General features: G+C 39.9%; 1 protein-coding gene across 1 annotated transcript; it reads right to left on the bottom strand.

The window, feature by feature from the left end:
- Window positions 1-33,553: 33,553 nt before the first annotated feature.
- On the bottom strand, window positions 33,554-149,422 carry KCNJ6 (potassium inwardly rectifying channel subfamily J member 6; the record flags this gene model as incomplete). The annotated part of the gene is made up of 3 exons (XM_080612939.1): window positions 33,554-33,992; window positions 74,205-75,125; window positions 149,398-149,422. The coding sequence occupies 3 exons, from the start codon at window positions 149,420-149,422 to the stop codon at window positions 33,667-33,669; spliced, it is 1,272 nt and encodes a 423-aa protein (XP_080469065.1). The 3' UTR covers window positions 33,554-33,666.
- Between the last annotated feature and the right edge of the window lie 138,936 nt (window positions 149,423-288,358).

Genomic DNA, 288,358 nt, shown 5'->3' on the forward strand with positions numbered 1-288,358 from the left:
GTTGTGTTGATTTATAGAACAAAATACGTATCAATAAGATCATTATGTGGAACTTCTGAATAGTATTTAAGTATCTCTCTAGTCAAGATTACACAAGAACTGACAACAAAGTAGAGTTGTTGCTGAGCGTTGATCTCATGAGGGTAGTTTTCATATAGCATGACTTTGGCAAGTGATTAAAGGATTGGATATTAGAATTGCACAGTATTTTACATCTGTCAAGGAGAGAAAGATACCATGCCAAATTGTAGTTTTCTGTTAAATATCCCTGATTTTGTGGGGTTCTACAGAAATAACCTGATGGTGAAAAATTTGCCGTTGGTATTTATTTCTCCATCTCATAACAATAGTTGAACTATTTTTTACTTAATGATCAAGATGTGTTGTTTTTATTGCAACAGTTTTTCATACTAGCCCTATCAAATATATGTGGTCTGCCTAGACCCAAGAGGATTTGTAGTTTCTGTTGTTCATTATATTTTACGCTAGATGTTCCAGAGCATCACAAAGTTCAATCACAAGATGGTCACAGTGACTGTCTCTGAGGACTTGAATGGTACAAAAATGCGATACACTTCATAAACCAGACTAAGATGGTAGTTAAAATTTTAAACTTCAGGCTCCTCTGCTGAACAGGAGAGAGAATACATAATTCACTTTAACCAATGTTCAGAGATTCTAGTGGGAAAGTGAGGATAAAAGATTCAGAAGAGAATAAAGGTTGGAATTGGAAGAGATGTTCTGTGTGGGAGGGACTCTAACCAATGTGAATAATAGCATAGGGAGGTGAGAAAAGTACCCTTGGCTTGAGTGGAATTGTGCAGTCCTTAATTGAAAGAGAGGCCAAGAAATTTCTTTCATGTAGTCCTAGGAAATCATGTTAGGGAAGCTAAATGAAAAACTTTAATGGCCATGTTGAATGAATCTTAACAGTTCTGCTTTGATTGGAAAATAAGTTTTTCATAGAAGGTTGGTTTCCAGTAATTAATGTGAGAGATGTCTAGAATGTAGCTGCGTGTTCTGTTTCAAGATAGATTTGAATCCGAACTGTTTATCAAGTGGCAAGGCCTGGGTCACATCTGAAGGTTTGCAAGACACCAGAAATGAAAGATGGGGTTATTTTATTGCTATTTAGAAAGGCTAAATTTGAAGAAGGAGGAATTGATTTCTGATGGCAGACCAAATGAGCATATGGAGGGATCAGTCTGGCAGAAGCAGCAGTAATGGGATAGTGGATTGTTGCATTTAGCAACTTGAAAGGGATTTTAATTTATTTAATTTATTTAATTTATTTACTAACTAGGGCTGAGATGTATAGGTTAAAATGGGTTGAAAGCAGAGTCTAGTGAGACCTTGAAAGATGCAAACCACAGTAGGTGTTATAAATCAAGTTTTAGAACTGTAGGAATACCACCCTAAACCCAAGCAGAGTATTTTATTGAGTGATTACCTATTAAAACTTCTACCTGTGTTTAGTAGGATGAGAATGGAAGCGACACTGACCAAAGGCATCCTTAAAAATAGTTGCCATGGAGTAGAGGGGGCACAGGATCTATTATACCTGAAAGATATTTTATTGTGGATCCACCTTAGGTCCTCATTCGTAAGGCAGGACCTCCTCTGTTTAACAAGCAATTTTTCCTCAGTGTGCAACAGTGAAAAGTATCCCAGCTAAAGAATGATACACAGTGTTACAGTGAAAAGCTGCTGAAACTAAAGCAGAAAACTAGCATCTAAGGGAAACAGCCAGAGTATTTTCAGTCTTAAAAGCACATCAGCTATTTTTTGAAAATCAAGGCAAGTAATATTCTCACTGGCAAGGCAGTACTATCATTATTGTAAAAATGTCATAAATCTTTTCAGGAAGAGCATGTGGAACAGATTTCTAAGCCAAACAATAATAATCCTTAAGAGCAGATACATCCCTGGGCCAGGGTGAGTCTGAATTTCAGTGGAGCCTGTACTGAGAAACTTGCACATAGATCTTGCTTTTTGGACAAGAGAACGTAATGTGGCTTTAGGTAGATGAGGCAATTCCATTAGAATTCCTTGTGTAGCACACTGGAATTTTCTTGTATTTCTCTTTCCTGTACGTCTTCAAGAGGCATTTCTCATCTCTGGTAAGTTGTGCAGTCCAGGTCATAGTCTCCAAGTACTCCATAGGAACAGCTTCAACAGCAATTTCCATTTCCCACTGCTGCAAATTCCGGTGTCCTGGAAGACAATGGTATTCCAGGTAATGATGTCTTGACATATGTTTTGATTATAAAGGTATTATATTTCTAGAACACTGCATCTTACATGTCAAATTTAGTTTAAAGATGCTCAGTTAACAAAACAAATACAAAAACGTTGGTGGTGGTCTGCTTCCCACATCAGTTTGCATGCAGGCGGACAAATCTCATGCAGTTGCTGTGTACTCTAAGGCAGTGTTGCAGCATCTCATTGAAAGATGTTGTTCTCCGGTATGAAGGCTTCTCTACATACAATGTCTTCTTGAATGCATTAGCCATTTGGATTCTTCACTGTTGCAGCCTCCTGGTAGAGTCTGTTACGAAAACTGTCTGGAAAGACGGTGTTTTGTTAATGGAGCAACAGATGGGAAGTTTTACTCCTAGAAAAAACAATTTCAGTCTAAAGGATTGCTTAATTCTATGTATTTTTTAAATCATATATCATCACTGTTTACAAATTGTACACATACCAACATTTTAATTCAAAACATTTATTTGTCAAAAGGTATTGAAAGTTGGTATGTTTGACAATGGGACAGGCTTGTCTTAACATGCATACACTGCATTTTCCCATTAATTTTTCTGCATAACGTCAGCTAGTTCTCTCTGCTTAATGTAATGGTAGGACAGTAGTTTATAATTTTGTAGATCTGGTTTGGTAGCTTTCCTTTGGGTTTTTTGAAAAGAACTCTGGCTTTTCTATTGCTGTGCTGACTTTCTGCAGTGTGTATATATATAAACAAATTTGACTTAGTTTTCAAGGCAATGCACAGCTTGGTCCCTAAAAGAATAACTACAAGATGAGGAAAGGGTTAAAAACATTGCTTCTCAAAGCCAGTTTTATGTGATCGTCGTAGAGATGAGTCCTGCTGAGCACTAGCTTATAAATCTCTTGCAAAATCCCATGGATTTTCAGAGTTTCTTGAAACTTCAGGTCTTAGAGGTATTCCATATGGTCTTGCGTAATGAAGAGTAGCATAAATAAGACAATAGAAATTAATAACCCATCTCCTGTATGTCTCCCCATGAGAAGTGGGAGGAGAGGAGATTAATTTGACAGATGTTGACTGTCAAGACAATTGATAGTGACTGGAAAATGATATATGAAAAAATAAAAACTGAGTTTGTTCTGAAGAAACTAGTTGAAGATCTCAAACAGAAAACTCTGCAGCTCAAGACTGCCTTCTTCAGGACCTCCCTTACCCCTCACCAGCAGAATAGGTCTTTTCTATACAGCTTGTTGTGGTGTTCCAATGCATCTGTTTTCCTTCAGGTTTTCCTGCCGACCTGTAGGTCATTCAGAACTCTCGTCATACTCTTTCCCAGTATCAGATGTTAACAGTTGGTAGGTTGAGTTTATCATTTAACTACAATGAGGAGGGAGGTTGTGACGAAGAAGAGTTCTCTACTTAAAGCAGGAAGAACAGTGGGTTCTGAAGGGAGCACATTCTTAGCTATACTGCATTTTCAGTGAACAAACCCTTTCTGTAATTTGCACTCAAAGGAAACTCCATTTGGAGACCTTTCAGTCAAGAATAAGCTAAGGGAATGTAGTTTTCAAAGCTTTAGTCTCACTTGTCTTCTTTCCTAATTTTTTTCCTTCTTTTCCTAGCACAGTTTGGTACCAGTGGGATTCCTCCTCTTTGCTGCAGTAAGCCACAGCACTTGTGCATTTTTATTTTCATCTGAATTGTTTTCCTGCCCCTACAAAATGTTTGCCTTGTGTCTGAGGAATTTCATCTATTTTTTTTTTTTTTTTTTTTTTTTTTGTACACTAGCTAAGTTAGTGTTTCTTCCAAGAAAGACACCGTAAGTTTATACTGGAATAACCCACTTTATTGTTGTACTCTATGTATGCTATCTCACATCAGTCTGGTAACTTCAGTACACAGAGCTAACACTATTCTATGTAAAGGTATTTGTTCTGTAAACAAAACATGCTACATGTAGAAACATCACAGTGGCAGTGCCTTGAAATCAAGTGTGTCCATACAGGTCACTTTGGTACAGTGACAGTGTAAAGGTTCACGTCCAGCCATAACTTCAGTGACCTGGGAAGACAAATGTAGGAATCTCGGGAGCCAGAGAAAATCAGAAGTGTCATATTCAGTTCTTTCATGGAGGCATTGAGAAATTTTTGTTTGAAGAAAAAGTCAAACATAGTAACTTAGGCTAAAATCATGTTAAAATACTCTTCTCCTTTTCAGTGGAAACTGTAGTTCATTTCCCTCTTCAGAAACAATAACATTGCATGGCCTCTCCTCCCCACTGCAAGTTCCCATTATTTTTCACTGCTCTCACTCTCCTTCCCTACTTCCCACTCTGACCCTTATCTCCACTTCCCTACACTTTTCACCTCTTGCTTTTTTCTCCTTTTCCCATCTTTCAGCCTTTTATCCCCCCCCTTTTGTTTCACTGTTTCTGTCTTTTCTCTGCTGTTCCCACTGCTCTTGCCTGCCTTCCTCTGTTGCTTTTCCAGTCTTTCTGCTTTTTCTTTTCACTGTATTTCTTTCCATTTCCTGCTTGTTCACTTCCTGTCTTTTCACAGCTTTTCCTGTCTTGTTCTGTGCTTGTCTTCCTTGCTTTGTTTTCCTGCCTGTGCTTCCTGCCATGCTTTATTATGTTTGCTTTGCCGCACCCCCTTTCACCCTCTTTTCAATACTTTTCAGGTCTTTCAGCCCCCTCTCCTGTTTTTCCCTTCCTCTCCCTGCTTGTCATTCTAGCTTCCTCCCAAGTCTTTCAGGTTCCCCCTTCTTTTTTTTTGTGTTTTCTGTTCTTTTCCCTGCTTTGACTTTTCCCCCTTGCTTTGACTTCTGTTCCATTCTTTTTTTCATTATTTTTTTTTTATCTTCAGGTTGTGCCTCCCTCCCGTCATTGCTCTTCACTATGTTGACTTCTTTTCACTTCCTATCTTTCCTGTTTTTCCTGCCTGTCTTTCTTACTTCTTTTTCCCCCATTGCTTTGCATTGCATTCCACTTGCTTTTCCTTAACTGACTTTCACTGCTTTGCTTTCTAATGCTTTTCAGGTATTGCCCCCCTTCTTTCCAATGCTTTCTGTGTCTTTCCCGTTTGTAGCCATTCTTTGAAATGCTTATCAGGTGTTTTGTTTGCCTTCCTTTCGTCGCTCCAGTGTTTTTCAGGTTTCTTCTCACTTCCTTCTCCACTTTGTTTCAAAGGCTTTTCAGGTGTATTTATTCTTCATTGCTTTGGCTTTTCCCAGCTTTTCCCGTCTTTGCCTTTCACTGGCTTGACTTATTTTCCCTGCTTTTTCCTGTTTGGACTTCTTTTCCCTGTTTTACTTTTTCCCCTGCTCCCAGCTTTATGCTGCTTTGACTTACCTGCTTTTCAGATTGTTTTCATTCATCCTTCTTCTCCTGCTGTTCGGTGCTTTGACTTGGTTTTGCTGCTTGTCAGTGCTTTGACACTTTTTCACTGCTTTTCAGTGCTTTGACTTCTTGCGGCTGCTTTTCAGGTCTTTTCCTGCTTCCCACTGTGTTGCCCCCTGCTTTTGCCTTCCTATTCCCTGCTGTTTACTGCTTTGACTTCTTTCCCTGGTAGTTGCTGCTTTATTTTCATTGCTTTTCAAGTGTCCCCCTCCTCCCCCCCCCCCCCCCCCCCCCCGCGTTACCCTGTATCGCTACTTTTACTTCTTTTCACTGCTTTTCTGATCTCTTCCCTCCCCCCCCCCCCCCCCGCTTCTTCTTTGCCCTGTTTCCCACTGCTTTTTATTTTGTTTGGTTTTCCTCCTTTCCTTGGTGTTGCCTCCTGTTCTTTGCCCTATTTTTCAGCCTTTTCTCTGCTTTGACTTTTCACTGCTTGTCCGGTCCTACATGTTACTGCTTTGACAACTTTCCACTGCTTTTCATGTTGTGTGTTTGTGTCCCCCTTCTCCATTTACTTCATTTCTTTGACCTTTTCTGCTGCTTTTTCAATCTTTTCATTTTCCCCCTCTTTCCTTGCTTCCCTCCCCTGCTTGCCCCTTCCCTGTTTTTCACTGCTTCCCTCTGCTTTTGGCTGCCTTTGTCTTTTTCCTGCTTTCACTTTATGCATTCTTTTTTTGGTACTTTTCAGGTGTGTTTTGTTTTCCTCCTCCGTTCTCTACTTTTTCTTTTTCTGGTTTTCACTTCTTTAACTTCTTTAGGCTGCTTTCTCTTCTCTGGTTTCCCCTTGCTTTTCATGTCTGGTGTTTTTTACCACAGCCTCCCTCCCCTTTATTTTTCCTGCTTTGACTGCTTTTTCTCCTTAAATGCCTCACAGTGTTTTGAATGCTTTTTGCTGCTTTGCTGCTTTACAGGTCTCCCCTCCTTCCTTCTTTTTCTTACCTTTCTTTTCCCTTCCCTTGCTCTCTTTCTTCCTGCTTTGGCTTCTTATCACTCCTTTTCAGATCTTTTATCTCCTCCCCACCTCCCTTCTTTTCTTTTCCCTGTTTTTCTGCTTTACTTCTCTCTCTGTTCTCCTTCCCCTTCATCTTAGTCTCTCTTATCCATTTCCCTCTTCTTTCTTCTTCTCTTCAGTTAATTCCATTCTAATCAACTGACTGTAGTAAGGAGCTGACCCTTTCAGGAGTCAATTCATACAGTAGTTTAGAGATACAATATAATAATGATGTTTATACTTACAGGCTTGCAGACAGGCACATGGGGAGAGAAGGTCCAATGCAATGACTGAACATTTCACCCTTGAGTAAAGCATTTGGTTGAAATCTGAGGGGTATGGGATTCTAATCTTGCCTGTCCTTAGGGGTTCAAAGATATATTCCCATACCACCACAGGGGTATCATCTCTTTAATGTGTTTTCAGGATAGACGAGAAGGTGAGAGGAAAGAAGAGGCACTGTGCACCTCATCTCTTAAAATTACCTTATTTGAGAACTAAACATTCAAGATTGATTCAGACAGGCAGAGAATCCAAAAGGAGAAATGTATAGCCTTGTGGTTTTGAAGCATTTCCTAGAGAAGAAGAGGGATTAGGTTTAAAACCATTTGTATAAGAGTGATGAGAAATGGGTGTCAAGTATGTTCTATGACACTGAAAACAGACGGGTAACACAGGGATGGGGAAGGGTAACGAGATAAAATCTCAAATGGGGAATTAGTCTAGGGGTCTAGGTCATTGTGAAGGTGGGGAAAATGACCAGGTATTCTCCATACTAGGACTTCATGCTTCCAGGCAAAATGCTGCAAATGGCTGGAGGCAGCTCTGCAGAACTGATGTGCATCCCACAGATTCATCTCTGTGCATGCTATGGACGCAAACCAGTTTTACACTGGTAGGGGTTCACTTCATTAAGACTTACCAGAAGCCTTTTTCATAAATGCAGTAGGCATGCAAGTTACTAGTTAAAGAATAAAATAATACAATGGTGATTAAAAACCACCCAACTTTCAGACATGCTGAAAAATTAACCTTATGCTATTTGGCTATCATCACAATATCACCATGAATTATCTGGTTGCTAGCTTTTTGTAGGGACCATATTATGGCAGTATTTGAGCATCATACAATACACCTAATGTCCTGTTCCCAGATTTTAATTTCTGTGGGGGAAAGGAAGGAGAAAGACATTAACTCAAGGCTTCTTGGTATATTTTATAACAAACTGCAAATTATAGTAGCAGTGAAGCAGCCAGAAGATACATTTGCATCTACATTTCTTTTAAATTTATGTTTATTAGGAATCAAAGAATCAGTTATAAACATGATATAGGCTTCAAATGATAGTAGTTACAGTTTGAAAGCAAACACTTTACTATAAACCATATAGTTAAAGGAAAAAGAATGAGAGAGTTGGAATAAAGAATACTGAAGGTAGTAAAAAGAAGTAAAGAAGCAACATGAACCGAATGAAATTTATAGCATAATTTATTTCTTAGAAATAGTAAACACACACAGCACCACAACAGAATGAAAATGTGAGACAGGATGCAGCAGAAAAGAAGACAAAGACTTTTAAAAGAGTAATTATACATTAATGAATGTTAATGGTAAAGTACAAAGGAGAATAACTCTGAGAGAGCCTATTGCCACCTATATTCCTGAGGCTCATTGATTTTTTTTTTTTTTTTCCTTTTTATTAATTTAGCTTTTAAAAAGGGGACAAAGAATAAAGGGAAAAGGGCAGAAAAGTTTTTGCTTTATTCAACCTTCTACCATTTTTCTCATCGTCTTCTTTATCACATAAAGAAAGACAAAACAGAATGAGAGAAACTTGTCATTAAGGCTGATATGTTTATAGAAGATTTTCAACCTGTGGATGCCTGGAAACTGAACTACTTGGAAGTTGGTAAAGTTAATCATGGAAAGCAAGTTTGCTGTCAGTTGAAATTCGCTTTTTCTAGGCTGCAGAAAGTACCAGAGACTGGAGCAAAGCGTGGTAGGTGATAGTAATAAAAAAATCTAAATTCAAGACCCAGTAACCATGATTTTTGGAATGTGAGATGGAAGCATGACATGAATTCGAGAATTTAAATTTTAATTCTGTCCTGGGTTCAGCAGTAGCAGTAATTTTTCTCCTTCTTAGTAGCTGGTGCAGTGCTGTGTTTTTGACTTTCAGCCTGGGAACAACGCTGATAACACCGATGTTTTTAGTTGTTGCTAAGTAATGATTACTCTGACCAAGGACTTTGTGAGTCCCTCCCAGGGAGGAGCGGAAGCTGGGAGGAAGCAGAAACAGGACACCTGACCCAAACTAGCCAAAGGGGTATTCCATGGCACAGCACGTCATGCCCAGGATGTAAAACTGGGGGCAGTTACCTGGAAGGGTTAGATCACTGCTCAGTCAGGCTGGGTATCGGTCGGCGGGTGGTGAGTGATTGTATTCTCTTCCCTTTTTATTTCCCTTATCATTATTATTATTGGTGGAGCAGTAGTGGTTTTGTGTTACACCTTAGTTACTGGACTGCTCTTATCTCAACCCGTGTGAGTTACATTCTTTTGATTCTCCTCTCCATCCCTCCAGGAGTGGAGGGAGGAAGCTGGGGGTGGGGGGAAGTCAGAGAGACACTGCGCGGCTGAGTTGCCAATTGGGCTTAAACCACGACAATTCTTAAGATAATCAGTTGGTTAAGTTTCATTATATTAGGTTTAAGTGGAAGTGATCACTGCTAAGTAGTGATTGTATTATTGCACTTGCTTTCTGTCCTTGAAGTTCAGATTTATAATTTACTATGTATTTACTATAAATTTTTATAATTTTAATTTTATGAATTATCAGTAAATTATGCTGGAGGATGCTGTCAGATTTCCAGTAACATTTCTATATTACAACACTCTCCTGCCTTTTTCCTTTTTTTTTTTTTTCTTATAGGATAGCTACATAAAGCAAAAAGACACTGAGAAAAATCCATTATTTATGCAGATCTGTAAGATTATTTTAAAGGTAGTCTTGACGCATGTGTTATGATTTAACAATGCAATACAGTATTCGTTCAAACTGTGGTTTATGGCATGCATCTGGTTAGTGCTCTGCCTGCCAGCATCTTCTCTGGGTACTGGTCTTTCAATGATAAGTGCAGCTTCTAGTAAAGCATATAGTGCATGTAAGGGAGATACAGGGATCATGTAGAATTTTATGGCCCATAAGCAGTGTAGAGAAGTCACCACAACTTACTTAACCTTGAAGACTTGAGGCAGCCTGAATTAATGTGATCTAAAGCAGAGTCAGTCCTCCCCCTGCCCATGCCTTTTTTCTCTACCGCTGTGATGCAGAACAGAATTTCAGTCTTTGTCCTTGCTTGAAGTGCTTGAAGACTTCAGCCCTGCCTCTGCAGCAATATCTTATCCCTGAGGAGAATAAGATATTACCCATGGTAAGATGAATATTCACATATATTGTGCAAATAGTTAAGCGTATGTCCATAAAACTTGCTTTTGAGGCGCACATTTGGAATGACATTTGATTGCTTGGACATTCAAGCATAAAAGACATAAACACATCCAAAAAAAATTGCTGCTCTAATCTAACAAGTCATTGCTGAAAAGTTTTTCTGTCATTTACATAGTTCTAATTATTCTGATAGTTTTTATGGGCTGTATCTCTCATTAAGGGTGTTTGGCATCTAAGGTAAATCTATTTTGTTTTATCTTTCTTTCATCTTTCTGTGCCCTCAGGTGAACATCTCTAGTCTTTGTTTTTCAAAAAGGAATCTGCCTGTTCACTATTTCTTCCTGTCAAAGATTTTAATAATACAAAGTTTTAGTATTTTTAACTTGTAATGGTGAAAGGCTCTTTCTGCCAAGGCTCTTCCTCTAGCCACTTCATGCCATGTGGAAATTGGCTGTAAAACCAAAGCACCCAGTAATGAAATCATTCGGTTTTAGAGATAAACCTCTGGAAAACAGACTACACTCATTCAAGTACCAGTTGCGTGGGCCACGGTTGTAACAAGGCTACCATTTTCCCCCCTTTCCAGGCAGATTTTGCTTGTGATTTTGACCTGTAGAAGGTAAAGAAGCCTTCAATTTTCTCTGATCTCTGCCAGTTTGAGATGATTTTCCTTTGATAAGAGAACTGATGTCATTATTTTTATGCCTTACTCTTCATTGCCTCTTTCACAAAGTATAGCATGGGGAATTTCATTTTAGTAAGGGCTTTTCCTGGTTCAAATGTCAAAATGTTTCCTGTTCAAATAGTCAAAAGATTTTTTGGCTTTAGAAGTTTTAGCTGCTTGGGTGTTTTAAAAATGATGGAAAGCATATGCTTAAAGAAAATGTTTTTCTCATAGCGGAAAAACATTGGGATTTTAGTCATTCTAAGTGGAAATTATTTGAGTGGTTTAGTTGCTAAATGTAGTAGTTATCAATAATTTGAATAAATGACTGAAAATAGGAACTCAGGATAGAGGTAATTTATGTAGTCCTACCTATAATTATCCATCTTGCCATAAAATGAAGTCATCTCTATGGCATCTTGTTTCTGTTTTATTTAGTCACTTTTTCTCTGATCTAAAATTAAGTTCAGAAAGGTACAAAAATATTTCTGTAAACTGAGGTCATTGACTTAGGAGAACATGACTGAGAATGCTGGGATTTTTAGCACATATTGATAACACAAATGCAACTTGTAACTGTGTATCCACAATATACCTCTCAACATCGAAAAGATTTTTCTGTTTTAAGCAAGCTTGCTTTTTCTGATAGCTGTCCTAATGTTCTCATGTGTGCCATCTAGAGGCTGCTTTGGTAGAACAGTCTGGAATACCTCGAAGAAGTAAGGTAACAATTTCCATGAGCGGAAGTAGTAGTTTAGTTCTTACCTTGTTTGGTCAGAACAATTTATAACGTGCCTGAGAAATGACAAAATACATGTATTTTTTTGCTATAACTATGATGCAAAACTAATGTAGCTGCTTATAACCACTGATGCTTCTCATGGATTAATAATGGTAACCAAGAGAAGAAACACAGAGAAGAAAATATTATCAACTGTATCATGATCACTCTCAGAAGAACTGTTTTCTTCTTGAATCATATTTCTGCATTCACATCTTCTTCTTTCTTACTATAACCTTAGAAGTCTTTCTGCACTGTCTGCCCACTTCTCTGTGGGCAAAGATCCACAAAGTATTCCTCTTCTTCAGATTTTCTACTTCTAGCAGAAGACAAGAAATGGGGGGACACAATGAATCTCCTTACCAGAGTGCTGCACTTTTCCCTACAAAGGAGGAGCCATCACAGAGCCCAAGTTCTGAGGAGTGAAAGAGAAAAGGAGGAGCCGAGGAAAGGAGGAAGAAACCAAGCAGTTATTAATTAATTACATTAAAGTTTGTTCCTCTACCTGCCTACTGTGATACAGTGTTTGTGTCACACCATCTGTGTTCAAGATTATGAATTCACTGTGGTAGAAATTGTGAGGAGACTGACTGATGCATGGGCAGACAATCATTACAGAAGGGGAAAAAGTAGGTCAGGTAGATATTATTAGCTCTTAAGGTAATGTAGGGAGCCCTCCAAACCAGCAAACACCTCTGGGAACCTCTGCAGTCCCCTGGGCTGTAACTCTACCCAGTTTCTTGCCAATAGCTGCTCCTTGTCCCATTCATCTTGTTGCAAGGTTTCCAGAAAACTTTTGCATGGCTTCTGTCTGGGTGGTCTGCATTTGTTTTTCCCTGGAAATAGAGCACTTGGCAACTTTCAGTCTGGTGTGTAAGAGCCATCCTGAGGTAAGGCTCTTTGAGGCTACCTCTTGGGTTTCTTACAGCACTAGGCACTCCTTTGTCAGATCAGTAAACAGGTTTCTTCAGCCTGTGAAAATGAATGTTACAGGGTGTGGATGAGCGGTATATGAAAACCCTAGAGCTCTGATGAAAGTAAGTAGTGAGTCTTGCAGCAGTTGTTACACCATCTTTAGATACTTAAAGATGGTACCTCCACAGGATATGCCAAACATTGTTTCCTCCTGGACCGGAACTGGGCAAAGGGGAGATTTCTTCCAGTGCAAACCTTGGATATGTGCTCACACTGCTAGTGCAGCCATGTTCAAATGGAGGTGTCAAGCAGTAAAGAGTGACAGAGGCGCAGGCACACATTCCTTTCTGCCATGCCTGCTTTGGCACTTGTGACAGGCAGCTGCAACAAAGGTGCTTAGTTGCTGGTATGAGGTTCTCCAGAGATTATCCATCAAAGCTGATAGGTCTATACGGGAGCAGAATTTCCAGAAGAGCTTTATAGTATAGTTTGAATTTCTTTTTCTGACAAATTTTTAGTGACCTATTTGGAAATATGTTAGAAATGACTGCAAATGGAGGAACAGCTTTTAAGCTAGTACTTCTGGCTTTACAGCTGTGAAGTCCAAACCAGCTCACCGTGTTACAGTCACCATACTTAGATAGAATCTCAAATAAGGAGTAATAAGATAGTTTCTCTCCTGTTGCAAAATACATGTGACAGTTGGAGCCATTTGTTAGCTTTGTAAAGCCATTTTTCTTGAAGAGTGAAAGCCCTCTTCATGTCTTAAAATATTTGTTGCAAGCAAGAACTTAATTTACATTTCTTAAAAGTGGTCTTTCTCATGGATGATACCACCAACAACTCTGCTTTTTTGCCAATATCATTGCCAGCAACTATGATAAGAAAAGAATTCTGGAATAAATGTTGAATATTACAAATCAGACAAAATGCATCAAACCAATCAGTTTTTATAAAAAATGGATTATCAAGTAAAACAAATGTTTTCTTTTTAAACTTATTCACAATTTCCAAGCATAAGTACGATCACTGAACTGTCTCTTAAGACTTTTAAAAGGGGGGAGAGAACGTGATGAGAAATAGGAGAACAAAAGGGACAAATATATCGGTATTAAGAGTAAGAAAAATAAAGAATGTACTCCAAAATATTATATATTGCGCCTTCAGTTGAGGTAACATTTTATTTTGCTAAGTAAAGAAAGATTCATGGTGGCAGTTGTCCTACAAGGTACATAATTTCCTTTTTTGTTACAATAGTCACAAGCAGCTGTTATAATGGTCACAAGCCTCGGGAGTCTGGCTGAGAAGGTTCCTTGCCTTCCTCAGTCAATGTTTTGCTGGTTGTTCCTTTTTTAGATGTTTCTTCTGAATGTTTGTGAGAAAGAAACTCAAGCCTTGAGGTTGGAGTTTGGATGAAGCTGTATATTAAAACTCTACGCATTGTGATTTGGTACAAAAAGTCACCCAAGTAGCCTGTAAAGAGTTAGTGAGACAGCTTACAACATGTGCCTTCAGCATGTTGCACACACTGTGCACATCAGATTTGCTGCACTTACACAGATTGATTTGCTTTCACATGTTGCACTGTTGTTTCTGCAAGCACAGTAAAGGTGGAGGCATCCAAAATGCTTCAAACTGGCACAGCATGACTTAAGCAAAGACTGACAATTTTGCACGCACTCTTGTTATTGCAGTTGTGCACTGGCTTCCCTGTGTGTACACTACTCATTGTATGCTTGTGCCGTTTCTGTAAGGCTTCTAGAATCACAGAACCAGCTAGGTTGGAAAAGACCTTTAAGATCACCAAGTCCAACCATTACCCCAGGACTGCCAAGACCACCACTAAGCCACGTCACTAAATTCTGTAAATTGCTGTTAGAAGTGGTTGTCTGTCACTCAAACTGGTGGAGGTAAAAGACAAGCAAAGGCACAAGCAATTTCTGGAAGGTAATGTCTGGATTGATAATAATCAGCTCATTTCATCGGAGTCAGAAATAAAAAATAATTATTAATAGCTTACTAATTTTTTATAATGAATCGTTGAAGATTACTATACTAAAAATCTTGTTTTAAGGAAATTATGATGAGAAAATATGTTTTTGATATCTATCCAAAACCCTTTTCCTAAATTCTCATTTCTTCTAAGAAGAGAATATCTTTTGTGGGTGAGTGCTTATGCTGCTCTGAGCTCACCTTTCTTCTTGGCCATGTCTGTCTATTTTCTGCTCTGAATAGAAAAATTTTCAAGAGCATGAACAAGCAGCTCGTGACCTCTGTAGCAGGCTGTAATTTGAACAAGGACAACTAATAGAGTACGTGTTGGAAGACCAAAAGAACCCAGTTTCCTTCCCCCGAGGGAGGAATGGTTAAACAATCAGGCAGCATCCTAAGCTCTAAGGCATTGGGCTTATATTACAACAAATTTTCCACACCTTTGTTTTCCCTGTGAAGTGAAGGTAGTTGCACTTTCCTGTCTGACATGGTGTCATGTGAAAGCAGATCTGGAAAAGATGTCTTAGCTAGAGAAGAACTGGATTCCACTGCTGGGTATTTGGAAGCGGTGAGATTCTGGTCCTCCACGTAATTGTCAATTTTGCCAATGCGGGCACATTTCAGGTCCATTTCTGAGTACTGTGTTTCATTAATGCTTTTTAGCACTCTTTCAAATATTTCTGTTTTCCGTTCAGGTGTGTCTTTATAGCATTTTGTGTTACAGGTGTGGAAAAGGCTGAGAGAACTTTGTTTCCAGAGAATTGATACGGAATTTTGATAAGCAAAAGGCAAGGGTTACCCAGGAAAAAAACTTGGGAGACACAATCTGTTGTTGTCCAAAGCAGAGCTGTCTGTAATCGCTTAACCTGAGAAGTGCTGAAGTCCAGATTTTTCTCATTTTATTATGACTCTTCTCAGCTGAAACATATTTATGCCTGAGAAAAAAAGAATATGGTAATGTCCTCAGCACTGGTGACTGGTCTTGTAATTACTGACTCAAACCCTACATATTTCCATTGTGGGCTGACGAGTTTTCATCTGCAGTGTAAGTAGGTTTTGATCCTCTTGCTCAAAAACGTTCTCTGTTCCTGCCTTCAGGCAATAAATGGTACCTTCTCTGTGACACGATGCAAATGGTTGTTGGAAGATTAAGCTAAGGCTGTTTAAATTTAGGCCAGGTTGGACAAAGCCTTGGGCAACATGGTCTGCTGTGAGGTGTCCCTGCTCATGGCATGGGGGTTGGAACTAGATGATCTTAAGGTCTTTTCCAACCCAAACCATTCTATGATTCTAAACTCATATGCAGCCCAATCAATGTGTACCATGGAAAAGGAAGATTAATGCTGTAAATCATCTTACCAGACGTTTGCTTAATTGCTGTGGAAATTCAGACCAGAAACCACAAGCCCTTGTTAGTTTGACTCAGCTTGATTCCAAGACCTTGACGTGTCCTCTCGACTGCCTTAGTAAAGGTGCAGTTGGTTGGGGAAAGATATCAGTGTGCTAAGAGTTCAAAAAAAACAACACCCAAAGTGTTAGTGGCAAACTAAATTCTAGTGTCTAGCAATAGAGCAAATAACAAAGTGCTCTGAGCTTCTCCACCTCATAGAAAGCTGAGCTGTGATTGCCAGGTTTTTTTATTTAAATGAAAAGCAAGCAAACATTATTCTTAACAAAAAAGTATAGGTCTTTTGCTCCGCTTCGTGGTGCAGAAAGCAAAGGGAACAGGGTGATTCCTGCTCTATTTGCATAGCTTTGGCTGCGTACAGGAGGATTGAAGCCACCTGCGTAAATGATTTCTGCTCTTGAGGAGTTGCTTTTTTGGGAGCCTAGGGGCAGCAAGGGACAGCAGCACTCTGGTTTAAAGGGTAGAAGTTACCACAATGCAAATGAAATCAATAACAATATTTGAAATGACAAGCAGAAGGTCCTGGATTAGGACCTGTATCCTTAAGAGACATTTGGAAAGAGGGTGAGGAACACAATGGCAAATCCCGTAAATGACACTGGGTAGTAAACTTGGGCAAAGTTCATGAAAGCTGTGAGAAACTTGAGAGGCATCTCACCAAGCTGGGGAATTCACTGAACGGCACGTTGCCTGCAGTTGGGTATCTGCAGCTCAGTGAAAAAGTCCAGGGGGAAGGACTCAGAGAGTGAAGGGAATGAAAAAGCTGTCATGGAGAGAGACTGAAAAGAGTCAAGCTGTTTATCTAATGAGAAGTGACAAAAAGCATATAGAGCAACTTAAAGATATAGCCTGGTATAGTGTGGTGAAACCCACTCACCTTTTTATTTGTGAGGTGAAATATTGTGAAATCGGTTTGCTTGAAAAACTGAAATGGAATTGAAATGTCGAAGTCAAAACTTTTCTGTTTCTGTACATCAGCTTAGCAGAGCAAAGCTCTGTAACTTATTCCCTTTACTCTCATTGGAACCAGGGACAGAAAAGAAAGCATTAGAGAGCATATGGATAATTTTTAATCAAAATGAATGACAGATACAAAAAAGAACAAGTACTCTCAATCTTAGGGTACTGTTTTCAGTCATAATCTAATTGTCGAAAGCTGCAAGGAAACTTCCTTGCTGCTTTGTGGTACAACATGCTGCCCGTGCTGCTTTCTACTGTAGCTACTCTCTTTGAAACTTGGGTGACTGCTGTGGCTGGGGAGGTAATACTGAAGACCTTTTCTATGACCATGTAAGGGCTGGATCCAAGCCTGCTTGCCCTGCAACTTCCTCCTTCATCACTGAATCCACATTCAGCTTCAGCTGTATTACATAAAAAGCTCCCTGTCCCTTTTTTCAAAGGGTGGCCATACTGACGCAGCTGTGAGTTCAAGAAGGCATGTTTCAAAATCCGAACAAGAGAGAGAAGGATTTAGGCAGGGTAATAGGAGAACCAGGAAAAAGTAGATCTAAGCATGCACATTTCTATCAACTTTTTTGGGCAGAAAACCCAGATAGGGTAACTCTTCATCACTATCTGAAACACCTTTCAGTCCAGCTCAGTAGAAGGGCATACTTGGTAAAAACTTAAGAAATAAAATGTTTGAATTAAAGTGGCTTCTTAACACATCTAACATGAATTGTCCATGTCTAATTATAGCTACTGCTCTGTGTGTGTGTTTGATTTTTGCAGCACAGCTAGAGTAGCTGTTTCGCTTGGCAGCATGTGTGCTGGCCTGCCACCTCTCTCTTCGTGCACCGAATTCTGACACTATGTTTAGAAGCACCAACCATCCAAATTATAATAGGCCTCATACTTTGCATTTAGACTGCAGGAGTTAAAGCCAATTAAAACAAGTGCCTCAGCACTTGACTTTTTTTTTTTTTTTTTAGCTTTAAGACATTCTCTTAAGGGAAATTTTTAATGAAATCTCTTTTGGAATGGTACAGTGAAGACGTATTTATTAAAAAGGCCTATTTGTTTTAATCCGGTACACTTCTTACGCATTTGATGTGATTCACCCTCAAGTATTAATGTAGAAGAAGGAGAGAATATTTCTTACATGTGGGTTTGAAGGTAATGTCTTCATATATGTACCCTCTTAATTCTCCCAGTAACAGTGGCTGGAGTAGTCCCTGCCTCCAGGCGCGAGAGGAGAAAGTAAATTCATATGTGTGCAGTCTACTTCTCATCTGCACTGACATGATTTTGACCCCTGGTTATTCTTTGTGTGTGTGGGATGAGGGTTAAAGCACTAAGTGGATTCTTGCTAACTAAGGTCTATACCTAGCTCTGTACCAGATTTTTAGTGTAGTTTTAGACAAGCTACTTCACTTCTCTGTCTCTGAGTTACGTGCCCAGCAAAAACCTGTGAGAAGTTGAATGTTTTATAAAAGATTGTTTCAGTCTTGTGGGTTTTTTTGATCGTTATTTCTTCATGAAGTTTGAATAATTTCTCTTTTGGGTACAGATTGACATAGTAAAGAATGTGAAATATTATACTTCTCCCGAATGGATATCTCTGTTCATTCACTCTGGAAACAAAGGAAAAGCACTGTGTAGTTTGTGACTAGTCTCAAGTGAAGAGGCAAAGCAAAATGTTACAGCACTTCGTTGAAGAAATGGGAAAACCTGTGGAAGTATGGTTGAGTCCCGCAGTTCTGGACTTTGCCTAGGTATACCATGAGCAAAAAAAACCCCACAAGGCTGAACTCCTCAACTTGAGAAAAGTAAAAGAATATTTTGACATTTGATGAGGAATTAAAAAGGCCATTTGCTACAAAGTAGTGAAAGTGTAATTTGTGCTGTATTTCTGGGGCAGAAAGATGAAAGTGCTAACTCAGTCTAGGATGCTTCAGGAGAACATAATTCAAGGAAGGGAAGACATACGCAGCAGATTAGATAAAGTGCAGAGGCTGCAACTGTCAACGCAGAAATAACTGAAAGTGAATTTGAGGTAAGAGGTATGAAGGATGAACAGCTATTAATAATAATGAGACATTGAAAAAATCCCACAGCCGTTGATGGAAGAAATCTGAGAATGTAATGCTATTAGAAGGATTTGTAAAAATAGTAAGATATGTTTGCAGGGGATGTTTCTCAGTCATATCGGTGGAGTAATGGAATATAAAATGCAAGTTTCTAGAGCTGGTGCATCGGAGGTTCATAAGCAAGTTAGATTTCTGGAGCTAACCAAATCCATGCCAGAGAAAAAAAACTTTACAGAAATAGCTGGACTGCTGTATCAGATGACTGCAGCGAGACTACATTTGTTATGGCATGGAAAGCAGAAACACTTGCACACATCAGTCAAGGGTGGAACGTGATAAGAAGAAAGCAGGGTGGATAAAGCTCAAAGAAAGTAAAGAACTTAAGCTAGCCAAAGAAGAAAGATAGAGAGAAAGAAAACGCTTATGAAATCCATCTACTTTTCTCATGAAATTGTAATTTTCAATGGGTGGGAACTATTTTTTTCCGGTCACTGAGTTTGGGCAAGAATATGGAGTTAAAAACAAATACTGCAGGCTCAGTGAAAAAGTAACATGCTGGCTGGGTTGAATGACAACAGGGTTGGATTTTTCCATGAAGTACAGCTGAAGGAAGAGCCGTCTGGCCAATGGCTCTCTCTTCACAGTGTAAGCTTAAGAAGTCTGTGTGCATTTTTTCATTGCTGACCTGATCTGCTGTTTATAGGAAAAACATTTAACGAAACAAAAAATTTTCCCACTCCTTTTCAGTATTATATAAAACAGAGGATGTCGTTATGGTAAATTGTTAACCAGCAATAATAGCATGACCATTTGGCATAGAGGACCAAATGGCAGAGGCCTTCCTGCCTTGGACCTTCAGCTTTTGAATAACTTGAGTTGTAAGAAACTTAGAGGAAAGCATCAATTTTTATGGGTCATGACAAGACAAAGGCAAAATAAAAAATCCCCCTATGAAATGGATTATTTCACATAAATACTCCTTGTATTTGCTTCTGTTAACTGAGATCTAGGAAAGCCTTACCAAATCAGCAAGATGGGTTTTCTTTTTTTCTGTTCCAAATGAAGAAAATATACCTAAAAAGGTTTCAGCCAGCTCTGCTGATGGTTGCTGGTCATTGCATAAGAGCATCCCTCACTTGGAGGGAGATGTCGCTCCCCTCCCTGATGTCTTGGACAGCAAACAGCTACATGCAGGCAGCAGGTTGAGAGTTCCTGGAATTAGACTGGTAACTTGCACGCCCTGGTTATTATTGTTCACTGAGGAGTAAATATAACAGCTTTGCAGCCCACCATGTTAAATGGAATTCAGTGATGTGTCATTTACAAAACCAAATGGTTTTAAGATGATCCTGCAATGTGCTGAGTAGTTCTTGTAATGTTCATGGACTCTAATTTGGGAAAGGTATTTGTGCACACCCATGACCTTGAGCACACAGCTCTGTTCCTTGGCTTAAAGACAGAATTTCCTAAATCGGTGTCACGATACCTTCAATTCTCATATTGAAATAAATAAAAAAAAAATCAACAGAATTAAAATTTAAATGTGGATGAAAATGTTACTGTCTTGCTCTTCTACCAGCACATTTTAGCAAAAAAGACAGTATTATTGCTGCATGCTACACTAATAAAATATGCATGTTGTTTGGAGGGTGTAGGCTAGTGGTTTGTTCATTTAACGACAACTGTTCTCTTAGTTTTGTGCAAGATGATACTTTTCTCTGAAGAGTTAGCTCATTTTTTTTTTTTTGCTATCCTTTGTCCATATGCAGAAGTTATCTAATGTGATGTAAAATTTGGCATGAAGGGAGTTTAAATGGCTTTAATTTCATTCTCTTTATTCCACTTTCCAAATAATGATCAAACAAGACCGAGCTAGACTTAATTCTTATGGGCTTTTCAGAAGAAGCAAATTCTAAATAGCTTGAGCAACAAGAAGCAGAGATTTGCTTTGGGATGCGGTGCAGTGGGTGGCCAGGATTTGGTACAGCAAAATGACAGGTGAAGCAAAGGACAAGGTACAGAATAGAACGCTGAGTTCTCGTTCATAGAACTGAGTTCTGGTAAACCAAAATGTACTTGTATAAAGCACTTTTAAAGAAATATCTGTTCATGTGAAATCTGGTTACAATATATTACACGATAATCTGTTGTAACATTCAGAGAAAGTATAAAGGAAAATATACTTCGATATAATGTGAGAAAGTGCTACCTGAAAATGGAAAGGCAGTTCCAAAATGTCTTAGAGACTGTGACCATTACCCAGCAAAACTCATTATTTAAAATTTTGTATTTACAGCTTATTAGCTGTTTTTTCCATATAAATCAAAGCAGAACTTCAGACATATGGGCTATAGAAAATAGCTTTGTCCTATTGTCATATAACCTAATGAATCATTATTAAATTTCAAGTATCCTAGTAGCAATAATGAAACTCTTACTAGAACAATGCTTGGAGGCAGATCTACATATCCATCTTATCAATTTAGGAGCACAAAGCCTATTGAAAAGTATCTTACCAATTTAAATATAATGTCCGTCAAGATAATCTTGTAACATTTTACCTTTTAAAACACTGGAGTTTGTAATGTTGGATAATTGAAAAAGCAGTAACCGAAAGAGTTACAAAATACTACAGTGAGAATCCAAAAGAGGTTGTATATCATCTACTAGAAGGTTATTTAAGTGATAAATGGAGAGTGACACTTTTCTTTTTCTCCCTTTCTTTCTCCCTTGTTTCTTTTCTTTCAGCAAATTATCAATGTTTATGAGAAATGGTGCAACCCTTAATGGCTAATGAAGAAGAACTATGTTTATGGCAGCACAACACAAACCCCATCAGTTTTTGCCACACATAGATTCCTGACAGATAATTTCTGTGACTGAATATCCTCTGGTTTCTGGCTAACGTTGGTGCTTATTCCTGTGGTGCCATAAAAGCAATACCTGACATATGCCTGCTTGTGTTGTGCCAGCTTTGTACTGGCTGGTTTAAGTCCCAGCCAAGTGCCCGCAATAACAGACTCTCGAAGACTTCTGGAGCCGTGCAGCCTGTGTTTAAGCCATGCACACTGCTAGCATTTGTGGGTCAGGCGAAAGTGACTTTGCAGGTAAACTGGACACTTTAACTCAACATTTTGCTAATTTTCTGATGGAACAATTGCCAAATCAACCAAGAATGAAACTCTTGACGAGGAACGTAGCTTGCTTGTGGCTGAAGTGGGTAGAATGTGAGTCAATGAAAGATGTGACCCACTTTCCAGACTTGAGGCTGCAGTGAGGTTCTTCCTCACCCACATCTCTTGCAACATCCATCATGTCACAAAATGTGGAGCCTTGTCTTATGGGTCTGTGGTATGGGGGAAAAGCCCGGCTTCAGTCATATTCACTCAGAATTTAATTAATTCTGCAATGAATCAAAGTCAAGTGAAAATTGTATATAAAATACATGTATGCATTTTCCCCCTGGATCCTGGAACTGTGCAAGAAATACTCTGGAAAACCAAAGATATAGAAAAGGGAGCCTGAACTCTAGGCTGTGGACTAAGGAAAAGAGGTCTTCATTCTCAGCTCTTACCTATAATGTCTCCTGTTCAGAGCACACTGGTGTTTCAGTGAATTACATGTAAGCAAATTAAAAGAAGACAGTGTCGGAAGCTGTTTATTGTTCCAGAGAAAAGAATTTATTTATTAGTATTCCTCTTTTAAAGTGGGTAAACAGTTTTCCTAGAACAGCAGTTTTATATGTATTTTATGTAAAATTTAGGTAGTTCTCTAAATACATAATTTTCTTGTACTTTCTTAATAAATATGCTTTCATCATTACCCTGTCACAGATGTACTGAAATTGTTTTTAGTGAAAGACAAAAGTATACAAAGGTAGGTTAACAGCAAAATGATTACTGTTGTAAACCTACCTCATCCCTTATCTGACAGAATAATGATATAGACACTGCTGTCACAGCAAGTAGGTAACTATGTCTTCCACCAAAGGTTTTTTCCTGATTCCTGCTTATTTCCTAAGACAATTTGTGCATGTGGGTTTTAGTAACTTATTCATAAACTTCTATGTAAGTTTTTTAGGGTAGATACTATTTCCTAGTTTGCTAGCTGAATCATGTTAGTGTCAGCTTCTGAGATTTAATGTTTGTATTTCTTACTCCACTGGGAATGATATAGCAGACTTCAAGCTTTGAAAATTTTGGTATTTGTGACTACTTATAAAGCAGTTTCTAAACTAAAGTCAAAATCTTCATTCATGTTTATTTGAAGTAGTTGTTTTAATATCTGGTTGTCCATTTGCTGGATTAAATGGAAGAAAAGATGATAGTAATTGCCTCTCAGGCCATTGGTGATATTAAAATGTAATGTTATTTACAGGAAACTTTGGAATACCGACCCGGACTTTTAAAATACTGTCATTTGGTGATTCATTTAGCAGCTAAACTACTTCCCACTTTGATATTAAAAATTAACTTTCATAGTTATTTTTTGTAAAATGACCACACTAAAAACCAGAAAAGTGATTTTAGGTGTTGTGTTTTTTTTTTTTTTTCTAATGTGAAGTGGACAATGTTGATGCATACCATGAAGATTTTTGGGGACATCATTTTGAAGATGTTTGCCTTTGTCCGTACTGCATTCATATGAGGTTCATTCTGTGGCACACAGAAAATGCTGAGAGGAAGGCAGTGTTGAGGACTTGTTACCAGATGGCTGCCTGCAGCACAGATTACTGAAGGGCCAGCAGGCTGAGAGGAAAATGTTCCCTATTTTGAAGGCTCTACCCAGGGCTTCCAAAAGAAGTGTTATTTGCTGCTACTTAGCATTGTCTTGCTACTTGAATTGTCAAGAAAAAGCCTTGATAACAAGTTACAATTTCTTATTGCTGAAGGTACTCTAAGGTCACAGTGTTCACCATCATAGAATCATAGAATGGTTTGGGTTGGAGGGACCTTAAAACCCATCCCGTTCCAATCCCCCGCCATGGGCAGGGACACCTTCCACTAAACCAGGTTGCTCAAAGCCCCATCCAACCTGGCAACAGATCGCAACATGCTGACTGATAATTTGTGACCTGATGGGTAGAAACTGTCAGGGGAGGAAGGAGATCTGGCTTGAGCTTCCACAGCTCCGTATTTAAGATGATCTAAGGTTAAAAACTTTGTTCTGAGTCAGTGCAGGCTGAGCCTACACTTCCCAAGGGACAGGTGGGTCCCAGACATTTTGGTCCTAACACCTCATGAGTCCGTTCTTGTGAAAACGTACAGAATGTCATATTGGAGTCATTTAATTTTAGCTGTGATCAGAGTCATGGCAATGACTGACTCATAATGTACGGGTGAGCTTGGTGGCAGATTTCTTCACTTCACTGAAAAAGAGAAAGAAGAAGAAACCTATTAATTTTTACAGTAGGTAACTGATGTTAATTCAGTGAGGTGAATTTGTTCATTATTTGCAAAGATGAGCAAAAAATGGATTTTTCGACCTATTCCAAGAAAGTCTTCAGCTGAACAAAACATTTTGTACTAATATTGCAATGCTTCATTACCTTATTTTGGAAATGTAAGAGGGAAAAACTGTGAATGGAATATTCCCCTCTGATTTGTAAAGTGGTGCATTTTAATTTTTGTGGATTTTTTCTCTGAAGCAGTTCATTATCACAGAATCACAGAATCCCAAGGGTTGGAAGGGACCTCAAAAGATCATCTAGTCCAACCCCCCTGCAAGAGCAGGGTAACCTAGAGTACATCACGCAGGAACTTGTCCAGGCGGGCCTTGAATATCTCCAACATACGAGACTCCACAACCCCCCTGGGCAACCTGTTCCAGTGCTCTGTCACTCTCACAGTAAAGAAGTTTTTCCTGATATTCACATGGAACCTCTTATGCTCCAGTTTACACCCATTACCCCTTGTCCTATCACTGGACATCACTGAGAAAAGCCTAGCTCCATCATCCTGACACTCACCCTTTACATATTTGTAAACATTGATGAGGTCACCCCTCAGTCTCCTCTTCTCCAAGAGACCCAGCTCCCTCAGCCTCTCCTCATAAGGGAGATGCTCCACTCCCTTAATCATCTTAGTTGCCCTGCGCTGGACTCTCTCCAGCAGGTCCCTGTCCGTGAACTGAGGGGCCCAGAACTGGACACAATATTCCAGATGCGGTCTCACCAGGGCAGAGTAGAGGGGAAGGAGGACCTCTCTCGACCTACTGACCACCCCCCTTCTAATACACCCCAGGATGCCATTGGCCTTCTTGGCCACAAGGGCACATCGCTGGCTCATGGTCATCCTCCTATCCACCAGGACCCCCAGGTCCCTTTCCCCTTCACTACTTTCCAGCAGGTCAACCTCCAACCTGTACTGGTACATGGGGTTGTTCCTGCCCAGATACAAGACTCTACACTTGCCCTTGTTGAATTTCATCAAGTTTCTCCCTGCCCAACTCTCCAGCCTGTCCAGGTCTCGCTGGATGGCAGCACAGCCTTCTGGCGTGTCAGCCACTCCTCCCAGCTTAGTGTCATCAGCAAACTTGCTGATAGTACACTCAATTCCCTCATCCAGGTCGTTGATGAAAATATTAAACAGCACTGGTCCCAGCACCAACCCCTGAGGGACTCCACTAGTCACAGACCTCCAGCTAGATTCTGCCCCATTGACCACAACTCTCTGCCTTCTTCCTTTCAACCAGTTCTTGATCCACCTCACTACCTGATCATCAGGCCCACACTTCCTTAGCTTATCTATGAGGATGCTGTGGGAGACAGTATCAAATATTGGTCTTGTTCTAATTATTTTTACTAATGCACAGAATACTCCATAATTAATATTAAAGACTCAAACCAAATTATTTTTGTACAGAACTAGAATTATTTTTGAAAGGTAGTATTTTTATGACCATGCAGATATTTAGCAAATCCATTGGAGTGTTGACATGAAGAGAGAACAAACACTGTCATTAAAAAAAGAGAAAAAAGATTTTTTTATTCAAATCTATGAAATAAAGCCACATTTTTCTCTGCCATTTTTCAGGAAAATTTCTATGTAGTTTTCTTTTTCCATTTCTGTTCTGCTGTTTTTTCCCTAGGAAATGAGGCTAAGCAGAAGCTTAACTTCTTTTACAAGCATTAGTTGTCATATTACATGATCTTGCTGTGTCTTCTCTTCAAGTTCATTTTGAATTTGGGCCTCTCAAGGGGTAGAAGCTTTTTTACAATCCGTACTGTAGATACTAACTAGAATACAGCTAATTTCTTCCTTGTCATGTAGATGGTGGCAAAAGACTCAAAGATGGGGTCTTGAACAGGCACAATGGGGTCTGGACATTGAACATTTTCCCTGTTTCTTTTGAATTCAATAAGTTTAAAACCAGTGCTGTGCCTTGTTGGTATTTATTACTTTAATGCATATCACAAGGGGGAAAAATGTGCTGAATGGGGTTTATGTGATGAATTCTTTCCCTTGTCTTATTATACAGATTTCGATGATTTAGTTAGTCAACCTTTTTAAGCAACAGTTTTGGTCATGATACCTTATATTTGTCAATAGTGATTTTATGCATGTTAAAGAAATATTTGTGTACAAAAAGTTAAAAATGTCCAGTAGCATGGCTTAGCTTTGAACTTTTGATTCCAGTGGCCCTGCCCTTTGGCCAAGACTTTCATTGGGTTTCATCTGTGGCCTTGGCACTTCTTTGCATTCCTTTACCTTTCCAGGGAACTTTTGTATTTCCTAAGAACCATTTTACCTTAAGATTAGAAAGTGTGTTAATTTGCTTTGCCATATTTTAAGTATTGATCTCATTACAAATGAGGAATGCTGTTTTCTCTGCTAAGTGATGGCTTCCATGTATTCCTATAGAAGCTACAGCACAAGTGGAAACTGTGCAGCCTCCTTCTCTTGCCCCACTCCTGTACCGTAATCCGATTATCAATAACATGCCTTTAAGAGAGTCAAGTCATAAAGATGATAGCATCTTTAACACATTTGACAGTGCCTTTAATGATGCCTGGGGTGCCTAAATACGTATGCCTAAAACCTGCTGTAGCATGTGTGGGTTCTTTAGGACTCTGGCATATATTTCATGCAGATGGCATTTCAGCAAGGTGGAGACCTCTCCTGACTCCACCATCTCCCAGGGAGCCTAAAAGCAGGAGCAAAAGGCAGCACAGCACAAAGTTCTGACATAGTCATCTGAGCAGATGGTCTCTCTTCACAGAAATGCCTCCTAATTCCTACTGATCTTGGTAAAAGCTGGTAAATGCTCAGCATTTCCGAAAACCACAGGCAGAGATTTAGGAGGTTAGCTCTAGAATCCCACCCATCTAAACCCAAAATTTTGCTGTGAAAATGAAATAACTCCTATCACCATCTGAACAGGATTCATTATAGTGACTTCAAAGTGTAAGTTTGGGTTCCCCACCTCAAATATGATATTTTCAGATTAGAGATTTCTCATTAAGATATAGTCTTTTTTAGAAAAGGTCCTTTTTATTTTTATTTTAATTTGATTAGAGTTATGTTCTTTGGAAGACTTCTCAGACATTTAAAGAGCTCTGCTAGCGGTGCAATGCGCTAGCTCTGTTTCCTCAGCTCAGCAGAAGGCTGTGTACGATGTGCTGTGCATTGCTGTACAATGCTGTGCAATGTACGTTGCATTGCTATCATTTCTGAAACAGAACAGTGCCATCTCAAGCACCACATCACACATATTTTAGCACAGATATTTCAGTGAGGAATCTGGGTCCTCCTGGCCACAATGATGGGAAGCTGTGAGGATTCATGCTGAGCCAGACACCCTCCTTTCCTGACTTGAAAGAAATCCAGAGGACACCAGTCTAACAGGGTGTGAGAAACGTGTAGGAAACTGTGGGGGGGTAACAGTCCTCCACCAGTTCTCCCAGTTTAAACCTTCCAGTAAAGTTAGTGCAAGTGGCTGCTTATAATCATTTGAAGGAAAACAGCTCTATGGCTTGGAAGGGTGGCTGATACAGACTTCAAAGCAAGCTGGTAGCAGGTGCCCATAGCTTCCAGGGGACTGCCCATGAGCAGCAGTTTTGAGTTTGGGCCTGCCGTTTTTGATTTAAAGAAAAACAACAAGAAAAAAGGGTGGGGAGGGTTCTCCCCAGCCCTGCCCCCTGAGGAAAAGAAAAAAATCAAAGCAGCTGGTATTACTTGAATCCCCTAAGTTTTTATTCTGTGTGGATCACACACGAGTTAGGGAGGAAGAGGAAAGAGCTGCGGTTTACACTTGTGAATTTCCTTAGAATAGAAAACCCATTTCACACTTCAGATGAAACAGCAAGATATACGAGTCTCTTCAGAAAGCTATCTTTGGATATGACGTCTGTGTGCTATCTGTGTGAATCTGTGTTAGTGCATCACTATATAGACAGTAAATGGGAGAATGGTAAGTGGTAAAATAAGCATGTGATTACACTGAAGTTTCCACTGGATTGTAATTTCTGGAAATCCAGAGGACCTGAAAAATGGAAGTTGGTAGAAGTAAGCTTGAACTAAATGCACAAAATGAAGTGTGTCCTGAAATGTGTAACATCATCCCTTCCCTCCAAAAAGTCACATCCTAGAAGTTTAAAATTTATGCAGTTAGCATAAAAGAGCATAATTTAAGCTTTAAAGTGTTGTCTTTAAGAATTATTTACAGCACAAAGCCCAGATTTATGCCTGTTTTCCAAGTGCGTGTTTCCAAACTTTATGAACTGAAGGAACAAGAGTGGAAGAGAAGCCAACTTTTGTTCTTGCTTTATTAGGTCTGATTTATAGCCTAAAAAGTGCCCGAGTGGTCTAGTGTGGCTGTTAAGGAGACTGATACTCCAAAAAGAAAGGTTTTTTGATGGACAGTGAGTATCATAATAGTAAAAAGTTTGTGTTTCACAATCAGAAGCTCTGGTGGTAGCTGCTAAGAAATCTCCTACCTGAGGCGCCCAAACATCCCATTGCCATATAGACAAACCACATGTTTGACACTGATCCTCTAATTCACATCCACATTAAATAACTGGAGGAAGTGGTGTAAATTCACCACTTGCTTAAATTCAAGTCTGTGAAAGACAGGAGCCACAGATACCTCTTCTTTCTGCCAGCCAGGGTTTCTGGGTGTAACATCGTGCATCCTCTCAGGGCTGCATGCTGCTGTACCCATCTGACAGAGAAGCTGGAATGAGATAAAATGATTTGGCTTCCCTTCACCTCCACCTTGCAGTGAGGCTGGTCTGGTGGGGGATGTTCAGAGCACATCAAACCCAGGCCTTGTGGAATTTGCCCCTATCGTGCTGCACCTCTGCAGATAGCAGCTGACTGCTGGCTGTACTGGCTCAGGAGGTGAGAAACCTGCCCACCATGCCTTCACCAGCCTGAGGTCTGCCGTATAGCCAGGGAGGACCCTGATGGGTAAGGCGGAGGCTGTTATGGACCCAGGGAATGAGGAATTTTCCATTCTTCTGCTACAAACACAAGGATTTAAAGTTTCTTTGTGCCTTTGCCATAGGGGCTGGGGCTCTGCTGTTGCTGTTATGGCAGGGTTAATTTGTTGGGAGAAGTGGGATGCGGCTTTGAACCTTTGAAGAGAACAGGTCTTCCTTTTCCTATGTAGCCTGATGTGTGCAGCTGAGTGAAATGGGAACTTCGGCCCTGTGGCTGAAAAGAGAAGAGTGAGTTCATTCTGTTTTGAAAAGCCTGAGTTTCCTCTTTAACTCCAGCAGAAGAACATGGACAACTCCGGATCTGGGCAACTGTGCACGCCAGAGTTAAAGCCAGTGCATGCCTTGAACTTAACTTCAAACCATCCAGCAAGTGTTTTCCTTTCTTATTTGCCAGCACTTTGTCTCACCTGGCTAGGCAGCTTCCTGCTGGGGACCTTCTATAGCACACCACCTCCTTCCTCTGCCTGGCAAGAGGGATGCACAGAGCTCTGACTGTGCAATCCTCACTCCATACCCTGCAGGTGCCCGCACTCTTGCAGCAAGTTAAATTTGTTGGGGTGGCTCACATCAATGACAATGGCTGTGGTTTTGTAGGGCATAGATGTAGATCATAACAGCTGCACACATCTAGGAGAACGTTTGTGATTTTTCATGTTTATTTTGAAATAATTTCTGAAATTCATTTTAATCCTGGTAACATGGTAATTATTAATAAGCCTGAGCTTAAAGTATTTGCTGAAGGTCAAATTGTCGCCTGGTACAAATTTGTGTTGCACTGTTAAAAGCAGCACATCTATGTCTATTAACAACACCTGAAATATCTGGTTTGGAAACTTGGGCAGGAGAGAAACAATTGGAGTGTTATTAAAAAAAAATAAAAGAAACTTTACAAAGTGAGAAGGAGCCAGTGAGGGCTGTGCAGCAATGCATGAAGTCTGTACAAAGCACCTCTGCAGCTTTTCTGTTCATTGAAGGAGAAATTGAGAGCTGCAGTAGATTACTGAGAGCTCACATCTACCTCTGGAAGTTCTTTTGCTCCTGGAAATCACAAGACACTCTGTGAAAAAGACATCAAAATCTATCAGTGAAGTATATAAAAGTGTAATGGGTCTTGACTAATTATGTAGCCAATTATATTAAGATGTTGCATTATTCATCTTCCTTAAATGTGATTTGCAAAAAATATTCCCATAGGGCACTGATATTTCGTAGTAATATTGATTGGCACTGATATTTCATAGTATTTCATTACTTGAGGATAAGATGAAGTTCCCAGGTTAAGTAATTTACTGTTAATGAAAACACCACTCGGTATGTACGGCTTGAAAATCCATTGTTAATTAACAGCATTCAATTCTTAATTTTCTTTTTACCAGTTCAGTTGAAATCATTGACACAAAATACATTGTTAAACTGCTTAATCAATCATTGTAGAAAAATAGAGGTGTTTGATAGGGACATTCTAGTACAAAGTTTACGTGAAGCTTCCCCGTTGAAAGCTTTGGAGGCTTCTATTTTGTTTTAAAGCTTATGTTACAAAAATGAGATTTCATAAACTTTACAGTCCTTACTACATTAATACCAAAGACAATAAAATACAGGGAGGGGAGAGAGAGAGGAAGAGACAAACACACACACACCTTAAGCTTTAAGTGCCCTATTCACAAAATTATAGCTTACACATGCACATGCCCCAGTGGCGGAAAGTCTGTTTTTTGTGCTAAAGGACACGAAAAGGGTTTAATTAGGGCCCTGAGCTGCTGTTCTAATTAACACAAACTTTTGTTAAACTGCAGCAATGAATTATAGAGTGGCCCAGTAAATTACAAGAGCGAAAAGCAGGTTTATCCTCAGAGGAATGCTTTGCTCTCAGCTCATGCACCTTTTGCTAGGACTGACATGCGCGGGCTGCTGGTGGCTACCGGTGCCGTGCTACCCCTGGCTCCTCTGCTGTAAAGCTTCTGTCTTCCAGTGGAGCTGTGGAGACACCCTTCCTTAAAAACACTCAGTACCCCTCATGGGTAGCCTTATGGGTGGACTGTGATGGATGAACTGGAACACTTGACAGCTGCTGATGCTGGGGCAGAAGAATGAGCTTTGAAAGGTCCGTAGCCAGATGAGTGCTATCTCACACATATTAAGTGTAAGTAACCTTTACCAAGTTAATGAATCATCCTGGGTGGAGGGAACAAAAATCTATATTCTGCACCATTCCTTACACCATGCTGCTTTGTGAAAGCCTTTTAGGGAAAATACTGAGCTGAAACCATCCAGCCTGATCTTCCAGTCCCTAGTGTGCAAGCCTTTTCCCCACACGCTACTCTGACTGCCTCTGCGCTCTGACGAAGCGCAGCTAAAGGATCTGAAAGAAACTCCCACTGATTAGCCACACTCTGTGAAAATTAGAATGGGGCAGTTGTTTCCAGAAAAAAGAAAGAAAAAGGAAAATAGGTGTGAATTTAATGTGAAAGCTGTATCACAGTGCAAATTTTCCACCTGCCCACCAAGTTTCTCCTGAGGTTATGTTGGTTTTTTGCTCTTCTATTTTAGCATAAATGCTTCTGTACAAAAATGGTTTGGATTCTCTTCAGTGTGTTCTTTCTTTCTGGAGTAGACAGATATAAAAAGAAAAACAAAATTAAGGCTGCTGCAGCTTCTTCTCCTTTGCTGACAGAAATGCTCTTCGTGATGGGCCTAAGAGAAAGCCCACTGAAAGCAATGCCTTTCAGCAGGTAGTATTTTATGCATGCTGGGCCTGACTGAGCTATCCTTAGCACTGGGCAATGCCGCACTGTGTGAGCAGCCCCTTAGGAAGCATGTCTGTGGAACTGTGATTGTACACCTCAGCTTCCCACTCGTGTGAATGTTGCTGTGTAAGCTATGCAAATTATCACTGCCCTGTTAATTTAAAGTTGTCAAATGTACAGGATTTACACTGATTTACAACAGCCAAGGAGCTAACTTAAGGTGAAGAAAGTCATTAGGGAACTACTCTCCTGAGCATGGGTGGCAGGAACCTTGTGTTTATCTGAGAAACCCTGTTGAGGCATGTACCAAGGGATGTCACACCATTTGTGACTCTGCGGGACTGGCCAAGCACCGGTGCTGCCAACAAGTGAATTTCATTGATTTTGGCTTCAGATGAAACTCAGTTGTTTCATTCGCAGCTGGGTAACTAAAATCTACTTGCTAAGGTGCAACGCTTGGTTTTCAATGGCTTGTGTTGTCTGTGTAGCAAACTACTCTGCTGAAATCCCATAGTTAAGTGGGGAGAAGGGATTAGTTTCCCTAGATATTGCACATAAAGGATAATAGCTCCACATGAAACATGCTCGCTATATTAAGTGTTTATAGGAAATTCTGGTTTGCCATGAGTTTGCCACGCCTAAATTTTAGGGTTGAACTGCCAAAAAAATAACCAGGAATGGTTTGCCTTATTTGTAAACATTTTCACAGTATATCAGTAATTTGCAATTACTAATAAATTAAAAATTTATCTACCCTGCTCTCTCCCAGACTTATGGCTTTTTAGAGTCAGTGAAACGATCTGTTAGCAAACAGTGAGGTACTCTAAACAGCTGCCAGTCTGGTACACTGAAGAAAATGTCATGCACTAGGAGAGCCATAGATAGGGGAAAAAAGTCAATGTTACACTCCAAATATTTTAAGAGAAATGTCTACTTGATTGGTAGTTAGTTTTTTGCATCCCAATATTTCTAGAAGTCTGTTTCTAAACCTACATTAATTACACATCTGTGTACATTATTTAGAAGTTCTTTACTACAGTACTTTTGTACATGCTGTGTTTATTACTAAATGTAAAGAGAAAGTAATTACATAAGGCATATGTACAGTATCAGGTTGGGTTGCAGATCCTTCTGCTCACCTTCATCTTAAAGCTGCAAGGCCCATTTCATAGAGGCTTGTCACCCAGTTTAGGAAACTGTCCTGAAATGCATAAAAACTGGAGCCAAGGCCCATTACCTTGATGAGCATTAACTAGTCTTTCCTTTTAAATCCCTTGTATATACTCCCATTGCTTTTGGGTTTTTTAGTTGTTGGTGGTGTGAATAAACCTGGATGTCTGAACACAGAGAGATGCCAAGGAAGTCAGGAGTCATTACTAGGGTGGGGATTGAGATTCCACCATGAGTAATGGATATTGCAGCTTTAACCCATGCCTTTGCTTAGTCTGTGAATCTCTTGTTTAAACTGGGCAGGTAGATATTTCACAACTTAAGTATTTATTTTCCCGGACTTAAGAATAACAAGGAAGAAAAAAAAAAAAAATAAAAGGCATGTTGGAGAAAGAAAAAGGGAGCAAAGAAGGAGAAGATAAAGGAGATGGTGTGGCCTTTATGCTTCTGGTGGTTCTACACTTTGGACTCATTCTCCAAGTTTGCCACGTCACCATTTCTTTCATTCTGTTCTTCTTGACTCTTTTCTTCCTCTTCAGTTTCCAGCTCAGCATGCTGGTCCAGCTTGCTGGAAACTGACCATGTCAGGGGTAGTTCTGCTCGGCTGGCCATCTCTGCCAGCTCTTTGGCACTGTAAACTGGTGTGTTGGTCTCATATGTTTCATGAAAACTGTTGTAGTCTACTTCATAAAATCCATCCTCCAGAGTGAGGACAGGGGTGAAACGGTAACCCCACAGGATCTCACTTGTAATGTATGAACTTCGAGCTTGGCAGGTCATTCCTGTAACAGAGAAGGAAGAAGTGCTGTAATAAGGACCCACTGCTTTCCCAAATCAGTAATTATTTTTTCATATAGAAATAGAACTGTATATAAAAATGCACATGTCAGAAAAGAATTAGGTTTGACATCATATAAGGTTGAGCTTAGAAAGCAGTTTTACGGTGTGTAACCTATTTGATGTTCTTTCCTTCTGTGCGTGTACATAATCACAAGTGCTGAGACTGTGACCAGAGGTTAACATTTCTTTATTAAATGCAGTTATGCTTTCTTTATCTCACCAATGAGTAACTCACCCTCTGATGAGCCTCAGATGGTTTATTGAGAGTGTACATAACTTGCACCGTGTCATCCATCGGCTCCCTGGCATGTAACAAACCCATGCTGCTACGTTCAGCACTTGCCCAGTCTAACTGAGGAACCTATACAGAAGCTTTTCTCTACTGCAGCCAACCTATGAGCCTGTGATCCACGGACTGACTTTGTTCCTCTGGAGGTTGGGTCTGCCTTTTAGTTACACTGCTTTGAGATTTGGGCTAGTGGCCAATGCACAGACATCAGTGAAACTGCTGAAGGACATTGTGATAGTGTGTGGATTCAGATAAATGAGACTAACTTATTTGATACCTTCCGTCACAGCTCTGCTGGACCTCACTCTGGGAGCTGCTATAGGGCAGAAAGATCTGTAAGATACTACCTTTTGTTAAGAAGCATAGAGATAGGCAGTTTTTCCAAGCTCAGAATGTAGTCCAGAATGTGTCCAGAATGTCCTCTGGGTGAAGAAACACCTGGCCATGATGCAGACCTGGTACTTGGAGAATCTGTCCTATCTCAAACAACTCAGGGAAGCACTACAATCATAGAATCATAGAATGGTTTGGGTTGGAAAGGACCTTAAGCTCATCTAGATCTGAACCCCCTGCTATGGGCAGAGACATCTCCCACTAGACCATGTCACCCAAGGCTCTGTCCAACCTGGTCTTGAACACTGCCAGGGATGGAGCTTTCACAACTTCCTTGGGCAACCCATTCCAGTGCCTCACTACCCTCACAGTAAAGAACTTCTTCCTTATATCCAATCTAAACTTCCCCTGTTTAAGTTTAAACCCATTGCCCCCTATCCTATCACTACAGTCCCTGATGAAGAGTCCCTCCCCAGCATCCTTGTAGGCCCCCTTCAGATACTGGAAGGCTGCTCTGAGGTCTCCATGCAGCCTTCTCTTCTCCAGGCTGAACAGCCCCAACTTTCTCAGCCTGTCTTCATATGGGAGGTGCTCTAGCTCCATTATCATTCTTGTGGCCCCTATCCGTTCTCTCCATGTACTCCCACTTTGCTGACAGCATGTTTTTGCCTCTTAAATTCACTTCTCCTGATCTTTTTCCTGGTCTACTGGGTTTCCCCTTTCACTCCTAAGCAGTAAGATAGCAGGAAGCAGGTTGACCAAAGAAGTTGGTGAACGAAGTATCCCTGGCAGTGTCCAAGGCCCGGTTGGACAGAGCCTTGGTTGACATGGTTTAGTGTGAGGCATCCCTGTCCATGGCAGAGGGGTTGCAACTAGATGATCTTCAGGTCGTTTTCAACTCAAACTATTATTCTACGATTCTATGTGATGATTTTCCTTTAATCATTTGAACACAATTAGTTATACATTACTAAGCAAGCTTCAGCTGAACAGTAAATGTTGAATACTTAGTAAATAGAGTTACGTAACCCCAGGACAAGCCTACACACATCAGTTATTTAGAAGGTAATCATAAGCAATTAAAAATAATGTTTAATTTGGGGGGCACAAATGGCAGTCTGTAGAATTGCACATTGTTTCTCTGCACTTCTGGCATCATGGAAAGTCACACAGAGAGTCTCAGGAAGAGCAAACATTGGTAGTTTAATGTCTCGAATATTTTTCAGGGCTGTGCAAACTGCTCTGGATAATTCTGCCCTCATTCTCTTGAGCTTCCTCTCCTAGCTCAGACAGCTTGCTTCTGGATGAAAACCATTGTTTATTGGTACTCTGTCTTTTTCATTTATGACAATATGTTTAGAAAGACATTTATCAGCTTATGGCACTTAAGCCCTTCTTCAGCTTTTCGCTCCACTCACTGCAGCGCCTCAAACCCTTTGGAGTGATGACTGTCAGGGAAAGCTTTAGTATGAAAACTGCTGCACTGAACCTACCTGCCACAGCCAGGCAGAAGTGCCCCTGCACTCCTACTGTGTTCACTGATCTTAATTTCTCTTTCCTTATGCCTGGCAGAAATACTCAAGCCTTCGTTTTTCTCAGGGTTGCAGGACAAGACATGTTCACAATTCAATTCTCAACTAATGCACAAATAGAAATAGAAAGATCTTTTTTCCGTTAATTTCACGGGTGGGAAGAGCAGAAGGACGTGAAACAATACAACAAAAAGAATCTCTTGTGAGATTTCCTGTGTGAGTTTTAGTCTAAAGGAGATCTTTTTGGTTTTTCCCCCCAAAAAATGATGGAGGGAGAGGAACTTGGCAGCTTACAGAGCGCCATAGATATGAGAAACACACTAGTTGTGCGGCAGCTTTCCCAAAGGGAGATTTGTTTTTCACACCACTCTTCTGCACAGACCCAGTAGTTTGGGTGCAGTATTTGGCAGGATCTGCCCACCCTGGCAGTGGGGCACCAGTGGTCTGGGAAGCAGAGAGGGCCAGCAGCAGCCAGTGCTGGTGGCCATGTCCTTCCTCCTGTCTCAGGCACCTCCATGTATTGTTGTCCGACCAGCTCCTTTGCTGCTCCTCAGTGTTGCATGAAGACCAGTGACCCCTGAACGCGTTTCCCCAAAGGAATGTGCCATTCCTAAGACTCATGCTCCTCTAATCCCTCGCTCTGCTGCTGAAATTCAACTTCAAAGTGAGTGGAAAATTTGGAATTTTCATTTCAAGGGCAACTAGATTAAATAAAAAAAATAAAGTTGAGGCCCCTTTGAAGCAGTATTGCCTTCCTGTGCTCAGAACAAGGGATCCTGCTGCTTTCGTTGGGAAAAATTTGTTTGACTGGTGGGAAAGAGCAGGGCGATTTTCTGCAGAAGTCAGGAAGATTAATTGAATTACGTTAGTCTTAGAGCTCATTAAAAACAAACCCTCATCTGAAATCTTGACCTGTCTCCGTTTTTAATTTAGTCTCCCATTCAGGAATGATTTAATACCCATTTCTTTTCCACAGCCAGATGAAATACTTTCAGAGCTAGAATAAAAGAGTTACGATTTTTCAAGCAAGAAAGTTGATCAAGAGAAAGATCTTAGCTAGTGAAGGATGTGTGTATGACAGAGACCTTGTATGCTCTCTAAACGTTTGAGTAAACTAATACAGAAAGAATGTGTAAGTGGATCACAAGAATTCCAGATTAAAATGTGCCACAGTTGTGTAGACCCTTGAAGTGATTGTCACTGTGTCTGCGTGGCTCTGGAAGCAAAACAGATGAATTTCTGCATTTCTGCATGGGGCAGCTTTACCAGCCCCTGCCTGAGCCAGCAGGCTCAGACGTCCTTCAGCTCCTCAAACATCAGATCTTCTGAACTGTCTTCTCTGCATTTAAGCTCTTGTTATTGTCTATATATTATTGCTTAATATATTATTGCCTAATTTACATGTTTCATTGTATTCTATGATTTTAATTGTCCTGTAAAAGGAAATGTGACTTTTATTAGTTCCTGTAAGTTCAGGACATGTTTTTGGTTGACAGGGGAGGCTGCATCTTGAGTGAGGGCATTTTAGGCTTTAGGTTTCCAAGTACTGCATGATTTATTCAGTGATTGTGTGGTTTATATGTAGTCACAGATCTGTTACACAATGGCTGTAAAAATGATTGTGGTTTGACATTTTGACTAGTGTCTCATTTTAATTGGATCCCTTCAGGGCAAAGAAGAGCTGGGGAGCCTTTGGAGCTACTTAGCTCAGCATTAATTGGACTTTTTCAAAACAAGCTGGGAAATTAAGACACCCAAATAATTCATTCTACATTAATTAAAACTATAACTGGAAGGAACAGCCCATTTGAGAAGGAGCATCGGAGCCCAGCGGAAACCTCAAGGCTGCCCTGTCAGGCCCTGCTGTGATGGGCGCTGCACGGAGCCGGGGCAGCGGGTGGTGATGGAGGAGCGTTCCCGCTGGGCTGGGCAGCTGCTTGCCCGTGCACCTCCCGGCACGGAGGCTCTGCAGCTCCCTGCACCATCTGTCCCTGCTGCCTGGCACGGGGGGACGGCCGTGGCAGGATTAGGTTGCAGTGCCATGGGGCTTGTGCTTGCACCTGTTCACGTTGCTGCATGCCGTATCTTAAACACTCCGCGAGGTGACGAGACCTCCGGCGGCTGCCCTTAACTACTGCCTCACTCCCTTAATGTAGAAGCGTTTTTAACGAGCGGCAATGAGCCTTTGTATATGTTGCAGCTTTCTGTTAGGTCTTTATGACAGAGTTGCTGTCTGTTTGTTTTGTGTTAGCACAGGCGAGGGAGCCACTACTGAGTGTTGTGCAGATAGTTGATTGCTGGGCAAATTACCTAAGTAGTAAAATTAATCACCATCTTACTTCATTGTAGGTTTGTTTCTTATTATGTCTAATGTTCAGTTAGAGCTTTATGGGATCTACCCACACATTGTAAGAGTTGCCACTTCTCTGTGGAAGATACCGACCAAGGTAGACACAGTTCCTATCGCTCCTTCGTCCCCCTTTCTGGGTCAGAACTATGCAAGGCGAGTTGCAAGCTGAATTTTGGTCCTTGTTATATCAAGAGAGGCAAACTAGATTATGGGCATTGGGTGAAGGAGACTTTTGTTTTTAATTGAAGCAACCAAGCTAACCTGGCAACATTTTTGTTGTTTTGCTTTCAAATGGGAACAAAAAAGTTGCTGCTAACAGCGCTGGGATTAGCTCCATGTATCTCAAATCAGCAATTAGTTACTACTTTGGATAGTCTCATTACCATACAAGCAGTGTAATTTAAACTTTAATTTATCATCTAAATGCTTATTATTCCTATTCAACAGATGAGGAGCTGAACTGCACAGAGACATGAGCAACGCTGCAGAGTGAAGAGTGGCTTGTGAGCAGGAGCCAGCATGCCAAGCCGCTTTCTGTCTGCATGGAATTTGACACACAGCTGGGCTCCTGCTGCAAGGTACCCATGCTGGGGCGGGGATGCTGTAGAGGGCTTGGTCACATATCATAGAAGCACAGAACGGTTTGGGTTGGAAGGGACTTTAAAGCTCATCCAGTTCCAACCCCCCTGCCATGGGCAGGGACAACTTCCACTAGACCAGGCTGCTCTAAGCCCCATCCAACCTGACATCCATGACATTATATCATGTGTTTGTTTCAGCAAGAAGTCAGGACCAGGCTCGGGTTCATGAAAACAAGTGGGCTATTCCTCTCCAGAGCACAGGCTACAGTGGCTCCCTCTGCCCGGCTGAGAGCATGGACACTATTTTGGTGTACCCCATCAGCAATTTTCCTTGCAGCTAGAGTGAAAGGTTTTACTGAGGTTAACATCTGCACCATGCAGTCTAAGAAAATGACAGAATAATTCCCCTAATCTGTTGCTGATAGGTGGGTAAGGTTACAACCCTACCTTTGACTGATGAGAACTAATATCAAAGTTGATGTCACCTCCAGATTCATTACTCTTGGAAAGTTGACCTGTGCAGTTATTTTGAGGTTACAATTTGTTCATGATGTCTACTGCTGTTTAGGCTTATGCTTTGCACTTGCAGTGCTACAAGAGTTTGGTGTGGTGACCCAGAGTGACTTGATGCGTTTTCTCACAGTGCACTTAATTTAAGATTTCATGGTAGCTTACACAATAATATGCTGTGTCATGCACTCTTACCGTATATTATTTCACTTTATGATGGGAGTCATCAAAAATAAAATGCTATAAAAAGTCAGGGGGGAAAGGGTCTTTGAAAATCACAGTATCAAATACATGTTTGTGCTGAAATACAGTGATTTTCAGTTCCAGGTCGGTCTACTGCAGATGACACAGTGACACCTTCATTCAGCTTTTATTTTACTTGAGGAAGTTTTCTTTATAACAGGACTTCTTATTTTCAAATTCCACTCCTGACAGGACTGCAAATGAAACGAAGGGGGCAAGAATTATGGCCCATTGCTGACTGCATCTCTTTGGCTGACAGCCACAATGTCAGGCTGATTTCGAGGTTCAGCAATTTCCTCCTCACACTTCACAGAATGAGGCAGACAAAATTGAATGGGATATCCCATAAGAGCACTGGTTTTCAATCACTGCATGGAAAATTTCCGTCACAGTTCAACCTGGAGTAAGACTTCAGCAGCAGGGGACTCAAGTGTGCACAGAAAACAGTGGCGTCTCCATTTCTGGGGTGAGTGGAGTTTCACTCATGTACAGAATTTGGTCTGGGGTGTCTAGCTGGGAGCTAAGATTTCCATATGCATGTACGATGCTCCTATTACATTTCTTTCACACTGGCTTTATTCATAACATCCTTTGCTAAGGTATCACTAAGGTAGAGGTTTTCATCTACTTCATCAAAAGTTTCATTTTTTATCATAAGAATCTTTAAAAAAGACCCAAACCAAACATGTAGGAGATTCTATGGCCCTGGAGATTAATTCCTACAGCCTCTGTGTCAGTGCTCATGATGAAACTATTTTGCTGTAAGAATTATGAAGAAGGGGGAGGTGCTGACCCTTAGTGTTTGGGCTGACTTTTGCCTGAGGAGAGGGTGAGAAGGCGGGGGAATTTTATTTAAACACTGTGATGATGGTGCTAATACTGAGTTAATTATATCAATGTGCACCTTGTATCTGAAACTTCAGTATAGGGCTCAAAAAAGCTGCAGTGACTTTTTAGGCTAGTTAAGTATCACCAAGCAGTACACTACAAGGCAGGGAGATGGTCTCCGCCAAGATGACCTTTTGGTCTCACATATATTTGGTGCAAGATTTGTCAGTCTGCTATTTTTAGATGTTAGGGGGAATAAGAAAGCAATGTGTGCTATTAATAGCAACCAAAAGGCTAGGAGTCAGGAGCTCCTGATTGATACCTTGGTTCTCCTGCAGACATTGCGTGGGCTTTGACAAATTACCTTGCTTTGCTGGGTGTGTTTAACTGGCGTGCCACAAGGGATATGCTGAGATTCAAAGGCAGTAGATGTGCTCGCGGTACATCCTCTCCCTCATTTAGACACTCACTGTCAAATTTGTACTAAACAATTCTCCCTGGTGTGAATATTATTGCCTCAAAAAAGGGCAGAGATTTAGCACAAAATTTTCATAGTTCCACCAAGTTATTGTCAGAATCACCAGTTGTCATTGCTGGAAAATGATGCAAATACAGCAGAATCATAGATCGGTTAGGTTGGGAAGGGACCTTAAAGATCATCTGGTTCCAACCCCCTGCTGTGGGCAGTGACATCTTCCACTAGTCCAGGTTGCTCCAAGCCTTGTCCAACCTGGCCTGGAACACTGCCAGAGATGGGGCAGCCACAGCTTCTCTGTGCCAGTGTCTCATAATCCTCACAGTAAAGGATTTATTTCTAATATCTAATCTCAATCTACACTTTTTCATTTTAAAGCCATTCCCTCTTGTCCTGTCACTACATGCCTGTACTCTGGTAAGACATTTTTCCCCTCCTTTTTGAATTTAGATACATCTGACAAGAAATCAGGCAGGGTATTAGCTTTATTTGAGTAAAAATCCCATAAATATATATCTAAACTTTCATTCAGAGCTAGCAAAAGGGAATTCCCAGGGGTTCCAATAACTTGATTCAGAACACACCTGGAAATTGGCTGCTTATCTCATGCTGAGCAATGTGAGGATTTTAATGTATCTTTTCTTCAGCATGCCTGGGAATCTGTGCATGACAGCCTCATGTTGTGGGTTATGAACAGTGTGCGTGTCTTCTCCGTGCCCCAGCTACACCATAGCATGGCCACTCCAGGCTCTGGGGCAGCAACTGGAGAGAGGAGTTTGTGTGTGAACGGGAGAGAAAGGGAGGGGAGACAGATGTTTTTGTCTCGTGAGAATATAAAGAACTAACTTTCACTGTTATTTTCTTTTTGTTTTGTTTTTCCCTTTTTAATGTTAACACTGGTTCTTTTTTTTTTTTTTTCTCCTTTTTTTTTCTGTAGATGATTCAAGTGATTTGGTATTTCTATTTTTGTATTTCTTATTTAATCAGACCAAGAAGCTGATCACTGTATTTGAAATTCTATAGCTTTGATCTAATTCCATCTGTGAATTCTGATCAGAGGTCTTTGTGGTAGCTGCTGTCTTCATCTCACAGCTGACGATGGGACCAGTGACAAGCTCCACACTGGAAAAAGCAAGTTGCCATGGAGTGGGCTGGAGCAGCTGACCTGGCCACCAACAGTGGTCATAAAATCATATCCCCCATGGAAGGAGGCATATATTATTAGGTCATGTTTGCGTAAGAGGTGATTATGCATAGGAAACTGAGCCTTATCAGCTCATATCAGCTCAAGCCATAATTTCAAGCCAGTGAGACTTTCTGACACTCCAAAATCTACTTCCTTCTGAACAAGATGAAAACCAATAACAAGTATGAAAAAATGGAATTGCTATTAAGTTACATTCTAAATGAAGTTTTAACTTGGATCGGTCAAAGCATCTGTTTTCAGTCTGACTTCTTCAACTGCGATATGCTGTACAGTGCAGCATCTAAATTAGCAATAGATGGCCATGTTTTAGTCTTTTTCAGAATATTAAAAAAATGCACATTCCCCCTATGCCTGAAGATTTCAAAGCCAGCAAAATTATATTTTCCAGTGGAAAAATGCTGAGTTATAAATGTTTGATTTACTTGGTTCATATTTCTCCTATCAGGAATTAAATATACTTAATTGAGTATTTTTGTGTCTAATTTCTTGCTTTTTATGTGCATGTAGCTTAGTCTGAGAAATGGCACACGATAAGGCAGAAAAGCTTGACTGGTTCAATCTCAAATGTGCTGCCATGTTTTGCTAACAGTACCACATATACTTTCAATAAACAGCTTCTCAAAGATACTGTACAATTACTATTCAGCCAGTAGTAACCTTCATTTAGCCTTATATTCAGGCCATGCCCAGCAAATCAAACTGCCTGATGTGGATGAATTTTAATCTTTTTTTTTTCAGCTACGCTTTTTCAGAAGGATGATGATTACATTATTCTGTCGACTAAATCTGTGAAATTTAATACATCAAATAACACAGTATCTGACCAGAGAGAGAAGCTTGCTCCAGAATTGGCACTTGGAGTCCTTGGAAACGGGAAACTCAATTCAGTGAAGCTGGAACATGAAGTACCAGGATTTTGTACCCTACTCTGTGTTTGACTGTTGGGCTACATTTATAGATCCGGTGGTTTCTCAAACATTGAATCAGCACCACACAAGTGCTGTATTTCTCCTAACAGGTATCCACCACAGGAGGATATAGGGGAATTTTGTTGACAAGAAGCTGCAGTACATGGTTTTATCTGTGGTGTCTCTGCTTTCAGAATGCTGAAGACCTGTCCTGACCTCTTAAAAATACATTGCTGTTAGTGTGTGGGCTTCCTCCTGAATTCTGGCCTGCAGATGTCATGTTTTCCTCTGGTGTGCGGGCAGTCTGCTCTGCAATTCCCTGGTAAAGAGCTGGGAGCAGGTAGCAAAGGCACTGGGCTCCAGCTGAGCCACCTGCTGCTGCCTCACTGGAGAAAGGTCTTGGCAGGAGTCTTCACTAAATAGCACAACTTGACCCACCAGGGAAGAGGTATGACATGGAGCAGAGGGGATCCTCAGTGGCAGGGCATGTGAAGACCTCTGGCAGTACCCCAGGGCTAACAGTGCCGTTTATGATTTTGAACCTCTTGAACTGTGTCTTGCTAGCTTGCTTCCTTAACAGAGAGGATGTCAAGCCAGCAAGAATCACAGCCCCTGCAGGAGTTCATGTTAGCTCGTAAGCAACATCTTTAATTCTTATACCAGAGAAGCTCAGGAAATACATAGTTTACACAAATACAGTTTAGTTATCTCAGCATTTGAAAGCACTTTGAGCTCAATCTGTTTTATGGACTCTCCGGTCACCAGATTCACTGCTGCTGGGGAAAAACATCTCAGAAAAGCGCCATGAGAATAGAGGATGGGAGACCCCCAGCCGCGCACTGGTGCCCAGCGATAATGGCTTGCTGCAGCATGATCTCAGGCCGAGAGAAGTTAAAGGAAGTCCCCTGCTCTTTCCCTCACCTTTTGTGAATGGGTGGAGGGCCCCAGGAAGATTTAGTTTTAGATAAAAGAAAGGTGAAGAAGTTGCTGCTTGGGCTGCTGCATTACCCATCTTGGTGAATAAAACAGTAGAAGAACTTCTGCTCTTCCCTGTTCAGCATAAACCCATAAAAAGGTCTAAATGAGATCACTACCTCAAAAGCAGGTTCCTCTCTCTGCGCTCCTTGCTGGCGAGGCAGGAGATGGGAATGGGACAAGTACAGATTATAGTCAGGAAATGAAGAAAATAAAATTCGCCCTCGAACACTTCCAAGCTTCACAGTTTGATGAAACAGTATGTCTTTTTGAAAACTCCACTTTTGATATGCAGTTTAGATGGGACCTGCTTCTGCTCCTAAGTGTTAAGGCTACCTTGCAAGACACAATTGATCAGATGTACCTACAGCAAGCTTCCCAGGAAGGTATTAGTAGAACCGGATGCTTTGCAGGTTGCTTGCTCAGCTGTTGAGAATACAGACCCTAAATGAACTTGGCTTTGGAAAGCTGCAAAGATATTGTTTATGTGAGAGCTCTTCCAAGTTTTCATCCTTTAAGATGCATGCACAGGGAACCAATCTTTTCTGGAGAAACACAGCTGACTCCTACATTGGCTCCATGCTACATAATGCACAGCATACGCAAGCTTCTTGAGGAACATGTATTTAGCACACAGTCATGGTTGGGGCTGAGGCTAGAACACAGCATGTTTGGGCACTGCTGAAATCCCACATCAGCGTTAAAGCCAAGGGGAAGCTGGGAGAAAAACCCCTTTAGTCGGAATGGTGCTTGCTGTGAAAGAAGCGTTTTCTGTAACAGCTTGTACCTGCTGCACACTTGTGCTGTCATGACAGTGAGAGAAACATTTAATTAAAATAGATGTGTGATCTCTTTCACCTCTTGCTGTGCAGGCTTCTTAAACACGTAATTTGAGTCTGCATGTTTGGATGGCTTTTGTTTCTCTTCTTAAAATGCTGCTTACAAAGAGAAGAGAACATGCTCTATCCTGAACTTTGCTGACTTGGAGCTTTTTATAAAAATGTCATATTTTACTGCAGAAATGTTTGTGAGCCCAGGATTGAAGACAAACCAGTGTGACATGCAGCGTGGCATGGTGTAAAATGCAGGAAAATAAGGACATTCACTAGCTTTTTGACAACAAAATCAATGACTCACTCACAAAGCATTCTGGTGGTTGTTTCCAGGTTTGTGGCTAATGGCATTGCTGAAGCCTGCTTTAGTTGTTGTGAGATCAGAGGAGGAGATGAAAGAGAGTTCAGGATAAAACACTTGTTTCTGCCAGGCAGATGCTGGTGGGAAATGCCACACAAATACAGAGAAATCATGTTCTGTCCAAAATCACTTGGATTTTTTATAAGCAAGAGAACATTTCAGTGGGGTTGCCTGGGCAGTTTCGTAACGGTGCATCCTTTTAGGTAGGCAGGAAACCAAGCTAAATGTGAGTAGGTGGTACTTGCTTTTAGAAGAGACAACTTGTAGAAATATTTTTTTCTAAAGACATCTGAGTTTCAGAGATTCTATTTTTGATTTATATTTCACCCAAATGAGTACCAAAAGGACTGATATAGAGGCACTCCATGTTTTTCAAAAGAAAGCTCTAAATCCTGATGGATTTAGCTACTATTTGAGAAGGCTAGCTACTATCACACATCAGCCTACCAGAAGCAGCTGAGCATGGGGATGTGTGAGAGCTGGATTGGTTCAGCTCTGTAGCCCTGGCTAATAACAGCACAGCTGCTTTCTTGTTCTTTAGCCAAGCAAACAAGCAAACATCATTTCTCTGTGCATTTTCGACAAAGTTCAGGTCCTTGAAGGTGTTGCTCTTTGGTGATGGTGTTTGAACCTGTGCTTAATTCAGCTGGCAGCTCCCTCTCTTCTCTCTGGAGGTTTGAGCATGTGCCTGCCTCTAGCCCTGTTCCCATTGCTATGCCCTGCTGGCAATACAGCACTTGGCAGGTGGAGAAATTTCACTCATATACTTTGAAGTATATGAGCAAAATTCCCTGGTTTTGGAAATCTTCAGTGTAAGAGCTGAAGAGGTGCAGTGCTGTGGCCCTGACTGCAGGATCCCCATGCTGTACATGACCCAGAGCTAACTTACCTGCTCTGGGAGGAGGAGGAGAAATATCTGGGCTAGTTTTGTTAGCATTTCAAATTATGGGTTTGGATAGTAGACCTTATACCCTTTCATTTTCTTAATGAGAGAGAGTTTAAGCAACCAAATATTTGTCCATGCTATTTATTAGTTAGTGTGATTGGTCAACTCCTTTATAAAAATATTTTTATGGGAAACAAACACACTAAGCTTAAAAATTAATCTGTCATAATAACAAGCTTCTTTAATTAAAGTTGAAATTAGGTTTATTGATTCAGCTATTGCTATCTTTATCATAACAAAAGAATCAGCCAATCCCAGACTTAATGCAGCTCTGATTTTTTATGAACTTTTCCAGGCCTCCTAGCAGTTATGCAAAGAAAATCATCTGTGCTGTTAAAATCCTCCCACTGAATAGCAAGTGGTTTTTGATTTTCTCCTTTTTTTTTTTTTTAATTCAGTTCATAGGATGAGACTTATTAAGTTGATGCTTTCAGGTTAATAATGTTGGCTATCGGACAACTTTAGCAGCATATTTTTGAAATGCAGGACTGAGCGAAAACTGGCTGCCTCAGGGAATGAAATGCAAATTATTTCTCTTCTGAAACACTGTTTAGTATTCAAGTTATGTCAAAATTTGTATCCATATTTTAGCTGCTTGGCATCCTGTCTGATAATAGGTGCTATTAATATACCTGCTGGTAGATCAATGTTCATTTTAGAAAAATTAATACTTCACTTGGTTTTAATTGACTTTGGTTTTATTTGAGGTGGTGAGGAAGAAGCTGATTCTGATCTTTAATTACTGCCTAGGGTTTAGCAATGAGTCCAGTAAAGGAGCATAACAGCAGTAGAGTCGGGATTTTAGGAAAGCTTCAGTACTACTCTCCTGATATTTCTATTCTGGGAAAAAAGAGGAACAACACACTTCAAGCCCAAGCTTTTTAATTCTAGCACTTTCCTCAATGTCTGAATTTGGGGGGGGGAAGGGAGGGGGGGCAAGAAATCAGCAAAAAGCTATTTTGCTCTCTTCCTTGTTCATGTGTTGTAAATATTTAAACTAACTGTTTCTGAGAAGAGCATAGACAAATCATTCCATGACAACATGTGTCTGATTTTGCCATGAACATTTCCAACTAGTGATAGAGCAAAGAAATTTTGAGTTTCTTTGACACTTGCACCTCATTTATGGAAGCAACAAAAGGCATTGGGACTTTTTAGTGCCCCCAAATTCTCCTTAGTTTAACAATATTAAACTGGTAGAGAAAAATTGGTTGTTTTAGTAAGAAAAAAATTATGTATTTGAGAAAAGGGGGCTATGTAGGAGAAAGCTACCTGAGAAAGAAAGAAAGAAAGAAAAGGGTGGTCACACTCAAAATTGCACAGTAAGGGTACTTAAGGTAGCGCAGAGGAGTCTGAAACAAAATGTCTGGGCTTTCAAAACAAGAAGCACCTTGTACAGAAGCCTCCACAACGTCCGCTTCTCCTGAGTAATTAATTTCTGTTCATCAGTGAGGATGGGTTTAGGCGTTCAGCAAAGATGCGAAGTTTATTTGTCCTGCAACGCAAAGCGCTTGTTTGGCAAAGGGGTGTTTGTCTCAGTGTGTTGTGGCACCGGAGGAAAGCTGGCTGGGTACAGAGGGCACGAGCTGCTCCTGTCCTCCCTGGCCGTGAGCACTTGAACTGCTTTCAGCTTTGCGGCTGTGGATTGTTTCATTCCTCTCTTTCAGTCATGAGGTGGCACTCTTCTACCAGCAGAAATAGCTTACGAAAGGTTTGAAATGTGCAAATATCTCTAAACTAAGAAAAAAAGCAGCAATGCCCGGAAAATATTGCTGAGAAATTATTGCAACAATTATTTTTTAAATGTCTGGGCTGATCAGACACCAGCAGGAACATAGTATTTGAAGGAGATACCTTGCTGAACTCCCTTTGAGATAGAGGTTAGCAGCTTACTTGGCTTTCTTCTGACTCCCATACACATTTGAGACATTTCTGGACACCAGCTGCAGACTATATTCTTCTTCATGACAAGCACAATTACACAGTCTCTTTCTTGCAGCTTTTATTACTGCTGCCAGACCACTGCTAATTTTGAGGACTTCGTTGATACATGCTTTGTACAATGAGCACTTGGCAAAAACTAGACATCCTTCACTCTGATGGTATCCCACCTCTCAGAAAATAAACCAGACCAAGCTTCCCATTTCAGAAGTGAGCAGGGTTAAAAAAACAAACCCAGGCATTTCTGGCCAAAGAGCTCTGTCTCTAACGTTGCATATGAGTGTTTAATGTGCGGGTTTAAAAAAAAAATGTATGCCATAGCAAATGAAAGCACTGTGCCAGATTCTAGTCTCATCCAGCAGCAGTTCAAACCAGCAGCATCTTCCGTCAGGATATAGCTATTCCAGACTGTGGACCTGACTCAGATCTCCACAGTTTTACACATCCATGGCGTCCTTGCTAAGTCCCAAGCAATCTAGCAGATGTCTACTTGTGAGGCAGAATCCTCTGGCTCCTGCTGTGCTCCTAAGGCACACTTCACCTCCAGGATGGGAAAGAGAAGGAAAACTTGGCATGGCCTCTTTGAAACTTCGCTGACCCCTTCTCTCATGCTTGCGGTGAACCAGGCTTTGGTAGTAAGGGAGCTCAGAGATGGCTTTAAAGCTAGTCATACTTCCTTCAAATAGTGTAAATCACAACACTTGAGAGGAATAATGCAAAAGTTTGGAGACAAGGCAGGCTGATGAAGGCAATGTGAGTTTGGAAGTAGTTCAAGAAAGTATCATAAGAATGCTGAATCCAACCATATCTATGCCATGCAATGAGTCCTTCTCTCTCCTCCCACACTGAGAAAAATTTTACCTGGCTTCCAAATGAAACCCACTGCCACTGCCTGCGCTTTGTACTTACTTCAGGCAGAGCTTTTTTAACCTGAGAGATAAAGGAAGTAAAAATTCTGCACAAGGCAGTTTATCATCTAAGCAAAACTGGGAGGTGCCTCTGGGACAGGTGACAGATTGATAGGGCCACCTTGGTTTCTTCCCCTTGTTTCTCCTCAAAGCACAGCTGAGGATCTGGGCCCTGATGTGAATAAGTGTTCATCATCCCTCCAAGGCTGAACTCCTGCCTGGTTAATCTGAGATCTGCGCAGGCAGAGCTGTCTTGAAGAATAAGGACTCTTATTCTTCAAAGGAAGGAAAAGGGAGGAAAACTCTGAAATCATTTATTCCTAGCATGCATGTGAATACTGGAAATTAAGTGAAAGATGTAGCTGCACCCGAAAAAGCCCAAACCCTGACATTGCACATTGGTTTCAGAGGCAGCTACAGAGCTGGTACATGCTGGGTCCTGTGTCCATAGAGCATTGGCTGCTACTCATTCGGTATAACCTGGATTATATATTTGCTTCTTGTGTTTCCTATCAATTTTAAAATTACATTTTATTCTGATTTTACTGGAAATGGAGGTCAATATAAATACAATAATGCAAGTGCAGAATGTATTATGCCAATACGTTTGCATCAGAACCCAGAATCACAGCGGGGAATGAATTACTGAGGCTCAGAAAGGATAGTATAAGTAATGTTTGGGTCTTATTTCCTGTGACCTTTTATATGAAAGTCTCCGAGGAAAGGAAATAGTATTATTTTTGTTTTTTCAGTGGGGAAACTGAGGCAGATAATAGTGACTCACCCTAAGGCCTTGTAGAACATGTGTAGCAAAGAAAGGCTACATGTGTAGCAAAGTGGGGTCAGGATACATACATTTTGATAGTAATTTAAGCCATGCTGTCTGTCTGCTGTCCTTTGACGTAAACCAGGAGGATTTTCTGGCCTAAAGCACTGATGCAGTTTTCATGGAGTGCTAATGTTTCAGAAGAGCACTTTTTTCAACACAAGGCAAAATTCTGCTTATTACTAGGGTCTGAGCAGAGCTCAAAATCTTTCATAAGATCAATTCTCTCCTTTGCTTTAACCAGTGCAGGGTATGGATGACAAAACTGGAGAGCTTGTTTTGGGAACAGAAGGTGAATGAGAAAAATAATGTCATAGAATGTGAACGTGTTTTCCTGGAGTCACAATTGTTCTTCCTCAGCCTTTTCCTGTTCTCTGTGCAGTGGAGATCTTCTCTTCTTTCAATCATGATTGAGAAATTTCTACTATCAAAATAATGGAGATTTTGCCTGTGGGTTCTCTAATAACATGAGGCTGTGGCATGCTTACATGTACGCACACACATACAGATAAAATGTACAATGATACCAAAGTTGGTGATTTTGCGGTTCTCCTATACCCAGAAGAGCAAAGCTTTGATGTGTGAGCCTTGGAAATCCTCAGTCCTTTCAAATGCTTAATGACATAGGTTGATTATCATCAAATGGAAATTACTTCTGCTGTATGATGGGAGGAGAAGAAAATTTAACTGGCAGCAGTGAGAAGACAATTAACAAACTTCAGAGAAGCACTGGGACAGTTAAGATGTCGTTACAAGAAAATAATTAGGAAGTGATGGATCGATCATGCCATTATAAGCATATGGTGAAACCGAACAACAAATCACCACAAAATACTGTGGTATGATGGGATTAAATCAGCAAACAAAGTGAGTGAAGTTCTGTTGCACCATCTCAGTGAAGAAATGCTTGAGTTTTACATTTTTGGGAAAGTATAATGGCATTTCCTCCCTCTCCCCACACACAAAAACATTCATAGTGCAGAAAGCTTCACTTGATTTCCAGTTTGGGAAAATGCTGTACTAAACCTCATAATTCTTTTTCTGCACAGTTTACCAGGGTACTATTACATGTTTTGGCTGCAAGAAAGCCCTGTAATAAATGATAGCTCTTTCAGCCTTTTGGCAGTATGCAGTCCAGCCATCAGTCTTGTAAATGTTCCCATAATCATTGAAAAGTTGAAATAATTTGGAATTGTGGCTTAACACATTATTAATCACAGAGCAAAGGGTTTGCTCTGACTTCACCAGGCATACTAATGCGAAAAATGCTATGATCCTCCCAGATACCAGCACAGGGATAAAAGCACAGCTAATCATACGCTACTCCCCTGATTGAATATAGGCTTCAAACCCAGCATTTCAGGGAGCATTCCTCAAATTTTGGTCAAGTATGAAGGCTTTAATTTAATGAATCCCTCTGTGCAGTTGGCCAGGTTGTATGACAATGTGGGTATGTGTCTGTGAGTGAAAGAGAAGCTGATTGATATCTTGTTTACTTTCCTGACTGATAAGGAGAAAGAGAAACATGATATGGTTTCCTTGTGAACTGACTGCTTTAGCTGTGATGTGTACATCTTGATCTAGCCAATGATCCCATTTCTGCAGGTTTTCAAGCAGCCAGCTGATGGGTCCAAAGCCAATGACAAGCTGATGGACCAACACAAGCTTCGCAAGAGTCTAAAGTATCTTTTTGCTGCATTTCTTGGTGTTTGGAAGGGAGTGGTTCAAGTCTGGATGAGAGTAGGTTGCAAAAGTCTCTGTGGGAATGGGGTTTCTCTTCAAGATCCCTGACCTTTAGGAAATTTCTTAATTTTTTCTGTGTGATTGCTTAATCATGAGTGTTTCTGAAACCAAGTGTGCCATATGGAGTGACAACAAAAGAACTCATTCAAAGGAAATCAGCCCAACGTAATGAGGCTGCTATTAATATCTAAAATGTATAATTCAGCTCCATGAACTCTGCAATACCTAGCAACAATACCACAACAGCTCTCCACTGCATACAGTGCTACGTTCAAGCCACATCAGGCAGGCCTGCTGCTGTTTGGGTTATTGTTGTACTTTGAACTAAATTGCTGTAACAAATATCACAGAAGAAGGAGCACAATCAGAGCCCTAATACTGCAAAACTCCTGAATAATGCCTTAGCTTGTGGCTCTGTTGCTAACAGGGGAATGATAGAGATTAAGATGGCAGCTGCAGTAGAAAATTTACTTCACAGATTTTTTACACTGTCATATCCAAGAAAGAAAGTTACAAGTATAGCTGATGAGGTATGATGCTTTAGAGGAGGACAGTTTGGATTTGCAAGAAGCTTTGAATGCCTTGTTTTCTCACAAGTGTTGCCATCTCCCTTGATAAGCTAATTTTAAAAGTTAATGGACTAGATCCTTCCATGTGTTAGTGCTGCATTGTACTGCTTCAGTGGTGTGAAAGAACACTAAAGCAGTCTCCTTCTGTTGCTGGAGGTTTTTCCTTGTCCCAGGGAGCTGCAGGGCAATATGGGTCAGCCAGAAGGGATCTTCCAGGAGCCCTGGTATGTCTGGAGCAAAGGCTTCTGGGGAAGAAGTAGGATGAGAGGTGTAATCATACACCCTGAGTCTGAGTCACTACTGCTTTAGAACTGTAGGTTGACAGCAAAAATAATTTTACAAGCTATTGATATGCAATATATTCCCAAGACTGGAAGAGCATTGAAAGATTTCAAGTGGTGTTATGCATTGCCACCATTCCTCCACTCAATCACGATATGTGGGTCCCTGCTACTTTGGGCTGCCTACTAGGAAGAAGGCCCAAAAAGCAGTGAGGGATAAATGATTCCTTGCAACTAATTTCCTCAGCTATGACTAAAGAGTCAATTCCTTTTTTTTCGGTGTGGGTTACACCTGCTGAGCATGGCTCTGGTCAATGAACACTGTGCTGAGTTAGACACCAGCTGCTCTGGCATCTGAGGGGAATGCTGACCCAGTGGGGCATTGGTGCATCTACTGTGCAAAGAGGAGACTAAACGAAAGGCTAAATCTGTGGGTTGTGCCATCTACCCAAACCCTTCAATGCACCCACTTACTAACTCCATGCTTATGTGATTCAAACCAGGGGTTTTGAAAGTTTTTGTAGATACCCTGGAAAACCACAGGGTGCAGCAGCAATTGTGTCCATTAAACCAGCATCAACTGTGACAACCTTTCTCAGAAAGGAGGCTGGCAGGAGGCAGTAAACAGCTTTAGCTGTCCAGTTTTAATCTGCTGTTTGAAGTCCATCTGACACCAAGCCATGGAAAGACACTGAAAGAGTGACTGAATGGATGGAGGGACCCCTGAGCCCCACTGTCTGTTTGCCTCACCCTTTTGGTGAGAACACAAGCCCACAAGAAACCAACATGAACAGGGCATCTGTAAAAGGAAACAGCAGTGAATAGGCAATCAGACTGGTCACTGTTACAACTTGTGCCATCACATAGCAATAGTTTAAACTTCCTACAGCTTAATTCTGTCATCATTCAAGAGCCTAGACAGGCTCCCTGCTCTTCTGACACAGACTGGATGTTTTCCACTCACAAGCTTAAGGTTATTGCTGTTTTTCACTTGAAGGAACCTATTTCATTTAAATTCATCCAGATCTAGACATATGGACAGCTCTTAAGCACAGCTGATGGCTCGCAAATGGACTGACTTTGGGCCTATATAGTTCATCTCCAACCTGGGCAATGCAATGAAGTTTAGCAAGACATAAAACCATGGGCCAAATCTATGCTGAATGCTGAAGCACTTCCACAGACACATCTTACCTGCTATTTCATCTCTACAACAAGAATAAAAACCTATGCTTATCTTCAAGGTGATTATTACCTGAGACCAGAATAACTATAGACCATTTCCATCTTGGGGAAGGATGGTCCAAATGGAGCTTTTCTGTTTTTACAGAGGCAAGAAACTGAGGAATAAACTCCAATGACAATTAAAACTCAGTAGGTTTCATTTGAAGCGCTGGACAGGCATTTTTGACCTTGTCTTTTTAATGCATATACAGAAGAGCATGGATCAAAGAACCAGACATCTGACATACACTTCTTCTGATGTAGGGAGGCTATAGATACATTCTTCTGATACATTTCAGTTGTGCTGCATAAAGTCTTTAGACAATTCAGCAGCAGAGATCTGTCTGGGAATGGGAGAAAAAAGAACTCCCTGCGTAGACAGTAATGAGCCCAAGAGGCAACACTTCTTCCTGAGAAAAGCATCACCTACTAAAGGAGTCTTTCTTCTTGGGGCAGTCAGCAAGTGCCAGTGGTACAGGACTGGGAAATCTGAGGGACAGAATTGCAATTTGATGGTCAAGAGCATCTTTTCTTTTTCCCTGGGTACATGAGCTGCTGGGACAAGACAAAAGCACAGGTCTGAATTTTCCCTTTCTGTTCCTTTTGTGCTAAGTGTGAGGAAGCAGAGGGTCAGTCAGCTGGGCCACCCATGAGTGGAGTGGATGCCTCAGTGGGAGAAGCCTTCAGGGGCCATGACCATCTAAGCAGGTGGGGTGTAGGGCTGATTCTTTGTTTTGCATTAGGCTTTGATACATTGTACTGCTTGAGGGGACAAAATCTCTATTCTAACCTATAGATTGCTGCTAACCCACTCCCATGCAGCACTTCCCTGAAGGACTGCCATGCAGAGAGCAGCACAGATAGCATCCAGGCTGAGCAAAAATTCTGTGTGATGGAAAACTGAAGCTGTAGAGAATTGGCTGGAATAGGAGCAGACATGCCCTTTCTGCCTCATAGGTTAGTGCAGCTTCACGGTGTGTCACGGAGAACTTGGGAAAGACATTTTGATTCCAGAAAGTATTACTTTTAAGTCTCAGTGTTTTATGGCAACATGGAGAAGCATAACTGTAAGGATGTACCTGTAGGTTGTCAGTACCAGAACACAACCTAGAATGTCAATAACAATAGCTGGAGAAGTTTTGAACTGTGCACATCAGTATGAGCTACCGGAGCAGAGCAAGTTGCACATGTTCAAAGGATATGAATAAATTTTTTGTGTCCTGAGCCATTCTGGTCCTGGTACTGGTAACAGTCCTGCTACCAGTTGTACAATTAACACAGCATTTTCAGGTGATCAATTCAGGTAAATCTGAGCTGAATGTAAATCTGGGCTCTGTGTGGCAGATTTGTCTTAAGGGAGGGCAGTTGGGAAGATAGAAAACTTTACTTTTTCTTTTTGTCTATTCTTTTCTCTCTCTCCTCGTCAAAAAGTGACAGATGCCTGTATGTGAAACTGACACACCGTCAGATATAATCTTTAGCTGAATGAAGGCTGCAATTTGATTAAAGGGCTCTGAGAGTTTTTGAAACAATGGTAGCTTTTAAGAATGAACCTGGAGGATTTCATTCATTAACAGTGTAGGTGCTGCATAATACAGTTTTCATAAACCTTTCCTACAGTAACAGCTGGAACTTCTCTCTGTCTACTCATCCTGCTGGATTCAGAGGGACTGAACAGAGCTGAAAGATCTTATGAAAGGGCAGCTAACAAAGCAAACTTCAGGGAGATCGGATTCAGCTAATGAAGACCTGCAGTGATTTGACAGGTGCCTGAGCAATCTGTGTGGAAAAGAATCTGAAACCCACAAAACAGAACTGGTTTGAGATTAATTTCTCAGCCCTTAGCTCAGGTCAGAGTCACAGAATTGAAAAAACCCTGTCATTTGACAAAGTCTATACTTAGATATGGGGGCTGGTATAAATGTAGTTGGAACTCAGTAAAGCTTATTAAACTCCATGATCCATGATGCTGTCAGCACAGGTACAAAACTCGAGGTGAAAAGCTGTAGGTCAGAATTGAGGAGATATTTTTTCACTTGTGCTTCCCCAGAAAACATTGCAAACTTTTTTTCTGTGTCCCATATGAGGGGCTTAGCAGCTGTGTGAGGATCAGGCATGTGGATCAGACGTAATTGCTCTTAGCTCTAGCAGGTCAGGTTCACTTGGACTCTGGTTTGTAGACAGGTAGACAGCATGGCCTGATGGAGTCTTCAAGGAAAACCTGGGTTCATACATTGCCCAACGTCTTTAATGTTTTGGTTAGAAGACTTTGGACACAAGCAAGCCACAATAAATTATTATTATTATAAATAAAATTATTATTATTATTATAAATTAAAATAGCCAAGTATTTTCCTGTTCATCCAGCACCACGAAGGACACATAGAGGAAAGGTTTTCAGTTTCTTTCTGATGGAGCCAGGGTTCGATCACTGAGCTCACTTTGGAGACGGCCAAAAAATCATACTAAAGAAAGGTGTCTTCAGGCCCCAGACAGAAGGAAGACCCAATCCTCTGGTAGAAAGGAGGGAATCTCTTTTTTGTTCCTGAAAGTCTACTTCAGTAGCACCCACGCACTGTTCCTGGGACTGGAAACTTAATAACTTCACTTGAAAATCATGCCTTTTTGATGGCAGTGGAAATAACATGACTTTTAAACAAGTAGAGGAGACTGTCATTGAAGTCGAGCCAGTTATGTGGGAGTCAGATGATTAAGGTAGATAGGATGTAGGAGGGAAGAAATACTATCATCTGGAAAAAAATACTGTATTTTGAACAGGTTTAAAGTTCTCTTCCAGGAGAGTAAGGTTGTTATTATTAAGTGCATTACCAACATTAGATGCAGGGCTAGATTATTTCTTGACGTACTTTCTCTGTAATTGTTCACATCCATGCAAATTGCCAGCAAAATTAGTCTAAGTTGTTACTGGGTTGTACAGTTCAAGTATAGGGGAAGTGTGTGTTCACTTTATCAGATATAAAAACAAAGAGGTAGACGGTGAGGTGAGAGGGAATTTCTCTCTCATCCAGGTCATGCCACTGTCTGCCTGTCAGTCTGTAATGCAGCAGTCCAGAGATTTATTTTCTGATCCAGTCATAAGGTCTGTTTCATTCTTGTTGGCCAGATCTGAGTCCTAGCTCAAGGCTGCACAATGCTGTTCCCTTTTCGGGGGGGGTGGGGGGAAGGGGGGGATGACAGTGTTGCTCCAGCATGGGAAACTTCCCCTTCCAGGGTTCTCGGGCTTTGAGTCATGTGGGGGTCTCAAACTGGCCTCTGATGTTGCAGCCCAGCAGCCTGAGAGAGCATGCTGCAAACAGCCCTTTAATTTATAGCTTGGCTTAAGGCACGTGCCCAGCACTTACCCAGAGCTGGCACCAGTGCAGGCAGCCAAGTGCAGCAAGGGCAGCTGGAGGGCAGAGGCAGCATTGCTGGGTGAACATGATGCTGTGTGTGAGCTGCAGCAGCTGGGAAACGGCTGATGCTGAAAAGTCTGCTCTTCTGAAGCAGGAAAACAGAAGCTTCACCTCTGAAGCTTCAGTCCCTCTGCTCCTCTCGTTGCTGCCCACTGACGAAGCCTTAATTTTGCAGCATGGCTTCTTCACTGGCCCTGTTCCTAGTTTCTCTTTGTGGGACTAACCCAAAGCCAAACTGAGGTCAAAAGGCTTGGATCTGAGAATTTTTTTCCTCTCACGTCTTATCCCAGTGTGGAACAGAACAGAATGCACAGTTTGAGAGTGCAGATTTAGAGCTTGAAGTATTTATATTTAGGCTTGAAGTACTGCTCACATGGTACTTTTTTTTTTTAATCAAATGCTCTTGCATGCAATTACTCCAACACGAGAAAGAGAGGAGGAAGCAGAAAACCTGCTTTGAAAACCTAATAAATACAGTATCTGAGACAGATTTAGTGTATTATGTCCTGAATGCAATGAAATCTCAATGTTGTGATTATGCAAATGTAATAAGCCCTGGTGACTTGACTCAAAGCTATAAGACTCTTTCCGTTGATTTCAGTGGACTCAGGGTTTTCTCACCCACACCGGCAACTCCTTCAGCTTAGGCTCTCAGCACTCTAATATAAACAAGTGCCCTCTGGATAGCAGCCCATAGGGGTACCTTGCAAAAGGCTGTGTTTTATTATCAAAATTATTTTGTGCTGTAAATAAAACTTCTTCACAAGCAAATTTCCTTCTGCTTGACAAACTTATACAACTTTCAAACTGGTAGAAAAATCATATTAACTATAATATGTGCTCTAAATACTTTATGCCAGGTTGCAGAAAGCAGCTTCTTTCTTTCTTAGTACAATTACTGATCTTTGATGGAGGAGCTAATAACCAGAATAACAATGAATGTAGAAATTGGCCTCTGAGCTTGCAGGATGTTCTGTGTTAGCAAGTATATTTTGATTTGTATCAATGCCTCCACTTTTCCTTAATCTTTTTTTCCACAAATGTAAATCCTATATCCATAAAACGAATTAGAAGACCCTCTTCCTCATTTGTTACTTTGCCTGGGATTTGAGTGACCATGTATATTTGAGTGGCCTCAGCACAAACGCTTTCCCTAGTATTTATTGCAATCTTGCAAACTCAGTGTTTTTTAATAATCTGTGGTTAAAAATTGATCGAGAAAATTGCATTTCTTCCTTGGCAGCTTAAAACTGTTTTCAGGGTCCCTTTAGCATCAGGCCTTTCAGACTCATGTTAATGGAAGTTCAATATGTTACAGTCTGGAGAACAGAAGGGTACTACTGCAGTACAAATATTACTTTTACAAGATTATCTAGGCTAAGCTTATTGTAGTTTCATGACTTACATAGAAAATACAGTTGCTGTGTATTACCACTACCTGCTTAGAATATCCTTTTTATATCAGCATGGCTTCATCATTCAGTTGTAGCGTGATGCTACAGGGTGTCACGACAAAGACATTATAACACATAGAATCATAGAATCATAGAATAGTTAGGGTTGGAAAGGACCTTGAGATCATCTAGTTCCAACCCTCCTGCCATGGGCAGGGGCACTCCACACTAAACCATGTTGCCCAAGGCCTCATCCAACCTGGCCTTGAACACCGCTAAGGATGGAGCATTCCCAACCTCCCTGGGCAACCCATTCCAGTGCCTCACCACCCTCTCAGTAAAGAATTTCTTCCTTAGATCCAATCTAAACTTCCCCTGTTTAAGTTTGAATATAAATGCCAGTATGGATTTATGAGACAACCTGCATTTTTTTGCTTTCACAGCACTGAGTGCTAATCTTACTGACAGTGCACCTCTTCCTGCTCTGTGTTATTTTCTTCTTCTTTTGCTTAAACAACCTACAGGTATGTTATGTACTTTGTCCATTTAAGTGAGTTACGTCCATCCTCAAATGAAGTAGCTATTAAATAGCTTTAAAATGGAATTTTCCTTATTTTTTAAGTTCTGCATAACTGGAATAGTGGAGATAAGGCATTCTGTATCACCTGTTTTTACCTGGAAAGGTATCTGGCTGAAGTATACTGCTCTCTCAGTAGCTAGTGATAGCTTTGTCCTAGCTTTTTTGGGGAAATGAGGCTGAAGGGTGCTACTGAAGGGCAGACTCCAGCTGCCTCAAAATTACCTGGGCCTCCATGGGTGATGTGGCACCTCCTGCATCGCTGCAGGACAGTGCACACTTTTTTTGTGTCCTTACATCCCGCCAGGTGCCTGGAAGGGTGCCTGGAAACAAACTTAGTGTGCTGCTGAGGATCTGGGATGGGAAGAGCAGGAGAAGTGTCTGGCTGCCTGGCATAGAAAGTGTCCATAAAAATTGGGTAGCATCACTCTCAGTGTCTGTTGAATAGGCTGCTGAGAGTCAAACCAGACCTTGAAAACTTGCCTTGGGGAGGATGACAGTTTGAGCCTCTGTTCTCCTGTTCAGGCTGCTGCATTCTACCTTGTTCAGCTCCCTTCATGTTGCAAGCCTTCAGCCTTTGTGTGACCACAAAACTACGTGTTTTGGCACCAATGCATTGAACAATCTGTCTCACATTTCCATCAAATGAACCACCAAAGCAGTGATTCATATTCAGTGGAAAGAGCATCGGATATTTATACATTCAGGTTTTGGCTGTTACTTTTTGCTGTGTCTTCATTTTTCCAAAGTTCAGGGGCTCTGGGGTAGTCTTAGACTAAATAATTCTGGAGATGACAGAAGAAACAGCTCATACCAGAAGCCAGCTTATCTGAGCAGCTCTCTTATATCCTCATGGACAGACATAATGAATTAACTTATATATTTTGTTTATATTTTCATTCAGCTGTTTTATACACACACACACATATATATAATTTACCCATATTAATGTTTAAGATGGGGTATTGCCCTAGTAAGTTAAAGGCATCATTTGTTACCTATGCCTAAATGCCCTTTAAGTGCCATGAGCCATCCCTTCACTTTGTTGCAATTCCTTACACCCATCTTCCTCAGTCACACAAACTTCCTTTCAGCTTGGTGCAAATCAGCCTGTAAATTTTCACCTCTAGCTTGGCCCCTGATATTGCAACACTGGAGATTTACATTATTGTTTCATCCCAACAAACCAGAATGTGGTAATTTTGTGTTCCCTCCACATGGGTTTCTATGTCGCAGTGGAGCATTGCATAAAGTCAGAAATCAAAACTCACTGAAGAACATGGGAATGGGAGACTCACGGCATTAGCCTATCATGCCCTGACTGTTCTGCAACCTGCAAGTGGAAGATGCTGTATGAGTTACTGATTAGAAATTGCTATGACTATTTATAGCTTTCACTGCATTTTATTTTGGTTGCTTTGTAGACATCAGTAAAACTTGGCTGCTGTCTTTTCGGCATCACAGGTTGGGCTGTTGGGCTCTTCAGAACACTATTTGAAATATTAAGATTGTCTGCCTATTGGGTCTGCTGAAAAATAATTGAGAATATAAAATAATAAGGAGGAGATGAGCATGGCAATGCTGGAACAGTGACGTTTAGACCTCATATTATAAACAGGGTTCATGCTCAAGATACCTCCTTGCTTCTGAAGGAAAAAGGGCTTAATCTGGAAAAAAAATCCAGGGGAACTCATGGAGATATTTTACTTTTTTTTTGTTATTTACTTAGTGTAATGAAAAAAGTTCTGAGAGAGAGATGATCTCTGTCTTGTCTGCCATAAAGATGATGAGCCTTGATATCTGTGTGTGTTTACAAGAGTCCTTAGCTCTTTGTTCTAGTTCTGTTATTTTTTAAAAGAAATCATTATCACATATTTGTAATGGACCTGCTATACCTGGTGAAACTGTGGTTCTTGGTTCCTTTTTCTGTAATAGATTATGCACTAAACTCCATATGACAGATGGAAAGTGTGGTAGGAGGCTGTGATTTTAGTACATAAGTAAGGGAGATAGAATAAGATGTATTTTAAAGGACCAAGCATTTTCCTACATAGCAGTGTTTGTATTTGCCGTGAACAGTTTGTATGATGAAATATTCAAGATTTGTTGGGGCTGTCTTTGTGGAACAGCTTGTTCCATCTGTACACAGAAGAATGGTGGCTGTGGAGAGCAACTGCAGTAGTGCTGCAATATGTAATGCCTGAGGGAAAGATACCCAGTCTGATACCATCGTTCTTCCCATATGTATGGAGTCTCCTCAAATGTCATGAAGTCCCCTTTTAGTAGCCAAAACTCCCAGTATGAGTACTTTATCTGGATCATAAACACTTATCTGCTTCTAATCTTTTGTTTGCTTTTTAATTAGTCTTAATTGCTTCTTCTCTGAGGCCACTAGGGAGTTGACAGGCATCGCACAGTTCAATATATTTCTTTAGGGTCCTAATTCAGAGGCCACTAGAGACTGAGACCTACTCCACAGGTTTGGGAGAACTTTGGATCAGGCTCAAAAATATATATTAAACATTTGATACACACTGGTAGATGTTTCTGAACTAGATTTCTATCACTGATAGCTTTTGAATACTTGAACAGTATTTTGTATCGCTTTGGAAGGTAAAGGAAAGCAGATGTAGCAAGGTTAAAATTCATGTCTTATGTCTTAAACCCTGGATCTTGACTAATTTAACAAAGTTTTAAAATCCTGTTGTACTTGCGTTCAAGCCCTGAGGGAAGAGTCTTAAAGAGGAATTTGAGCCCAGTTATAAAATAAGGTGTCCTAGAGCACAGACAGGCAACTTTTATTCAACTCTTTCTAATTCAACTATAAGTTGGAAAATGAGTACTGGATCTATTTGGAAAGCTTTCTTTTGAAAGGACTTCATTATTCTCTGCTACAGAAAGGGAATAAAAGAAAGCGATTTAATTGTAAAATCGGAAAGGCTAACAGACTAGTTGTTGTTCTTCAGTGAAAGAACTGGGAAGAGGCCAGTTGTGAAAGGTGGGTTTGTGCTCATTCTGCAGTAGCTGCTTTGATATCTTCCTTGCCCTGATATCAATTCCTGTCTCTTGGTGTTGGCTCCCCTTCCTGCCCTGTCCCAAGCTACAGACTGTGGTAGAAGTGCTGTGAGAGACCTCTTTGCTGTGGTCTCAACACACAAACGTACTGGTACTTCCAGCTTGTATTTCTGAAATGAATACTCTGCAAAAATGCTCTGGAAAGGTTCGAGTTGCTGTAATAAGGGCACACAACATGAGACCAGGTCAGTCACCCACAGAGCCTTGTGATCAGTAAGGTGATTGGTCAGCTCCCCTTCATCAGTCAGGTGCTGGCAGAGTGTGGGACAGTTGTGATGTGAAGGCAGATGCTGGCCTCTGTTTTCTCAAAAGAGCCTGCCCTTGACTCAAGGCAGGAAAAGGGCATTTTCCTCAGACTGCAAATCTAACCCTTCTCTGCCTCACAGCTGTATAGACATGTCTACTGTCTTTGAAGATTTTTGGCCAGACAAGAATCCCTGACTGACACAAAATCTTTGGCTTTGGACTCTTCACTTTTTCACAGCATCTGTCATTGTTTTATTGGCGCTTAGAAACTCATTGCTGCACTTATATCTGAAAAAGCAGCTCATTTGTTGTGTTCTCACTGTAAAAAGAGACTAATGGAAAAAGAATCTGAAAACTATGGAAAGGGAAGGGGTATTTTCCCATCCTTGAGATCTAAGGGTAATAAATTAATACTTATGCAAGGGTGAAAAAATAAAAGGAACCTAACAGCTGGTTAAAAGAAGTGCCAGCATAATTTAGTTCGACTGGCTGAGTCATAGATCTTTTTTCTTATGGTGGTGCCTGGCAGCTCTGCCATAGTCAGATTGATTTTATTCCTTTAGTGGTAAGTCCATGTCTCTTCAGTTCACATTAGCCTGTATCAACCAGAAATGTGGAATAAAAGTTGTCAGCCCTGATGTGCCTTAGGGCTCCCTCCAAAGACAAATTTAAACGTTTTGACTCTGTTGCTAGATACAAGGCTACCAGTTGTGGTGATGATGATGATGGTGACAAGGATGACAATAACAATAATGATAACGCTGGTAATGGAGCAATTGCTTGTAATTGGATTTTGTGTTGGCAGTTTGAATCACACAAAACCCATCCAATGGAGAAAGAGGCAGATGATCACAGCAATGTTGGATGCCCATCTCAATCTCCCTTACTGTCTAGTGGGGGGAAAGGATGTAAAAGTGGGGGACTGTGGCCAGGGGAGTAGGACAAAATCCAAGACAAGTAGGGAATGCTGTGAGTTACTGCAATCTTTGGATCACTCTTCAAAGACTGGTTGTCTGATGGAATGCATTCTTACAAGTTAAAGGTTTCCTCTTCCATTAGACCTCCTGGAGTAAAGCTTGGTAGCACATGCTGACTGCCTGCCGACATAGTGGAGTCATGCTTCTTATCCATTTCTGCCTCACCTCTCTGAAGCAGTACTGCCTCCAGTGGTTCAGTGGTGGCCACAAAGCAGCTTTCAAGTATGTATACCACAATTTCTTAAATGGTGATGTGTGAGAACAATGAAAGCTATTAGCTGTTATTCATTTTTCAAAGCCATTCAGTTCTTCACATCTATACAATACTAGGAGGAGTTGGCTTTGAGTTTTATAATTATAGGCTAATTTAGGCTGGAAGGGATCTATGGAGTCATCTGGCCCTACCTACTGCACAAAGCATAGCCAAAGAGTTTGAGTTGCTCAGGGCTTATACAGTCAAGTTATGGATATTTTGCTGGTGATCCTCCTGGGCCCCTGTTTCAGGATCTGACCAGCTTTATGCAAAAAAAAAATAAAATTTCCTAGTGTCTAATTAAAATTACCTGCATTACAGCTTGTGCATGTTGGCTCTTACCCTATCACCCTGCCCTTCTGAGATGTGCCAGCTTCCATCTTCTTGTGATCTCCCACTGGTACGTTCAGACAGTGGTAAGATTCCCTTGCACTGACCCTTCTCCAAATTGAACAGTCCCAGCTCCTGCCACGTCTCCTTGCGTGTGTCCTGTGCTCCAGCATCTGACTGTCTTGATGGCCCTGTCGGACTTGTTCCACTATGTCCGTATCTCTCTTATACTGAGGAGCCTTGAACTGAACACAGCACACAGGAGGTGGCCTCACTAGTGGTAAACAGAGAGGAACAGTCACTTTCCTCAAGCTTAAGGGCATACTCTTACTAACATAGTCCAGCAGGTAGCTGGCCTTATTCACCAAAAGGACTTCTTTGGGTATGTATCATTGACTTGCTGAATAGCTTGTAGTTGTAGCTTAATTGTTGTAGTTTAATGAACTGCTTAAAACTGGTTCTGCAAAGACTTTCACCCATTTTACTCCAATGAATTTAGTGTTGGCAGCCATGTTCATTGTCTGTGTGAACCTGAACCCATTCATTTTCTTTGGAAGCCTGTGCCTAAAGGCAGAGGTAGGCAGTGGTGCTTTCCAACTTTCTTCCTTACCTTGTCTTTTTCCTCCTTTATTCTCATTATCCCTTTGGTGACATCAGAGACATGCTGGCCTCTTCCAACTCTGTTTAGTAGCAGCTATGACTTCAGTGACAAATCTCTGGGGCTTTGGCTAGTGCTGTGAACTGTCCTGAAGCAGATGTCTTAGCTGCCTTGTTCCTTTCCCTTGCTATGACAGTGGCCTGTATTCGCACTGACCTAACTATATGCAGTTGCTCTCTTCTAGCACTCATGGTGTGAGATCAAGACCTGATCAGGTCTGCCTGGGAAAATATTTGTACAGTTCATGGCTTTGTAAAATTAAACTGCTGGGAGAAGCCTGGGAAACTACAACATGGCATCCTTTGCAGGGCAGAAAATATCCAAGAGTGTGTGTTACCCTTCCCATTATTTATTTCTGGGAGGTAGAGGGGGCTGATGCAAATATTCCCTCTGAATTGGTTTTCTAAATAAAATTTTCTCATTCCTTAGTAATCTCAAGTGGGTTTCTTACAGCCACTGAAAATTTGTTTCTGGGGATCTCTTTCATTTTCGCTTTGTTTTCCTGTTTTGAATATTTCTTTAAATCAGGTTTCTTTATTGGCTAAGGTTCAAGAACAGAATACCTGAAATATAAAAATCCTATATTCATTAAAATCCTGTTTTTCAAATAAAAGAATAATTCCATTCCACAGAAATACCAGCAAATGAAAACTCAAACCCAGGAGAAACAGAAATCTCAGAAAGCATTGTGACTTTTTCTTGAATTTTCTTGAGATTGGTGGGAATGAAGGAGAGAGAGAGTGAGGGGGCAAGAGCATGAGGCTGATCACACGAGCTGTTTGTGCCTTTTGTATTTGTTGTCACAGTGGCTGTCTCATCACTCCTGGAAGATCCTCTCTCTTTCTATCTCTTCTGCCAATACAGCAGGTTTGCAGAAGTGAGGAGTGGAGTACAACCACAAAAATGAGATGTGGGTTGCTCTCCAGTTATACAGATTGTTAAAGGAGGAAATGTTTTTATACCAAAATCAACTTTGTAATAATAAACTGTAGATGTTCAGCATCACTTATGAGGACATTAGCACCTAACATTAAATGTCTTGTTAAATTAACCTGAGAGCATACCGCACTGGAATATGGCTATTTGATAATGTATTCTTGGGCTGAAGCTCTGGATTATCTTCTGCACTTAGGGAAAAGATCAGGCCAGCCTCTTTCCAGATCTGCAGCAGAGATTAATGCTGCTATCAGTTGCAGTTGGGAGTGCTGATAAATGGGTGGTTTCTCAGGCTAAGTAGTCTGTGTGCATATGCTGTAACTGGTGTTTCTGCTCCTGCTTGGACTTGAGCTCAGACTCACCAGTGTTATGGTAGTTTGCTCCTTTTCAGTGACATAAGTGAGCAGTTCCCTGAGACCTCTTTGGCTATATGGATAAACTAGGGTTCAGGAGGGTGGTGAAAAACTGGCAAAGCACGTCAGTGAATCCAAATTTGTGTTTGATTTTCCTTGAAATGCCAGGATTGAAACCACTGAGACCATCGCAATTCTTTGTAATTTGTTTCTGCTGGAACCCCTTGAGGACTTCTTTGTAGTGGCCTTGGAAAGCTCAGAAGATAAGCCATAATGGGAGTTCTTAGTGCTGGCAGTGGCTTTCTATGATATGCAGCATATACTTTTAAGTCTTCTCTGTTTCATGTACTTTATGTAGCCAGTGGGGTTAGCTGCAGTCTGTGGCCTTGTTCTTTTTAATCTGTCAAACACTGACTTTGAATTTCTGGTTTAATTAACTGCTTTGCTTGCTTGTTCTTCAATCTTTGAGGTCACTTTTGACTTTATAGTTACTGCTCTATTCAGTTTTGTGAAAGCTTCCTGCTGAAGGTGAATAGTCTATCTGCTTACATTCATTAGAAACGAGTGTAAATACTTGTAACTTTAGAAGGGCCTTGCTGTTATCAAGGAATGTAATGCTTATCATTCATTACAATTCAGTAATTGTAGAGACAGAACAGGAGGAAACAATATTATATAGTTGGAAGTAAATAAGCACCACAGGGAGAAGTGAGAAAATCTTTTAGAAATAATGGTAAGAAGAGTTTGCCAAAAATATTTCCCATGGCTTTGAACTGCAGGCTAGTTAAGTACGCTTCATATCTGGAGATCAAACATGAGTGAATAAGATAATCACCATGAAAGAATCAGTTCATTCTGGCAAAAGTTTCAAGGGTGACACACTGCCCTGAACCAACTCAGTGTGTGCCTTGGGATTTCAGCACAGGCGCTTAGCAGCCTTCATCTCCAGGTTAGTAGCAACCTTGGATGGCCAAAAGCAGAAGTCTAAAATTAGAAATACTGACTATACTTTTCCTTACAAAAAAAAAAAAAAAAAAAAAAGCCATTTCAGTGCTGACCCTTTCTTTACACCGTTCCAAGTGGACAAACTGAGCATGCTCCAGTTCATAGCTATTGTTTTGAAAAGTGCTCAGAGATATGAAAGGTACTTCATTGTCCTGAAGCACTTCTCAGGAGGGCTCAGAAATCACATCTCCACTTTGTAAGCAGGTGAAAAACATTCAATGAGCTAATTCTGCCTGGGGAATCCTTTGACCTGGATAATGCTGCTGTGCCTCTGTAGAGAATCATCCATTTGTTTTTGCAAAATAAACTCTTTGTGATGAAGTCTGTGTGGGTGCTGGGGACACAAGCACTGCCCAGTGCTGCTCAGCCTCTACTTTCTTGGTCCCTCCAATTATATCTCGATGTCTGAGCTGGATCTGGAGACCCAGCAACTCCACACTATCACCTTCACAGATGCCTTGCTTCTGGATTAAAACTGCTGGAAAACACATTTGCTTGAAGCCATGCTGGAGGCAGCAGTATTTGTTGAGTGTCTGGCATAGCAGGGTTTTAGGGGGAATCGCTTGGTGGTGGGCAGTAAAGGCTGTGCTGGACAAGGAGGCTTCCCACTGTGCCCTTCTGCTAGGGAAACAAAGCACAGCTTTGAGATCTTGTCACTCCTCTGGCCTTGGAGATCATGAGTCCTACAAGAGATAATGTGTGCAGCCTCATGAGTGAGAAGGATTGATGAGCAAAGACAAAATTTTGGATATCTCTTTGTGCTTGCCACTGTGTTAGAAAAGGACCAGTGCTGACAGTGGAGGTCTGTGGAAGTGTGCCGAGAACTGGAAACAGCCGTTTCTCTGTGCCCAGAGAAACCTACTATGGTTTGCAAGGACATGATGTGCAAAATGAATCTGCTGTTCTGCAGGTTTGATTTGTGTTCAGAACATTATTTTTTAATAATATCTAATTAGCTATATTAAAGTGGTTTTAATACATAGAGGCTTCACAACTGTGTTTTAGGGATCCTATGTTTTAATGTATGAGTTACTCCTTGAATCTGAGTATTATGGCTGGAAGCTTAGGGCTGCTGTAGATGTGAAAAGCTGAGCAACTGACTGATGAGAAAGGTATGAAAGATGGACAGTAGCCTATTATCTAACAACCAGTAACATGTTTGTATAGTATAGCACTATTCAGAGAATAAAGCTATTAAAAAAATGTGCAATCTCTTTTCCCTGCCTTCCCTGAGAGTGATATAAATCTCAATTTCTAACCAAAATTTTGGTTGAAATACTCATAATCAGCATATCTCTTTTCTCACGAACTTTGCTATCTGGCTTCTTGCAATTTTTCCTATTGTGTTGACTATTGTGAAATTCAATTGCCTCATTTAAGCCTTACAGTCTCCTTCACCAGATAGACTAATCCTCTCTACCTGTAGAGAAAGCCTCCAGAAACAAATATCACAAAGAAATTTGAGTGCCTTTTATTGCTGGCATTCATAACTCCAGGTCACAACAGCGCTTACTCATGTTAACATCCCTAGTTTTCTGTGTTAGAATAAATAACAATGAAATCTTTTGTTAGAATTAACAAAAGGAAAATGTGACCAAGAAATACAGGTGAAGGGGACTGCTGGCAAGCACTATGGAAATAGGGAGAAATAAGAAGGTGAACCTAGATGGCCATGTCTAGCGTCTAGCACGTAGCACACAGAAATGTTAAAATTTTAAAACAGAAAGAATACCTAAAGATTGGAGAGCCATTGTATTCTGACCATTCCTGAAATGATGATGATCCATCTTAAACCAGAAACCATTTATTCTTAACCCTGTTTTAGTTGCATTTCAGAAAATGTATGTTGGTCACATCGTGGAGCACAAAAATCAAATCCGCTTTCACCAGTTGTGTTGCAGGAACACTTGGGTGTGAGAAATCCTGGTTCTTTTCTTCCTTTGGTCTATATCCCCTTAAGAAGCAATTTGAGAGCATAAACATCTCTTCTTTGAAGAGCGGAAAAAACACTTTAGTAGAAAATCTGTAATCGGAGCAATACTGATTTGAAGAGAGAGCAAAGTCTGTTGAGATGTTTTGAGTGACTGGAACTGTTAACATACATGTCAGAGGGAGATATTTGCTAGAGTTGAGCAAGGTTAAGGGGTAAATATGGAAATTCATCCAGGAGAAATAAAAAAGACAATAGATCAGTCAGTCAAAGGGGTTGTAGTGAAGAGTGGGAACAGCTTTATATAATGCTTGTCTAGTCGATAGTGTCATCTACTATATAAATAACCATCTATGTGAACGTTTTATTATTTTCTATACACATTATTTTCCACAGCTGGCAAGTGTGTTTGTTTACATATCTATAAACCATTCTGCAAATACTGCCCTCAAGCTAGCCATGCATCAGAATTATAAATGCACACTATTGCAAGTTTATTTGTAAAATAATCCATATGAGCCCAGTTATATGTCTAGCTTTGTGGCTTATTTTTTGACAGTTATAAATGTATAGATAAGTTTCTTTCCTTGGTACTGTTTCAATTTTCCTGTTTTTATTTTTTGGGAGAGCAAATGGCCAGAGCGTCATCTAGTGCACCCTGCTGGCCCTATACAGCTTCTCAAAGTCTGCAGGCCTTGCTGGCTTAAGTAGTTTGAAAAACTGCATACTCTTTTAATGTGTTAGAAAATGCTGTTTTCTGTAGATTAATGCAGATTTAGAGGAGGCATTTGAATCAGGCTGCTTATGATTCAGGAATGACGTTACCAACAAGGCTATGGGCTATTCAAGATACTTCTCTTTCTCTTTTTTTTTCTTTTTCTTTTGTAAATCCCTCTCTCTGAGTTTCTCAGTTTCTTTCTGAGGTTGTAGAGTACCTCACTTTCCCACCTGATCTTCCCATATTTAAAAGACTTACCTTTTCTTGGTCCTTTTCTTATTTCCTGTATTGGAGTTATAATTTTGGAAGTCTTGTATAATTTTTTATAATGACTAGTTTGCTTATGATGATGGGAGCTCCCTTAAAAACAGATTTCACTAGTGAAAAAAGTTTAAAAATTTCAAGCCTTTTGTTAAAAAGAGGCTATTAAGTTATAATAAAAAATTCTTACTTGTAGATTTTTGTTTATAGTTTCAAACAAGTAAGTTCTTTAAATTCAAGCTTTTGTGCCTGCTGTTTAGGGAGGCAGGGTTCTGGATCTTTGAGCCTAAGCTTCTTTGTTGGTCCAAGGAAAAAACCAAAACCCAACATTTTCTCAAATTCCACTTCTATAAATGTGGATACTCTAGCAACTCTCTTAATTGCTCTCTAACAAATCTCTTAAGTGGTCTCCATAAAATAATATGAAAACAGTGGTGGCACTTTAAAATAAGCCAACTATTTTGAGTGGCAAATATCAAACATTGTTGAATGGAGGTCAGTGTGTGAGTCACTTTCTTTCCAGTTAGTTCTTTTTGCATTTGTTATGGCTCTCTCCTAAGGAGTGGAGGGATGCCAGAATCCTGCTTTTTAGTGCTGAGTGTGAGACCAGAGCTTTTGCTGGTGTGGGGCTACTCTGTCAGTGCCACAGCTGTAGTCTGACACAAAAAGAAGCATAAGTGCCTCAGAAATGGCTTCCTTGTTGAACATGAATGTTGCTCTACTTTTTGCAGAGTTAGTATAAATCCTTGCATTGCGCTGGCACTCCTACCTGTTAATATGGTGGGAAATGGAATGAGGGCTGCAAAACATGGAAATAACTGGTGTGTCCTTCAGATATGGTGTCCTCTGGCTGTACTTTTGCCATCCGTTCATGAAGGCTCATGGGTTGCTTCATGGCAGCCTAACATACTTCACACCATGACTGGGTGTTTTGGACACTTGAGAGATGTGCATCAATATCAGGAAAACCACACGAGTAAATCTTTGCAAGAGTGTTACCTTTCGAACTCAAGGGGATATTTTTGAATATCATTGTAAATAAATACAGAAAATTGCATATTGGAAGGATTCATAATGAACATTTTTAAAAACCAGTCTTACTCCGAGTTTTTGCTGATGCTGTATGAAATAGTCAGGTTGACTTCATGTCTTATTGAAAGTGCCTTGTTGAAGATTCTGCCCTCAAAGTAATCTTCATAGCAGAATGGATGTGAATAGTCAAAGTGTAGTTATAATTTCTAGGCTCATATTTTGCTTATCCGCTTTGGTGAAGACATACGTACTTCTTTTGCATCTCAGAAAGATATCATAATGCTTCAAAGGAGAATTAGGGGGTTCTTGATCTGATTTTTCTGCTGAACTAAATTTGGTTCATTATTACAACTTTTATAAAGTGCACTATTCTTAATTTCCTGTCCTAACATGCAATGCAGAGTTCACTGCATTGATACTACATAAACAGCAGTGTTTCATACTACAGGTAGATATGATTTTAGAGCCCTTGAGGTAGAAAGCATAATATATGTATAAAATGATATCATCTGCTCAATAAAAGTTTAAGCAGAATAACATCAATAGACAGGAAAAAGAATAGCAAATGTTTATACTTAGCATTTTCCACTGTATTACTTCCCATTAAAGGTATAAATATTGTCAGAGTGGGGAAGCTCTGAAAATAGAGAAAGGATTGTTTTCACTGGTCAAACCTGGGAGTTGTTTTCCAGATGAATAGCATAAGTTAATGATTCCCATCTGGTTTTGACCCACGAGCAGTGATGCTGAATGATGATATTGCTATAGCTGAGGTCACAATCTCTTAGCCTCAGGTTTAATATTTTTGTATGCCATGACTTGGACCAGTATTGGCAGATGTGATGGGTAGTGTACCGTTTGCTTTCCAGAGTTGGAGATTGCTGCTGTAAGCAACTGCTTTTGCTGCTCTCACTGTACATAGGATATAAGAAGGAAATATAAATGTATGATGGCCTAAGATTGCTTTCGGCATTTTCCAGATTGTAACTGAAATTATATATGTATATGGTTGCAAATTCAAAGAGGGAAACTGTCTGTAATTGGTGGAAAGTGGGTCTGATCGCACCTTCAACAAAAATAAACTGATGCATGTGGGCAAAGCACAGAACAAGTGGCTACTTACACAAACATGCTTTAGAAATTGTCCTGGTAATTGATATTAATCTTTCTGATGCCATAGTTAAGTGGCATTATTTGATGCCCTCCCTCGTATTGCATGCAGCTAGAGAGCCAACCCAAACAGAACAAAATGGAGAAGCTTAAAACAGTAAATGAAGCTACCTATCCAGTGCCAGGGTAACACCTTAGTCCCAGATGGCTTCAGTGGGCTTTCAAATCGCTGCATCCAGTTTCTTTGTTAATGTGGACTCTTCTAGCATTGTAACTTAAATTTTGCCAGACCGAGCAGTCTAAGAGGTAGTCCCCTCTGGTGAAGGATGATAATGACCAAGTGAAAAATGTGTTGAGTATCAGAGCAGCTGAGGAGAGCCCAGAGAGACATGTGAGTGTGCAGCGGTGAAAAATAGGGTAAGGAAGGAAGGGTTAAACAATAAAGAGGAATGAGGCTTGAGACTACTAAGCTACATTTGATGCACTGCAGAAGTATACTGTCTTTTGATCACATAGGTATTTTCTGTGAGATTTTTTTTAATTCTTCTACTACTTGCCAATCATTTTTCTAGAAAAGATGGAGTTCAGTAAACATGAAAATACCCACCACTCTGTGGGATGTCAGGTTCATTTAGTTGCAATTCAGAAATTTCGAATGGTTTCAGTTGCTAACAAACAGCAATTTCCTCATTGTCTCACCCAAAGGTGATGCAGATGTTTGAAATCTTGTGCCTACCGTGTGTATCAGAAACACCAATTTCATCTTGATTTCTCTCCAGTATCACCTACTTCCTGCAAAATCTCGAAGCCTTGCATTTACCACTTCAAATTCTCTGCCAAGTTCCTCTCAATTTTTTTTTTTTGCTCCATTTTTGTCTCACACGTTTATTATATGGTGACAAATGCAGTTTTCTTCTGACACCACATAATAGATGTGTGAAACACACACACATGTTCTAGTCAAAGACTGCTCTTTATTTCCTGGCTCCAGTTGCAAAACATGAGTCAGGGCTAGAAAGGTTGTACCTCTGTCAGAGATGTGTAATCCACATCCTCAAACTTCCCTAGCTTTTGCTACAGTAGTGGTGAAAAATGGAAAATCTTGTTCTATTCCTATACTCAGAGTTTCTTCCTCCCCAAGCATATCTTTTCTTCATTTTCTAATCACCATTCTCTTTTATTGATTACATTTACTCACTTCAGCAGCCTTAGAAAACATATACTCGCACTATATTCTGGCTTTAATGCAGAGCAGAAACATTACTAGTCCCTTTGCTGTGAATTCCAAGCATTGTTTTCTCTGCATCAAGTGATATCTGACATTCTGCTGTATAATTTTAGGTAATGACCAAATAGCCTTTCAACAAGTCTCTGCTGACGTAACATGCCATATCTGTTTTTACCAGCTTTAAGTGTTCTGTAAACTTCTGCAGTGTGTAGGGTGCCTCAGTGAAATACGAAACCAGCAGATCTTTTGTGAACTAAGGTGGAACAAGCCCCATGTTACAAGTAAAACCAAAACCAAGCAAACAAGCAAGGAAAAAGAGACAACTGAACACATTATCACTTCCTACAGGATCTAAACAGGCTAGGAATTTCACATGGCAGGCACTTATTCTGCAGTCACCCATGGGTGATTGAAAGCAGCAGGAGCTATGGCGCTTCCAAAAAACAGAGATTTGTATGGATATTTTTTTCTAAACCATTTTATCCCATGAAGTCCTAGTAGTTGGGTTGCTCCTGCGTAGAATGACAAATAACTGGGTGATATGCTGTGAAAAATTTTGAAAATGAAAAAGGCTGTCCCATTTTCCAAACAGAGCAGAAACAACACTAATTCCATTAGGCAAGATGGAACAGACAATTAAACTGGGCATGCTTTTAATTTTGAAGCTAACCAGATAACTGATGCTTTTTTCAAAAGTAATGACTATTGAAGTGATTCTTTTCAAGTGAAGCACAACCACTGTTTTCCTTTCTAAAATTAAAGCATTTACCTTATACAAAGTATAAGAAATGTTACCTGTTGCCTCCACCATTCCTTCTAGGATTACAACAATTTCTAGCTCCTCTTTGGGCAACTGGGCTTTGGAAATCTCCCAGAAAGGACTCTGCTGGTTAATTTCATGGCTGATGATCAGTGGTGAAACCAAAAAGAGACGATCATCCCCTGTGTAATAACCTACGTTGATATCTGTCTGGTTGAGTGGTATAAATTCCCCCTCCTTTGTCTGTTTGGATTTGATCAACTTGGCTCGTATTGATGCCTCTACAATGTGTGAATTCCTAAGGTCTCCTACTCGGAACATCAGACACAGCTTTCCATCCCGCATGGAAATAACTGCGTTTGTAGAAAAAACCAAGGTTTCTGCCCTCTTCTTGGGTTGGGATATTTTCACAAACATGCAGCCAACCATGAAAGCGTTGACGATAGAACCTAAAACAGACTGCACTAAAAGCAGAATAATTCCCTCGGGACACTTGTCCGTGATGACCCGGTAACCATACCCAATGGTGGTTTCTGTCTCGATTGAGAATAAAAAGGCTGAGACAAACCCATTGAGGTTGCTGACGCATGGGGTCCACGTGCTGTCCCCTATATGATCCATATCTCCTCGCATGTAGGCAATTAGCCACCATATCATTCCAAAGAAGAGCCAGGTCACAGTGTAAACCATGACAAAAATCAACAGGTTGAACCTCCACTTGAGATCGACTAAGGTAGTGAAGATGTCAGTCAAGTAACGATAAGTCTCTCTGACATTCCCATGGTGGACGTTGCATTTCCCATCTTTCCTAACATACCTCTGGATTTTTCTCTTGGCACAATCTTTGTTTATATTTTTTGGCAGATCCTCTCTAGCTTGTTTGGGCAACTTTGGCTGATGAATAGCGACAGGGCTCTCTATGTCCTGCTCCATTGAGTCTTCTTCCAGTACGTTAGCTGCCATGGAAAACAAACAAAAAGAAGGCAGGCGTTATTTTTCTTATTATTTCTCTATATCAACACACAGCTTCTTTTGGTAGTACCGGCATTTGCTAGTAATTTGCTAGTAATCAATAAAATTATTATCCTCATTCTTTGCTCACTTATTAAATGCACGACAGAAAAGCCAAATGATGTCAAGCATCCTCAATTTATTGCTAAATAGAAATACTATGAAGGAAAGGTCTCATTTCCTATCTATTAGGTCATCCTTTCTACACCCATATTTAAATTCTGCAAGATGTGTTTAAGCAGATCTTTCTTCCCCTCATCCCCCTTAACAGTTTGATATATGAGATTTCTTATGCACCAAGTAAGATCTTCTGGGAGATAGCAGATATAAATGAGGAAATGGATTCACTTGGAGGCTTTAGCCAACAAGATGAGCGGAGAAAATGAGCAATTTTTGAGTTGTTTTTTCTATCAATTGCATTGCTATGGGGCAAATATAAATAAGTATAAGAAGTTTATTAAAAAAACCCCGAGAAACATCATTTTTAAGAAAGAACAATCCTACTCTTGTTGAAGGAAAGGCAGGCTACAGAGTAATATATACCAAGAGCAATTCAAGCACATTTCCATAGAAAATCAATGTCTTGCTGATTCTGAGACAGGGAATTGTGTGTCCCTCTCCCAGCCATGTAAAACATAGAGTACTTCATAAATGATTTCATTTTAATTCAGTGTGCCTGTGGCCTTTGATTCAAATGTACCTTTTTCTCTAACTGTGTGGGCCAAAACAGCATTCCTCTGTGTCTTTACAAGTATTTAAAACCCCAAAATGCCTGTAAATGCGGGGTTTTTTTTTCTTTAGTTTCCCAGCATTTTGAGATAAATAGCTTCATTATCTTTATGTGCAAGAAAAAAAAGAGCATACTGGGGAGGAGGGTGGTTTAGTCAAATGTGTTTTGCATGAAGCTGAGGACATGGGGAGGTCTGGAGTAGCTGTTGCCTTTTACTGGAAAACCTTTTGCTCTCTGGGACTTACTCCAGCAGGAATTTCAGCTCCTGAACTCCTAATTTTTTCCTTTCTGGATAGCTGCTTCTGCTACCAGGCTGTGAAGGGAAAAAGCTTCTGCTGGTTCTGCCTAGATGCTTGACTCTGAATATAGTGGCACTGGTATGATGTTGTGTCATTGGTTTACGGAGGTGCTACTCCTGAACAGTCAGGGCTTTGAGCTGTGTGTTGTCAGTGCTGTGAGTGGCAACCTTCAAGCAGAGATCTGGGAGCAAGCAGCTTTGGCTGGGAAGTACTTCATTTCCCCAAGAGCTGGTTGCCTCTGCGTACCTGTTGCCTGGCTGGGAAATGGAGGCATAAGCCCATCAAAGCTGCTGCTTGACACAGCAGTCCTGTCTCTGGCACTGGAGTGGCTTGAGTGTGTCCACCTGGCACTGCCCTGGGCAGTAGAGCCAAACGCTTTTGCATGGAGGAGCTCAGGGGAAGCCTGAGCTCTTGTCCAGAGGGTTACACAAGGAGTGCTTTTGGTGGGTCAGTGTAGCCTGAAGAACATTTTAGTCTCTGACTCTTAGAGATCTGTGCTACATAGCAGATCGCCTGTGAAGCACCTGTAGCTTTTTCAAGATGTGCAGGCTCATCCCTGTGGAGAAAGATCACGGACCCTTGTAGAGTTTTAGGGATGACTGAAATTCCCAGGAAAAAAAAAAGTGTTGAAGACTGGTTGTTTTTCTTGGCCTGCTCCATTGACAGCCAAGCTTCTGTTCAGCCTTTTCTGTGTTACAAGAAAGACTCTGGCCTGCCTCTCTAACAGTAGCATGAAAACCTGATAGCAGTACTGTGTTTTAAGACTGTGTGCTCCATCCTGTGTCATCTCTTCAGTTTGCTGCTCCCTCTAAATAGAGCATTATTCAGGCTGATGGTAGTGACAAAGCTGGAAGTTGTGTCACAAGGCAGTCAGTTCTGAATGAACTTACCCCAGTTCGTGACAGTGTGCCTACTTGCATTATCACTAATGCTATATAATGTATGATGAAATCAACACAATAAAAAGGCATTGCAGGAACCTTGTGAGGCAGACTTAAATCAAAGTCAGAAAATTTGAAGTTAAGGCTTCACACTTTTCACACTCTCTATTGTGCCTAAGGGGATTTCAGTCCACAGGAGCTATCACGTCAGGCGGTAATAGACCTCTCAAATAATTATGAACAGCCTATGACGGCTCTGTCTTTTGAAACCTGAATGGACTGTATGTTGGACTAGTAATGCTGGTTTAATGTGGTTCATTAAGGCATTATGAATTTTTACTTTACCCTCCCAGCTAGAGCCTGGCATGAACTCAGAAGACAGGGTGCAAGCATTCTCTGTTACCTTTGAGAATATACCTTACTTGTAACCTTGCTGTTAAAGCCAACCATATACTAGACCTCCTTGTCTGAGCATCTCTTACCAGAAACAGAAAAGTGTACTAAAAACCATAGCAGGGCTGAGAGGGGACATAGGTGCTGGTTTTATTACTGTCATTAGGAGAAATCTGAAGGGACATGCCCATGCAGGGATGCCTGCCAGTCACATGCTGCACATATCTAGCCTGCTTTCATGTAGTATTTATTTCCTATAGAAGTACTTGCTAATAGTGATGCACCTTTTTATTCATACAATGAATTTTACTGATGCTTTCAAAATGTTTTGTCTTGATTTCAAGCCCTTGTGCATCGCAACCAACCTGTCCCATCTTTCACAGTCCATGAGCTGACCCTCAGAGAGAGGTAAGGGCCACATTTTCTCAAGTGGCTTTTTTTCTCAAGTGGTTTTGTAGCAGGAGCAAGGAGTTGCTGTGCTCTCCAGCACATGGTGGTGGGCTGTCACTGTAAATGGGCTTCAGAGACCTGCCCCTTCCAACCTGGAAGGATTTTTCTTAACCTTGAGAGGTCACACCAGAGCTGACTGCTGTCTGGGCATATAAGAGAGCAGCTTTCAACAACCAAAACCAGTGACTACATTTAACCAAAATCTCTCTCAGTACAGCATCTTGCTAACACATGTTAATCTCCCTGGGGGCATCTGACCGTTTCATAAACTCTTCAGGCTCTTTCCATTGCTGTCACTTCCCAACTCTGAAGCTGCCTCTGAGAAGGAAAATCAAGGTCAAGTTTTCAGTCATTTTCTCTTTATGCAAGGTGCTGTTTTACTGTTTTCCTCACCTAAGTTATCCTGCTGTGACACCCAACGAATACCTCTATGGGGAGGTCTCTAGATCAGAGTCACAGCCCGTCACCATCTCCTGGTCTGAGTTCTCACTCCAGAGGGAACCTTGGGAGCAGCAGTTTCAGAAATAAGTGATCCAAGGATTGTGCATCTGTGTGTTTCCATGGAAATGCCTGATGAATAAGTTTTAAACACATAGCCGGATCCCTGTTCACCACTAAGGCTGAGGAACAGTTACATATTGTCAGTGCTTTTGCCACAGAACACTTCAACTAATTATATTTTTGCTTGATATAAAACCAATTAGCTTATGCTGTTTATATAATTTAATTTTCTTTTCAGTTATATAATGGCTGTCATAGTTCCAGGAACAGGGGATAGCAGCTATCTCACTTGAGAGCTATTTTTACTCTCTTTGCTTTTCTTCATGACAAAAATATATACATAATATTAACCTGCACTGAAAAAAATTGAAAAAGAAACCAAAGAAAAAATCCCTAGTTTGGAACAGTTACCTCTCTCCCAACAAACATTTTGTTTGTTTGAACACATAGGTCAGGTAGAAATACTGTGCCAATTTAGGCCAATGTAGACTGTTCTGATCAAAGTATTTGCTTCAGTGAGTCTTTTAGGAAAATGCGTATATGATGTATGAGATTTTAGCGACTTATTTTCCAACAAATCAAAAGAAGTGCTCGTAGATAAGCCCCTGAATAGTTCACTTGTGTTTGTCATAGCACTATGTACTGGCTACTGCTATATTAGCAAATTGGATGTGCCCAGGCCTATTCTTCAGCATGGAGGCTAAATAGAGTGATGCAGCCCACACTTGTATTATTGAACGCCTGTTGTTTTCAAAGCAGGGTAGTCTCATACAATCTGCTTATTAGGAATAGTCTGAGTCCCATGCTAACACCTGAAATGTAGCCAGAAATTGAGTGTACTAAGTTCTGCACTGGTCAAAACCATGCCAGGAGCTTTTCTAGGAATTTTACCACACAAGGTGTTGGGTGCCAGTGCAGGGGAACATTTTATTTTCCAGTAAAGATGGAATCAGTGTTGTGGCCCTGGTCTTGTCTATTCCAGAACAGCATTGTACAGGCACAATCCAGTGTTTCCAAGCACATATTTTTATTTACAGTCTGTCAAATAACATGAATCCAGTGTCAACAACAAACCATGAAATGCAGAGAAGATGCTCTCACAACTTCCATGACTCTGAATGTAACATATTATTATAATCCAAAAGCAATCATTTTATCATTGACGGTGTGATTTTTTTTGTACTTTGGTAGTGCTTCAGAAATCTTGCCATCGTACTGTACAAATACAAAAGCAAAAAGATGTATTTAAAGGGCAAACTTGTCTGATTTAAATACTAGTAGCCTGTTTTCACTGTATACTGTATTAAAGTTGTAGGATGATCTGCAAAATAATTAGGAGTTTCAACAGAGAATATTACATTTTATAACTGACCTTTTCATAGCAGAAACTGATACAAAGTTCAGTGAATGTTCTGCTGTACTTTAGTAGATTAATTTTATCTCTTGTAACACAGTTGTGAGCAGTTTGTACACAAATTCACTGAAAATTCACTAATTCAAAAAAAAATTTACAATCTACAAATGGTTCTCAAGGGCTTTATTGCACATATAAAAATGTCAGGCAGACATTGTTTTGACTGTGATTTCTGACTGCATGCATGTCATACCCCACTTTCCTGATAGGATGAGGTTAACTTTTTAGTTACTTGTATGTTTGCATTTGTAAGATCCGAGCTTGCCTTTTGTGAACAGCCTTATGTATTCACCTCTCATTTGCTGTGATCACAAGCCTCCCTGACATTGAACTCATCTGTGGAATATTTGGCAGTACCAGGTGGCTATTTCTGTTCCCTGGTGCCTCTAAGAAGTTGTCAGGCTTTGACATCAGGAGAAGGCACCATAACACAAGACATTTTCTGCATTGTTTATTACTCTCTTTTAAGTGTGCCTTTCTGTTTCTTTTCTTGCTTGTGATGCAAGGAGAACTCAGAGAGAGGAAGCAGACGGGAAGGTTCTGAAATGCTTTGCCTGAACTCTGGCTGGTATTAGTCACTGTTTCCGAGATTTTACAAATCTTATGTCTGATGAGCACTGAGGGCACAGGAGCAGATATTCTTAGAATAGAGGGGGATTTGCCTGTTTGATGAACTCAGCCTGTATCACTGTCAGTGAGACCAGGTAATCCGTACTGCAAGACACCATGTATTACCACTAGATATGAGGAGAAAGAATCTTGTTTACAGAAGAAAAATGGAGCCTTTTTTGACCAGCTAACAACTGTAAGCAGCCATTATCACAAAATGTAGATTTTCTTCTGAAAAAGAATTAGGATCTGCTCCTGTGCTGTTGAAATCAATACAAGATTATCTATTCACTTGGCTGGGAACATTGTCTAGTCCTCATTTTGAAATGTTGAAATGTTCAATGAACACTGACTTGGCAAGTTTCTTCAAGAGCCAAATTACTTATTTGCACCCATAGAATCATAAATATAATTTCAGAGAGAGCATGCGTGTGATTTAAATTTATTTCAGCAGCAGTTTTCACTAGAAAAGAAATGCAAATTGAAGTATGTTTCTGATTCAAAAAGAGGCTGTAAAGATAATACTTTTTTTTCACACTACCTGCTTCATCATTGCCTTCTAACCCAACCTGATAAAAACAACGTTCTACTATTTTAATTCTTTTCTTTTATTTTTGAATCCTGTATAGCTGCAAAAAATCAGCCTGGGTACATTTTGCCTCTATGCAGTATAAACATATCCATTCATTTCTGATTCTTGGCCCTTTTATTATGAAGGATGGAAAAGGAAGCTGATACATGAATTAAAAAAATCCACAACTCCATTTTTGGTAGTCATTTGACCTTGTAGTTTTTGTCTTGGATTCTAACCAATTTTGTTACAGAATTTACCACTGAAGGCTCCAGAATGCCATTTTTACATTTGCTTTGTTAAACCTAGCTTCATTTGAAGCACAGGGAGGTCAAACAGCCTCAGCTTTGTTACGTATATGAAGCAGTGTAAAAAAAGGCTACACATTCTGGACCTGCAAAGATGTGGAGACAGTTGATTATCAATGTCTTTGCCTTCCTATAAGCTGAGGATCTCAAATTGGGTTATGAAACTTGTTTATTACCTGAAATCTGACTGCTTGGAGTCAACGTTAATTCAGAGCCATTTTTAGTGCAAATGCCTGTCATCAAAAATAGATTTCTAGAATAAGGAGAGTTCGCTGCTTGCGTCTGATTAGTCTAGATATAAATGATATTTGCTGGAGGTTTGGCTTCCAGAAAACCTCAAGAGGTTAAGAGCAGGTAAGGCTTCTCTTGAAAGCCTATGTTTTTGAGGTCAGCATACATGTTACTCACTTAACTCTGTCATGTGTGTGGTGACTGTGATTGATGTTCAGAGTGTTTGGGAGGGAGCCAGTTGAGTGCAGTCTAGATGCTATTCTTCTGAGCAGACTTAGCATATGTATGGCCTATTGCTGATATTGCACATGTACTTTGACTTGTGCCATGTTCTTATTCATCATATTCCTCCATACAAGTAATCTCTGTCACAAGCTATATGTTGAATTAAGAATATCTTCCAATTCCTTATGGCAGATGGTCTATCACCCTTGTCTAGTGCTCGCTACTTCTTCATGATCCACCTCCTCACTTTTTTCTCATCAGAAAGGCAAAACCAAAGGAGTTTTCACCTTAAGCAGGTAACGAATAAGAAAGTCTATGTATGACAAACCAGAAGAGCTACAAAAAGGAAAGTAATAGATTCTCCATGCAGTTACAGAAAATGTTGGACAATGGAGATTAAGTTCAACATGATGGTGGAAGCAGTGGTTACACTGAAAATCATGACCTACAAGTGGAAGACTAGATAATGCAGGACTACCAGAAAGACAGATTGAAGACTCCTGACCATGATAAGTGTGCAATACCGGCAGTAAAATCAGAAACTCTTGCATGCAATTACTCACAGCAATGTACAAAGAAGTCAAAGAGGTACTCAATCTCTTTTGAAAAAACTGAAACCTCAGTCTTTTGCTATAATATTCTTATCCTATTCACAACCAATGCAGAAAACAGCCTTCTCAGATGCAGTATTTCTTCTGAGAAGTTGAGAAAGATAAAAAGAATGCATTTTTTGCACTTGGAAAATGCATAATATTGTCACTTCTGCTGCAAGCAGTGGAGCAAGGTCAGTGCCAGAAACAGCCCAGGTGTCCCACGCTGAGTCATCACATCTAGCAACATTACTCCTTGGCTCATGTCTAGTATTTCCATGTGGCAAAACTACTGACAACTGCTGTAGTAGGGATAATAGGGATCATTAATGATTCCCAGTGCTGACAGGCCTTAATAGCTGCAAATACTGGCCTCGTGCTTTCTTTCTGGTGCCTCTGCATCAGATGTATGTCTCCCTGAGTTGCTGTAACATGTCATTGTCTGATGTGCCCCTGAGACATTTCCTTTTGCAGTTACTCAGCTCCAGCTATTTCTGCCAGTTACTATCACGTGTACTAAGCAAAAACTTTTACTTGTCAGTTGCACTATTTCTTCAGATATTTACCAAGATCTCAGCTTTTCATCTCTATGGGAAGTACCAGGAAAATAAGACAGCATGAAGGAAATATACTCACCTGAGTGTTATCAGTTTTAAACTGGTTTACACACTCTAACTGCTAGAAATAAAAAATAAATAGAATTTCAACCTGCTTAAAATCAGAGAATATTTTGGGTTGGAAGGGACCTTTAAAGGTCTCTTGACAACCTCCCTGCTCAGCACAGGACTAACTTCAAAGTTAGATTACGTTGCTCAAAGCAAGGATGGGAGTTTCCACGGCCTCTCTGGGCCCTGATAGATGCTGCATCTCTTGCATTAAGAACTTTTGGGGCTTTTTTTTTTATACCCTATTGGAACTTCCATTACTGCACCTTGTTCCCATTGCTCCTTGCTTTGCCCCATGCACCTATGAGAAGAGGATGACTTCATCTCTTCAGATTTTCTTTTTCATCTGAGCTGTTGACTTACAGCTCAGGCTTCCAGGACAGTTGTGTGAGGTCTGGTTAAATCCTGGTTTCTCCATGTATTTCCTTTATTGATTACTTTGAAAAAAGAGTATTCTCAATTTTTACAGGAAGAGATAAAGAGAATCAGGTCCTTCTTCACATGTCTGGGTTTGTGGTTTTTTGTTTTTTCTTTCCCCATTAAAATTTTCCCAACTGAAAACTCTAGAAACAAAAATTAGCAGATCAGCTGACCATTTCTTATAGATAATACTGACTCATTTAATTCTGCACCTGTAACATCACTAACATCAAGAGAATGCTTCTGGTTGTTTCTGGAAGCTGAAGTGAAGTAGGAGCTTGGCTGGCCTGTCCAGTGCTGATAATCTGTACTGCGAAATGTTAGCAAGCTACAAGTCCTGGCTTTTCATCATGCCAACTAGTGTTCTGAAACAATACATGGGAATGATTTGGGACAGTATGTGTCAGGCACTGCTCCCATTATGCAGCATGGATAAGATTGCATCAGGTTTGGCTTCTTTCACTGTCATTTGCCCACTGTCTCAGCAGACCTTACTCCCTCAAACCTCTCCACAGGCCCTCATGTCACCTCTGTGTCAAGCAATGTGTAACACTGGTCTGCAAGACAGACCTCATGTTATTTCAGATAATTTGAAGTGGAAAACAATCACTGTCAATATACTTACTATGCCTTAAAACCAAGATACATAAAGCCTACACAAGACTCAGGGCCATGTGCTCTGTGACATGGTGTGAACATCCTGTACCATTTTCTCTCAAGGATGTAGACCCATTCCTGGCCTGATTTTATTTAGAATTGTAGATGCAGTCAGATAGGTGACGGGCATGTTGCATATTCCAGTATGTGAAAAGTTTACCGATCAAGGCAGGCAAATGTTGCCTTTGTCAAAGTCTATCTATCTGTCCGTTTATGTCACTAGAAAGGAGAGAACTAGACCCTCACAGAAGTTGATACCACCCGTTTTCCCACTTTCATGTTGGCAGAAGAAGCAAACCCTTTTCTCTCCTTGCTGTTTCCAATGCCAGCTCTATTCCTGTTCTTTTTAGCTCCCCTTTCTGAAGTAAGGGTGGCTTTACTTGAATCTTCTTCCTTGGGATAGACAAATACAATTTTTCCTGCATTGCTGAAAACCTGGAGACAGCTTTGTGTCTGAATATTCACAGAGCTCCTTGAGCAGGTGTTGGAACCATCTTGACTACAGCATTTACATACTCTGACAGCTTGCTTCGCTTTGATCAATGAACTATCATAAATTTAAGGCATAAGAAGAATGGAGAAGGATATTTTTGTCAGCAAGGAAGGACTTGAATCAATCAATATGCTGTACCAGTCAACTAAAGCCAATAACTTATGTAATGGAGTAAGCCTGAATACCCATCACAAGAACTTCTAGTACTTCCCTAGAGAAATGAGCAGAAGATGCTATATATTGATACAGATCTTGGACCTGATCAGTTTAAGGTTAGGGGATCTGAGATTACTTTGAGAGTCTTTACTTTTTCTCTCCAAAACATCACCTAAACTGAGTAAAATTTCCCTAGGTCAAGATGGTCATTCACTGGGGAAACGATCTGTCACTGGTGCTCTGGGTAGTGTGTGTGTGTGTGTGTACTATGATGCAAAGTAGCACCCACACACCCGGATGCCCAGGAGCCCACCTCTCTTCATGACTGTTACTTTGCAGATGATTTGGACCATCGGCAGCTTTCTTGTGAAGCAAAAGGCTTTGGGGGAGCAGTTTGAATACCCCTGGTACAGACAAGGTGTTTAAGCTAGAAAGAAATATCACTTGCTATGTCTGCTTTTTTTTTTTTATCAAGAAATACGACTTCAGAGAACAGAACGACTATGAAGTACCTGATTCCTCCTACCGCTCAATTCTAAAAAGAAGAATGCAAAAATGTCACAAACTTCCTTCCTTAAATTATGCTTCCCCACTCAGTTTACATGCAACTGCACTCCGAACAGGTTGCCCTCAGGTCACAGACATTACCTAAGTGTATTAATTGGCTTCCTTCTACTATTTCATAAAGTTACATGAAGCTACAGAAGGAGCTGAGAAGACTGGGGAAATTGAAACAGACAAGGACTATTTTTTTTTAGGTTTGGTTTTTTTTTTTTTTTTTTTTTTTACCTGGTAATAGAAATTTCTTTCTTGAAACCTTCTTTGCAGTCAAAGGAAGATCCCAGTGGCTTTTACTTCTGAGCAATGTATGTCAGAAAAGGAAGGCAATCGTCTCTTCTGAAAATCTCTCAGGATTTTAACTTTTTTGCACACATTTTTGAGAAGAAAAATTGCTACATTTTTTCTGATAGGTGCTGTTTCACATTTCTGTGATTGCTGCTGTTTGTCGTAGTAGTGACCTGGTGGATGTACGCAGTTTTCTGTCATTTGAGGTGAGTGACATTGCTCATTTAGCCTAACATACAAAACCAAGCTCTTACATCCAAACATTGCCTCAAAGATAGCAACATCTTAGAGACCAGACAGTTATCTCTCTTACAATTATTTAGTTTATCAGAACAGCTGCCATGTCCTTTTCATCCCACTCCATTTCTTACTGCAGATGATACTGGGGTTCTGGCTGCTTTCTTTAAGCTAAATAATTAGGCCATCACTAGCTTCTTCCCCTTTTCCCGTCAAAAGAAGTCACAGTGAAATAGAAAGACCTAGTTTCTTGCTACTGACTTCCCGTTTTTACTTTGTGCATTTTATAGACTGTAGAGAAAAAAAATAACTGAGAAATAAGGCTAGAAGTGACATTTTAAAAGACATTTAGAAAAAATAAATATTTCAAAACCTCCATAATTACAGCTGGATCACTGTTTTGTTTCAGGTTGTGGTATTTTGATAACCTGAAAATGGTAAGTGCAGAATAGTACTTTAGCCACGTTTCCTAAGGAAATGAGCCTTATCCATCACTCTGTCTGGCCTCCATCCAATCGCTTTTGAAACTTTGGCTGATATTTAGGCTTTTAGATTTCTTTGAAATCTTCAGTTAGATTCTGAAAGGTAGGCATAGCAGCATTTGATGGTGCGTGGAGGTCTCAGAAATACTAAATTCCTACCAGTGTTGTGAAAACAGACGAGATAACCACACTGTCAGATGCCAAAGAATCTATATAAGAGGGAGTTGCTAGAAATGTTTCTTTTTCATGAGTGCTGCTGCTCCCAAAGCTACAGTCAAATATTTTTTCAAATAGCTATTCCACTCAATGTCCCTGTGAAGTATCTTCAAAAAATTTGCTCCTGCTTTATGTAGAGCCTGAAGGGTTGTGTGCTTTTATTTCCAGGCAGTGAGACTGCAGCTACAGGCTGGATCTGCCTAATGCTCATATCTGATGGAAGAAATTCCATGTTCAGCAACAGGTTTGTATAAGTCAGAGCTTGTGGCTTTGCGTACAAAGCAAATCAAATGCAAGAAAATAAAACTGACTCAACTATTTCTTTTTATTTTTTTCCACCAAAAAATTTTGTAGTTGAATTGGAACAAAAGAGTGAAAGAACATGTGTCTGGTTTCATTCAGTTCAGATTTTTTTCTTAATCTTTGTTGAATTTGAAAGAAAAAACAATATAAGCTTTCTGCAATAAGTATCAGCTATACAGGATTTTATACCCATCTACATATGAACTTGTTAAAATACGTATTCAGGCAAGTACAATATGAGACCAAACATGACTAAAAATTGAAGTCAAAACCACAAAAAATGTTTCCATGTCAACAAATAGCAACTTTCTGTCTTGAAATAAACAATTCAGTGGTGTCTAAACTACTATTTAATACGTTATTTCACTTAAACTACATGATAAATACGTCTATAAACTTGTTCGAAAAAAAGAATCAAAGACATTGCTGTGAAATTGCTGTAATTGCTATTATCCTTTTCTATAGAGAAATAGGTAACAACAAAAGTACTGTAACCACTGAAATATTTTATAAATTGGATTCAATTTGACCAACAGATTTTCCAAAACGCTTTATGAAGGAAAAAGCATTTGATTTCAGACTTTCAAAAATGGGATATTTTGTCTGTGAAACATTGAAGTTTAGGAGCTTTTAGCAACAGATTGAGAATTTAAATTTTCACTCCTTTTCACAGTAAAATTTTACCTAGCTTTAGGAAACAAAGTTGTTTGAAAGGATAAATAACCTCAAAATTGAGGGCTTATATGAAAGACTTTGTAATGTCTATTTTGGGTGACATAGGAGTTTTATTTGTTTTTCTTGCTTTCTCAAAAAGTATGTAAAAGTCTTTTTGATTTGGTCTTCATTTTTTCTAAATTTTTTTCTAGTATGAAAATAACCCGTCATTCACCGGGATTGTCCCATGCACGAGTCACTAGGTCACCAGTTTCCTCTCTAAAAGTAAAATACTTAGAGAGGTAACCAGAACCTTTCCAAAAGAGTAGAAAGACTTGACTGTGCTGAGCTCTCATTTATCACACCTGGTTAGGTTACAGCATCCAGTCTCTGCAAATGTGTTAAGAGGTCTTCATGACATTTGATTCTTAATGTAGAGTTTCATACAAAAAACACTACTTTGGATTTAAATTTTCTTTCAACAGTATGTATGGATCTTATCAGTACAGACTGAACTGGTATAATGTTTTTTAAATGATTGACTTTTTAGATGGCACATTAGCCTTCAGATAGCAGAGCCCATATATCTTTATTCTAGCTAGCAAAGCTCAGCATGAGCACAAATAATTCAAAGCTTTCATAGCATTTAGAATCTTGAGTGAGAAGAGTGGTTCTGCTTTTCATATATCTCCTGATTTGCATAGGGAGAAAATCTATCTCTGAAAGGTATGAACTATCTTTCAGGGATTTGCTCATAGCCATCAGAAATCCAGATTGCTCTTGTTAGAGCTACTGCATGAAACAATAAATATGCTGGAATAAAATGTGAATCCTATGTCTCTTTTAGTCAGGTGTACATAGCTGGTCTCACTTAAAGACATAGGTGGTAAAGGAGCTGACCTTTTAAAGAGAAAACAGCTCCCATGTGGTAAACAAAAGTATTGAGCCCACGAAGGATAGCTCTGATACACGAATAGACTAGTAACAAGAACACACTTCTTGTGCATCCAAAAACAAAATTAAGGGGAAAAGTGAGATGGTAAAAATAGAGCTTGGCTGCTTCAGAGTGGCTTTCCATGCCTGAAATGAGTGGAACATTTGCAAACAAATTAGCTTGAGTATTGGGTTGGTTTCTGGTTTTCTTCTGTTTAAAACTAACTCAAAGCCCATTTGTGAGGCTGAGGCCAGTGGCAGAAGGGTAATACTTTGCCAGGAATGATGCAAGATTTCAGCTGCCTATCCTGGTGTCTAAGTCTCCCAGTAGCTCAAGCACCATGAGGACCTACCTGGCTAGTCTAAAGGATGTGACTAGTGGCTTTGTAGTTGCCCAGGTTTTCTCAGCAGGGACAGTTTCAAGAAAGGGCTTCCAGATCAGAGCATATGAAGTGGCAGAGATACAGATGGATTCCTTTTTAATGAAACAACAAAAGCTTTAAAGAGCCTTCCTTAAAAGTCTAATTGTGCTATGCTGGTGTGCGTGTCAATTTGGGAGCATCAGAGGACATGGGTGTGTGGGAAAGAAATGAGGATCTTGGGATGTCAGAGATGGGTGAATGGTAGGCAGGCAGAGTGAAATATCTGGGCACTTGCACGGGTATGTTTAAGCTGGCAGAAATAGGAAGTGCAGGCAGCTAGTGAGAAAGAAGGAAGGAGACACTACAGTAACAGAGATAAGAGACCAGATTTGTATTTGAGAGAGTGATGGGAGTCTGCAGTATTCAGATTTGCTTGGGTTTGTGCATAGGATGAGATTCACTTGTGGTTTTACAGAGAACGCTTGTTTCACTGCTTTCAAACCTGCATACAAAACAGTCCCTTTGTGCTTGAGCTTTAGATTCGTTCCATTTGTCCAGGACAAATGGTGATGGGATGAATTATGATGGGACAAGGAAAAAGATGTGGCAATTCCTTTCAGTGGTCTGCCCAAAATCTGGCTTAAATCCTTGACTTTCAACTAGGTCTTAGCTGATAACAGATAGCTTGGGACTTGATGTGCCAACATGAAAATAGAGTAGCTGCATAGCTCCCCTGGCATCCCATGGATGGCCAAAGTGGGTCTTAATATTCTTTATCTGAGACCTGATGCCCAAGGGCTGCTTGGCTTCCAAACAAGGAAAATAAAAAAAAAAATGATAGTTACAGCTCCGTTTGTTCTCAGGGCCAGGAGCCACCTTCAAAACGCAGGTAACATCGTATTGTACTGTGTGCATGCCTGGTCCCTGGACCACAGGAGGCCATGGAAGAACTGGAGAAGGTAACAGAGATGGGCAGCCAAAGGGGTGGAGAAATTCCAGCATCTGCCACACAAAGAGATGGTTAAAAAAAAAAGCCTGGATTCTTAAGTCTAAAGAGGGTAAAGGCCAAGAAGAATGGCATGGAGGTGGAGAATCCCAGTGTTCTGTGGAACTTGCTCAACTAGTAGGAGATTGTTTGTAAGAGTTACAAGAAAGTATTCCTTTAACAGCTGGTAGTGGCTTCAGAAGCTTGCCGCCCTTGGGAAGCTCTGCAGTTGGACAATATCAGGAATTTCAAAAGTGGTTTGGCAAGATCATAGACAATAGATCTTTGAGTAGACACTGATAGGATGGGGCAGGGATGCTCCTTCCAAGAGGTCTAACACAGGAAGTAGGGTTGTGGGGGAGTAGGTGGAAAATGGACTGCCAGGCTTATGTGCTCCCACTATCATGGCATGGTAAAGCACTTTTCTTCTTGTATTCTCTCAGCTGTATAATATGCATGTTTCTCTTTATGAAGTCATTGACATCCTCCGAGGTTAAGGGGCAGGGGATGGGTTCATAAGAAGTGGACAGATGCTAAAAAGGATGTTTTATCCCTATCCTGACAGGATGAACAACTATCCTGAGGAACAACTTTGTTGTTCATGTAAATGCTGTGATCAGTTGACAGCAGAGGTCACTGCTATAAACCCATTTCTGAATTCAAATACAGAGTCTTAGACGTATTTTTTTCCCTAGCCTTGCTAGTTTCCAAGGAGATCTATCCATGTAGATTCTTTGCAAAGGTGGTAATTAACCAGCAATGAACAAGATGGACACAAAGGACCTCTTGGCAAAAATCAAAATTTCAAAACAGTTCTTTCTTCTAATGGCTAGTATGAGGAAGCAATCTGATCTGTTCTTTTCACACTTCGAACAGGCATCCTCATTTGCCTTCAGAGTATAGTTTTGTAAACAACTGGCTTTCAGATTGGTGGTTGAACAGAAAAATGAAAAATATCCTCAGATTGATTTGGATGGGAGATTTTTTCAAAATATCTGGTAATTAAAAATAGGATCCAACAAATTATTCTGCCTGCCTATAAATAATAATAGCTTGGACTTATAACTCAATGTTCAGAAAAATCATAGAGTCACAAGGCAGGGAGGAGCAAAGGCAGGTGCCATTCTTAAAACATGTTCCTTTTTTAATGCTGCTCACACTTGGACGTTACATAGGGTGAGGAGTCTTGGATTTGCCTTTGAGTAAGGCAAAGACAGGATTTGAGCTTGGGCTGTCCTTTATGCCTGATTCTTACTATGGGTGTTGGAAGTGAGGAAGGGTGAGGAATAGGTAAGAAGGGTCTTAACTCTTACTGACTCTCTTGGGAATGCCACCTGCATTTCTTTATTAATCTAACCCACAAATATAATACTGTTTTGCAAATAATAGCTATATTTTCCTCCTTAGGAAAAATTAAACCAATATTTAGTTAAAAATATTTACACAGTTTGTCCCAAATGTAAACATTTTAAGGTAGACTACTTAAAACATAATTTGTTCAGTGAATATTTGCCATTAAAATGCCTCATAGCCTATGTCTCAATGTAAATTTCAGGCACATCTAGGTTGGTGCTAAAAGAGAAGCTTTAGAAGAAAAGTTCTTTGCAATATCAATTGTGGAAAGGTCAGTATGGCTGAGAGTTACCCAGATACAACCTTTGGGTAGAAAAGTAGAAAATCTGTCAGTTTACTTTACCCTTGTCACTTTGAGAAATAGACTGGATTGAACAGATCCTTGGGTAACATGGTTTAGTGTGAGGTGTCCCTGCCCCTGGCAGGGGAGTTGGAACTTGATGATCTTAAGGTCCTTTCCAACCCTAACTATTCTATGATTCTGTGATAATTATTATTACAGTTTTTATAAAGACTGGATTAAGATTTTGAGCTTGTCTCTGACTTTCACACCTCCCATGTATCCCAATACCTTATTTTTGTTAACAAATGCATACTTATTTCCATTTCCACAGAATATGTGGGAGTCATGTGTGAAACGGATAATGAGGACCTTGAGATACATGGAATACAAAACAATGAATATGCATTCAGGAAGAGTGGGGGAGATGCACAGGAACCTCTTTCTTATCTGTATATAAACACAATTTTTTTTTTCCATCCCAGATACTGAGCTTTGAAATGGTGACTAAACTCTTTACTTTGGGGCTATGAAGGCCAATGCATGAAGCTGCATCAGAGATATTTTTATCTGATACTTCCTCAGGCAGGCAACAGGGAGCAGTAGCGGAGTAAATATTTCCTTCTGCCTGATGTGTTTGTTTGCTGGACCTACTGTTTTCCTCTGAAGCCCAAGAGTGCTGAGTTTGTAAATCAGCATTCCTGGAGGAACCTGAAATGATAAGCAGCACTACAATGAAGAAGAAAATGTGCTGCTTTCTCTGGTTAGACTTCTTCTCTTGCATTGAAGGGTGCCAGAGGTAGCAAGTACGATTTGCCTGCTCACATACACAACACCGGGAAGGTGGTCTAGATAAGGGTATTATAGTAATGCAACAAGACTCTTTTAGCGCCTCTGTTATGTTAGAATAAAAAAGGTAATGGCATATTTTCGGTGGACTGTTGTGTAAGAAGATATCTTATTCTCCTCACATTTTTCATTTTTGGGTATGTACAGGGACCTTAAAGAGATCTTTATTTGAGTGCCCCAGACAACCTTCTTTGAGGTTTGGTAAATGGGAGATTTGGAACATAGAAACTTGCTGCTGCATATTCATCTAACTCTCTAGGAACCCAGTCATCACCTTCAAAACAGAAAGAATATGACTTACAGACCTTCAGAAAGAACAAGGAAATGTATAACAACCCACACTGGGTGTTACTTCTGCAGGTACCAAAGAAGCTGAAAATCCATTTCTAAGTTAATGTTCAGTTTGAGTCTAAGTACAAGGAGCTGATGTCCTGAACCGCCACAGGACTGCCTCTAGTGTACAACACATGAGGCACTACACCTTCACCATGTTAATGTATTTATTATCACTGTCTCAGCTAGCAAATCTGTCAAGCCATTGAAAACAGATGACTGTGATAGATGTTTATTAGTTACAACTGATTTCAGCATTTCGTGGCTGACCTAAGCATAGGCAATCAGATTGTAATACTGTTCACATGTAAATTAAGTACAAGTTCCTATTGCAGGGATGCTGTGGCTAAATGGGCAATTATCTTGCTTTTGATCTGTGATCAATTTTAACAAATTGCCTGACTTGCTTGCTTTCACCTTCCTTCTCTTCCAATTGCCTTGATTATTTGTTTTTATATTTAGCATTAATATGCCTTGTCTGGTAAAGCTTCTCTGTCAAATCTATAAGGAACACTGCTTCCTCACTCACCCTGCCCATCATCTTGGTACTGTTTAAGTGTGCTTATGCTATTTGGTCCAGACAAAAGTAATAATAAGAGCTAAAAAATACAGCCAAATGCACTGGTAAGTATGTTTGTAAGAGGCAGCAATGTATTATGTTATCTCCACACTGGTAGGGGAAAGGCAGCGCACAGCGCTCCTCACAAAATGCTGCCTTTCTTTGGCAGGCCAAACACTTTTGATCTTCTGTGGTGTTATCCTAGGAACTTTGTTGCAAATAAGGGTGGTCCTGAATCTCCTCTAAGAGAAGTCATAGTTTAGTCAAGAAATTCAGGGTGAAATTTCAGGGGCCATACTAGGCTGTGCATCAGATTTAGTGATTTTAAAGGACCTTTTTGACCAGTATTTGTTCTCCTCTCATAAAACTGTCACTGTTTTCATAGAATCATAGAATAGTTATAGTTGGAAAGGACCTCAAGGTCCTCTAGTTCCAAACTTCTGGAACTAAAAGAATAAGAAAGTTTCAGTCCTTCTGTTCCATTCTCTTCCTACTTGTTATAAAAAGAAACTGCTGGCTTTTGGTCAAGTGAATTTGAGCTGGAGAACAGGCTTGTATCCATAGGAGGGAACACTTGCACCCTATTTTCCTATGTAAAGACAGGATCAATGGATAAAATAGGGGACTGGCAATTCTGCAGCATGAGCTCTCCAACCTGGCAAAGCACTTAGGCCTGGATCAAGTATTGGCCTCAAATCGTGCTTTACTTAAGTGCTCAAATTCTTGTCAGAAAGCACGGCTTGGACACTTTGTAATGGTGGTACCTACATGCTTTTGTCCAAGTGGCTGTTGCTGAAGTGGGCCTGGTGCTTTCATAAGGGGGTACAGAGAAGATACCCTGCTGTAATGCAGTGTGGTTTGACATTGGCAGATGGGAGCCAGCAATTTCAGAAAGAGGTAGACAGCTCTGAGCTGTAACACTCCTGGTTTGGGAGATTGTTTTTCTTCCCTTTTATAAGATGCAACTGCAGAGGAGAATGTACAAGCTGTCTCTGTAATGCAGTTAAATCCAGGACACATTATTTCCTACGACTGAGGCTCTGCCAAGCTCCCTTCTGTGGGGTTATCTGGGTGCTAGTTAGGACTTCTGGGCTTTTTGTGCCTGCTAACTTGAAGCAGTGCATGCAGAGAGGGCTGCCAGGGAGAAGGTGTGGGAAGCTGCTTCCCCACAGGAGTAATGCATGCAGGGAGTTTGCATAGCAGGAGGACTCAGGCGAAGACAGTATTTCGTTAGTGCCTGGATGCTGAGAAGTAAGATCTGCCAGTAACGGACAAGGGGAAGAAGGGTGGGTAGGAAAAAAAAATAACTGTATTGGTGAAGAGATCTTGGGTTTATCTGATTCTCCCCATGAGTCTGTTCAGAGTCGTATGTACAGATTGGGGAACAGGGGAAAGACAGCTCACACAGCTATTCGCACTGGCAGTGCAGCCCAGCCTGCTTACAGAGTGGTGGGTCTTCATTTTTGTAAGCGTTAGCCTAGAAGGGTTTTATAGCTCCAAACCCAACTCATGTTGGAAAAGGAAAACAAAATTTGTTGTTAAATGGTGAGAATAACTTTCCTGTATCCAGTTAGCTTACTTACAAACAAGGGCAAGAGAGAAGAAAAGAGACCTGAGACATGTTTTGTGGAGTCCTCTAGGACAGTTGGTACCTGAAACCTCTCTGCTTTTTAGCTTTGATATCAGAAGATAACGTGGGAGCCTGCTTTGGATTTATGCTTGCTAATATGCTTTGTGGGATTATATAGCTTTAATAGATCCACTTTGATGAGGGCAATCAGACCTCCTGCAAGTTGCAAACTCTATAGAAACTTCTTCTATGTAAAGGAATATTAGAAGTATTGAAAGCATTTAATTTTATTCCTGACCTTTGCAAACAGCAGTATGAAAGAAGTGTGATGATCACTCTGTTGGCAAGGGATATTATTAGCATTTGCTTACACTCATAGTTTCTGCTTTGTATGAAGTGGAGGATGTATGGTAACTCCATGGAATAGCAAAATGGGACGCTCTGAAAATGGAGAGGATTTGTTGTTATAAATGAAGAAATTCAAAGACAGAAAAACAATAAGTAGAGTTTAATAGATGTGGGAGATAATAATATGTTAGTTGCAATGGAATGAAGCAACAGAGAAGACTTAGACAAGTTGTGTTTTGGTTTTTTTTTTTTAATTTCTTTTCACTAGGCTTTTCATCCGCAATAACTTTTCTGCCTAAAATAAAAGAGGAATACAATTAATTTCAAAGTTGTGCTGCCATGTCACTGAATGCAAAATACAATTTGGATATTCTGTTTTCTTTTTCCCTTGTAATTTTTCTTTGCATTTTTATAGCTCTTTCTGATTTTTAAAGCTTTACAGCACAGGTTTTGGTTACAAAAATGGTGGAAATCAGTACCACCCTAATATCTTGTGTTCTCATGGTCTTTTCTGAATTGTGCACTATTCTCACATGTTTTCAAAGCAGTTGCCAAGGTGCCAGTCTGGCTAATGTAATTTATCAGTACAAGCACCCTGAACACTTCAAGTTATCAGATATTAAACTTTCCTCACCAAATACGCTAAATAATCCAGCAACTATCGAGCTTTGTACTTGTGAGTAGAAAAGCACAGCTTTGAAGGAGTCTTAAATTTCTGGATTATAGACAGTGTTAATCATGAAGGAAAAAATGAGTAACAGCCAATGAAAAATCAGGGAAGCCATAGTGGAGATGTTGCTCTGCCTTTTCAGATACAGTTTACAACCCAGGCTCTGTCTAAACAATGTCTTTCAGCATTCAGTACCTAGCATTAACGTAATTATTCACACCAAGGTAGTTGTTAAGACTATCAATATTTTCTCTACTTTCTACTGTGGAATTAGTCAGCCTATTACAGCATTTCAGATGAGGCAGTTGGCAGCTTTATGTTGAGCACTAACCTAGTGTGCACACACGCTACAAATTCAGTCACCTCCTACCAGCTGTACTCTTCTAAGTCATTCTTTTTCAGTAAACAAAAAATAGCTATCCTTTGCCACATGCAAGCTTTATTTTTCTTTTTTTCACCATAAATAACATTTTTTAGACTGACTCCTCTCCCAAAAGCTCCTTTAGTAAGGATGCCTTTTGGACTGAAGTTAAACAGGACATTGTGCTCAAGCAGATGTGTAATGGTCCATTTCAGACTGGAGTGGGTACCGGGGGAGGAGAAGAGGTCTGAATGCAAAACTGCCAGGAATCAGAAATCTGAAAATCTCACTGATGAAATAAAAATCTGAAAACCATGGAATTTTTTGTTTTGTTGAGATTGCATTCTGTAGTAAGTGGTCCGATGCAATGGAGAAATATTTTGCAGTTGTGAAGCCTACTGTACAGAAAGAGGGTTTTTAGGGAAACTCAAATAACTGTCTTCAAAGAAGCTGCTAAGAAGGGAAGAGCATGACTTATGCCACGCAGAGAGTAAGAGCTCAGCTGCACTTGGCTGTCATTGGGACATTTTCAGCAAGAGTAGCATTTGTCAAAACCAGCATTTTTGGGAGAAAGTCCTGTGATCTGAAAATTTTCCCTAAGACTGAAGGTTCAGTCAAGAGTTACTGATTTTTCCTTTACATCTCTGATGCTTCCTTCTTCTCAGATAGCATTTTAAATATTTTTAGCTTTGTCTCAGGTGACTCTAAAGAAATTAAAACTTTCCTATTGTAAAATTAGGGAGTTAAAAGTTTTCACATTGCTACAGTTCTATTCGCTGTGACTGTTTGTACATCAATTTCATATTACTTCTTTTTCCAGAATTTTCCTTAAAGTTTTGTGTTTTCAAGCACATCCAATACTCTACTTCTGTTACAACTTCCAGCACTATCAGACCTGGTTAGCTGTTTATATCTGGAAACACATTGACTGCAGAAGACAGAACGTGAACTACAATTTTCATGGCAATTGTAAGATTATTCCTGGGAATAAATGCATTCTTTTGTTGTTAAACCAAAACTTCACCCTATCACTTTTGATTCATTTGGGGGGTTTTTATTGCTTGAATTGGAAGGAAGAACTTGGAAGAAGGAGGCAGCTCAATTATGATTTCTCTTGTCTGAGGAAAATGCAGAGCTTCCTCCAGCTAGAAAATTGAGCTTTAGTGTGAATTTAATTATCACACTCCACTCCCAGGAGCATTCTGTCTGCAGAAGAGCAAGGCTGGACATTTTTTTACTCTTTTTTTAAACAAGAGTACTTTTGCTTCCCTGGTCTGCATATTTGAAAGTTAAAACTGCATCACTGAGAAGGACAGTCTGAAGGTTGTGTGCAGGAACTTACTTTTGAAGTAGAGCATTTTTATATGGTCTCTGTGTTTTCTATTCTGCCTTTCCCAGAGTTCTCATATAAATGGTTTCTGCATGCGGAGTGTGGCTTTCTGCTCATTTAGTCGTTTACTGCTCTGACCGAGTGTCTCCTGTCCCCTCTAGTGGCTGGACGGTGCAAAAAACCCCAACTCTGCCAATAATCCATGTTTTTAATGCTGCTTTTCTAGTTTTTGCAGTAAACTTCTTATGTCAGATATTTACTTGGGCTTTTTGCCCATTTGTGGAACTACTTACAGCTGGTAAGGAAAGCCCCAAGTGGAAAATGAATATGCAGCTGAGCCAGAGATGATATGTTGTATGAGGTGTTTTTTATTCAGCAAAGAGCTAGATTTCTTCCAAAACTATTTCAGAAAGACAGCAGAAGATAATTTGTGGAGCAGAATTTGATAATTTTCCTTCATTTTCTACTCACAAACATCTCATGATTTCTTGGCAGTCATGCTGGAAAGTGTTTGATAAATATTTCTGAGATTTTTTTCCCTTTCCACTTTCCTTTGATGAACTGGTATGAGGGAGTTTGCTGGAAATATTCAGTATGTTGCATATGAAATCTGGGCTTGATTGTCCCATGACATTGTTGCTATTCCATGGCTAGATGGATTGGAGAACACATGGAAACTCTGAATTTGTCACTTGGGGCCATCAGCATGGCTGACATCTCTAAACTTGTGCATTCATGCACTGTAGTGGCAGTGACCTGCTGCATGGGGACACCAGCCTGACTCCTGAGGGAGCTGCTGGTGTAGTAGTGCAGTGCTGTGCCTGAATCCTAATCCAGGGGGACCACCTCCTGCTCATGGACGTCTTGCCTTACACCTGTACCTCTCCAGCTCTGTGACGCTGCCCCTGGACATCCCCTGAGAGCGCATGGGAGAGCACAGCTCTCCAAAGGGACCAACCTGCCTTCAGCCTTGGAGCTGCCTAAGAGATAGTCTGTTATCATGGATATGCCTATGAGAAACTGCACATTCAGAAGGAGAAATGCAAAGAGAGATTTATGTTAAAAATCTTGGTTTCTGAGCATTGGCATTGTTCTGTGAGAATGGGTTACTGCAAGGTGCTTATGCTGCTGCAGGGTGTCTTGCTCTTGTGTTTGCCATTTTGGTATGAAGGTTAGGTCTCATCCTCTAGAAAGGGTTTTGAGAATATTCTCTCGTATCTGTGGTGAGATAATACAACTCACACAATAGAGCTTTCTTTGCAGGGATATTCAAGTCACTTGACAGTGAAGCCCTTTTTGAGAAGTGTCTGATGAGTCTTTATTTAAAGAACTATTTCATTTGCTCTGAACATACTTTAGCCTCAGGATGATGTTTACAAAAATACAGGCTATAAAAAGGAATAACAAACCAGCTATTAACTGGTTGTAACCAAAGATTAAGAAAAGCTTGCACAGCTCACTTTCAAGCAGATTATTCAACGCTCAGAATATATATATATCCTGTATATATACACACTGAGTGCTAAATATATATATATTTATGTATATATAAATATATATATGATTCTATATATCAAAATGTTATGCTGCATTTATGTATTTCCTAATATTGGGAGGATAGAATGTGTTAAATAAATTACATCAAAGATTTTTGTCTAGTTGCCAAGTTCTAGGGAAGCAAATGAAGGATGCTGTTTATTAGCTTTATAACATTCACCTTGGCACTGCTTGAGGACCGTATCAGCTGCCCACCCAAACTATGGGTTGAATATTGCAAGTAAATTCAAGTCTTAATTCAAATAATATTATCTTTTGGTTGCAGAACTTTATCAAGGCACCTTAACAGTGGATTTTTTCCTAACATATAAAAATCCAGAAACATAGAAGGGCATAAATAAGAAAGACAAAAGAAATGAAGTGAATATGCTCTGTTATTACAGATTTCTAGCAAGGTTATTTTTTTTTTCAGATACTGATTTAACAAAAAATGAAGTTGAGTCTGTTCTAAATACTGGTCAAACATGAAGATAATTTTCTACTTTGATTCAGCTTAGAAGTAAAAGCCATTATGTTCAGGTTGTTCTCCTTCTTGCATTTTGGTTTTTGAATCCTTAGGTTGCCTCTGCAGTCATGGCAAAGAAACTTCCCTTCTGTATCGAGACTCTCACATAACACATGATTCCAGAAGGTGAAAAATACCTGTAGTGTTCAAAGACTTGTAGGCAGTACAGTGAAAATAACCTTTCAGTAGTATTTTGCCTGCTTTCACTGCCTTCACAGGCTCCCTGAGCTGAGTCATAGAAACCTGAACATGTCCCTGCCTGATGCCCCCATCTAGACCTTAATTTTCATTCATTCTGTAATATGCATTATGTGAGCGATTGAAAAAAAAAATAATAGAGGCACTTCATAAAGTTTTGATTCTAAGCATGGTTGGCTTGCATCTGCAATAGGAAGTACTTAACAAGTCACCACCAAAAAGCATCCATAAATTTTAGCACGAGCTTATTGTAAAAGTGTGGTAACAGGACTTTGAAATTGCTAATTTACAAAAGTGAGATTAAATGCTTTTCATCACATCTTTGGTTTTGCTACCCAGTTGCCTACAAAGTCAAGAAAACCTTTGAAGTATGTTTTATCATGCACTGGAACTTGGCAGGCAGGTATAATTAACTTAGGACTGCTATCAACATACATATTTAAAATAAGCTGATTGCTTTCAAAGCTGTAAATTACAAACTTAAAGCTAGAAGCCACAGACTCCATGGAATCCGAAAGCACCTGAGCCAACCGAGATGTAAAGTCAAATGAACATTTCCTCATTTTGATTGTCCCTTGCAAGTAATTGCCTGAGCAACTGGGGTTATTCCTGCTGTCTTTGGAATCCTGTTATTAGGTGCAATTGTCAAGGCTTAAGAAACAAAGCAGAACATCCCAATCTCCAAGAAAGTGAGAGTTGAAAAAACAAGAAGATTTTAACACTGGAAACAGTTGAAGCTCTTATTTCAGCTCTGTGTTTGGGAGGACATGGAAATGATTTGTGGTCATGATGATAGTTTTAGTATGGCTTGTAGCTGTTCATCTGCTACCTGCCAACGCAAGAATCACTAAACGTGTTTCTTTTACTGATTGCAGTCCTGCAATCCAGCACTGCATGTGGAATTTACTACAGACGCAGTGTGAGTTACATGCCTTGCTCTTATTTGTTATGGGTTAATCACTCTTCAATGGTGGGTCAGAAAGACTCCAAAACCCACCTGACTTTCCCAGAAAGTGCTTTCATTTCAGATTTCCCAAGAGAAGTAGCCTAGCTGTAGATATATTAGAGGCATCTTATAAAATCTCTGCAAGACACTTGTTGAATTTTGTGCACCTTTGCAAACCTCAACTTCAATCCATGGCTGTTTAAAGATTTGCAGGTCTTTAAAGCTAAAGCTAAAAACCTAGCCAATTTGTGGGAACAATTGCAAAGGGAACACTTTGTGTTTCATGACAGCTTCTGCAGGTTTTAAAACAGCTTCTGAGGTTGTGAAGTTTTTCTTCTGCACTGAAGGAAAACGAGATACTTAAGAGTGCTTTTATGAAAAAGATCTGTGGAAGACATACCTTTTTGTCTTGGCATAATCAGAATTTTCAACCTGGCTTCCCTTTTGCAGTCCCTCTGACTTGATAGCCTAGTTCAAAGCCTTACAAATCCCTTCTCAGTGGTGGTTTTCCTGAAACTGAAACCCCCCTTGTTAAGCATTTCAGCTTTCAAAGAAAAATGTTTTTCAACACAATTTTTTTGTCAGAACCATTCCAACACATTCTACTTCCTGGGGCACCTGGCCCCTGCTCCACTATCAAGCTATGTGTGGAAATAATGTAAGATATAGGTACTTGCTGAGCTGTATGACTTTCCTCTGACTCTCCTCATGCCCGTTTACTTGGAGCAGGAAGCTACTACAGGAAACATAGGGTGGGATAAAGATTTTGTGCAGACTGTGTAGAAAGCACTGAAGTTTTGCACCTCTCTAGTGCGCTAGCCTGGACTCTGGGAGAAGATCCTAAGGAGAACACTGGTAAGTGAGTTGGAGCAAGACACCTGCTTGAGTGCGAGAAGTGCAAATGTTTCCACAGCTTTATTTTTCCCATGTCTTTTCTATCTCGTATTTAATCAAGCTGTTACTAACATCAAGCTGTTTTGTCTTTTCACGTGAGAAGTAGCATATTGTACCGTGGTTTTGAGAGATAGCCAAGGTGTAAGACAGGGCAGTACTTGAAAACATTATTATATCCAGGAACTGCCAGCTGTTGTGCCCTACATCAAGACTAAACTAACAACTGGGGAGCAAGGGACTGAAGGAAGAAATTTTCTGGGACAAGTAGGCTAATCAGTCGGAGAGTTGAGATTTTCTGGGTTACCTCTGATATGAGAAGGCACTAATGTGACGATTAAGCATTGAGCAGCCTTTGATCTGTGAGTCAGTTATTGAGTATTCTTGGCCCAATGAGGGCACACCTGCTCCTCTTTGATCCACAGGGCAGACTCTGATCTGATTATCTGCTTTCCCCAGAGCTGTGTGACTGGCTGCAATCTGTTAAGTGGACACAAGATAGTTGCCTTAGCAAAGACTGGGAACTCTGTAAAATCCCGGAAGTTTATTGACAACAGATGTGTTTGCCAATCTGATTTGCTATCAAGGCTACCCAGACAACTATAGTGTGTGCAGCACACATTAGGCATGATGTAAAGCAGAAAAATTATGTTGTTGAATGACACATGAAGACCAGAGCAGCCTACTTTCTGTTTTAGCTGGGCCACTATCACGTCCCCTTTGTAACATACGCTCTTTCAACCCATTCAGTCTAGGACCTGCTGGCACTTGTCACATCCCTGATGACAACATTTAGATGGATTGATCTGTTTTCTTTTGGCAGATACCCAAATGGGCATAATCCAACTGCGTTGTGCTGCCTCCTCCATCTCTTTTACTCTTGTTCACCTTCCCTCTCCCCAAAATAGCCCCTTTTATTTGCTCCTATGGAAAATATAGAAGTTATTCTAAATAAAGCCTATCTAAATTTGTTCTGTTTGGTCCTACCCTTCTGTGAAGAGGGGATGAATTAAGGGTTGTTTATACCCTGAAATAAAACCAGAAGAATTTACTGATTTTTGTTGCTTGTACTGCAGTGACTCAATGTATCAGGACAAAATGCTATTTAGAGAAATGAAAGGGATGGATACTTCAGTGACAGCATTGATTTTGATCTAACACAGACTAATATCTAATGCTGGCACAGTGCAAATCACAACCAAATGAGATTTTCACTTGCTGCAACAAAAAATTATCAAAAAGCAGGACTCATTAAATGCATTAACATATATTAATATGACTGTGATTCTGTCTGCACTCCACAGGGCTCATGGAGAACATGTTAAACTGTCATCTCTCCTGTCTCCTTAAGCAGACATTTCTTAGAGAAGAGCAAGTAAATAAAGATCAGAGCTCCTAACTTCTGTGTTAAATACTAGTTCTGACTCCGACTCCATTTGCCCAAGACCAAAACTGGATCTATATTTCACAGTTAGCCTCGGAAAAAGAAGGCTCCAGAGAGACCTTATTGTGAACTCAGGACACCTTTCAATATATAAAGGAGATTTATAGGAAAGATGGAGAGAGACTTTTTACCAAGGTCTGTAGTGATGGGACAAGGCACATTGATTTGGCACTGAAAGAGGGTAGATTTAGATTGGACAGAAGGAAGAATTTTTTTACGGTGAGGGAAGTGAAACACTGGAACAGGTTGCCCAAAGAAGTTGTGAATGTCCCTTGCCTGGAAGTGTTCAGACTTAGCGTCGCTTTGAGCAGCCTGATCCTGTCCATGGCAAGGGGTTGAACTAGATGATTTTTTAAGGTCCCTTCAGAACCAAACTGTTCTATAATTTCTTTTCCTTTCCTTTGGATGCTGTTTGACAACACGTAACTTAGCCAAACCTCGCCAGCCATCCATGGCTAACACAGTGTGTTTGCAAAACTAAATAAAAATCTTCCACAGGTCCACATGAAAGATTAACCTAAAGGTTGTTTCAGTTCACTGTCACATTTGTATATGCAATTCATGTGCTGTTGAGATCCAACACAGTCACGAATGCATTCTGTAATTCCAGGAAGGAATTAAAAAGGCATAATGTTAACCAGGAGAGCAGTAATGGTATAACTAGTATAGTCCTGCCTTTTGAATTAAAGTCTCATACTCCAGATATAAATTACAGAATCATAATATAGCTTGTGTTGGAAAGGACCTTTAAAGGTCTTCTAGTCCAATCCTCCTGCAATGAGCAGTAGCATCTTCACTAGATCAGATTGTTCAGAGCTCCACCCAACCTGACCCTGAACCCTTCCCTGGACCCACTCCAACAGATCCATGTCTTTTCTGTTTTGAGGGCTCCAGAGCTGAATGCAGTACTGCAGGTGGGGTCTCACCAGAGCAGAGGGGCAGAATCACCTCTCTCATCCTGCTAGCCTCACTTTTGATGCAGCTCAGGATGTGGTTGGCTTTCTAGGCTGCGAGTGCACGCTGTCAGCTCACATCCAGCTTTTCATTCACCAGTACCCCAAAGTCTTTTTCCACAGGGCTGCTGTCAATCCCTTCATCCCCCAGCCTGCATCAATACTGGGGCTTGCCCTGACCCAGGTGCAGGACCTTGCATTTGGCTTTGTTGAACGTCATGAAGTTCACATAGGCTCATTTCTTGAGTTTGTCCACGTCCTTCTGAATAGTAAATAGGACTCCTAAATGAGATTCCTCTTCTGATCAAGACCATGAATAGCAATAATGCAGTTGGTGAAAGTGATTTTAAATTTTTGGATTCTTTAATGAGAAGTAGATATAATTTTGAACACTGATGTTTTCTGGAATCTGGGTAAGCACAGGTGAAGATGTTCTCTAGAGAATGGTAGGAGAAAGCAGAGGGGCTGAAACATTCAGCGAGTTCTAGCCTCAAATTTATTGGGTTTAAGGCTGTTAATGTAAAATTTCAAATTTCTGGTGGACTCAAGTTCTGATCAAATCTGTGTAAACCCTGTAATCATGGGTAACAGTGATTCCGGCTCTTAGTAACAGGTTCACAGAAACACACAAGAAAAAAAACCGTAAAAGAAAGCAGGACAATAAAACAGGAGAGTAAAGAAATTAAGTAGATGCTTTCTTCCTTCTTGAAGCTGCAATGTTAGGGCTTCCCAAAGGAAATACAAACAAAACAACATACCTCCTTCATTTGTAGCAAAACTAGCCTGCATCCTAATCTATTGGGGTTTCCAACAGACTCCCCAGCTTTTTAAAAAGCCTTTTCAAGACACAGATGAATTTCTATCATTCTATACTGCGAGACAGACATTTAAAAGTTTTAGGTCTCCCAGCCATTGCCTGCTTTTTAGGGGAAATCTCTCTTGTGCACACTGGTAGTTCATTGCACAGCTGGAGTGCCTTTGGCAAATGAAAGTTTTATAGTGACTCTGCTGGAGTTGTGCATTTCCTATGGCTGAAATCATGGGGAGCACAAAGCAGCTCTTAGCACTCTCCTGCTGCACAAGCATTTGCAGACTCCTAGGGTACAGGAAGCCCCACATAGACAGCTGAGAGAGGGGAAAATTGATGTGAGAGGAGGCCCTAAGCTCCTGCAGCTGGGAGCAACTTTAGGAGAAACTGTAGTAAAGGTCTAATTGCAGGTCCTTCACTTCCACACATGGACACTGCTGACAGCAAACTCATGGCTGTCCTTGTTGCTGAAGGTGCATATGGGGTACCACCACCTGATTGATTGTTGGAGGAGCCCTGCCCTATTGCTGAGGCCAAACAGACCATGGCTGTGGTGTGAAACCTACATGACTGAGGCTCCATAGCCTGGGGAGTACCAATCATATCAGCTTCAAAGTGTGGGTTCCCCTTATGCAGACCTGCTGTTTGCACTGCCTTAAAGGCCTCCTCTTCACCATGCTTAGAGCATGATGCAATGAACACAATCCACCAGGTCATCATGAAACTATGACAGTAGCACAACAACCTTTCAACCTGTTGCCCTGAGTTAATAATGGAATAAGATGTAAGTATCTCTCGGTGCGAAAGTGTGTGTTAAGGTGAGTTAAGCATGCACCAAAGTCTGTCATTCTTAAAACAGCAGAGAAAATGAAATAGCATACAGGACGAATCTCTGGCTGTTAGCTACTGTCTTCACTACAGCCCTGTTGATTTATGTTAGCTAGAGATGTCATGTAAGGTATGTTGCTAAGAGTACTGTGGGAAGAAGAAAATCAGATTTCAAGTGAAGAGAGAGCACTATGCTTTTAATTTAAACAATCAGCAGCAGATGCTTTTACTGATTTATTTTTTTCTGTTTCTCAAAGTTGGCAAGATCAAAATTCCATATGGCCCATCAGCATAATAGCCTCAAATAAAGCTGGAGGAAAGGTCTACAGTCATAATAGAAATAGAATAAAATAATAGAATCATTAAGGCCCATGCCAGACAATCAGAAGCTATTTCCACTGAAAATCAGTTCACATCGGTACCAGAAATACTGAACATGCCCTGCTTTATCCCACTAAAGTGTGTGCAAGTTCCTGCACTGTCAGGTTTGCTGCCTTTGTTGTGCAGTAGGGTGCTGAGCTGAAAGTGCTTTTTTATCACAATTTAAAAAATAGACATTTAGGTACTATCTGGCGTGCACCTTTCTTTGTTTGCCTTTAAAAAATCTGTCAGCATCAGCTTTAAATATTGCTTGCATTAGAGCAAATATATGTATACATAGATCCTCTTTTTCTGTTTCATAAAAGAGGACAAAACAAAATTCCCCCGCAAAAGGGGTATTTTGAGTATCCTAAGGGCAACATAATAAGGAAATCACCTTGTCTTCAAATAAGCTAACAAAACAATTAATTTTGTGATATGAGTGAGGTTTCTAGCAAAAACAAATGTGCTAATAATTTGTAATTCTGCACCTGCTAGATGCTATCATCAAACATGCACTTTGTTTAATTGAGAAAGGATGTTGCATTGTTTGAAGAAGTAGCTTGATTTCGTTGGAAGCTGATCTATGTTTCAAAAATGGACAAGAAGGACCTGCTTTTAATCACAAATTACCAGATCCTTATGTAACTCACCTCAGCTAAAGTTGAAACATCTCTATGCCAGAAGAAACTCCCTTGAAATCTTTTCATGGATTGCTCAGAGCTTTTCACCTCTCAGTGGTGCCAAGACTGAAAACAAAATTAGAGTAAAATTCACATCTTCCATGGTGGTAGACTCCAGATATTATTGGCCACTGCCATTATGATACTCAAGAGTACAACAGACTGCAGGCATCTTGAATGCAATTTATTTAATTTCAGCAAGGGTGGTTACAAAGAGCGCATCTCCAGATGTAAAAGTCAGCCATTGCTAAGTACATTTTTGGGGTGTAGTCTGAATGTTTCATGCTCGGTGATATCAGGGGAGTTCTGAATTTTGGTAAAAGTGACTGTCTTTTACCAGCTTTTCCGAGTCTTTCTTGCTGAGGTGCTGACTCAGCTTCTTGTTGCTGTCTGAGACCCTGATTTGTGTAATGTGTCTCTGATCCCTGTCTTTGCCTTGTGTCTGGACTGCACTACATGGGCATGAAAGTCACCTATCACAGACTACATGCATTCGTGCACACATTTAATGTAAGATGGCTACACCGAGCTTGTTTGCTACTGAATGCTGCCTCCTTCTCCAGCCGCACAAACCTGCAAGTAACAGGTACCTACTAGCTAAATGCTTTCCAGCCAGGTAACCATGTCAGCAGCTACAAACCAATGGATCTACCTAGTGAAGATACACCTCTCATGATTTTTAGCTACTTTACACAAGTGGACAGTGTTGTGAGCTCTTGCAAACAAGGTTTAGGGACGCCTTCCTGTGTAACCTCATCTAGGTGTTCCTGCTCTGGCAGGCGGATTGGACTAGATGATCTTTTGAGGTCCCTTCCAATTCCTAATATTCTGTGATTCTGTGATTCTGTGGTCTGCAGGGTCAGGGCAGCACCTGGTGGGTGAGAGGGGAAGAGCTTCTCTGCCTCAGCAGGGTTGCACTGTACAGGGCTGGCATGCTGTATTGCACAGTATGGTGGTGAGCAGTGAGATCCCCCTCCATAGGCCAGTGCCTGAATATCTTTACAGGTTTTCCTGCTCTTGTTTTTCTCTTTATGCCAACAGTCTGATCTGACAAGCAGGCTTCCCTTTGGTGTGGAGAACTGCTTGCTGGCTGCCTGCTTGCCTTCCCCTATGTCTTCTCCTATGAAAGATACATTCTTCTTTTCTTTTGTGCCCAGATCTGCATGCATACCCTTTGATTGCCAAAACTTTCCTGCATTCAACGGTTAGATCAGTTCCCAGATGTTTATTTGCATCTATATGTACATCTCAGCACTCCTCTCCCCACTTTCGTAAAAACATATAAATATTTGAAACAGAAAACCATGAATGTAATTCCCCCACTTTTGTTATTTTTGAGAAGTACTTCAAATATTGCAGTGTGTGGGGAAAAAACAAAAACCAGCAGAAGCCACACTAAGATGTAGCCTTATTACTTGTGCTTTAATAGGAAAGGACTGTACTACTTTTAACTTCAAAAGGAGTTTAGTATTATGTTCCTTCAGCATATGGAGGGTTTGTTTGATACCGACTTGATTAGGATTCTCTTGGGATCTATTCCACATCCTGCCCATTTGTTTCCTTTGACAGATATTGTACATGATGCCGCTCCCTTCCCCCTGGAAATGGCTCATTGCCCTCTGTCTGAACTGCTTTACAAGGACCATTGTAGGGAGTGGGTGGTAAAGATGACAAAGCCTGCAGTGCATGCGAAACAGTGGATGGTTCTTATAGGGAAAAAAATGCAGTCTGCAGACACCCTGCCTCTAAGTCTGACATCAGAAGCAGCTTTCCCCCTTATCTCCCAGCACTTACAAATATGCTGTTAGGCATATATTTTGCGTGAAGTGCTGGGTTTGAAAGCTGAGACAGGTGCAAGAAAGGATGAGATGCATGGGCAATTCAGGAGGTATAGTACACATGGGTACAAAAAAACCACAGTTGAGCGAAAGAGCCGGCTTTCTATTCTTGGGTTTTGTTGCTTTTTTGTGTCTCCTTCATTCTGAGATAGTACTTAGATGTACTTGGATGTATGTCTTCTTTGTTCATAATACTGGCAACTTTCTTCTGGGCTTGCATAGAAATCAGAATCAGAAACAGGAAAAAATTAGGGGACTGGCGAGGTTGGGAGCCATAAAAGAAACCTAAACAAGAAAAGAGCAACTTATTTTTAACAGAGTGGGAAATTCTTGATGCTACCCTTGCATAGGAGGTAAGATGACTTCACATTGCCTGTGGAATGTAATTATATCTTCTAATAGATCAACTCACATAATTGGGGTCAAAACCAACCAACCAACCAAACACACGCACACACACACACACACACACTCCCCCCCAGTGTTTTTAGGCTTCCCTTAGTTTGGAAATGGAGTGTAGGAGGAATGCATTAGGAAAGTAATAACCCCTCTACAGGGGTGAAATATTCTTGCAAGTATTATACAGAAATTTTGGTCTCTTCTAGCCTTAAAAGCAATACAGAAAGTAGGAGAAAATTCAAATTTCCAGCACAGGAGAGTCTGTATTGCTCGCTGATGTGAAGGTATGGATTTATCGAGAAGGGTAAGCAGCACAGAACTGTAGCATGATCTGCACAGCACATGCGCTTTCAAGCTGGTCTTGTTGCACGAGATTTCCCTCTTTTACCTTGACCCCATCAGGGCTGCCCCCAGCCCCTACTGGTGCCTGAATGATGCAGATCTGTAAAATTACACAAGTGTCTCTCTTTTCTGTGGCCAGTTTTTGTTTGTTTTGCTTTTTTTGCCAAGATTGTTGGGGAGTTTCCTTTAATGGAAGGATGTGGGTGTCTTTGAAATGGCTTTATTTTACTTATATGGTGCGAGTCATGTGAAACCTTCTAACTCAGTTCTTGTTCTTGCTGTCCTTTTTACCAGTCCTCAGTCATTTGCTTGAAGTGCTATACTGCAAGTAAGACCCTCATGGGTCTGTGAGATACAAGAAAGCAGTCTGTGAAAATTGTCTTATGGGGTAAGAGGAGAGGGATGTGGTGACCTCTGTAGGCTCTTTCAGCAAAAGACCTACAGCTGTTCAAGACTTTGTTCAGGCTTATTCAGTCACCACACCCTTGATCAAGGATGAAATGTCTTCACTTTGGTGTGGTTTTACTGTGTGAATTTTCTCATATGAATTGCTGGCCATCTGGTGACACATGGCATCCTCATGATGCTACATGTGACATACTTGATATGAAGATAATGCATGCTGGCTGAAAGGCCAGGATGTGCAGAGCAGAGTCATGGCCAAATGGGTTTGGAACATGTAGACAGGTACTGTCCGTGTCTACAGTCCAGAAATATATGTAAGCATAATTTCCAGAGTGGCTGGAAATCTGCTCAGTGGAAACGGACCTCAGGGTGTTAGTTTACAGCTGGCTTAGTATAAGCCAGCAGTGTGCCCAGGTGGCCAGGAAGGCTAAGAGCATCTTAGTTTGTATCAGAAATAATGTGGCCAGCAGGACTAAGAAAGGGATTGTCCCCCTGTCCTCAGATCTGCTGAGGCCTCACCTCGAATACTGTGTTCAGTTTTGGGCCCCTTGCTCCCTTGCTACAAGAATGACATGAGGTGCTGGACCATGTCCAGAGAAGGACATCAAAGCTGGTTTAGGGTCTAGAGATCACACCTGATAAGGAACAGCTGAGGAAACTGGGTTTGTTTATCCTAAAGAAAAGGTGATTTGGGGAGACCTTATGTTCTTTATAACTACCTGAAAGGAGCTTGTATAGAGGTGGATGTCAGCTTCTTTTCCCAGGTTAAAAAGCAGTAGGAGGAGAATAAACAGCCTCAAGTTGTGCCAGGGGAGGTTTAGACTGGATACTAGGAAAAATGTCTTCACTGAGAGGGTTGCTAAGCCTTGGAACAGGCTGCCAGGGAAGTGGACATCATCCCTGGAAGTGTTCAAACAATGTGTAGATGTGGTGCATAGGGACATGTTTTAGAGGTAGACTTACCATGTTAGGTTTATGGTTAAACTCGATGATCTTAAAGGTCTTTTCCAACTTAAATGATTCTATTATTCTATTTTTAGAACTCAGTGTCAACAGGTTGTTTCTATGGCCAAAGAAGAGGGTTCAGCACCATCTGGGGATGATTTGGCCTATGTGTCTGGATAATCTTTCAATGTGCTGTCTCCCTTCCTTTGTCTAAGAGAGGTGGCCATGCTTCTTTTAATGCAGCCCCCTCTGGTAGGTGCTAAAGCTATGTATGATGAAAACAGGTCTATGAGCTCTGCTTTTAAATCTACGCTACGTAAGTAGAATAATATCCCTTCCTACCAATCTGTCTTGACTTGCTGAATTCAGTAGGGGCTGGCATGGATGCAGGAGCCAACATGAACAGAACAATTTGTAGGGTCACCACCCAAATTATTCTTGATATAGGGAAGAAAAAGATATTAGGAGGGAAGAGGCAAGAGAATGCAAAAAAATACATGGTTTTAGTGTAATGTAACCAATTATTTTAGAATACATTTGAACCATTAATTGCACCTGGGTGTTAACTGGCAGAGGGATATTCTTTGGTAAATTAAACTACTGTCATTTCTCTTTTTGCTGCCATGCTTTCAAGCCTAGCTCAATTATCTATTATCCCACACTGTCTATTACTAAGGTCAGCCTCTTCAACAGAGTGCAAATTTCTGTCAGCTTTCTTTTGTCTTACTGTGGCTCTGCAGCAAAGCCCATGAGGATGTCAGTAATTCTGTCTGCTGAGCTGTGCGTAAATGGTCTGCAAGAAGAAAGTGTAAAGTCACGTTGGATAACAAGAATAAGACAAAATACCAAATATCTTCCAGTCAAGTGAGCGCTACACATATTTGTGCACTGAATGAGACAAGACTCATGAAACAAGAGACGGTGGATTTGTGTAATTAAATTCTCTTCCATAATGTATATGCTCAGTAATTGGGAATGCGAAGTTTTCCTGGACCTTTGGAATAAGCACGTTTCTTAATTTCTCTTAATTTCTCGCTGCCACATCCAGTAAAATGCTTCAGCTGAAGCTGACCCTCAGCACAGAAAATTTCAGCCCAAGCAGTTATTCTGATGGGAATTAAAACAAGCTGAAAGTGTTGCTGTAACGGGAATTATACAGCAGCTTTAACAATAGGTGATACAGCTGGGAACAAGTAGGTTAATTTGGCCACATTGAAACCTACCATGAAGCTGAATAAATGTCCGTAACTTCATGTGTTTGCCTGGATGCTAGATTAGGGGTTAGAATGGAAAGTCCCAATATTTTATTGCTCTCAGACAAGTAGCGATGTCACATTTTCTCCCTCTTTCAGCCCGAAGAAATATGTAATAGCAGAGGGCAAAATATCAGGCTGTAAGCAGAACCGCTGAATCTTTTGGCCAATACATTATGTGAGAGCTAAAAGTTAGGAAACGCCAGTATGAAAATTTCAGCTGTCACAGCATCCTGAGTTGCCTGTCAACCTGCTGGCCTGGAGTAGCCTCTGAGCAGAAAGAAAACAGCAAACAAGAGGCTGCTGCAGATTAGCAGAGGAGATGCTGGTGGCTGGAAATGGAGAATCCTGAAGTACATGCTGTTCAGAGGGGTGATGCAGTTTGGGCTCAATCCTCCTGCTCCATTGGAATTTCACCTAACTTATACTCTAGCATTAATTAAAGCCCAAATGCTAATAACTAACATCTCTTCTAGTATCTTCATGGATTTTAAAACTCATCTATTTTGAAGTCTGAACAAATCACCAGGTCAAAGAGGAAAACCAAAGTATTATGTTGTAACACTTCCAGGGGTCATCATGGGATGTCACATACCTGGGAGTGTTAAAGTCCAGGTTAGATAGGGCTTTGAGCAACCTGATCTAGTGAAAGGTGTCTCTGCCCATGGCAGCGGGGTTGGAACTGCGTGGTCTTTAGGGTCCCTTCCAACCCAAACCATTCTATGATTCTCTGAATTTCTGAATTTCTGATTTGGTCTGGCTGGGATGGAGTTAATCTTTCCTTTAGCAGCCCTCATAGTGCTGTGCTTTGTATTGGTAACCTAGAAAGGTATTGGTAACACTCCAGTGTTTTGGCTACTGCTGAGCAGTGCTCCCACAGCATCAAGATTGATTCTCCAACTTTTGCCCTTTACCAGTAGGCTGGAGGTGGGCAAGATCCTGGGAGAGGACATAGCCAGGACAGCTGACCAAATTGGCCAAAGGGATACTCTGTACAATATGATGTCTGCTCAGTAATAAAAGCTAAGAGAAAGGAGGAGGAAGGAGGTGACATTCGTTATTTATAATGTTAGTCTTCCAGAGCAACCGCTGTACGTACTGAAACCCTGTTTCCTTGGAAGTTGCTGGACATTCCCTGCTGATGGGAAGTACAGAAAGAAATCTTTTGTTTTCCTTTGCTTCCTCGTGCACAACCTTTGCTTTTGCTTTTGTCTTTATCTTGACCCATGAGTATTTTTCAACCTATTTTCTCCCCACCCTGTCCTGCTGAGAAGGGAAGTGACAAATTGGCTTGATGGGCACCTGGCATCCGGCCAAAGTCAACCCAGCACACCCTCTATACTGTGCTCTAACTTTCTTCATGATCCATGAGCCTTTGACAGGGAGTAACATAGAGTCAATTTTATAACCAAGGCACTGTCAGTACAGCTGACATTCTTAACAACACTTGAGGGAGTGTTTTACTATTCAGTTTATTCAGAGAAGGATTAACATTCTAAAAACTGTTGCTCTAAACAATAATGAGTTCAATCTAAACAATGTCCAAAATCCAGAATTTAAATCTTCAAAGATATAACCCACAGGATATTTGAATGAGTAGTCACAGTGCATTTATCCTGAAGATATCTACTGAAAACAAAGCTAGCAGATTAATAGGTAAATTTGCTGTTAGCTTTACATTTCATTCTTATTTTTATATTAATTGCTTTTGTCTGATAGGAATTATTTTGAAGGAAGAAAATTGTTCTTTGATGTTCAAGGTGTGATTGATATGTAAATACACCCAATATGCAGGAAATGCAGGAAGAAAGAGGAAGTGAAGAACTTCATGTGATGGGAGATTTAGTTAGAATACAAGTTGCCATAAGATGTGAGCTTTCTTTTCTCCTGCAGAAATGGGAGATGAAGATAGTAAAGCTATTTTTACACGTTCTCCATGCATTTAATATTTTTAATTAGGATGAATGGGTAGATGCTTGAAAATACCTAATGGTGGTGCATATTGCTCCTTGTCATTTTCTTACCAAAATAACTCTGTTTAGTGTGAGAGAATCACTGCAATTTTATCACAGAACAGTTTAGGTTGGAAGGAACCTTCAAAGGTCACTTAGTCCAACCCCCCTGCAATGAGCAGGGACGTCTTCAACTATACCAGATTGCTCAGAACTACATCCAGCCTGGCTCTGAGTGTCTCCAGGGATGGTGCGTCCACCACTTCTCTGGACAACCTGTGCCAGTGTTTTACCACCCTCATTTTAAAAAATTTCTTCTTTATATCTAGCCTAAGTCTTCCTTTTTTTAGTTTAAAACCATTACCCCTCATCATATTGCAACAGGCCCTGCTAAAAAGTCTTTCTCTGTCTTGCATATGGGCCTCTTTCAAGAACTGAAAGGCTGCAATAAGGTCTCCTCAGTCTTCTCTTCTCCAGGCTGAACAACCCTAACTTTCTCAGCCTTTTCTCATAGGAGAGGTGCTCCATCCCTGTGATCATTTTTGTTGCCCTCCTCTGGGAGGGCAACAACAGGTCCAGACAGGTCTGTATCTTTCCTGTAATGAGGACTCCAGAGCTGAACACATTTTTTTTTGCCTTGCTGACTTAATTCTTTTGCTCCTTTGGGCTTCTCTGAGCTCCTTTTTTCCCTGTCATTTTGAGACATTAAATAGTATTAAATCAATACATGATAATGTCCAAGGCTTCATTAATGTCTCTTGGCTTTCCATATGGTTGCCTTTTTATAATGAAGCAGCTCAAATTATACTACCTCTTCAAAATGAGCAAGGGATCTAAGCTGCTATTGTACTGTCCTGTAGTGCTGTCAGCCAGCCCGTAGTGCTGTCAGCCAACTTACTGTGCTTCCACCCCTTGGAATGAAATAGTATTGAATTTCCTGCCTGTAAGGAAGTCCATCCATAAAAGGAACCTCCTAAACCTTTCATCATGGGACTCCCATTTTAAAATATCAATGATGCATTTTTACCTATATGAGGAAATGATCACACACTATTGGAAATGTCCAGCTAAAAATAGTTCCTACTTTTAAATATCTACTGTTTTATTGCTAAAATACTAGTGAGTAAATGTCTACAGAAACAATGATTCATATTGTGTTACTGCTCATGCCTGGCCACTTTACCAGTGGAGACCGATGTGCAGTTCTGAAAGAGATGTCACAACAATAATGTGCCAACGTGCAGCGACTCCCTTCTAGTAGTCTCATTGACTACATGCTGTTGAGATTTTTGCCTTGTTCGCTTTTGGGGTTGCTGACAGGCCAAAGGAAACATGGATGGCATAGAATGAAAATGAAAGTGTGCTAATCTAAACTGCCAACATGCAAAGCAATATGTTTTTCTTAGAAAAAGTGACTTTTCCCTACTTAACAAAGAAAAAAGCAAAAAAGGAGGCTGCATACTCTTTTCTATTTTTTCTTTCAGTGAAGCTGCAACTCAGAGCATCATGTGACTTTTTGCTACCAGCTTATTTTGGTCCAGCTATTATTGAATATTGAGGGAGTGTAGCTCTTGCTCTCCCTTTTAAATTCATCCTACTCAAGTAGCACAAGTATCAGTCAGTGTGCACAGAATGAAGAGTATCACAGTGCTCTGCAGAGACCATTCCATTCTCAAGCTGCCCTGCAGTAAAGTATGAGAAGGGGCAGGACAAGACCTTTTCCTCCTGCTAAACAGCTGCATGTTCACAGAAATCTGTGGTAGTGCAAGAAGAAATGGAGCTGAGTTGAGCACCAATTTGCTTACTTGCAGGTCTTTCTTGTACCTGAGTGGAAGACTGTCCAAAGAATTGGGAAAAATGAAGGAAGAAAGACTGAAAGCCCTTGGGTGGTGAGCACCTTCAGTTTCAGACTGAAAAATGCCCTGCTGTTCAGGAAAAAAGATTTTGATACATTGTGGTTTTCATAAAACAGTATTTGGAAGTCTTATAGATGTGTGAATGTTTCTGGTCAGGCATCCTCTATGAATCTGAATTTTCTATTTCTGAAGTACATTCAAGGTTGTAGCAGAAGATATCTTTCCATCACAAGTTAAATTAACACAGGATATGAACACTGTTCCAAGTAAGACCAAGAATCTCTCATACTTTTGGGAGTATTTTAAAGGTTTTTGCTGAATTGTCCTTAGACGGCTTTGAAGGGACCCAGCTGCATGGAAAGAAATATGCTTAGCAAGACTGTGCTTGGGAAGCATTGCTGTGGCTTTCACACTTGCTATATGTCAAGCATGATTTGATTTCCTTAGAAAGCTTCCTGATCCCTCTACTGCTATACTCTGCCTGGCAGAAATGTTGCTCTGCTTACTTGATGATTCCACCAGCGATGAGCAGTTGTTATTGATATCTCCTATTTCTTTAATAAGATTTTGTTTTGTGTTATTTTGACTGTTCATAATCATCTTGGTGGATTGTACAGGAATTTGGATATTAGTTTCACTTGTTTCTGAAAACAGAAATATTATTGCAAGAGTTTTGTTCTCAGGTTGGCTTGAGGTTGGCTGTTTTGGTTAACAACCAGAAGAACCATGTTTGTTAACAATAATAATGAGAACAAAGCTTCCATGTGTAATGAAAATACCTGCTAGTAGCGCAAGCAACAGATTCTGATGTACCATGGTTTCCTGTGAACTTTATTGTTTACATACGTACTTGGGACACATTTGACTTATTTCCTTCGACCATCAAGTGAAAAGAGCTCACGATGTCATGTGCAGGTATCTCAGCATGCTCTAGATGGACTAACCGGATGGTCATGAGAGACAGTGTGGAAGGGAGAAATCTGTGAGGCCTAAAGGACTTTAGCTCCACACTGAGAAAAAGTCATCTCTGGTCTTATGAAGACATTCACAGCCATTGTAGAGCACTGTCAGAAATGCACACTGTTGCACTCAATGCACCCATGTGGTCTATTGTCAATCAGACAAGTTTCTAGAGCAGCTTAGATCACATTGCAGCAGACATTTTCATGCTGCTCAGACATAAGAGTTCATGACTGATAGCTGCAGAACATAAGAAAATTTGCTGGATATTTCATGGCACAAACAACAGCTTAGCTTTTGATCACTTGGAGGAAAATGAGGAGGGAGAAAAGAGGGAGCAAGGAGAGAATGTGAATAATTAAAAACATTTGACTGATGCCTTCCTGTAGCTCCAAATTGCCAAGTCTGATATAGCTGTTTAATTTCAAAGGCAACTGCACTAAGTTTCCTATTTGCACAGCAGAGCTTGGAACCAACAAGACAACAGCATGCAAGAGAAAAATGGCTGATTTTTTCCCAGGTCAGCACTTAGCACTCTCAGAGTTAAATGTTTTTTGTAGATTATGCTTTTAAATCTTTTACAGCCTCACTTCACTAGTAATCCTGAAACAGAAGAAATGGAAGCCCTTTCATTGGACTAAGCGTTTTAGACTCAGGACCCTTAGGGGAAAAGAAGGGTTTATTTCTGCAAAAAAGCCAGGATCTGCATGAGAACTGTGCCTAGGTGGTGAGCGCATACCACTTTGGACTGATTTTGCATCTGCACTCACAGTCTTGATTAGAATTTGCTTCCTCTCCAGTAATGGGACTACGGATGGACAAAAAGCTCTGGGAACAGATATGAGGTTTCTCCTCTTGCATCTTTTCCAGGTTGTAACATGTAATTCAAAGTGAGGAAGCTTCTATCCAAAGAATCTGCTTCAAGGTTATCCAACAGCTGGTTGGTTGCAGAGGCTGCAAATGTTCCTGCTCCCACAGCTGCCCCTTGGTCAGCAGAGCAGTAACTTAAATGGCCAGGAGATTCTTTCACTGTGTTGGTACAGCAAACAAATTTGTCTGGTGTCAGTCAATGGGCAATCCTATTTGCCATTTCTGTCAGCTTGCAAAATTGATTATATGCTCCTGGCTTTAGCTCTTCAGTTTGCTTGTGCTCTCTGGAGGACTTGAGACTGAGCAAGCTGCCATGGTTTGGCACTGATATGACTAGCATAAGGAAAAGGCCAGATATCTTCTCCAAGTTTCAGACTCCTCTTCTAGATACGCTTAAACTTGGAAAATCCAGAAAAGGGTGCCTCTCTTCAGATAATAAATGTTGTGAGGAGGTAAGGGATGGTCGTAACTTCTGTATTTTATTGTTGGTCAGTGAAAGGAAGTACTTTGCAGCAACTAATGTGCTGCCTACTCACCTAGCTATCACATGGACTTCAGGCTAAGCTCATGTGCATAGAAATCAGATATTTAACCTTTCACTCTTTAAATGTGCCTCTTTAGTATAAAGGGGCTGCGTGACAAACATGGAAGAGGGGACTCTGTCTTGAAATTATAGTGTAATGAAAATATGATGATAGGTGTAGAACACACTAGTCTTCTTGGGTGTTGAAAGGGGAAAATAACTTAGGGAATCAATATTGCACCTCAGTTCTGTGTATTGTCCTTTTACCCTGAGAACTCTGCATCAGGCTGTGATGCAACCTGTATTATTAAAATTGAATTCCTAGCTATATGAGTCAAGACAGCTATGTCCTGATTCAATGGATGTCACCCAAAGAATGTCACATTGCATTCTCCTCCCTGAGATAATTAGAGTTATAAAGAAGTTCTGATGTGTTTTCACATGAAATAAGCCAATCTAATGACTGATGAAGGATTCAGCCAGCAGCCTGCAAAACTCTTAAAAGATTTTTTTTTAAAGGGCTCTTCAGAAAAAGACTACTAGGAAAATGACACACATAGGTCTTCCTTGGCTCAAGGTGTAGGAGTCTTAGCAATTGCTATAATTCCCTCTGTATTATTTAGGTAAGCTTTCACCAAAAATTTTCCTTATGAGTCTTTTCTATGTGGAGGGGGATGTTGTGTATTAATGGGTATAGAAATACTTCTTATCTTACTATAGAACAAAACCCCAGCATATAGTCTGTGGCACTGTATTTGCAAAACATTATAAACAACCGAAAGGCTCTTAATAGAAGTATTTTTCAGACATTTTTGAAGACTGTTCTCCTATCATATTGCATATTCAGTATCACTAAAAGATGACACATTGTACAGATCCCGTGGGCTGAGTGCACTACACTCAGCAGGCTCTCCTTGTTCCACCACTACATTTCTTTCTCCTACAAGTTTCCTACGTGAGTTGGGATTTCCCTCACAAGGCTTCCCTTTCATGCATCTGACTGGTCTATAGCAAACAACATCGATGGAGAGGCCAGTGGTTCTGTGTACTGGTTTTGACTGGGATAGAGTTAATTTTCTTCACAGCCGCTTGTACGGTGCTGTGTGTTGGATTTACGATCAAAAGAGTGTTTATAACACAGGAATGTTTTAGCTGTTGCTGAACAGTGTTTGCACAGCATTAAGGCCTTTTCTGTTTCTTATGTGACCCTGTCAATGAGTAGGCTGGGGTGCCTGAGAAATTGGGAGAGAATAGAGCCTGGATAACTGACCCAACAGAGTAAAGGGTTATTCTATAACATATGACACTGTGCAAAGCAATAAAAGTTGGTTGAAGACCAATGGAAAGGTCTAAACACTTTAATCAAGAACTAAAACTCTAGGTGGTGGGTTTCTAAGTCAAGAGGGCAAGCACATGAGAATAATTCATTAGAACACAGAGTTGCTATTATTCCACCAAAACAAATTATATTTTGAATGCTTACTAAGGCCCTTAGAAGCAAACTACATATTTGAAGGTTTGGAGGTAACTTAGTAAAGGAACTTGGTTGCTCTCAACAATATATTAGATGTAACTACCTGATTTCTTTCTTTTATTATCTTGCCTAATGCAGCTTCTTTTCTGTCACAATAGATATGTGACTGGACAATTACAGCATGCATCCATACCTCTGAATATCCTACCTAAAAAGGTATATACTATACGGTTTTTTGTTTGTTTGCCCACTGTTTTCAAAACTTGTTGGTTTTGATTTGGAAGGCTAAGATGATTTTTAAAAGCATTTTTTACCTGTAAGGCTGACAGAGGCAAAAGCAAACCTATAGCTAAACTGTAGAGTGTATAAGGACAGAAACAATACTCCCATAACTTCTGGCTGGCTTGAGAGAATGACTTGCTGGGGACATTGTCTGAAACATTGCTGACTCTTGTACTTTTACTACAGGTTTTCAGAAGGAGGAATTTCTGCCAGATATTACAGGAAAGAAATGACCACTCTTTATTTTAGTAAATCCATGTTTTCCTTCACAAGTAGTCATATGAAGTGTGTTCATTTTTAAGAATTATGCATGCTGAGATGAAGGTTATTGGCTTGGATTCGTAATGTGAATATGGAAACTTACAGTTGAAACGAATACATGTATCCCTAGGCTTCATCAGCTTGGAAGCCGATCTTCCCAGGTTCTTTCCATAGGCAGTGAAGGGAGAGGATATCTTCCAAAGTTCCCTAATTCATAGCATCTAAAATGGGTACTTAAATTACGCTGTGCAGAAGCCTCAGAAGAGGCCTTCCTGACACAGCAGTGGAAATCAGGTGGTATCTCATTCTGAGGTTTCATAAAATGCCCCCTGGACTGTGTCAGGTAAAGGGAAACCTCTTGCAAACTTCAAGAAAAGGATAAAATTAAATTGGTTAGTAAGAAAAAAGGGTGGATTTTTCAACCAGTCAGTGTTCCACAATGCTACAGGAAAGTTTCTTGTTCGTCCATGTTTTATGGAGGCAGAAATATGGGAAGAATTGATTCTTGCAAAAGAATGACGGGCCTAACTCATTTACCAGCTCCTATATCGTGTTGAGGAAGAGCTCATTCCATGAAGCAATTTCTGATAACTGACCTCTAGTCTGAGCTCCAGTGTTCCCACTATTGTAGTTGGTAAGAGATTATGAGAAGCTTTCAGACCAAGCTATAGACTACAAGACCATAAGAACTGTAAGTGGAAGGAAGAAGGAATATATACACAAAGCATGCTTTAGTTCTGAAATGCAAATTAATAAAAGTGTCATCTTGATGACACAAGTCAAATGACATTTAATGAAAGATTGTGTATTTTGATGTGGCAGGCCTCGAAAGGATTTCAGTAATAGTTATGAAAACAAGACATCAAAACCCACTGCAAATTACTGATCTGCATATGGGTATCATATGCCACTAAAACAGATGAAAATAGTCTACCTCCCAAAAAGAATAATTGTACTTTGGAAGGTGAACAAAGGAAGGAAGAAAGAAATCTAATGATTCTAAGACACAGGTTTGGTTGTGTGTTTCTTGTTTGTTTTTTTGTCTTGCTTTTTTTTTACCCAACAGACAAATTGCTGAAAAGTGTCACAAAAAAAATACACAGAAAAAACCCCTCACAAAATGTGACGGTTGTGTTTGGTTTCTAAGGATTTTTTCTGAGTGGCTGTATCAATCTTACTGCTTAGAAATAACCATCAGATAAGTGATATCATCTTAGTATCTCTTGTCAGGGAAATTTGGGTGTGTTAGGCTCTTTCTGGCTATTCTTTCAGCAAGAATGAGTATCAGGCATTTGGCTTCTGTTTCTATCTCTGTGCTACCCAGCTAGGAAGACTTCATGCACATCAGTCCATGTATATCTATACTTGCACTCATTTGTTCATGTGCATATATTTATTACTTTTTTCTAGTAAAACCAGGTACAAGATGACGTTAATTCAAGAGTTTAGAGTACTAAAATAAAATAAATGCATGTATTGATATTACTAATAATGATAAGCAGAGCATATGAGGTATTTTATGTCCACTTTAGTGGAATCAGCAGGTTCTTTGATATATTTGGTATCGTACTTTAAAGTTCAGTTTTATTTGCGTTTCATGGCCACCAATTCCATTGCTGGAGCTTCTTTGCTGAACATCATAAGGTGCTTCAGGGAAAAATTTGATTTGGATCTCTTCTTGTCTGCGCCTTAGTGCTGGTGTGGTACTTCAAGATACGATATCTCTGCTTGTATGAGCGACATGTTTCACCCAGCTGCCCAGCACACAGTTTCATCTAGAAAAAGAAAATCCTCTGCTTTCCTTCAGAAATATTTCTTGCTATGAGCTGGCAGTAGCAGACATTCATGAGCTCTTAAATACTGTGGTGTTTTTCTAGTACTGTAGAGTAAGAGGGGGTAGGTTTTTTGCATGAGCATGCTTGAGGGAGAAAGAGAAATTCTGAATCTTTGTCACATATCATCTTATTTGTCAGAGTGACTGCCAGCTGACATGGAGCCGTACTGTCTGCATTCTTAGACTTTGTGCTATTTCTGAGTTGTCTTCAGAATCCTTACTCTCTGCAAAGGAATTCACAGCACACTAAACAACCCTCCCTGTACCTAAGCAGTCTTTGGGAATTCAATGAAAGAGTCATTCCAGGGCATTTCCCAGTGAAGGCAGTAAGAGCAGCTACTCTGTATTTGGTGCTCACTGATTAGATAATGGCAGTTTGGCACATCCCTGAGGGCCTTTTCTAGCACAAATACAGAATTCTGCATCTCTAGTCCAAGAGGATCTGCCAGGCCTGTAGGTGCCGTCCCCATGTCAGGAAGCTGGTTATTTCATGCTGGGGGTCTGTGATTCCATTTTGTCTTTAATTTGTTGCTTGAGATCTGCCTGTTGCAAATGTGCGTAGAAACCTACCCACTTGAAATATTTGAACTGAGCATGCATGCACTAATAATGAAAAGTAAAATTAAGCTTCTGAATTGTGTGTTTACTGGTGTTTTTCAGTCACAGCCTAGAGGTCAAATGGACTTCACGCTACTTGCCATTGAATGGAGAGATGATCACACGTAGACTCTAGACAGCATGTAAACTGTAGCAGTTGGGTGAACCAGACTTTGTGAAAGAAAAGCAGTTTTGTTTGTCAACCTGAAAAAATACATTTGCCACTGGGTAGTACATACGGAGAAGGTACCATTTTTGTAGGCATAATTCAATTCTACCAGCTCCTTATTCCTACTCCATCTTTCCAAATGAGATGAGACATAGCTGTTGATGAAGATAAAACATAGCAGTGCATTCCTTACTTGTGAGCTGAATAACAGGATTAGGTTCAAGTGATTAATACTGTATTGGTTTCCTGTGCAGAGTGTGTATATGAGATTTCCTAGAATTCCTCTCAGGCTAACTGGCATATTTAGACTATTTAGGGAGCTAGCAATGAGCATTTGAGGTAGCCTGAGGTATTTCTGTTAACAACCTTAGTTACATTTATATTGTGATGCATCCCAGCAGAATATTGTACTTGTGCCAAAGGCACAGAACCCAGGAAATCTGTTCCCCACATTTCCATAAATATCCTTTGGGTTCTGTAGCAAGTTTTATCAGCAGATTATTTTTTTCTCTGTCACATGTCCACTGATAATGGGGACTTTGGATTTTGTTGCCCCCTTCAAACAATCATGTTTCTGCTGCAGTTCACCACAGCTAAGGTCAGCCTTCTTGAAAATAGAAGCCTATGTTTGCACCTTAGGGGGCAACACTGCCTCACCCTGCAGTCCTATGAAAATGTAAAATTAATGTTTCTGTGGAGCTCAGATAGTATGGTAGTGCCTTAGAGTAACTAAAAAAAAATAAATAATAGAGTTCTTGTTACCAAACATTCTTGGTAAACTGGCTATTTTCTTTTTGCCCTCAAACAGCTAAGGACGTATTATTCCACCTAAGCAAATACAAATGCTAAGTAACGTGAAGAGCTTGACTCAGACCCAGAGTTAAAGCTGGAAATAATTCTGTCCTTATTCCATCCTGTAGTGCCCTGTGGTAAAATTGGCTGTCGTGCCAGAAGTCTAATAGACTGCTTACATCCTCCTTGGATAGCAGAACAAACTGGTCCGGGCACATTTTTACTGCAACATTCACTGGGCTTCTTATTGTAGTCCTAATTGGCTTTTGAAAGAGTATTTACAAATATTGTTATTATTATTACCTAATTGTTGCAAGACATTCCCTTGCTGTTTAAAAGATAAATGGAAATGCAAGATCATGCTTATGGAATACACAAATTGATTATTTTACCCTTGCAATCTTCACAAAAGTTTGAGGTGATATCAGAATCTTCAAACTGTAAACTGTAGGCTCTCTAATCTTTTGTTTCTATATTTATGTCTTTGGGGTTTTTTTGTTTGTTTTTTTTTTTTCTTTATCACTGAATTCCTTAGCCTGGTCGCTTGGGGAACTTTCACATGTAGCAATGCCTAGAAACTGTGTACACAATACACTGACGCAGAGTTGGATTAGTACAGAGTTGGATTGATTTTCAGATATGTCGAATGCATTTGGTCATTGAACTCCTCTTTAAATATTTGTAAATATTTTTCTTGAAAACATATATATGATATATCTGTCCTTATACAGGTAGTAAAGGTCTTCAAAGACAAATTAGTGTTGCTATCTATCCTTATACCTGTGGATATGGAGTCACTGGGAGTGATTGGGAGGCACTAGCAATGAGATTAATGAAAAGTGGCAGAGTAAAACAGATATTAAACTCAGACTTCCTGTGAGATCTTATGGTTTTTTTTAGCAGAGGTAACACAGATGAAAATACTATGTATGCTGTGGGACTGCTGCAGTGCTTAATTGATTGACCTCTCTGAAGTTCGATAGTAGCTGGTATATAAAATATTGGCTATAGCTGAGAGAGCTTTAGACAGTTGCTGCTGTCCGTAGTCATACTGCCCATCCTTTCATTTTATATTACTTACTGGCAAAACTAGCTTGTGATCAGCTGGAGGATCAGTTAGGTACCTTTGACTCATTCCTGAAGGAGACAAGAATTTCTCCTGTGTTAGCTGATTGTCTTCTTCCTGTAGTTCTGCTTATGATTTTTTAGTTGATATGAATGAAATCATTTCCCTGGATCTGTAACGTCAGTGTAAAATAAACAGAAAATCTGGAATGTCTGCACAAAGTGACTTAATAATCAATAAGTACTATAAGAAATAAAGCTCCAGCACTTCACTGCTAAGTTATGTCTTGCTCTGAGTTGCATAAGTAGTTTTAGTTTCTCTGATCCTGTGCCCCAGGGCAGGGATTGTACTTTCAATTTCTGTAGAGTATACAGAACACCATGCTTCTTATCAGACAGCTTTACAAAAAAGTTATATGGCTGCTTGTGATTCTGTCAAGTTGTGAGAATGTGAACTCCTTGGAATGGTAAGTTTACTTAAGACACTGCACTTAAAAATGTATATGTATGCCTTGAGCCACATTTAAGATATCTTTTCTAAGACTTCTGGTAAAGGCATCTCTGTGAAGGCATCTCTAGCAAAGGTCTGGTACAGCATTTAATTAGGCAGATGAACCCAGGAAAGGGACCTGAAGGATCTGGAAAAGTTGCTCAGGACTTCAGTGGGTCAGTGAAGAGAACAATGTACGTTCAGAGGTGGATCCACAAAACCCTGAAGGTTGAGCTGCCCTTACTGCCACTGAAACAGAAAGGAGCTGACTCTGCTTAGCCCAGACTAACCACTTGGGTAATTATTCAGTTTCTTAATTGATGATGGGGTACAACTGAAGCTGAAATGTCAGAAGTACTGCTGATCATTTGCCTTAAAATGCCATTCTGTGAACTGCATTGATTGTATTGCTTGCCAAGCAGCTCAGAGCTCTGGGCAGAGCCCCTGAGGATTGACTTCCATAGCAATGACTGGAAGCATCCTTAGTTTTCCCAAGACAAACCTTTACCACCCTCTGCCAGATCTGTCACTTTATCAGGCAGATTTTGTGCCTGGTGTAAACTTCCAGGCTATTACTTTTTTATTACAAACCAGGTATAAACCAGCTAGTTTAAAACTAGTGGGGAATGCTTCGACAAGTTATGGCCACAGCAGGGACTGCACTGCAGATATATCCTGAGGCTCCAGTTCAGCAACAAAGTGCGATGATCCACCCACACCATTTTAGCTTGTAGCATGATTAGGACTTCAGAGTCTGTTCTGAAATACTGGAAACAGTAAATGCCTATAGTGGCTAATTAGATAAAAATTGTATTGATGCTTTCTCAGCTAATTTCTGATAAGAAGAGCTGCAATCTTACGTGATTTTCCTTTCTCCAGAAAGGAGGCTCTTCCATCTAATGCTGCCATGTTTAAGATAAAAGTAATGCAATTATATGAACAATCACAAATAGAGAAAAGGTAAGTAAGGGTACAGATGAGAAGGGGCAAGAATAATAATTAGCCTTAATAGGATGGTGTGTTCCTTCACATGGGCAACATCTGTCTCACTTTCCTCCATCCACTTCTACAACAACCGATGCTTTATTTTAGTTCTAAGGGCAGAGTCAGGATTCAAATATTGTTCATAGAACAGTAGAATACCCAGGTTTGAAGAGACCTTGAAAGATCATCTGGTCCAACCTTTTGTGGTGAAGGGTGACTGATGAGATTATCTAGCACCCTGTCCAATCACATCTGGAAAATCACCAAGAGTAGGAACTGTACCACATCTCCAGGAAGGTTGTTACAGTGTAAAATGTTTTTTCTTATGTTGAAATGATATTGAGATTTTTAATTTTGCTTCTGTTTTCAACAATCCAATGCAACAAGATGATCAAAAGTCTATTGCAGCACGGACATAGACATTTGTCAGTTTGGCTAGGAGAGTTATTAGTTCTAAGGCTCTGTATTATACTGTGTTATTAGGAATGTAGCAAGCTTAGATGTGAAAGCTGGAATACCAAAATCCAGCCTTCAGTTGGCTATTTTAGCCGAGGGGAAAATACAAATGCATTTTCAAAGCAAAATGTCAGGCTACCCAGAGCCATTACAATTGCAATGTGAAATGTTATGGTAATCAGTTTGTGCATGTTGTTTGTTTGCTTGCACAAACATTGTGATATATTTCAGATTGCTTTATTCTTGTTTATATAATGGATTGTTAGAAACATTGCCTTTTTTCTTTTCTGGATGTTTCTTACTCACTGTGTGCATACGTAAGTATTTTTCAACTGTAAGACCTGCCTTGATCCTGCTTGTTTTATAGGCTAGATTGAATTGTCTCTGGACAGAATCTGTATGCAAAGATGCCCATGTGCATCAACCTTTGTTGCACCCATCAAGCATCACTGCTCCAAATAAGCTGTCAGTATTATAGGTGGTACAGTGTTGGAGGCACTGTGGTTTCGCCTTGCAGGGGAAATTTTGGCCTTCTAAACATAAGCGTATGGCATATAGCTCTACTGAGGGATACTGGATCCAGGGGAATCATTCAAATGAGAATGTGCTCTGATTTTTGGGGTATTTATACATAATTTTATTTTCTGTCAGTTAATTCATTCATAGATTATAGCTCTGACCTTGGAGTATGAAATATCACAGATTGTGACATGCTGTTGCACTGACTTCCACACCAGTGACTGCCACTGCCAGCACCAGAAACCTGCTCATGCCTTCAAAGTAGTGAGTTCCAAAACGAAGTTCCCTATGGGAAGAGTGAAACGAAAGAGGCAGCTTTTATCTGCTATGTAACTTTAGCTATTTTACTGAATACTTATTTTTCAGTTTTTGTCCGGGGTTTATTTTCAGACAGGTCTTTTTTTGGAAGAACTCTAGGTTTTTGTTTATTATCGACATCAACAGTGCTGTCATCAGAATCTTCTGTTTCTTTGGAAAACCTGATATCCTTGTGATGGGGGATTAGAGTATTCTTCTTTTCCCTTTTACCTCCAGTCTTGTCTGAGGTATGGTAGGGAGCTCTCAACAAGTGAACCAAGGACAAGACACAGGAGAGTGGTGGCTCTCTGCAGAGCCTGATGCATTCATGCCAAGTTTCAAGTAGTGATGGGAGATGTGACCACCTCCTGTGTGGAAAGCACTGAAAGAGGAAAAAGGTGATGATTCAGTTTGTATGTTCCCAGCTGAGGGCAAAATGCATCATAAGCCAACTGTAATTTCCCCACTTGTCCTTAGAAAATAATGTGGGCATGTAATATAACTCTGTGGGCTTCCTTGGTGCAGAAGCCAGTGAGGGAACACAGACAGATGGAAAGCTATCAGAGAGGACTTGTTTTTCCTTAGAAATCTCAGTTGTTAGAGCATTGGTGCCATGCATCCCAGCTAACCTGTGATATGAGTAATGCCACCCTGGGAACAGAAGGAGGCAGGAGGCGTGACGGGAAGGAAGACACTCGTTCACCTTGTTTGTTTCTATGAAGTATTGTGATGGGCTTTTTAGGCTGAGTGAAGAATATGTGCAAATAACTTCCTATGAACACACCCTGAGACAAGACGAAGCTCCTTGGTGGTTCTCACATTTACAGTTGTAGGCTCAAAGAACCACAAACTCTGCTTGCCACCATGCTGTTAATGTTCTGCTTGGTTGCACTACTGGGAAATAACGACAGCCTGTAAATGCTAAAATGAGTCTTGCAGGGGAGCTTGCAAGTGGACCTGCAGAGATGAGAAGCTGGAATATTCATCTGTTCCTTACCATGTGTTTGAGAGACAGGACCTGCAGGACCAGGAGGAATATATTAGCATGAGGATGAGGTGTCCTGGCAAACTTGTCAGGGGAAGCTTGCAAGGCATCTTTCTCAGCTGCTCCTGGCTTTATCTATTGCAGTTGCATTTGCATAAGCACTGAATCAGAACTGAAGTTTAAAATCTCACAGACAGCAGCGACTGAAGTACTGCCAATACAACTTTGCAGAAGTATGCGTGAAATGCATTTCAGCTAATACATTATTAATTTTGGTAATGCCACACCTCTAGCAATCTCAGATATATGAAGTAATGAATGTGAATATCTAGAAAATTTATCTTATGTGTGCATTTATGTACCCGCCTGTGTATATGTCTATGTGTATGCCACACGAATGTGACTGTAGGTTGATGTAAGCACTGTGTAAGATTCAGTCTTGATGCACATTGGAGATAAAAAGTATTTGTGTCAATTTTTCCTTTTAACTGTTTAGTTCCTGTTTAGTGACCTTTTGTTCCTAATGCATTAAGGAAATGGAAATGAATGCTTTCACTAGCTATTTATAGGAAAAAGCTCTAAAATAATTTTTAAGACTGATTTTTCATGGAGTACTCTATTTATATTTATATATATTTATATGATTTATATATTATATATATTTATATTTATATGATAAAGCTGGAATAAATAATTGCACACTACACAGAGTAACAATTCCTACTTGTCCTATTCTTACAGTCTTCATAATATTTATCACTTTTAAAAATTTGAGCCATAACTTTCCTGTGCTGCCTTCCATGAAAACTAGTTAGAGTATGCCTTAAAACAACAAATCATGAGGGTGCTGCCAATGTAACTGCAGAGCTTTCTACAATTTTCTGAGCTGTATTGCTTATATAATAAAGCTAGTAGCAAACAATAATCTTTGGTGACATACGTTCCTGCTCTTGGATGCATTTAGTGAGGTGAATATAAAAGAATGTGAAATAATGATTACAGGAAGAAAGAACAAGGAGTTAACCCATCAGTCTTCAGCACTACTATAGATGAAATGACTGCTGCAATAAAATAATGCTATGTTAACTTTGTCACTTTATTCTCAAGATGGTGCTAAAGGACTGTAATCCATTTAAATATTTTCAGCTGGGGGGGAACTACAAAAAAATAAAGAATTTGCTTTGTGTGACTTTGTATGGAATACAGGTTTTTATTTTAAAACCTGTAGATGTACTTGGAGAGACTCCAGACCTATTAGATGTGCTACAGACTTTCCTTACATTGAAATCCAGATATCCAGATAGCTTTCATAGTCCATCGTGTGACCGTTTCAATATTGTTTTAAGAAGAAATTTTTATTGCTGTTCTCAGTGTGAGATAAAAACATATCAATATGCTGGATTTTTAAATGGAAACACAGTTTAAAGTCATAATATTTGAACAGTTGCTGGATTTTACCATGAACGCTGTGGGAATTAGCAGCACTGAGACTACAATTCTAAAGGCAGAGGCTTTCTGCTGAACCACCTTTGTGTGAACCCATGTAGAGGGCAGGTCTTCAGCTCTTCTTGAAACTGGTTTAGCAGATTTGAAGACATGCATGCTCATTTCTCTCAATGAAATAGTAATATGGTTTACTGCTGTTCGGGTTTTGGAAGTGAATATGAAATGCTTGATAAGTCACATCGCTTTTCTACATTATCTCAGGTGTTGTGCTACTGTCATACATGGCTATAACTGGTGTTGCTCACATTGGTGTGAAAACTGAGTGATGTATCTTGTAGGCAGCGAGAGATGAAAAATTCAAGTGCTTCTCCACTGTATCTGTAGGAACATATTCCAAGGAATTTTTCAGATGACTTTTTGTATGATATGCAAATGCAAGTACATTGCCAGTTCACCTTTCTTTGATGTTAAATCTCCAACTGGCATTTTAAAAACAAACGCTTGCCATGTGGATTTATTTCAGTTTTTAGAGACTAATCTCTTTATTCTGATAGGACTAGTGGGCAGAAGTAGCCCAGAAATTTTACCAAAAAATGAAAGAGGAAAACCTGGATTTTCTGTGAACACAACCGTAGTGCAGCAAATATCTGTCAGTCTTCTCCACCTTCACAACCAGTGCAGGGACCTGTCGTGCTGAGGTAGCTTAATGCTTTCCCTTTCTTGTGTGGGGGTATTTCTTTGAAAAATTATGCTATCTGTAACTTTTTGCAAAGACATTTATGTTTGACATGAGGCTAGGAGTGCCTTGTCCTGGCCTGATGTTAATTTCCTTAGCATTGTCTCAGTAAATGACTTCTGGTTGCCACTATCTTCCTATGGTTTATGCCTTACAAAAAAGCCACATTCCTCCAAATTCAGCGGTGACATAGCACTGGGGAACGTTGTCCAGCACCTCACTTCTTTTAAAACAGGATGAACATTTCTGATGAAAAATAGATACAGTGGTGATATCTGGACATGACTTCCATGCTTTCTTCTGCTAGAAAACATTGCACCAAAAAGGAAGAGCATTCTTCAGGGGTCTGGCATTAGATACTGTTTATCAGCAAGGGAGGAAAGCTAGGTCTTGTCTTTTGGGGGAAGGGGCAGAACTGGCAGCAGAATCAGATCACAGGTTCAGCAGCATCTCTGCCCATCAAACCCACTGGCACTGCATTTCAGAGCAAACTGCCTTTTTCCTCTTGAGTATCCTGATTGTGTAGCACAACTATTGGTACTACACACCTACTGCTATTTCAGTGTACTTTAGTTCTCTAGTGCTTGGTTCAAGCAGGATGGGAGCTGCCTTCTGACACTTAAGCAGTTATTTCTGTGCCACGGGATGGGGGAGGGAGTCTGCTGTGCTAGTGTGGGATCTGTATTTTAATCCGCTGCTGATGGAACATACACATGTATTCCATCTATATCCCGCAATTGTATCATGACAGGTAGCTTCCTATTCCTTTCAAAGACAGCTGGTATGCAAAATTAGCTGTATTAAAGATCTTTTAAAAGCCACAATGTTAGCAAAATTAGGATGTGGGTACTTATAGTATGGTCTCTAATTATGTTTTGGTTTTTCTTTGGGAAATCTCCATCTGCAGAATGAGTGCTGTTTAATGTGTGAATCAGGGATATGCAGTGAAAAGGTGGTTGGTTGTACATCTAATTTCTTTTCCACTTCTAAAATTCATAAATATAAATAATGACTTTGTAAGTAGATGGCCACTTAGTTCTGACTCTCATTTAATTGTCCGTTTTGAAAGCTTACTCAAATACTGAATTAAAGTCGTGTTTGGCTGCCATTAGAGCCACGTTCTCTTAATTTTCTGGGTGCTCAGCTCAGATCTGGAGATTCTGGTTTTAATCCCGCTTACCAAACCTTTACACCTGACATTGCTGAGGCTTAGCACCTTTGGCAGAAGGCCAACTGAGATGCAAACGTACTGGGGCTTGGAACATCGCTAGTTGTAGCCCTCACCCCTCGTTTCTCTAGTGGCCTTTGTCAGGTAACTCTGAGCTACCTGTTTCTTGTCTGCAAGGTGGAGACATAAATAACTTTATAGCCTGCAAAGCACTTGGATATCCTGTTGAAAGTGAGCGAGTGGTGTGACTTGGGCATGTTAGTAGTGATGGGGACAGAATATCGAGACAACTGCTTTTTCCCCTGCTCATACTCTCATACATCACTGTCATTTACAGATCAGCTGTACATAGTTTCTCTTTCATGTTGCTGGCAGTGTAAGGTTTAAAGCCAAAACAAATTCTCACCCAAGAAGTTAGTCACTTCACCAGCTCCTCCAATCTAATCAAAGGCTGTGTAAGATATATATACATTTACATACACACAAACCTGTGCATATATGTGTGTTTGTATGTACATCTATTTAAGGTATTTAAGAAACACTTCATGCACATGAAAATTACTGTATTTTAGAGGAAAAAAGAGTCAGTTTTTTATCCCTAGTACATCAAATATTACCTCTAGTTATGTGGCAAGATTGTTGAGGAGGATATTAAAACCTAAAATTACTGAGCTGTTTGCAGAAGTAGTTAGAGAACGTGGGCAATAATCTGTTGTTTAAAAAGCAAAATCCCCAAGGATTTTGAGTCCATGTGATCCGTGTGCAGGCATGGTATGTCTATCTAATGGATTTTGCAGACCAAGAACAATTTACATGACAGACTGTAAATTATAATGGCTCCCAAACCATCCAGTATAAATGGATTCTAAGGAGCGTGAATCAATAACAGACGCTCCTCTAATATCTTCCTCACTGCTGGTGGGAAACAAAAGCTGTTGTTCTGTTGCCATCTTGGGAATGCCTGATACTATGTATCTCATCCAGATCTTTGTTCCAGTCAATGTTTTTTCATTTTCTATTGAAAATCTTGGCAGGGTAACCTATAGCCCTCAGTGGAAAGTTAAAATCCTCACTATTTATGCCTACACAAATCAAACTTGTATACAACAGGTGTACAGCTGGTGTTTATTTAAGCACAATGTCCCATTGGCTTCATAGCCAGATGTCAAGAATGGGACACTATGGTTTTGTGGGACACATGGTTTAGTCCCCTGTGCTAAATTTCAGCAACATAATGATGTAGTAGTTAATACTTCTGAATTGCTAAGAACTGATCATGGAGAGACACACTGTGGCTAAGGATTTTCAAAGCAACAGAGTCCACCTCAGATAACCCTAATTCACTGCCTCTTTCTGTCACACCTATAAAACAAGTCACTTAAACTACCCCTCTGAAAGTGCTACTGCTCAGTTTGCTAATAGCTTTTTCATTTGTTTGTTCTAATAAAGAGTTCATCAATCCCTGCTATGTTTTTGTAGTTCTGTAATGAATTTTATGTTCTCTTTCTGACTCTCAGGCCCCTTGCTCTTTCTCCATGGATCTCAGCCATTTCTCAGCTCCTTTAATTTCTTCCTTTTTTTTACAAACTCTTATTCATTCCTGATGATTCCACTATGCCTTCTGCCATGACATGATGCTTTTTTTCATTTAGTTTGTGTAGGTTATTGGTAAAGAAACAGCCTTCCCTTCAGAAAAAAACAAGGCACCTCAATAAAACCAAAACCAACCAGAAAACCCAAAGGCAACTCCTCCTTCCCCATTAATCTCTGATTCAACAACTGTGTGGGTTTTTTTTAATATATATATATATATATATATATATATATATGCGGTCGATACACTGGAGGGAAGGAATGCCATGCAGAGGGACCTCAACACGCTTGTGAGGTGGGCTGATGCCAACCTTATGAAGTTTAATGTGCAAAGGTCTACACCTGGGTTGAAGCAATCCCAGGCACAGCTACAGGTTGGGCTGAGAAGAGATTCAGAGCAGCCCTGCAGAGAAGGACTTGAGGGTGTTGGTCAATGAGAAACTTAACATGAGCCAGCTTCAGTGTGTGCTCGCAGCCCAGAAAGCCAATGGTATCCTGGGCTGCATCAAAAGGAGAGTGACCAGCAGGTCGAAGGAGGTGATCCTGCCTCTCTACTTTGCTCTCGTGAGACCTCACTTGGAGTATTGTGTGCAGTTCTGGTGTCCTCAACATAAAAAGGACATGGAACTGTTGGAACAAGTCCAGAGGAGGGCCACGAGGATGATCAGGGGACTGGAGCACCTCCTGTATGAAGACAGGCTGAGAAAGTTGGGGCTGTTCAGCCTGGAGAAGAGAAGGCTGCCTGGAGACCTCATAGCAGCCTTCCAGTATCTGAAGGGGGCCTACAAGGATGCTGGGGAGGGACTGTTCATCAGGGACTGTAGTGACAGGACAAGGGGTAATGGGTTAAAACTTAAACAGGGGAGGTTTAGACTGGATATAAGGAAGAAATTCTTTACTGTTAGGGTGTTGAGGCACTGGAATGGGTTGCCCAGGGACGTTGTGAGTGCTCCATGCTTGGCGGTGTTCAAGGCCAGGTTGGATGAGGCTTTGGGTGGCATGGTTTAGTGTGAGGTGTCCCTGCCCGTGGCAGGGGAGTTGGAACTAGATGATCTTAAGGTCCTTTCCAACCCTAACTATTCTATGATTCTGTGATTCTATGTGCGTATATATATATATATCTGCTGGTGATAGGAGTGAAAGCTTACCTCCATCCCTGCCACCATTGCTCACTTAGCCCCACTCCCATTAGCCTGATCCCTCTGTCCAAATAGTCTCTCTACTTCTGATTCTTACTAATTGCTTCCCACTTCTCTGCATGGTAGTTTTGAACTGTGAGTTATGTGAGGACCTGCCTTCTAGTCCCTGTACTTTCATGAAGGTTTGAATTTTATGAGGTTATACAGCTGAAAACAGGATATTAGGATTCTCACCTTTCTCTCCCCCCTCCCAACTTTTCTCAGTTTTTATTGAACTGTAGTTAATGCTCTGATTCCTAGTTTAATTTTCTTAATGCCTACCTGACAGCTGAATGTTAATATGTCTAAGAAAGGTTTTTTTTGCTCTCTTCATCCCTTTAAAAAAAAACTCTCTTGTCTTCATTCCCAATTCTAGTTATTGGTGTGAACAGAGAGCTCTGTTTCCACAGCATTTCATCATTTCAGTATTATCTTTTATTCCCCTGGTTTTCCTTTCACTTCTTCAGTACTTGTTTAAATGTTTTTATAATGATCTATGTCTTTTCTATCTAATCACATCACTAAAACTGCTGTAATACACACTCTGTGCAATATGCATAGACTGAAACACAGTCTGTAAAGCTGCCGCTAAGATTTCCTCTTCCTCCCTTCTGCACACATACTCTTACATGCCACTCCAGTGTTCACTATTGCAATTGTGTTACCAATTTTTTTCTGCTTCTCTGCTAGCACTTTTTCTGTCTTTTTATTAAATTGAAGTTTCTTTTTCTTTTCAGAACACACAAGAAATCGCATCCTGTTTATAGACCTGCTTTCTCTCCTTTGCCTCTTCACCCTTAAAAAGTGCATTTCCTCAGGATTTCCATAGTCATGACATTGTCAGTCAGTTGTGGTCACTGAAATACATATTCCTTGTTGTGCTCTTCTTTCTTGTAAGTGTGAACTCTCCGGTGCAAGAGCTGTGTTAATGATTTGCCACAGATTGTCTATTGTACAGGTCAATGAATGTGTCTGATACTCTAAAAAGTAAAAACCATAATGGTTGACTGGCATGAAAAGGAGAAAGAAAGAAAGAATATGTGTAGGGCAATGGCAAGTAAATTAACACCAGGGACTGTTAAAACTGCTTGATCTGTCTTATTGGAGTAGTGTCCTTCTAAGCCTCAGGGCAAATGCTGTAGATTGCTTCACTCATTTCTGTTTATAAAAGGGATAGGAGATGAAAAGAGGAAGAAACAAAATAGCTTTTTTTTTCCTCTGCAGTAATCCATAAATGCTTGGCTGAGATGGGCTAATATTAAAATGAAAGCACATTGTCACACTCTTCCCACACCTCCGAGCAACAGACTGAACTATACATAAGAGACAGTACTCCCTAACATCTGACTGAAGCACATTGCTTTCATTGTGCCAAGAGGAGGATGGAAATGGTATCAACACCTTGCTTTAAAAATGCTGTGAGCAAAGATTTAAAAAAAAAAAAAAAAAAAAATAAAAGAACAGAAGGTTGCAGCTTATATTTGGAGCTCAAATTGTGATTTACATGGACAATTTCAGTGGTAAGCAAGTCCATTGTTTTTCTGGTTTTTTTTTTTTTTTGTTTGCTTGGTTTTTGTTTTCTTTGTTGTTGTTTGCTTTTTTATTATTTTTTTTTTTTTCCATTTTAGAGATTTTTACCTCTTAACTCTCCCTGAAGCTATAAACCACCTCACACATAGTAAACCAAGAGCAGCTGTAGCTTTCTTTTAGGCAACACTACCTGTTCTACTTTGTTGGCCTCCCTGCCCCTAGAATCAAGGTATACTATGAATATGTGATCTAAGCACCTTTTCCTTCTTCCTTCTGTCCCTGCTTCCTCCTGCCTTCCCTCCCTCTGTATTCTTGCTTCCCTCCTTCTCCTTTCCTCCCTCTCTGTCTCTCTCTCCCTCCTTCCCTCTCTCTCCCTTCCTCTCCTTCCTTCCTTCCTTCCTTCCTCCCTTCCTTCCTTTCTTTTCTCTCTTTCAGCAGACCCCCTTATGCCTCACCAATATGTGGTCTATTGTGATTCTTATAATTCTTATAAATGTCAGTCCTTCCCCCAAGCCTCCCCCTACCAGATTCTGCTGTTTCAGTTCTCCAATATCTCTTGCTATATATAGCCAATTTGTCTAACTGAGTAGAAGAAAAAAAATCCTTTACTTTCTGTAGGGAATACCAGCAAAGCAGCAAATATTTCCATGGCAACAAGCCTCTCAATCCATCAGACTCCCGCAGTATCTAATACATAATCTGTAAGGCGGAGACTAGTGTTGAAAAATGAACACGACATATTGTCATTTCAGGATTTAATATCCCTTCTCCATGCCCTTAATTAGCTCACCTTATTTTGGGTAATTATTCATGTTCCGATAGAAACTTCTGTTTTTTGTTGTTTTTTTTTTTTTTTTTTTCTGCTTTACTGAGGAAGCTAATGTGTGATCTGCCTTCATTAAAATGCAACTTCTGACTTTTTCCCCACAAACATGCCACAAAATGGGAGTTTCTATAGTAACACACAATGCAGACTTAATTTGAAATTATAATCTCTTGATAAAGATGAGATTCCCTCAGCCCCCTTCTCAGTGTATTTTCTTTAAAAAAAAAAAATGGTTTTTGCCACAGTGGTAAAACCTCGCTTCTGTTCCAAAGGAAGTTTGAAAAGAGTTTCTTAAAATTAAAACCCATCATCTAACAGCACTGCTGAAGTTAAAAATACACATTCTCAGCACTCATTTCCCTTGTACATTATAAATTTTGTATAATTTGGTTGCTTTTTGGCCTCTTCTTATTCTTAAATTATTAAGTTCTTTTGCTATGAGTGTTTATTTAATGCCATGGAAAAAGGATAACTACATTTAAACGAGCAACACTTTCAAGGGTTACTGGAAAGGCCTTAATCAAGTTTAATTATAGGCCTTGGATCTTTACCCTAGTTTTCTAAGACATATACTGTTATGCAGTCTGTTTATTGTTCATTCAATGTGATAATTTAAAAGAAATTTAATCCACTGTCCAATTTCAACTGCATTTAAGAGGCATTTCCAGACCTTCTGCTGTTGAGTAGGAAGGTGTAGGTCTGAAAGAGTTTTTGAAAAGGATTTGGAAGTGGAGGTGGGAGGGAGAAGGACTTGATTACAGTTGGCATGTCCAAAATAGGAGTGAAATGTTTCATGGAGAACTGGACTTTGATCGTGAGGCAGAAGGAGTCAACCAGCTGCTCCTAAACAGCGGAGCATTCAGGGAAGGAACCGACACTTACTGCAAATGGCTCAAACATAAGTGGTTTGACACACCAGCTCTTACAAAATCAATTCCACAGAATGAAGCCTAAATCCCACTGTTAATTCCTCCCACCAACAATGTTTCTCCAGGGCTTCAAATAAGGATTGTCATGGCCAGGAAGTTTGACTTACTGATTCAAGTTGCAAAAATGGCCATAGAGACCACTGACTCCTTCTCCTTTGCATCTCCGAGAGAGGGACTCTGAGTTATGAACCCCTAACTGTTCTTCATGGGCATTTGTACAAAGCTGCATAGATCTTTCTGAACAGTGAACAACAGAGTTGTGCCAGCAGTCAGACTCAAGCTTTGCTACCAGTCTACCTATTTGCAAACAGACTTCTGCATGATTGTTTCAGATCTACCCCAAAGGAGAAGAAAGGGTAAAATTGTACTGATTTGAAGAAATGTACTTTGAAACTAGACTATTTCAAGCTGTTTTGAAGTGTGGTTGTTTAAAATGTTGCTCTTACGCCGGCAAAGCAGCAGCCTTTGGGAGTTCAGTAAATGTCAGTCAGCTGCGTGGCGAAATCCAGAGCAGAATGTCTTGCAGTAGGGTCACGGAATGAACCAAGACAGCACTAGGTTTTAAAAACCTATCAATCACATGCTAAAGACATGGCAACATAACAACTTTTAGGACCTTGACATTGTCAGTCTCTCCACTGTGTGGACCATTCTGCCTAAGTAGCAGTCATTGAGGTCATACCTTAATGAAGTGAGCTACCTGCTCAAAGTTACTGACAGAACGAAATAATTTAAATGAACTCCTTCCTTTTCATGTTAACCTTATGGGAGCCTTTTCAAATCAGGGAGGCAGAAAAACAGTAAGAGTTTTTCTGTTGTCTTTAATGGGTCTTGTATCTTGCTTTTCATGAATTCATTTTTAAACATTATAGCCCAGCACGTATGATTGAATGCGTACTAAAAATATGCAGCATTCATCCACAAATTAGTACAGCAGCATGAGTTACTTGTGCCTTAAATAATAATTTATTCCCCTAAATAATAATGTTATCACTAAAAAGACACTCAACCACATGCAAGAGCAATATGCCATAGGAAGCAAACTGACTTAGCAGGAGGTCTGTAGATAGTTCTTTTCTGCCCTATAAAAAAAAAAAAAATAAAAAGAAGAAAACGTACACCAGCGCACAGCCCTATGTTTCAGTAGGGTTCTTTGCCTATCATTAAAATAACTATACAAACAATACTAGAAAACAGAGCAGAACAAGATATTTAAACTGCCTCCCAAATCTGTCAAGTTAAAGTATAGGTTTTCTAAACTCAACAAAAATGTGCCACTTTTAAGAGCAAGTAATCATGCTATTTATTGTCTCTTTGATTTGCAGCTAGGTTAGCAAACGTTTCATGACACGTGACATGACTCCATTGTGTAGGTTCCTTGGAGCAACAGAGGAAACCTGTGATGAAGAGATAGCAGGCTATGCTTGACAATGATAAATATGTCAGATGATGACAATCATTCTGTGAATATAGCTCTTGTGAATGAATGAAAATGGTAATTTCAAGTGTCATGATTTGGAAGCATAATCATCTCTGTATCAGTCATTCACAATCAGTTGTAGTAGAATAGAGCCTGATATTTTCCTGTGCATAAAGTGCAAGCCATGTGAAGACATATGGATACAGATTTGGAGTCAGACAAGAGTATCAGATCTGAACTGATAAAACAACCAATTAAATTTCACCCAAGGACTGAGCCTAATCACTTGCATACCACTAAAATGTGACAAGACTTGATGGAGATGAGGCAGAAAGTATGTGTTTATACAAGTCAAATATACTGTGGATTTTGTCTGCAGTCTCTAGGCACACCGCTCTCAGTCCCTCTGCTAGCTGGATGACGAAGAGCCCAGCTGGGGAAGGACAAAGTTCAGTGAAAGCCCTTGTAACAGTGGCCAGTGACTCTTCTCAGCTTCAGAAGTGTCATGGGTTTTCTGTCTCTTTGTAAGCTGCTCCTTTGCCTGTGGGAATTCAACAAACAGGATCAACAAGGTCTTTCAACCAGACTGGAATAGTTGTGTTGCCATGCTTGGAATTCCTACTGCTGCTCAAGTGGACACAGGTGGCCCATAATGACAGGGGATTAAAAGAACCCCCCACCTTAGAACTATAGAAAGGAAAAGTTACCTTATAACTGCTGATAGTCCTACTGTGGGGCTGGTGGTGGTGATGGTAACAGATGGTGTTCGTAGGTGATGATAAGGGAGAAAGATAGAAACCAATCTCTCAAGCAAACTGATGTGAAGTTCTGTGAAACCATCTGCAGAAGACGTTTTTGCCTAGTTTTACTGGTTAGTGAATCCTTTCCTTCTAGCCTTCCTCCTAGTGGATCATCTTCTAACTCTTTATATTTTCATGTCAGAGTTACTAAATTGCACGTGTGTAACTCAACAGCTCTCTTTTAAACTCTTAATCTTCTCTACAGTACTTTGTGGCAAAGCGTTTCATAGGCTGCATGCCCTATGAAAACAATTTCCTCAGACGTGATGGCATTAAGATTTTCTGATATCTGTCTTTTGCCATCTTCCCTCTCCATAAGGCAGTGCTGTCAGGAAGGGTGAAGAGAAATGCATCTAGCTAAGGTACTATTCCATCAGTTGGGCAAAAATTACACTTCTTTGTTCTGAGGAAGCAAAGGATTTTATTTTGGATTAATATTGATTTTGATAATTTCTCGTACCTCAACAATGGTCACTGATAGCAGCTTCTGTGTGTTTGTGTGAAGATCTAAGACACTAAGCCAAACTAAGAACAAAAATTCAAGTTTGGGCTCCAACTCCAGGTTGAAAGAAGACTTCCAGATAAAAGGGCATATACCAGTTCAAGAGCTAGGCTTCTCAAAGTAATTTTGCTGCTGCTACTTCTGTGCTGAGAGTGTAGTGAGTGAAATACCACATTTCTTGAGCATTCTTTTTCAATTGCCAATTAGGTGAGTAAGAGCTGCATGCCTGCTTTTGCTGCGAGCAGGATTCTTTTTCTTTTGTTCAAGCTTTTCTGTTCTCCATTATTTTGCTTATAGGTATGTGGATTAAGAAATGTGCTTATGAAATATGATGATGACAAAGTGGAGGAAGTTCAGCAAAGAACAACCAGGACTGGAGGCCTTGAATGCTGAAGTGGACTATAAAATCTAACCAGGTGATTAGACAGGGGTTCTGCAAACTGGAAAATATTTGAAGAGGGGAGATGGGGGAAATCTTTGCAGGAGGGATTATACTAGGAAGAAGAAGCAGTTATATGGCAGAATTTCATGCAGTGCACAGTGCTAACAGCGAGTATCAGCAGCTGCACACAACTGTGTCCTCCCTTTTCTGCAACATGCCTGGGCTAAGACAGCAAAGGGAGGAATGCTGAAGTCTAGGATAGACTGATTTTGGGATGCAGAACAGCTTTATTGAACAATCGCTGCTATCCCTGCATCCGAAAACAGTGCTGCACTAACTCAAAAGAGGACAGATCCTACCAGTCTCTTCCTTCCTGTTGGTTTATGTTTTTACAGCTCTCTTACTGTTCGCAATGACTCTCACTGGAGTTTTTGGTTTTTTCCTTCATGTACTTCGAGATATTTTATGGTAAAAGGAATAGTGGTAAATAAAGTTAGAAGAATCTGAGCTATGAGTGCAGCAATGGTTCGGAAATAGTACACTTTGAATTAATGTCTTCTGTGAACAAGAGAGATTTTGACTTGTAGGCATTATTTTGCCTGTAATATGGTTAATATGGTCCCTATTATCCCCTGTAAAATGTTTGAAGGGCAATGGATGCAGGTGAAAAATACAAGGAAAATGTAGTCTAGCTTCAGGGATTAATTAAATGTCCGATTATAAGGCTTTTAAAATACATCTGTCAAAACACCATGATGAGACTTTTCTCTCATTATTTATGTTGAAAAACGCAACTGGGCCCTATTTCCACTGAAGTGGGGGTATTTCTCTTTCACATCAAATACTTTATCCTACCATGGTGTCCTGGGTTCAGCAGTAGCAGTCAGTTTTTCTCCTTCTTAGTAGCTGGTGCAGCACTGTGTTTTTGACTTTTGGCCTGGGAAGAGCTGATAACAACTGATGTTTAGACTGACCAAGGACTTTGTGAGTCTCATGCTCTGCCAGGGAGGAGGAGGGGCCGGGAGGAAGCAGGGACAGGACGCCTGACCCAAGCTAGCCAAAGAGGTATTCCATACCACAGCACGTCATGCCCGGGGATGTAACTGGGAGCTACCCGGAAGGGCATGTCCTCTTTTCGGTCGGGCTCTTTTCCGGCGAGCGGTATCATATTTTCTTCCCTTGTTATTTCTCTTATCATTATTATTATTGGTGGCAGCAGTAGTGATTTGTGTTATACCTTAGTTACTGGACTGTTCTTATCTCAACCCGTGGGAGTTACATTCTTTCGATTCTCCTCCCCATCCCTCTGGGGAGTGGAGGAGGGGGAAGTAGACTGCGTGGTTCTAATTTACAGCCGGGGCTTAAACCACGACACATGGTCTATGATATTTTGCATTCATTGCTGGATCCCTTTGCTACTCATTTTCAGAGTCCAAGGGTTTCAAATCTAATACATTTATGGCACTACCTGTTTAACAGCTGTATTTGTACATCTCAAATGCTTTTCTTTTCTGGATTGTTTTTCCCTTAACTGTTGACCATCATTCTTTGCTATTCATCATGCTATGCTTATTTCCTAGAACTAAAATCCATTATGGTCTCCTATCTGCTTAATAGCTCAATAAGCCTAATCCAGGTTGGACAGTTTTCTACAGCTTTCAGAAACATTGATCCTGTTTTTCACCACTTAATTCAACTCGTCTGCTCCCTGTGAAGATAATTGATTAGACATTTTTAATGACTTCTTTATCTTGAATGAATATGAACTTCCTGCTTTTAGTCTATTCAGTGTGGTCTTTTCTTTCAACACTGCTCACTTTTCCAACAGAAATCCATTGTTGGCTAATACGTTTGGAAGATTTAAATGCCTGTTAAACAAATAAATATAGAAAACCCTCTGCTTTATAAGAGCATTGAAATTGTGAAAGCAAGCCCCAAATAGCTGGAAATACACAGTTAAGGGTGCAATGCTAAATGGCCCAGATGTGAGTATACTTATATTATTCAGGGTATGATGAGAAAATGTTGTCTCAATAAAAGCTTTAGCCAGCTACCTGACATTTTTGGCAACTAAGTCCCATACTGAGGTCCTCAGAAAATGGTTCTTAAAATCTGAAGTGACTTCTGCTTTGAATATAAATTTTCTGCACATTTAAACTAATTCCAATCATGCTGAGAAACACTAGGCATGTATTTCTCCTCTAAAGACAATCTTTTACCTAAACGTATGTCAGATCAAGTCTCATACGCATTCACAATTTTGTAGTACTGCTGATCAGAAGATGCTATTGCAATATGACTGTGGACTGGGTTCTGTAGAAGGCAGTGCTGTGGGAAGCTGTGAAGGTGTTTTATCTGAATAGCTGTGTCTAGACCACTTAGATTTTGTATAGAGGATGAATGCCTGATCTGGGAAGCATGTGACTGGAAAACGCTTTGCTGTGCCATGGACTATAGCAATTAAAGGAAAGGCAATGAGAATTCTTAAACAGTGTTAGCTGACGATAGACTCTTTTTTTAGAAATGGGTTTATCCAGACCTAAGGAGAGTAAGGGAATTACTGAAATACACACCTACCATGGAAAATTACAACCTCAATGGAATAAATGTTGTTAAAGGTAGAAGTAATGGGAAATACTGTGTTTCAATAAGAAGCAGTACAATGTAGTCTATAGGTAATAACTGTTCCTAACTAGAAACAAAGTTTTACTTCATTCATAATTCAGCTTTTGGTTATCTCATTTCTGGTATTTTGAGTTTAATTTTCAAAAAGATTTTAGTTTAGCAAAATAATACAAGCAGTACTATAAAAATTTAATACGTTTTTGAAAAATCTAAGCTTCTAGAATCATATGAATATATGAGAGTCTTTGTTTTCATTTGGGAAAAAACATTTCTGTCCCTCACACTTGCAGAGAGAAGTTAAAGACAAGACTCTTAAAAGCTGAGAGAATGCAAAGCAAATGCTCTTCGTGTTATTACATACTGAGGACTGGATATACTGTCAATCAGCTTTCTGATGAAGACAAGTTTCTTTTGTTTCTTATTGCATATATAAGTTCATAGTTCTTCTAAGGCCCTAATAGAGTATCACTGAAACAATAGAACTTGCTTTCTTGCATAATGAACTCCTGTTTTAGAATTTCTTTCTTCTCTCAAAACCTGACCTTTATCATGAAGGATAGATTGTATTTTCCTTTAATGATAATAGCATTGTTCTTTCTGTTCTTTTCATTATATGCATCAGCTAATTTCTGCTGAAATAATAACAAGAAGATTATTAGTAATAATAATAACACATTCTCGTTACTTGTAATTTAAATTTGACCAAAGATTAAGGAGTTAGTTTTGAAATAAATGTTATCAACCTATATATAAGGTATCAAATCAACAGTAATTAGATGCTTCACTTAATAGAACATGTATCTCTCTGGCTTAATATTTGCTACAAAACTACTCCCCAAGAAATAACTATCACAGCAGAACAATCTTCTTACTGAAAAATAAGAAATTATGAAAATACATTCTGGTAAAACCAGCCTTCCCATTCTACTCTTGGCACACCCTCATAAAAAGGCTAACCATAAAAGAATAACTGGGTATCTTGAAAACAAATGCCTCTAACTTCCTCAAGCATGGATAAATGTCTTTCTTGAGTGAGTTTTCTGAGTGCTTTGGAGTTTTTGCACTTGAATTCTACACTGTAAGAAGCTGCTTTTTCTAACAAATTGGTCATACTTGGTATCAGTTGGAAGTGTTGAACTGGATATTTGTACTTAGAAATAATTTAGTTTCCTGAGACTGAAGAATCAGTATTCTAGACCAATGAGATGGAAACTCGGGCTTTAGGATCAGTTCCCAAAGTCCTGATTCTGTATATGTACAACTGGTGTTGCGTTCACACAAGATAGCATATATGCATGCACAACCAACTTGTTATGTGATAATAAAAAGATTATATTTCTGAATAAAAGACAAAGAGAAATGATGTAGTAGGGAAAAATAGAAAAAAGTTGAAATAGAAAAGTCATAAAGTCCTATATCAAGAAAGAATATATTGGATATGAATTTACTGTAATGTACCATAAGTTTTTCTTACATGTAATGAAAAATAATTAAAAATAATTAGAATTGCTCAAGAAAATCCAGACAACTACCCTGGCACATGGAAATACGAAAATTCTGTGACTTCTAATTAGCTCAAATCAGAAACATTTTTCTTTTTATAAACCCTCTCTAAAAGTATGAGAGAACAGTAGGGGCACTTCAGATTCAGGCACTGGAGACAAGAAAAAGAAATCTTTGGGGAAAAGCATCCCATCACAAAACAGATCCCTCCTAGGCTTTGCCTGCTCATTAAATTATTTCAGGTTAGCTTGATTTATTTTTTTTTTTACTCCTCCCTGAGTAAAATTCGTAGCATCCATAATTCAAAAGATTTTACCTGGAGTCATCTAAGGTCTCAGTATTCAGTATTTCACTATCATTGGAAGTAAATTTACAGACATTTGGAGTACACATTTTTGTAACAAATGAAGCAACATGCGTATTTTAAACCAGCTCTTCTGCCTCTGGCTGTCCTCATGCAGGTATACCATGTGGCTTAACTGAGTGGGAGAACAAACATGACTGTTTCCTGATGTGCCCCTACTGCTGGAGAACATCTTAATTGGATGTTCCTTTTCTTTTTAAATGCTTTAAGGCATCCAACCATGGCCATTTCCTTTTCTAGCCTGTAGCAAGTTCACACTGCTCATGTCACACACTGATTATACTGAAGCCATCGTATGTCACAGTAGATCCATGCTTCTCCATAATTCAGAGCTGAGACCCTGGACTTCCTCATTACCTTAAGGAGAAGAGTTTGTACAAACTTGTCTATACACCAGTGACCTGGAGACCTTAGAGCTCAGACTGGATGAAAAAGAAGGGACACACTCATATTCTCACTTGGTCTTTAGCGAAAATCACATCGCTGGCAGGGTGTTTAGAAATGCCTGGACCCTTGCAGCAGGTGCTCTCCAAGCTGGAGAGCCATCATGTTGCAAGAAGAGCAACCAACTAGCCTCTGACGTAAGGTAGACATCCAACAGATACCAATTAGGGGTTGTAATGTAGACAGCTCGCTTTTACCCGTAACAACTCAGGAACATGCTGCACACTTTGGCTACCCGAATAGCAGGACGAGAAACTGTTGGAACAAGAGAAGAAATTCCTTTTAGTATCATAACACTGGACTCTAAAAGGACTTTTCTAAGGAATTATCAAGGCATCACCATATTTGGCTACTCACTAAGTGTCTTGTAATAATTCTCTTTCCCCAAAGTATTTAAAATGGTGATCGTTCCTAAGGACTGAATAGTTCTGTACAGGATGTTTCTTTGAATATCTTGGTTTTCAAATTGGCCAAATATATCAGGCTGAATTTCTGATACCTTCTTGTACTGTTTAATATTTGCTCTCCTACCCTGCTTGCTGTCCTTTAGCTATTTGCAGACAAGGTGATGGCACCATTTGGGTTAAAAATGACCACCAGTTCATAGGAAGCATGAAAACAACAGGGACAGAAAAAAAACAAAGCCCATAGGGAAAATAATTTCGTTCTGGGTTTCATTTATATGCTCAGCTTTTAAGTATACTGAGATTATATGAGGTAAATTGCCAAACTCAGGCTATAAAGAAATTTTGAAATGCATATGGATTTTAAGGCAATATAAAGGAATTCTTGGACAGCTCCCTGAGGCTCAATGCAATTATGGTGGTTTTCTATTAATTCTGTGGAAGTGTTGTAAAATAATAACTTGGGGCAATGAGTGGTCTTGTTTTGTATGCATTTCTTTTTCTATATCATCTCTAAGGGACTATCCCCAGAAATTTAGCACATTTCTTTCTAGTTTGCACTTTAACTGTTGCATTAAAATGATTTTCCCTCTCTCTTTTTTTCTTTTTTTTTTTTTTTTTAACTTTCAAATCAGGCAGTTCTCTCAACACACACAAGTACAGGGCTCTGTCATAATACTTCATATCTTTACATCATCGTCAAGGTCCTACTATAAATAGGACAGTAAGTATTAAAACATTTTTTCCTTACCAGTCTTCCTTATAACGTGACAGGTCCTCTGAGAATGGAACTACAGAATATGACAAAAATACGGACTGTTATCCCTGCTGGCAAAGATAACAGGCTTGGAAAAACTACTGCATCAGTATTCTCCCAGTCTTCCTCTTAGGGTACAATGTGACATGAATCTCAGGTATGGGGATTTTCTTACTGCAGAAACATCCAGAGAATCTTTATGGAGAAGAAGGGGCAGACAGCAGTGCTTGGTAACTTCATCAGAGCACTTTGATAGAGAGAAAAATGTAGAGCAATGGAAGGAAGATGATTGATTTTTTCTAGAACTGTGAAAAGATGTGAACAGAAGAAAGAGACAAGAAGCACAGCTCTTGGGTGAAACTGAAAGGCAAATAATAATTTTGTTATATTGGTACCATGATCAAACCATTTCTTGCGACCTTTGAAACCCCCTAAGGCCTTAAAGTCCTTTCTTTATTTTTCTCAGTTCCAAGAAAAAGGCCTTGCAGTCCAAACCAGAGACCCAGCTTGTTGCTTTCCCATTCCTTTTATTCCCTTTTTGTTGGCAATTGCTTTAAAATGAGCACTGTGGTATGTTCACTAGGAATTTTCTTTCCAGCTTGCAATGCAGTTTATAGTTTATTAAAAATAATTTAAAATATGTCATAAAATAATCTGAAAATTTCATAAAAGGCTTGCATGAAGTATGAACAAATCCTCATACAAAGCAGCAGTAAATCCTTTTGAGAAGTATGCTACCTTAAAGAACTCATGTAAAAGTAATTTGAAGAAAAACACAAATCCTAGAGGAACTGCACAGTGAATTTTTTAGCTCGTGTTCCTGATCAGTTGGAAAATTTTATTGAGGTCACTTCTCTGACTCTTCCCTCAGAGTCTACTTACTTTCCCCTAACACTTCTTGATTACATTCTTTCGCCTTGTTTCAGAAAGGTTGTGCAAAGCCAAGCAAGTACCCAACACGTAGGTCACACACGACTTATCTGCTTCCACCTTTGATAACAGGTTCCTCCTTTGTTCCATCCATCTTTCACACATCCATCAAGATATAATTATACAGCTATCCAGCATCTAGTAATGCCAGAGAAATTATGGGGTCGCAGGATGTTTCTAAGAAAAACATTGTACATCCACTGAGATTAACGGAGCAAAAGTACCATTCTTTTTAGCAGAGAGTTTCTGTAGGGTCTAGTATCATTGGTCCTTTGGGGCTTGCTAAACTGTAAGGCTAATGTTTCCACTGTTACCACCTAGGCTTTGCTGCACCATAGAGAAATACCTCTTTCTCCTTATGAATACTTCAGGAAGTAGAGGAATGTGGATCCTGTTAGTAACTCAAAAAGTTGAAAATATCACCTGTCAATCTACCTTAGAAACTTGAACTTTGCCGGGTATTATGAGATGCATACAGTTGGGGAGAAGAAGTGGACAGAACAGCATTCACATAACAATGCACTCCTGCATAGCAAGAAATCTATCAGGTACTCTAAGTAGAGTTTAACAACCTATCAGTATGTTGCCATGTATCACATGCCATTGCCTATAGTCTGCTGCTGGTTAGCAATGCTTTGCCAAGGAGCAGAAGAGCTCTCAGATTGACATCTGCATCCTGTATCTGTGCACGAAGCTTTAGGAATAAAGGCCTTTGCTATCAGTGTGCTGCTGCCTCTGTTGTGTCTCCCAGGTCTCCAGTGCCTTTTTGTGGGATAGCTTGTTTCTGATACTGAAATAATATTCTATAGCTAGTAGTGTTGCCTCTGCCCTGCAATGGCATATGTAAGGAAATACAGAAAATGATTTCAAAAGGAAGCAAAGTGAGCTGGGAGAGCAAAAAGGCAGGCAACTGCTGCCCTAGGAACAGTCCTTTGGTACACAAACAGAAAAAATTAACTGGAAACAACTTTCTAATGTAAATGAGTCTTATGCATGTCTGTATTTGTCTTCTATAGTCTCTGGTTAAGCAGAGTAAAAGATTTCTCCCATTTTAAAATCATATTTAAGCTTGCATAGGCTGTGCAGCTAGATAAGTTTTGGACAAGAGAAATTGTGTCAAAATCTTGTCCGGAAGTAGATTATACATTTTGAGTGTCTCATCTACAAGTGTTTATAGGCACTACTCCATTATCTAGATCTCATATTATGGCAGAAGTACAAACTACCTCTTCCTGATTACAGATTTAAGACAATGCACACCTCTTAGAAACCAGTGAAATCAATGGAAAGCTTTTCACATACATCTCTGGGCACGATTCCTATTGGATGAATTGGCACTGAGTAATTGCACTGGATTTAGTGCAACCTTTTGTAAGCTTGTGAAGGACTGTATGCACTAAATAAATCAAGCAAATTAGGCACTCATTAAATCCACAAGTAGTTAAATTCTATATAAGTAAAACTCAGGCTCATGAAGTCAAGCATGTAGTAGCTCCAGATACAGGTGATTTAAACAGTGCATGAAGAAAATAGGAGTCCTTGCTTCGGGGATTCCAGGGGTTTTTTAGGAGTGGAATGAGTTGCGATGAAGTTAGGTGTGAAGACAGTGCTGAATGAGATCCCTGAATGCAAGCACTATTTTCTGGTTTTGTGGCATGGAAAAAGAAAGTGGTTGAACTTTCTATTTGTACTCACTCATTGACTCTGTCAATTTGGCCATCTCTCTTTCTCTTTTAGGCTTCTCCTGGGGGAACAGACAAAATAAAAAGCAAACATATATATATATGTATATAATATGTATATGAATATAAATACACTTGAGTGCAAGTGACAGTGTGAGGAAAGGACATTAATCCTTTATGTATTTCTATTTTATTTAGAATTTTAACTTTACTCCCAAAGTAAAAGCAGAGCCTGCACCTCTGGGTTTGTTTTTTTTTTATTGTAGCCTCTGGATTGTATCAACTATGAAGAGTGAAATTTGTATTTTTTTCTCTGTGTGTGTGTATCTAGCTGGAGTAATTGAAGATATTCAATATAATGGAAGAGGAAATCCTCTGTTTTTCACTCTGCACTAAAATTTGCAAGTCTGTTAAGGCTTCTTGACAAAAGATATGGAAATGGCCATCCCACAGAACAGATATCCTGAAGGAAAGAAATGGCTTATTTAGAAATATATAAATTTCATGTGGAAGCCAGAGTGATTGGTATGGTACTAGGTCTGACACTGAGACGAACTGACTGAAGTACTATTTCATTTGATACAAGAGGAACTCACAATGAAACCTGCTTGTCTTTGCTACATGTCTGGGGCAACATTTTTTAAATCCAATTTTGTTTTCCCATTTCATACACTTGTAGCTGTTCTAACTAAGCCTGCTTTGGCAGAAGGCTTGGTCAATCAAGAGTCCTTAGATTTGGTGGAATTCCCCTTAACCAATGCCCCAAAACATGCCTCAGCCAGAGCAAGGGAGGCTGAGTCTAATCTCCTGATTTCAGAGCTGGAGTTTGGGCTGAATTAAACATACAGCCCTTCAAAGACCTTTAAACCCTAATTATCTGGTTTTGAGAAGATGTGGTGGGGCTGCTGTCACCCTTATGACCCCTGAAACTGTATAAGCATCTTCTGTGACAGTCCCAGCCCTGTGGGTAAGCAGAGTTATCGGCTACCTGTCCTTTACCTCACAGCTGTCTTCGAAATGCAAACAGCCCAGCTGTTCACGTGTTTTAACCACAGCTGACACAATCCAGTTGGAAAAGCCAAAGGGAAAAGGGCCAGATGTCAATACTTATTAACAATTGGTGTGGGAGCCTGCCTCCACCTCTGTCAAGGCTGTAAGAGAGGGTCTTGGGGGCCATATATGTACAGATGGCAGCTCTTGATCCAAGCAACCTTTTTCCCCCAAAACCTCAGCAGAGGAGAGGATTTGCTCCAAACTATGACTTTAATGGTCAGCAACCCCAAACAGATACCCCCTGCCTCCTGCATCAGCTCTGGGAAAAGGTGCAGGTTTCTGGTCAGTGGTCCGCAGTAGCTGCTGATATGGCTGGGGCCAGATTCAGCATGGTGGCATCTCTGTTTGGCTGGGTCTATATCAATAAACAGCGCTGAGGCAAGCCATGGGCTGAGAATGGTATTAGAATGGTCCCTGCCACGCATTATTTGACAGTATAGGCATAGTTTTCCAATGCTATTTAGCTATGACAAGAACAGGCCCTGATGCAGAGGTGCTAGGCTGTTACAAGGGCTACCCTTCCTGCTTTATTTAAAAGAGTAGGATCATCTCATAACTTGAAAGGAGGTAAGGTCTGTCCATCTCTGTCTTATCCCAGCACTGGCTTTACCAAGTTCAAAAAATCTAAAAGGAATATTTTCTATATCAAATATGCTACTACTTGCACTTCAGAAAGCTAGACTTCTGCTAACAAAAAGCTCGTATTTCATAACAATAGGAAACATTTTAACACATGAAACAAGCAGCTAATCTTCAAAACTGTACGCATACCCCTTAGAGCATTTCATATTAAGAGAAAGGTTTAAGGTTATGTCCTGAATCTGTAGTGAGGTTAATGCCCTAAACCATACTGATAATGTAGCATTCAGCATCAGATTCATGCATTACTATGAAAAGAAACAAAGGAGAAAGAAAGAAGTAGTACAACAGTACCAGTTACAAAACCAAAATATCTTATATGGCAATTTCTTGCATGGTATTAATCATTAAATGAATGCACAGCACTGTGAAAAATTATCAGTAATTTGTGTCCATATTGCTTTATAGTGTGACCCTAAACCACCTCTTTTCACTGAAGAACTTACAGTTTATCAGGAACGAACAGTTGGGGAAGATCAGTGCTGAGCCCTGAAGAGGGAAGGTTGGATTTATTAAACTAATAAGAAGCTGTGATTTTAAATATTAATATTTTGCTCTTGTATATTAATAAATATTTTTTAATAATTATGAGGTCTATCATAAGGACATAGACTAGAATGCAATTTCCTTTTACGGTGAAAGTATTAAGTATAATATAGAAGGAGAAAATTAGAAGATTATAAGTTTTTAAGCCTCTGAATCAAATACATATCAAGCTAATAATAAATGTTTTGAAAAAGCTGGTAAAGGTAAGCATTAACAGAATATACTTCTTCCTCCAGTAGTGGACTGAGGCCACTGACAGGCAAGCACAGAAACTTTCACATGTAAGGAGACTGCATATCTTCACTGCAGCAGTTAGAGTATAGCAAACTAAAGAAGAAAGCTGAATTTCTATGTTTAGGATACTGTCACCTGTGTTAGTTTCCCTGTTACAGAGATAGCATGAAATGGCAGACAACATTCAACTAATTCCTGCATTTGAAAATATTGGAAGAGTTTGGTTTACTTTTCCTAAGAGAAATGACCAGGGCTGCTGAAGTTCTGCTCTTTCTTCCTTAGAAGATAAAGATATTCCTGCATGAATGCAATTTTTCAATAGGACAGATTAAAAAATGACATCCTATTTTCCAGGTACTCTATTAAAAAAAAAAGAAAAAAATCTTTTTTACTGCTATCACTGAAGTTTAAAATCTGTATGAAATTATTACCTCATATTTTGCATTTTTCCCTTTCTGTAATGATCACTAGTATGTGCACACATTCACACTATGAAGTTCTGGAAACTCTAGGAAAATTTTTCCACTCGCCTATTTTGTCAAAATGGCATATTTAAAGAAAATTTTCACACCTGTAAGAAATTTGGTTTTTGACGGCTGATAAAGAAGGAATTCCTTCCTTTCTGACAGAATGAGATCTAGCAGATTAACTTTGGAAAAATAAGAATTAAAACATATTTTTGGTCCAAGCACCAGTAGATGTGATTTTGAGTATAGACTGACAGCAGAGAAAGACTTGCTGTCATTTTTAAAAACCAAACAAACAACACAGTGTTTCATTTCAGAACAGAACTTGCCTTCAAGGGTAGACTGTGGTAGTGTTCCCTCTGGAACACTGAGTAAACCAGAATTGCCACCTCAGAAAGCACATAAAGAAAAGCAGGCCTTATTTTTTCATCTTTCCTAACACAGTGAGGCTCATTTTTATTCCCCCCTCTCCTCCCCTTCTTTGTAGCTATGTAGTCAGCATCGAGTGATTTCTGCAGGGGTTTGAATCCATGAGCTGTTGACTGCATACCTATTCTGGGGCCAAGAACTGAAATCTTTCACAGCCTGAGGGGAGCGGCAGATACAGACTGCTCTGGTAAAAGGCTGGATTGTGTGTAGACCTGTGCTAGCCGTCACCCTTGCATACCTGTGTGAGGTGGCTACCATCTTCCTGGGTGCATAAAAAGCAAGAAATCCTGCTCTTCATATTTCAAATGGTATGCATTTAAAATGCAAGTGATATATTATATTGTTTTGATGCAAGAAGGGATGTGTGAAATATAAATTGGAATTGGTATGTGAAGCATGCTAACTTCAGCTAGCAAAAATGGCTATTTTAAATGATTTTTTATACTTTTTCACTGTTGGTAAGGTCTTTCATTCAGCTGAGGGTGTAAGAAAGAAGCTGCAAACTCTCCTTTTCTAGTGGAGTGGTTTTTCTTTTTTTCTTTCTTTTCTTTTTCTCTTTTTTTTTTTTTTGAAGTATTTCCTTCATTTAACCTTCCTTCAGACAAACGAACAGTTGCCCAGTCCTACAATACCTCAAGATTGTGGTGCTCTGTCTTGCACTGAACTTATTCTTAAATTATTATTGTGCTGTTGCAACATTCATGGGTTTACTGTGATCTTCTAAGTACAAACACAAGAAAGTGTGGCTTCCGCATCAGTCTTTCCCTTCTCAGCCAAATAAAATCAGGCACCTTTGTATAAAACTCTTTTTGCCTGACTTCCCATGCTGCATGGTCTGATGTAGGTTCTGTCAGAGGATAAACAAGATAGATGACAGTAATGACAACAAGGTAGTGCAGACTTAACCTTTTCAGTGTCATGCATGAGCAGAGAATGCAAACTGCATCAAATTCCAGACGTGAATCAAAACATGGAGTACCCAGGTCACTTGTCTTGTAAGGAAAATTCTTGGGCAAGAGAGTACATTATATTGTAATTTTTCTAATGGAAGGACATGGTCACATCCTGTAGCTTCCTCTTCAGTGGCTGTTAGCTTCAGCTGGCACAAATTGATGAGTTTGCTGTCCTTGTTTTGTTTGTTTGCTGCATGGCTAAAACTTCTGCCAGTGCAGAGGTGCACTAACATTCTAGGAATCTATTGAAGTAATACAGAACTTCGGCTAAAAATTTCCAATGGTATTCTGTCAGTCTGGTAATGGCTGAGCTATGGATCAGAATTCAAACACATTATATCCATTACACATACATTTTGTTAAGGTTTGTCACTTCTGAAAGTCATTCTGTAGCAAATCCCTAGTAATTTCATTGATATATCCTTTAAAGCAATAGCTATTCAATTACTAAATGCAAATTCAATGATCAAGAAGGAAAAGAACCTTTTCTGAAATATTAGCTTAGAGTAATCTATCTTGGGATACCTTAAATTACTTTTCAAACTACATGGAAATGGTGTTATGTTGGAAACACTATTAAATGAGAATTATAGAATTTCATTTTATATGGTGTCTTTCATGTTCGTAACATCTTCAAATGCTTTACAGTAATGAATTAGATACTGGTTGTTAGGCAATGGTGTGTAGGCAAATGCTGCACTCATTATGTGTTATTCATTTTAGCAATAGCATAGCCTACACTCAGCTCTCAAAAGCATAGCTTATTTTAGGTGGAAAGGGATTGTTGGAGGGAGTTGGAGCTCTTCCTTATGAAAACTGCCACAGGAACTTTAATTTCTATCAGAAGACATATCCAACAAAGCTAAAAAAACCTTAATAGCCCATCTTTATGACCTCTAATAATGAGACGAGTTGTGTTATTGCATTATTTTACTATCACTAAAATCCATACTGTATGTAAGACCTGTCTAGATTTATGGGAGTTGCTTTTCATGCCTTCGTGTCTCAAAGCTGAAAAATATAGTGTATATCTTGTTTATTTTCATTATTCTGTCTTGCTCATCCCAAAAAAGGTGGTTGTGGAAAGAAAAAACAGTCTGTTTTGTCTGTTTTGTCTTATCTTCTAGAATTAACTTTTGTGGTAGGGACTATAATGACTATATTTGTGAAGGACCCAGCACAGTGTGATCTCAAGCAGATTGGCTTCATCCTCAGCTTTAAAGGTGAGAATACTAGCAAACAATCTTCATTTCCTTGCAGTGATCCCAGAGTTTAAATTGCTAAGAATATATTTCAAAGGATTATCCTGAGCTTGCCACAAGAGGTGATTTCAATTTGCATCAGTTGGAATGAGTTTAAAATACAGTATTTGAATAGGTGGAGTCAGCAGAGTTCACCAAGGGCGTACCTTAGCTGCATTCACTAGAGTTACCAAACAGTAATGGTGAGTAAGGCACATTAATGTCTTCAGATGTCATAAAGCACTCTCAGTATTTGATATAAGATGCTTTACATGGAGGAAATTTGCAGTAACAGCAGGAGGAATGGAATTTATTTCTCTGGGTTTATATTTCTCATAATTTTTAGTTAACTTACTTGTCATTCACACTTGGTCTGTGAAATATGCATGGAAAAATCTCTGTTTTTTTCCAGGCAGAGAATCAAGCAGCAATTCTAGAGAAGCTTGTCAACTCCCCTCAGACTCAGGATACAAAGCTCACAGTCATATATTAAATACATTGCAAATACATTGTCATTCTCTAACTAGGAGGAACAAATACGCACATATTAAACAGGAGGATGGTGTGTGATGGTTCTGAGTGTAGAAAATCTTTCTAGGAACAGAAGCAGCATAAATAAATGTTGCTGACTACTGCTGAGTATGTATGAACATTTTTTTAATGTACTTGCACCTACCAGAACAGAAATAAATGAAAATCTTGTTTGAACAAAATGATAAAGAGAAAAAAAATAATCTGAGAGTTTGCAGGGGGAAGAATACTTATGTTTATGAAACAAAGCAAATCAAAGAAAAGAAAAAAAGGGAAAGGTGGAAAAGACTTCATGTTTTTGCATTTTATGTAAGATCGAAACTGCAGTAGGTCTCAGGTTTTTCTTAAATAACCTAAAGAACTTTGCATTTTTAAATTATTAGAATTGATTGTAGAGAATATAAAACTAAAAAAAAATAGTTTTAAAATCCTATCTTTGGCAGCAAACCTCAGAACAATGGGCGTTTAAATATCCTTAATTTATTGACGTAATGGTGACAGAAGATGCAGATTATTTTACTAACAATTCTGTGGGTTTTATTCTGTCAAGTACTTATTGTTTCTCCTGCTAACTGTAGAAGAGTCACTTAAGCATTTATATGAAATGGCCGTTAAGGAACTAATGGAAACATTACACGGTGATAGATTAATGAAGAAATATTTTGAGTATCTAAAGGGCCAAAGGGTTGGGTGTTAAGTAATGTTGTGGTACTATTATGTGATTAAAGGCAGGTATATTTTCTTAGTTTCTTTGCTCTAGAGGGTAAATTATATCATGTTAATTTTCAACTCCCATTGCAAAGACCCTACAGAATATCTGAAGATTTATTTGATTCCCTGAGATCCCAGTGAAAATACATCTCTTCTAAGACAATGAGTTATGTTGACTAAATACTAGGAAAGCTTCCACGTCTATACTTTGACAGCCAGTGAACTATATGTGCTGCTTGTTTTTGAGAAGCTCAGCTTGGGTGTTCCAACAAATCATGGATAAAGGTAATTGTAATGGAGTATTTAAGTCTTTTATATATAATTTCTAGCCTACATTGTGAAACTAAACAATTGTAAGAATAAGCTGAAAATCAAGAATATCTTAGCAACAAAGTGATGTGATTCTATACTAAAAAGGTTGGAAAATTTTTTACTTAGGGCTATTAAAACTACATTGGACAAGCCAGCATAAATTACGTATCAGCAAACATTCTTCAAGACAGAGTAGATAATCTTATGTGTGCTTTGTCATCTAAATCTTTAGACTGCAGGTTGGGTGGCTGTGTACAATTAATGCATGGTGAGAAGCTCTATAATCAGTGGGAATGTTCTTACCTATTCAAAGACCTTTGGATCAAACTCCTAAGAAACTGCTATTTGCCTTTTTAAGGCAAAATTCATTAATATATTCTGAATAAAAATAGAAGAAATGCAAGTTTTCTTGAGGTAACAGCAGCTACCCTATTTAAAAAGTTGGTAGAAACCCAAAAGAGGAGATTGACTACAGGAATGAGACTTAAGAATACTTACACAATCTTTTCCACTGTTAATAATGCAGATGTTACGTTTTATGAACTCTTTGCTTCTGTGGCCCACAAAAGGAAAATCTCAACTGGTTGTTTGTATTCTTAGAGCATTAAATTCCAGTTTTCAACAAGAGTCACTAATAAATATTCATAGATAGTGGTTTCCATGTGAAAAAATTATACGTAGAAGCATGCCTGAACTAGAAACTATTATTTAAACTATTTAAGAGACTAATGATCCAATCAAGTAAGTTTTGTTTATTACTTGCCTTGGTGCATTGTAAAAATAACTCAGGACTGAATAGAACAGATGAAACATTTCAAAACTGAACCTATTTCTTCAGGTACCTTGTGAGACTTCAATGATGAACATACAACTAGGGGAACTGACATTTTTCTTTGTTTTGTGCTGTGATCATGTTCATTCAATGAAAGTTCTTAAACAAGAACTGTCTTCAATGTCACATTTGGCTCCGATTGATTAATACCAAAGTATCTCACGCAGTTTCCAATTTTAGCAGCTTTTTCTTGTTAAATATATTTAAAAGGAAATCTTCAAAAGCAGATATGTTGAAAAAGTACAAGTAATGCGTCAGATGATGTAAATATGTTAATAATGAAAATACCTCCCTGTCCTACTGAAAACTACCTGAAATGCCTCCCATTTACTACTCACTCCCTGACAGAAAATTGAACTTTTTTTATGCTGATATTCAGGCTAGCTTACACAGATCTTTTTCAGCTGAACTGCAAAAGCATTAAAAACCAGAAATGCTGAGGTAAATCAGCCTTTCTGAATTTAAGAAATAAGACTTTGTTGTCAATTTGTCGTCTTCCACACAGAAAAACCAGAAAATGAAATTGTAGAACATTCCATATGACTACTTTGTTATCAGTGACCTTTACACCTTAGAGTGAAACTTATTCCTTCCTTAAATGCACAGAGTTACAACCCTGGCCTTCGATCTGACAGTTTTTTAGTGTTAATGAAGATGATAACAGGAGCTGCAGCAGAAACAGTCAAAACAGGGACCTTCAGCCATATGGCTTGGAGTTCATGCTGCCTAAGTTCAGTCCACTAAAAATTTGTATATACAGTCTAAGCAAGTTATACAGAGGGAAACCAGCACCTCCAAAGGCAAATTAGCCAGGTGCCTTGAGTAAGTGAATTGCTGGTGACAGTGCTCAACTCATGAGAAATACATGACTAAATCGAACTACTTACTTGTGATATGGCTGAAGACGGGGGGTATGAAGCCTTCTGCTGAAATTGCTGTGGTATTGACTATAATTTTTCTGCTGTGCTAAAGGTTTGCTCCTACCCTTCATCTCCCATTCTCCTCACCATACAAGCTGTTTCTTCTTCTTGTTCTCTCTTGTCTTATCCAGCCCTTCACCTTTCCTAAAATGCTCTCTCCCTTACTTTTTTTCTCCATCTAACTTCATAACTAACCTTCTTTCTCCCTCTCTTCACACTCTCCCACACATACAAAAAGAATGGCTGTGAAACTATCATGCCATTTGTTGCTTTCACAGGCTGCATGTCTCTCTCTCTACCCCCCAAACTCACATGTACTGTCTATCTATCTTATCTAAATAGACTGTACATCTTTGCGGCAGGTATTGTCTACTGCTTGAACTGTGCAGGCTCAATCATAGCACCACCTCAAGTCTTCAGACTCCATAGAGATATTCTTATTTTAATAATGAGTACAATATATTATATTATACATGATCATAAATGACAGAGAAGTATAAAATGTTCATTAATAAAAAAGCAAAAAGGGGTGAAAATAATTGCACTGCTGCTCTCCTGGTACTTAGACCAAGCTGGCAAAGGGTTCTGACTGCTCTAGGAGATTTGTGCTCATTGTCAGCTGAGGCAGAGATAGCATTCACGTTTATTGTTTTAAACTAAAACCAAAGGCTGTTTTCTGCAAGGGAATGCCAGCTCAGTACAGTGCAATGCTGCCTAAAGATCCCCAAGCAGCTTCTGAAAGAACAGTACCTGTCAACAAGTAAATTAGTCTGCAAGAGCCTTGTACTAGTATAATTGTGCTGCTAGTACTTTGAGTTAGCTTTTTACCTAGACATGTTTTGTATTGTGCCATGTAGACATCTGTATTGTGTCTTGGGGATTTGAAGGCATTTTAACTGGAATATCTGGACAAGCTCTGTGTGAATCAGACTAAATATTTACAAGTCAGACACAGCAAATCTATGTGTTTCTCAGATAGTACAGCTGATAGCACTTTATATATAGTCTACCATATACACAATGCCATATAATGGAGAGGTTTCAAATGTACTAGCTTGAGTTATAAGATGACCACCAAAAATAATATATCTGATGCTAGTGATTAAAGGTCAGCTCATGAAGCTAGGCATTTCTGTTGCTTTTAATCTAATTAAGTGTTAAAAGTAGTAAAATATTAATAGTTATTGACTTCTAAAAAGAAAAATATATGCTCTAATGGAGATGGCATGGGATAAAGCATTTTATTCCATTACAGAGATATCAAACTGTAATGGCATTACCACTAGTAGATATATCTTCTAGGCTGCTCTGTGGTACTTTGATGTCTCAAAGAAGGCTGTCCATCACTTCCCTACATGACTGTTCTTTCTTATGCATTCTAAGCTCCTGTATTGTACATCCTTCCCTCACTATTGCTCCGAAGGAGTCCCTGCTCCTTCAACGTTACAAAGCTCTGCCTTTTCCTTCACCGTTTTTGACTGTTTTAAGCACTCTTTGCACTTGTCTGGGATGCCTCTATGTATAAAGTAGAAGCAGCACTATAGTAAAAGAGCAACCTCTGGAGCTGCTCATAGGCCTATGTTCTGTGTGAAGGCTGAAGGCTCCTAGTGTGGATGAACATGTTTGTACAATGGTGCAGAGAGAGCGGAGAGCAGGAGTATGCTCAGGCTCAGCCTGTGTATGAAACACTGAGATGCTCACCTTGCCCCAGAGCTGCACTAGCACAGCCAGCTCTCAGAGAGGGCAATGCCAGGCTGCAGACTCGCAAGAGCATCAGAGCTTTATTGCACATCAAGAACAAACTGATTATCAGCTGAAAATTGTTCTTGTTTTCTGTCACTTTGGGTTCATTTACCTGTAAACTTAAGACACGCCTCATCAGTACACCAGCCAAAGTGTGGAGACATTCTATCTGTCACTAATATAAGCTGTAATACAGTTGCATACCTGCAGAAGGGTTAGGCTGGGAAGCTGCATCACCATTAACACTGTGTTCTAGCTCATCAGCTTGGCATGACAGTCACTGGCATGACTGTAGTGTCTCCACTTTATGAGGTAGGACAGTTTCTGATCAGCTGGATATAGCTGCACCATGTTGTACTGGATGGTACAGAAATTAGAAGTCTCTAAGGTTATTTTGTCATTTTTCTGGTTATATTATTCAAATTTGGGGGTTTCTTGGTCTTAGACTTTTTTATTTGTGGTTAACAAAGGTTTTTGAGAAAAAAACATTACAGTTATCTTTTTTAACTCAAGGAGGGATTGACCATGGCTGGATGTCAGGTGCCAACCAAAACTACTCTATCACTCCCCTCCTCAACTGGACAGGGGAGAGAAAATAGAAGCAAAGGTTTGTGGGTTCATGTAAGGACAGGTAGAGATCATTCACCAATTACTGTCATGGGCAAAACGGACTCAACTTGGGGAAATCAGTTTAATTCATTACCAATCAAATCGGAGTAGGATAATGAGAAATAAAAACAAATCTTAAAAAACACCTTCCCCAACCCCTCCCTTCTCCCGTGCTCAACTTTACTATTGAATTCTCTACCCCTTTTTCCCCAGCAGTACAAAAGGATGGGGAATGGGGGTTGTGGTCAATTCACCACACATTGTCTCTGTCCCTCCTTCCTCCTCAGGGGAGGACTCCTCACACTTTTTCCCTGCTCCAGGATAGGGTCCCTCCTATGTAGACAATTCTTCATGAACTTCTCCAATGTGAGCTCTTCCCATGGGCTACAGTTCTTCCAAACTCCTCCAGCATGGGTCCCTTCCAGAGAGAGCAGTCCTTCATAAACAGACTTCCAGCATAAGTCCCCTGTGGGACCACAAGTCCTGCAGCAAACCTGCTCCAGCGTGGGCTCCTCTCTCCATGGGGCCACACACAGGTCCTGCCAGAAGCCTGCTCCAGCTTGAACTTCCCATGGGGTCACAGCCTTCTCCAGGCATCTCCCTGTGTGTGGGTCCTCCATGGGCTGCGGGTGGATATTTGTTTCACCACAGACCTCCGTGGGCTGCAGGTGGATGTCTGCTCCACTGTGGACCTCCATGGGCTGCAGGGAACAGTCTGCCACACCATGGTCTGCACCATAGGCTGCAGAGGAATCTCTGCTCTGGTACCTGAAGCACCTCCTCGCCTCCTTCTGCCCTGACCTTTGTGTCTGCAGAGCTGTTTCTCTCACAGATTCTTACTTCTCTCTCTGGCTACAATTGTGCAGGGTTTCTTTTTAACTTCTTTAATCTATTATCACAGAGGCGCTACCACTGTTGCTGCTTTGCTTGGCCTTGGCCAGCTGTGGGCCCATCTTGGAGCTGGCTGGTATTGGCTCTACTGGACACATGGGAAGCTTCCAGCAGCTTTTTACAGAAGCCACCCCTGCAGCTCCCCCTGCTACGAAAACCTTGCCATGCAAACCCAATATGAACTCCATTGTCTTCTGCATTTTAAAATTATGAGGAAGTTCATTATTACTCTGAATTATAAATATATAAGAGCTAAGAGCTGTTTTGCGAAATTTCAATCAAGAATAATTGTAGTCAGAAGTAGTTAGGTTTTCCTCCAGTTTTTTAAACATCCTTATTTCCTATTTCAGTGGTATCTTTCCTCCTTCCCAAGTTCTAGATTGTGCCCAACATTCATTCAGTTATGTCCAGATCTGGTTAATAAAAAGATAAGTACATGACAGTTCCCATACTGTCCTACTAGCATAAGCATTCTACCACTGTGCAAAATAGATGCAATACATAAAAATCTTCTGAGTTCTGCAGCTTTACTTGATTTTGATGTTTGCTGTATAATTCTTAAATGCTTAACACTTCAGAAAACTCTAGGTAACTTGAGGCTAAATTAATCTTTACTCACAGAAAATGGGGACAAGATTTAGGTAAGATGTTTCATCATTTTTTAATACCTTTTAGTTTTTGTGGGAGTATTTTTTGGTTTTTTGTGTTTTGTTGTTTTTTTTTTTTTTTTTTTTTAATATATCTCTACTTTTAGTCATTCATGTTACAACAGATCAGTTCCGGGCTTTCCTAACCATTTGATGGAACAGCTCGTTCTGCTGTGCAAAGCCTTGATGTGCAGCTTTCTGGACTATTTTTAATCTCTTTCTGTTTTTCTGTTTCTTTCCAGAGCAATTTCAGCTGCAGAAGCCTAGAGAATGTTTTCTAACATAGGCATATAAGCTCTGATTGCAAAATTAAGTACAGGCAGACCTGTTATACGTCTTCATGAAGCTCTGCTTGATGTGGTCAGACCATAGGTAGGCTCAGTCTAGACAGAGATGTTTCAATGCAGGGTCAGGGCTTAAAAGGCTTTGGCTTTCCCCCAGGCCCTTCTGTAGCATTCGACAAGACTCAAATAAAAGTGACTACCTTGGTCTGTGTTCTATTGGAGATAAACCAATTCTCCTTTTCTATTTCTGAGTATAAATTAGTAACAATTTTTCTGTCCATCCTCTGAAATCAACCCTGATCATGCAACTCCTTAGATCAAATGATTTTCACTTTGTTAAATTGATTGCTATGTAATTACTAATACGATGCAAGCTGGTATGAATCATGGCTATTAAGGGTTTCATATCTAGCAACTTAAAAGAACATGGTATTTATCATAGTGATTATAATAACAACTGGAAAATTTAAAGCAGGCACTACAAACACTTAGGTGGGGGAAAAATTACTTGTTTGGGCTCTGTGAGGTGGTGTGCAATTGTTTCTGCTACTAGTCAGATAAATCAGGTTTATGGAACATCATCAGAACAACCCAGATCTTCCCAGGTTACTATCAGTCTTTTCCGCAAACAGCTCTACAGTACTTTGAAGCCCAGAATGGTGTTTCAGTTTTACAGTCTTGGGGACCAGCCTTTTGTGAAAGGCTTCATGCAATACTTCTGAGGATCCAGATAAATCACCCCTGCCTTTTCTATATCATTCCATACTTGCTTATGATCTGTTCTTGTGAAAAATAAAATTTACCATCAAGTTTTCCAGAAACTTTGTAATTCAGTTTTCATATACTATTTGAAATTGTGTTTCTGCTACTGAAGGAAGTTGCTGATGTGTGTAATTCCCAGGACCAACACTTATTACTGCTTTTTCTTTTTTTTTAATTCATGCAAACTGAAAGAAAACAGAACATTTTCTCTTCACACTTCTCTATATTCCTCATTTATTATCAAATCTTTTCTTTTAAAGTTTGGTGTTGCTTTTCATTGTGTAGATAGTCACTGCTTTCTCACAATTCTTACTTGGCAGTTTTTGCACTGATTCTTATAATTCTTACTTGCCAGCTTTTGCACTGAAATTACAATGAGTGTCCAAATTTTCCAAGCTACCAAAAGTATTCTGATCCCATTAAAGGTGTGGGTGATGAATACCTTTGGAAATTAGGCCCTGAGTGTTTTAATAGAGTCATTATCGCTGTATGTTGTCACAACAACTAGACCCTTTCAGTGATTCAGATCTAAATGGAAAATCACATTCCAAATTACAATAAATGTGGGTACATGCAATTACCATCACAGAAGGCACTTCAGTTTCCATGCTTATTTAGTCATGTTTTTCTCAGCTGAGCCTGCCAACAAGGGTACTAATTAATGTTTTTTCTTATGTGGACACCTGCCCATTAGGAGCTACCAATTCTTTGTATACAAAGAAAGCTGTCACATGGCAATTACCTTTTGTTTTCTGCTACTCAGGTGTCCAAAGGAGAAGTTTGTCATGTTAGGCAGGCATGAGACCTGCACCTCTGGATGTTTAATTTTCTGGTTAGGAGGGGTTCCTTTAGTTGGTGGTTGGTTTGTTGTTTTTTTTTCCTTATTTATGGTCTGCGTTTGACCTTATCCACAAGGTCCCATTATATCCAGAATCACTTAGTTTGTGATTTTAGAGCAGTTTTAGATTCAAGAGGAAGAAATTACCATATTACTAAACCGGTCCAGAAAATTACTTTGGCATACCCAAACACATAATTGGTTAATGGTAGTCAAAAACTACTGGATTTATCACATCACAGCTCCACTTCCAGAAAATCTGTACAGAATATTTAACCCCAGCACTTTATAGTATCTTATGCTTCCTTATTTGAAAAGAGAAACACCTCAGTACAACTCTTTAGTGAGTAAAATCTGTCTTACCACTTTGAGATGCCTGGTTGTATTCTTCAGCACAATTATTGCTATGATTTCTTCATTCTGCTTAGCACAATACTGTACATTCTTTTTACAGAAGTTATATACAGTATCTTCATTAGTGAAAGTCACGACAGCAGTCTGAGCTAGACTAGAGAAATCAGAAAGGGCCACAAGCCATCTACTAGCTCCTCACCCGGTCTTTCCTCTGGCCTTTTTTGGTAGATGTACAGCCAAATATGGAACCTTCCATGCTTTGGCTGTATATTCTGTTGAAATGCTCCATAATTTATACCTGATTCCCTTGGTGTTCGCTGATTCTGAAGGTCTCTTCGGAATAATGTGTTACAATACAAATAATGCGTGGTATTTGAAGTATACAGCTTTTCCCTTGCTACCCTTTTCCTTCTTTTGGATGCTGATTTTAGTGAGCTAAAGTCTTGAACTCCTTTTTCAGGGCCTGTTGTACCAAACATAGCCACACTGAGTGGTACCTTGCTCCTCAAGAGATTACCAAGATGGCTTTCTGTGGGAAGAAACATCAGAATTTGGTTTTCTGTATTTAGTCCTAAGGAAATCACCTGCGTTCAGCAGAACAGCTCATGTTGCATAAATAGAGAGGAGTGGGACAAGAGGAGAATAATGCCAGATAGGGGAAAGGGAATGTCATGTAGGGGTAGAAATGCTTGAGGCAGCTCAAAGACATGGAAAACCAGGAGAAACCCATGTGAGTTATGCAAAAGGGGGAGGGTTGCACAGTAGAGCATAGGTCTGGTTTGGAGGCTGGAAGCAGAATGGCTGTTAGTATGGCAGGATATCCTAGAGTAGCCCATCAACCTGCTGAGAAGCAGAGTTTATTAGCTTGGATATAGTGCTGTGCTAACATGGCTGTACTATGTTTGTGTCTTGAGCAGCTGCTTGTGTAAGATGGGTTATGTGAGGAGTACCAGTCTATTTCAGATCTACCTCAGGTGACCGGACACTGTTTGACGGGTTAGTGAATAATGTTGGAGATATTCAAGGCCCGGCTGGACAAGTTCCTGTGTGATGTACTCTAGGTTACCCTGCTCTTGCAGGGGGGTTGGACTAGATGATCTTTTGAGGTCCCTTCCAACCCTTGGGATTCTGTGTGATTCTGTGTGAAAAGGTAAAAAAATTGAGCTTTTGGAGTTTAGCTTTAGACCCTGAAGGTCCAAGATGCTTCTACGTGTTTGATGGAAGAGCATGAAAACAGCCTAATAGGGAGAAGAGCTGAATAATATCACTCCAGTAATAAGATAATCTTCAGTTACATGGACATGTGCATCCAAGTAATTTTTTCTTTTTTTTTTTTTTTTTCCTCAGCCAAAACAGCAGCAGTTGGATGGATGAATCACTGGTCTTTTCTGGCAGTGCTTAAAGAAAATTTATACTGGTGACTTCTTCTTTGCACTTTAATGTATACTACCCCAAAGACTGGTATTCAATGTGACTGAAACAAATGCCTGATTTCTTTTGTTTGGTTACATTGATGTTAATACCTTTTTCTATGCCAACTTCTGTGGGTTTGTGTGTTTTTTTATTTTTTATATAATTATAGATTACCCAAAGGCTATCTTTCTTTTTTATTCTGGTTTCCTACTGAAACAAGTCTGTTGACTACGATGTCTTTTTTTCCATCTACTAAAGCATTTCAGCAGTTTTGAGGTCAGTTTCAACCACATTTGTCAGAGTAGTTAGAGGTTTCACATTAATTTATTGGAAATAATTAATCACATTAATTTGTTGGAAATTTTTGACAATTGGCAGCTGAGCAGGAGCCATTGTTTGGACTGAATTTACTGCTAGGCAGTAGAGAATTCATGTGGGACAGAAGTTCTACATGAATTTATTCCATAAGTTCCACATGAATTTGTTCCACAGGAATTTGTGCTGTTTTCTGCTCAAAGTATTACCCATAGATGGTGCAGAACATAAACCTTCAGGTGCTGAAATGGTGACAGTTTTGTGATTCATTAAACTGAAGTAGTTTCCCTGAAGGTCTTGGTAAGCTGTTACAGTCATTATGTTTACTTCGGGACACAATTTCAGCTCAGGAGTAATAGTTGTTTTGATGTGTTTGGTTAAGTTACAAATTTCTAGGTATGAGATAAATATTTTAATTGGGGGGCAATTTATATCTATTGCACACAAACTTGCTTTCACAACTTTCTGTTGCTGTGCAGTCCTTTGTATTTCTCAATTTGCTATAGCCATATGTCTTCTCAGAAGGGTGCAAAGCTACTTCCTCCTTATTCCGGATGTGATAGGTCTTGGAGAAAAACTCACTGTGTAACTCTTGATTGGAATGGATGATTTTTTTTAAATGCATGTCTCTTAGATTTTATATCAGGCATGAAAAATTAGTTTGATTTTTCATTTTATCTGTACCCAAGTGAAGTCGTTCAGTAGGAGTACCAGTTTAATGTAAAATATGCACTAATTAATCCATTTTAGAAATTAATTTAACACGGTTTTCCCCTTCTTCTGCAATAGCATAAGTTGCTTTGTTCCAGCACTTCCTGAGATGATCTACTGCTGACTGTACAAAGTACACTTAGTGCTGTAGTATTTTTGGCTAAGATGAAAATTATTGGTGGTCTAGAATTCTTGACAAAGTCTATTCATCTGCTTGCCAGCCTTCATCATGGATTAAGGTGGTAATACTGCAAAATCTCTCTAGTCAGGAAAGCAATTGCACACCTGTTTAAGCAGATGGTTAAGTGCCACTGAAATTGTTTATTGGTGTCATAATGGAGAGGGACATGAGGATTTGTATTGATAGAATACTTCCATTATGGATAGTTGTTCCTGAAATGACAAGCTTCCATGATGTTACTAAGAGCAGTTGCAGATGGATGAAAAAATGGATAAGGAGAAGAGGGGAACAGATACCTTGGTGTTTTTCTCCCATGGTATGCCTATCAGTACCTAAAGATCAGTCCATTTTATTCTGCATAAGAATTAGTAAAGGGTGATTAATTTTTTTACATCATAGTTTGGATTTTTTCTGCTCATTGGGACTGCTTAAGACAGATTGTGTGATGGCAATCTTATGTGCGCTGTTTGAATATATAATAGGAGTAGAATCCAGCAGCATGTGTATACACGGTGCAGAACAAAATGTTCTATAAACCTTGACAGAAAAGTATATGTCCTTGCCAGAAATACATACCCTTGAAAGACATAGAAAGCTGTTAATATGTGTACAGTCTATCAGGAATGGAAATTGAAAGGGAGAGGTGAGAGAGGGGAGATTTTGTGGCCTCTATTGCCATTTATCACTTTTTTCAAATGGACTGTAACCCATGAAAATACCCAGTCTCCTTTTAGGAGTACCCCAGATTGAATTGATGAGCTCCCTGCAAGGAATTAATTCATCTGTCTGCCAGTCCTTGTGAATTATTTAACCTCTTAGGGGCTTCCCAGAAGGGTATTACTCTCATTTAGCCTTATGGGTTGCACTGATCAGAAAAGGCACCTTTTATTACTTTCTATTTGTGGTCTTTTTTCACTTATCTTTCACACACTGACACTCTGGGAAGCACTGTGTCAAATAATAAAATCATTGATTTGTCTGAAGTCCATATGGAGACTAGGCAGGTGCTGACACGGAGAAATGAATGGGAGTAGATGTCCAGCCAGCTCTGAAAGTACTTTGTGGGACACCTCTACTTATTTTGGCATTTAAACAGGTTAGAAAAACCTGTCATTTTCTTTTTCCTTTTAATTTTTCTTTTTTCTGTTTTTTTGTGGATTTTTTTTTTTGGTTGTTTGTTGTGGGTTGGTTTTTTTTTCCCCCCCATGGAAAATAGTACAGATGTGTAAATTAAGCTATTCCTAAATGATAATATGTAAGTACCATACCAGGGTTGTATTGCTACTCTTGTTAGTACTAGAAATTCTAATTCTTCAAAATGAGAGCAGTAATCTATGCTGCAAGTAACACCAAGTGTGTACTGACAGTGTTGAAAAATGGTTTTGAAATGTATTTTGAGAGTTTTTTAGAATATTGTTGCATTCTATGTGTTACCTATTTTACTCTAATAACTATGTTTACATGAGAATCTCTTTACTGCTATAAGAGTACTTTCACATTTTCATGGAAAATAGCTTCTGGAGTTGTAGTAAGAGGTGGTATCATGTCTCTGACAATTTCATGTGTCCCAAGTGAAATGATGTATCATATTATAGAACTGTGTTCTTGTTAGAGTGCATATGCCTGTGCTGGGATGTCCCGCTAAGACAGCTATGTCAACAAATTGTCAGGTCTCTAACCAGTGTAAAAATAGCCAATAAAAATGATGATGCAGCCTTGACAATGTTGTTTGCTATTATAATTTGGCATGTGTTAGCAAAATTGTATCCTGTATACCTGTGTTTATCATTTCTTATCAACTGCCCAACAGCGTATTTTACAATTTTTCTTGCTTGTTGAAAAATCATTAGTTTAAAATATTGATTTTTTCAAGTTGGACAAATGAAAATTTAATAGCAGAAAATGCCAGCAATACTTCCTACTAAGCAAAGATTTCAGAAGTAAAAAGGACCTTTGAAATATCCAAACTGTCAAGTATAAAAAACAACCCACAGAGCTTTTCTATGAGTGTCCTAAGGTGTTCAATTATGTCTAAAAATAAAGGGACTGATTTGGATTATGGAAAAAAATACCGAATTTGGATCAAATAGGGACCTTGCCTTTTCTAAATCTTGGAATATTTTTTGAATCCTAGTCCAAAACCAATTGCACTGAGACATGTTTTCCATCCCCCAAAATCTTGTATCAGTCTTCTAATCAGAAAAGGGGAACACTGGTATGAAAGGTACTATTCCTTTTATCATTTTGGATGCAGTCAGAAGCATAGCGCTGGAACTCATCTAAAGAAGTCTGTCTGTTTGATTTTGTTTTAAACAAATAAATTGCACAAGCATCTGTAGAGAATCTGAAAAACTCCCTATTTGCAATTTCCCTATCTTTGATTTGGGGAGAAAACTTTTGTAAATCAACTGTTTTTTTAAAAACTCCTGGTGCTTTATGAACACTTTTTGAAAAGTTCGTATGTCTTTGGAGGGAGTTATTTTTATGTCACTGTGAAGAATTGCCCTGTGCCTTTCTGTGGAACCAACATTTTAAAAATGCAGTTCTCAGAATATTTTCTTGCTAGCATCTCTTTTCCTTTTTTGCTACGGTTCTGTTTTTACTTTCCCAAGGAAGCGAAGCTCAGGGAAGAGGTTTGTATTGAACATGTTGAGTTTGAATGGATCTACCTAAACACAGAGCAGGGATTTGCTTGTGGTATCTAAACCAACCATCTGCAGCTCAGGTTTAACATGAGGATTCTTGTCACATGCTTCTTCACAAGGAAAGAATATATATACACATATGATGTATGTGTATATATATATATGAATATGTCTATCAGTCTATCTATGTATCATTTTTGTAATGTGAATGTTTACTTAATAATATCAAGACCCGAACTTTATTGCCACTCATGCAGAGCAATGGTATGGTTCATTCATTCATTACTAGGCAAGGCTGGATTTCCGTTGATGATGATAATGTCACCGGTAACGGTGACATCATGTTTGGGGTGCTTTATGTACCCATTTTTTAAGCCTATGAGGGTAAATCACTTTGCCAAGTGAGATACACATTTTTCTTTGGTCAATATAATGATGCATCAACTCAGAACACAAATTGCTTTTTTGTATGAAATGAGGAAATCTCTTCCTTTTTGTTCTAAAGACTTTTGCTGGTTTTCTCTTTATTAAGATTTTTACTCTCTCTGACTTTTCATGATTTTGCATTTCTTTTCTCCATGTTTCTCTTAAACTAAATGATCTTAAGGTCCTTTCCAACCTTAACCATTCTATGATTCTATGTTTACCTTTTTTTTTTTTCTTTTCCAAGAGAAAATGATTGGTTTTCAGAGGTAGTTATCAACAGAATGTTGATGAAAAAGAAAATACATGTAAATTAGTAGCTAAGGGGCTACTCTGAATAAATTTAAGGCAATCCTATGAGTTAACCTGGAGGAGATACCTACAAAATCAATTGCAATCTGAAATCAGTCATTTCTTCTGCCTAGAACCCATCCTGTAAAAATCAGCTACTATTGATCATATCTATTTTCCTGTCAGGGTCAGTTTGGTCTTCTGCACATACTGCATATTTATAAGGCTGGGTTTGGATTCAGTCATACTATTCATTAACCAATTGGTAGATTAAAGAGCAGAAAGTTAAAAAAAAAGGATACAGTTTGACCCCTGGTTCTGTTTTCCTTTTTTACTGGTCATTGAGAAAGCTGATTTTTTACCCAGCTTGCATAATGTGTGCTCTTGTGTGTTTGTCCCTGGTTTTGTTTTCTGGTTGGAACTGATGATATGCTTTTATTTTGATGTGAACTAGAGAACAGAGAGTTACATCTGACTTTGCTGGCATGTGGAATTCCAGCATTTCAGACATGTAAAATATTTGCCATTGCACCAGTTTACTAATTTAACTTCCTTCTTCTATCAGGCTGAAGAGGGTGTTAAAAAGTTGGCAGTGCATTACTTTACATCAACTTGTGTAATAACAGGCCTGACTTGATAGATAATTTTGATAAATTCTTGTTCTTTGCCTACTAATTTCCATTTTGTTGGAAAAGATCACTCATTTTACAACTTAGAATTACTATAGTAATGGAAAGGAAATACATTATTTTTCCACCCTGGATAGATTCTTATGTGGCTGTTTTCTTGCTGATTGAAGAATTAAGGCCAGAACAAACGATTCTGTGACACATTCTGTGTCTTTTGCTCATATATGAGCTGAGTTTCCTTTTGTTCTTTTTTTGTTGTTTTGTTTGTTTGTTTGTTTCATTCTTCCTTCCTGGGTGTTAGTATATTACATTACCTTTCTTCTCTAATTTAGTGACTTACAATACAAGTTAGTACACAGATGTTGCATGGGTAGGTTTTTATTTCTTTGTGTTTTGAGGCAGGCAAAAGGTATGGCTGCTCTGAAGCAGAGCATGCAAGAAAGTCCCCAGATGGTTTGAACTTACACTTTTAACAAGATGTAAAGAAGAGGACTAACACAGCTTAGAGCACTGGAAATCAAAGTTTGGCTCTCCATTCTCCTATGTGGACTGCAAAAAGCCTTTCCAACTAATTGGATTTTTTTTTTTTCCTATGATATTGATGTGTCAACTTTTGTAGTCAGCTGTGGCATAGCTTTTACAGACTGAACTTAGAAACAGGCATATGAAGACTATGCTATAGGTCATCCCACACTAGGAAACTGGTGAAAATATTTTTTCACTAAGAACTAAACTACTGTACTATAAATGGCTAAAGACTTGAAAAGAAGAATTTGTAGAATCTAAGGACTAATACACAACTACAGATATTCCATTCTCCAGCTTAGCACTAAACTATCCAAGAATCCGAGTTAAAAGAAATTATAGAGTAAGTGCCATTTGCTCACCGAGTCATCAGCTTTCAATTCTTACAAATCAGCAGTGGCTACCTGGTTCAGCCCGATCCCGTCTGATCTTGGAAGCTAAGCAGGGTTGGGCTTGGTTAGTACTTGGATGGGAGACCGCCTGGGAATCCCGGGTGCTGTAAGGGGTGGTTGCAGCAATGGAAGCAGAGCAACTGGCAATGCAGAGGTAAACCCATCTGGGCTGCTGCACTGTTGCAAGATATCGCTGCCTGGGTGCAGACCCTGGTGGTGAAGGTACGCTGTGTAGATGCTCATGTACCCAGGAGTTGGGCCACTGAGGAACACCAGAACAACCAATAAGTGGATAAAGCTGCTAAGATTGAAATGGCTCAGACGGACTTACATTGGCAACATAAGGGTGAATTATTTTTGGCCCGGTGGGCCCATGACACTTCAGGCCATCAGGGCAGAGATGCAACATACAGATGGACCCGTGATCGAGGGGTGGACTTAACAATGGACACTATTGCCCAGGTTATTCATGAGTGTGAAACATGTGCTGCAATTAAACAAGCCAAACGGTTAAAGCCTCTTTGGTATGGAGGACAATGGCTGAAGTACAAATATGGGGAGGCCTGGCAGATTGATGGCACCTGGCGCCGTGTGCTTACCATGGTGGAAGCAACCACTGGATGGGTGGAAACATACGCTGTGCCCCACGCCACTGCCAGGAACACTATCCTGGGCCTTGAGAAACAAATTTTGTGGTGACACAGCACCCCAGAGAGAACTGAGTCAGACAATGGGACTCATTTCCGCAACAACCTTATAGACACTTGGGCCAAACAGCATGGCATTGAGTGGGTATATCACATCCCCTACCATGCACCAGCCCCTGGGAAAATCGAATGGTACAATGGGCTGTTAAAAACTACACTGAGAGCAATGGGTGGGGGAACTTTCAAACATTGGGATACGCATTTACCAAAGGCCACCTAGTTGGTCAACACCAGAGGATCTGCCAACAGGGCTGGCCCAGCCAGTCAGAACTTTTACATACTGTAGAAGGGGATAAAGTTCCTGTGGTGCACATAAAGCATTTGCAGGGGAAGACAGTCTGGTTTATTCCTGCTTCAGGTAAAGGCAAACCCGCTCATGCGATTGCTTTTGCTCAGGGACCCGGATATGCTTGATGGGTAATGTGGGAAGATGGGAAAGTCCGATGTGTATCTCAAGGGGATTTGATTTTAAGGGAAAACAGCCAATGAACTCAATTGTTTGCTGTTGCCTGCTATGTAGCACTTTTATAGCCCACCAACTAGATGTCTCCAGGTCACCAGTGACTGGCCCTGACTTCCCTCTGACCATCATCCCAACAGAGAATGAACTTTGACGAAAACGGACGAGCTCAGCAGTGACCAGATGAGTTCCACGGCATCATCAGCAGGCAACAATTCAACACTGCACACTGTCTCTCCTGCTCTAAAAGACTGTTACAAGAGATGGAGCCCAACCTCACGGACAGGATGAACTCAGCAGCTTTATACAGATTGGTCCATGCACTAACGAATGATATCTCTCTTTTTGTGTGTGTGTGTGTGTGTGTGTATATGAGACAAAAGCAATGGGGTATTGAAAAATGTGGGATCGCAGCATGACATGAATGGTATGGAATAAGGGGTGGATACTGTCCTGGGTTCAGCAGTAGCAGTCATTTTTCTCCTTCTTTGTAGATGGTGCAGTGCTGTGTTTTTGACTTTCAGCCTGGGAACAGTGCTGGTAACACCGATGCTTTTAGTTATTGCTAAGTAATGATTACTCCAACCAAGGACTTTGTGAGTCTCATGCTCTGCCAGGGAGGAGGAGAAGCCAGGAGGAAGCAGAGACAGGACACCTGACCCAAACTAGCCAAAGAGGTATTCCATACCACAGCACGTCATGCCCACTATATCAACTGGTGGCAGCTATCTGGAAGGGCTAGATCACTGCTCGGTCAGGCTGGGTATCGGTCGGCGGGTGGTGAGCGGTTGCATTCTCTTCCCTTGTTATTTCCCTTATCATTATTATTATTGGTGGCAGCAGCAATGGTTTTGTGTTATACCTTAGTTACTGGACTGTTCTTATCTCAACCCATGGGAGTTACAATCTTTCAATTATTCTCCCCATCCCTCTGGGAGAAGGGGGAGGAAGAAGCGGGGGAGCGTGCGCGTTGCTGCATGATTCTAAGTTACCGTCTGGGCTTAAGTCACGATACCACTTGACCCTTCTCTTCTCTAGGCTAAACAAACCCTTCTCTGCCAGCCTTTCCTCATAGAAGAGATGCTCCAGTCCCTTCACCATCTTTGTAGCCCTTCATTGGACTCCCTCCAGCGTGCCTACGTCTCTCTTGTACTGAGGAGGCCCGAACAGGACACCATACTCCAGGTGTGATCTCATCAATTCTGAGTAGAGAGAAATGCTGTCAGAGGTACTAATTTCTTCTCTTTCATCCAACCAGTGGCAGGAGCAGCAGCAAGCTTGGCTCACCACAGATTTTCCCAAGGCCTTTCTGTACCGTTTACTTTTCTCAGATCAAAAGTAACTTTGCTCAAGATCTCCATTTTGGAGTAGTAAGCTTTGACCCTGTGATGCTCCTGAGAAGCTCTGAGCCAGGTCTGGTGCCACACAGCATCATGCAGCCAGCCCCAACTGAAAGCAGACATAGGCTCATCACGTTTTTCAATGCAGTCATATTTACACTCCACGCACTTAAAGCTGATTCAAGGCCCATTGAAAACAGTGGGAGGCTTTCACTTTGCTTCAGTGGACCTTTGATCAGGCCCTTAATTAGTTATACTTCCATTATTGCTCAGCAGGAGTTTGAAGGTAAAACCTTGTATATTTCTGTCTCTTTTTTCTTGAGAACACTCCTGTTACTGAAACACAATGTGATGAAGCTCCCTAAGGCACAGTAAAAAGAGCTTTGGTTTCCCAGTCCCCCTCCCCACTTTGTGGTTCACAGAAATCCACAGATCCTTTTGTTTTTCTTTTGTTTGTTTCCTCCCACACTAAGCACATTAATCGCCTACTCCTTCAGCCTTTCTAGTTTCAGTTACAGTAACCTTACTGGAAAGGTCTGGTAATGAGCTAGACTTCAGGATCCAGACTTTAGTTAAAAACAGTTCAATATATAAAAGCATGTGAGTGATATAGGTTCTGTTATCCCACTTTGAAAAGTTACATTGAGACTTATGAGTCTAAAATTTATAGTGCAAGTCTGTGGGTGTTTGGAGTGCAACTCAGGCTAGAAAGTTCTAGCAGAGTACAATCTACATCACTGCAATCCCACACAGTCTGCAAAGCTAGCTCCAGGAGTAAGGATTATTTCTGAAAAAAGTTTGGAAAGGCAGAGGTGAAAGCCTCCCAAACTGCACTGAAACAAATAAACATTAGTAATTCCAGATATGAACATAATAATATACAGGCTGATGGACCTTTTTTTCCTTATTTTTTTTTTTCCTTCTCATTTTTTTGGCTTCCAAAAGGTCAGATTGTGGTTTGCTTAGACTAGATGGGTCTCTGTGGGGAGCTTACTGCATGGTATGCTAGTGCAAGCATTTACAGGAGGCTTGCTATTAATATATTGTGTGAACATGCTTAGAAGAGCATTCACCTCACCTCACATCAGCCACCCACAAGTTAAGTATCTGCTTCTGTGGATCATCCTTTCTGTCACTACAGGTAATTGGGAAGAAAAGACACTGCTTTGCTACCTCCTAAAGATGGCATGGGGAATCATTCTCTGGAGGTGTCTGTCTCCTTCGATTGATTAGAAAAGATACCCAGAAAAGGGGCTGAACCTAGAGCTTTAACTTCTTGGTTAGACAAGTCCTACTTCCTTTCATTGGGTGCAGTAAATTTCCTCCACAAGTCCAAAGCACATAGCTTTCTTACTTCTGTTAAACATGGTCACGTTCACACTGAAGGTACGGTTCAATATGGGCAAGTGTAATGCAGGCTGTTTGGAGTAAACATAAGGACAAAACTAGAGATAACAGACACCTTTGTCAGTAAAGTGTAAACCTGGCATCTCAGGGCTTGGAAAACTCCCAGTTTATATCTATGGCATTATCAATACCAAAAGGCTTGGGTGCAGTGACTAGGAGTATATTTCACCCAGAAAGTCACCTCACACACGAAATACATATGCATCGCTGTATTTGAGGCATAACCCGTGAAAGCAGAGAGAAATCCATCTGTCCTGCCATTTATGGGCACTGCATTTTTACTGTCACTTTTAAAAAAGTTACGTTAACACCCACCTCCAGGCTAAGTCTTTGCGTATGCAGCCCTGTTCTAAAAACATTCCCTTTCTCAGCTGGAGAACTTGCTCCTGTTTTCCCCATCTGTCTAGCTATTCCTTCATGTTGCTGGGGCAGAACAAGGCACTGAAAAGTACGTATGGTATGTCTTCAGGTAGGGGAGTAGAGGTAGCTGCTGCCTTTGATGGACATAGAAGTGTTTTAAAAAGGGTTTTTATGACACTGGCTTAATATGGGTGGCCAATACATGAAATTAAAACCTGAAGTAAGATTTATACAACAGGTATCTTCTGGTAATACTTCTGGTAAATACTAATCTTCTGGTAAATTTATGCAATTTACCTAACAGCCATGCTGAAGTATTTTTTATATGTGACATATAATACATTTTCAAAGCTCAGACTTAATCATCTGGTACTTCATCTATCACCCTTCCTGTCAGTTGCTTTCACTCTGATTCCATCTTGTTTGCTTTCCATAAATAATACACTGCTCTTTTCTAGCTGACAAAGGACAGCAGTTCTTAAGAAAGGACTTTCTTGCTTCTCCTTATTTGATAACACCACTGAGGATTCCTAGATGGAAAGAAACAACTTTTCCTATTGCTAAGCTTTAATAACATGCAGGTAATTCTACTGCAGTAAACTCTGATATGTAAAACTGTGTACCTGAAAAATAGACATCTATCTGTATTGTTAGGCTATAAGTTGCAGATTGAGCTGTGCTAATTGTTTCTTTTTACAACGAATGACCAGGCATGGGAGACTCAAGGACAGAAAACAGGCTGGAAGTGTTTCCCCTGACCCACACTAAATTTTTCATGTTGCCAATGATTTTCAGAGCGATTCCCTGATCTTTGAGGGATATGGCTGTTTCCTCTCCTCTCCAAATATGCAAAGTCAGACACTAGTTGTTGAATAAGATAAGAAGTCACAGAAGCTGAGCTCTGATAACTAGAAGAGCTAATCAGGTCAAATTCTAACATCTGAGCAGAAAATGAAGAATCCTAATTGGAAACCCATGCTGGGGATTGGTATCTTCTACATTTCCATCATAATGCACATTCGATGGCAACAACGCACAAGGGTTCAACACCTTACAAGAACAAAATATGCTGTATTTTTAAAAGCAAGAAAAATTTTACTCATCAACTGGGCTTATTAAATTTCCCCTAACTTAGACAGATTTCAGAGAATTCAAAGATTTTGCAATATTTGTGCCTCAGAGGTGTATTGCTTGCTTGTTTATTGAGGAGGTAGGAGAATGATCTGTTTAGGAGAACATGATGGCAGCATTCCTTTCCCTCAAATTTACTGTAATTGCTCCAAGGAGAGAGAAATCAACCAAGGCAGTGAAATTCTGAATCTTGCAGTCTGCTGTGCTGGAGGAACCCTGTGAGACTTTGAGTCCCTAAGGTTATTCTTCCTTTGTATTATCTCTGTATCTCATGTTTTTGCCCTGTCTTCTAGAAGAACACTGGTGATGGACTCATTCATCTTTATGAAATATGCATGTTAGAACTGTATCATGAACATTGTCATGACCAGACACACATGGGCTAACTTCCTTTTGAGGAATGCTAGGTGGATGACCTGTTCTGTTGCTACTACCTGAGCTCCTATTTCCAGTTTGAACATATTTGTATGCTATTTCCTGCTTCTTTGCATACCTCTGTGCTGTGCTATCACCTCTTCACATAGACAGAGCATACACATACCAAACAATTGACTGTCACAAGAAAGGTGACTGCTGCAAATTAATTTACAGTCAAGGTATTGAATCAGCTGTCCCTTCAAATGCACCCTAGTCCACAAGTGTACAGGCATAGCTCTTTGTGTGCTCACGTATGAAAGCATGTGGACATGAATACATATACTGTCTGCACATAATTTAATTTTACCACACTTATTTTCCTTGTTATTCCTGCCAGTGATTTTTAAAGGACTCCTTTCTTCTCTCCTTATTGATTCCTAAATTCCCCTCATGGCAAATTAATAGAAAAGACAATATATGGAGAAAGATATTGAGGAAAATCCTTCTCTCCAGACAACAATGTACATTTCCAATGCATGCTATATATTTTACTCAAGTGGGGTACCTCCAGTATGCTTGCAAGGGATGTTATTCTGACACAACCAGTGGAGAGCATAAGAGTGATTCACAGTGAAAACTGGTGAGGGAAATTTGTTATTTACAGTCAAACAAAGTCCTCTGCAGGCTTCTGACTACATAACCTTTAATATAGAAAACCAGTTAATAACAGTTGCTTGTAGATTTGCAGTGTTGAAGCAGAGGCCTGGAATTGCATACATAATGGCATTGGGAAGCTTTCATCACTTTCAGAACTGACAAAAATTGTGTATATTTAAAAATTTTATCTTGGCTTATTATGAGCTGGCATTTCTCTGTACTTACTAATAACTGAATGTATTGTGGCTTAAAAAGCTTCAGTGCAGCCTACCTGAAGCTGGATATAGCTCACTATGAAACACTGGAGGGGAAGGGAGTTTGTTACAAAAGGCACATGCGTGAATATGGACTAAAAGGTCATATAGGTTAGAAGTACTAACATATTTTTCATAAGCCTGTGGTTTATGCCAAGATTAAGCCAGTGTGCCATATGTTATCTGTATGAAGTTATTTCACAATTTTATTCCAGTTCTGTAACTAATCACTGTTCGGGTAGTACCATATAGATATCTCTGATGTGGTGAAGGACGGTGTGTGTAAGGGGAAACAACAGAGGAAAGTTAAAGCCAGACAAATAGAAGCACAAATGGTTAGTAATGTCTGCATAATTACCTGTGGGTTCAACTGCCAGGTACGACATGGATTCATGACTTCTTGAGCTCTCATTATAAAACCTGTACATAGCCTGGAAAAATGTTTTTGCCAAAGACAAGCTACTAGTCTAGGGCTATGTGGTAAGTTCTGCTTCTACAGGAGTAAAATCAAATGAACTAATGATGACCCCTGCTCTTAAAACAACAGAAGACCCTATCTGTGAGTCATGCTCTGTCCCCCAAAAGTCAGAATTTTAGCTAAAGGCCTAACAGACCTGGGAATAAAGCACTGGTATTAATAATAACTGATATTAATGCACGGGCTACGGTTCATGGGAAACATGGGACTTGTGTTATCCGATATCCTAGGGACTTTGGTTCTCTTTGCCAACAGTTAAGCATCTTTCTGTAGGTCCACATTCAACCTAGAAGAGAGACGGAGTCCAAATAAATTACTTAAGTTGAATCGCCTGATTTTAATGAGAATGTTCTAAAGTGTATAGCTGTAGGAATGTTTAATGCAATGACAGCTTTCTCTTCATTAGACAGCAGTCCCTTCTGTGCCTTTGGGTGATACACTGTTATTTTTTCAACTAGTTAATCACCTCTTCCTTTAGTAAATATAAATTTTTACAATTCCGCCCATCAAAAGTAAAGTTCTTGGTTTGGTATTGAATGATCTATTGGAATGATCTCCAGCTTCTAGGGGCTTGAAATGGTGTAGTTACTCAGTATAAATTTGAATTAAATTTAGATTCAAATCACGTGAAATCATGCAGTAATCTAAAAATATATCCTGCAGAGTTTTGTCTATGTTTCCCAAAGACATATAAACAGCATTTACAGATATATATCTATTATTGATTTTTCTATATTTATTAGAAGAATATTCAGGTTTGGTATCCACGTTCAGTAATCATTCTCTGTCTTACACACATCCAGTAAAATCTGAAAAAAGAATTAGTTATAGCATATCCTCATATCAGGACCATTTTACTTCAAATTCATTCCATAAAGCACAATTTTGCCTGAAGACCTTGGAAGCAATACAGGCAGATATTTCACAAATGATCCATGATGCTACATTGAATGTATTCCCCAAAAATGTTTTTTAAAGAGCTGTTTTATCACACTCCCTTGAAAATATCTATTCCTTCCAAATGTAGAAGGTTGTCTCTGCTGGCACGATCCAGCGTACTGAACAAAGGTTGAAAGTGAGGAACTCCTTATTACTAACAGCAACTTGCTCTGTCCCTTTAGTAACAGGTTTTTTTCTTTTAAAGAGGATATGCACCAAGTTAAACTTTCAGTGGAATTTTCCATGCAACCATGTTTCTCATAGATAATATATTCAACAAGCCTGCAGAAACTAAGGAAATCTTAGGTGGCAATTGTGGAATTCATTTCACCTACTTTTTCCTTCTTAAATGATGATGCCTTTTCTGCTCCTTCTGTAGTCAACTGGGGCAAAAACAAGGAGGCAACAAGCAGGCAACAAGCAGGTACTTCCAGAGATCATTTTATACCACTGAAAATAGGATTTGAGCTAGAAAAAAATAATTTCCTCTTCACTGACAGACTGCAGAGGGAGCAGTCCAACTTACTCCAGATGCCTGTGTTTTTGACAGCTATCATGACTGAAATGGCTGATTATTATTAAGATATACTGGAAATTATAACAATTTTTGACCATTGCATTATGCACTCTTGATCAAATAGTAGCACAGAACAGTTGCATTCTTCTTTCCAGAGTCAAGGGGAATAGTTGGCATAATACAGATCAAGATGATCTTTCACCTCTGTCCTCCAAGGCTCTGTCTGCATGAGTAATTAAAAAAATGCACATGAAAATTATGGTCAGTGGAACTCAGTAATCCTGAACTGTTAGAGTGCCCATGAGCATAGTTTTGGCCTATGCCGACTGGCAGTCTGTCACTCTCAGGTGTCATTTTGGAGTTAGTAATGGGCTAAAGCCTGCTCCTGACAAGCTATTTGGACGTAACTGTGTTTGGACAAAGTTTGGGACTTTGGGACAGTTTGGTATCAGTGCATACATGTCAGAGGATAGTCCCAGCTGTCACCTTATGATTACAGTGGCTTAGTTAGCTGTGCTCCCTTGCTTATCTTCATGAGATTTTTAGCATTAGTAAAGCCTTTCTGTTAGGCTTGGTCACAGCAGCTCTGCATGTCCTATAGGCACTAGGGTTTCGAGTGGTGTTTAGATTCTAAATCATATATAATTGCTTCTAATATATTACAAGTATCCTACTAGTTCAAGCTAGCACATCGATGGCAACCTATTACATCTATGTAATTGGGAACTTAGTTCACTTAAGAATCTTTTAAACTTTTTTTTTTTCAGTTTTTAACTTAATGGGCAAAAATAAAATGCCTACAGTGCTGGCTACATAAGATGTCATTTAGCTGAAAGGTATCAATCTATTTCCCAGCTTCACAAAAGAACACTTTCAAGAGGTAACATCTGAACAAACGCAGTCTTTCTACAAACATTATGATAAAAACCATTAAAATGCTCAGAGTGTTGAAATACTGTTCCATTTAGCTTTTCCCCCTCTCCCTTGAATCATAATTCTTTTTTTTCTAGTTACTAAATATATCTCCCATTTTACTGCTGGAACACCCACCTATAGGATTTACATTATATAGCAATGTTTAGTATTTTATTGTGTGATCTTACAACTTAGAGTGTAGACTGCAGAAGTGATAAGCTGCAGATTGTTTTCTTTTGGACTAATATTTGCTTTCCTAATGACAATTAACTAAACCAGAGGCAAAGTTATGTCTGTTGTCAAACTGAGTGTATAGTAATTCTACTTCTTTATATTGTATCAGTGACACATTCCTAATTTTGTACACTTGGCTGTGTGCAAAATAATTTTTTGGTTGATTTTTTTTCCCCTCCAGAGGATACCTGGGGCTCCTAGATGTCTCAGATAGGAGCTAGGAACTTTTTGCTTTTAGCAAAAGAACTGCGATCTATAAGAAATATCTTTTCTTATTCCACCTATCAATTCTGGAATTAATAGTGCTCACTCTTCAAATGTGCCAGTGACTGCCATTTCAACTTTTAAATCATATGTCTAATGTCAGAAGTATTCAACATTTTATGTGAAATTATGTACTTATGTCATACATCCAGGTGACACCACACCGAAGTCTCTTTATCCTGCTTTACCGATCAGGCGTGAATTCAAAAAGACACTAAGAAGTTAAACTGCAAAGATAACCTTCCTTCTTGCAGTGGAAGTTAAATGGATGTCATAGATGTCACAGATTTTTCATCTATTTTTCATCAAAGTTTATGGTGTAAGGTTCTGTAAGGATTGGGGAATGACACATTTAAACAGGGGGAGTGGAAGGGAACACTGCCAAAACATGGATTACAAAGCAACAAAATCTTAGGCCTAAAGGTTATTCAGAATGGTATTGTGTAAGTAAAGGAAGCAGCTCTGCTGCCCAGCTGCTCCAAAGATGCTAACAGTTGTTTCAATCTTGCCAGGGGGCTAGATGCCAGTGACAAAAATTAACATAGCGTAACATCTGTTTTCTGTGATTTCCACCCAAAAATGAGAAAAGAACATTCAGTTGCTTCAATACGCATGACTGAAAAGGACATAGATTTTTTTTATTATCCTCTTTATCAAAATATGCTTTTGTGTACTGATGCTTTTCCCAGCCTTTTCAATGCGTACCACACGTTTTACAGACTTCAAATCAATGACATTTTAGGCCTGGCATCAGGGCTCCTCCCCAGTCATAGCTGTTCATGGGGTCCTGAGTCCAGGGTGACTCAGTCGGTGTTCTGGAGCTCTTGGTAAAAGCCTCCTCTCACCTCCTCCTCTGCCAAATGTCTCAGTGAAGCAGCCAAGCATGCTTAATTCTTTCTCAATATCAGCTCACAGGGCAGGATGCTTCTGGCAGACACAACCAGTCTGTTGTAATTTACAGGCAACCTGATAAAACAGCTGTCCTACATTTCTGGAGTTCTGAACACCCTGAAGAAACATTTGGCTAGAAGCAATGTAAAACAACTTTGAAGCCATTTGAAGCAGAGGATCTGTGGAAGCAAAGCATAAGAAAGAATGTAAAAAGTCACCAGGCATGATCAAACCTAGCTGTTAGATCCTTGCTCTCAGGAGCAGAATGCATGGCTTCTCTTGTGCCTAACTCCCTAGAGTAAGAGAGAATCAGATGTTTCAGGATGAAATATGAAAGATCTAGCATATTTGGGAAAGGTATATCGTTCTTCACTTGTTTCCAGTCTTTTTTTAACTTTTGCAGCCAATTATTCTTGGTTTAGGGGAATAGCCTGTGTTGCTATTGAATTCAAATCTGGTCTTTCAGACCTTTTCTTCACTTTGCCAAGATCATTTTGAATGCTAACCTTATCTTCTAAAATACTTGTGTTCTTTACAAGTGCAGTTAATTCTGTGATTCAGAGCATTGATGCATTTAAGACGAAATTGGACATGCTACAGATCCAACTTGATGCATCCTTCTATACTGTCAGTGAACCACTGATAACTCTCCCCCGCCACACTTTTACAATTAGTTTTGTAACCATGACCAGGTAACTTTTTCTAGACCAAGTTTCATTGCTTCCTTATTAGAATACTGTGGCAGATGTTATAATGTCTTAATAAAATGAAATTATATGACCGCCTCAGCTTCTTTTGTAGCCTATGCTAATCTAGAATAGAGTGAAATTAGACTGGCTTGATGCAATGTGCGGTTGGTAAGACCATTTTGGCATCTCTCAGCGTATATTTTCTAGTGCCTAAAGAAGTTTTGATTTTTTAAAGACCTTGTGTTAAGGTGAGTGGTCCATAATTCACCAGTTTCTTTTCCTTTTTCTGGCAAACATCCTTCTTGTTAGAAACGGACACCATGCTTACTCTTTCCAGTCTGCTATAATTTTTCTTATTTCCACAAGGTAGCGTTGGTGTTGTCTCAGACAGTCCTTTAATGCATTCTTCATGTTTAACTGATTTGAAGACATCTAGCTTTATATACACTGTAGCCTGCACTTTCCCAGTTAGTTAGAAGGTAAGACTTTCCTTCTTGATTTGAACCGTACTAGTTCCTTGCTCACCACAGGCTTCTCCTGTGAAAGCTGATGCAAAAAAACATGTTAAATACTCTTTATTCTACTGAGTATCATCTGTAGCTTTCCTTCCTGTTGAGAAGCAGGCCAAGATTCTCCCAGCTCTAGTAATCTATTTATAGACTAATTTCTTGCTATCACTGATGCCTTTTGCAAGCTGAATTTCTTTTTGTTCCTTGGCTTCCAGAGTCAGCCCCTATTTCCTTCAGCAGTTATTCTTAAAGCTATGACATAGTTTGTGTGTACTTCCTTCTTGTAAAGTCAATGTGAAATTCACAAGCTAGCTCAGCTGATCTCTTACCACACTGCTTATACTTCATCTGGATTCCTCTGTGTGTGTGTGTGCCTGTGTGGGTGTGTGCCCTTTCTCTGAAGGACAGCTTTCCTTAACTGCTGCGGTTTTCTACAAAAATCCCCCAAATCCCTATGACCAGCAGCTCCTGCGATCTATGTGATTCTTCTAATTACCCACAAAAGAACTCATCTACTAATACTTCTAGTTCAGTGACCTATTTTAAATCCCCGGAGTATTAGCACCTTTTTCCTTTCCTCTTCAATTATTACTTGGACACTTGCATCTAGTCAGTCCCTCCCTATACATAATATGGCTGGATAAGCACTGAACAAACCTACCATGTGAGCCACCTCTTTAAGCCTCTGTTGCACAATTAACTTGTTATCTTGATCATCTTGTAAGATGTCTGTGCTAATGCAAGGAAGACAGGAAATAAAAGAGAAATAGCCGGACTTGTTCAATGGATAGACTCATTAATTCACCTCATCCCTTTTATGACTTTTTCATAAATGGCCCTGTACATGCCTTTGAATTTAGGTCCTTGTCAAAGTCATTGGGGCTTACACATATCTAAAATCATAGAATCATTTAGATTAGAAAAGACTTTTAAGACCGTTGAGTCCAATCGTTAAACTAATACTAAGTCTACAACTAAACCATGTCCCTGAGCATCACATCTGCATGAATTTTAAATGCCTTCAGGAAAGGTGACTCAAACATTTCCCTATGCAGCCTGTTCCAATGCTTGACAACTCTTTCAGTGAAGGTATTTTTCCTAAAAGTTTCTGTTATCCATCCCTTCAAGGGCAGCTAAAATCCTGCTCCAGAAGGAAGTTCATAAGCATAAGCTGGTCTTCCTTCTCTTTGCCAGGAGGTTGCACTCCTCTTACCACTAGCTTCTGGAACACCATTGTGTTGTCAAAGAAGCCACCCTCCATTCCAGTTATAGCACGTGAGCAGAGGAGCCTGAACCCTAGTCCTTATGAGCTTGGCTCTTCAGTTAAAGAATGGGCCAAGACCATATACTGGTATTCTTATGTTACTATGGATTCTTATGTTCCCTGTGTTTCCTTAAGTCCTTTGCTCCAGCCTTTTGACCTTCCTAAATTATTTTGATTTGTTCATTCAAGGTAGCGTCAGTGTCTGGAGTAAGAAGTGTGCTTAGTGGTACAGGTACACCTGAGCAACTTTTCAGTTAGTCAGTTCAGACTCAGGCATCTTGGCAGTAACGTATCCTCTGAATTCTTAAGTTCTTTTGTAATAGATTTGGAATAGATCTTTTTTTTCTGCCTACCAGGATGATGTGTCTACTTCTGATCTCAGCAGACGATTACTAAGGAGCTTGAAACTGTCTGTATCCAAAGATGGATGTAGCCAACTTTATCTCTCCTCTTCCTCCTATTCTGTTACTGGTATGTTGCAAAATCTAGACAATCATCTACTGTCTCTGTCTTTGATTTTTCCCGTGTTAAAATGTTTATGATTGTTTCATTTTATGGCCCAATCTCACAACTTTCCTTCATTAGTGTAATGAAATTCTATTAAGTGGCACATCCAGTGCCGAGTATCTTTCCCCTCTTGACCTTCATGGAAAAGGAAACACAGTCCTTGCAAAAGTACTCCAAGGCTTGGGATGAAGAATTGTCCTCATCCTTAGTGATACAGGTTGACAAATATTTCAGAGTCAAGATAGTTCTTGTGGAACTGCCTGCACTCATCACTCTGTTATGTACATTGTGATACTTGTCAACACCTTGTATTTAAAACTCCATCCTGAAACTTGTGTTTAGTAGCTCTTTAGAGCTGCTGGTGTAGTGGCTTACCAACCTGTTTGCCTAGAAAAATTCTGCTGCTTTGTTGTAACGAAACATTGAATCCTGTGTTGAATTAATAGTGGGACATTTCATTGTACAGCATTAATAACTTAGGTTCTAAACGTTGTATAGAAGTGTTAGCATGTTTGTGTGCCTGTGTCTGAGGAAGTTCTGCCTGTTGGTAGGAATAATTCTCCAGAGAGCAGCACCACATTGAACTTTTGTATCTGCAAATGGCTCAGCCACAGTTCAGTCTCTGCACTGCATTTTGTGTCATGCTTTGTATGCCCAGAATGGAGCTTAAGGCTTTATGTGCATCTTGAATAGTGGGATTTAAGGAAAAGTAATCAGTATTGCTACTCATGAGATTTGACCTTTATGTTTTCTTCAATCTCTGTTCAGGCACATTGGGAGAAATTCACACCCTTGCTAAAGGAAAGACTAAAACTCCTCCATTGAAATGTTAGCAAGTTTAGAAAGGTAATGTGCTCTCTTGGACTTTACTGTTAAAACACCATTCTCTGCTCTCTCCATCCCACCACTCCTTTCTTTTATATTGTAATTTTACTACCTTTATCAAGAGCAGACCTGATTCTCCAGTGCATCATGCCCTGTGTGTGCAAATATTGCATATGCAAATGTTGCACCTTGGGGAATTAGTCTGACTGAGATGAAGGATTTACTTTACCTGATGATAATGCCAATATGCAGTTTTGGAGACCTGTTTCTGCATGCTGTTCACACTCTTGCAAAGTGGTTGTCAAATCCTCCTATCCTGATTTTCACAGGTATATACATGGCTCTCTGGAGGTCAAGGCAGGGAAGAATCACACTTATGACACTTGAACACTGTTACATTGTAATGGGAACTGGTTAGCTGAGAGTTTGTGCTTTTCTCCAAACAGATAACTGAATGTGTCTGTGCTGTGTCGAGCTTGGCTTTTAAGCTGGGTTTGCATCCAGCTTTTGCACAAGGCTGGTTATGTAATACTGCAGCAGCATGGAAAGACAAGAATTACTTGATGAGGAAAGTGACAGTGGAATGGAGCACTGAATTTCATTATAAAGGTGAACAACTTCGGTTTGTGACAGCTAAGAGAACGAAGTTCTTTAACAGGGATTATTTGGATTAGAGGATAATTGTACCAAGCAAAATGGCCATCTCTGTGTGTATGTAATAGACTGGTGCAGCCCGTGGATTTAATTCAGTGACCCGATAAAAAGCATGCATGAATGCATACTTAGTATTTGATCTATGATTCCTGTGATCCTCGTTTGGTGAAAGCAGTTGATCATTTGCAGTAGTTGACCATGGCATTCTTCTGACATTCACAAATCCCCAAGTAGGCATATCTGTGTGATCATCAGTAGCATGTGGAGATTACACTGGAAGCTTTTGGAATCTGATCTTCTCCATTCATGGCACTAGACTGAAGGCACTAAGAGCCAGCCAGCATAGTACAGAGTAGCTATATTGTCTATGTCAGCAAAGAACCTGACCAAGACTGGGAAAACACTCTAGTTCATCTGTGGGCCAGCTTCTTGTACCTTGCCCACCCATGCTGAGGAACTAGCTCTGTAGAGATACACTTTCTGTCTGGTACAAGCTTGCTATATTCAGCAGGTCTCTGAGTTTTTGTCTTCTGGTGTATGATCTATTCTGTCCAACACCAGAGAGAATGCATGGCATGCAAATCAGGAGTTACTTTGGCCTGCATCTCTTTTCATCATACCTTCTTTTTATGGCACTGTCAATAATGTAGAGCTCTAAGATGCTGTGTGCTGCATTTACTGTAGCAATGCTAGGCTTGAAATGTTCTTTCTGTGGGAGTTGCTAGAGGCAGAAGAGCTTCACATTGAGATACTCCTTAAAAGTTCAAAGTGCTAGTAATTAGGGGAAACCATTTATACTGTAAACTGAATGTGTGTCATCTGAACACTCAAAGTCTTTGATGAGTCTGAGAGAGAATAAACAGAGCCCCACAACATTGCTCTCCCAGTCATTGCCCTCACACTGCTGCTTTGTTTCCTAAACTGAAACTGTTTTGTGTTTTTTTTTTTTTAGTAAGGACTGTATTCTTTGATCTTGTCCCATTGCTTGTAGAAGGGTACAGGTTAATAAGGGCTATAATTGCTTTCTGCTTGGAAAATGGTGTACTCTGTCTCCTTGTGGTTGGTACTCTGAAGTGTCCTTAGCACTTCTTAGCACTTCACCCCTGCATGTTCTTGGGGACAAAATATGTCGTTCTAATAGGAGACAGAATATACCATTCCAGTGGGAAAATGAAAACTATTTCAGTATTGGTGAGGGCATGTACTAGGAGATAGAGCTTATGCACTTCTAATCTGGGCAAATTAAAATTTTCCTACTCCTCACAATAGGATAATTGGTCCACTTTTCAACATACCTTTATACCCCTGAGCTTTCTCATTAATATACATTGAGGAAAATAAAAGAACACCCTTAGGAGGGATGTGAAAAGTCCCTCCAAGTGTAAAGGGTAACTGTGGCACATTTTCAGAGGACCAGTGGGGATAAAAGACTTTGTTCAGCAGCCTTGACAAAATGAATGAAGAAAAAATGCTTTTTACTACGGATATAAGGATCAGGAGAAGGAGCATGGGGAAAAGAAGAGAGAGAAAGATCAGCCACTTGAAGGTGAGTAAATAATGAGTATTTAGTTAATTTCAGTACCTGAAACAGGTCTGGTGGCCTAGGGTATATCCAGACACACTTGTATTCATGAAGTTAAGAAAAAAGCTGGCGAAAGGAGTTTGATCAAAACCAAAGCAGTGCAGGGGTATATTTGTTTCAGAATTCCTTGTAATGCTCTTGTTGTGCTTTTGTTAGTGGACTGAAATGTCAGTAATTTAATTCAAGTCACTACTGAAGTAGTGTAATTCAATCAGAAATTATACTGTCTTAGAAAAAAAAAACCCCTGATTTTGTGACAGTCAGTTCTGTTGATTCAGATTTTCAATTATTATCCCACAAGGCTATGTCTATGAGGATCATATCACTATGCTAAAGTTCTTCCACAAAGCTTGATATAGGTTGACAAAATTTAATTGAGGGTTTCAATTTATTCCCACAGAAATGAGTGGGAAAACTCTCATTCACTTCAAAAGCAGCAGCTACCTTTTATGTATGATTGGCATAAAAAAAAAATACAGTTGAAAATATAAGAAGAAAACAAGCTAGCGGTAAGGACTCAGAAATAACCAAACAAAACCTCTTATGCACATATATCCTATATATGCCCAGATAGCTGTATGGACTTCAGTAATGCAAAGCTACTCACAACAACAAACATTGTCAAGTGATCAATTAAACATTTTTAAAATTATATTTGTTTTGCTGCAGATGAGTTAAAAGTTTCTCCAAATTAAGTAGCTTACCATTACAGTGCATATGCACACAGAAAGAATATAGCTAAAGTATTTAGCAAGGGTAGGAATTTTACAAAGGTAACATCTTATAAAGGAAAATTCCAAATCCATTTCTGGGCTACTTTCTGCAGGAGAAAGCTTTACAAGTGAAAAATAAAACTTCTAGAAATACGACACAAATTTGAAAAAGGTTGCCAAGTAATCATCTGATGATAGACTATTCACACAGAAAATCAAGTTACACCCTGAGAATCAGCCAAGTTAGAAGCAAGAGACAAGGATACTCGAGGTGTAAGGAATAACGAACTTTAAAAATGAGAAGAATAAATATAAAAATATTAAAAATCCAAATACATACAAAGTTCCCCTATGACTGTAAACAGGAAAATGATACACCTTCCTTTTAAGAAAGATAAGAAGGTAGATGTAGGGAATCACAGTCTGATTAGCCATTCTTCAGTCCTTAGGAAAACTATGGAGGATATTCTCAAAAAAGCTATTTGCAGACACACAAAAGACAAGAACATGATCAGAAATGGTCAGCTTGGATTTACCCCTTGTGGCCAATCTGATAGACTTCTATCGTGAAATGGCTAGGTCTGGAGATGAGGGGAGAGTAGCAAGTCTTTAGCAACACTTTTGACACTGTACCATAGCTTCTGCTAGCCAAACAAGAACAAATGGACTGGATGGGTGGACTGAAAGAAGGGGTGGAAAATTGGCTAGACCTTTAAACTTGAAGGGTCTATGATTTCAAGTCTAACAGTCCATGGTGTTCCTTGGAGGCTGATAGCTATTGTGGCCAGCTCTAAAGCCTTCATCAGAGATCTGGACAACAGGACTGAAGATATCTCAGCCAGCCTCCAGGTTACAAACTGGAAGGAGCAGTTGATGCACAGAGAGGGTAAGATGTTTCTCAGAGGGGTCTAGACAAGCAAGAGGAATGAGCTATCAAAAATCTCATGAAGTTGAACAAAGACAAATGCAGAGTCTTGCATCTGGGGAAGAGCAAGCTAATGCATACGTACAGACTGGGACCAAACTCGCTGGTAGCAACACTGTAGGATAGGACCTGAGAGTTCTACAGGAGGCAAGTTACACAAGGATCAGATGTTTACCTTCATGGCAATGAAGGGTGAACATACACTGGGATGCATTAGTAATAAATCAGCAAGCAGGTTGATGGAAGGGATTATTCCCTTCTGCTTGGTACTGGTGAGGTTTGATTAGACACCTCCAGAAGTCCCTTCTAATCTATTTTTTCTATAATCCTGTGAAAAGATTTTTTAATTCTTATATTCAGTACTGTTCATTAGGTTTTGTTCTGAGTTCATTAGAGGTCCATGATAGGGGTTAAATTAGAATAATAACTATACTGAACAAGAGTTGTTTTACATGGACCAAGATCCTGGAAGTTGGTAGGACATGGGAGATTAGGTCTTTTGTTGTCGGCACAGAGGAAACATTCATAGGCAATATAAAGGTAAGTTACCTCTATAAACACTTTCATTTGGGGAGAGAAGCTTTTTAAACATTTCTTGTAACTTTTACTTCCAATAGTTCTAATTTTGACCTCTCTATTAATCATTAATACATGTTTATCTAGTTGCATCTGAAGTATACTGTTCTCCTCCTCTTTGCGTCCTACGTTGGTGTGTAGGATTAAGTAAAAGTGATAATTCTAGGTTATTTAGTATGGCTTTGGTAATTACAGTTATAACTGGAGAGTAAGGTTTGAAGTTTAGCTTTGGGTTTTGGAGTGAGTTTTTTTGTTTTGTTTGTGGTGGGGTTTTGTATTTGTTTTGGGATTTTGTTGGGGGTTTTTTTTGGTTTTTTTGTTTGATGGCACATCTTTAGCAATGATGCTCAACTGACTATGAAGCCAATCAACAAAATCCAGTCTTTAAACTGCAGCTACACTGAACTGCAGATATACACTTTGGGACCAACCTCACTCAACTTCAGATTTCACTGAAATTAAAAACTGGCCAGAAGCCAGAAAACTAATTGTTGTAGAAAGTTAAAGTTCTTCCTCTGTGTAATTTGCAAAAAAAGAAGCCCGTTTTTTCTCCCTCTACTGTTCATAAGGAGTGTGCCTGAGGCCTTATTTTCAAGAACGAAATGAAGATTTCTTGTCATGTCAGTTGCCAGTGTTTGCTCTCACCTTTCCCAGTTGCACAGCCCAGCTCCTTAGGTTTACTTTGTCTTGAACTGTATGGGGTAGCCTTGCCTATGTATTTGGCATTTTAATGGGCCTACTGTTCAAGAAAATATTTTTTCATTAGCCTTAATCTAATGTTTGCTTATGACTGAAAAGGTCCTCTTTACACAGGCTTTAGTCCAGCATGATTACAAGCCATGATATCTCTTTCAGACATAATACAGTTTCCTCTCTCTCAGTTTCTCCTTCAGCATAGTGATCCTTATAAACAGCTGATCTAAACATTTTTTGCTTTGCTTTTAAATTGACGGAATGGATAGACTTATTGCCATAAATTGATATGGATCTGATTCTGCACTATTGTTTATGGAAAACTCACTGAAAGGAAAGTAGCAATAGCATACATCTGACTTTACTCTGAACTTTTAAAAAGGATTATCGCATTTCATTGGTTGATGTGAGGAAATATAACAGATGACATTTTTTATACTTCCAATTTGACCATTTCAGCTGTGCTCACCTTGACCACTGTTGACTGACATCACATGCAGGTTGCAATAGCCATTAATTTTAAAATAATGTGCTTTTATAGATATTTTAATGCTTATTCACAAATCCATGCCTTGGAACTAAAGCAGGATGATCTTTATTAAAGGTCATGCAGAAATACTCAGGCTCCAAATCCTGGTAAATGTTTGGGTTGATACACAGCCATCTCTGTTGAAAATATACCATGTACTTGCATTATGGCAAAATGTGAGAAACTGCATCTTAAAATCACCATGAAGGAAAATGATTTGGAATATTTGTAGACATTTCTAGAATATGTTAGTTGATCCCTTTACCTCTACCTGCTGGCAGCACCCTCACAATTATGTAGCACAGACAGGAACAGAGTTTAGGCTGGATTATGCAAAGATTTCTAATGACAGTTTTAAGTAATGAAGTCATCCTGAAAATGAGGAAGCTCTATGTCAAACCTCTATCTCCTATATAGTAGTCTATTTAAAATAAATTTACATTTAAGATCTGATATGAAACCCATTGAAGTTAATGGAAAGATTTTAATGTTTTTTGATTAAAATGCATGTAAAAGACCACATATTTTCTGTGATTCTATTTCTGTTACAGCTTGGCAGGATTTACTATGCCTACATATTTCCAGCAAGGCTTCCTCCAGGTTTCTTTTGTTATTATTATTTCCTCTTGTGATAATATCATACATCTTTTCTTTTCAGCATCTCTAAGGTCCTACCTGATTTTCCTACTAGCCAGTAGCTTAATTCTCTTCTAAGATGTGAGCTGTGTGTGACTCCCCAAACCCACCAGTTTGGCTTCTGCATGCAGCTATAATTTAAAACAAAAAAATAATCAAGCAATGGCTTCTGTGCTTTACAAACAGTTCAAACCAGAATTTATTCCTAATTCTCTCTGTCTGTTTATATATTTTTTTAAAGTCTTTGACTTTATAAAGTATTTTAGTTTAAATTCTGGTTGGAGACATATCAGCTTCATATCTGCTGTTGTTACCTCTTACTTCATGAAAGAGCAAAGCTATTTCTTGCAGCAAACACTGTTGGAATGCAGTGTGACAATAATATATATTTGCCATTTATACACAATGCATACTATTTCTTTTCTGGATAGCAGTTTAGAATACCTTAGTAACTATTTTTCTATATCCAGCAGGCAAAGGCTTTGGTAGTGTTAAGTTACTGGATTAACTGCTGTAGCTTCCTGTGAAATGTATTTCTGAGCCCTGTGATCTGGCAAGAGATAGATTCCAATTAAAACCATAAATTTGCTAGTTGCAAGGCATAGAGATAAGGGAAATAGTGATCAGCAACATCTGGATGTTGTAAATCAGCCTGGTTTTCAGTGAGCCACCCCAGAACTGTGCAATGGACTGTTCCAAATATGAGAGTGTTTACAGGCCTTTGTCCTTTCCCCTTTTTGAATGTCTTTATTCCTTCTCTCTTGACCTCTTCTCCTTCCTACCTGTTCCAAATTTTGGCCATCTTAAATTTTTACACAGCTTTGCAATCTTTGACTAGCAATGCAGAACTCAGTCAGACTAGAATTCGGCACTGGGATGGTTTGTGGTGACCTCTTAAAAAGTTCAAGTCCAGTTTTAGAGAACAAAGTAATGGTAATGAATGCCTGGAGACAGTAACATGAGAGCTGTGCTCTCACATACTGCAAGGCACTCACAAGTGCAAAGTCAATGCTTATCAACAACTACCACAAATTCATATTGTAAATATCCTACATGTAATTACAGTCACCATCATTAGAATACTGCAGATACTGTAGGAACATTTTCTTAGTAACCATGATCTTCTGTTTAATTGTTTTCCTTTCTGATTCAGTGGTAACTTTGGTATATTTCTGGAAAGTAAATCAACATTGCCTTGTTTGCAACCCTGAAAGGCTTCTGATGCACTTTATACTTTATGCAATTATGCCTAATAGATGGAATACAGCGGCTTCGCAAAGATTGTTCATATCCCTGCAGGATACTTGGCCGAGATAAACATGTATCTAGTTTATTTAACATGATTAACTACTTGAAGTGTTAGAATTCTTATACAGTAATTCACAACAGCCAGAGATTCCTGGAGAGACACTGTGTTCTATAAGACTGCCCCAGTTTAATGTATACACCACACTGGGTAGTACTAATGGGCTGCTATCCAATAGCTTCCTTTCTTCTCCCATGTAAAAATGATGGTGGGTGAAGATTTGATAATCCCTGTTCCAATTCAGTAAAGGATAAATGACGCATTTTATTTATTTCCCATCTAACTGATATACTTTCCTGCATTTGTACCAGATAAAGCCAGCAGCATACTAAGGAGACACTAGGACTGTACCAAAGCTGGTATAGTTTCCTTTACTTTCGTCCCAGCTCAACCTCCTTTCCTCTCTGCATTGACACAGAGGTCATGGTTCAGAGTCTGTTGCAATTGATAGCAATCTTGGTATCCTTAAATAGCCACTGTTTTTAAATGTTAAGAAGGGTTTCCTTCCATTTCCTTACATAATTACGTTCTCCCTGCTCCTGCTGTTGGTTCCAGTTCTGATAGTCTAAAGGCCACCTGAGACCAGGAAGCACTGAGCTAGTCCTATGTTGCAGCTGGAGCGTATCAGAAACAATGGGAGAAAAAAATAAGCCTGGCTTCTACATAATCTGATATTTTTATAATCTACCCAGGAAGGCAGTGATGTAGGACCATGCAAATGAAGAAGTTTAGTGGGTACAGTTCTGTGTGGGAGCTCTGAAGACAGGGATTCATCTCCCACACCTTTTGCATCTGTAAATTGCCACATTGAATTAATTACTTGAGATGCAACCCCTGAAACTTAAGGCACCAAAATTTGACATCTCTAGAAGCCTATTGAGATCTTTGGTAGACTAAAGTTGCCCTTTAGAGTTGCCCTTTATCTTTTCACTGATGATATAGGGATCTCAGGGATGTTATACTTCCAAAGCAGGCATTGCCTGTTGAAGATCTCTCTGTGAAAATCTGGACCTATGGAAGTCAATGAGGAATTACCTTTGCATGTCCAGACAGCTATTGAGCTGTAAGAAGAAGGTTCTTAATCATAATCATTTAGCATAAATGCTTCTTTCCAGAAATGGGAAATTGATCTGACAAGCTGATAGAAACTGCAGACTCTGTGTGTCAAGGAGGGGGAGAAAAAGCAGGAAGGTAGGAAATATCACTATTTTCTCATTCTTCAGATTAATACTTTGAGGAATAATTTGGCAATTGCTTGTTGTTCTAATAAGCCCCTGCTCTTTATTATGATAAATACTAAATTATATGATAATTCCTCCTCTGCTTTCACTGACAAAGTTGCTTGTTTTGACAAGACAGAATAAGATTATTTTTTTAAAATGGGAATCAAAAACCAGAAAATTTCCTGCAATGCTGCAAAGTGCTCTGAACTGGTGAGCCTAACGCAGGGATGCTTATGATAAAGCACTGCAGAACACAGTTGATTAGAGCATTGAATTAACTATGCTCTCATGCAGTCTCTCTCTCATCATCTTCTTGATTCTTTCAGCCTCCTATTTCACCCTTTCCATCTGCACATTATTGTTTTCTTATCCAGAAGTGGGTTTTTTTGAGAATTCAGCACAAATGCCAGCACTTGGCTTTTATCAGAAAACAAGCCCCAGCATTCTGCTCCAGAGAGTCCCAACAAATCCTGCACATGGTGGCTTCTTCAGGTCAGGCTACAGCAGTCTATGTAGATTAAATGAATGTAGAGTAATACAGAACACCTGTATAAACCTATGATCTTTAGTGTTTATTTGCCTATGAAATACTGTTGCTGCTGTAACAGTAGCAATTAGTACTAGGGCTTCTTTTTCTAAAGGCATGGTTGAACTTAAGGACCCAACATAGTTAGGTCAAAGGGCACGAAGTGAAATCAGTCAAGATTAAGGCTGTTTCTGTAGGCCTGTGACAGGATGTAGAACCATATCCAAGCTTCTGCTAAAGCACCTTTCCCCATCCATCCTGTCATCAACCACTGACTTTAGCCATGGGGCATGTGAGGGTCAGGTGGCAGTGCCTCAAGGCCAAACATCTACATTTGTGCCAACTCCTGAAGACTCTGTGTTAGAATGAGTCAGATACTTCCTCTGGTTGGAAGACTTTTCTGAAAGCTTGGATGTCCACGTACATGTCAAAGTCTGAGACTGAGATCTCTCAGTATGAACCACTCACTGTGCACATGACAGAAAGGGTAGGTAGGTCATTTGCAGTATGGATTAATAGCGGGCTGTCTGGCTTAAATAGTTGAATGAGACTTCACTGTCTGCACTAATACAGTGCTATTAATGCAAATGCTCTAAAAAACTTAAATATCTGTGGAATTGTAATTTACTCCCATGAATTGCAAGCTACGCGTGAAAATGTTAGAGTTTTCTGACTGCAAGGCTAGTTCTGCCCTTGGATGTACTAGATAATTTTCCTACCAAAGTGAGATAAGAAAGTATATGTTTCTTGGAAGAAAATAATATGAAACCAAAGAATGGTGTGTATTGTGAATTTACATTTCCAGCCATATACTTGCATTCATTTTGCAATAGTACAAGCCTTTTCATTTTCTAATACTAAGGCAATATTTATTATCATGATAGGGCAATGTGTATTCTGAGAGCACTTCTTATCTTATTGTCAATTAGACTCATAGTAATAGTATGATTTCTAGTCTTGTGGATGCTTACATCAGGAATATCATGCTGTACCTCAAACCTGGGTCTACCACTAATGTCTGACCTGAAGTTGTAACTGACAAATAGCAGCAGGGAATCAATGGGCTTTTATCCATTTTTTAATCCAAATATTGATTTACTAATACTGTAGAGCAAACTTCTGTTAGTGGCTCTGCTCATTTGTGTTAGAGCTTCTTCAGCAGCCTCATGTCATGAATTGGGGATTCTTCAGTCAGGACTGTGTACAGTCCTTGTACTCATTCAGATTTTCACTGATATTACTGGGCATTGTGTGATTCTGAGGGTCCATTTGCATGAACTGCTGGTAGAAATTGTATATCTTTTAAGACATTTTAAATTTACTCCTTTCTTGTCCTGTATCTGAAGACAGGATGTTCTGCTGGTCATATGTAAAAGCTTGAGAATAGACTGCATGTTACTAGCCAGCAAAAATAAATTTTAATGAGGCCTTAAAATGTAAACAAGATGTATTTCCTTAGTTGTCATATTTCCTTGTCCCTGTGTGGTATTCTGCCAGGCAGGCCATAGGTGATGAGTTAAATGAGGATGGTGCTCTGAGCCTCCTTATGGTCATGATTCATACCTGCAGCACAGCGCATTTGCAGCTGCCACACTAATGTATATGACTGAAAAATTCTAGTCTCAGCACATGACCTTTGACTACAGAAGTTTACCTCTTCCAGCCCCTACACTGACAAGCCTGCTCCCATTCACCTTCTGCAGTATGCTGGGGGGGGGTGGGGAGCCTGCTGTGGGTTGTCTTTTTGACAGATTCCACAACACTGCTCCATCAAAAGTCTTCAAGCTTCCATGACAGCCAGCATCCTTGGGCACAACTCAAAATTGCAGCAGTGTGTGAAAAAATTGAGTTAGTAACCTTTTATTTTTTTACACTTTTATTCCAGCTATTCAAAACACACATATAATAAAATTGTATTTCCAACATCAATAGCATTCCAGGAAAGCATCTGATGGTTTTTTTTGGGGGAAAAAAAAAACCCAAACTTCCAGGAATTTGCTATCAAGTGGGAATGAGATTAAAACTCTTTTTTCTTGGGTTTACTGTTTGGTAAATTTAGCATTCATTGTTTAAGAAACATCAGTCTTTTTCTGCATGATCAATATTTAGATATTGATACTTAATATATACTAAGATTATTGTTCTCTAATATCAAACTGCCTCCACGAATAAAAATTGTACATCCACATAAATGTAACAAACACATCAACCTAAACAATATATCTTTTTTAAAACTGCCAGTGTCTAATTGTCCCAATTAAAAAGCAACATTCTATAGCAAGCAGATGATGAAAACACTGAACAGAGCTACTAAGCTTTTAACAACAATGAAAAAAAATATATATATAAAAGTGTTCTCTATTATGCTTCAACCTTATTACTTAATGTGGGACATAGTTTATGTGGGAAAATGCTAATATGACTTCTTCTACTTCTTACTTTTATAGAAGCATGTAAATAAAAATCTGCTTGTATATGTGAAAATACCAAGAGAAGATCATGACAAACCCCGTAACCTTACACCAACAGTGTTCAGGGTTTCTAGTATTTTAAAGGTGAAAAAACAACATAGAGATCATATCTGTGAAAAATTTGAATAAATCCCTTGTGATGGATATTTTATGAAAATATAAATGAAATTCTATTTCTCTTGCATACTCTGAAGGAGAGATCTTGTCTTCCTTCCAAAACACCATGTTTCAATAAAATGAATATAAAACAAGGCTACAAATATGTACTTATGAAAAATGAACATTTTCTGCAGTGAAATTATGTATCTTTTGAAGCTCATGTTGAACGTGGTGTAAATGCACTGGCAGTAACTGTACAAAAAATACTGCCTTTTACTAAACTAATTGAGGTTGCAGTTGTGGGATCTTCTGTTGATTTTTCTATTACTTTTTTCCTATGTTGCTTATAAGGCAAAATATTTTTGTAATTATCTGATAAAATTATTCTCACACTGCAGGAGTATTGCCTTATATAACACAATCAATAGCTTCAAGTATTATAAATGATCTAGTAAATGCCCTGAAGAGTTGTATTCAATTACTTTTCCTCATTTTCCCAAAGGAAAGTAACAAGTTCCCAAGACCATACTTACAGTTCTGTTCTTTATTTCCATGCTACCCATGAGATAAGTCTGAAAATGTGAGGCCTGTCACTAAAAAATTCAGCTCTCCATTTCCATAAAGGCTTAACTCATTAATTCACTTAGCTTGTCAAGAACTGTAGCTAGGGCAAAATGTGGATCTACAGCTAAAAAGTCTTCAACTTTTTATTCTTAGAGATGAATTTGCTTGGAGTTCCTACATAAGTACAAATCCTGACAAACTTCCATGCTTGAATAGGACTCACCTATGTGGTTGTCACTGCTAAGCTAGGACTTATTTGAAACAGACAATTCATAACAATGAGGGAACCCAGTCGCTTGTGTGATTTGACAGCTTATAGTTAAAGCCTATCCTGAAAAGCCTGGGTATTTGAACTCAAAACCCAATAATTCTACATGTACCTATAGTTTACTGCCTATCAGGACTCATGCAAGATCAAATAAATCTTGTTTGCTTAATGAAAAAAAGAACATCCTGACACAGTGAACACATAAAAGTGACTAATCCATCTCTATCTTCCCCAGTGAATATTATTCATTATGCTGTTTGCTTTTCTAGATTTTTTTTTTGGTAGTCTGAAGCAATAATTGCATATGTAACTACTAGCATGAGATATGTATAGGAAAACCAAGCCAATAATTTACAATCTATCAGTGCTTTCGCTTTTGATGAATTATCACTAACCTGAATACTTTTCCCCCCCACTTTGTGTAGTTCTTTAAACTGGTCACCAAATGTCTGAGGAGAAAAGTTCTTTAACAGGAGGTGTCTTAATGGTTAGCTGATTGTGTCTGTCTGACAGCACAAACTCCATAATTGCATAATTATGCATAAGGTGTATAATTGTGCACCTCAGCAGTGGGATAGCTTCTTAAGATAAAAGTGCAATTTATTCAAGTGCAATTTCTCCAAGTGCAATTTCTCAACAAGTTTTCTTAAGGAAAACAAGTCAAGAGCACATATTTTTCAATTTCTGCAGGACTTGTTTAATGAGTGTCATGCATGTGAACAATCCTGCCAGGGAACCAGTTAGCCATAACAGGTTACAGAGAACCCCTGCAAAAGAGTCGTAAGAAGCAACCTAGAGCAAATTTGTATGAAAGACATTAACATTTGTTAACACGTTTGCTCTCAGCTTCTCTATGCATTCGGCTCAGGAAAGTTTAGTGGCCCGAGGTGAGGCTTCCTCTGGCTCCTTGCACCCAGCGGAAAGCAGCACCGTACTCGAGGCGGGCTCTGGCAGAGAAAAGCAGCCGCTTCTGGCACGGGGACAGCGGCGGGGTGTCTTCTCGGTCCTCCCAGCGGAGGGTCCCAACCCAAAGACCCTGGCCGGCTCCCTGCCAGCCGTCAGGACCACCGGCCACGGCGCTGTCCCGGGTGCTGTTGCCGCTGTCCGCGGTGCTGAAGCAGGGCAGCAAACAGCACCCGCGGGCTGCGGTGCGCAGAGGGGCCGGAGAACGGGCAGCGGGCGGCTGAGGGCATGGCGGACACAGCAGAGAGCAGCCGTAGGGAGCTCTTCCCGAAGCAGCTTCCTCCGCCGGCCGCGACTAGACAAAAGTCTCCAGGCACGGCAACTCGGTGGCACCTGGGTCCCCGCAACCGCGGCTCGCTGAGCCGGGTGGGGCCGCCCCTTCCCCATCTCGGTCCCCCCGGTCCTTCGCCACCCCATTTTACCACGATAGGAAAGTTTTGCCTGTGGTGCCTTGCTCCCCACCCTTGGGACCGGACTTGGCCGGGAAGGGGCAGCGGCGGGGGCCGGGGGAGAGGAAAGGGAGAGTTATCTCCTACTTATTTATTTATTTAGCTCTTTCCTCCCTCAGGTCGCCATGGTGATACGGAGCTCGCTCTCCCTCCGATCAAGAAGAGACGGGCACCCCCTCATGAACATCCCCCTTCCTCTCCGCTCCCTCTGTCTCTGGCGGAGGCTTTCCTCTCCCTGCCTACCCAGTGGGGTCAGAGCCGCACCGATCCCTTAATCTAGCTCAGGCTCCTCTCAGCCTGGCCCCGGCAGCCCTCAGCCCAGAGAGACCTCAACTCTTCGCCGAGCAGCGGCGGGGACCCAGTGCCCTCCCAGAGGACGAGTGAGACGGAAGCAGCCAAAAGAGCATCTCCCTCCGAACCTCTCTTTGAAATTCTTCCCGGCCTCGGCACTGCCGCTGGAGTGCCGTTGGGGAGGGGGCGACCAGGCGGGACATCGTCTCTGGTCGCTCCCGCCCGCCGGTGCCCACGGTCGAGTCCCGAGGCGCGAAGACCCCGGCGGAGCGCCGGCCCCGTCGCGGCTGCAGCTCTCTGCCCAAGGGCGTGGGGCCGGGGCTCCCAAGCGCGAAGCTCCCGCGACGGCAGCTGGAAACGGCCGCTCCGGGGCCAGCCCAGGCACCTTTCGTGTCCCCATCGGCCGCGGCTCCACCTCGCCGCTTGCCCAGCGGAAAGCGGCCGAGGCTGCTCGCCCCCCGGTTACATAAGTAACGCGCCCTGTATCTCCCGGAACGGCCGCGGTGGCTACCGGGGGGCTTGAGGAAGGGCGTTTCTGGGGGGGGACAGAGCTGAAAAAACGCGGCGGCAACGATCCGTAAGGGTAAAGGCACCAAAATGCAAGCCCCGATCCCGCAGTTCCTCCGCTACCCTTTGGGTAACCCTTCCCTTCTTACCTGGCGGCCACACGCTGCTCTCACTCCATGCCGGCTCCCCTTGGGACGGGGCAGGGCGGTGCTGCCCGGCTCTGCACCGGCTCCGGCTTCGGGCCGGCGGGTGCGTGCGCGCGTGTGAGCGCCGCTGCTGTCACACGGCCCCGGGGATGCTGTCGGGCGTCTCCATTCCTCACGCCGCTCGGCCACTTTCCGCGCCGCTACGCCGCCGAGCAGATGGGCACTCCGGGGCAGCGGCACCAGCCAGCTACGAAGCTCCGCTCCTGGCCGCTTCGCACCGCTCGCAGCGAGAGCGCGAAGGGGAGTGCGGAGAGCGACCGGACGGCCGCGGCGGCGCCGCGCGTGCCTGCGTGTCCGTGGATGGGGGGGGGCGGCGCGGAGCGCGGCGGGCGAGGGGGCGGGCGGAGGAGGCGCGCCCCCTCGGAGGCAGCCGCGGGCGGGCCCAGGGGCTGCGGCCGGCGCCGGGGGGCTGCGCTAGCCCAGCCGGCGCGGCGGCAGCGGCGGCGGCAGCGGCTGGTCGGAGAGCGGCTGCTGGCAGCGCCACCTGCGGGCAGCGCGGGGCAGTGGGGACGGTGCGGTCCTTCCGCAGGAGGGGGTCCTGCCTGCTGCCTGCACCGTCCCCCGGCCCGGGCGGGCCGTCGCAGCACAGAGCTGATCCCGGCGGAGGCCTCCGCTGCTGCCCGCGGGAATAGATGACACGGCGGGTGTGGGAGGGGTCAAGGCCCCGGCTCTGCTCCCCCCCGACACCCCTCCGGCAGTGCGGGCATCAGCTCTCGCCCCGCCGTCTGCCGCGGGCCCGTGCCGCCCTCCTGAGGTGAGTCCTTCCCGGCAGGGCTTCAGAAGGAACCACAGGTACATCCAGGTGACCGGCGAGGTCTAGGATTTTGTCCCGCGAAGCTTCCCTGGTGCGTAATAAGGGCTGATCCGGCAGCGCAAACAAACCTCTGTTCCCTTTAGGGCCCTTAACAGCATCTTTTGGACGGGGCTTTGAGCAACCTGATCTAATGGAAGGTGTCCCTGCCCATGGCAAGGAATTAGAACTAGATGAGCTTTAAGGTCCCTTCCAACGCAAACCAGTCTATGTTTCTAGCACCTTTACACACACTCCCTGCTGATTCAATCTGTGGGAAGGGAGTATCTTTGACAGTACTTTTGAGCCCTCTGGTTTGGTTGAAATTGGCCAACATATTCCTGAGAAGGAAGGACAGCTGACAGGCAAACCAGCAGGTGCACAATATTCAGACATTAACAGGCACTTGACTTAGGCCTCCTTTTCGTAGAAAACCTAGCTGAAAAGTAGAACCAAGAAGTCATCTGTTAGACATTATCCTGATCATTTTTTGTGTAGGATGCATCCTTTCCAGATAACTCCACCTTACACTTCACCTTTCGTGTCTACATTCTGTCAAATTAACCATATTCCTTACTAATGTACCTATTCAATGGGAAGCAGAATGGGGTTGTGGCTTTTCAGGTAACATAAATAGCAATCTTCACTTCCACCAGTCATAGCAGTTTCTCTGATTTTTTTTTTTCCTGTGATTAGCTGCAAGCCCAGCTCCATGGCTCATCCATGTTCTGTGGCCGTGCATCACCAGTGATCTTATTTTTTTCTCCTTCTGAGACAAAAGTAGTATTTTAAACCAGCACTGCTTTAGCTTGTAAAATTTCCTTATTTGCAGTTCCTTTCTCACCTCACCCTTCCTCTTCACACCTTCCTACATTTCCTCATGTATTTATGTACTTTCTGGGAATCTTTTTTATTTTTTTTTCCTCTGTATAATCTCCTCTGAATCCATGTGTTTGTGTTAAGTATCTATCATATCAAGCTAGTGTAACAAATGGCTGTGTTCTACTTTCTTAAGCTTTTTCCATAAAGAGGAAGCTCACTGAAAAGAGCAATATAGGGCCTCTTTTTCCTTGAAGATTTGCATGCCTATTTGTTTCTTCTTGCAAACTACTGTTGCTTAAATCTCTTCCCTTGTGCTAGGGGCATATCTACTGGAACAATATCTGTTCTCCAAGCTGAAGCTGCTTTTCTAGAGCCTGCTCCACTTGTTATTCATTTTTCATGCTTTCATTTGACAACACAGCAGGAAAAGTAGGCATATTCTAAATGGAGAAAGGGTTTCTATGGAACAAGGAAGGACATGTATGAGCTTATCCTTCCTGACTTCATGATCCTGACACAATGTCATGTGTGATAGGGCCTTTTATCTCTATTAATTGTTAAATATTTCAGGAGGAGTAGCATACGGGTGGTTACATTGAGCTTGGATCCATAATAACATCATTAAATTGCACAAACCCTCATGCTTTCCAAATGGCACACAAACTAAAATGGCTTTTGAGCAGGTGCACAAATAATTATTTCATCCTTAGCCTGCTGTCCCACTTCAATCCATTTGTCTCAGCTGCAGTTTTTTTTAAGCCAGCTCCATGAATCTCACTGCAGAACCTCTCAAAGTCTGTTAATACTTATGCTAGCACACACATAAAAGATGCCTGCTACTTTCTTAAGGTCCCAGGCAAACACTTGACTGGTACGTTGCTCAGTTTTCTTTTTCCTTTCTGTTTCATTTGAAGGACAAAGCAGTGCTTGAACTGGCAGTCTCTAAATCCATGTTGCTTGTTCAGTGTGATTTCAGTTAATGGGCTTTGACTCAGAGATTCCTCTCGCCACCTTTTGGATGGATAGTCGCAGAAACAACTTGACTTCAGCAGACTCGTGCTTTGCCCAAAGGAACTGTCTGTGTCAGGAACCAAAGTTTATTTCAGCTTGAGGCTTTTGGAATTGGTTTTGGACAGTACATGTTTTAAACACTAGAAAAAGTAGAGGATAAAAAGTTGATAAGTGGTAGAGGGGATTGTTACATCCTACTTTAGATAACTAACCTTAGGAGTTCACTTTGGGAGTCTGTTTTACTTGAAGAGAGGAGCCCATGAAGGGCTACTCAGTGCACCTAGAATAAACTTCAGTTCTGAACTGCCCTCTGGAGGGTTTTCTCTCCCTTGCCTCCTGGTAATTGTATAGGGATTGTCCAGAGGTTGCGGAGAGATTATATATAGAAACTAGCTGCCTAATCTAGGATCTGATGCGTGACTATCCCCCTCTAGTTTTCATTTTGCCAATGCAACATGGCATTTACACATGGAGAAATCACCTGCCAGCACCTCTTTATGAGTGATTTTGATGTATGCTTGCCAGCTGGAGTTACTTGCATTTCAGTGAAGCTACAGCTGCCAGTGAGAAATGTGAACACATATGTTACTCCCATGAATTTATCCTGCAAGCTTGTGCAGCTTTGTGTTAACATGATTTAATTCACATCCATAAAGCGTATGCAATGCCATCAGCTTGCTATCTATGATGTAGTTTCTGATACACTGGATCACCTGCGCCAATCCTGCATGTATGGATTTTTGCTTGCTGTGTGCATTCTGAAAATGAATCCCATGCACGACAAACAGCATTGCATGCTTGAAGTCTGATGAAATTGAGTCACAAGTATTGGTTCTTCCCTTCACGTTCTGAAATGTTTAATTTTGTTGGTATACATCCCTCCTTTCATCTGGAATGGGTTAGTAGATGAATAAAAATGAGCCCACAGAGGAATTTTGGCCACAGAATAGTGTTTCATACGTAAACTCTGAGTTTTAATTATTTTATAGTCAATGTTTTTTAATCTGCCTCATTAAAGGGTGGTTGTTTAGCTTTAAGACAAAGTTTGTTCAATATTCTTCTCAAAATTATGACACCTGGAGATATCAAAACCACTCCTGAGCACATGAGAAGGCATCTAGTTTTATGACTAAGATGTATGCTTTGACATCCGGATGGCCAACTGACCCTGACCCACAGCTCTTAGAAACCATCACAAATGAAAAGCATGTGAAGATCAGGCCTGGAAATGTTTTAATGTACAAAGGAAACAAATCTGTTTCCTTCTTCAGTCAAAGCTTTGGAGAAGCCACATTGCCTACAGCTTCCTTTGCTCCTCCTCTCATTACATTTTTTTCTCACTGGCCTAGGAAGTGTAAGCCTAGATATTGCTTTAGGCCATATGGCAACACTGAGAGCTTTTTTGCACAACAGTAAGAAAAGCTATGGTTAGAAATATCTGCTTAAAGATCAGCTAAACAGTTTTGGTTCACACAACCTGATAATATTGACAAAGGGTCAAAATTTGCTAATCTAACAGTAATTTTAAATCCTCAGGTTTTACAGCTTGTTGGAGTTGGGGAAATTTTGCAGAGCAAGCCATTGGAAACTGAAGGGGAGATAAGGAGAGACTAGTGGGTGGAAGCTGTCTGATTTTGTTTTCTGGCAGGAGGAATACCAGAGGGAATTCTCTTTCCCAGCCTACCACCCCCATTTTTTTCCTTATTTACACATCAATGCATGGTTTTTTGGTGTCTAACATTTCCATAATGCAATCTGGTAAACCTAGCACAGCTGTTTTGAAAACCTGCCCGATACTTAAGATTGCTTTACTGTGCAAAAGCTCCTATTTCACGTGCTATCCTTCCCATTTCTGGATGTCAAGGTAGGGAATTGCTATAAATATGGAGTTAGGTGTCACAGTTGCCAAAATTTACTATGGAGAGTTTTGCAATAACCTTCTTCCCTTTGCCCTTTATCTATCTTCTGTATTCTGCAGGGTAAAGTCCATCTTTCCTCATATTTTTTGATAGTACCTGACACAATGAAGCAACTTTCCTGTCTGCAGTCAAGTGCTCTTGTAATAGGGAAACAGGGAAAAAAAAAAATACTCCAGCCTAAAGCTATTGATCTGCATGGAGCATTATAAAAGATGCTTATGTAAAGCTGTTTTGCAACCATCACAGAAATGCAATGGCAACCTTGAAATTTTGCTGCATGCAGAAGCAAAATCTCCCCATCTTTCCCACAGTATCCCAATTCGATGTGCAAAGCATCTTCCCAGATAGTGTGGCTTCATGATTGGACAACAAATATTTTTCTGAGTATTCTTCTTTCTTTGTGAACTGCAGGACACATACCAATCGTGTGAAACTGTTTTCCTCCCCTTACAAACAAATTTAATTAATCAAGGCTTGTTTAATTTTAATCCACTTGTACTCCTTTCGAGAGTAATTATTTCAACTCTTTAAATCTCAAGTGACTCACTTCAGCTCTCTTGTTTGGATAGGATTTCTTAATCACTCTGAATTTTAATTTTCAACAGGTAAATTTTTGTTACAAAAGTTGGGTTAAATAATGCATTTGTGGACTTCCTTATGCATATTATAGAGCAGTCCATCACTGCTTCTTTGCCATTGCATCTGTCTTCCTTTTTCCTTTGCCTCCCATTTCTACTTCAGCTTCCCATTTAGAATCATAGAATGGTTTGGGTTGGTACGGACCTTAAAGAACATCTATTTCCAGCCCCTGCCACAGACAGGGACACCTTCCACTAGATCTAAGTGCTCAAAGCCCAGTCCAACCTGGCCATGAACATTTTCAGGGACGGGGCACCTGTGGCTTCTCAGGGCAATGTGTTCCAGCACTTAATCACCCTCACAGAGAAGAACTTCTTCCTTTTATCTACTCTAAATCCACCTTCTTTCAGTTTCAAGTTAAATAATGTAATCCTCTCTTATTCTTTATGTTTCTAGGTTGAACTAGACCAGTTCTTGCTATTTGTCCCTTCTGCTCTGAGCTCTCCATTCTCCTTATCAGTCTGTTGTTCCCCCACTGTACAATATCAGTTTAAATTTATCTGATGCTGGAGACCAGAATTGTGACAGTTTTACTGTAAAGGGCTCATCAATGTCATGTACAACAGAAGCAATATTCCCTTCTCCCGACAGGAAACATCCTAGCTGATGTGATGTAGGATCACATTTACTTCTTTACAGTCACATTGCACTCATGGCCTTTTTATCCTACGACTGAGGAGGCTACCAGTCAATTCCTTCTTTTTCTTTGTCAGTCCAATCACATTCATACCTGAGGGCAGGGGTTTCTCTTTAATTCATGACTCTGCACTTTGTACTATTAAATCTCATCGCATACCTGTTACTTCACTCTAGTTTTCAAGGACATGCAATTCACTGTGATATACCCCGTCTTCCTGATTTGCACACAGTAGTGCCTCAATTTGTGCAATTGACATATTTTACAGGTGCTTTCCCACCTTGCAACATAAAATAGTTTTGGCTGTGTGTGCCCTCCTCTTCTTAGTGAATTCCTGCCTTGCCCAAGTAGGAGAAAGGAAATAACCTATTTCAAAAGGTGAAAGCTAAAAAACAAATGAGGAGTCTGGTTGTTCAAAGTCTAAAGTAAGGTACTGAAAATTATGGTGGATCCTTCTTGCTGCAAAATCAGAATGATTTTGTGGTACTAGCTCTGATTCTGGAGTCGTTTCATGGCAGGGCTGACTGGTTGTGTCCAGAAGACACTCCTCTGCCACAGACCTCTCCATATGTGCAAGAATTCACTACCACAGACTCAAATAGCAAACTGGTGTTACTGGCAGATAGGTTGCATTTTGCAGGAAAAGATAATTGAAGGTAGGGGAAGGTCTGTGTTTGACTGTGGTTGAGGAACAAAGCTCAGCACCCTGCCATTGCAACTGGAAATTTGGTTTGTTGCTTAGGGTTAATCCTGCGAGTGTTATGAAGGGTATTGCAACTGAAAGGGCTAAAAAGCTTAGTAAATATGATCAGCTATAAAAGCGAAGAGGAAAACTTTTTTTTCCAAAATGATAATTATAAACTGCTCAATTAAGTAAACAAAGAAGTAGTCGAAAAAAACCAGCACTGACAGACATCAAGTAATAAAATTAATTATAAACAGCAGCCAAAATGCAGCAGGTATGATCTAATCAAAATACTTAATTAGACTTTGCAGTAGCTACTTGTCGTGGTTTAAACCTAGGCCGTAAATTAGAACCACGCAGTCTACTTCCCCTCCACCCTTTCTTCCTTCCGCTCCTGGAGGGACAGGGAGAAGAATCGAAAGAATGCAACTCCCACGGGTTGAGATAAGAACAGTTTAATAACTAAGGTATAACACAAATCACTACTGCTACCACCAATAATAATAATGACAAGGGAAATAACAAGGGAAGAGAATACAACACCTCACCACTCGCAGACCAATACGGATACCTCGCCCCCCACCCAGCAGTGATCCAGCCCTTCTGAGTAACTCTCATTTACATCCCAGGCATGACGTGCTGTGGTATGGAATACCTCTTTGGCTAGTTTGAGCCAGGTGTCCTGTCTCTGCTTCCTCCCGGCTTCCCCTCCTCCCTGGCAGAGCATGAGACTCACAAAGTCCTTGGTTGGACTAAACATTCTGACCAGCAACTGAAAACATTGGTTTTATCAGTACTGTCCCAGGCCAAAAGTCAAAACCACGGTGCTGCACCAGAAGGAAAAAAAGTGACTGCTAAACCAGGACACTACTTTTCTCCTTACTATTATTTATTACAATATTATCTGGGGGTTGGTGTCTTCGGTAAGGCTCCAGAGTGTTTAATAACTAGTTTAAAAGCATTATGCTCCTAAAAAATAATAATATTTTGAAATGTGGTACATTTCGGGTTGACTCAGCAGGATAAGAAGGGAGCCCCTTGTCCTAAATGGAGAGATTTGAAAGCTGATATTGCCTCTATCTGTGCTATACCTCTTGTAGTGTTAAAGAAGCTTGAGGTCCTTACCTATATGTTAATTCTTGGCCAGACAGCTGCTATTTGTGTCATTGCAGGTAGCTTCTCCAAAGAACACAGGTAAACTGATACTGAATTTAAGGATGTAAGAGATCCGTATCAATAAAAGTAAATCTGTGTAAAGGAAACAAACTAAAGAAGCTAGTGGCAATTTAGAAGAAAGGCCCCATAGTCTGTAATGAATATTGTTGTCGTTTAAGGTAAGAAGACAGAAAAAAGAAAAGAAAAAGGACAGTTCTGCTAAGTGGCTTTTAGGGAAGATGGATTCCATCCACCCATTGTCAAATTGTGCACATCTCCCTTTAGATGATGTCCTTATATAACATAGACACCGAGCCTGGTGAAATGTGCAGAAGTGCAATGGCTGGCTACAGAAAACTACTGGTTCTAAAAGGAGTTTTAATTACAATACATGGTCTCTTTAGAGCAAGGATGGATTTCTGTTTAATTTAAAAATTGAGCAAGTTGGGCTAATGTAAAAGGAACTTGTTTTATGCTAGTCATAAACCATTGCTGTATAGCTCAGTTTAGCAGTTATAAACAAGCTAGTACCATTCTTCCTATAATTATAAGTACATTTTGATTTGTAAATTCCAAATTAAATGAAATGGACTTTGTACAGAAACAAATTGGATTAACATCTCAATTTCTTTTTGTCCAAGTCTATGAGATCACACACCAGCTGTGGTGTTGGTATGTCTCTTCTCTCTTGCCTCATAAGAAATTAAATGTCATGAAAATACATATACCATTACCGCTGCTTGTTTCATGAAGCAGTTCACATTTCCTGGATAATGTACTAAAATGGAAACAATTGGTTGATTGGGCAATTGGGTGATTGTCCGTTTTGAAGTCCAGCTAAGAGAAGTGGTCACAATCAGGTGCTGCTAAAAAACTGGAGGTGAACTGGTTACTCATAGTAACAGTCCAGACTGTGAGATCCTCTCTCTTCCAGCTCTTCCATATGATGCAAAGTGGTATTGAAAGTCTTGGGTGAGCTCCTGGAATTCCTCGCCTGGCACATCTCCTGAAGAGTTTGTCCTAAATCTCTCCACAAGGAAGGGGAGATAGCACCTTCTTGAAGGAAGCTGCAGGGCCTTCTCAGAGGACCAGGTGCCAGAAACTACTGAGTCAGGGAAGCAGGGGAAGCAGGGAAAAGTTCCCATCATGGTGCTCAGGGCTTATGGTTAGAGGACAGCTTGAGAAACTGTTGAAAGGATCAGGAAGGACCCATGTCTTGGGGATGAGAGACAGCAAAAAAAGCTCTGCAAGAGCAAGAGGATAAGCCAGTGTCTGCCACCACTCCCTGAGTTGGTTGAGGCCCTCCTTGGAAGCAAGGAAAGGATCAGGGGTGAAAGCAGTGACTAAATCTTTTCTATTTCTGTTCTTTTTTTGTCATATATCAACTTTCGTCATCTAAAAGTCCATTATCCTAGCTCATGCTCAGCAACATCCTTGCCTTTTGAAGTTTTGAAAGTGTCTTAGCTTTTTGTGGAGTTTGCCATGAGGAAAAGGTACTCAGCAACCTGGGCAGCTCAGGATCTGGTTGCAGTAAAGATGAGACAAATTATCCCCTGTTAGTATTTTCTTCTCTGAGGTCTCTCTGAGGGATTTTACAACCAGTGTAGATTAGATATCTGCACCAGAATAGCTAGAATTAGCTGAAATGAATCCTGTCTTGGGATACAGTGGACTGTGAAGACTGAAAGCTGACTGACTGGAATGGCTTCTTGAGAAGCAAGAGAATGGCTGAGGTGGCAAACCTGGAAAAAGGGTTTCATTTCTGTTCAGTCAGAAGGAGGTCACCAGTGAGTTTTGTGGGAACAGATGTGCGGCTATGTGAGAAAAACTGAGAAAAGTCAACGCAACCCAGATGCAACTTCATGTGAAACTTAGCAGATGTTAAGAAAAACAGTATTTTGATTGCCTGGAGCAGATTTCCAGTGGAGTTACTTGTTGTATTTCCATGTATGCCAAAGGATCTGTAGTCATTAGCATCAGTGAGGGATCTGCCTTTGTCAGAAAGTGCCTAAGTGAAAAAACACAGACAGGTGAATTCCATAAAATTCATAGATCTAATTCCATGTAGATGTTAGAATAAGCAAATGAGTTAGGAATGATTATATCACAAATTTTACATTCTTATTTTTTGCTTGAAAAGCAACACAAAGCTATGTATAGCTTGCTTCTGAGAAAGCCAGAAATTACAGATACAAAATAATAAGTGCTGCATTAGAAATAAGGCATTCACAACCAGTTTGCTTTTGTATGGTGTCTACAGAAAAAACTTACTAGCCCGTGTTGTGAGATTTATTTCCAACTGAGAAGGCCACTTAAATCTCAGTAACTAATGTGATTTAATAAAACACAGAATAAGGCAGTCTTACTTTCAGTTTACCAAATGAATATTAATCTCAGAAAAAAACAAAAAAACATGTAATTACTCAAGCGTGCTTTTTTACAAATAAATTATATTTAAACCAAAACTTGTATTCGGTTTGGGAGATTTTTATTTGGCTCTTACTGGTAGCTGCAAAGGGAGTCAGAATCTTAGGAGCATTTCCATAAGCTTCAATGATGCTGTGGGCAGTCTTTGCTGCAATCTCTGCTTGACAGTTAATAAGTAATCCTGATTCTCTATGAAAATGTAACCATACCCATGCACACACACAAATATATAGAGTGAGATCCTGGCTTTATTCATGTCAACAGTAATTTTGCCTTTGCTTTCCACAAGGTTAAGGTTTTAGCCAGGGGGTTTATAGCCTCCAGCGCTTTCCACTCCTACGTGGTGATAAAGGCTTATAATTTAATTTCTGTCCAAGTAATAATGCCTGAGGTATGGAAAAGCCACTCTTTTCCCCCAGCGCACTTTTTTATTACACAACAGGCTCATAAATAGAATCCTAAATAACTGCAGATCCAAAAGCTCTCCAAACCCAAGAGGCCTGTGCCTGTCTCCTGAAGCGTTGGCAGCCTGTGCCATTGAGGCTGGTTATGGTACAGCAGCATCCTGGAGGTGTACTGCCGACGTGTGAAGAGTGGCAGGCAGGCAGCCAGACAAGCAGCCGGCCACCCACACATCACTGCAGCGTGCCTGACCTACAACGTATGCTTTCAGCAATCTGCTTTGATGTTTTTAACTTTTAGCTTTCTGCTTCACCTTTGATTCATTGACTTTCTGCGGACAGTGAAAGATGTCTGAGTGAGAGCAAGCTAGATGATTTTAAGTATTAAGGAATCCTATGCCTTGAGTGACACTGGTGGAAACAGTTGGGTTAGTAAAACCAGACCTACGACCACATGTGGAGTAAGTAGTGGGCAGGAGCACAGTAGCTGGGGTTGGCTGACAGGCAGCATGAACCAGGTAAGGGATGGATCCCTGCTGTTTCATCTAGGCCAGCCACAGAGCTGACCTGGTTTTGTAAATGGATCAATATCATAACACAACAGAAATGCAGGCAGAGGGCTGGCACAAACTCCTCATAATGGAGAAGACCTGACATTTTTGATGAGTCTTCTCATTTTAATTCTGGCATGAACTGAGTTAAAACAAACAAACAAAAAAAAAGTGGGTATGGAAATATTGCAGCAGCAGTAGTAGGCAGTGTGAAATTGCCCTCTTACTGTAAAATGTAAATAGTAGGCATCCAAGTTTGCCAGTTTTATTTTGTATTACACAGCAAGGAGAAAGCTGTTGGTTTTTTTAATCAAGTCCTTCTCTAGGACTTCATGTAAGGTCATACATAATATATAATGTTAACAGGGGAAAAAATAGCTGAAAAGAATAAGAAATGAGCTGGCAACATTTTTACTTCTAACTCGCTGGTTCAAATCCAGTCCATGTTGGTAGTGATCAAAACTTGCTACCATCTGTTGTTTTTCGGCCTTTGTGGGTGAGCTATGTTGCTGTGGTCCCATGGACAGGTGTTTCCATAATGACACCATCGCTACACTTGGCAGTCACTGGTAACCTTGCTGGTAGCCTCCAGAGAGAAGCCAAAGACTCTATAAACCTAGACACAGAAATATCTTGTTGTTCCCTTGAGCCATGCCTAATTAGATTCATGAAGCCACGTGTGGGCTGTTTTCAATGCTATGACCCATGCAGGGAAGGTCCTTTTGTGCATAGCTTGGTCAACCTGTTTCTGGTAGACTTCCATTCTCCCACCCAGGAAGAATCATGTCAGAAAGAACTTTGCCTGTTGGCATCCATGGGCCTATTCCCTGGGCACTCACTCATGTAAAACTCTTGGAAGGGCTTCTGGAGTGACATCTTTAGGCTACCAGGGTAGCTGGTTATTTTTCTTTCAGTATCCTCTTCTTACTGCTTTTGCTCCCTAACTTTACTTTTGTTCTTGTCCCTGTTGGCTGTCCTCTCTCTTTGGTGCTAAGCCACATGCCTTCCTGGCTTTGTTCTGCTTTGTAGGATCCTTAATGTCAGCAGGAAGTCTATAAGAAGGTTTTATTAAAAAAATAAAAATTAAAAAAGAAATAGGATAGCTGTAAGTTAACAATCCTTTAGTAGCCTTGCCAAAGGGTGGGCAGTAGCCTGAAGCAGTCAGGGCTTCTCTAGCACTCTGTAGTTTAAGTTGTCAATAATTTGGTGGATTCTTCCTGATTTGCCAGGGTCTAAATTCATTTCCACCTACTGCAGCTCAAGCACTGAAAAGCAGATAGTTCATTTTCAGACAAAGAAGGAACTACCACTTGTGGGGCTTCTGTACTCCTCTCTGTGCATCAAAATGTTTAAAGAATTTAGCATGGAGTGAAATACACTACATTGACTTAAACTGTCAGGATTTCTGGTTAAATAACAGAAGTACAGCTTCTGTAATAAGAGAGCATGAAGACATTTTCACTGGAAATGCTCTTTAATTTCATTGAGGTATTTTAAAGGAATACTATTTTCACCTTAATGCATGGGATCAAATAGAAAGCCAGTTGGTACTAATGGAGTTTTATTGACTTAATAGCTTTGGATCAGGTGCTTTGAGAGTGCTGATGTTTCTGAGAGGTAGTTTTGCACTCTTTTGACTCAACAGCATATCTGTGTCTTTGAGGGATCTGGGCAGGCAAGATTGATGGGCTGAGGCCAATTGTATGAGGTTTAAGAAGGCTTGGTGCTGAGTCCTGCACTTGGGTCACAACAATCTCATGTTGTGATCCTATAGGCTTGGGGAAGAGTGGCTGGAAAGCTTCCCAGTGGAAAAGGACCTAGGCGTGTTGGTTGACAGCTGGCTGAACATGAGACAGCAGCGTGCCCAGGTGGATGAGAAGGCTAAATAGCATCTTGGTTTGTATCAGAAATAATGTGGCCAGCAGGACTAGGAAAGGAATTATCCCCCTGTACTTGACAGTGGTGAGGCTGCACCTGGAATACTGTCTTCAGTTCTGGGCCCATCGCTCCAAAACAGACATTGAAGTGCTGAATTGTGTCCAAAGAAGGGCAACAAAGCTGGAGAATGGTCTAAAGCTCAGGTCTTGTGAAGAGCAGCTGAGGGAACTGTGACTGTTTAGCCTGAAGAAAAGGAGAGTCAGGGAAGGCCTTATTGCTCTCTACAACCTGAGAGTAGGTCGTAACGACATTGGTGTTGGTCTCTTCTCCCAAGTAACAAATGATAGGATGAGGCGAAGTGGCTTCAAGCTGCGCCAGGGAAAGTTTAGTTTGGATATTAATAAAAAATGTCTGCTCAAGGAAGTGGTTGAGTCACCATCCTTGGAGGTGTTTAAAAGATATATAGATGTGGCAATGAGGGACATGGTTTAGTGGTAGACTTGGCAGTGCTAGGTTAATGGTTGAACTCAATGGTCTTAAAGGTCTTTTCCAACCTAAATGGTTCTGTGATTCTGTTTGACCATCTTCCTTTACTTATTCATAAGATTTTTTGAAGAGGTGGCATTTGTTCCACATAAAAAATTTGGCTGAAAAGAGACCTCTTTGTACATAGCAAATGTTAACAGTTTAGATTTTTTCTGTCACCACCATTCTGTCCGTGGGCTAGTAGCCTGCAACACTTACTCTCTGGTGCACCACAGGTTTTAACTCCACCCCTATTGTGCATCCTGGATCTGTGGCATGGCTTGGGAGATTTCGGTGGCCCACCTCACAGTTCAGGATAGGGCCACTGGAATATCAGAAAGACTGGATTTTCATGCTAAATTTTCAAGTGGTTTTCCTTTATTAGAAAAAAAGAAAACTTCTCTAGTAGTCAGCTTTTGACAAAATCTTTTCTGTTTGCAGCAGATAATTTTAATGAAATTTTGCTTAGCCAAACCCCAGAGTTCCTGCTGAGAACTGATATTGATTGAAGCATGTTCAGGTAGTCTTAGTTTACCTCCAGCTGACAAGGAAACCTAGCTTGGTCTGTGGACAGGCCAACTGTCCTGTTTGAGTTGTAAGGTTGTATAGGAAACACTTCTGATTAGAGGCCCCTCTGCAGTTCTGACTCTGCGGGGAGATAAGTGTAAATTGACTAGATTATAAATCACCAACCCTGATCTCAATGATCCACTGACTGAAGGTTAATGGCTGACACTAATTAGGGAATGTTTGGAAACAATTGCATGACATGCAATGTGGTGTCATATATATCACACAAGACAACTTTGCAGTCATTAGGAAAAAAAGACTGATGGTCAATTTATGGAGTTTATTTTTCATCCCACATTTATTTATAGCAACATATTAACTCTTCTAATTATCTGCGGATAAAAAAACTGTCACCTGTAACAAAAGACCATCTCGCTTGCCTGGGGAGAACAGCAGAACTTTGCAGCTCTTACTTTGCTCTGGCTCTTTTTTTTTCTGAACTGTCAGATTTTACCCTCACAGCCTATGTGGTCAGCTCTTTTATAGCTTAGATTGATTCATTTTGCTGGTTAGCTGTAGTTAAAAAATAAATAAACACTTTAAAAAAGGTGTTTCTTCAGTGGGGTTGCGTTGAGTTGAATATTAAGGATTTATGACCTTGCTCATTTTCTTATCAGTTTCTTGGAAGATTTATGTAGTATTTTATCACCTCAGAAGTGCTCTCTTACTTGTTGATCGAGGAAGCTTCTCAGGCCACTGGGTCTTGACTGTCCATATTGTTTCAGGTTTTTTTCCCCTTTAACCTAACAGTTGTTATGGACTCTGCAGTAAAACGGGTCCACAAGTTCATCTGTATTTTATGTCTCCATTCATGATAAAGAAAGTAGGATCTGCTTAATAGAGGACTGTCATGAAAATATGCTACTATATAGTACAATATAGTTTATGTACACAAATTAAATAACACAATTTATTAAATGCATTCTGATGTATAGATACATAAAATCCACACCTCCTGTTCACATAAGTAGTTAGCTCTCTGATTCTCTATGAAACGTTGTAGGTTAAAAACCAGCTTTCAGTTCTTCCAACTCTGATTACTGCTGCTGTAGTTCACAGCATTGTTTTTATTTCAGTGGAAGACATCTTGTTTCCTAAATTGATTTTGGCTTTTGTACCTTGGAAATGCTGACTTTTGCATTTAAGACTTACTGCTGAGACATGGTGTCTGAATAATGTTAAAAACAAAGCACTGACATGGAAGATGAAGGGAGGATGACAGCTTGAACTTGTGTGCACCTTCTGTGCTTGTGATTTCATGTCCACCCTGCGAGTAAATGACAGTAGCTTAATCAGCACAGCCAGCTCCCCTTTTTATTCTAGTTGCACCCTTTTCTGGCAACCAGTCATTAAAATCAGCAGTGCTCTAATGACGTGCTGAGCTGCTAGGGACACGGAGACAGAAGACGTGCAAATATTGAGGGAGTCTTAAGTAATCATTTCTAAGAATGTCTGTTCATTTAGAAATCAAACTTACACTGAATAGTGAAATACTTCTCCTTGTCAGCAAGATTCTTTCCCTGAAGACTGACAGAGACAGCTTCATCTCCCATTGTGGCTTTCTGTCTCTATTAGTTATAAATTAGGATACTTTGATCTGAGACTCTGAATTCTGTTTCCAGCTTTGTCGATCATTTGATATGTGACCATGGGAAAAATCACATCTTTCACATAGGAATTGCTCAGAAGCAAGTCTCTGTACACAGCGCTGCAGGCTAACAGGCAGCTTTATGCTCAGATGGCCGACGAACCTCTTCAGACCCAGCTTTGTCAGGCAGGTAGTCTACATAGGTTCAATCTGTCAACAAATCCCATCTGCTCTGCCAGCAGGTGATTCTAGCAGCCATGCAGGAGGGACACTAACCCTCTCATTTGGCTGGTGTCAGGCTTGTATGTGACAACGTTGGTGCAGCAGATGGGACGCAGGCAGATAGCTGGGTTAAGCAAAGCAGAGTGGAGCTTGTCTGCTCAGCAGGCAAGAGCATGTTTGTGTGCCCTGCCCCAGCACTGAGCAGAGGTGGAGTTTGCCTCTCAGCCTTCCTAACTGTTTTGCACTTAACTTGTCCCTGAATGCATTTCTAAGGGCGAGTGATTTATTTGCGGTCTATCAATTTCCTTTTCAGCTTAGCTCTAAAGCCAGTTTTAAGTAACCACAGAGAAAGAATCCTGCTGCTTTATGGAAATGCATCTTAAGCACTTGTATGATCAACTCCCACTTACAAAAGAGGCAATACAGTGTAAACTGCTTATGTGTGTACTTATAATGCATATTTTCTATGCATATTTTAAGCAGAGTGTTTGAAAAAATATAACTTGCAAAACTTTGTGATTTATATCCAACATTTTCAAGTGCAAAAGGTTAGACTAAAAACATTACTGTTTTCACCTTCACTGGACAGGTTTGCAAACAATCACATATGTTTAAGGCATTTTTGTGCCAGCTGTAGTTACACCAAATGATACAATATTTCATAAATAAACTGTCAGTTATTCAGTGTCTTTATTTAGAGGTGCTAAACAAGAGCCTTCTCCCTGCCTAGTGGAACGAACACACATGGAGAGAAAAATGTAAACAATCTAACCCATGGAATAATTTTAGTTCTCAGGTTTAGTTACAGATACAGTCCTATGGCCAACCTTAGTAACTCCTAGTGCTTTTAGGAGACCTTTCTGAACGTCTCAGGGTAGAACTGTGCTCTGTCTATGGGTAATAGCAGCTGGAGTGAATCACTTGGAGGTTGAGCTTTAGTTCATCCTGTGATTGCACATCTTCTGACTATAACTTGGAGAAAACAAGACAAAATGATGTGTTTGCTTTTACAAGTCTATATATAAATATAGGTGTACAATATGCAGAGTATGTGTGTATCAGATATCACAGCTGATATGAGTATTTCAAAGGTGCTTGTAGAATCCATGCCCCATACTATCGTATATATATATCTTCATAGAACGGGCTGCTTGGTGTATGATTTTAAAACTATTTTAAAAATTAGTTTTCAAGAAATTGAATTATGAATGTAAGCAAAATAAACTGCATTAATTCTACTCAGCATTGATTAAAAAACTTGAATTATGAAAAAATTTATGGTCAGCCTGCTTTTTCTGTTAATTACTTTTTTGCATATAACATGAGAACTATTCATGAGTCAATTGCTCACAGGGTTGCATTTAATATAAACAGAGCTCTAGCAATTGAATTGGTACACATTGCCACAACTTTTTACCTTTTCTTTCCATCTGCCCAGCTTTGAATTTCTCTTCTTGCATGCATAAGGCTTTATGGAAATCTTCATGTCCCTCTGGTGCTGAAAAGCCTCTATGTTCTGGATTGTAGAAAGACGAAATGCTGCAATGGATATTGTTACATTAGAAAAGAAGTTTTCTCCCTGTCACTATTGTAAAAATTCTCGTGAATTATATTCATTGTAAGAAGACTAACTCCACTCTGGATTTAAAGCTGTAATTGTAACCATTGCATGTTATCTGAATGGAGCCTGTCTTGAAATGCAATATGTGAGAGAAGATGCTTTTCATCGTGTGATAGCAAACCAGTGAAAGAAAAAGCATTTATTCAAAAAGCAATTTCTTGTGTAGTATCCACTACACAATGGCAATGTTCTTTGTGATACAAAGTAATTTTCTGGTTTAATGCCTGCAGAAGTTTCAAGTTGAATTATCATGCAATCGGTCTGAACAGGATGCTAGAGTAACAAGTTTGTGTAGTCTCTCAGCAGGGTCTGGAGTGGTGGATGTAAGTGGTGTAAACATGTATCTGGTTATGAGCATTATTAATGATTAGAATGTGTGACAAGAAAAATTAGAAAGAGCACAGATGGAAAGTAAATGGTTCAATAGTTATGTATGACACATGCTAAAGAATTTTTGTCTTGGGAATTCAGTATTTGGGTTTGATTTAGTTTGTGTAATTATCTCAGATACTTCTGAGAACATGTATCTGTTGGGTTGGACAGAATTAGAAATACCAGCTGTGATTTTGTGATCATTTGCACATGCACAACCCACACAGTGTTGTTCCTAGTGATAGCAGCCTAATGGTGGTTTTTTAGATCCACTGGTGAGATGAGTCAACATTTTTTATCGCTGTCATTTTTCCAAGATTAACAGCAAAATCCTCCAGTCTTTGTTGCACTTAAGGAGTTACGGGAAATGTGGGTCTGCATCCCACTGAAAAGCCTAATTTTATGAAAACCCCAGCTTCAGTGGTGGATACCGTTTGTAGTCAAGCTTAAATTGATTTCACTGGAGGTGGCTATTTAAATAATACCCAAGGGAGAAAAAGCCATAGACATCATCCCTAATATTTTCTTTTACTGAAAAAATGGATCTTAAAGGTCACAAAATAAAATTGTAAAACCCCATACATAATTAATTTACTCAAAAAGTAGCATTTCTGCCTTGGTTTCTGTCTCTAGGAAAGGATTATGTCAGCTACATTTGGTCCATAATTACCATTTTGAGATTTTAAGGTTCAGAATGATCTCCCAAAAATCTAATATTGCATCCTTCAAAACTTTTATCAAAGACTTTTGCTCAGGTTTTGAATCTTTTTTTTAAAGCATATATTCCAAATAACTCCCGTCATCCTCTTGTGAATGAAAAGCATCATGGTATTTTTCATATGATTAAACTCACTTCTGTTAAAAATATGTGTCTTAAATCTGGTGTGAATTTATTTATCATTCATAAGACACATTTGCACTAGACTGAATTTTCCTTTATTATCAAGTATTTTCTCATCTTCAGGATATTTCAAACAGTAGTTGGGTTACTGTGCTATCCTGGTGCATTAAACGCAGTATAACCAGGCAGCCAAAAGAAGTCATTATCCTGCTGCATTTGGCATTGATGCAGCCTCATCTTGAGTGCTGGGTGCAGTTCTGGGCCCCACAGTTTAGAAAGTGTCTGAAGGTCCTTGAATGTGTCCAGAGAAGGGCAACAAAGCTGGTTAAGGAGCTGGAAGGAGGAACTAAGGACTTTGGGCTTGTCTAGTTTGGAGAAAAGGAGGCTGAGGGGTGACCACATTGCTCTCTACAGCTTCCTGAGGAAGGGATATGGAGAGAAAGGTGCTAACCTCTTCTCCCAGGTATTCAGTGACAGGACACATGAGAACAGTGCAATGCTGCACCTGGGGAGGTTTAGGCTTGATATGAGGAAAAATTTCTTTGCTGAGAGGTTGTTCAAACACTGGAGCAGGCTACCTAGGGAGGTGGCTAATGCCCCAAGCCTGTCGCTGTTTAAGAGGCATTTGGACAATGCCCTTAAGAACATGTTTTACCTGGTAAGCCCTGAATTGGTCAGACAGACTACATGATCATTGTAGGTACCTTCCAACTGAAATAGTCTGTTCTACTCAATTCTTCTTGGTAATTGTCTCATTTGGTCAAATCTCCATCTCTCGAACTGTATGTTGGTTTCTCCAGCCGCTGGGTATCTTTTTTTTTTTTTTTCCTGTGGATCTCTCCGTTTTTTAATTTATTCTTTCTGGAATGTGGATTGTAAAGCTGATCATAACAAAACCATATCACTCTTACCACTGCTATTGTAAAATCATCTTGCTACTTCTCCCTGTGGAAATACAAGCACCATGTTAACATATTTTTTTGCTGAGCTATGTGACTCCTGTGACTTTGAGCCTATTGTGCAGACTCTGCCAGTCAAGACTCTGGTGTCTATTCTCAAGGTCTGACAAGTTTTACTAGCCGAAAATTACAAGGTTTGCTCCTGTAACTTTGCTTTTTCTACTCTTTACCTGCATAATCCTTCAATATGTTCAGCTCAACAAGCATTTCACATCACTTTGTATAACTGATCAGTCCTCAATATTATTTACCATTCATTGTGTCCTCCACAAACCTCATAAATAGTAATTTTGTCTCCCACTCTCACTACATCAGTGAGAGCTGAGCATGCAGAAAAGTATAGTCTATGACGAGCATGAATTGCAGTGATTCATTTGTATGGTGCGTTAACACTCCTTTGTTATTTTCCTCTGCTGATTTTCCAGCTTTTATATTTCAGACTTTTGTGCTGAAATCAGTAATGGAATGCAAAATACATTTCACAAGCAAAAGTTGATTTTATTTCAGTCCGAATCCATCGTTTATATATCCACTAAATTCCACCAATACACCATCTGGTAAGGAGACAACAGGGATGAATTGCACGTAATGCAATTATAGTGTGAAAACACAGCCATTTCTGTTATTCATTAGATCCTATTACTAAAATACTTAGTGAAGATTAGAATGTAAACTAATAATACTTTTCAGTATGCCTATAAAAAGATCTCTACAGATTTTACAGTATATATATCTCTTAGGAATGTGATTCAGTATTGACTGAAACAGTATAAGATTGACCAAAGCAGAAAGAGTTTTGAGCATCATTCCTGAAATGTAGCTTCCTAGCCTCCTTTCTTGCTTCCCTCCTTTCCTCCTACTTGTTACGGTTTTTAATTTTAATCCATTCATTTTAATGATGTATCTACTGAGTATCATCCCTGACACATGACACTACATGAAACATAGGCCTCATTATTTTATACAGAAGTGATGAAGTTTGAAGTTTATAATTGGAAAGAAGTTGTTTGAAGGTATTGATCAAAACACCTCGAGCTTCCTGGTGCTTACACTGGGTGCTGTAATTTGCAGCATTGTCTTCTCCTTCATGTCCTTCCGTAATCAAATAATTACTGTACACAGATACTCATGCAATTTGTGCTGGGTACACTTGTTATCTTGCTCTTTACACTTTAAAACATGCCTTGTGAGATTTTTCTTTTGTTATGCTAAACTGAATTTTCCCATGGTGTATCAGACTGGAATCTGGAAAACTGTATTTTTCAGAGGATTTTCTTCAGCTTGTCAGAATTTTGGACAGAAGGGTATTAAGGATTTATGACCAGCTGTATGCTTAATTTTTACAGGTATTTTTATACATTTAGAACACAGTTCTGATGTGCAGCTGTGCTCTCATTCTAAAACCAAATATTTCAGATTTTGTCATGTTTATCATCAGCAAACACTGGCTGCATATCAACCAAAGCACTATGGCTATTACTCAGTACCATCTTCGACAGTATTATTAATGTAAACTGGTCTAAGTATTTTGCCTGTTACACTGACAATGTCCTGATATTTAGTAGTAACAGAGAAAAAGTGACTGATTGGGTCACCAAAGTGGCCCAAGTATGGAACATATATGTGTTTAAACATATTTATTTAATTTGAGAGCTGTGTATATGATAAACAAGTGAAGATTATGTAAACAAAAGATTGATAATAGGGAAGCCAGACATCCAACATATTGATGGGTTTACTGGTTTTTTTTCCATGCAGGCAGGTATGTTTGTATAAGCTTGCATCTAGATAAATGCTACAGCGAAGTCCTACGTTCTATTTTTGCATATTTATTCAAACCAGTACTGAGATATATATATATATAAAATCCTTACCATAAGTGTACATATTGTAGGCTAATGTAAAGTACAGAAAACTTAGGGTTTATGAATTCGACTTCAAATATGCAGGGATTTTAAGCAGTGATAAATAACATAGCTCTAAATATTTAGTAGAAGGAGTCATGGTTAATATCCATTTCAGCATTTTCATTTGCAAGGGAACAGATTTCCTTGCTAAAAGAGACTGTAACAGTGCACATGAGTTTACAGTATCTTGCATAGGATTTATGAGTGAGATTCTGACAAAGAAACGAGTTTGTTTTCCCTGCTCCTGCCTGCTACTGAGAACAAAAACATTAGATGTAAGTAAAAAATAAATAATGGGAAAGCATATTGGATGGGATTTTTGGTGGTTTTGATAATTTCCTACTCTCCCTTCTTCCCCCAGACTAAGATTCGCTTATAGATACTTGAATATAAAGGGAATTAGTGGAGTGGTGGGGAGGAGTGGAAATGAGTGGTACATGCCTTGGGACTGCTGAGCACTGAGTCTGGATACCAGGCTGGTCACTTGTTTTGGTTTTAATAATATTTTGCAAGTTGCTGAGAGGTGACTTGCTTTCTCTGGTCTTGTGTACAAGGTCCTTTTAGACTAGACAGACAGACTAACTGATATAACAGTTTACTGAAGTAATGGTCAATCATAATTGCTGGCAGCCTTGCTCAAGTTGCTTATTTGGAGTTGTGCAGGTCAAATTTTGCTTCCTAGATAGTCCTTTTCCTACACATCCAATTCATATCCTCAAATAGGGGACATCTGCTTTGAAGCAGAGTAAATGACAGTTGCACAGTGAATTCAAGACTGCAAGAAATGGCTGTTGATTTTGGCCCTTCTGTAGTAAAATCTGCAAATACCAGACCTCTGCAATTCTTTCAGAGGACACAGAGCAATGAGCATGGAAGACTGGACCTGAATATATCCTAAGAGTTATAACTGCGCTTGGTAAGAAAATCTCAATATGTCATTGGGTATGTCGAGAAAAATAAGAATGCGTGGTGATTTTTCTTCATATGACAGGATATATGGACAATATAGACAGCTTTCTAAGAAATAAAATCAGAATGCTTCTACTAGTAAAGAAAGTCTTCAGATCCATGGCTGATTTTTTTCTCTCTAAGAAGGGTGAAAGCCTAAGGAGGGTCTTTTCATACTGCGGGGGTAGTTTTTTCCTGCCTTAATGGATTCACAGAAGATACAAAGGTGGCAAAAGCAAAAGTACTTAGACTTAACACTATAATATTCTTGATCTGGAAAGGGCTATGTTCTCGTTCATAAGAAGAAGTTTGATTTTTCAAAATACAGATGTCTCATTTTAGTAAACTTTACCTGGCTATTTCTTACAAGTATGAAGTGGCTCTTGTTTTGAAAGGCTTACCTGTCTGAGCCACATGTCTACGTCATCCTTTTGTCCACGGTCTTAATTTTCAGCAGCTGAGGGATCAGCTTACTGAATCTGTTCTCATTACTGTTGAGGTTAAATTACCAGAAAATAAAAAAATTATGTAAACTTTCACACAGAAAAGCATATGTTTTGTTTAAATTCTGCTAAGGTTTTTAAGTCATAAGTATTGCTGGCCTTGCGAATGCAGTGCATGGGAGCAGAATTTCTCTGTGTCCATATTGCCTGCAGAATAATTGAAGATTATGTATTTTTTAAACTTTGTATCATCAAACGTAAATGAAAGAAGCATGGTAGAATTCATTATCTTGGCTACAGACAAGGCTTATTTTCTTTTCAGTGTTTTTCCTCAAGCTTTATACAAATGTGTAAATGAAAAGTTCATATGGAAATTCTTGTCTGTTTTTCAGCTTCCACTGGGAATGTCATAATTGTGAGCCTGTTTGGGTACATAAGTCCTAGATCTCTTCCTGCCTTTTTCTCTCCTTTCCCCCTCCCTATCTTTTTTTTGTCTTCTGGATGCATGAAACATTAAGACCAGAAGTCCAGCCTTTCCCTGCTTCCCTGGCAATTGTCACTTGGAGGAAACACTTGTGTTCACAGAGGTAAGTTGTTCACTACCTTCGTTCCAACTTTTTGCCCCTTGCTAACTGCAGGTAACCTGGTTGTTAATGACAGTGGTGACCTCGGTAATGTGGAGGCATTTTTCTATGATGATTGAACCAAAACTGCCAACCTCCTTTACATAATAATTTGAAGAACCAGCATTAACTTGAAGTCTCCGCTGGTCTAGGAACAATGGCACAGCTGCAACAGATTTTCACACTGGTACCCTGACTCATCCTGGCCCTTTGCATTTTCATGCATGCATTTTACCTTCAATTTTTGAGGGGTGATTTTTCACTCAGTCTTTCAAAAGACTACTTTACCTAGCAACAGTAAATAAGTCAGATGATGAACAAAGCTAAAGTTACTGCATAGGTTTTGTCATTGCTTCCATGCCTCCTAACAGAATTTGATGGGCAGAGCTAAGAATATATTTACTTAATGTGAGCTGTAAGTCAATTCAGATACGAATGTTGGGATACTAAGCACAGCCTGATCCCTTGTGAGCTGTGGAGTTTTGATAGCTGACTCAGGGTTTAGACTATTTAGCATCAGCAAAAGTCCAATATTTACAGTGGAGCTGACATGAAAAGGCTCTATCCAGGGATTTCATCAGCTTGATATTTAAATGTTTGGTAACCGAAGCTGCCAAAGCCTAGGGCAAGAAAAATAATTCCTAACAGCATCAGTTTCAGAGCCCATTTCATATTCAATTGCAGTGTGCATCATCATTTATGGAAAAATCTAAAGAGTCTGGAAAATAAATTTTTGGGTTTGCTAGGGGAAGCTGCAAGTATAAATGCAATATCACCCATGGCATATGAAAGAAGGGAGAAAAAGTTGGGTCCCCTCTCCAGACTGTGACCAACTAGCAGAAAATATTGGGTAGCAAGTGTCTTGGACCTTAGATTTCTCAAGTCTGACATTTGATAAGTTTGTGGTCTTGTTGTGTTTAGATAACAGTTGCTCAACATGGACTGTAATGGAGGGAAAGGAGGACAGCTAACCAGACACATGAGTTTGCTGGGGTTTTTTAGAGCTATAAGATGTGATATAATGCCAGGAATGTTTGAAATCTAGAAAACTCTAAAGCACTCAAAGGCTTTCTTGCAACCTGTAGCTCCAAATGATTACGGAAATACAAAAGTAAAAGGAGGAGGACTAGAAGAGACTTATATGGCAGAGAAAATGTATTAAAAAGCAGCCCAGTGAATAAGAGCTTAGAGGGTGGAAAAGGGATCAGCTTGGAGAGGAAGGGCTCATCTTGGCAGAAGGGCAAAAAAGACAGTAAGAACTGTTGTGGAAACAAACGCTTGCTGCAGAGAGATATCTGAGAGGATTTTGCTCCTCCTGGAAAAGTAGCCAGTGAAGGAAGGGTGTGGGAACAGGAAACCTGCACTTCCTGAGCAACACATAGAGGTCAGAGGAGCTGTGATTTTATAGCATGGTTTAGATAATGATAATTTAAATCAATACTGGAACTTCTCCAAAGATTTGTGGCCCTTAGAGATCTGAGTGACAGTAATTTCTTTGGTTTTGTAATTTCTTCTTAGAGAATTTATGCAATTATTTTATCTAAAAGTCACGTAAACCCTCAGGGTGGGATTTCCCTTACCTAACTTCAGATAAATCCAATATACACATCTGCATCTGTACTATTCACCTGGGACTTTTTGTAGTCAGTGAAGACAGTTGCATATTTCCTGCAAGAGATTCTACCTTCTATTCTAAATCGATTTGAAATGTCTATCTTAGCATGAGATGAATAATGCCCTAGTCCTTTTCTATCTAAACCCTACCTACACTGTTGACTGCATGCTGTTAAGTACCTCATGCATATTGATAATTGTTATTGGTAATTTCTTCTGCTTTAGTGAAAGCATTAAATTAGTAGTCTCAGACATAGGGATTCTTCTTGAGAATGTCTTCGCTATATTCTCAGGCAAAAGTATTCTCACATCAGTTTGCATTGTCTTCAAGTTTGCGAAAGGCTAAGACAGGAGAGCATGAGTGAAGGGAATTTAATTAAGCTAGCAAAAAGCAGTATATGCTAAACATTTGCTGCTGTGGATAACAATAATTTATTCAGTTCAAAATTTTGGAGAACTGGTTCAAAAAACAGTTTTAAAGAGCAAGGTTCCAGAAGAACCATTTTTCCCAGAAGGTAGGAAAATCAGATTACTTCTAGGCAGGGAAGGAATTGCTTGAACTCGCAATTACATGGCATCTTTTGTGAATACAGAAAGACTGGCAAAGACAAGATATGTTGTCAGTAGGCAAGATTTTCCACCAAAGAACTTCCACTCAAACCAGGGTCTCTTCGGCTTGGTGACCAGAACTGATGGGACTATCATGTATACTGCAGGTTTAGGTTATTATGCCAGCTGCATACATATCCATTATATGTATGGATATGCATGCATATCCAATATGTAAGCAAATCAGAAGTGCAAGATATCCTGTGCAGCTTCTTTTGGCTTTAGAGTACAGAGATATAGGTAACAGATGACACACATTTTTGTCTCCCCTTTTCACAAAATCCGTATGTTAATTTCTCTGCCACAGAGGCTGTAAGCATCAAGGTGTCAGGGTGCTGATAGAAGAGCTGATGGCATGAAACACCAGGAAAACAAATGTGTTCTGGATGTCCTACCCTTCTTCAAAATACCTGGGGATAGGATGCATCAGGACAGACTGGAAAGCAGTCATTTACCAGTGGACCCTTGGTCTAGGCTAGTTGTTTCTCATCTGGTTTCAGTTTCAGTTATGAGCTTCTATTTAAATTATGGAACTATCTGTCGCTTAACAAGTGGCAAGACTGGCTCTGAATGATAAAAGGCAACTTAAGTGTTCTAAAAATCCACAAAAAGGAAAAAAAACCCACACAAATGGCCTTCCAAGACCTCAAGCCTCACAGACACTAAAACATGGCATTGTTATATCCTCTTAGCAATTAAGGAGAAGGAATAATATAGCAATAAAATGGACTGTAAATTAAATAAGCTAAACAAGCTGGGTGAATCTCTGGTCCTATAGGACTACTTAGAAAACTCTGTTAAGAAATTATTTGCTTACGAAGATAAGAATTTAGACCTTTAAGAGAGTTTTCCATTTATATTTTTCCATTTATATTATATACGTTGGAGATATTCAAGGCCCGGCTGGACAAGTTCCTGTGTGATGTATTCTAGGTTACCCTGCTCTTGCAGGGGGGTTGGACTAGATGATCTTTTGAGGTCCCTTCCAATCCTTGGGATTCTGTGATTCTGTGATCATCCTCAAAATAACTATGTGAATGTTTGCAGATAGTAATTTTCAACACTTGGCCACCGGGAAAAGTACTGAGATGCAACTAGTGGCGCTCTTTTGCTTCAAGAATAAGATTGCAAAACTAGAACAAGCTTTTTTTCTTTCATCTTTGTGATCAAAGTTGGAAGCCCTGTTTTATGAATCTGAATTCAAATAGTTTAAATCTTTACTGGTTTTAATAATGACACAAGGCAGGTCAGGCTCTTCTCAATGGCAAACAATGATAGGACAAGGGGTAATGTGTACAAACTGGAACACAAGAGGTTCCACTTAAACTTGAGAAGAAACTTCTCAGTGAGGGTGACGGAACACTGGAACAGGCTGCCCAGGGAGGTTGTGGAGTCTCCTTCTCTGGAGACATTCAAAACCCGCCTGGACACATTCCTGTGTAACCTTATCTAGGTGTTCCTGCTCTGGCAGGGGGATTGGACTAGATGATCTTTTGAGGTCCCTTCCAATCTCTAACATACTGTGATACTGTGGTACTGTGAGACTAGCAAGAGACAGAGCATGCAGTTTATAAGATGATAGGTAAAAAGATTAACAAATGAATACTTCAGAAAGTAAGAGAAAAACCTCTAGTTTATGTGCAGTGGGGAAATGTGAAAACTTCAGAGAGAAATCAAATGCTTTTTCAGTGTGGGATTAAAAACCCCAGCCTCAGACCCTTCATCAGTAGAACAGCACACTTCCAAAGCAGGCTGTTGCAAATATATGCATGACAGACCTACTTGTGCATTTTAGGCTGAGATTTATCTTTTACAAATTGCAAAAATTTAGCCTCTGGGCTCACTTACTGAGGTTTGACAATGTTATTTTAGGAGATGATTTGGAACAATTTGTTTTCTTAGAGTTCAGGTAAGGAAAAAAAGGAGAAAAGTTTTTAAAATGCAGGTGAACGACTAGCTTGTTATCTGTGCATTTTGTGATGCTTAGCAAGGGTTTGGTGCTCTTTTTTATGCCTTGGTAAAATATATGAGTGACATCTAGTAGTGAAGTTTTAATATTTGGATGGTGGGATTTGGTACCACATTTACTACACTTCATTTACCAGGACAATTCTCTGAATTATTAACATAACTAAGAGAACTTAAGGGTGGCTATCAGCCTTAACAAAGTATAATATGTGAAGCTTTCTGCTTCTTTATTGCTTGTCTTTTTTTGAGTATTCATCTATTTGCAATCTATGGTAATTCACAATTCATCTGCCAGCCATTAGCATGAATTAGTGATATTCTGCTGCACATAATGTATTTGTTTACTGCACTTGCTTGCAATATGAAAGAGAAAATTATGCAGTCAATTATCTGATATGTACCTTTACTATGCATATCATTAGAAAAAAATATAAGCATAAAAATTGTGGACATACTTTAGCATCTGTCCTGAGTATTGCTTTTGTTGTGTGAGCTTTAAAGGAAAATCTGTTCAAAGGTTGCCTTTACTTTTACTTTCACTGCTAGAAGAAAGGAGATACGGAGAAAGTAATGAATTTCCTATTGTTCAATCCGGCTGTTAAAAGGGAATACTTGCTAAAGTTCTGTGTGATCCTTTCTTTACACCAATTAACTAATTTTTATAGATGTTAAAAAAATTGCTAACCACATAAGCCCCTGTTTCTAACCAGTCATTTATTTAGATGAATAAATATTGTATTAATTACTTGACTCAATATACTTCCTTTTGTAGTTGCATATTTTATAGTTTGTGTTGTTTTATCATCTGCTTTATTGATAGTCTCCTAAATTTGAGGAAACTTTATTTTAGCGCAGATATCAAACTTCCTGTTAAGTTACTGAAAGGTATTTTCTATGTTTTCCTTAAACCCCACTGGGACTAGTGGAATGCAACAATAAGTGTTATGACTCCAGTCTGGCATGGAGTCATAACACTTATGACTTATCCTGAAGCTTATCCTGAAGTGTAAAAGTAGTGCCATTGAATTAAAAATTTAGCACATCTTATGTGCTTTATTTGACTAAAAGAATGAGCCTCTATTTCACTAACTGCATGAGTTACTTCTAAAGCCTGGGCATCATGTAAGTTTTATGGCAACATGTTGTACAGCAAGATGCTCTCAGATTGGCAGTAATTGTCTTGATTACGAATAATCCTGTGCGCATGTGTGTATATAAAATAACAAATGCTATGACTGCTCCTAGTTAATTCAAACTTACATGAAAGCTTCCAATATATGCAATTGTCAAATATAACCTTACAGAGGCTCACAGCAGAGGGAGGGCTGGTCTCACAGCAGGAGAGTATAACCTGGTCTCCTGCAGTGGTGCACACAATGGAGTCTTTCTTACTGTGAAGTTTCATGGTACCCTGAGTACAAAATTATCAGGATGGGGATAGGCCTGCCTCTGGCAGGAAAGTTCTGTAGACTTAGAATACTTTCTTTTTATTCTTTTTCTTTTTCTTTTTCTTTTTCTTTTTCCTTTTCTTTTTCCTTTTCCTTTTTTCTTTTTTCTTTCTTTTTCTATTTCTTTTTTCTTTTTCTTTTTCTTTTTCTTTTTCTTTTTCTTTTTCTTTTTCTTTTTCTTTTTTTTTCTTTTTCTTTTTCTTTTTTATTTTTTTCCTTTTTCTTTTCCTTCTTTTTTTCATTAGCTTCATTACATAACACCTGCTGAACACCCAGGAAGTGTAGAGGAAGAGAGAGAAAGAAAATGTAGCCTTGCAAGTTAGGTCAGAAGGAAAGAGGGTTGTATATATCCATTGAACATTGACCAGTCAAAATACTTCGCTATTTACAATTAACGTTAACTCTGGCTCCAAAAATCTGTTTCGTAACTGTAGGTAAATGAGAGTTAAACACCCACATGTGTAATTTTTCTATTCTTACACTGTGGTACAATTTACTCTGCACAGGTATCTGAGCTTCTGCATTTCAAAATTGGCTTCATGTATTTTATTTAAAAATTACTGCACAAGAAATTCTGCAACTTTTTGTCAAAAAATGCATGAAACATTAGCAGGAATTTTCAAATGAAAATTGCAGTCACAGCACCTTCAGGTAGGCCTTTTCATCACTTGGTCAGTTGTTGATTCCAACAACAACATACAGCTCAGTAAGAAGGAAATTAAATTTCAAATATTGAGTCCCTGTAGGGAATGTCTCCTTGTGGCTCCCTTAATCAAAATACACTCCGCTTCAGAGAGGAAATTAAATCAAGGTGGCCAACTTCCCTCCCTTTTCTCTCCCCCTATGAATACGTAAGCCAGAAATGCACTGATTTATTGAGGAAAAGAGTGATTTCCAAGGGGTAAAAAGAGCATTTGGAACAAATGCACAGTGTAACTTTAAAGCAGAGCAGAAGACTATTTCTATTCCTGGATAATTCAACTATAGCATAAAGTCTCATTGCAATATTACCAAGGGTGTTATAAATATCCCATGTATAGGAAGATCAACAGTCTCCTTTACAGTGTGCTCCAGGACGTGAGCTTACCCAGGTGATCTAATACATATGGCAAGAAAGGTATGGATGGCTACAGACTAAAGTATATTTTCTGACACTTGCAGGGCGCAGTGTGTAAATTGTAAGATGTTTTGAATGTCCCTTGATTTTGAGGGTAGCTTGGACACTGAGCACTAGTTACGGGAAAGTGACAGTGAATCCTGCTCACAGAGAGGTCCCAGCTTGGATCATTCATGAGAAGACAAAAAGACTGGGAATGAGCTGTCTGGCAGGCTGTGTATCAGGTAACTGACCCTAAGACAAACTGAAATACCAGGGCTTACTTCTATTTGGACTGTATATGTCCCTCCAAAAGTTTTACTGCGAGCCCTTTTACCATTTCCAAGAAGAAACAGAGGAAAATCTCCAGCAGTTGGAGCAACTTTTTCAACTAGTTTTGTAGGGAAAGACTCAAATAGGGAAATGTAGTTCAGAAAACAAAATGTTTTATTGAGTGTTTAATAGAAAGGCTTAGTGGGAGGCATTTAATGTCATATACAGGAATGAAACACCCAGTTCCTGGCCCTTTTCTGCAGGACTTGGTCATTTAGTTGTCATCTGTGCCTCCAGAGTCTAGTCCTTAACATTTTAATTTAAAATCCTGTTTACGGTTAAAATAGCTCAAATTCAAGTTAGATTTTATCTAGCCTATTAAAAAAGGTCAGTTTGAAAACTGTGGCAACTTTTGTCTAGGTAGTGCCCAAAATCATCATTCAAACTAAATTCAACAGTCTTTATTCCCCAGCTTTGCGTTTAAACAGGAAAACAGGGAGACCTATACCTGTAGATAGGATTACAAAACTGGAGACAGGATTTCTTTCAAAAATAACCAGCCCATGGGCTGAGAGCTGAGCACTGAAAGTCCGGCTTACTTTGTTTAGCAGATTCAACAGAGCCTGAGCTGGAAGAAGGCAATGTGCAAACACTAGACTAATGTCTTACAATTAAATCATCACCTGGTGAATCAACAATGAAGCGTATGTTTCCCTGTCAAAATAAAATCATTTACCAAACATTACCTTTAGACAATATGTGCTGTTCTGCTGGTGATTCATATAAAATTGGTGATTCAGTGACCTATATGGGCCTTGCTATTGTTAGATTGCTAGCTCCAGTTTCTTTTATGTGCCACTCTAACAATATGATTGATTAAGAGAATGAAGCCTTATCAAAATAAAGCTATAAAAGGACTACATTTTGCATGTTCCTTTTGAAAAGCAGGCTAAATACTAAATCTGGGACTTAGCACTGAGATTTTTAATCAACAGATATTTTGCCCAGTAGCAATCAAATTGGTCTTTATTGTCACCATTGCATATTAGACATGCATCCACAAATACTATAGAAATGCACTTTGAAAGTATTCTTTTCTAGAAGCAATTTAGGGATTAAAAAAGAAAAATAAAAATAAAATGGAATCTACCACTTGTGTTTGTGAGATGACTGGAAAGAGTCTGGTTTACTTTCCCACTCTCATGCCACAAAGGAGAAAACCCCCAACCTGTTCTGGGATTCTCAGAGCTGTTAAAATGAGGACAGGATGATGGTAGAAGGCAAATATGTCTGTTACACATGTGTGCATACATCTACATGTATGTTTATGTAAATTATGACATGGTCACTGCCAATGCAACAGAACCTCAAAGCTGACATGTATTGCTGCCTGCTGATATAAAGCTGTGTCAGCGTCTTGACACATTTCTGAAAAACGCTGTACTGGATTTCATTATTTTACTTGTACTACTGTCAGCTGGCTCACCTATTCATGTCCAGTTCATGTTCAGTCTATACCGGTTTCCTGGCCTCTTCTATCATTACTAAAGAGAGCTAAATTGCGTTATGGAGACCTTGGTCTTGAACTTCTGTCTGAAAATGGAGCCCAGACAATTGCCTGACACAAAAGAGATGTCTGAAGTATGTGAGATGGGTCTCATTCATAGAGGATGCCATTTTAAAAGTGGTTTTTAGTAGATGCTATCTTTCCAACAGGTTGTGGCATCTAAAGTGCTCCTAGTTGGCCTGAGAGCATTGATGTTCAGCCTGAATAACTGCAGTAACAAGATTTCTTGCTGTATACTTTTTCAAGAGAGTGGCTAGATGCTGTGAGACAGACTCATAAACTGAAAAAAAAAAAAACTAATTACATTGGTATTGTTGAAGAGAAGTGTAACAAGTCACTCAAATTGCTCCATGCTGGAAAAGTTACAGGGTTCCTTGCAATTCTCCATTTACCCTGAAGCAGGAGTAGACTATGACAGTGATTGTCACAGTCTTATTGTCAGTGGTTTACTTCCTAGAGGAGGTGTGGAGATACCAAATGACAGGCACAGGTTTGCCATAAAACACCACAAAGGTAATGTTTCTTTCATTGTTGTGAAATATGAAGATGTGCTTTCTACAATATCCTGTACAGCTGGTAGGCTGGGATTACTGCTTACACACCTAAGTACAACTCCTCCAAAATTACCTTTATATTTCATATAGGAATACATTTTATGTTTCTAAAAAATAGGTGTGCTTGAGTAGAGATGAAGGAGCTGAAGAGAGATTTTATGTCTAATTAAACTCAGATGTGCTCTATTCATAGAAAACATAGCAAAATCGGTTATCACAGGGTAACAGATCTTCATACAAGAGCTGATACATAATGGCAATTCATGTGCACTTTATATTTCCCTGATAAACAGGACGAGATTTATGCAAGCATGGCTTCTTCACTGAAAGCTAGTTGAGTTAACTCAAATTACTTTTCCTTTTCTGCCTGCAATGTACATGTTAGTGGAGAGTTACAGGTGATCAGTAGATGCATATTAAATTCTTATCCTGTGTTAACGCTTGTGTATTTGAGCTCTTGATTGTTACTTGATATCCCAGGCAAGCCAATTTTCGCTTCTCTGGTAGGCCTGATTGGACTGTTTCTAAAATTGGCAGCTGTCATTGAACTGAATGGGTTTAAAATTCAAGCTAAAAATGTCTCTTTGTGTAAATAAGCAACATATTTTTATATTTTCAGCCAGTATCCTCTAGCAAAGTCTGAATGTGTTTGTGAACAATCAGTCATTATATTAAAAAAAAAATAATCAGACTCAATATTTGTTTGTTTATGTAACATTTGTTTTAACTCTGAATTGTTTATGCTTGGTGGAAAGTGATTTCAAAGCCTTAATGATTTTGGATTATTCTGGAGCCATCTATAACAGTGCTGACTCTTGATTCCTCCATACTGGCATACACGATGTCACTCTGCATTTCTGTCTTCCTTAGACTAGGGATACAATTATTAATCTTGATCTGATATCTGGAGCTTTTATTTGAAAGCAGAATAACTTCCAGGGCTGTCATTATAGGCATACGAGTCACATCCCATCTTGAAATTTTTGGTTTATCCCACTTGCTGTGGGTAACATTTGCAGTAAGCTTTTCCATATAATGATAATAGTTGTATGGTGTTCTCCTTGAGAAAAATACTGTACAAATATCAGTTAACTAACCCTTGCAGAACCTATGTACTGTATATAAAAAATTTATAACCCTCAGAGGTGAAGATACAAGAGAGAGGGAGGAGAATAATGGCTTTCCTCCCATCCTCTGCAAAGAGAAGCTTTTCCTCCTCTTTCAGATTTATGTCAGATGCTTCCCATGTTTCTTGGGCTATGCAACAAAGACAACTTTTTCTGTTTCCATTAACTTTGGCCTTTTCTTGTCCTTGTTTTACAGGGAAAACCACTCAGGTAAGAAGGGCATTGCATAGGCACTGTGTAATGACTTTCTGGCATGGCTGTGTTCAGATCAGGAGCACCCACCTCTGTGTTTGTTGCACTTCACCTGTCCACACCTGTGTGTGTAGCTCTGTTCCTACCAAAATGCTTTTGCACCATTGCATGGTGTTTACATGGGTTTAATGTGTTTCCTTGGGGCTTCACACCATTTCATAAGCAATCCTTGTTAACTAAATGCTCATCAATCCAAACGCAGAAGGAAAAAGAACGAATTCACATTTCGCTTCTGAGACATGTCCATGATTACTTGAAAGAGAATCTCAGAAGTTGTATGTAAAACCGTATTGTGTCCTCTTCAGGTACAAGAAGCTCTTTGAATACACAGTGTACTTTTCTGGTTTTCAAAGGTGAGCCCCTCTGTTCTCTAAATGCAGTTATCTGCAGTAAAACTGCCCTGCTGCAGGGCTCAGTGGTTAACCCCTGGCTCAACATATCAGGAGGATAGATTTCATGTTTTCATCATAGGACTTGAGAGACATTTATGTTCCTCGGATGCTGGGTGGATGTGGGAATATGGTGAAAATTTCAAGCCCTTCTCTCTCTGCAGTTGAAAGTTGCTTCTACTGGCCAATGCAATATAAACACAGGGAAGGCAGGACACTTAAATAGATGCATTGAGGAGTATGATTACTTTTGTGCAAAGATAAGTGTGCTCTGATAGTCACAGTGCAATGGCTGCATTACGTGAAGATTAGGTAGGGATAACAGTGTTTCACATGCATGCATTTCTATTTTCTTGGTCTGAGTTTAACAGTCTGCAGTCTGTAGTGTCTGAAAATGAGCAAAATGACTACTCCAAAAGGCAGAGAGATTGTATCAGTGATTGCCATATCTATGTATCTATGCCAAGCATGGCAAAATGTCAAAGACTTGTTATGTGTTACATTTTCAGTGATCAACAAGACGAATTCTACAGTAACACAACTCCTACAAGTACTTAGGATCAATCAGCTCTCCAACATGCAGGCATCTAATTGCAATTGAAAGCACATGGAGGTCAGCAAGGCTTGGTCAGATTTTCCAGACTTCTCAGATTTTTCATTCAACTTAAGTTTTTTGTTTCTTGTTGTGTGCTGGACCTTTGCCTGCTGTATCCTATCCTCTTCCCATTGAAATCAACCAAGTCATTGTTTTTCTGATGTTGAGTGGGTTATTGAATGAGACCTCAGTTACAGCCTCAGTTATATTTTGCTTCCTTTATTGCTGAGGTCTTTCCTACTCTGTAAACACATTTATAGTATCATATCCTATATGACTATCTTGATTCTAAAATGAACAAAACAAATACAGCCCATCTACCACTTACTTTTAGCCTAGCACTTTCAGTCAAATATGAACATTCACATTTCATGTGTTTACCAACCTTTTGCAGTGGGTCAGCTCCTTAAATGCCAGCCATAAGATGGGCAAAAGTAAAAAATGACTAATTTTTGTTTGAAAAGAGTAATTGCAAAGGATTGTGTCACCTGACTAAGGTCCTAATTTAAAATGAGAATTATGGTAACAAAGAGAGGAGTGTTGAACTATTATAAGGAGTATTTCTGATGTTTTGAGCCGAAGGGATGTAATATTTGTGTTCTTTCATTGAAATACACAGAAGACTTAGAAAAAGAGAGTTCTGTTAACATCTGCTTTGAACATTCAAGGCAGATAACTAATGCCTACGGGATGACATTTGCTCTTCTGTAAAGTACAAGTACAATGTCTGCTCGCCAGCTGCCCTCCAGGCTTACATGCATTAAGAGGTACCTATGATTTTTACAGAGTTGCACAATAATGGATTTCAGCCAACAAGTAAATGATGCTAACTGAAGGCAGCATCTGTAAAGCTTTACCTGAGCAAATAAGTTTTGATAATTACTTCTTTTCTGCACAAATACAAATCAATATCATTACTATTATTGGTGGTAGCAGTAGTGATTTGTGTTATACCTTAGTTATTAAACTGTTCTTATCTCAACCCGTGGGAGTTGCATTCTTTTGATTCTCCTCCCCATCCCTCCAGGAGCGGAGGGAAGAAAGGGTGGGGGGGGAAGTAGACTGCGTGGTTCTAATTTACGGCCTGGGCTTAAACCACGACACTACTTAAAGTTATACTTGTCATGTAGGCTCTTACTTTAGTGAGTGGAGAGAGAAAAACACATCCAGATAATGATTTTTTCCAGATGTCTCGATGTAAAGCATCTAAGCACTTAAGAGCACTCTGAAGGCTATTTTTTTTTATGCTGGAGAGAAGCTTCCTTACACCTGTCATGAGCTTCATACATAACAAATGAAAAAGAAAACAATTTAGTCTTCAGTCCTCATTTTGCAAAATGATCTGGGACAGAGACAATTATAGCAGTAAAAAGAAATCATAGGGCAACTCTTTGTGTAATTGTCATTCTCTTTGTACATTAAACGAAATAGGGCACCCATGGGGAAGAAAAGAGTGTGTGACCAGTACATTACCATCATGCAGAAAGATTTAATTGGAATTACACAGAAAAAACCAGTTCTGTTATTGCCTTGCACATAAGAACTAATTTTGCAACCTCAGTAATTCCTTCATCCCCTTTTTTAATGTGAATATGTTTTGTTTGTTTTTCACTGCCATGTGTCTAAGGAAGGTTTTAATATCAAAGCTGCAGGCAGCAGTATGTGAGTTGTAACAATGGGTTTAGTGGCTGATTTAACCATATCAGTTTGAAACTGGTGTCGTACTCTGAGTGTGGAAGTAAACACTGAGAGTTAAAAAAAATTATCAAGAAATAGGCATAAGTGTCTGGAATAAGGTGTTCCACCTGAAAGTGACAAAAATTTCTAGTAGATATGTAAACCTGTAAGGCTGACAGGAAAGGAACTTACTTAAAAAATATGAGAGGCATTAGGAAAGCATCAGCTCTCTCATTAAGCCTAGTACTGATGAAGATTTTCCCATGCTGCCAATTTAAGCTTTATGCAACAAAGCCAGAGTTATTTTATACTCCAGAAAAATCAATGTTCTATGAAACATGCTGCTGCTTTATGATTTTCCTATTAAAGTGGCATAAAATGCTGTTACATCATTTTAACAAAATTAACAAATGTTGTCCCAATTTATTTTCAATACTTGTCACCAACTGTTTCTTCAAATTGTAGAAAAGGGAAATGATATTTTGTAAAACTATATAGTGAGAGTCTGGCAATTGTTGGCAATTGTGTTTCTGAATGAACTCTGCCCTTCAGTTCCTGAATGTAGCCATGAAAAAGACACTTTGCATTTAGAAAAATCTTGGAAATCCACCTTCTTCCATCTAGGAAAGGGATGTGCCAAAACAGAAACCTGTATTTGTAATCACCCTTTTATGTGTTTCTCTTGTGTGTTGTTCTGAAGAGCCTGCTGGTCTAATCCACTGCTGGACCTTTGCAGGAAAATTGGTATGTTTGTAGGAGAAATGGTATTGGTGGCCACCCGTGGAACTATGCATAGTCTATAGGCTTCTGCACAAATCTATTACCTTCTACAGAACTCAAATTAACCTGTGATTTGTCTTTTATATGGAGAAGTTCTCAATCTGTTATTGGCTCATGTGCAGGTATTCAACTAGTCTTGATAAAGGGCATTTCTAACAGAAGTGCTGTCACTGCACACTGGCTATTTTGGCATTTGCAAATGGAATTGGACAGCTTCCTTTGAAAATGATTCCTAGGGTTTTCTTCTGGAGCCTTTAGCAATGACAGAAAAAGCCTATTTGTCTTTACAGAGTTTACTACACTGTCTGGATGTATACACAGCCTAGCTCGAGCCTCCTCAGACTGGTACGGTCAGTCATTACAGAGTAAACACACACGCTGGACATGCTGCTCACATGTACTGAACCAGCATATCAGATGGTTAGATTCACTTTTGTTATAGCATAACCGTTTTATATAGTTACAGCCCTGTGAATCTTGCTTTCCATGAACTCCAGAATATATTATTCACCACAATTTTTAAAGTCAGTTGCACCATTGCTCAACAAAGTTCCCCACTTAAAAGAGAAAAAAATGGATTTTGGCACTAAAAAATACCATAATGTGTATTTTTAAGAGGGGACATCTATGTCACAGTGTGAGCAAATGATATGAAAAGTTAACGTAATCCAAAGATAGGATTACTACTGTTGCTGCTAATCTCTCTTGTCTTTTCCCTATTGATCAGTAGCTCCCATGGTGTATTATCTCCCCCTGTATTCATGTCTCCTGGAAGTCCTAACTTCTTGCCCTTGGAGGGAGCTTGTATAAACCTTCTTCCATTGAAGGTTTTCATTGCCAGGTAAAAGGTAACCCTGTCACCATTTGTCATTTAAAATTTCTATTTTGTTCCTATTTAGTGAAATTAATCCATGCCCAGCAGGTTATGATGTCATTGCTGAATACTTTGCTTTCACAGTGACATCATTGGTTCTCTTCCTTGGGTCCTCACTGATTACTGCAGGCAGGCATGCTCACCATGTGGTGCAGCTGAATAGCCATTCATTCTTCACTGCTCCAAAAACGTAGCCTGGACTGTGCTGTATTGAGACGATATCTGGCATTCTTGGTTTTACTTAACACACATATCAAATACTGTCTCAGGCTATATTTTGATTTAGCCTGCTGGCATCCTGGGCCCTGACACTAAGTCCATTGTTATCTTTCCAGTGATCAAAAGTGGGTTTTAATTTGGCTCATATTGAATGGATTTTACAGGCTGCTACACACTTCATTTATTCGATTGAAAAATCTGCCCCTTGTTACTCTTAATTCTTTAGTGCTTGTAATTTGTATGAAGCAGTTTGTAGTTTCAGCTTCATCACAGATGAATATTTTATGCAGTGATTCATATAGATACTGTGTAATAGCCATGTCCACTATCTATTTTTAGAATTTCTTTGGTTTTCAGTGTTTTTTCCTGTTTTCTCTTTAAGACACTGTGATTTCCAGAAGTGGCACTATGCAATGCTTTTTGAGTCTTGTCAACTCTATAAATCTCCCCCTTACCGCAGGGAAAGCACTTGCTGACATTTACTTTAGTTACAATTTCATGAAGCCCAAAATATAGTTTTAAAAGATTAGTCCAGCCATAAATACTTTTCATTTTTATTTAAATAAGCTCCCTCTTTATACCAAATGCAGGCATTTTAACGCTTTTCTGGAGGCTGGTTTATTTTGGGGAAATGGTTTTAGAGTTTTTGTTTATTTGTTTATTTATTTGGTTCTTTGTTCTTCTTTTTTTTTTTTTTTTTCCCTCATTTGATGTTCTAATCCACAGTGATTTTCTAGGAACAAATAGGAAACCACTTCTAATCAGTCCCAACTGTATCTGTCATCCATGTTGCCAAGTACTGCATTCCCTGCTGTACAGTGAAGAATCAGAAGCATGCACTCAAATTTTTATAACAACCTCTTTTTAAACTCTATGAAGTGGTATCACATAGCTGGTTCTGTTCTCTCCCAAACAACTTTTGCTAGAGCTGCTCTATTTCCATCAGAAGTGCTCCTGTACAAGGTTAAGGTGCAACAGTTCATCTCTGTTTCTAAGCAGTTTTATTGAACAAGAACATATAAAGGCTCTGTGTGTTTTTAGATGTGTCTGTGCATTATAAGCAACGCATCTTTGCATTGCTAATCAAGACCCAGATAAATCTGGGGACAAACGGAACATCTGTCTATCGGTCCTTCAAATCATCTCTGACAACATTCCAGCAATGAAAAGTCACCACAAAACTTTACCAGACATTTACATTAGATTAATACCTCTGGAATGTGCAACCCAGTGATTGTGCAACACAGTGATTGCACACAATGGTATTTGGTCCTTATCATGTGAAGAAACACAGAAAGAGAGGCTAGCTCTATAAAGAGAGTTAGGCCGATATTTGGAAGCATGTTCAAACCATCTGACCCTGCCCACCACCTCGTCTTTCTTTTCAAGACCCCCAGAGGGTGTATATCTTGGATTTGGATTTGTTTTCTGTATCTGACTTTCACAAACCTTTTTTTTTCTTTTATTTAAGATTTGGACTCCTGATAATTTATTTTAAAAAATAGGACCTTATTTGCAGGCTTTTCATTGCCCAAATGCCATCTCTACTTTCAGTAGACTGGAAAGTTTCATCTTATTTTCAATGTAGGTTGATGACTAGTTGTTTAGCTTTTGCTGTTGATTCAATCCTTCAGCTCTGCTCTGTATCACAACTATGTTTCATGCTGAATCAAATTAGATTTTATGCTTGACAACTGATAAATAAAAATTCTAATTTAAAAAATATTTCAAGGGAAATGAAGTTTGGAGAGAATGAAAAAAAAACAGTCTATTGAACACCAACTTCTTGGAAATAAAACTAGGGGATGGGTAAAATTTAGGTGAAATGCAAGTTGTAAAGACAGCTTCTTTACTGAATCAGGCAAGCATTTAATTCACTGTTTCCATGAAATATGGTGCTGTGTTTACTTGTCACAGACAATTTGTAAATTCCAGCAGGTCTCCAGCTTAGTCCTACCATTGCTCCAGCAGATAGTACATATTTGCTGTGTTTTTTATACCACACTGAAAGAAATTAATACAGATTGCAGGCTGGGAGCTCCAATTTTGTACACTTTCTTGGGCTGATGAGTCAAATCCCACCACCTCTCCCCTCCAGCGCAAGCACTTGGAAGCAAAACCTTTATCTCACATGTGCTCGACACGACATCTCTGCTGGAAACCTCCTTCAAGAAATTAATATAAAGATGCAAATAGGAAATAATAACTCATTTCACTAAGACAAAAGCACCAGTTACTTTATTTCGTTTGGCACTGAGCTAATGATTTGTAGACAAATTTTGTAATAGTATATTTCGGGGCCCTGTGACAGTCCCATTTATCTTTTGAGCAGATCATCTTTTCTTGCAAAGCTGATTGGCATGGTTTGTTCTGTTTGTGAATGTAGTCTGTAAAAAGGATGAGGATGGCAAAACCTAAGGCTAAACCCTAACGACAAAATGCCTGTAGTAAAGTCTGCTGTAGCTATTTGGTTGCATTAGAGCACTTGAAAATAACTTGTCATTCACATTTTCTCTCTTATGGACATCATTGTCATATGGACATCTTATGAGCATCTTATGAGATCATTGTTGCACTTGATTGTTGCAACTTTGTGGTTAATACATTCATGGACTTATTTTTTTTTTGTATTGTATTCAGTCCCTCATTCCTGAAATTGGCTCTGCTTCGCTGCCACGGGGAGCAATCACTGACCCAGGGGCCAAATGCTGCAGAGCAGCTTCTGACCTTTCTGGAGGAGATTTGCCACTGCGTACCTCTTGGCCTGGGTCTCCTCTGGGACCAATGCAGAGCATAGAAGAAGCGAATGTTAAAATTTCTTGTCATTTTCCAGCTCAAAGTGTCAGAGTCAATGTTAGGGTTCTTTTCCTAGCCTTCCAGATTAGTGTTGCTGGTTATAGGAAGCTGTGCTGGCTATATGCTGGCAACATATTGGTAGGGTACTGTGGTGGTGTATATGGGTTGAGAGCTGACAACAGACTCTCTGCACACTTGAAGTGAAGATGCTCAGAATTTTGATGGTAGCAAAGCTGTAGTCAAGTCTAATCTGATGAAATCACTTTCTAGCAGGTACATGTAATTTCCTGCTCCTGCAGCTAGGGATACGGTGGGTTTTCTACCAGCACAGATACACTTTTTGGCTGCTCAGTGTTATCAAGTATGGATGATCTCTTTTGAAAGGTTCAAAAGAGATTGGAAGGAGGAAGGAAATGGGTGCGCAGAAAAAATTGCATAAACCCTTTTTTCCTAGGAAACCATGGGAAAATCCGAGCAGTTGTTAGCAAAACCTTTTTTTCTCTCCCATCAGTTGATTTATTCACTTTCCAAGCAAAATATCCCTAGGATCCTATCAAAATTGTAACCATTCATTCTAAAGACCATGACGATATTTAGTTGTGCTACAGACGTGCGATGCACCAAAAGATATATCTTAGCTAGGCAGTGATTTACCAGGAGATGCTTAAATGGCTTTGATTTTGTCCCCTGTTTGCATTGTCACAGTGTCATGTATTTTCTCGTATCAGACACCAGTGTCAGAACCACAGGCTTTTGTTAACATTCTGTGCCCTATCTCTGATCTGGAGCTGCATCCCTTCAAGAACACCAAACACAAAAATGTTTTCTATCAGTGTCACTTTTGAATGATGTTTAATGACCTGTTCCTTTCGCTTTGTGTTGCAAACACCCTGGAACTCTTGCCAGCTCCTGGGGTTCAGAATACCTCCCACACCACCTTCAGCCTGCTGCAGCCAAGAGGGGAAGGAAAGCAGCTGCCACTCTGCTGCACAGCCATAAAGCAGAAAGCACAGCTTGTTTTTGAAAGCATATTTCATGCTTATGCAGGCTTCCTTTCCTACTGCCTCCTCGGTCTTTTTCAAGCTTTGAATTTTACTTAAATTTTGTTTTCTAACCTTGTGCTTTTTTCCCCTGCTCCCAGAGTCTCCTGGCCTGTACGAATGCGATCTGACTGCAAATTGTGTATTCTTTCCCAGGGGAAGCATACAGACTTGCATTTTTAAATCTGCCTGGAGCATGGCTGCGAAAATCTTCCATTGTCATTTCACATTCTAGGAATGAACAGAGGAAGGAAGGTGTTTGCAGTCTTCACTCTCCTTTTGTTGTGAAGTGGCTAAGGGAATATTTTTGCCAGCTATCCACACTAGGTGGTAATTTTTTTGCTGCAATTCTAGGCACAGAACTTGTGAATTCATTTCTGTGTTCAATCATTAGACAGGTACATCCAAATTTTCAGCTTGGGATTTGACAGCATGCTGGAACACTAGATGCATTTTATTAAAATCATATGCTTTGCAATGAGGCAGTGTACATGTGATATCGCTTCTCATTTTGAATGTCTCAGCCAGAAATAGCCATTCAAGCTCTTTACACTGGACAGTGCAATAACTTGGCAGTCTCAGTTTCAACTGGATCGGATATGCACAACAAAGTGCATCTCCTCAATTTAGACTTAGCATATGTTATGCATTTGTGTTAGATTCAGTGTGGATCTGGGGGACAGATTATTTGTGGTCTGGTATAAAGAGTGCTGAGGCAAGCATACCTTTCTGACATCTTTTTGAAAAAGTTTCAGCTTTCAGAATTACCTTCTACTGGCTTGGCTGTTTGCATCCTGTATTTTTGGCATTTTTGGTCTGGTTCCTATATGCCCCACAGTTCAACTGACTCTCACAGAAATACAGTCTTCATAGAACTCTGTAGAAATAAGCAGGTTTGCTGCAGAATATCAATGCGCTATGATGCAAAATGGAATCAGATGTTGTGCTTCAAATATCTTGAATAGACCTTGCCAGCAACTCACTGAACAGATCTTACTTTCTTTTTAATTTTCATTTTGGTTTTGTTTTGGGGATTATTTTTTGTTTTGTTTTGGGGTTTTTTTTGCTTTTGTTTTTTTTTGTTTGTTTTTTGTTTGGTTTTTCTTTTTAATCCCAAAAGACTCCAAACCCATTTGAAAGCAGATGTAGTGGTAATGAGTAGCCTGGCTGTAAATGTAAATGTGACAAAATTGTCAGCATTGTATTTGACTACTTTGATCCAGAAAACTTCATTTTTGGGATCATAGCGACTATTCTGATTTTTTCCCAAAAAGAAGTTTCAAGCACTAATTAAAAAAAGGAAAAACAATCCCCAAGACAATAAGATTAAGTAACACACCCCCCCCCCCCATTCTAATAACTGAGAAACTCCACAGTGTGACTCAAGTTGGATGTTTTTTCTTTTTGGAGTTGCTTTTTATGTTTCTACACTGTAGAAAAATGTATCTTGACAGAGGACAAACAGACAGAATTTTTGAAAAACCTTTTGGCTGGTCCCAAGCTTGAATAGGACAGATTTTGTTAGAAAATATTTCTTACTAAAGTGTCCCTAAGAAATCTCTCAAACGTATTCAGCTTCTCAGTTGTCCCCTGCAGAACAATTTATTACAAAGAGCAAATGGAATTAATTATGACCCTTGTGTATGTATGTCTTTGAGTAATTGTAAAATGTCAGTCCTGAGCTAAACCAGTGAAAGTATAATCACAAAATCTCCCTCCGCAATAAAGGCAATATTAGGAATTAAGACTAACCAAGACTGAATGTGGAGCTGTTTTCGTTATGAAAGCAAAATAGACATTAACAAACGGTTCTTTAAAAACCTGCCCTATGATACAAAGCCCAGGCTTGCTCAGGCATTAGAACCAGCCTAACAAGCAGAACCCCAGAAGTGTTGTGGGCATCTCACAGTATGACCCACACACATTCTCCCCCTGTATCATTGCAGTCCTTTCTCGGAGTGACAGCAGTAGTACTGCCTGTGACTGGAGTTGGGTATTTATTTGCAGGAATTTAGCAGGAGCTTAAATAATGCCCTTAAATAATCTGTGCAATAGATCTGGGGACACTAACATGAGATCACCCTTTCTGAGAGGTTCAAAGTGTCTCAAAAGGGACACACTGAAGAATTCTACCCTCTCTTGTCCCAGGCTTTGAGGGCTATGGGAATGTGTTATAGAAGGAGAGCTGGATGAGTGAAGAAGCAATTTAGGTGGCAACCAGTTTCATGTTTGCTAAGTATTAAGGGTAAGAAGCCTGTGGCTCTGTGAAGGAAAAAAATACCCCATTAACTTTGCTGCCAGAGGAAATAATACTTAAATTCAACTGTAGGTGCTCTTTAAATAAATCTGCAATTCAAACTTCAACAGTAACCTCAACAGAATCTGCCCACTCTTTTCTAGGCTTTTTGATTCATTGGACATGTGGGAACATGCATGTGTGAGTGTTAGGGGACCGGAGGCCCATATGTGAGGAGATCCTTTTGGCAGGCAGCATCCTTCTTCGGGAAGGGATCCAAAATAAATTCTTGATGCACTCTTAGGGATTAATAAAATAGCAGAATGGGAAACTGTGAGATAGGATATAGATACAGGGGACTTTTGCAAGTGATGAATTGCTGATTATCTCTCTAACTTGGCAGGCAACTGTGAAGAGACTTCTCTTGAAAGACTTCTCAAATTGCAGTGTGCTGTGGAGTGATGATGGTTCCCCCCGGCCACAAAGTTCACTGCAAGTGGCCACAGCCCGTAGCACATGCCAGCACAGAGAGCATCATTATCACACTGCATCAACACCTCTCCAGGTGAGCTAGCAAATGGAGAGATTTGAGGGTTAAAATTATTGGTTTTGTCCCTCTCATATTATGTTGACACATTCAGTTAATGGTGCCAGAGAGAAATACAGAGATACGAATCTAAAGGAGAAACAAGCTGATTTGGTCTGTGCTGAGATTCATGGGGGAGCAGCTCAATGGGATAAATGACAGCAGTAGTTTAGGTGCCTCTTCACAACACCACCGCATGCAGCAGGGGCACAGTTTTTTACCTTGTGCACTTTGTAACCGTTTTATCCATTACACAACGTGCAGAGTTAGATATCTATCCAGCATGGCAGTTTTAGCTACAGTGGTACTCCATCATTGTGGTGTGTAAGAAATGTCAGCCATGAGAAGTAGGACAGTCTATATTCTCAAGCAGAAAACACCAGAAAAGGTGGAAGACTGAGAGAGCCGTAGCCCCCCATGCCATTTCTGTTTGGATGGATCAACATTCCTGCATGGAAGTCTCATAACCCACATTGATGAAAATGTCTGCAATCAGAGGATGATTGTCTGCTCTCATGTAGCCAGGCCCAAACAGCATATATCCTAGCAGGTAACGAAACTGAGCTGAGGAGTCTGACTGACAACCTGAAGTCATCTACTCTCATTTATTCTTCAACGTGAACAGATCCTCAGCTGAGCTGAGATAGAATAATTTTATTGGTGATAAATGAGCTGGGGACTTGGTTTTATGCTATGTGCATTTTAATGACTTTTCCATAGCACATCTTAGGCTTAAACCCACCAAGTCCTATACATCTAAGAGGGAGGTGAGACATGCAGATCTTTGACACCAGACTTCCTCATTTGTCAGGTGTTCACCATATACATGGCTGGCATTATATACTCTTACATCTTCAGTCAGGGAGTGCCTTTAGCAGTCCACGTCTCATGTTCACATTCATGGACAGTGAAACGGTAGGGTGGGTCATTTGTAGGAAAAGGCAACAATTTTTTTCCCCAAGTGTGTACCTCTTATTATATATTTCTTTATGGCTCATGTATAAAGGGCTTTGTTGCCAACTGGCAATCAGACACTGAGCTAGATGCTGCCACACAGCTGTGACCACATCACAGGGATACCGCTAAAACTGGAGGGGCAGGGAGAGGGTGTGAACTTGCAGAGGCATTGCATAGAGCTGACCATAGCTATAATGCTATTGGGGCATTCATATTCTCTAAGATGCTTGAATTAGTGAGTTTAGTGCCTTGAAAACAGTGCTCAAGGAAAGAGAAAGTTCTGTGCTTTTAAGCTTTTACAGCTGCAGGTGCACTGTCTGTCTGTTTCCTGACACTGATCTGTACTGCTGGGGAGCAGGCAATGCCATGGAATACAATAATAGATTTTGCTTTTTGTTTATTGACTTTCATACTCTGAAGTGCTCTGAGCAACCTCCACAAATGGCAAATTAAATGTGAACAGTTCAGTGTGTTGCACAGTTCCTTGGGTGAATTAACCCTTGTAGTACTAAAGGCTTTCCATCTACAGTCTTCCAGCCTGTCCTCTGCTTGCTGTTCTGTACCCTTTCAGCCAAGCTTTGCTGGCAGATTTTTCCATAGCCTCAGTGACAGTAACCTATCCCTTGTGGGTCTTGAGAGGCCTGCAACCCCACATACTACTGTTATGGTGGGTCTTTATGTAAAGTGATATATGCCATCAACTGTGCTCTTGGCTTACTAAAGCTTTGGAGTATAAGCCTGTCTCAACATCCTGTGTGCAACAAATGCCAAGGTAGACAAAATTCAGCATCCAGTATGAACTCAATAGATCATATCTAAATTTGTGCTTTAAAGCATCGCCAGCTGAAAAGAGCACCTGCTGTGCCAGGATATTAAAGATCACCAATCATTTTTACCAATATTCCTTCTTCTCCTTGCTTTCCCTTGAATTTCTATCAGATACAAAATCAGATATCAGAATCCCAGTAACATATTCAGTCAGAAGCAAGTTACATTTGTTTTCCTTAGTCTGGTTTTCGAAACAAATGAGTCTGGTATGACCTGTCTGTCAGGCAAACCCTTTCTCTCCTATCTTTTAAATCTGTTGGACAAATTGACATGCAGATCACTAAGATAACTAAAATCTTGTAACTTTGCTGAAAATCAGTTTTATTGTTTGAGAGACCCAAACTGTTGCCCCAGTGTTGCACAACTCACTATTTCTGCACTGTCAATCTATTAGCTGCTAACAGATGTTCACAAGAGGCAAAATCTTTTTGTGTCCCCATGTTAGAGGTGTCACACAAGGCAGGGAGTACCAGAATGAGGGACTATGTCAGTTACTAGAAGAACACTTATCTCCAGGAAATGAGTTTGACTACTTCTGCTTCACATGAAAAAAATCTAGAAAGTGTCCATAAGGTCCAAAAATAGTCGTTGAGTCTACTCTAACAAAATCTAGTTTGTTCCAAATCACAAATGGTCTTAATGAGCCATATGCCCTTTTCTTCTGCTCCATGAGAGAAAAAAACCCAACATTCAGGTGTCTAATTCCATCTTACCTTTAGTTGGCAACCTCACCAGTTCTCACTCATCTAAATCTTTGGCAAGCTTTAAACACTAATTAATGTACTGTATTATCATATTGGTTAACTTGTTTCTGGCAATATTTGACAAATTCTTATGTTTCTCCTTGCCAATCTTGGTTTGGACTGCATGATGAAATAATGTATGCTCAGATCAGGCTGTGACTGGGGAGATATTTCTTGATAAAGGTAGTGACTTTCTTGACTTTCTTTTTCCTATTATTGCATTTTAAACTGTTTATGACAGACTATCTGACATATTAGACATAATAAAGAAGCTATAAACAGTATTATTGAAATCCATGTGGAAGATAGGTCAAAACTCTAAGAAGAAAACTCTGTTAATTATAGATGAAATGCTGGCTTCTGAAAGTGCTGGAGGGTCTGTTTTAAGGATGTTTATTTCCAGTAAGTTATGAAAAAGTCAAAAGAGCACATCCTTATCAACAAATATGTATGAATTAAATTTGGAAATAAATATCCATTATATTCCTTTATCTAGTTATCAAGATAAATGAAATGACAGAAACTAAAATTTTATCTTCAGTGACATGATGTTTTTCTGTTTTCTAGTTTTATTTTCTTCCTCAAATTTTCTCTTCACCTCCAAGCCAAAATGATTTTTCCTTTCCTGTGCTTAGCTGAAAGTAAATGTGTCTTTAAATGGCTTCTCGATTCTTACTGATCCCTGTTACTTTGTAGTTTTGTAATAAAAAAAAATCTTCTCTCAAGTGTAAGGGAACATAGTCTTCTAAAGAAACTCCACATACTCACTTAGGAGGATATGTTATCTTCTATAACTTGCTGTTTCTGACAGTTATAAGATATACTAGAGCTTTAGGAATTCTTAATTAGCTAAAAATGTTCTGCCTTTACAGTCATTTGATAGTGAGTGATGACTTTGGCCTGTAGAGCTTAATTTTATTTTAATTGGCCTGGATTGTCCCCAGGTATGTGACAGTGGGCGTTTGTAGAAAAACAATTATTCCACATTTTAGAAGTAATTGCACTTCAGTATCTCTGCCACAAGAAGACTGATCCCTCCATAAATGCGCAATTTAGAGGTGCCTTCCTCTAACTGTAAGATGCTCTTGGAATTTTTCCATCAAGTTTGGGAAGAGCTTCATTAAAATTCTCTTGCAAGCAACACCCACCTGTGGCTGTACACAATTCCATAGGGATGCTTGTGAGGGTTCTCATGTGTCACATGCAAAACAACAGACATCATCTGTAGAAATACCTGTAATGAATTCTCTATTTTGAAAACAACATGAAGATTCCAGAAAAGAGGCAGAATAGCTATATGTAAACAGATGCTATATCCATAATCCAAAACTTTTTAGATTATGTCAAATAGCAAGGCAAAGCAAAGGAACACGGATCTCTGTCACAACTCAAGTCTCTCCCTTTGGGGGAGACTATTAAACACTTCTGGGATAATTAGCAATGGTTATAAGGCACCAGACAGTGTGTAGACATGTGGGAACCTCTGAAGGTACACATAGGATGAATGGAGACATCCTAGAATTGTTTTTGGAATTTCTTTACAGGTCTCTGTAAAACAGAAGAAAGCAGAGCTTTTTTTTACCTACTCAAGCCAGCCAGAAATAAATCTGTTCAGGAACTGTAGTGCACTGTAGATTAGTGGCAATTACTGTCACCTATTGTAGCAGTAGTCTTCTGTGCCTTCCAACAGCTGCGTGTAGTGTCTGGTGGTGGGAGGTGTACAGAGCAGGCAGCTAGGCATGGCTTTTGCCACGCTCCTGTTTTGTCCTGTTGATATGGTAGAAGTTGTGGATTCTCTGTCTGTTGGAATTCAAGGAATTAGACCTTTCTGTGGCACATCTTGCTGATCTATAACTCTCTACTGCACTAAGGCTCCCAGATTTGTTGCACCTTCTGCTATTCTCTGCACTGTCTCCCAGACGGATTTGTTGCACCTTTTGCTATTCTCTGCACTAAGCAGATGTCTAACAGGCCTGTTAAGTCTCCTATGGTGAGTATGAGATCCTTTAGCACCTGTCTTCTCAAGCTTGCCTACTGCCATGCCATGTCTCACTCATTAGTGGTGCTGCTGTTTCCTTTTCTTCTCTCAGGGCTCTCCTCTACATGCTCTTGACAGACAGCTCTGCAGTGTGTTCCCCAACCGTGCTTGGTGCACAAGGGCAGGAGCAGCTGTGGCACTGTGCTCCATGCATCCTTATGCTGCCCTTTGGCAGCCAAACCCTGTGGCCTTCTTTGCTCATGTAGCAAATATGGTCTCCCAATATGTGACTGTCATCTTGCAGCCTGTGGCCCCATGTGTGAATCTCACATTTTGGGATTGGACTGGCCTGTAAAAGGAACAAGTGGGACTGTTGGAATGGTGGCATTAGATGGCATTTGTAGCATCCAAACCTGAAAAGCCTTCGTGAGAGAATATCTGAGAATGCAAACAAATTGTATTTATACTCTTCAACCCCATTCATTATGTTTCACACCTATTATTTAGCTATGGTAACAACCCTTGTTAGTTGTTTGGGTTTGTATACATCTTGAAGAGCAAAGAAGAAACCTGCCTTTCCCTCCTCTATTTAACTTTTGTGGTTGAAGAGGGAGCTAAAGGTTGAAATAGTTTTTTGAATAGCAGGGATTTATGTACCCCAGTAATTTGAAAACTGAAGAGTGACATAACTGGAAAATGGGATACGGACTGAGTTGCTGATGGGCTGAAACCACTATTCATGGAGAGATTCCCCTCCCCTTGGCTTTCACTGGGGGAGAGCAGGGATGAAGTCTCCAAAATCATTGACCACATTCTGCTTGGGGAGCCAAGAGAGGCTGCATGGGCGTTGTTGTAAAGAAGAGGTGACAAAAGGCATGTATCTCCACACATGTGCTGAGTTCCCCTTGAAGGAGAGTGGCAAAACAGGCCATAAAAATATATTTATTTGTATTTCTTTAGAACCGAATGGCTGTCAAAGACTGCATATGTTTGCATTGGTTGAGACTAGGGTCAGAGCACTCATTTTGCACTTTCCATCGTTCCTTTGCAATATAAATACATCTTCTTATGTGCTGAGTGATTTACTTCAGTCCACAAAGGTATTTCTGAAAGGATCCAAACACTGAATTTAAGTATTTGTTGGGTACTGTTTTTCATTTAGCCTTGTGAATTATACTCTCAAAAAGAGGGGTCAGGATTCTTGAAAGGTATTTATCTGTCTAATGATGCCTTAAAAAAAATATGCCATGTGGAGCTATTGAGGTTGACTGCCAAATATGCAGAAAGTGTACTAATACATCTCTTGAGCTGTGAATATTATTTGCTATTCAGAATTGTATTTTGCTTACAGTTTACTGTATTGGTGTTTTTACCTTTGATTAAGATACATAGATATGTGTGAATTTGCAGTGCGTGCACTTTGCATTTTAAGGAATAACTTTTCTTGCCTTTCTACAGTGATTTTGGTTTGTATTTATTTATATAGTTTGATTTTTTATTTATTTTTTTTTTACAGAAGGTCTCTGTAGCAGTCACTGCTCTTTCTTTTCTTTCCTATTAGGTGTTTGAACTTACAGAATTCTGATTAAGTTTTTATTAGATAATTTGCATTGCAATTTAATCTCACTGGGTTTGTAAAAGGTGCTGTTTGTTCCGAATCGATTCGTATCATGTATGCATGTTTCAGCACTTCAGCAGAAAGTACCTTATGTACAGGAGGTAACAAACAGTTAATCTTAACACACACCGAGTATTAATTCACATTATCTCTCCTCATTTAAATAATGATAAGGTAGCACACAATGATTGTGCAGAAGCAGAAGGAAGGGTGGCACTATGCTTCATTTTTGGATCCAAGTATACAGAACACTATTGGTTCACAAAGGTAATATGACCAGGCTATTTATGGAGACAGACCCTCTTCTGTAAACAAATGAAACTTTCACAGTTGTTTTTTTTTTTTTTTCAGGTATTTCTTTGTTTGAAAAAGATAAAGGATATGTGTGGTCTTGATAAAAACCTAGTATCACTGGCAGACTGCTGGGGCAAGTGTAGTTCCTCATGCAACTTGAAAGTAAATTGGTGTTACTAGTGGAGGAAGAACCTTTCAATATTGTTCAGGTTGTTTAATACTTCCTATAAAAGAGCATGTATTAAATTCTTATCTGAACACTGAACCTGAATTTCACTTAGATGAAACTTTTCAGACAAGTTATATGCCTTAGGTGGATAATTTTGAAGAAGAGAGACTTTACTCAAATAATTAATTTTTCTTCTATAAGAGGCTCAAGGAAAAAAAGAGTTTTTTCTCTGCAGTGAAAAATTCGATAATCTTTTCTTGAAGTAGAACTTCACCTCATGTGCTCAGAACTTGAACGTGGATTCTTAGCAAGAGGTATCCTTTTGCAATTTCATGTCCATGCACGTATTCCAGGTGAGAGCTGAGCTGAGCAGTTATCTTTCCTGTACCTACAACTTCAGACACCTGCAGGCTACTCAGAGTCCATGCTTTGGTTTCAGTGGCTCTGCTACTGAACCTAAAACCTATTTCCACTGCTGAGAACAGGTTAAAATAGTCAGAAAAAAATAGAAATTGGAGAAAGAGCATGAGAAAGGAGCCTGGTGGATGATACCAGGGCTCAGCAGCCACAGAGGTTGTCTAGGCAAGTGTACTTGGACTAGAAACAGTCATAAGAAGTGAGCGAGGGGAGAAAACTAGGAATCCTTGATGGGACAAGTCATGGGACTGAGAAGCAAACCACCAGCAGTATAGTAAAAATAATTAAATTTTCCAGACATGGAGTTTCCTATGACATAAAATAAATGAAAACACTGAAAACTGTACTGTTGTAGTGTACAACATTGAGCTATCTGAAGCTTTGTATGGAGGCTAAATTATCTCAGCCACCACTAAATTTCACTGGCTGTCTAAAGCATCCCACATTGCTCTGAAATCATTGCTCTGATATGGGGATTCTGTTATGCTTGTATATGATGTTTTTGGAAGTGTGTTCATTTGTGTCAGGTAAAATACAGAGAAAGATAACAATTGTATGTGAGGATGCTGAAGACTTGTGACTCCAAGAACCACTGGAAATATTTCTGTAATCCTTGCAGGAGTGAGCAAAGTGTCAGGAGGAATTCTTCTTCCCTACATGGATGTTCAGAAAGCTCATTCAGAATAAACAAGTTAGCCTCAGCCTATTCATTTTCATAACGTTTTTGAGAGGATTGAAAGATGATCACTGAAAAGAGAGGAAGATTATTGTCTCCTTTTACAGAGATCTGTATCCAGCACCATATTTTACTTGTTTAAGAACCAGATTAAATTATCAAAGGCCAAACCAAATTTTAAATATAAATTAAAAATCAACACACACACAAACAGAAAAGCAGATTAGATTATTGAAATATTACAGTAGTGCTACTCTGACCAAAATTAATGGAAAAGGGAAAATCAAATTGAATGATTAAAACATGCTGATAGATCCACAAAACAGAAGCAAAGAATATGGAATTAGTTTCCTAAAATATTAAATTAAGCCACTAAATTAAAAATGCTCAGGTGAAAGATATACTTAGCTCTGTATTATGTTACTAACATCTTTTAGTGTTGATCAATTATTTTATTTTGTCAACTGTATTAAGTCTTGCCATGGCTAAAGGACTTCTCAGGATACATGTAGACATTTCTTTATTGATTAATTTTTCAAAGAATTTGTCACAGTTTGACCTTAAACTATGGTGCTCTGTGGGTATGTGGATCTACTACTGGCTGGCAGGTCTAACTACAGAGTCCCCCCTGCTGCTGGAAATCTCATGCAGGGGCTCTGGTGGTAAGGGTGTCTGCTGGAGGCTGTACATTAGCATGGTTAATGCCATTTACAGCCTTGCTATCTTTTCAAGAGAAATTACCTCAGTGAAAGTTATGATGAAGACAGTGCTTATGAGGATGGATGTCTGCATTCAATTTTAATTTGTTTTCGCCTACCTTCTGTCTCCTTATCTGCTTAGATTTTGGGCTCTCCAGGGCAGGTACTGTTTCTTGAAAGTAGTTGAACAAGGTTAGAGTTTTAAACTGAAGTTTCTAGCCATTAGTACAAATAAGACAATGACAATGATGACTTTGTTTTGTCCATAGCTACAAAAGCAGTAAAGTCAGTCATGACTATGACATTACCACTACCACGGCTCTGATTGCAAGAAAATTAAGAGAAGTGAATAGTTGCTGGAAGAAATGAAGGAGGAGGCAACCTGTATGAGAGCTTCTTTATGAGATTGCCTAGAGGCTGGCAATAAGGAGACTATAAGGGACAGAAACCTCAAGAGCTTTTTGCAAAGTATGGGCATTTTTGCAGTGTGGGCATATAACGCAGTTTGAGACACTGTAGGATATCTGGGGCATCCACATGAGGCTGGCAGTAAAGAAATGCAATCTGTAGGATAGGCAGAGACCTTCTGGGGTGGCATTCAGGCAGGATATCACAGATAATCTCAGCTGTCACTGGAGACCTAGGTCAGACACTGCAGTGCCTGGTGGAGTCCTGCTGTCTAGGCTACCCACAGAGTCAGCTGCAGGTGGTGATTCAGCCAATCTGTCTGATACACTTCTATGAGGATGGGATGAGTTGCCTTCTCAAAGCTGAGCACTGCCTAGCTTTCTGTTGACTTTGGAAGGAATGTGAACAACTAGCCTAACATCTAGACATTAGATGAGTTAGATGTAACCCTCTCATAGAAACTAGCCAGGCTTAGTCACAGAATAAAGCAGGGCACTCTTGTTTGAGGCTGTGAAGGAAACCTTCAAAAATTTCCCCCTTGAAAAATTGTATCAAGGAGAAAATACTGAGAAGTTACTCTATAGTAACACTTTTCATTTTAAACATGCAGCTTTCAAACACGAATATGCTTGAGGACTTCCCCAGCTGGTCAGTCTTTAAAGGCAGTCAAATGGTCTTAAAAAGAAATGTTTGCAGTATATTCCACTGAAAAGCAGGAAAATGTTAGCTGTGTAGATTAAAGAAATGATGACATGTATGGAAAAATAGTAATAATAAAAGATTAGGGTCTTTGTCTCCTGTACAAATACACTTAGACTCTTGTGGTTACCTTTGAGGTATATTTATTCAAACAGATACTTTGAGGCTAATCAGTTTGACAACAGTGAAGAATTGAGCCCGCCAACCCCAGAAATTACTCACTGTTTCTGTTCACTACCAGAATGGAAATATTTCTGTTCTGATAAGGTCTTTATGGTTGTGAAGGCTGCAAAATGTCTTTACTATTTTCACAAAGGGAAGGTTTCCTCAGAAACCACCTAAAGACTATCAAAGATATGCTGTATCTTCTCTACAGCCTATTTTCTATCCACCCTTGTTGTGTAAGCATCTTAAATTAGAACTGTTTCTTTTATCAGCACAGATTGGATGTGTCATGAGATAGCTAAATTCCAGCTGGGTGGTCCCAGCGTGGAGCATTTACGCAGTTCTTCAGAAGCAGGTAATATTTGGATCTGCATGGACTCAATACCTGCCATATCAGCAACCATTTTTGGAGAACAAGATTTCCCGATCACAGGGATTGTGTTGTTGCTTCCCAACAGCTAATGAGAGTGATGTGATTAGCACTGAATCTTGTTCTTCTTTTAAAGATACCTGCTTACACTGGACATCCTCTTTTTCAATGAATGGAAATAGTTTTTATGACAACCAACATGCATAAATATGTATCGCTGGAGCTTGTTTTGATGACAGACATATTTTTATTTAGGCTGACTTAGTCTTGGATGAGTACAAAGCAAATGTACCTAGAACAAAGAAAAACATTTTAGGAGGCTGTTCTTCCACTGCCTCATGTCAGGCATTTGGTAGAACCTGCATGCCTGTACCTGTATGCTTTTGAAAAATAATTTTTAGCATATACAGCTAGGTTTTTAATTACACTTTAAAACGGTAACCTTTAATGTTCTTTGTCTTGTGCCTCTTGTATTAGATTTGTAATAAGTAATAGAATTTCATCTTTGGTATATATTGTTTTACTGTTTATTTTCATACTTGCCATGAAAAGACAGTGAAGAATAAAACATCCTTAAAAAACCCATCTCATATCGGATAACATATTCTAGTAACTTTGGCAAGACATGAGAGCTAGGAAAACTGCACTTCTTAATTAAGAAATATATTTTTAATTTAGTGAGATTTTTAAACCATGCCACTATTTTTGAAAGTGCCATATATGCAAGCTTAAAACCCTAAATTTAGATTTGTCATTTTGAAAACGATAGTCTGTGTGTATTAAAAGTTCTACTCCTTACTACTCTGTTGAAAGCCTAATTATTTTGTTTTTTTCAGAGTGACAGATCCTGTGCCACTAAAAACGTTTAGTAGGAAACCAGATACTTTTATTTGATTCATGATTTTCTTTATAATCTAACTTCTAGTAAAGTAGCAGTGCACATGAGTAAAGAGTTTGTAGGCTAATAGCCTTAACTGTGTGGGTTTTGCCTGTAATAGTACTGTGACATTACCATGCAGGATCTTGCTGCTACCATGTTGTGGTTTAACTCCAATCAGCAACTAAGCTCCACACAGCTGCTCACTCACTCCACCCTGGTGGGATTGGAGAGCAAATCAGAAGAGTAAAATTGAGGAAACTCTTGGGTTGAGATAAAGACAGTTTAATAAGTAAAGAAAAGCCACTTGTGCAAGCAAAGCAAAACAAGGAATTCATTCACCATATCTCGTGGGCAGGGTGGTGCTCAGCCATCTCTAGGAAAACAGAGCTCCATCGCACATGATGTGTACCTTGGAAGACAAACGCCATCACTCTGAAAGTCCCCCCCTTCCTTCATCTTTCCCCAGCTTTATATGCTGAGCATGACCCCATATATTATGGGATATCCCTTGGGTCATTTGGGGTCAGCTGTCCTGGCTGTGTCCCCTCCCAACTTCTTATGCACCCCCAACTGACTCCCTGGTGGGGTGGTGTAAGGAGCAGAAAAGGCCTTCAACCTCTGTCAACATTGCTCAGCAGTGACTGAATTATCAGCATCCCTGAATTATCAATGCTGTTTCCAACACAAATCCAAAACATAGCCCCATACCAGCTACTATGATGAGAATTAACTCTAGTCCAGCCAAAACCAGCAAGTGGTGACATTAAAATAAAAATCTAGGGTTTTTTTTACATAAACATTTTAGTCCATAAAGTCGCAACAGCACAAATATTCTTTTTATCTCTATAGGCTCTACGCAACTTAGGTGAGTGACGAAAACAGAACAGTAAACAATTCCTATGTTGTTTCACATTTCAAGATGCTGCTCTTAGCAGAGACTGCAAAGAAGGACTACAAAGGAACAAGCAAGGCATAACAGTTTCCTTTCTGCATCTTCCAGTGCTTCATGGCAACCCTGCTTTGGGACTCACTGTGGGTGTGAATGAGACCTCCTTACTCTGGGCTGCTGACTGTAGAGACCTACAAGCTGCCCGTTCTGAACAGGGGCATGCGAATGTGCTGGAGGCAATGAAGGAGGCTGAAAGAGCAAGTGGGCTGGAGAACAAGGAGAGATAGCTGGAAAGTATATTCTGGGAAGTTCTGGAGACATGGAACCTGTTGGAGTAGGTGGTTTTGGAAGGAACTTTCCAAATGCCTTGTTCTGCAAAGAGTTTTGAGAGGATCTTTCTCCTCTTTCTAGTTTTTATTTCTGTTTTTATTGTTGCAGCTTTTGTGTGAGCCTTAAGTCCAAATATTGCATATTTGGAAGAATTAGTTACTACAGATATTGTACCTGAATTTCAGCCTGTAGCTACAAAGAAGATGCTGAACAATGTAAAAGGCAGCAAGGAAAATATCCTGGTTCTGCTGTGTTTCAAAATGTTATAAAAGCCTAACAGGGCAAAAGGAAAAAACAAAGTAATTTTTCATGGCTTTTAAATGGATCTTTTCAACTGTTCATTAAAGGTGTACGGCTCAGTGTCAGCACATTCAAGTCTAGAAGTCTGTCAGGGCACAGCAAGGACTGCCTGCTCCTGAAGGTCCAATGTGACCCTCATGCTAGAGACAGAGTGGGGAACAAATTACAATGTTTGTCCTAAGGATCCATTCAGGAGATGAACTACCATAGCACAAGGCTGAGGTCCACCCAGAAGGCAGGCACTGGGGGACCCACAATAGCATTGCTGGGGCAGACAGTGACTTCTCCAAGAAAAGATGAGTTGGGGCTCCTGTCCCGGTTGGGTGGCATTCCTTTCTGAGGTAGGCTGTCAGGCCTGCTGTGTTACTTAGCTCCACCATCTTATCATGTGGAGAAGGCATCTTACAGTGTGGTTCTCTGCATAACAGGTGAGCTAATTTTTTCAGTCTTTGTTGTTTTGTTATTGCATTTTCTTGGCAGCTCTTTCACCCTCTGGTTTGACTAAATTTTAATGTTGTTGATCTGTGCTGCAAATGAGCAATTAGTGCTTAACGGTTGTCAGACATCACTCTGTACATTTATCAGACAATCTTTAAAACTGAAGGGAATGGTTGGAGACAAACAAGAAGAATTGCCATGTAAAGAAGGTAGAGTTAATTAATCTCCAACGTTTCTGGTGTATTAAGACAAGAATTTGCAACATCCAAAGATGTAAACAGTGAGGTTTTTTTCAAATTCTGAGTTTTTTTTCAAATTCCACAGGGCAGAACCCATCACTGAATGAAACCTTGTTGGTTGAGTTAGAGTCTGAAGATGCTGGTGACACTACAAATGAGAAATATTTAATATCATCAGTACTGTAAAAATCAAATTATTCTAAAAATATATATTTGTATTAACTTTGATTCTGTTCCAAGCCTTGTGGTTACTCTTAAATGCTTCTTGCAAATGTTATTTTCAGGATTGAGGGTGAGGAAAAGGAGTGCTATTCCACCTGCCTACCCATGTTCCAGTGACAGTAAAAATCTCAGAAAAGATCAAACTTGGTCTTTTGTATGTATACTCAAATTAGAATACCACAGAGCACTCATTGTTTATAAAGCACTGAAATAAGTTGGAGTGATGAGATGGGCTACAGTTTGAGAGCCATACACTGTGAGTTTTTATGAGAATTGATTTGACTTACTAAGAGCAAAGAAGTTGAACTGACATAAGGTTGGAAGAAGGATGGTGGGATGGTTCTATTGGGCTAATAGAGGGATGACAAGTTTGGGGGAGGTTCCAAAATAGAAAGACAGAGACATGCCTTCAGGGATGTAATGGTTTTGTTTGTTTAGTTATTCAAGTAGAAGACCTCTTTTTCAAGCCAGTTTGGTGGTATTACTTTTCTTTACAGAACGTGGTAGAAGCACCATCACAGAGGGCTGATCATCCAGAACAAGAATGCCATCAACATTTACAAGATTGGAAGTACTGTTTATTCTGTTCAGCACCAGCTGAATACAATTTGAACTTCCTGATGAGTTTAGTAAGAAACGAAGAATGACCAAGAATGACCAAAAAAACCCCAGATAAAAATTTGTCACTGTCTAGTGGAAAACATGTCCATACGAGCAGGAATTCTGAAGGCCTGCCTGCTGGTCGTTGAATTAGTAATTGCTTATATTTCCACATGGACAGGATTGAACTGCTCACTTCGGATGAGGTAAGTATTTTTTCTCTTTACTGGCAAAAATCATAGAGGCATCTCAAAAAAACTGACTTGCTCTAGCTCCCTTTGTTTCCTCTTCTTTCTTTCTTTCTGTCTTTCTACCTGAAAGAAAAGGTTGAGGTTTTATTGGTTTTTGTTTTGTTTTGTTTTAATGGAGATAATCACAGTGACTGTGATCACAGTGATCTGCTTTCCCAGTTCAGAAATAGGAGAAGCATAGCAGGTTCTCTCCCTCCGTCTTGCTGATAGCAGTGCAGTGAAGTGAAAAGTTTGTCGTCTTTCCCCGTTTTCAGGCTTTCCGCAAACACTTATGTTCTGGGTCTCAGTTTGATGTTAACCTCATTTGCCCCCCCACTTGAGATACCATGGCTCAAATCCAGCAGTAGTTTCATTTTTGTTTCCTGCTTGGAACAAATGGACATAAACTGTGCCAGTTCCTGTTGGATGAGCTCTAAATAGCAACCCAATAAGCTAGAGGTGCAGAGCTAGTAAAATCGACACAAGCAAGGGCTTTGACAAAAGCCAAGAATCAGCTTAAATTGTATCAACTTATTAACCTGATGACACAATTAATATTTATTTGTGTGATGCAAAATTAATGAGTTTAACATGATAATTTATTTCTAGGTTTTGTGGGGGTTTTTTCCTATGTGTGAGAGGGCATTTCTGCTTGGGTTTTTCCTTCAGAAGTCTCTTTCTTCAACTGAGGATCTGTGTTGATGGAGGCTGGTAATAAATTCATACTTTCTTGACTCCTGTTGACTAAAATTACATTTTCAGATAAATCTTGATATTTTGCTCTATGGTGCACAAGAAAGGGTTATATCTTCTGCTTAACAATTCTCTTTCATTTTTCTCCCGTCTCCTATAAACCAAGTGCTCTATTTCTTCCTCATTTATGTCTTAATTTTCAACATTTTTAAATAAATACTCAAAAAAGACAAATGTTTACTTAGAATTTCAGCTTTCATCACAATTTCTGTACCATGTTTTAGCAGTTTTTGTCACAGAAAAAAATCCATCCTGTTCCCCCTCACCTTCAGATCTGAAAATCTGCATTCATATTTTTGTTAGGTTCTGCTGTACTGCGTGCAGGAGTACTGGCAAAATGAGAGATATATATTTGAGGTTGTCAGTGAATCTGAGAGCCTTTCCAAGGAACCCTTGGGGGAAGGAGTTTGTTCTTAAATTTGCAATTTCTGGTGAGTAGTTTAAAGTAGTTTTATTAATAACTGCAGACTTTTTAATAAGGTGACAGCTGGTAGAATAATGTAATGGACAAGCTTGAAAGCTTTTTTTCCCCTTCTTCTTCTTCTTCCAGAAACAAACTGTTCAAACTGCAAATAAACACTAGTGGGTACAGAATCACACATTTCTGAGATGTTAATGTAGGTTTTTCAATTTGCATATTCAATTAGGAATGGCTAAGTAGGCATGTTAGCCATTGCATTCCGCTCAGTGCTGCAGTCCTGAAATACCTTGGACAGCTCAGGATATTGCGCACCACTTCCCACCCAATGGCCAGGAGCATGAAGACAAACTGGCTCAGCTGAGGCCTGGGAAGGTTTCTAATTTCAAAAATTTCACTCCTGGTTTGAGTTTAGTGGTTTATTTACCCCTGGAGCAAATAGAAAGCTGCTGATTTCATAGATGGAGAAAGCTGAGTAAAGTCCGCATAAAGGTTCAGGCTCAATTTCTTGGATTAACTGAAAAAATAAAACTGCGTTCTGATATAATGAAATAAAATCAACAGTGCTCTTAAGAGTGAATGGCCTGCTGTGTTTTCTAATGAGAAAGTTCAGTAGAACCTACAATGTTTTAAAATCACATGCAATCAATGAACATGAGTCTTAATCCTCTTCCTCTCTGGGACACTAATTCAGCAAAGGATTTAAGCATGTGTTTACCTTCATACCTGTTAGTTAAGCACTTGCAGCACTGGAGTTGATGAGACTGAACTTTGACTATCAAGCTAAGCATAAGTCTTGACAAAAATAGTTGGATAGCCTTACTGAGGCCCTGGTCAACACAGAGCTGGGGGTCTTTGCAGCAGTCAGGCCTTGGTGATGATAAGAACTGGTCAAAATATTATGCTTTGCGTATAACAGCCAAATAGTTGTGTTTTCCTCAAACTGGTGTAAAAAATTGGAACCCAGATTGAATCTGAAGACAGAATGGAACGGGTGTATAGCAATCAGGACTCAGCAGTATTGGCAGACTCCTGGAGTGTGCTCCATGAAGTCAGTGGAAGGGAATTCAAGGTGGCTGGTGGGCATGGACCTGGCCTTCAGTCAGCAAGTGCAAAAAGCAGGTGAAATAACTCTTGCAGATGCAATGCCTTGGTCACCCAATACGAAATATCAAGTATAGCCAAGATAGATATTCACTGGCTGCCCTGGCTGACAGATTGCATGACATAGGGACTGCAGCTCCTACCCCTAGCAACAAAAGAATGAGCAGCCAATATCTTGCTTAGAGAAAAAAAACATTTGTATGTTAGTGGGAGTCCTGGAGTCAGGCTGAGGCAGGACTGGCAGACCCAGTGTCCTCTTCTGGCAATTAAACTGGCCAATACAAGAGGCCAAAAGGAAACTCAGCATTTTGAATTGTAAGGCTCACACTGTAGAGCCAGTGAATCATCTTACAAGAAAGTGCAGACTCTGCACCATCAATCTAGGTTTACTGAACTGCCCACTGAAGGCTTTTAGAAGCACATGACTCTGTTTTTCCGAGATCATATAAGCATCTAATTTAGATAGTCTGAATCATCATGGTGGGGTGAGAAGCCTGAATTTTGGGTGCTGCAATGCTATACTTAGGTGACTAAAAGAAGAAGTCTGAATATAGCCCTCAATATCTAATGTATGGGTTAGACACAAAACACTATCAGGTTCTAAATTACAGTGTGAAGTTAAATTCAGGCTCTCATCACTTCAGATTAACTGGTGCAAATTAAATTTCATCTTGTCAGCTGGGGAGACTAGTGCAAAATATCCAAGTTTGGGATTTCGTTTGAATACCTTTTCTGCAAAAGATCATGTAAGGCATAGACTTGACTGTAGAGACTGGCTAGAATCTTTCTAAGTGCTACAGCAAGTATATGAGGACAGGAATATGGCCTCGGTTTAACCTGAATTTCCTGATGTCTGAATATCTTCTGTGGCTTCTCGATTTGAATGATGGCCATTTACATCTTATTCTGTGCAGGACTGGGAAAGCCAGGAAGAGATCCTCAACTGATATCCAGTGTCATTGCACAGCGGTGGAAACTTGCAAACATATAATGTGATATGTCCTTGGATGCCCATGAGGAATTATGAGTTGGTGTCTCCCTTGACTTCAGGGGAGCTGGAGAAGTCTTTTTTTATCTGATGAAGTCATCAGCATATGTTTTAATAATTCAGTTTAACTGCACTCCCTTGCATCCATATAATGGAATTATAGAATGGTTTGGGATGGAAGGAACCTTAATGACCATCTAGTTCCAACCCCCCCTGCCATGGGCAGGGACACCTTCCGCTAGACCAGGTTACTCAAAGCCCCATCCAGGCTGGCCTTGAACACTGCCAGGGATGGGGCAGCTACAGCTTCTCTAGGAAACTTGTTCCAGTGCCTCCCCATTTTCACAGTACAGAATTTCTTCCTAATAGCTAATCTAAATCTATCCTGTCAGCTTAAAGTCATTCCTCCTTGTCCTGTCACTACATGCCTTTGTAAAAAGTCCTCCTCCAGCTTTCTTGTAGGTCCCCTTTAAGTACTGGAAGGCTGCTACAAGGTCTCCCTGGAGCCTTCTCTTCTCCAGCCTGAAGACTGTAGTTACCCAGTGCATGTCCTTATCCCTTCAAGCAGCTAGAATACTGCAAAAACTGAAATAGAGGTGGGTTGTTTTATCTTTGCCTACGGAACACTAGAGCTGGTTTTGACAAATATGCTATCTTAAAGAAAAAGTAAGCATGCACAAAAGAAGCAGGAAACAGTTTCTAAGCTTGAGGTTACAGCTGTTAAGCGTGTGAGAGGATTTTTTTTGCAGGCTGCTATTTCCTCACATGAATGAAGAGACCACACAGGTCTTCATAACCTCAGTGAGGCAAACAGAGTACAATAAAGTCCCTGAGAGATTTTGCCCAAACCTCAAAAACCATGTATGCACTCAGCACCCTCAGGCAGAAGCAGTCCAAGAAGGGCTCAGCTAGGCTGACTGAAGGCATCTCACAGAAGTCGTGCTGAGCAGAGTTGCTGCATTCAGACACAGTAAAGAAGTGTGCTAGCTAAAAGGCTGAGCTGATGATAGATGTGCCAGGCAGCAAATGTTCTTGGGGTTCTGTTAGGAACTCATCACGGAACCTGATTTTGTCAAGGTCCTGTTCTGAACTTCTCTCTTTGCCCATCTACACAGAGTAAGCTGAGCACAGTTCTTATCACCTCTTGTACACAGAGATGTACAAGCACACGTGTGCAGTATTTACAGTCTCTTTTCTGCTCTACCTTAGTGATCACTGCTTTACTGGGGAGAACTGGGCAGTGAGCAAGGCAGTACAGTGGCTTGTCTTCATAGGGTAGTTAGTGCAGACAGCTCTGATTTTATAAACCTTGGCATCTCTAACCAAAAAAAGAACAGAAATATTTAAGACACAAGGAAAATCTGGGCTAGGTATTAACTATTACTAGCACACAAATGCATAAGGATAAATGAAGGCATCTATACAGAGAGGGATCAATTTGTGGGAGGGACTTTTTTTTCACCCTATGCTTCTTCTCTATTATATATTTTTAGTATTCTTCCTTATATTCTGCCTTTTGGGGACTAAAGTGGGGAAGGTGATACAGAACAAGCTAATATTCAATAATCTGTGAGATTATTAGTATTATTACGACCTTAGTGAGGACTTGAATATAACAACTGATATGCGTGCCACAGTCTGCACTGACCTTAAAAGCTGCAGCTGCAGAATCCTATGTGTGTAGTACTAGCTGGTGTTGAGGGACAGGATCAGGCCAGTGAGGGACTGCTGTGGTTGTGGGGAAGCTGTGGTGCTCTGGAGAGATGTGCTTGCCAGGGATGGAGCAGTTGGTGCCCTGATACACTGCATCCCAGCATGTGCTTGAGGTTTGCAGCCCCTGGATCCATGCACATTGCCTCTGGATGTCCACTGTAATGCCTGCCCCTCACTCACCCTATGCTTAGGTCTGCCTCCAATCTCCCCAGGCTTGGTGCTGGCTGTGGGGAAAAGAGGCACTGGGAAATGGAGAACAAGACCTGGTAACAAATAACCGTGATTTGATCATCCCAGTATTTCAAGGCAGTACTTTGCTTTTACACCTTCTGCCTCCAAACACTGAGCAAAGCTGATGAACACCAAACTTGCTGCATCTGCTTTAGCTTCAAGATACAGCTTTTAACAGCCAGAGATGGGTAAATTCTGCCTTGCTCCTCTGTCTCTCCTGGCACTTTTCTTTGTGCTGTCTTTGCAAGTGGCCTTGGTTTCTCCAAGACACTCCTGTCACAATTCAATGTTTCTTCTGTAATGAATTGCAGTGTCTCTGTCCTTGAGTTGGTAATGATAGTTTGAGGGAAAGTGAATGTATGCCTGAAAGGTTTTTCTTCTGATTCTATCTGCTGACTAGTTAATAAAAATAACAATTATGATGATCGTGGTAACGATAAAAATAACTCTGCCTGCAAACTCCATCTTCCTTTGAACAGGACGGTGACTTTTAAGATATTTCGTTGCTCATCTCTGCTTTTCTTGAAAGCTATAGAATCTAGTGTTGATGTGAAAATGTCATTGCATGTTATTAAGGGAAAACTGAATTATAGCAACGACAATTAAGAGAGCCTGAAAATGTGTCTATTAAACTCTGTTTTACACTTCACATTTGGTTGAACACCTCTCAAGGGTTCTGCCTGAACAAAGTAATTAAATTTGCTCTTAATTTTAAGGTTATGCTTAAAGTTATAAAGTTAAAAGGAAATAGGTGCTCAACATATTTGGTCATTTGTACTTCAGAAGAAGCTTTAATTGAACTATTTAAACCTGAAGTTTTATCCCTTCATTTTTTTTAATATATGTTTGTTCTTAATATCCTAGTTTGTCAAAGTCCTTATACCATCCATCACTACCACAGTATTCAGATGCTTTCCTTGTTTCGTTTTGTCTGCCTTCTTTGTACAGTACTTGGTAGAAAATTGATAAGCAAATGATTTTTGAAGGCCTAGGTTGCTGTCTGTTGGTTGTGAATGAAAGGAGGAATAAATGTGCCACATTTTCATCCTTATGAAGGAAATGTGATTGAGTCAGGAGAGGAGAATTACTTACAGAAAGCCTCAGCTGCCCTTTGAGATGCTGAATCAAATGACTGATCGACTTTACAGAGGGAACCAAGATTTTTAATCTGACTGACATTTCAATGGGATGCCAGTGGAGAAAGCCCAGGGCATGTTGGATGTGTTCATAGTAGCCTGTCAGGAGAGGATCTGCACCATGCTGTGCTATGTGCTAGCTCGGGATGCACAAAAACAGTGAGCCTCCTGCCCAGGTACTGGGGCAGTGGTAAAAGTGGGCAGATGCAAGTCTTTGCCTCCAGGTTACACCATAGTCTAGACAGGTTAGGTAAGGTCTGTTCACCGGTGAGGTTTGCTCAAGTGAAGTGAAAAGCCTGGAAATAGTTCCTCATGGAACCCATATGGTGGTTTTATCTTTGAGTAGGAAAGTACCTCTCACTAGTACTTCATTGTGATAGTGAACATGAACACAACCAGGCATTACTATCTTCTATCATTTTATAATGCACTAGGAAATTCAGCTTTAGAGGAGGTTTAATGTGCTAATTCTTAGTGTATTGTACAACGTCCAAGAATAGACTGCCAACAGTAGTAATTCAATCACTTAATTTTACAATCAGGGCAATGTTTTTTGTAGCTCTTAATTTAAAAATATATCTAACATAATGGCTGTCCAATATTTCATTCTCAGGATTTGCTTGCCTAGAAGCCAATGAGAAGGCAGTTGTTTCTGAGTGTCTGGATGCCTCCTGCCTTCTTGACCATGAGTAGTTTAGATGGAGGCATGAGACTTTGGAGGACCACGCATTTGTTTCATAGAATCATAGAATAGTTAGGATTGGAAAGGACCTTAAGATCATCTAGTTCCAACACTCCTGCCATGGGCAGGGACACCTCACACTAAACCATGTCACCCAAGGCTCTGTCCAACCTGGACTTGAACGCCGCCAGGGATGGAGCATTCACAGCCTCCCTGGGCAACCCATTCCAGTGCCTCACCACCCTCACAGTAAAGAACTTCCTCCTTATATCCAATCTAAATTTCCGCTGTTTGAGTAAGTTTTAACCCGTTACCTCTTGTCCTATCACTACGGTCCCTGATGAACAGTCCATCCCCAGCATCCTTATAAGCCCCCTTCAGATACTAGAAGGCTGCTATGAGGTCTCCACGCAGCCTTCTCTTCTCCAGGCTGGACAGCCCCAATTTCCTCAGCCTGTCTTCATACAGGAGGTGCTCCAGCCCTCTGATCATCCTCGTGGCCCTCCTCTGGACTTGTTCCAACAGTTCCATGTCTTTTTTATGTTGAGGACACCAGAACTGCACACAATACTCCAAGTGAGGTCTCACGAGAGCAGAGTAGAGGGGCAGGATCTGCTGGTCACGCTCGTCTTGATGCTGCCCAGGATACGGTTGGCTTTCTGGGCTGCGAGGGCACACTGAAGCTGGCTCATGTTCATTTTCTTATCGACCAACACCCCCAAGTCCTTCTCTGCAGGGCTGCTCTGAATCTCTTCTCAGCCCAACGTGTAGCTGTGCCCGGATTGCTCCAACTCAGGTGTAGGACCTTGCACTTGGCATGGTTAAACTTCATAAGGTTAGCATCAGCTCACCTTACAAGCATGTCAAGGTCCCTTTGGATAGCATTCCTTCCCTCCAGTGTATGAACTGAATCACACAGCTTGGTGTCATCAGCAAACTTGCTGAGGGCGCGCTCAATCCCACTGTCCATGTCACCGACAAAGATGTTGAACAAGACCGGTCCCAACACCGATCCCTGAGTGACACCACTCGTTACCAGTCTCCAGCTGGACATTGAGCCACTGACCACAACTCTTTGCGTGTGGCCATTCAGCCACTTCTTTATCCACCGAGTGGTCCACCCATCAAATTGATGTCTCTGCAGTTTAGAGACAAGGATGTCATGTGGGACAGTGTCGAACGATTTGCACAAGTCCAAGTAGATGATGTCAGCTGCTCTACCCCTGTCCATCAGTTCTATATCCCCATCATAGGAGGCCACCAAATTGGTCAGGCAGCATTTCCCCTTAGTGAAGCCATGCTGGCTGTCACCAACCACCTTGTTATCATGTGAACAGAAAAGTGACTATTTGTTCTTCAGCCTAACATTGTTCTCATAATCCTTGCAATTATTGTCTTGAGACTGTTTTCCTATTTTTCCTTATGGTGGGATTCCATGCCCCACAATGTCAGGGGATCATTCCTAAGAACCATGAGTTTGTGGACTCTGTGGCCCCGAACCTAGTTTGCACAGAAGTTGCAAAGAGGTTGTAATCAGTCTGTCAGTCTTCGGAGTGCAGTGCTGGTACTAGAGAGGCTGTATAACAACTTGGATAGCTATTGAGTGCATTTCTTCTTCCTGTCACTCTTCCTAGGATCCTGCAAAATAATTGACTTCATATGAGGGACAGATTGTAGACTGAACTCTGAAGTGTACTTGCATTGCAATGTCTGCCTAACTACAATTTACCAGATTATTTTTCATCCTCTGTGTTTCTTGGCTAAGAGCCTTTCAATAGCATGGTGTTTTGATGAATAATATGTTTGGATGAATGTGACAAAAGACAGTTTTTGTGAGGCTTACTTCAAATTGAAAAGACTATATTTTTGATCTTGTTTTTTCTGCTGTGTTCATAAACCCATTAGGTTCTAAATCAAGTGTGTAACAATCCAGCTTAAAAGTTACAATTAAATGATAACTTTATCTGTCTTTTCTGTTGCATAATCCATGAAATCTTCTATTTGATAAACAGTACAGCTGTTAATAATGTAATGACTATAACTAGGAGCCAGAAGAATGACAGGACAAGATGTTTGCTTGCATGGTGATGAACACCCACTGTATGAACCGGGTTACTTGGGAGAGGGTGAGGGTAAAATGAAACCTTCACCATACACATTACATCTAAACTTTAAAACCTGCAAAGGTGTAAATGTCAGCCTTTCACTGATTATGCCAATGGTCTGTGGATTATCGTGTGCTAGCAGAAGACATGGTGTCACAGCTGATCCATGGTCTGCTTTTTCTAGCCATGAGTTCTATAATGCACATTATAAATCAGTATCTGATAATGTGTTAGACTGATGAAGGGACTGTGCTTTCGAGTATCTTTGGACAGAGCTAGATAGAAACACAGAGAAGGCCAAAAACTGTTGCTGTGCAGAGGTATAAATGTAGAACTAAATAAAACTGGAAACTGATGGAATGATTCTAGGTTTACATCAGAGCACTTGAGAGCATAATGTGTCCCAGGAGCTTTATGATTACTGGCTTGCCCTTTCATGGATGGGGGAGGGGAGCAAGGGAGGAGGGGGAAGACAGTATTGGGGGCCGTGTGACAGTCAAAAAAATGTAAGAAACATTACTTTGGGCTGCTTTCAGCTACATTTAGATTATTATGGGTATTTCGGGGAACATTTCTACCTGGGATAAACCCTCAAAATAGCTGTGTTTTCCTACATGGCCAGAAGATGAGGACGGACAAAGTTCAAATTCACTGGAAAAGCTTGTTGATGGGGAAAGGAAAAGGTGAAGACTGAATATAATAGTACATTGAAAAATCTAGGCTTTAATTTGGTTTGAGTATCACAGTTTTAAAAATCTCTTCTTTTGGGGCAGGATTCTTACAGTCAAGACATTTGATCACAAAGAATTTTTTAAGCTCTGCAAAACAAGTAAATGTAGCCACTGGGATCACTAGCACAAATATTTGCCTACCTCCTCAGAAAATAAAAAAGATTAGCCTCAGAAGAGAATGATTTGTCCCAGGCTCACATTTCAACACTGGACTATCTAGGTAGTTACAGGGTTCTTGCCATCAAAGAATCAAAGCACTTACAGACATTTTTGCTGACTGACAGTGTTCTAAAATTAAGCTGTGCCCTAGTCATTAGGAGCTATTTAAAAGTCAGACTTTCTAAGTGTTCCTTACCTGAGCACATAGGCTAAACTTGACACAACTGTTCCTTCAGCTTTTTTTGTGTCTTATAAAAATAATAACATTATAATCAGAAATCTAAAAGTTGTTGCATCCACAGCAATTGCCAAAGAGCCAAGAACCAGCTGGTTGTCAGGGCAACAGTGAGAGCACGCTGTGCAATACCCAAGGAAAAGCTTCTGCTGACTCTTGCTTTGCTTCGTTTTGATAGATGGTTGGTGTTCAAGTTAATTTTCAGAGGCTATTTAAAATATCTTGCCAATATCATTGTCTAAAAATCTGGCAAGAGACATTAAAATTACTGGGGTGGGGTGGGGTGGTGTTATAGGGTTGTATACTATTCGCCTCCCTTTCACTGTACAAATATGAAATTTCATTATTTATTGTTTTCACTCTGTATCTCATAAACATTAAAGAGGCTTTTTGCAAGTCTTCCTCTGGAGATCATTTCTTTCAGACACTCCTGTGGGCCTAGAGCCGTGCAAATCAAGTGCCATTCCTACCAAGCAAAATGATGTCAGGCACCATGGCATCACAGTGCTGCTGTGTGGGGGAAAGCCAGGGCTTTTGTTCCTGCCTGTTCTGAACAGGGTACAAGGAGTGTGAGCAGGGAGGAGGAGGAAAGTCTCCAGGGCAGAGGCACATTGGCTGCAGGCAGCAGAGGAGAGGGTAGCGTTCACCCCTTCTCAGCACTGTGCTCCATGTAGCCCTGGAAAGCCTGATCTGCATGTGGGGAGCTTAAGTCACCTTCAGCATCATAAGGTGTTGTGCATGTCAGAGCAGTGCAGTACCACTGGCTGACCAGGAGACTTGCCTCATTGTGACTAGAAGAGGCTTAAATTAATGCTTACAACTGAAATGATTTTATGCTAAGGATGGAAACATGAAGTGGGCTTTGGCTGTTGTAAAATAACACGGATGGTAATGGGGATGCAATGGCTTTGAAGGCAAACTTGCATTGAAGGTTAATGTCTCTCCCAGGTGGTAGTTATTTCACTCATTATCTGCAGTCTGTGACTGCCAGCATTGTAATATTGCATTGCAGTTTTGACATACCAATATCAAGGAAGAAATCATGCTATGCACTGCATCCATCTCCTTCTGTGGGGGTTCGGACTGAGGGGCAGCAAGACCATCAGAGTCAGTAACCACTCAGCTTTCCAGGTATCAGAAATACAGAAGACACTGCTTTTAAACCCATACAGTTGTTGCTCTGACCCCGAAACATCTGTAACTAGTGTTGTTTTCATGCCTAAATGCTCACATTGCAGAAGTGGTGCCTTATGAGGAGAAATGCTTCCAAGCTCTTCCTCCTGGAAGTCTCCAGGAGAATGGGACATTCCCTCATGGTAAGTCTCCTGCTCCAATTCCCTTCACCTTGGCCTCAGGACTCCTTCCCTAGTTTCTTTCAACCTCAGCTCTGCCTTTCTCTGTTTTGCTCTGGTCCCCTATTTTCAGGGGATTTAGTCACAGTGATCCTAGTGTCTACCATATAGTGCAGCTTAGAACATCCATGTGGGCATTCAAGACAGAAGACCAGTGTTTCCTCTCCTGCTCGGGTAAGAATACATCTGAATTGAGGACACATGCAAAGGATAAAGCTGCTATTAAAAGTGACACACAAAGTATTTTTGAAAAACGTGGCTTTTTATGTCACCTTAACTTGTTTAAGAAATGTCTGGCCATGTTTTTAAAACATATTTTCTCCTCTCTTCCCTGGTCCTTCTGAAGAGCAGTGTGAGTGGGAGTGTTGAACGGATTTGATCTCGCTTTAGGGGGAGAGTGTTACATCTTTAAAGGGGCTTTTTTTTCTCTAGAAAGGTTAATAAGTCATTGAAGTTCAAGCAGTGCTAGTGAAAACCAAACTCTGTAAAGACTGACTGTAATTTTCATGAGTGTATTAACAGATCTGGTAAAAGAAATTGTAGTCACAATGCAATTATGCTAATATTTGCTCTGTGACATGTTTAGGAAACAGGGTGAAATGCACAGTGGCTTCATGGCATCTGTAATTGTAGTTTTAAATGGAGGTGTGAGTAGCCATTGACACAAGAGCTGAAAACAGCCTTATGGAGATTTTTGTATCAAACCTTTTGAACCAACACCATGTCAAGCCACCTAAACACTTCTTGCATTTAAGCTAAATTTCTCATGTCCTCATGAATTCTTAAATAGTGTTTAAGCATATATGATGGAAAGGACTCCTAGCTTGTGCTTCGGTAGGTCTTCACCTGTTGAAAATACAGTATTTCAGAAATTTATGGTTTATGATGTTATCTTACGTAGCTTATAATACTAGAGCTAAAATTTCCTTTAGTAACCTTCCAACCTAGGTTTGATTCTTTGTTTTTTTTATTTCTACACATGACTCATGAGTGCTTGCTGGGAGGTGGGAGTATGGAAGTGCGCTGCTCTCCAACGTTCATTTGTTCTAAAATAACTTACTGAGAAGAATTGCTCCAGCTTGACTCTGTCCTCTGCTTCATTGTGTGTGACCAGCATCTCCAAGGACAGATATTTGGGTAAGGATGACCATTAAAGTTAGAAAGTCCATTTTAGGGGAATGAAGTGCCACTTTGCTTAGCCCTGACATGGTTCTATATTGCACCAGATTCAGAATAATTCATAGCATATAGCACTTTCCCTCTCCTCTCCCATGCAGAGTGTGTCCTGCCAGCTGCTCCACCAGAGGAGAAAAAATGGCAAATTATTTACTATCGAAGTTAACAACCAGCTTGAATAAAGGATGTGTTAGGATTTCTCTGGCCCAGTGTTTGCAAGAACCTGTCGCAAAAAGGCAGTGTTTTCTCAAAGGCCTGGCTGTCACAAAAAGAAGAATAAGATGGCATGCACAGCTTTGTGTGACTTAGCTGTCACAGTTTGCATGCAAACAAAAAATCTCGTATTCTGTTGTATCAAGAAATATTATTTGTGTAATGAAGCTAATAAGCACATATCAGAAAGGTTTCATTTCTCCCAGGGATGAAGTGAAACATTACTTACAATATACACCATGGAAAGTGGCTTCTGTAAAAATCCATGCACAGTAGAAACATTTCTTCTATGAGAACACACTGTACAGCAGAGGAAATGCCAACTGTGCTGGTTGTATCCAGGCCCTGAAGTCAGATCCAGCTGTACATGACTGTACAAAAAACAGTTTATAAATCGCAGAAATGGAGCTGGAGGCATTTACAAGAGCAGTAAGATGAGGAATGCCATCTCTACACCATTAAATATCATGCTATAGCTATTACTCTTAAACAATGGCATGTGTGACCCTCCCTGTCCCCACTGCAGATTGAATGTTTTTATACGAGCAAGAGTGCAGTGAAATCGAGAAACCGACATGCTTTCTGAGAAATGTCACTGGCAGCCAGCCCCTGAGAGGTGGAGAGTGATGCTGGGGATGGTAAAAACATTAGTAGAAAGGTATGTCTCAAACGTGGAACATAGATGTCTCAACCAGCACTACTAAGAGATGATTCTCTCCTGGCTCAGAAAAGCAACTCCAAATGCTTTTTGTCTTGAGAACAAGGCAGGGCATGACCACCCTTGGAAGTGATAGTGATGGGTATGATGTCCCTGCTTGTGGATAGGGAACATAGTCAGCAAGCATGAGCTCTGAGTGCTTTCCATACCCTCAGGGATTCAGACTTCCACCACCTCCCTTGAGGCTGTCCCAGTCCACAAGGCAGGTTAAGAAAGAAGTTCTTCCTTCATTTGAAGCTATGTCCCTCGGTGAAGGAGAATAACCAACTCACTGAGTTTGAAAAGCATGCCTTGAACCTGAGCCCTCCTTTGGACTGGGGAGAGATCGGTTTCAGTGTGCACATCTAGTATGTGTTTGATCCGAATACATAGACCCCACTGCCAGTGGGTCTATTACCGTAAAACTCCACTATTGATATGGTGAAGATATTTTACCTCTGGTAATTAAAATTTAAGCTGTGTTGCCCCTATTTTTATATTCTTTTCTAACCTACTTCTTTTGCTATTTAGGAAGCACTCTGTCAGGGGTATCCCTGTCTTTACAAGCAAATAATTTTATATTAATTGTTTTCTGTTATGATTGTGCTTGGCATCAAAAGCAGCACACAGATACATGGGTGTTTGTTCTGTGCAGTAGTGCACAGCTTTGAATAAGGTAAGAAGATAAGGAATCAAATGGCATTAGGTTGTATCTCGATGCACAGATTATGCCAATGGAGTGACCTGGACCTATTCAGTATGTATTCAAATAGAAGACAAAATACGGGAACACAGAACTTAAAATCAGGGTATGATTTTGAATTTCACATCCAAGGGCATGAAACATCATAAATTTGACACGAGAAGTCCACAGAGAACTTAAGTGTTTTGGAAAAGGTCTATCTAGGCTTGACTTGCCTATTGGTATGAAGCTTACCAACGCATGGAGAAAGGGGGGTGAGTGTCTGGAGAAGTGTTTGTGGGCTAGCTGTGACTACACAAACTGATTACTTCACTAATACTAACAAATTTAGCAGCCAGGTCAGCTGTCAGCTTCTGAGACACTCTTGTAAGTATATAAAAAATGAGCTAATTGGTAACATCTTTTCCCCATTCCAGCACTCCTTTGGCTTGTCCCGCCCAATGAGACCCTTTGTCACACATGCTGAGCCAAGGGCAAGCTAGTGTTAATCAAACTGTCTCCTGCAGCAGTGGGAAGGGAGTCAACTTTGAGAATGGCAATGTGCTAACAGACTAGAAACCCATCCAACTTTAGCGTTTCCTGTCATTGAGTATAAAGATGGATTGAATATTTCTTATGTTCTCTTCTCTCACTGGTGGCTCTGATACAAACATGTTCTATATATTAAAACAAATACATGCATATAAGGTGGTGCAGGCTGAAATTTTTTTTATTCCTGCATACAGTGTCAATAACTTCATACAGAAGAGTTAAGTCACGTGAAAGAGCATTTGCTATAGATGTGGGCAATTATAACGCATATATGTAGTGTATATAGGTTAGAAATACTGTATATGTGTACACTGTGCAGCACCAGAAGTGAATGTGCAGAAAAGTTAAAGGAAAATGTATTCTGCACCTATATGCAACACAGTAAGTTGGTGGAAAGCAGGCTGTGAGAGGATGGAAAGAAACACCAAGGGTCAGCCTAGTTATTGTGTGCTATATTACTATGGGGAGGAATGGAGGTCTCTTATTGATCCAAAGCTGAGAACCAGCACAGCAAGGCAAACAGAGTGTGACTCCCAGTATGATCAGCAGCATCAAACTTAGAGAAAGGTTGCTTGTTTATTTGGAACTTTCTGTCTGAATGTAATGAACAGGCTTCACTGTATAATGAGAAAAGAGGTCCAGATCTTAATAGTTTGGAACTGGTATTTTTAATGAGTGAGTGCTCCCCAGCAGCTTGATTAGATGTCTTGTAAGAGTGCAGAAGGTCTAGTATAGTAGGAATACATGTTCTGGTGACACAAATAATCATATATTTCAGTGACTTAGAATTTTTTTTGTATCAGTACATTTTGCTTTTCTAATTCCAAGAGTAGACTTGGGATTAAAAACCATGTGTGGCAGCCAGCATTTCATTCTGCTCAGAGTGTTTTTCAGGCTGTGTGCTCACTTATTTTGAAATAAACCAGCTGTGGTTTTGTTGTAAAGCAGAATCCCATCAAGAAAGACTAATTGATTCACCTTTTAATCAGGATGTTTATCAGTTCACTAACAGGAACTGTTTTGTCACCTCAGTAAATCTACCAAGCAGCTTTGATATGAGGTGGAGAGATGTTTTTGTTCCTTTTTCTATGGCATTAGAATAGCTTATGCCTACTCCCTATGGAAAAATAATGTAATGCTGTGGCCTTATTTGAGCCTTGTGATTGTTCTGCTCATTTTAAACGTCAGACTGATGACCAGTTAGCATAGTATACTAGTTCCATTCTAGCGACCAAAATCACAGCAACCTTGTTCAGCATTTTCCATTAGTAAAGTGATTACAGAAGTTAATTCACTTAGTATGCAGCACTATTACTGCCTCTTTAAAAGTAAAAATGAATACAGTCATAACCTCAGAAGAATCAAATATGATCGTGAGCCTCCACTCCCACTCATTTCATAAGCTTGTCTCTTCAAAATATTCTTTTACTCTCCATCAAAATGCTATTTATTGTCTCTCTCTGTAGACACAGTTATTAGACATTTCATATATAATGCTTCATACATTTTCCCACTCACAGGGGTTTAAGCTGTCAGCTAGGGGGTTTGAATAGCAAGTGGGAATAGATGAAGCTAATAACATTAACACTATACTGGCATAATGAAAATTGTATTAAATGTCTTGGGATGTAAAATTATATAAAATACTTTAATGTGGGATGAATAGAGACTATCTTGTAAAGGTATTTTTATAAACAAAAAGACCTTTTATTTAGCATATTAGGCTCCAAGATAGTTTGCTGTACCTGGTGATTTCTTGTATTTAAGAACATTCCAACATCCTTTTTATCCCAAGACAATTAAGTAAACTCCCAGACTTCAGTTTCCTAGATGTATTCAAATGAAGAATATTATGTTCCTTACTTAGCCTGAATTTTGGGTTATTCATTACCCCTGAAAAGTGGGACATTCTGGCTTGACTGTTTAAATATTGATGTCAGAATTGAACAGGTTGGTGTATTTCAGGTTTTGGTGGTGTTTTTGTCAAATGTGTGAAAAACTGGGACATTTTCAGGCATGCACTGCTTTCAGAAATCACACGTGTTCATCAGCCTACATAGCTCCAGTCCAGAAAGGAATACGGGGAATAGAAGAGGTAAAAGGGAGGATACCAAGAGCAAGATACATCTCCTCTTCCCAAAATATCCTGAAGGAAGGGGTCAGGCTGTCACATGGGAAGTGTAGTGTCTACTCCAGAGTACGTACAGTGGAGAAGAAGGTGGACCCCAGTTATTCTGCTACCCACAGCCACTGATTAGTTGGTCCTTCTCAGAAGACCTGCTCTCTCTTCTCTTTCCAGAAAGGTTTAAAGAAGCCTGATTTTAGTCTGTTGCAGAATGAGACTTGAACATGCACACATTTCTTAAAGGAAGAATAAATATATTCATGGTCAACTATAGGTAGTGAGATATTATTAGATGCTCTGATTTGAAAGCTTTTCCTGAAGCCAGTAAGCCAAACTAAAGAAGTGAGGAGGTTTAGTTTTGGAAGCTGGTTATCTTTTGGAAGCTGGTTGCCTTTTGCAAAGTGAGAGAGATTATTTTGAGGGAGTAAGTCCAAGTCAGACCCTAACTTAGTCACTCTGGATCACCCTAAGTGAACCATGTCTTTCTCTGGTAACTCCACGCTGGCCTGAGAAGGTCAGACAGCAAGGATAGGTGCCTGTAATTAGATACAAAGAACACTCCCTAACACACCTGTTATTTCCCAGTGTACTAAAGGTAATATTTTAAGCTTCCCAGCAACATCATCTACTGTAAAGAAATCTGCAAAATACGTGCCACCAGTTTTGAGACAGAACTTCATTTATAGTGAAGACCTCTCTTTATAAAAGGATAGTACCATCTGGCCCAGCAAAGCAGATCTAAGCTATATAAACTTATATAAGCTTCTGCTGTCAATGAACACCACACGGACTTAGTCTAACTAAAGAACAGGATTTTGTACTGAAAAAATTTGCCTAGATACCTGACTGACACTAATTTTCTCAGAAATTAGGAGAATCATGGTTATTGAGGACTCCAGTTTGTCAAGAACTTCGCTCATCTTTCAGTAAAAAGACTATCCTTTGTGTTCAAGAAAGCCCCAGATGAGAAAAATCTAACATCCTGGGGGCATTTTTCTGTATTTAGCAGCAGCTGTTCCTCAATTGCTATAAATAAATACAGAGGAAATTATTAGTCTATTAATTAAATTTGAGCATGAACACCCATCTCCTGAGCAAAACTGTTGTTTTGTTACACTGATTTGATAATGATCATTACTGTATTTTATTAGATATAGTAAGATCTCTTTTCCTGTTTAAAACAGAGATCTATTTTGTGATTCAACATAGTATTTTTCATGCTGATTCTGCCTTTTTTGTATTTTTTGCTGTGGAATATGAAGCTAGAACAAAACAGGAAATTATTTTAAAGAATGAATGACAAATAATCCAGTAGTACTGGGGTATTTCTTTGATCCTTTTCTCATGCTGAGAAAGAGCTCTATAAAACAATCTGAAGAAGAGAAGAATGATTTTATGAACCATTACCTCTGCTCCAGGACTCAAAAGCAAACTTACCTGATACCCATGAAGAGTTCGTCGTGCTCCATTTATCACTCATAGAATCATAGAATGGTTCCTTAAAGGTCATTTAGTTCCAACCCCCCTACTCCAATCATTTAGCATGACACCAGCACACCTGGACACGCAGAGAGGGAAGAGGTCTGATGGGTCACTCAGCACATGAACCACATCAGGGCATGTAGTCACTGGTGCCTGGACTGTAAGCTGGGGGCATGGGTGCAAGCTGCTGGAGGTAACCTCCTGCTGCAAGGCTGCATGAGCACTGAAGAATCTGGAGAAGCAGCTATTTACCCTCTCACCCATGGAAAATGGGGGAAAATATGGTCAGCTCCAAAGGCTGTGACACTGCTTGCCTGGACTATCCGAGGTCAGACTGGGAAGAAAGAGCTGGATAGAGCCCACGGGAAAAAGAGAAGGAGCAGGGACAGGAAGGCTTGGTTGGGAGTGAAGAGGCATTTGGTGTGAGCGGGATGGAGTCCAAGAACTCTTGCTCTGCTACAAATTTGCACATTTTCTGATTTTTTTTTCAGCTTTTTTTTTTTTTTCACTGTAATTATGTTTCAGGAGCCTCCAGAGCCTGAGACCCTGCCTGGAGGTTGATGCATCTTGTCTTGTCCTCTGACCTTGTGGTGGTATCTGTCCAGCAGTGCCTTATGGTAGTGCTGTGCCCACACTGCTGTCTCACATCCAGCAGTACTCCCTCTGGAGAGTAGGATGACAGAGAAGATGGTGCCTGAGCAGAGGCACATGGGGGCACTGATGCCTTTTCCCTGTTCCTCCTTCAACTGGCATGAGCCATACTTTTCTGGGAGTACATGAAGAAGCATGTACAGTGAAGCTAACCACCCTACAGCATAATTTTCTCCACTGTGTTACCACATTGAGAGGATGCAGCTATTTTGATAGGCTAATTCAGCCTGCAGAAAATGCAGTGGCTCTGTGGAAATTGAGCAGCTTATGCTCTCTGCAGTGTTTATGGTACAGAACGCTGTATTGTGCTTTTCACTGCCAGCAATCTGATATTGTCCTTTTACTGCTGGGCACGCACACAATCAGCCAAATTTCCTTCCAAGGTCAGATTCCATCCACAAGAGTGCTTCTGCTATTTTGAAGCACGTACTTTCTCTTAAGTGTTCTTACAAATTAAACATGCCCTAGCTAACCAGAGTGCTCACTTGAGCTTTCAGGCAGTGTTTTCACAGGTTATGTTTCCATTGGACCTTTTGTGCCTCAACTTCCTTCAATTGTATTCTGGGCTGCATCAAAATAAGTGTGACCAGCAGATTGAGGGAGGTGATTCTGCCCCTCTCCTCTGCTCTCATGAGACCCCATCTGAAGCATTGCATTCAGGGAATGACTTCAAACTAAAAGATATTAGATACATTAGGAAGAAATATTTTACTGTGAGGGTAATGAGACACTGGAATAGGTTGCTCAGAGAAGTTCTTACGGTTCTAATGAGGATTTAATAGAGGTGAGAACTCACAAGTAGGTCTACATTATATATGTTGACTGCAAACCTTAGCCTAGCAAACCTGCTGTTATATCCAGACCAGGCATATACATGCAGAAGGAACAGCTAAGCCAAGACTTGCACAGCTGCAGCTGGTGAGCTGTTCCCTGCAGGAGAAGGAAGATTTCAGAACAGATTTAGTCACCAGCATGTATATGACTGGTAATCTTGTTCCAAAACCTTCTTCTGTTGGCAACTAGAAATTGCAGCTATAAGACAATTGGCATGGCTCAGGCTTCACTTTAAACTGTCATCAGTTAGTTTACTACTTCAGTCAAGATGCAGCTGCTGAGTGTGTGAGCACTCCTGGATGGTATGAATCAGTGCTAAAGGTAGTTAAGCAGCTTGCACGGTTTACTTGGCTTTGCATATGCATGACTGTTTCTCACCACTTCTTTGCTGCTAGCTCAAATGTTCAAGTCCTGAGTTTCTGATGTCTTTTTTCATTCTGCCTGGTGCATAGACTGCACATCAGGGTAGGTTCATGCAGAAGGTCTGCACATGGAGTCCTGAGCAGAAGGCAAGAATAAAATCTAATGCAGCTTTTTCGCTAGGCGCATAGTGTCAGATGCTGATCTGAGATCTTTTAGGGATCGTCTCCATCTCCTGGTTATCTGCTGTGGTACTGCCCATTCACACACTTCTAGGAGGGGGGCTGCTGCTTCTCTGCAGGTCCCAGTGCAGCAGGTGGACCTGCTTGGCCAACCACCCACAGCAGAAGAGGAAGCCATGGCCTTGCTGAGCACCTGCATGCTAACTCTTCCTAGCAGGACCTGCAGTTAAAGAAATTGCCTTAGAAAGTACGAGTCCCCTGGCTTTGGATGTATGCCATGTCTTCCTCTTGATGCATGAGAAATGCACAGGTACATTCCCTCTGCTGACATCCCCTCTACCTTTCAGCCTCTATGGCCTTGCAAGTAGAGCCCGAATGGAGACACCGACGAGGAGGTCTGAGTGCTGAGGTTGGCTGCCACCACGGTCTCTTCATGTTCAAGCCCAGCTGGCTCCCTCCACACCTCCTCTCTGCATATCTCATCCTAACATTTGATTTAACGTTAGAGACCCGCTCAGAAACTGTGATGATGAGTGTAGTACAGAAGTTCTAGCAACACATCCATACTACTTTGTGAATTTATTTTCCCTGAATGCTAGAGGACTGTAGAGTAGCAAAAGGTATGTGCTACTGGTTGATTTCTTTGGAGTACCATGTCTATGAATAAGAGAAATCCTATTTTGAACTTGGATATTAGTGTTGTGAATGTGGCTGCAACCTACTAATTCCTTACTTTCCTACAGTACCATATTTCGCCACAGTGGGACATTGCATTAATCACTACTGTATTTCACCTGGAGTCTCATTTTATAGGGTTTTGTTGAATAAGTCAGAAAGCAAAACCGAGGTAGCTTTCCAGTCACAAAATGCCTAGTGATATGCATGCTACCATAGCCAGTATGTGCTTTCTTTCATTTCTTCCCTCTTTTTTTTAGCATGGCATTTGGGTTTTTCACAGCACTTAATTTGCCTTCATCAGGAGAGATGTTAATTGTCAATAATAATTGCTTGTCCACACGAATGAACAAGGAGAAACACACTGCATGCTGCTGAGGACCCTGTGGGTTTGGCAGAAAAATGCTAGGCATCTCTTACTGAGAAAAGAAGAGCTCATGTTGCCGCAATACTTGGTTTGCTTTCAGTCCTGCATTTATGTGAAATGTTTACTGAGCATAGCTATTATCTGTAATAGAGGCTGGAACTAGTTCGTTTTCCTCTCCTAACTCTCTTTCTTGCAATTCTCTGCTGCTAACTCTATCTCAGTTATTACAACATCAGGAAAATCAAGTAGTGTTCAGAGGTTCCGTCAACCATAAGTCTGTCTTTGGCTGTTTTCTTGTGGCTGACTGTATCACAGTACAGGCAGCATGAATTTCATTGATCACAACAGACTATGGGTTTCCTTTGTAGTTTTATTTGAAAGAAATAACAGCTTTCAGATAAGCAAATACACTTCTCTGTCCTGGACAGCAATTCCTTTTGCAAGAAGGGGTTGATGGTGGAAAACAAGACCTGAAGCTTTTCAGATGTAGAATACTTTGGGAACTACAGGGCATTTGGGGTCAGAGTCTCTGCTGTAGCTGAGGTCTACTGGGGCGAGGGTTGCCAGGAAGCCAATTATGAAGGATTTGTGTCTGGTTGCAGCAGCCTAGGGATTACTCTAACCTGAGCTCAGCTGGCTCTGCTTCCCCAGGGAAAGCATGCCTGCTCTGGATAGTGCCAGCACAGGTGTGCTGCCTCCTTCTCGCCTAGCTGTTCACAGCTCTGTGGAGGGAGTTTAAAGAGACAGAGGGAGCTGGTTTGTCAGAACAAAGCAGTTTCTGGCTCTGTGTGTTTGTTAGTGAAAGTCAAACTGATCTTTGACATGTGTTCTATACAATCTACTTGGACTACATTTATTTGAGCAAGTTTGGGTTTAATTCCTGAGACTTCTATGACTCAAGACATCTACAACCTCGCTGGTTTTAGGGGCTCGCCTGCAAGCCCTGCTCAATCCCAGACATCCCCATAGATGGGCAGCTTGGCTTGAAAACCTATAGGCTTTCTTTTGACTAAGGTCAGAGTGAAAACACGAAGGCCATGAGGATGACTGAAGAACACGGATTTAGGTATATGCTTAAGATCTGTTGCTTGGCACTACACTAAACATAGTAATGTCTCTGAGGAAGTAATATGTGTGATATATCATGGTTCCTGGCTGATCTTGTGTATATTTTTGGCTCTAATGAAGTTGCTTCTTAGTAGACAACAAATATTGCCTTGAAATAAAGACTGAGTAGCGCACCACAGTATAATATAGAAGTGCAACAAAGCAACATACTTTTCCAAAAGAATCAGTACTGTAAAGAAAGTAAAAGGGTGTTTGAAAACCATAAAAAAATGTGGACTATGAAGGGAAAGAAATATGCTGATGTTTAGGACAAACCAAATTTTGAAACATCAGCAAAAGAAGCTCTAGTAATCTGCAGGAAGGTGTTATTAACATTTAGAACTGACGGTTGATGCTTCACAAGTCAACTGCCTAAGTGCTTTACATCAATATGCATATTTAAGTGTCATAATTGAGGGTTTGACTGATTGTCTCAGGCAGGCAACATGACTAAGACTGGAGCTTCTTCTGCTCTCTTGACTCTGTTTTTCTGGCTTTGCTTCCTGCCTGTTGCAAAATTGTAGGTTTGGGTTTGGTTTAATTGCTGGTTTTAGACCTTCCCACCCTTCTTCATGAATAAAAGCACTCTGCGTGGCTTTCTGCAGCACCCAGACATAAGGAAGAATGATGGAACTCTAAAAGCAACTTCAGGGTAGACCAGAAGCTACTCAAATGTGACAGGCGGTTGTGCAAAAATTGGAGAAAAGAGAGACTCAGTACTGAAGATGATAGGAAGAAAAGACAATTTGAATGCTGTAGAAATGAAACAGTTGTGTAGCCTTTACGCTCTTGAATTTACATGTTATCCTTGAATGTTTGCTTCAGTTAGTCTAGCCTACTAAGTTTAGGTACACCCTAATGATCTTCATAAAATAAGTAATGTTTTTTGTTGCTATATATGGATAATATACTTTACACAAATACAGTGAAAACGCTGTAGCTCTGGGGAGGTGAACACTCTTGTGTAGCTGTGGTTGACTGCAGTAGTTAGACAGCTATATATATTTCCATACTGATTTAAGCAGGTTGTCAGCACAAGGGTTGTATCCATTAAATCCATTTATATATGACTAAACTTCTACAAAATTTGAATGCTGGGTTACACAAGGGAAATCAAATCACTTTAGTTATCAACTTGATAATACGTATATGGCTTTTCTTCCTTGGTTTAAACAGTAGGCATACAAAATTATTTGACAGCGTATATGAACTGCTGAATTACTGCAGCACTTGAATCTCTCTTAGGCGGGACACTGTCACTTCTGTAACTGTCATTCTGTTTAGGGAGAAATTCGCAGTTGTGCAGACACACAACATCAAGTTCATGGATTTCTTAAGCCCTGCCTAATCTGTGTTTTGAGGCTGTATCACACAGCCCCTGTTACAGACTCTCTGTTAAAGACTCAGTTTCACCTTTCTTTTATTAGTTTTGCTCTGATATTCAGCTTATCCGTCAGCTTCCTGGGATAAGCTAGTCTGAAATTTCAGGACAGTGCCCGTTTATTTTGGGTGATTTGTCTTTCAAGTGCCAGATTTGGCCTAACTACCCACAACAGTAACTTTTAGAAATCCTGAGTATTTTCCAGTGCTGGCAATGCAGATGCTTCAGAGAAAACATGCTCAGTTTTCCTTTAGCTTTCAGTCTGAAAGAGCACTTGGGGCTTGGCTCTGCTCAGCTTTGCTGCAGGAGAGAGTGATGTTTTCTCCCTCTTGGTTGCTCCTGGGCCAGGATTAAATCAGGCAGGTAAAAAGTAATATATTTATGTCTCATCTTCCTTATTTGATATCTTTATCTATACAGCTATCTATCCATCTAATATATAAAATCAAGTTATGTCCTGCTTCCATTGGCTAAAGAAGGAGCACAATTTCCAATGGACTAAGCAGAGATCACAAAAAGATCTTCAACATTTGTTGAATTTGGCATCCTCCAGACCCTCTGCTTAGTGTAACAACTTGATTTTAAGGAGAAATAAACCAGGTCTCTTTCTGCCAGTGGCACCAGTCCACATCTCTGCTGTCAATCCCACCCTACTGACTGCAGAAGGAGCTGGTTAGGTTAGCTGTTTCCTCAGGTCACTTTACCTTCCCAAACAAATCCCACCCTAGGCAAAGCCTTCAGTCATCTTAATGTGCTGCCAGCTGTGAAGTGGTTAACATCATCGGCCTTTTAAGGTGCTCAGCCTTGAAGGGAAAGAATCAGTTCTCTGTACATAGTTCTTGTTGTGAGCAGTGTAAGAGAAGCTCTCTCTCCCTCTTTCTGTCATTGCGGCTTGCTGCAGTGGTTTGTAGATTTTCAGTAAAAGCTGTATCTCTGCATGTTCTCTGCTTGCCGTGCTGTGTACTGTGCTGTTCTTCCACAGTACCGTATTTCTCTGGATGGTTCAGGCTGCTTTTAAGGAAATTATTCAGTCCTAATTTGGTTTTTCTGTTTAGGGAGTAAAAGAAATAAATTTATATTTTAGCTATCTGCTCAAGACAAAAAAATACTTTCTGGGCTTGTAGCATGCAGGTTTAAGGTTTGCCCATTGTAGAAGATCTTGTGCAAATCTATACATTTGCACTGAGGCCGGAGCTTGTCCCCTGGATAAATCTGAGGCTGTGCCATGTGTTTTCTTGAGTTCCCAGAAGACTGGATTTAGAGGAGTCATAATCCTATGTGCACGCCTTCCACAGAAGCTCTGAGCTAGCACTATAGTATCCTCTTCCTTCTTTTCACCTCTTTGATGACACAGAATAGTCATAGAGCTAAAAAAATCCAACCCCTTCACAAAAGGGACTTGGATGTTGGCAAGTAACTAGGACACTGATGGAAACAACCCACAGTCCAGCTGTCCTAAGGTCAGCAGGTATACTACTGTAGTCTTCAATTACATTCAACTTTCCCTCCAGCTATGATAGGAAGCTGTGACTTTGCAGGTGAATGCCAAGTTAAGTGAACATCAACTGAAGTTTGAAATTGACTCAAGTGTCTTCTCATTTTTTTTTCCCTGAATACTGGTAGAAAATGTGTTCATAGTCCCTGAGGAATGCAAGGAATTAGGACTTAAAATATAACCATCTTTTAAACATTAGAAAATGTAGGAAAATTAATATTTTTTTTCTGTGTGTAGGTTCTGTTCTTCACCCTATATTTGATTTCACAGGTTCTTCTTGTTTAAACAAGTCCTTAATGAAAATCTGTGTGTCAGTGCAAAGGCTTATGCACTTAATTGATTTGGCCATGATATGTGAGTGGTTTACAAACATCCATAAGGTGTACCTCCTGAGCATTTTTTCTCTGCTGGAGAAAGAGTACCCACAACCACATGGAATTGTTTTAATTACACCTGGGAATCCCAGAAGAGGGGAGGAGATTTTCTGTAAGGCTTCTTAAGACCACAATTGTTGGTGGGATTTATCTTGCCCAATTGCAAGGTAGATGTTTCATGTAGGGCAATTATCTGAGTTTATTCCATGAAAGAGAAATTGACATTTCCAGTGGGATTTCCTCCCATCTTTAAATGAAAAACAGATGAAATGAATCTCTTTCTAAAGGTATTTCTACCTGTATGACCAGAGAAGGAATCTAGATGATTTTAGATACAGCTAAGTGAGAGACTATAGGATGGATGGATGGATGGATGGATGGATGGATGGATGGATGGATGGATGGATAAGACAGCTTATATTTTGAGACATGTTTATGCTTAGCTGTGATTTGTGCAGGTGTATTTCAGAGCCCTGAAACTACAGGTGATATTTCAGCTATTTCTTATGGGCCCAAGGGCTTCTGTTCCCTTTTCCAACCAGCCGTGCAAAGGAGCACCCCCAAGCGAGGTCTAAGCTGGTCTGGGGCAGTGAGCACTGGAGAGCACCCTGAGAGCACCCTGGGGGCTCTGTCAGACACAGGCTTGAAAGGCTCAGGTTTCATTTCAAATGAATTGGGGCTTTCCCTCTGTGTGGGTTGGGGGTAGGAAATACACTGAGCTTTAGGACAATGTTGATTGAAACACCTCCTTGCTCAGCTGCTGTTTAAAATCCTGTTTTAAAATGTTGACAGACAAGATTTTATGCTGCTTCCTCATTCCCCCCCCCTTGTATTTATAGTCAGCTAAAATACTGAATTTTTAATTCTCTATCCTAGCATCTATAAACTTCTGTGTCAAGTTTCCCATTTGTGGCCTTGTCTTTAGTTTTCCAGAAACAGTCTTCCAGGGTAACGAGAGACAGTGGGCTCAGCCTTTCTAGAAAACAGGATTACCCCTATAGAGGAAACATACTAACTTAGAGAAATCTCTGTTTCATTTCTCACAGGAACAGTTCTAGGAGTTTTCATATGGGGCTTGTGGAAGGGCAGAATGTTCCTAGTTTTCATTTACTCAAGTGTTGTTTGGATTTGTTGGCTTAGCTTTTTCATACAGAAAATGAGAGAAATTAAAAACTCTCCACTGGGAAAACTGGCAAATTTGAAATAGTGCCAATGAAAGATAACA

The sequence above is a fragment of the Psittacula echo genome (assembly GCF_963264785.1).
Source record: "Psittacula echo genome assembly, chromosome: 3".
Lineage (NCBI taxonomy): Eukaryota > Metazoa > Chordata > Aves > Psittaciformes > Psittacidae > Psittacula > Psittacula echo.